General features: G+C 38.6%; 3 protein-coding genes and 2 pseudogenes across 9 annotated transcripts; 2 read left to right on the top strand and 3 right to left on the bottom strand.

Annotated features, from left to right (window-relative positions):
• The first annotated feature begins 4088 nt into the window (after positions 1-4088).
• On the top strand, positions 4089-9170 carry LOC110144239 (fatty acid-binding protein, heart pseudogene; annotated as a pseudogene).
• A 5862-nt stretch (positions 9171-15032) lies between these two features.
• Positions 15033-58290, bottom strand: CDKL2 (cyclin dependent kinase like 2). Its single transcript, XM_020904131.2, has 14 exons — positions 55908-58290; positions 53172-53370; positions 42423-42617; positions 40328-40506; positions 38562-38674; positions 35687-35826; positions 33222-33310; positions 31281-31413; positions 29802-30100; positions 27540-27633; positions 24154-24277; positions 23822-23928; positions 18177-18265; positions 15033-17140 (listed from the first exon to the last, which is right to left on the bottom strand). The coding sequence occupies exons 2-13, from the start codon at positions 53337-53339 to the stop codon at positions 18200-18202; spliced, it is 1707 nt and encodes a 568-aa protein (XP_020759790.2). The 5' UTR covers positions 53340-53370; positions 55908-58290; the 3' UTR covers positions 15033-17140; positions 18177-18199.
• Positions 58291-65489: 7199 nt separating this feature from the next.
• G3BP2 (G3BP stress granule assembly factor 2) lies at positions 65490-153427 on the bottom strand. Of its 6 annotated transcripts, XM_020904137.2 has the most exons (13): positions 153193-153427; positions 152974-153093; positions 83034-83152; positions 80647-80728; positions 79757-79930; positions 79234-79324; positions 78412-78514; positions 77719-77899; positions 76637-76735; positions 72219-72321; positions 70851-70979; positions 68828-68946; positions 65490-68469 (listed from the first exon to the last, which is right to left on the bottom strand). In XM_020904137.2, the coding sequence occupies exons 3-13, from the start codon at positions 83126-83128 to the stop codon at positions 68197-68199; spliced, it is 1449 nt and encodes a 482-aa protein (XP_020759796.1). In that variant the 5' UTR covers positions 83129-83152; positions 152974-153093; positions 153193-153427; the 3' UTR covers positions 65490-68196. The 6 variants fall into 6 exon arrangements, with proteins under 6 accessions (XP_020759796.1, XP_020759794.1, XP_020759793.1 ...); XM_020904135.2 differs by lacking the exons at positions 152974-153093; positions 153193-153427 and adding an exon at positions 102029-102115; XM_020904134.2 differs by lacking the exons at positions 152974-153093; positions 153193-153427 and adding an exon at positions 101783-101866.
• Positions 153428-153535: 108 nt separating this feature from the next.
• Positions 153536-234163, top strand: USO1 (USO1 vesicle transport factor). 2 transcript variants are annotated; one of them, XM_020904142.2, is made up of 25 exons: positions 153536-153798; positions 174528-174614; positions 174692-174756; positions 184703-184779; positions 196757-196857; positions 197262-197364; positions 197696-197751; positions 202476-202596; positions 207904-208082; positions 212316-212456; positions 214598-214686; positions 215065-215219; positions 215635-215846; positions 217495-217515; positions 221210-221320; positions 221649-221767; positions 221904-222085; positions 222470-222591; positions 225116-225254; positions 226186-226349; positions 226918-227001; positions 229259-229357; positions 231299-231406; positions 232407-232622; positions 233124-234163. In XM_020904142.2, exons 1-25 carry the CDS (start codon positions 153733-153735, stop codon positions 233211-233213), a joined length of 2907 nt encoding a protein of 968 aa, XP_020759801.1. In that variant the 5' UTR covers positions 153536-153732; the 3' UTR covers positions 233214-234163. The 2 variants fall into 2 exon arrangements, with proteins under 2 accessions (XP_020759801.1, XP_020759803.1); XM_020904144.2 differs by lacking the exon at positions 217495-217515.
• LOC110144248 (large ribosomal subunit protein eL21-like) lies at positions 170724-171333 on the bottom strand (annotated as a pseudogene).
• Positions 234164-236407: the final 2244 nt, after the last annotated feature.

Here is a 236407-nt window from a genome sequence, read left to right as displayed (position 1 = left end):
TTCAACATGATTCTAGGCTCAAAATTCAAATATGGGGATGTTCTAGTAACTCTAGAACTCCACAGGCACAAATTCAGTCAAATAGGAACCTTGTATTCTGAGAAGGCAATATAAGCAACAAATCCCACAGGCTGTGTTCCATTGTTATTGACATTTCTTTAGCCGTTCTATAAAATACTGCCTCCTTTTTGTGCTGTTTACCTTGCCTGTAACATAGGAACCTCGGTTTCTCGTATGTGGTCAGTGGCTTACATCTGTTCCTCCCAAAAACTTTGTGCAAAGTTGCTGCTGCTGCTTCTACGAAGGAAAAAAAAGTGGGGGTTTGGGGACACACAAAGACATGAAGATGCTGGGAATGTTGCCCGGGAAATAGAGAGAGATATAAAGTCATCATGCTGTTTCCTCACTATATTAAAAGAGAAAAAGAAAAACACTATTTTCTTTACTACATAGCAAATTTTCATCCTAAGAACAGATATTTGCTTAGAAATCACAAGCTTAAGTAAACCTGTGTTTGAAATCCTCATTAAGTAAAAAAAAAAAAGCTCTATATTTTGTAATAAACTTGCTCGCTCATTTGCTTTGCTTTTGGTTAATGGGGCATAATCCAGAAAGGGCCAACCTTGGGCAAACCTGAAGACAGATCAGTGCTGTATCTGAACCTCACCTCCCTCCCTGGACCTCCTGCTTCGTTACCTCTCTCTCCCACCTCTCACCGCTCACCCAGCTGTTAGGTGAGCTCACTGCACTCCACCGCCCAAAACCAACCTGGTTCTGACAGGCCTTTCTCTCCCCAGACATTTGAACTTTTGCAATCCAGTATCTCAGCGTGTTTCAGTCACGTGCGATTCTTTGCGACCCCATGGACTGTAGGGGTTGCCATTAAATCCAGTATATGACTGCTCTGAAATCCAATCCCTGAAGGCCTTGTTAGTGATCTATAAACCTCAGGAAAACTAAGACAAACTAAAAAGGGTGTAACAGCTTCAGTGCATCCATTATAGAAAGTGGGCTACTCCTGGGGTATTTCACAGTAAGACCCTTTTTCAAAATGGCTTCAGATAAAATTACATCATTTCTCACCCTTGAACATGCATAGAATAGCCTACCTGAGAAACAGCCCACAACCCCAATTAAAAGTATAGGCCTTTATTTTTCAAATCCAACTATTATTGCTCGGTCATGTCTGACTCTTTGGGACCCTTTGGAGTGTAGCCTGCCAGGCTCCTCTGTCTATGGGACTCTCCAGGCAGGAATACTGGAGTGGGTAGCTATCCCCTTCTCCAGGGGATCTTCCCGACCCAGGGACTGAACCCAGGTCTCCTACATTGCAGGCGGATTCTTCCCCCACTGAGCCACCGGGGAAGATCCTTGTGAGTTTGGGTTAGTATATTTTTCTTCAGATCTGAAAGAAACACGTGCACCCCAATGTTCATCGAAGCACTGTTTATAATAGCCAGGACATGGAAGCAACCTAGATGCCCATCAGCAGACGAATGGATGAGGAAGCTGTGGTACATATACACCATGGAATATTACTCAGCCATTAAAAAGAATTCATTTGAATCAGTTCTAATGAGATGGGTGAAACTGGAGCCCATTATACAGAGTGAAGTAAGCCAGAAAGATAAAGACCGTTACAGTATACTAACACATATATATAGACTTTAGAAAGATGGTAACGATAACCCTATATGCAAAACAGAAAAAGAGACTCAGATGTATAGAACAGACTTGTGGACTCTGGGAGAAGGCGAGGGTGGGATGTTTCAAGAGAACAGCATTGAAACATGTATATTATCTAGGGTGAAACAGGTCACCAGCCCAGGTTGGGTGCATGAGACAAGTGCTCGGGCCTGGTGCACTGGGAAGACCCCGAGGGATCGGGTGGAGAGGGAGGTGGGAGGCGGGATCGGGATGGGGAATACATGTAAATCCATGGCTGATTCATGTCAATGTATGACAAAAACTACTGTAATGATGTAAAGTAATTAGCCTCCAACTAATAAAAATAAATGGAAAAAATAAAATAAAATAAAATACGGAGGTACCTAGCAGGTTTATCGACTCAGGGGGATCATTTTCAAGTACTAATATGTCAGAATGAACTAGTTTACACATGTTCCTCTTAGCATATAGGGGGGACTGTCTGCTTCTGCAGCAATGGCAGTCTGCTGGGAACATGTGACTTTTTTAATGCATCTTTTATACACACTAAAATACATCTTTTGCTTTGTGGCAGAAATAGCCTATGCAAGTCTAAAGTTCTAATTATACTAAAAAGGCATAACCTGAATCGAATCATCCAGCAAACCCAAATTTACAAAACAACTGCTCTGTAATCTCCAAAATACGTGGATGTCAGGGTAGACAAAATGTAAAGACAATTAAAGAGATGTGACAACTAAATGTAACATGGCCTAGAGCTGGAAAGGAAAGGGAGATATAGCCACAAAGGATATTATTGGAACAACTGGAAAATTTTTATGTGAACCATGTTTTAGGTAATAGCCATATATCAATGTTAAATTTTCTGAGTTTGATAATTATGTAAGAGAAGATCCTTGGATAAAAATCTGAAGGTAAAGGAATATATTTTATGCAACTGTCTTAAACTATTTGGAGAAAAAAATGTGTGTGTGTGTGTTAAGGAAGGGGGGATGGGAGATAGAGAGTAGGGAGAAAGGGGGAACAGGGAGGGAAGGTGGGAGGGAGAGTGAAAAAAAATCGTGGGAAAATGTTTTTACAATTGATATATTTGGAGGAAAGGCATGTGACAGTTCTTTGTATCGTTCTTGCAACTCTTCTGTAGCTTGAAATTATTTCAAAATGAAATTAAAAAGACATTATTAAAAGAACACAGGACTTAGCAATAAGGGTTTAGTTGTCAGGGAGGAATTGGACTGTTTAAGGTCTCAGGAAGCAGATGAGGGAGACGACAGTTGGACTGGGGAGTGGGGTACAAAGAGAAGGAAGATTAAAAAGAAGATCTTGGGGGAAATATCCTGGAAAAAACTGCATTGAAAGTGGTCACAGTCATCTGGGGAGCACAGTGCCCTGCAGGCCAAGCTGTCCCTGCCACCCCACCTTCCCCCAAGAAGGGGCACGTGACTTGTGGGAGGGGCTACACCTACTTGGACTTTAAAAGTATCTAAGATTCTGGTGTGCACTTAAGATGAGATGTAACTCATATTTTTGTTCACTGAGATATTTTGTGATTAAAAATTCTGCATGAGACAAGTGCTCAGGGCTGGTGCACTGGGAAGACCCAGAGAGATGGGATGGAGAGGGAGGCGGGAGTGGGGATCGGGATGGGGAACACATGTAAATCCCTGGCTAATTCATGTCAATGTATGGCAAAAACCACTACAATATTGTAAAGTAATTAGCCTCCAACTAATAAAAATAAATGAAAAAAAAATTCTGAGCAAAGTGGAAATGCAGTAATTTTAAAGGAATTTTCTGTTGAGTTGTGCCATGTGAACACATCTTCTTTTGGTTTTATTGTGTTTGTGGTCAGTATTGAGAAAGCAAAATCTCTGCTTACTGTATCTTTTCATAGTCATTATACAAGAAGCAGTCTTTTGTGGTCACTGTAAAATGACTATAATGTTTGGAAGCAAACAGAATCCATGTATTACTAAGGTTAGATAATTTGTTGTATCTTCAGTCCAAGGTTTCTTTATGCTTTTTAAATAATCCAGTAATAGAGTAGAATCTATTAGCCAAAATCAGTTTGGGGATTAAAAGCAAAACCTGGGGTGCGAGAGAAAAGGGTGGACTTTTACAAGATACAATCAGTAAAAATTCAGGGAAAGATCTGAAAACCCTGTATGATAATTCATACTTGTTCCTATACTGTGCCCTGAGTTGGTAATATCAGTAGCTTTTTATCATGTCCCTCTTGTCCTTAAATTTTACTTTAAAAAATGTATATCCCCAACACTTTCTACCTTTGGAATTTTTCTGTCTTCTGAGTTTTTTTTTTTTTAATGTTTAAAAATATGTCAGCATGATAGTTCAATTTTTAACTAGTGACTTGGGCATGATACAATCACTAGAATCTAAAGAGCGGTAGTCATGCCCATATGGGGAAAGATGTTTGGGTGTGTTCTTTTGAAATTGAAACTGTAAAAGTAAGTGCTTAAAAGATCTTGTTTTTTGCTCTGTATGGTAAAGACTAATTCTGTTGTATCAAGTACATAATTACTTATCATTTTCTTCCTCCCGACAGCATTAATAAAGGTTTGGTTCTAAACCCCCCCAAAAAAATTCACAAAAAGTTAACCATGAATTTATTCATGCCTTGAAGCTAAGTTAAACATAAAATTCTATTCCTACAGCCCACAGTACTACTAACGTTGTAATGATTCACATGTTGGTTATAAGAGTTATGGGGCATCTAGACTGGTTGAGCTGAGACTCGTGTTCACTGGTATCTGGGGAAGACAGTTTTTAATTGGGTAAGGAAAGGGAATTCAGTTGGAGATTGGGGTCTCAAAGGGAGAAATGAAAGATATAAGATGGCATGTCCTTCCACAACCACCACCCAGATTGAACTAGAGGTGGGTGATGAGCAGCAGATGATGATCAAAATGTCTTTTTTTTTTTTTTTTTGGCCACTCAGCGTGGCATGTGGGATCTTGGTTCCCCAACCAGGAATCAAACCTGTGCCTGGATGCCAGGGAAGGGCCCCTGCCAATGTCTTTTTTTTTTTTTTTCCATTTATTTTTATTAGTTGGAGGCTAATTACTTTACAGCATTGCAGTGGTTTTTGTCATACATTGAAATGAATTAGCCATGGATTTACATGTATTCCCCATCCCAGTCCCCCCTCCCACCTCCCTCTCCACCCCATCCCTCTGGGTCTTCCCAGTGCACCAGGCCTGAGCACTTGTCTCATGCATCCAACCTGGGCTGGTGATCTGTTTCACCCTAGATATACATGTTTCGATGCTGTTCTCTTGAAACATCCCACCCTTGCCTTCCCCCACAGAGTCCACAAGTCTGTTCTATACATCTGAGTCTCTTTTTCTTTTTTTGCATATAGGGTTATCGTTACCATCTTTCTAAAGTCCATATATATGTGTTAGTATACTGTAATGGTCTTTATCTTTCTGGCTTACTTCGCTCTGTATAATGGGCTCCAGTTTCACTCATCTCATTAGAACTGATTCAAATGAATTCTTTTTAATGGCTGAGTAATATTCCATGGTGTATATGTACCACAGCTTCCTCATCCATTCGTCTGCTGATGGGCATCTAGGTTGCTTCCATGTCCTGGCTATTATAAACAGTGCTGCGATGAACATTGGGGTGCACGTGTCTCTTTCGGATCTGGTTTCCTCAGTGTGTATGCCTAGAAGTGGGATTGCTGGGTCGTATGGCAGATCTATTTCCAGCTTTTTAAGGAATCTCCACCAATGTCTTTAAAAGACACTTTAGGATCTTCCTTGGTGGTGCGGTGGTAAAGAATCCTCCTGCCAATGCAGGAGATGGTGGGGCTCCAATCCCTGGTCCGGGAAGATCCCACATGCTGTAGAGTAACTAAGCCCGTGTGCTACAGAGCCCAGGAGCCACAATTACTGAGCCCACAATGTTGCAACTATTGAAATCCGTGAGCATAGAGCCCATGCTCCCCAACAAGAGAAGCCAAGGCAATGAGAAGCCCTCGCACCACAACTAGAGAGTTAGCCCCTGCTTGCCACAACTAGAGGAAAGTCTGTGCAGCAGCAAAGACCCAGCAGAGCCAAAAATAAATTTAAAAATTAAAAAAAAACTTTTTTTAAAGAAAGCGGGTCCCAGGGTCCTTGCACACATTCTCTGTCTTCTGTTTCCCAGACTAGCCCAGCCTCACTACGGTGGACACCTTCATGGGTACCTGGAAGTTAGTGGATAGCAGGAATTTCGATGGCTACGTAAAGTCACTTGGTGTGGGTTTTGCTACCAAGCAGGCAGCCAGTATGACCTACCACAGTCATCGAAGTGAATGGGGATACAATCACCATAAAAACCCAAAGCACCTCCAAGAATAGGGAGGTCAGCTTTGAGCTGGGAGTGAATTTCAATGAGACAACAGCAGATGACAGGAAGGTCAAGTCCATCATGATGCTGAATGAAGGCAAACTTGTCCACGGGCTGAAGTGCAATGGACAAGAGACAACACTTGTACAGGAAATAGTTGATGAGAAACTCATCCTGCCACTCACCCACAGCGGTGCAGTTTGCAATCGTACTTATGAGGAAGAGGCACGACCTATCCACTCCTTTACTGACTGCTCTTCTGCCAGTTGGCTACTCATGGGCTCGGCACCAGATTGCCTCATTTTTCTCCCCTGGCATTTTATATAAATCTACTTTGATTGGGGAAATTTTCCTGGTGTCAGGTGGCATCAGCTTGAATCCAGTTCCAATCTCGTTGTGTATGTTTGGTTCTTTAACTGCATCCAAAGGGTGCTCTGAGGTCAATAACGCAGAGCCAAGGCCAAAAAAGAAAGAAAGCAGACTTTAGGAGCCTCTGAAAAAAGCAGAGCTGCTTTGGGATCAATGTGACAAAGCATCACACAGTTTTAAGAAGGGGGCCCTTCTCTCCACCTCCGCAGAGAACTTACTCCTTCTATGGAAAATAGAAGTAACAACTTGTGGGAAGTCAGAAGACAGCAGCATTCTCATACAAGGCGCTGGTTTCATCCTGGCTGGGGGGTATGATGGGATGCTATCCACCTCTGCAGTGTTGAAGTGCCTTCTGAGGATGTGTGGGCAGCAGGTGTCAGCAAGGGACATTCAAACCAGGAAGGAAGTTTGGGTCTGCGTGGGTCTGCCCCCGAGTGTTTGGTCTGAGGCACATTCAAACACTGGGGTTTGCTAAGTTCCTGATTAAAAATGAAAAACTAAGAAAGAGCCAACTTCTTTTGTAAAAGTTACCTTATGGCATTTCAAAAATTATTTGAAGAAGTGTGCTAGCTTGCTTGGACTGCCTTTACAAAGGCTGGGTGGCTTAAATAATAGAGACTTACTTTCTCTGAGTTCTCGAGGCTGATGGTCCAGGATCAAGGCATCAGCAGGATGGGTTTGCTCAAACTACTCTCTCCTTGGTTTGCAGATGGTCACACGCTCACTGCCTACTCACATGGCCTTTTCCCTGCCCCTGTGTGCCTCTGCCATCTCTCTGTGTATCCACATATTCTCTTAGTAAGGACATCAATCAAATTGGATTTGGACCCACCATAATGGCCTCATTTTAACTTCCATCACCTTTTTTAAGGTACTATCTCCAAAGATATCACATTCTGAAGTATGGTGGACAAGGCCTCAACATAGGAATTTGAAGGGGATGAGTTCAGCCCATAACAGGAGATATCCAATTTTGATAACAGTAATTACAAACTTTCAGGAGAGCTGCATAATCTAGAGAGAGCTGCTCTGACTTTAAAGAACACAGGGTTACAATGCTCAGGTACTTTTTTAAAAATCGAAGTATAGTTGATGTACAATATTCTATAAGTTACAGATGTATAATATAGTGATTCACAATTTTAAAGGTTACACGCCATAGTTATATTGGCTAGGACTTCCCTGGTGGTCCAGTGGTTAAGAATCCACCCTGCAATTCAGGGGACACGGGGTCAATCCCTGGTCAAGGAACTAAGATCCCACATGCCATGGAGCAAAGATCCTGCATGATGCAATGAAGATCCTTCGAGCCGCAGCTGAGACCCTATGCAGCCATAAATTAAAAAAAAAAAAAAAAAAGAATCTGCCTGCTGATGAAGGGCACACGAGTTTGATCCCTGCTCCAGGAAGATTCCACATGCTGCAGAACAACTAAGCCCATGAGCCACATCTACTGAGCCTCAGCACCCTAGAGCCCGTGCTCTGCAACAAGCAAAGCCCCTCTCACCACTAGGGAAAGCGGGCATGCAGTAACAAAGACCCAGAGCAGCCAAAATATAAATACATACTTTTTTTTAACTGGCTCTATTCCCCATGTTGTACAATGTATCCTTGTAGCTTCTCATATACCTAATAGCTTATACCTCCTACTCCCCTAGGCCTATATAGCCTTTCCTCCCTCCCCTCTCCCCACTGGTAACCACTAGATTATTCTCTAGATCTGTGAATCTTTTTGTTATAGTCACTGGTTTGTTGTCTTTTTTTAATTCCACATGTAAGTGATATAATACAGTATTTGTCTTTCTCTGTTTGACTTACTTCACTTCACATAATACCCTCCAAGTTCAACAATGTTGCTGCAAATGGTAAAATTTCATTCTTTTTTGGGGGGGCTGAATATATATGTACTGGGGGCTTCCCAGGTGGTGTTAGTGGTAAAGAATTCACCTGCCAATGCAGGTAGACTTAAGAGATGCAGGTCCAACTCCTGGGTCGGGAAGATTCCATGGAGGAGGGCATAGCAACCCACTCCAGTATTCTTGCCTGGAGAATCCCATGACAGAGGAGCCTGGTGGGCTACAGTCCATAGGGTTGCAAAGAGTCAGACACGAGGGAAGCGACTTAGCACGTATATATGTACCACATCGTCTTTGTCCTTCATCTGTTGATGGACACTTAGGTTGCTTTCATATTTTGGCAACTGTAAATAATGCTGCTATAAACATTAAGGTGTGTGTATTTTTTTCCTGTGTTTTTGGTTTGCTTTTTTCCCCAAATACAGACCCAAGAGCAGAATTGCCAGCGTACGATAGTTCTATTTTTAGATTTTTGAGAAACCTCCATACTGTTTTCTGTAGTGGCTGCACCAGTTCACATTTCCACCAGCAGTTTCCAAGGGCTCCCTTTTCTCCACATCCTTACCAGTGCCAGTGCAGACTAATTCTCCAACTTCCATTCATTGTGAGCATCAGCTTACATTTGGCTACTTGTAAATCACACTTGGAAACTGTATCCGACTCATTCCAAAGATGTTCAGCACCCTTTTGGGATTAGCATTCTTTGAAGCGGGCTGATCTGCCTTCCTGCCACTCTGCCTTTACCCTTCTGCTCACCTTTCATCGCTGTGAGGCAAATTTACTTTCATAATTTTCCAAATTCTTTTCATTTACTCAGGATTCTCAGTGAAATCCACAGCTCCTCCTCCCCACAGGAATGCTCCCACCAGCATAGCTGCTTCTGCTCCCTCCAGCCACGGCTTCTGCCTCGCTGACCTCTGAGTCACCAGCCACTTGCTGACATTAGGGGAGAACCTGACCCAATCAGAGACAAAGTTCGCATACCTTGGGTCTCTTCGGCTCCCTCTATGCTTCCTAGAGCTCCTTGTTGCTCAGTTGCTAAGTTGTGTCCGGCTCTTTGCGACCCCATGGACTGAAGCACACCAGGCTTCCCTGTCCTCCACTATCTCCTGGAGTTTGCTCAGGTTCATGTCCATTTAGTCAGTGATGCTATCTAACTGTCTCATTCCCTGCTGCCCTCTTCTCTGCTTGCCAAATCAAATAGATTTAGCAATCCTTAACACTGGGCCCTTAAAAATGGGGAAAGAAGACCATTTATTGAATGGACAAAATGGCAAATAATACCCCTCAGGAGAAATTCATCACAGGTCTTAGCACCTTTCCCCTTAGAATGAAAATCACTTAGAGTGAATGGGGTTTTACTGCCACCTCCTGGATCATGCTTGGCAGCACTGGGCAGCCCTGGGCAGAGCCAAAAGAGTAGGTATCACGATAGTAAAGTGGATGTAATGTCAACTACAAAAACTCCCAAGCTCAGAACTTTCATAACTCTCCTTAAATAACTTCTTCATTCCTCTACCCTAAAAGGGAAAAGTGCCTCTCTCTCATTAACTTATTTCCTCCCAAGACTCAACAGAAGAAAGGGGATCTGATACTACACTTGATCTTAGCCAAAAGGCCCTTAAAAAAAAAAAAAAAGAAAGGGGATCTGAGATCTGACCACCTTATCTGGGATGACAAGTATAATTAAACATAGGCAGAACACTCAATGACATAAATCAAAGCAAGATCCTCTATGACCCACCTCCTAGAGTAACAGAAATAAAAACAAAAGTAAACAAGTGGGACCTGATTAAACTTAAAAGCTTTTGCACTATAAGCAACTATAAGCAAGGTGAAAAGACAACCCTCAGAATGGGAGAAAATACTAGCAAGTGAAACAACTGACAAAGGATTAATTTCCAAAATATACAAGCAGCTCATACAACTCAAAACCAGAGAAACAACCAACCCAATCAAAAAGTGGGGAAAAGACCTAAACAGACATTTCTCCAAAGAAGACATACAGATGGCTAATAAACACATGAAAAGATGCTGAACATCGCTCATTATTAGAGAAATGCAAGTCAAAACCACAATGAGATATCACCTCATACTGGTCAGAATGGCCATCATCGAAAAGTCTACAAACAACAAATGCTGGAGAGGATATGGAAAGAAGGGAATGCTCTTGCACTGTTGGTGGGAATGCAAACTGATACCACCACTATGGAAGATGGTATGGAGATTCCTTAAAAACTAGGAATAAAACCACCATATGACCCAGCAATCCCATTTCTAGGCATAGAAGGAAACCTAAGGAAACCAGGCTTGAAAAAGACACACGTATCCCATTGCTCATTGCAGCACTATTTACAATAGCTAGAACATGGAAGCAACCTAGATGCCCATCGACAGATGAATGGATAAAGATGTTGTGGTACATACGCACAATGGAATATTACTCAGCCATAAAAAGGAATGCATCTGAGTCAGTTCTGATGAGGTGGATGAACCTAGAACCTATTATACAGAGTGAAGTGAGTCAGAAAGAGAAAGATACATATCGTATTCTAACGCACATGTACAGAATCTAGAAAAATGGTTCTGAAGAATTTATTTACAGGGCAGCAATGGAGAAACAGACATAGAGAATAGACTTATGGACATGGGGAGAGGGGAGGAGAGGGTGAGATGTACTGAAAGAGTAACATGGAAACTTACATCACCATATGTAAAATAGACAGCCAACGGGAATTTGCTGTATGGCTCGGGAAACTCAAACAGGGGCTCTTTATCAACCTAGAGGGGTGGGATGGGGAGGGAGGTGGTAGGGAGGTTCAAAAGGGAGGGGACATATGTATACCAATGGCTGATTCATATTGATATTTGACAGAAAACAAAAAAATTCTGTAAAGCAATTATCCTTCAGTAAAAAAAAATTTTTAAAAATACATTCTCCAGGCTGCATTGCATTTCCCAGTTTAAAATAATTTTTGATCTACAATATACTTTGTACCAAACTATGTTATCTGAATCTGGTGTTTGCATTTGTTTTCAGGAGGTGGGAAACATACCTACAAAGGAAAATCTCCAACAGTAGAGCTGAAATCTGCTTCAGCTTTTTTTTAAGACCTTTAATATCCTTCATTGACTAAAGCATAGTTACTCCAATACTTTGGCCACCTGATGCAAAGAGCTGACTCATTTGAAAAGACCCTGATGCTGGGAAAGATTGAAGGCAGGAGGAGAAGGGGACGACAGAGGATGAGATGGCTGGAGGGCATCACCGACTCACTGGACATGAGTTTGAGTAAACTCTGGGAGCTAGTGATGGACAGGAAGGCCTGGCGTGCTGTGGTCCTTGGGGTCACGAAGAGTGGGACATGACTGAGCGACTGAACTGAAGTGAACTTTCACCAGCTTGGTCCCCATGGTAAATTTTTTCAGATTTACTCATTTATTTTTATTTTTGTCTGTGCTGGGTCTTCGTTATAGAGTGAGGGCTTTCTCTAGTTGCAGCGAGTAGGGGCTGCCCTTCGCTGTGAAGCGTGGGCTTCTCGTTGCCGTGCCTCGTCTTCTTGTGGAGCAAAGCTCTGGGGCACACGGGCTCCAGGGCACAGGCTCAGTAGTGTGATGCACGGGCTTAGCTGCTCTGAGGCATGTGGGATCTTCCCAGTTCAGTTCAGTTCAGCCGCTCGGTCGTGTCCGACTCTTTGCGACCCCATGGACTGCAGCAGGCCAGGCCTCCCTGTCCATCACCAATTCCCGGAGCTCACCCAAACTCATGTCCATTGAGTCGGTGATGCCATCCAGCCATCTCATCCTCTGTTGCCCCCTTCTCCTCCTGCCCTCAATCTTTCCCAGCAACAGGGTCTTTTCCAATGAGTCAGCTCTTTACATCAGGTGGCCAAAGTATTGGACCCTCAGCTTCAGTCCTTCCAATGACTATTCAGGGTTGATTTCCTTAAGGACTGACTGGTTTGATCTCCTCGCTGTCCAAGGGACTCTAGAGTCTTCTCAACAAACACCCATGGCTTTATCATTTATTAATTGAGTGACACGATAAATTTCTTAAGCTTTTGAAGCCTATACTTTGCCTGTAAACCATGACAAACATTCCTACCTTCACAGGGCTACTATTACAATTGTCAGATAAAAATCACAGAGCTAGACAGTTTGGAACAGAAAGAGATTATAAAAAAAGATGTGGTTCCCAATCTTTAAAGACACAGAAATTTTGGTGGCGGCAGCAACACTGGGTATTGATCTTGCCTGTCTATGTGCTTTCAGAATCTGGCCCTGACTCTCCTGGAGGGTCTAGAAGTAATTCAATAAACAGCTTTTCTATTTGAAAAATATATAATGGAGGAGACAGAGAGGTGGGTATATATGTAAGCAAATGGACTGATGATCAAAAGAAGAAGACTAAACGGAGATTTGACAGGGACAGAGTAAAGGGACAATGTAAGTGATTAGTTAATCCCACTAGGAGATTGTAAGTCCAAAAATATGGAAAACCCCTGTAAGTTCATGATAGCTCAAGAAAGCAAGTTTACCTAACCATACAACCAAGCAGGCTTTCTTAGCAACAAAACCATGCAACAGAAGCACAAGACATGCCCCAAAGCAATAAAACAATGGTGGCATGAGACCCACCACTTGCCCAGTGAACTCAGTAAGTTAATGACCCCTAGGACATGATCTCTGCACACATAAGTAACAACAATAATTTGCAGACCTAGATGAACCATGTAGGTTCAAGAAAATTCCCCTGCTCAACCTGGAGGAGGAACTGATGACGGAAGCACAACGTCTAGTCAAGAGAGACAAGGAAGTTATTCTCCCTCTCCCCACTTTTCTTTTGACTGTAAAATTGTAGCCCAGTAAGTTCTCAGTAGGCAGCATTTCTTGCCCACCCACTTGTAAGCCTCAGAAGTGTCCTAGTGTAATAAATCACTTCTTATCTACCACTTTTCTCTAACTGAATTCTTTTTTGTGCCGAAACATAAAGGACTATAGTGCCAGAGCTCGTCAGAGCTCCTGAAACACCACCAAACAGGTTCAGGTTCAGGAGAGAAGTAACCAGTGGAGACGCTGTTGTGGGACAGAAGGATTGGTTTAATTCAAGCAGCAGTTAATGGTGGTCACCTTCCACATTTAGAGGCACATGAGTGTGTGTTCAGTCACTTCAGTCATGTCCAACTCTTTGCAACGCTAAGGACTGTAACCCTCCAAACTCCTCCATCTGTGGAATTCTCCAGACAAGAATACTGGAGTGGGTTGCCATTCCCTCTTCTAAGGGATCTTCTGACCTAGGGATCAAACCCGTGTCTCCTGTGTCTCTTGCATTGACAGGTGGATTCTTTAGCACTGAGCCACTGGGCTCTAGAGGCATGGAGATAGCTAAGTGGAGATAAACTGACATAAAAACCTGTTCTCTTGACTGACTAGAGATCCTACCCTAGTGTAGGGAGAAAACATGCTGAATTGAAATATTTTGGTTTCACTTTCCTGACTCCTCATTTAATTCATGTTAACCAATAACACGGTTTCTAAAACTTGGCTAGAGCCATCCTCACTTCTACAGGAGATGACCCTTCATGCCAAAGTAGAAGAAGGGATTAAATAAGGCTATGCAATGGAGGGAAATAAAATTTCACTGAAAGCAAAGGAAAACAACATTTTGTGGGTGAGTTTTTGTTTTGTTTTCAGTTTCTCAGTATATAATAACATCACAAATATCCACAAGAGTAATATCCAAAAATATCTACAAACACAAAGCTCTAAATCACAAGTTACTTATAAGTGATGACAAGTGATTGGTGGTAAGGCACTTCTCAGAAAGACATGTTAAGAAACAGATAAGCTTTATCATAATTATGAGCTTTCCTGGTGGCTCAGTGGTAAAGAATTCACTTGCTAATGCAGGAGACTTGGGTTCTATCCCTGGGTCAAGAAGATCCCCTGGAGAAGGAAATGGCAACCAACTCCAGTATTCTTGTCTGGGAAATCCCAAGGACAGAGGAGTCTGGAAGGCTACAGTCCATGGGGTAGCAAAAGAGTCAGAGACCAGTTAGTGACTAAACAACATGGTAATTACACTTTCAAGTTACTTCACGTCTGAAGCTACAAAGAGAGAAAATTAGACCTTTTAAAAAGTGATGTGAGAACAAATTTTCCATTCGCATGGAGGAATGTTAAGGGCCCATTGCTAATGCTAAAACACAACACAAAACAATGGGAAAAAATGCATTTAGTCCAATTTTCTAAGACCAGCCTTAAAACCTGAAAAACAGTGATGCTGAGGTCTCTCATTCCTGCCAATGGTTCGGTTATAGGAAGCAGAGCTTAGAAAACAAAGTCAAGCACATTTTCCCATCTAGTGTAACACATAATTTACTATAGATCCAGCCTTGGAGCAAAACTAAAGCGAAGGAACCAACAATGAGAGAGTCACAAGAGAAAACGCATCTTCTGTGGCCCCATTTCTACAGGATGTTAGCTATCCTAACCAAGCAAGGTATTCTCTCTTACCAAGGAAGGTATTCTCAACCAAGAGAACCAGGTTTTAAGATTGAGTTTATCACAGTTTTTACCAGGTCATCTTTACAAGACAAGTAAAGGACAAGTCAGGACCAGGCTGCTTGGATCACTGGCTGTACAAAAACATTAACTTGCTACCCCTGTTTCCTAAATTTTGAAAAGAAAGTTAACAGATTATTTCAAACTTATTTGTTAAAAATATGCAGTGCTGCATGCATTATTCATGGTCTCAAATAAAAACCAAGCAAAAACCATATATGGAGCTCAGTAAGATATAATATTTATTAATTTTAAAACATACATACACACAGCAAGCCCATTTCCCCCACCAGTACATACATATATTTTCTATTAGTAAGTGGCTTAATCACATCTTTGTAGGTGAGAAAAAGTTAAAGTAACCTCAAACTGAAAAGAAGGATTATTTTGGTTCAGTATCTATGGCCCCAATTTGTAAAATCTTTTTCAAGTAGTTCTGCAAGTTCTAAACAGATAAGATCCTCAAGTCTTAACCTGGACTTACAGTAAATCATTATTAGCTCCTTAACTCTGAAGTTCACAATATGTTTTAATAAACAAAAAAATGCCCAAAAGCAAATATAGAAATAAGAAGGTTATAGATCTTAGATCCTTAGACACTGAGATGATATTTTCACACTGATCTAAAAATTAAAACAACATAGAAATAAACTAGAGAAACACTTGGCTTTTTAAGTATCATCTGTTTTCCATGCTGTCGAGTCTCTTGGCAGTATTTTTCAAAGTAAAAATAAAATAATATTTTAATGTGAAGCCAATTAGTACTTACACACGAATTTTGTTCAGCATGTTAGCCATAACAATCTAGTCAAATACCTGGTCAGAGGTTAAAGATAGAATTTCAGAATCAAGACCAAATTTTAGTTGAACCACCAATAGACTCCACATTGGAGCCTCTTATTTTGCCTCCTCTGGAATGTCCTACTCTTTTGAAGCCCAAGTGTCTAAGGTCAGAATTTCAATATTAAGCTCCCAGAGAAAAGTGCTAGTTAAATTTGGGAGTTAAGTTCTAGCCAATGCCTTCTGGAAAAAAAACAACATGTTGTTAAAATTTGTTAAGGCAAAAAAAAATGTCCACACAAATTCTGGTCCCCTTAACAACTATTCTCTAAATGTGGAGCATGACTTACAACCCAGAAACCAAAATCCTGCAGTCCAATTGGTTTAACATTACCACACAAAAGTGTGGACCACTCTGCTAGTGAAGATGTATGGGCTGATGGTAAATGATCTTGCACCTTGACAAAAAGTTTGGGGGAAGGCCTAAGTGTTTGAGGAAACAGAGAGAGGAACATCTCTAGGTTCTGTCTAATGTCACCTTCAAACTATCAGTGGGACAAGAGTGAAGTCCTAACAGTGGACATTCCCTCCCTAAAGCATTTCCAACTGGGGAGTTTCATAGACACTGGCCCAGAAAAGAGCAATCAGCCTGAGTCGACTGGTATAACGCAGTTTCAGCCTTCGAACTCTGTATGGTTACCTCTTTTATTTTTTCAAATGAGAAGCACAGTACTCAGCTCCAAGGTAAACTTAACAAAATTCTTCTTCACCACTCATTTCCATCACATTCCTACACACAGGAACATGAGCACTAGAATCTTACAAAACAAAGGACTATCCAATGCCAGAACCACACTAAGTTATTAGAAATAAAGGTTTCTTTGCAAAATTTGCTTTAGTGTGGTTCTTAGAAGATCAGCAGAGAGGCCAAATTCCCACAATAACACTGATCAAACATTAACAATAATCACAGAAACCAAAGATACACTTCTATCCAGAGAGTAGTTACTTTTCTCCTTAAAGCATAGAAACAAGCAAGATTTTTAAACGTGTTTTATAATTAAGTTTGGGTAAAGGAAACATTTTCTCTTTTTGATCCTATTTTTTGTTGTTGTTGTTTTCTTCAATTGATCCTAGTTTTGATCATCTACCTCCACTGAACTCACTTCCAAATAAATGTACTCATTTATACAGATAACACACAAGATTCAATGCATAAATAACAAAACCTTTTAAATGCTTCTCTCTCTCTTTTTTTTTACTCACTTTAAATACACAATCTACTAATAGTAAATACACATTCATAGAACAAGAACCCTATCACTATTCTTTCATTTAATACATCTTGAAATAGCATCAATGGACTTGAAAGGTGAGGGCATAACAGTTTTTCAATCTTTCTGTGAAACACATGGATTATGTCTTTTCTTCTGCTGCGAAGCCTTTCTCAGAACGCAGGCAGTTCAGATGTCAATGCTCAAAGCCATGAATCTCTGCTTCTAGAATTCTGTTGCACAAGAATGTCGTCTCAGGTACCACAGAAGCATCTAAAAGCAAAGGGGGATATACATCACCCAATAGTTTATATAAATTCCTTCTAGAAATTAATTTCTACCTCTCTTGTTTTCTTACCCTGTCTATATTGATAGTCTTGGTAGGTATTACATAGTCTAAGAAAACCATGTGTATCAAAACCAAGATTTTAAAGACAGTCTTCGGGATAATTACTCACCAAAATTATCATGCATAGCACATCCCCTTTTATATAAATAATGACTAATTTTGACAAAATAGATGCAAGTTTTAAGAGAGCTTGAAGTTTACACAGTATGTATAATAAATGCATTGCAAATGACTTCTACTGGGGCCTTGGAAAGGACCTCTAAAAATGAGAAATTAAAATTTAAAATTTGTTCACATCACAGTAAATTCACATTTGGTGTCACAGACAATCAAAATACTTTGTGGAGGTTGAAAGATTAATTCCAACAACACAGTTATGAGAATGAATGGGGTTTTATTATCAATACATTTCACGGATGAGATATTCAACTTTGAATGATGTGTGTGAGCTCACATAGAAAATTATCACCCCCAAAAGGTCTGATTTGGAGGGGGTCTGATTTTGATTTTTAGCATTAAAAAGTTCTATTTAAAAGGAAAGCAATCACTGGGTTTAGTGCTGATACCTCTTTATTAGGAAAAATATTATCTAGCAATCATTTACTCTTTCTTGTTTTACAAGCCCAAAGGGCATATGACTGATAAGAGAGGTAAGTCTGTATCCTCCTGGAGCACTTGTCACCCTAAGTTCACATTACTGTATCCAATAAAATATAGCAGATTAGTTTAAAAGCAAGAGATGTAAGCTCTATGAAAAAGGATTTCATCCCAGAGACAAACGCTACTCCTGTTTGTTTGTTTTTTTTTTTAAGTGGTACCATTCTTTGTCTATCAGGAGTTCCCACAGAGCCAAACATGGAAGAATATTTTGGCTGAGAATCTGTAGCTTTAGCAAGCTATTAACACAAAACATTTCCCATGAAGGGTAACACAGCTCCAAGTGTGAGAAATCGGACCTACCCGTTTCAGAAGCGACAGGACACTCAGTGTTGGTGTTCCACGGGAGGCAAATCAGCCTCTGAATCATCTGACAGGGAAGACTTTGACACCTAGAAGTTAATAATTGAACATAACATTTTCTCAGTAATTGCCAAAGTCCTACCTCCCCCACATCCCAATTCTTGTTCAAACATCAGATGATTAGGATGAACTATTCATATGGATAGCTCAAGCTGCTTATACAGGAAAAGATGAAGTAATGGCTTCATCATACTCTTTGACTTCATTGTTGATAAATATGCTAAATGATACTTCTGATGTGCCAGGGCAATGTAAACCTGCTGTAACCCACGTTTACTACCTATCAAAAAAATAAATGAATCAAAACCCTTTGGAAAAAAAAAACAAAAAACTGGGGATGAAGGACAAGAGTCAAAACTTGGAGATACAACCCTTCATGTGGGAGTAAGTTTCCAGTTTTGTTGTTTATCACCACTGTGACTTTGCCCAAAGGGCAAGCCCTGCTATCAGAGTAGTGAGGAAGTGCAAGATAGATCAGTAGAAATTACTCAATCTGAAAAAACAGAAAAAAGATTGAAGAAGGTAAATAGCCTCAGGAACCTGTAAAAACAAAACAAAACAAAAACCTACCACAAGGCCTATCATATAAGTCACTGGAATTTCATAACAAGAAAAGAAAGAAATCATGGCAGGGAAAAATATTTGAAGAAATAATGACCAAAACTTGCCAAATTTGGTAACAGAAATCAGTTTGCAGGTTCAAGGAACTCAGCAAATTTCAGAAGGATACAAAGAGAACTATGCCCAAATATAAGATATTCAAGCTAATGAACACAAAAGACAAAAATCAGACATTGAAAGCAGCTAGAGAAAAATGACCGAGAAGGCACTGGCACCCCGCTCCAGTACTTTTGCCTGGAAAATCCCATGGACGGAAGAGCCTGGTGGGCTGCAGTCCATGGGGTCGCTAGGAGTCAGACATGACTGAGCGACTTCACTTCCACCTTTCACTTTCATGCATTGGAGAAGGAAATGGCAACCCACTCCAGTGTTCTTGCCTAGAGAATCCCAGGGACGGAGGAGCCTGGTGGGCTGCCGTCTCTGGGGTCACACAGAGTCGGACACAACTAAAGTGACTTGGCAGCAGGGAAAAATGAAACACTACATACAGAGGAACAGTTCAAATACCTAATAATTTTCCACCAGAAACTGTAGTGACTAGAAGACAGAGAAATAATTATCTTTATAGTGCTTAGAGAAAAAATTTATTTTTAAAATCTACCAACTCATGTTCTAAAAAAAAAAAAAATCTACCAACTCATGTTTTATATCCAGTGAAAATATAGTTCAGGAAAGAAGGCAAAATAATAATGTCATTCCCAAATGAAAGAAAAGTAAGAGTTTGTCACTATCATACCTGCTCAGTAAAAAGCATTAGGAGGTTTTCCAGACAGAAGGAAAATAATATCAGAAATTAAAACTGTAATCTTTAAGAAAGAAGGAAGAACAACATTAAAAGTCAGTAGCTAGGTAAACATAGAAAACTACTTTTTCTTGCATAAACTGTTTAAAATACTTATGACTATTTTAGCAAAAAGATAACATAGTGTAGTGAGGTTTTCTATGTATGTGAATAAAATACATATGCTAACTCTAACATAAAGTTCAGGTGTGGGGAAAAGAAATAGGTTTGGAAAGATTCTACATTTTATAAGTGATACAATACTTACTCTAAGTAGACTACAAAAAAATTAGTTACATACACTGTAATCCCTAGAGAATTCATTAAAAAATAATGCAGAGATTATCACCAAAGAGCCAATACTAAAAATATTTAAATACAAAATAAGACTGGAAAGGGAAAACAGAGGAACAAAAAACAACTAATAAAAAGATAGTGCTAGATCCAAACACATGAATAATCATATTAATATTTATTTGCCTAAATATTCAGTGGTAGGAAGGATTCTAAAGATATTCCCCTAAGATATCTGTCCCTGGTTAGTCAATCAAACTCACTTAGCTACTGCTGTGAAAGAACTTTGCACACAAAATTAATTTGGCAATTCAGCTGACCCTCAGATAGAGAGATTATCCTGGTGGGCCCAAGGAATCACATGTGCCCTTAAAAGCAGAAGAATGTCAGAGAGGTGAGGCAGATGAGGTAAGAGTGAGTCAAAGGAGTAAGAAAGTTTCAACCACAGTTGCTGGCTTTGAGGGCTGTGGAATTAGGCCATGAGCCATGTGAATGGCCTCTAGAAGCTGAGAACAACCCACCAGGTTTCAGTCAGAAAGGAAACGGGACGTCAGTCCCACAACTTCATGGAACTAGATGCTGCCAACTACTTGAATGAGTCTGGAAACGGATTCCCCCTCCAGAGCCTCCAGAGCGAAACGCAGTCCTGCTGACATCTTAATTTCAGCCTATGAGACTCTCAAGGAGAGCAGCAGCTGTACCTTGACTTCTGATCTATGGAAATTGTGAGGTAACAAATGGAGATTGTTTTAAATTGGTAATAACTTGTTAGCAGAAATAGAAAACAAACAGATATTCCAATTAAAAGAATCAGAACTGACAGAATGGATACAGAGGGAAGATCCTAATTTATCTGCTGTTGGCAAAAGAAACACTTTAAACATAAAAACCAGAAAAGCTGAAAGTAAATGAAAGTATTGATAGAAAGATATACTATGGAGACAAATAACTGTAAGTACGCTGGAGTGAAGGCTTCCCAGGTGGCATGAGTGGTAAAGAGCCCAAAGAACCCACCTGCCAGAACAGCACATATGAGACGTGGGTTCGATCCCTGGGTCGGGAAGATCCCCTGCAGGAGGGCATAGCAACCCACTCCAGCATTCTCGCCTGGAAAATTCCATGGACAGAAGAGCCTGGTGGGCTACAGTCCACAGGGTCGCACAGAGTCAGACATGACTGAAGTGACTCAGCACGCAAGCAGGCTGAAGTGACTATTTTAATCTCAGATAAAACAGACTTCGAGGCACAGAGCACCACGAGAGATAAAGTGAGACACTTCAAAATGATAAAAGGGACAATGTATCAGAAAGACAAAACAAGTATAAACGTGTCTGTACCTAATACAACAGATTTTTAAAAATGCATGCAAAAATAAACAGAAAAATAGACAATGCCACAATCACAGTGAAAGATCTTGATAGCACTCTTTCAGGAACTCATGGAACTAAACAAAAAAATAATCAAGAATATATAGTGTTTGAGCACTATCAACCTTAATCAAATTTCACATTTATAAAACACTACATCCAACAACTAATTATATACATTATTTTTAAGAGAATAAGGTTTATTCACCAAGACAGACCATGTGCTGGGCCATAAAACACATCTCCATGCATCTAAAAAAATCGAAATCATACAGAGTATATTCTCTGACCACATGGAATTAAATTACAAATTAATAATAAAGTATCTAAAGAATACCCAAGTATCTGTTCAACAACACATTTCTAAATAATTATTGGGTTAAAGAAGAAATTACAAGGGAAATTTTTTAAATGTTTGACCAGAATGATAATGAAAATATAACATATGGAAATTTGTGGGATGAAGCAAACAATGCTTAGAGGAAAAAAAATTGAAGTTATGTCTGTAAATATAAGATGTGTAAGCTTGGGAGGGGAGGATGAGGGAGTGGAGACAGATTCCATGGATTAAGCAATGCTTCACTTATACAATCTATCTTACAGATTGTTCCAGAAGGCATATGACAGACTTTTATAAATGTGAAAATGTTCTGCAGTTCAGTGCGCTGATGAACACCATAAAGGAAGGGCGCAAGGCAGGGCGCAGCCTCAGAAGGCAGGCCCTTGGTTTTCTGTCTCCAGCTGGGTCTCTTCCCACCTAGATTTTCCACACATAAATTCATGTTATTTTGGTGTTAACCTGTGCTTTTTCAATACACCTATATTCTCTTTCGTTGTATTTTAAATGCAAATGGAAGCTGAACAAATAACCTGAGAGGAAAAACAGCAGAACCAGTTTACAAATATAAAACGATTAGTTCAGAATGAGAAAGAAAAATATTGAAGAAGGGGGAAGGCAGCTGAAGTTTTTCTTCCATTGAATGCAACAAGATTGAGCTGTGTTGACCCCAAAAGTGCTTTGAACAATAATGTGCTCACAAAGAGCAAGTGGGAAATTTTGCTTTTAAAATCTGCTTTACATTTAACTTTAGCAGTATACGAGGAATTTCCCGCAACATTGTAGTTCCTAAAAATAAAATCTGTGGCCATGCTTCATCTTCACACAATAGGAATCTGTTTAGCTTTAATGATGTTGCTCCCGAAATGGCTGGCAAGGGATAAGGCAAAAAGCAACAGCCGTCTGTAAATGTTTTTCTCAGAATCACTCAGTAACTGCCTCTGTAATTTGTTATAATCAGCAATATCATTCCCCTTGTTTTCAGAGCTGTACAAATTATTTCAGAAGTAACAGTAGGAAAAAGCACCCACATAGAGGAGGAGGGTAGATACAGGGGCTGTCTAGGAAATGGAGATACTTAAACAATCGGGATGGAGAATTCCAAAATAAAAGTTGCAGCAAGCAGAAGTAAAAACTTGTTTGAGGAAGAAAAGTGGGGGAAAAAAAGAAGTAAAGGGAAAAATTCAGTGATACATGTCTCAAGTTTGCAGCTAGTTATGGATGGCCCAAGAGATTAAAAAGTTTGCCAGTTTTCTTAGGGATATGACTATTGTTGATATGAAAGTAGCAGAAATGTAAATATTCTGGAGAGATAAGAGAAATTACAGAAAAAGACTATATGGAATAGAAAATCTCTAGCACGAACCTAGAGGGGTGGGATGGGGTGGGAGGTGGTAGGGAGGTTTAAGAGGGAGGGGACATATGTGTACCTCTGATTCATGTTGATGTATGGCAGAAACCCACACAATACTATAAAGCAATTATCCTTCAATTAAAATAAATAAATTTAAAAAGAAAATCTCTAGCATGGATGGAACAGATTGCCCTAGGGAAAAGTGTCAAATAAACAATACCTTTTAAGAGGATAAAAATAATTCCAGAGTTTAACTCTTTGAAAGATGGGTAATATTAATAATTTTGGTATTATTGCAGTAAAATGCCATAAGCTACAATAAAGAATAGGTATGTTAAAGCCACGGCTAGGTTACATACACACACACACAATTTTTTAACCTACAAAAAACTGATCACTGTAAGCTGGCAAATGTTTATGTAAATATATATGTAATAAGGGTGCTTAATGCAATGAATCATAAAATAAAATTAACATGCAAATTTTACAGATATCACTAATAAACCTACCCAATCCATAAAAGCAAACTCTCCATATGACACTTTAAAAGGAAGTATGCGTGCTAAGTCACTGCAGTTGTGTCTGACTCTTTGCAACCCTAAGGAATGTTGCCCACCAGGCGCCTCTGTCCACGGGATTCCCCAGGCAAGACTATTGAGTGGGTTGCCATGCCCTCCTCCAGGGGATCTTCCCCACCCAGGGATCGAACCCACGTCTCCCACAGTTTCTGCACTGCAAGTGGACTCTTTACCGCTGAGCCACCCAGGAAGCCCAAAAGAAAGTATGAGAGAAACCCAAGTTCCACGAAACCTACAGAGAGTATTTCTGTACCTGCTGTAAGGCGATACTGGGGGTGTGCAAGTCAATTGTGGCCAGAGACGGAATTCGAGATTCTGAAAGATGTTTGTTCTCTTTCTTTATTAGCCTGGAATTCCGAGCTAGACAAAAATAACCATGAACAGAGTGAGAAAATGAGACATTTTTGTTAGTTTTTCACATTCTATATCTGTCCTCCAGTTTGTAGTTATTCTACATAAGTCTACATTTTCACATACTTAAATATGTAAAGTTACTAAAAATTTTAATATTGTTAGTTTACTTAACATACATTTTAAATAATGTATACAAAAAGGCTGAAATAGTAAAAAGCATTATAAACATACCGATGCCTTCCAGGGCTTTTAGTTCGGGGAGATGATTATAATTTAGTTCAGGCAAACGGACATCTGTCTTTGAGTATTCCCTTCTTTTCTTATTTGCCTGAAGTAGGCTCTTTTCACTAGCAACCTAATATCATCAGAACGGTTAACACAAATGAATTAGCTTCCAGGTAAGCTTGTCCCCTTTCATAACTACTATACTCATATCTTAAAATTTGTGGAATTCAAAAGCTGGAATAATATAAAGTTTGAGGAACACTAATAACAAATGAAACAACTTCACCCATTTATTTCAAATCTCTTCCTAATTTACTAAAATTGCTAACAAGTGGGGTACTTGATTGCTATGAGTTTCTCCTTCTCCGTCCACCAACTGTCAGTCTAAGTTCTGGCAAGCGTCACAAGGTTAAAAGATGGGCATCAGTGTCCTGGTCTTTCAGGCCAGCAAGGTCAGGCCTTCTGACACTTGCTGGACTTTTATGCATATAGTTGTTACTGACACCTGAATTGTGAATAGTTCATCTTGTCACAGATCACATCTCCTAGCACATTTTTCACTTTCCCAATGGTAATCTTGTTACTCGTTTTTTTACATTTGTCCTTGTCTCGCTCCTCAGCATTAGCAAATGATATTATCTTCCTAGAAATACATTTTATTAGGGTATAAAGTATAAAATTATTATTCCAATTATTTTCCTAATCTTTCTTAGTACTATTACTTCATATTATATAAAGTCTGGAAAAATAATAAAAAACAGCAGTAGCACCTCAATTCTGCACCTTTGTGAGTTTGACATTTTCCCAATCTGTTTCATTTAAGAAACACAGAAACTCTACAATCTTTTCCACATTTTCAAAACAGATGATACACAGAGATATTATATGATTTAACCATATATAGATGATTAAATCATATGTTTGTCCATGTATATACACATACATATATAAACAGTGAAATATACACACAAAGACTATAATGACAGTGTTAAGCCCCTAAGGTTCCAGACGTCTTGAGTTTAGTATTCTGTGAACTACCCTGCCTCCCAGAAAGTCTTCAGAAGTCCTGTGGTGAACTTTTGAGTTTCTTTATTTGAGATGTTTCTATTTACTCTTTTAATAGAATAAGTGCTAAGCCTCAAGTTTCAAATCAACTATAAAATAAAATAATTAGTTTTTTTTTTAAAAAAAAACTATCTGCAAGTAAAAAACAATAAAATAAAATAATGAGTCCAAACTACTAGATTTGTACACTCAAAAAGTGACAAGTTAAAATACATAAGAGATGTTTACAATAATATACTTATTTACATCTCAGAATCAGGGTACAAAGCATAGGAGAAGGGTATTGATAGTCAACCTAGAAGTTGAAGAAAGTGTATGCTGAGTTCTGCCTCTGTTAATTTTCGTTAAGAAAAGACTCCATGGGTCTTCTCCCCACTAATCTTTACCTCCTTTCTTGAGTCCCTGTTCCAAAGGAAGAGAAACAGAAATGCGATCTAAAATTATCAGCCACCGTTGATTATGTAATGCCTGAAAAGAAGCCAGCTACTTTGAGAAGCCTTGCTGATTAAAATAGTCTTTCAAAGCAGATCAGGAATATAAAGCACACAAAAAAAATCCATAAATAAATGAGCAGAGTATAGCAAAAAAAAAAAAAAGGAAAGTACTATGGATACAGAAATTATAGGCTAAGAATAGTTAAAAGAAAAATAAATGCACTGTCTCAATCATGAGAGATAGGCAAAGAAGGGTATACTTTTCAGCTCTGAGGATGATGAAAGAGGTAGAGAAGGGAAAGTCGTGAGAAAAATGCTCCCTTGGAAATACACATCCATACCCCCCTGTTCCTGGCAGAAGAATCCACTCACCACATTTCTTAAGCAGTTTAAATGCATGTGACACTACTCAAGGTGTGGGGCAGAGCAGTAATAAAAACAAGGAAAGTACAAATCCCTCCTGGGAAGTCTCCATTCACGGAAAGGGGTAGCAGGAAAAACAGACAATGTACAAATAAGAGAACACAGAGGATGTCATGTAAGGCAACCAGGGGTGGGGAACTCAACAAGGGGAGGGGAGAAAATAATAGGAGACAAAATGAGTTAAAATGTTTGAGAAGACTTCACAGTAAGATTGCATGAAACTCAAGAGGGAGAGAAAGTAAATTCTTTGGATGATCTGGGGTAAGGATGCTCTGAAAGAGCGGAAACAGCAAGTACAAAAACCCAAATGTGGGAGCATGTCTAGCCACGTTCTAGGAATAGCAAGGAAATCAATGTGATTGGACTTGTTTAGTTGCTAAGTCATGGCTGACTCTTTTGCAAACCCATGAGCCCCCAGGTTCCTCTGTCCATGGGATTTCCCAAGCAAGAAGACTGGAGTGGGCTATCATTTTTTTATTCCCAGGGATCTTCCCAACCCAGGGACTGAACCTGTGTCTGCTGCATCGGCAGGTAGATTCTTAACCACCAAGCCATCAAGCTGGATGGACTGGAGTGATCAAAAATGAGAGTAGCCAGGAGTGGGATGGAGGGGTGCAAAGGGTAAATCACTCAGGGAGCAAAAGGGCCTGAAAGCACTTTGGTTTTTCTCAGAGCTAAGAAGCCAACAGAGGGTTTTGAGTGGAAAAGCAATGATGATTCAACTTAACTTTTAAAAGAAGCCTTCTGGCCTAATAATACTCCCTAAACCTTCAGAAGACCCATGAACCCTGACATGATTCTACTACTGCCATCTGACACTATGTTTTAATTTGTTTATTCTCTACTAGACCAGGAGCTCCTTGAAAAAAAAGATTAACTTATTCTTCTCCAGTGTTTTCTGCTTAATAGATAATAAGTATCTGTTAAGTGAGTAAATAGAATACTTCTACCAGAAATCTGAGCTGGGTGAGATAAGATAATTTACCTTTTCGTGTACTCTATAAAGGTACTGATTACCAAACATTAAGTTAAGAAAATTTGTGATTACTGAAAAAAATTAAAACAGATGTCATTTTAATAACAACATCTTTTGACTGAGGTATAGTTGATTTACAATGTTGTATTAATTTCTGCTATACAGGAAAATGATTCAGTTATATATACATTCTTTTTTATATTCCTTTCCACTATGGTTTATCTCAGGATATTAAATAATAGTTCATTGTGCTGTACAGTAGGACATTGTTGCTTATCTATTCTATATAATAATAACATCTTACATTTAAATTTCTAGATTTATAAAACTTAAACTTGACTTTGACAGGCTGGGATGATATATACATAGTTAAGTTTCTACACTATGATGTGTTTCCCAACAAAACTCTCAGTTCTTCACTACCATGTTTAATATTAATATAGACTAGAAATGACTAATGCTTGTTCTTCTACCACTGAAAACAGTTCACTTACCAATGTGGTCACATTAATGTTATAAGCTCCTGGTGGAGAATGTTTATTTGGTTTAACAAATGGAATACAATACTTCTTGGTTTTCTCATCCACTCTGTAACAAAAAAAAAAATTTATGTTAGAATCAGCAGTAATTATTTTTTTCAAACATAAAATTAAATGACCCAACACCAAGTGACATGAACGGACATGACTTTGAGCAAACTCCAGGAGAGAGTGAAGGACAGGGAAGCCTGGCGTGCTGCAGTCCTGGGGTTGCAGAGAGTTGGACACGACTTAATGACTAAACAAAAAACTACCACCAAGTGACATGCAGTTTAATCGAATTTATTGCCTATTCTTTTCATTCCAATCCCTAAGAAAGGCAATGCCAAAGAATGCTCAAACTACCACACAACTGCATTCATCTCACACGCTGGTAAAGTAATACTCCAAGCCAGGCTTCAACAATACATGAACCGTGAACCTCCAGATGTTCAAGCTGGATTTAGAAAAGGCAGAGGAACCAGAGATCAAATTGCCAACATCCACTAGATCATTGAAAAAGCAAGAGAGTTCCAGAAAAACATCTACTTCTGCTTTATTGACTATGCCAAAGCCTTTGGCTGTGGATCACAACAAACTGTGGAAAATTCTGAAAGAGATGGGAATACCAGACCACCTGACCTGCCTCTTGAGAAACCTGTATGCAGGTCAGGAAGCAACAGTTAGAACTGGACATAGAACAACAGGCTGGTTCCAAATAGGAAAAGGAGTACGTCAAGGCTATATATTGTCACCCTGCTTATTTAACTTCTATGCAGAGTACATCATCAGAAACGCTGGGCTGGATGAAGCACAAGCTGGAATCAAGATTGCTGGGAGAAATATCAATAACCTCAGATATGCAGATGACACCACCTTTAGGGCAGAAAGTGAAGAAAAACTAAAGAACCTCTTGATGAAAGTGAAAGAGGAGAGTGAAAAAGTTGGCTTAAAACTCAACATTCAGAAAACTAAGATCATGGCATCCAGTCCCATCACTTTATGGCAAATAGACAGAGAAACAATGGAAACAGTGGCTGACTTTATTTTGGGGAGCTCCCGAATCCCTGCATATGGTGACTGCAGCCATGAAATTGAAAGACACTTACTCCTTGGATGGAAAGTTATGACCAACCTAGACAGCATATTAAAAAGCAGAGACATTACTTTGCCAACAAAGGTCCATCTAGTCAAGGCTATGGTTTTTCCAATAGTCATGTATGGATGTGAGAGTTGGACTATAAAGAAAGCTGAGCACCAAAGAACTGATGCTTTTCAACTGTGGTGTTGGAGAAGACTCTTGAGAGTCTCTTGGACTGCAAAGAGATCCAACCAGTCCATCCTAAGGGAGATCAGTCCTGGGTGTTCACTGGAAGGACTGATGTTGAAGCTGAAATGCCAATACTTTGGCCACCTGATGCAGAGAGCTGACTCATTTGAAAAGACCCTGATGCTGGGAAAGATTGAAGGCAAGAGGAGAAGAGGATGACAGAGGATGAGATGGTTGGATGGCATCACTGACTCAATGGACATGAGTTTGAGTAAACTCTGGGAGTTGGTGATGGACAGGGAGGCCTGGCGTGCATGGGGTCGCAGAGTCAGACACGACTGAGGGAGGGACTGAACTGAACGGAACTGTACTACTAAAAGCCTACAGCCACACCATGCAGCAGCAGATACGCAAAACTAATTATCTCTTTTATTATGACAACCTCTTTTTGTGTTATTAGACTAAATAGCTATAGAGTCTCCTCACCTTAAATAATACAACTCTATTTTCTTAGGACTCAGTAAATTTTTTGATCAAACGCTCATAATTTTCATCACATTGGCCAAGAAGTCTTTTGAAACAGCAGCCTGGCAAGAAGGAATGGCAGGGACTTCCCTGGTGGTCTAGTGGTTAAGACTCTGCCTTGCATTGCAGGAGACGTGGGTTCAATTCCTGGTCAGGGAACTAAGATCCCACATACCACAGAGCAACGAAGCCTGTGCACCTCAACTACTGAGGTGTACCTTCTAAAGCTGCTGTGACACAACTAGATAGTCGGTGCACTGCAACGAAAGATCGTGTGTTTTGCAAGTTAAGACCTGACACAGCCAAATAAATAAATAATTTTTAAAAATAATAATGAAGAGTATCCAGAAGTCTAAGAGTAATAATGCAGGTGGTTGGACTGATAAATATTTGCAGCCTGTAAATATGTAAGAACATTTTGTTCTTATTTTCCTAATTCATACCTGTAACTCTGAATTCCTGAGATAGTTCCCATTCCAGAAGTAACAGTGGGAGCTGTTGCAGAAAGATTGTGAGTGAGTGGGGGAATCGCCATGCCTGGATTTCTTGTTTGGTCCACGCTGCCATTGCTGCAATCTCGGATGCTCGCTGAAGGCACTATTTTGACAGGGCTCATCCCACTGTCATTGAGACAGCTGGCATTTGAAGCTCGACTCACTTTTTCCACTTTTTCTCCATCTGTTTTTGGTCCTTTTATTTTAAATACTTTAGAATCCTTAATTTGGGGATCAGCATTGATATCCTGTTATAAAATGTTAACAACATTAATGATCTGAGGAGAAGGAAAAATAATCTTTTCCCATGAAGTACTTGTCAACAAAAGCAGAATTTCAGAGAGATCACCTTCTTGGGCTCTGGTTTTTCTCATTCTACCTATGGAATTGAAACTAAACCTGGGATTCTCAGTCAGACACCTATTTCAAATGAAAATGCAACTCACACTAGCTCTGACATATATATATCAGACTTAATGATATGTACACAGAACTTCCCTCGCAGTCCAGTGGTTAAGAATCTGCCTGCCAATGCAGGAGACACAGGTTCAGTCCCTGATTCAGGAAGATTCTACTTGCCAAGGGGCAACTAAGGCTGTGCGCCACAACTACGGAAGCCCAAGTACTGCAACTGCTGAGCTCATGCCCTAGAGTTCAGGCTCCACAATGAGAGAAGCCACTGCACTGAGAAGCCCACACACTACAGCCAGACGGTAGCCCCCACTCACCGCAACTAGAGACAGCCCCCACGCAGCAAAGAAGACCAGCGCAGTCAAAAATAAATAACGTGAAAAAAATTATATATACACATAAGCAGGTATACACATATCCAATTATATTTCAGTGGAAAACAATGAAAGAGGACTCAAGCATGCTGACTTTTGTTCTCATGTATTTAAGAGTCAGGGAACACAAAATTGAGTCCTCTTTCTTCTTTGGGTTCATTTGAGAAAATGTGAGTGAGCTGGTGGTAGATTTGAATTATCTTACTGAGAACAGATGCTGGATAATTTACCAAGAAAAGTAAATTTCAAATAAATTGAGTACCCAAATCTCAATTTTTAAATGCTCTACTTTATATAAAATTCTAAAAATTATATTTCTCTCTCCTATTATCTAAGGGGAAAAAATGGTGTATGTATTTGCATATAAGTGTGCACCTGCATGTCTAAATGTTCTTGAATGAGTATGATTTCCTGACAAGCCCTATTGTACAGATTTGTGTACAGTAAGCACTCAGTACATGATATCCTAAGATTTTTTAAAAAACAGGTAATGTCTACAGAAAATACATTTTTATAACTAATCTAAATGTGAACTTGTTAACCACTCAGGAAACTTTTAAGATCTTCAATATCCTATACCCCCCTCAAATTTAAGGATATATTAAATTTAAAATTTAATATGCCTTAAAACATGGAAATTTACCTGTACAAGTGTTTTTCTCTCTTCACCCAAGGACTCATCCTTTTCCTTTTCCTTCTTTCTGATTTGAGATTTTTTAGATAAAGAAATGTTTCTGGCATCTTTCTGTACTTTTAACTGCAGTTCCTGAGGAAACCTACATAAAAATACATTTGTCGATAAGACTGTATGAAACAGATAAATCTAGGAAAAAATTGATGTTCAAGATATTTATCTTTAAGATTTAAGCATTAAACTAGACTGTGTTATTCAAAATGAGAAATGAGGTTTCTGCAGACCGCTGGAGATCTCTGAAAATCTTCCCGGAGGTTCATAAGATCAAAGCTCTTATCTTAGTATGAAGGTGACTTCTTTTTCACCATGCTGACATTTGATGAAATAAAAAGCAACGGGGGGGGGGTGGGGGTGGTAAACTGCAGGCACCTTACCAAGATTGGAGCAGAGGCACCAAAATTTACAGAGGTACAAAACCTTACAAACCTTACACAAACTTTATTATATTCTTCCTAGTCACAAATTCTCAAGTTTAAGTTGGGGAGGGGCAGTTTTGATTAAGAATGTCCCTGATGGAACAGTAAATTATTATTAAATCTATACCCCTGAAAAGGTACCTCCACTGCAAATCAAAGTGCAATGGTTGTCTTAAGAAAAGCACTTGTGTAGCTGGTTGACTTACAAGCTAAACTAGCCACTTTCTTCATGGAACATTATTACTTGAAAAACTGATAGAAAAATTATTACTACTCAGACTTGGGGTATTCAGCAGATATTTTCTTTTAAAAAATGAACAAAGGAGTGTGTTACTTCAAGGAAAAATGCAATAATATTTGCATTAATGATAAAATTCACCTTTTTATAAGAAATTAGAATTTCATTCAACTTGTATCCACTACCGTGAACTTAGCAGATTCCTAATACTAAAGGTTTTTCTGATGAGAATGTGACTTTTTTATATAGTCCAATGAAATGTCAACATTATTAAATAAAGCTCTACATAGCTTAGCAAAAGAGTATTTTCCAAATGACTAATGAATGATTCTACAAAAGCATGCATGAGTAAAAGATCTACTCAAAGTGCAAGACAGACAAGTGGATTTTAATGTAATGGGAAAAGAAGTTCATTGATACGGTTTCAGATTCCACAATACAAGTAACTTTTAAGAAACTACCGCTGTCAAGTTTGGGTACAGTATCAAAGTTTTTTGGTATGGAATCAAAGAAAAATACCCACAGTGACCTAAAACAACTATCAAAATTCTCTTCCATTTTCCAACTATATATTTATGTGCAGCCACCGTTTCTCTGTATATTTCAACCAAAACAACATAAGAAATCAAATGTGGAAGCAAATACAAAGATCCGGTTATCTTTTACTAAGGTAGATAATAAATAGATTGGCAAAAACATAAAGCAGTGTCACTGCCACTCATCTCACTATTTCTTGTTTTGTCAGCTGCACTGATGCCAGTGCCTGGAGCAGCACAGGAGGCCATGCCAGCTATTCTGGCACCCACAGGTTTGGCATCAAGGTCTCCACATGCATCCACAGTCAGCAGTGTCATAGGACTGGCTGTGGTGTAAGATCAGCAGCAACAGGAGACGATACCTTTGCAAATGCATCAGGACCCAAGATGATAGCATCGCACAGCTGGTAGCAAGACCAAGAAATCAGTGACCCAAGTGATGGAGGTCATCACAGGGAGAGAGAAAGAATGGCATGAAGGGACTTCTTCATGAAAACCAAGAGCCCTGACTTGGTGAATGCAGGGGATCACTCCTAGGAATGTGTTGTTGCCAAGGGTGAATGGAGGTAGGGTGGTAAATATTTGAGATCCTGTTAGAATAGGTGGGTAAAGAAATACTGTTTGTTACTGTTATGTACTGCTATATGGGGGCCTTACTTTGGCCCTAGGTTGATGTGACATAGAACACATAGTACCATACCTCTCAGCAAATCCATCCATATGGAAGAAATCATGGTGCAGAAGCTCAGCACAGAAGGGCCTTTTGTCTGGGTCAATATGTAAGCATTTCTGAGAAACCAAGGAATATATATAGTTCATATCAAAGAAAAACTGCCTACATTCACATGTCTAAACATAGAAAATTCTTCTTCAGAATCAATGAATTTTAAACATCTATAATAAGTGATAAGGAATAAAGCACAAGTCTAGACAGTGACCACCAATGACTGCCAATATCACAAAAAGAAAGACCACCAGACATTCAGTGTCTCTGAATATACCAACCTCTTATGAAGTATTCTTGCCAAAAATTCAACCTAATTCCGATTAAGCTCTAGCTCTACTATGAGTTTATACAAAATATAGGACACGGAGGAACATATTAAACTATACTATGTGAAAAATTCTATGGGACAAACAACCTATTTTCTTTAATAGATAAATGGCAAGGTTTAAATAAAAAACAAAGAGGTGAAGAGGAGCTTGTAAATTAAGTGTCTTAAGAGACATATCAACCAATTGTGATCTCTTCATGTGGATCCTAATTCAAACTATAAAAAGGAATTATGAGAAAATTAATGAAACTTTGAGCACTGATTAGGTATTTTATATTAAGAAATTTTTGAGAATTTTTTAAATTTACAGTACTTGCAGAATGGAAGGGAAGGGAACTACTCTGCGCTTATTATTGTGCTAGATACTTGACATAGATGATTTCATTTTATCTTATACTTTCATTTTCATATAGATTTTATTATATCTTGTTCTGACCCAATGGAACCACTCACAGCTAGTAAAAATAGAAGGGACTCAATAAGTAGCTTTACATGAACAAGAAAATTATACAAATAATTAAGGTATTTGTAAGTGAAATACCATAATATCTGCAATTTGCTTCAAAATACTCCAAAAAAAATGTTGCTGAGAGAATTCCCTAGTGGTCCAGTGCTTAAGGCTCTGTGGTTCCACTAAGGGGGCGGAGGTTCAATTCCTAGTCAAGGAAATAAGATCCCACAAGCCACACAGTAAAAAACTGCTGAGGAAAAAAAAATTCCTAAGTGTGTGGATAGGATAGATGAAATATTTGCCAAAGATTTTTAACCATTGTAGCTAATGACCAGCTTATGGAGGTTCATGACACCACTATTTTTTCTACTTCCTTTTCTATGTTTAAGATTTTCTATAAAAAATGTTTAAAAACTCATATGATTCTACCATAAGAGCCATAAGTTGGACAATTGTTTTACCTTTATTCATTTTAAATCTCTTTATAGACAGATCATAAAGCTAGTCTAAATAAAGAATATTTGGATCTCTTACATTATGTAGAAAAATAACAATGTATTTTTCTAAGAACTTGTTATAACTATTCATAAGCTTACCAAGCTTTTTTAAAATGAGTTATTTAAAGAAGTAAAAAAGCAAAAACTATCTTAGCTAAATGTTATGTTGCCCTGCTCTTTTAGAGATATTTATTTTATCAACACTTTAGGACAGGGGCCTCCCTGGTGGTCCATGGGTATGACTTTGTGCTTTCACAGCAGAGGGCATGTGTTTGGGTCTGATCCCTGGTCAGGTAACCAAGACCCAAGATCTCACATGCCACACGGTGTGGGCCATCCCCCCCCAAAAAAAAACAAACAACAACACTTTAGGATAGTCCTAACTAATGAGGCTTTTTTGAGCTAATAAATCCAAAAGGTCCACTTTTAGAAACAATTTGATCCAGTGAGAATGTCCCTAATATCTTTCTCAATTAAATACAAGGCAAAGGTGATGATCATGTAAAAATTAGCTTCACTGAATCTAGTGGTTGAATAAAAACCCCTTTTTAACAATATACTACAGATCAAGAGCTGTAGACTTTAATACTTTAAATTAAAGCCCGAGACTTAAATACTTCTCTACTCATCTTTTCATTTTCTTATCCTATTTTCTTCCCTTTTCCACTTATACAAGGCCTGCATTTTAAATGTTAAACATTAAAAACACATCATTCTGGGAATGTTTTCACACTTAAAACATGCTAGATAATACAAAAAGATTTTTTTAAAAAAACAAGCAAAATTTTCAGGCTTTTATCTCTGACATTCCTCCATCTCTGTTCCCATTAAACTAAACTCTTTCTTAATGTTGTTGTTGTTCAGCAGCTAAGTTGTATCCAACTCTTTGTGACCCCATGGACTGCAGCACACGGGGCTCCCCTGTCCTCCACTGTCTTCCCGTGTGAGCTCAAATTCCTGTCCATTGAGTCAGTGATGCTGTCTAACCATCTCATCCTCTGCCGCCCCCTTTCTCCTCTCTCAATGTACAAAAATTTAAGTTGTCAGAGGAAGCTGTTGACCAGAAAGATCAAGCAGACCAGAAAAAAAAAAAAAAGGGGAAAATCAAATCTCCATAATGTAAATTCCCTGTCAGATAGAGCAAAGAAAAAGCATTGATTACCTTTGCTAAATCAATCACAACTTCAGAGAGTCTGGGATAGCGTCTTTCGAGAGGTACCGTTTCTTTGATTTCAGGCAACCTTACTCCAGTAAACACAGGATTTTTATAAAACAGCTCCTGATGTCTTGGAATTAGATTACCTAGCAGTGAGAATGGCACACATCTCTGTCATTATGCATCACAGGACAGGTGGTGTGGAGTAGAGATAGGAACTCGTTATGTAAATGTGGGGACTCTCTCAGCAAGCAAAAGCAACCAAAGACAGCGCTCTCATGGTTGTGGTGCCTGGCAGTCATTATTGGGGTTTTGACACAAGTCAACTCAAAGGAAATCAACATTCATATCTTAACATACTCAATCAGAAAAGTTCCCACACCACTGTGTAGAAACTTGAAGACATGAGGGTGGAGCTTAGGAAAAGGACAGGTAAAGAACATTGCATAATTTCTTATAATGGTATAAAAAAATACTTTATTTCCAACAGCAAAGCACAAAATGCTGACCTAAACAGAAAATGCTAATAGTTGTATGGTCAGAATCTAAATCTAAATAAATAAGTTCCACTCTTTAAGAATTTAATTTTTACCCAAGTGATGTTGGCCTGATTTAATCACTTTTGTCTTTACTCTCAATTTTAATATCTAACCTAATATAAAATAGCCAGATAACCACGATGGTGTGATCAATCACCTAGAGCCAGATATCCTGGAATGCAAAGTCAAGTGGGCCTTAGGAAGCATGACTACAAACAAAGCTAGTGGAGGTGATGGAATTCTAGTTGAACTATTTCAAATCCTAAAAGATGATGCTGTGATGCTGCACTCAATATGCCAGCAAATTTGAAAAACTCAGCAGTGGCCACAGGACTGGAAAGAGTCAGTTTTCATTCCAGTCCCAATGAAACGCAATGCCAAAGAATGTTCAAACTACCACACAATTGCACTCATCTCACACCCTAGCAAAGTAATGCTCAAAATTCTCCAAGTCAGGCTTCAACAGCATGTGAACTTCCAGATGTTCAAGCTAGATTTAGAAAACGCAGAGGAACCAGAGATCAAATTGCCAACATCCTCTGGATCATTGAAAAAGCAAGAGTTCCAGAAAAACATCTACTTCTGCATTATTGACTATGCCTAAGCCTTTGACTATGTGGATCACAACAAACTGTGGAAAATTCTGAAAGAGATGGGAATACCAGACCACCTGACCTGCCTCCTGAGAAATCTGTATGCAGCTCAAGAAGCAACAGTTAGAACTGGACATGGAACAACAGACTGATTCCAAATCAGGAAAGGAGTATGTCAAGGCTGTATATTGTCACCCTGCTTATTTAACTTCTATGCAGAGCACATCATGCAAAATACCAGGCTGGATGAAGCACAAGCTGGAATCAAGATTGCCAGGAGAAATATCTATAACCTCAGATATGCAGAAGACACCACCCTTATGGCAGAAAGCAAAGAAGAACTAAAGAGCCTCTTTAAAGACGAGAGTGAAAAAGTTGGCTTAAAACTCAACATTCAGAAAACTAAGATCATGGCATCTGGTCCCATCACATCATGGCAAACAGATGGGGAAACCATGGAAACAGTGAGATGAGAGACTTTATTTTTTTGGGCTCCAAAATCCCTGCAGATGGTGACTGCAGCCATGAAATTAAAAGACACTTGGAAGAAAAGCTATGACCAACCTAGATAGCATATTAAAAAGCAGAGACACTACTTTGCCAACAAAGGTCCACCTAGTCAAAGCAATGGCTTTTCCAGTAGTCATGTATGGATATGAGAGTTAACTATAAAGAAAGCTGAGCATTGGAGAATTGACGCTTTTGAACTGTGGTGTTGGAGAAGACTCTTGAGAGTCCCTTGGACTGCAAGGAGATCCAGTCAACATATCCTAAAGGAAATCAGTCCTGAATATTCATTGGAAGGACTGATGCTAAAGCTGAAACTCCAATACTTTGGCCACCTGATGAGAAGAACTGATTCACTAGAAAACACCCTGATGTTGGGAAAGATTGAAGGTGGGAGGAGAAGGGGATGACAGAGGATGAGATGGTTGGATGGCATCACTGACTCAATGGACATGAGTTTGAGTAAGCTCTGGGAGTTGGCAACGGACAGGAAAGTTGGCGTGCTGCAGTCCATGGGGTCGCAAAGAGTTCAACATGACTGAGTGACTGAACTGACTGACTGAATATAAAATATACATATGAAAATTCTGCTGTAAGAAACCACTGTGTTGTTTATGGAATTTCTAACCTAAACACTTAATCCTCAAGATATTTCCCATCATTTCCATTTTCCAAACTCCATCGCCCAACAAAAAGTTGACATTTCAACAAATATGAGAAGATTTTGATAATGTAGCTTTGAAATTCTGTACAAAGTACAAAGAGCAAAAGTCCTAACTGAAGCAAGATTAAATTACCTTGGCAGTCCCTGTGTCACTCAATGTGAAGATGAGAATGCAGTAATAGTCATATTATACCAAATGCTTGCTGACCCAAAGATAATATGATCATTTGTGTTCTCTCTACGTGTGACTTACTGAATGCAAATGTGCAGAAAAATGTCCAATGTTTGCTCTTTTCTTTAGAGGGGAGCTGGGCAGGAGGACAGGTAAAAGCATTCTTAGGATCAGATGTCAGATAGACAAAAACCAGGCAGAGGATGAATGAATGAATATTTACATCTATATATATATAGAGAGAGAGACAGAGAGAGAGAGAGATGAGGTTTTCCTATTTGCTCCCTATATTCATTCAAAATACACATCATCTTTAGTGTATCAACAACTTGCAAAATCAATACAAACCAATAAAATCACATGGGAAAAAATTACTAAAATTTAAAATACAGATGCATAATCTTACCTAAACACACCATAATATGATATAACTGATCAATATCCGAATCTCCAGGAAAGAGGGGCTCCCCCATGAGCATTTCAGTTACCAGACAGCCGATGGCCCACACATCAACAGCCCTGAAAGAAAAGCAATGTGATGTAAAATCTGGGATCCTAATGTGTTTCAGTTCAGCTCAGTCACTCAGTCGTGTTGGACTCTTTGTGACCCCACAGAATGTAGCACTCCAGGCTTCCCTGTCCATCACCAACACCTAATATCTTTACTATGACTGAATCTGTTCTGCATATTGTTGTTGTTCAATCACTAAGTGTGTCTAACTCTTTGCCACCTCATGGACTGCAGTGCACCAGGCTCTCCTGTTCTTCACTATCTCCCAGAGTTTACTCAAACTCATGTTCATTGAGTTGGTGATGCCATCTAACCATCTCATCCTCTGTCATTTGCATATTACTATTTTGTATTCTTGGTATCAAGAAAAGTAATAGTAAGCCTTAAATTATGCTCCCAAATATTTTTTTCTATAAACTTAAAAGTGTTAACTTCCAACATTACATAAATCAGATTTCAGGAAACTTCAAGCATGTGACACAAGGCTACCAAATAGTCAAAATGCTTGTTAAGTATACTTTATTCTGGATATAAGTCTTCTGGGTTTGCAGTCAGAGGCTACTTATTTTTCTTTACACATAATTTGAACAAGGTTCATCAGTGTATCCAACTGTACACTGAAAACAGCATACCAGAACAAGATGGTTACTGGGGACACAAACAAGAACAGAAAGCTAATACGGAGAAAATAGAAAAACTCTCTTAAAAATCGGTCACAAGAATTTAGAGTATTCTGGCATCATTACTATAGGAACAACTACCTTGAAATTGCTTAAGGCCATAGCTGGTACAGAAATTACAGCATGGCAGTAAAATGAGAGCTCAGAGTAATCAAGAAAATATTAAACGATATATGCTCTAAAAATAGAGAAATTATAGAAAATATTTTAGAACAATTTCTATTGAAACTGGTAAAGCCTGCAATCCCTTCTTCTTTGTAGAATTCATTTATGAAGATGATTTGTATTTTTAAAATGGTTCACTTCATTCCATTTCTACCCCCACCCCTGCCCACTCTACTTGGCCTCAATGCAAGTGGCAGACTTACCTAATCAATGTTACCTCTCTTTACAAGTGATAAATATATCTATTTCTAACTAACTATTAAAAACAGACTACTTGCTCACCTTGATTTCTCTACCTTTAAAATAATCATACTCATACCAACCCATTTCACAGGAATGTTTAAAGGGGAAACAGAAAAATGATCACAAATCACTTTATAAAGTTTTCTAAACTGAAAACTTCCTTTCAGTATTAGAGGGATTTTTTTTTTCTTAACATAAGAAGTGGGATTTATTTAAGAGAGAAACACTCCACAGACCAGGGTGTGGGCCATCGCAGAGGGCGAGTGCTGAGTCCCTAAGTCGTGTCTGACTCTTTTTGTAACCACTCTTTTTTGTAGCCACCAGGCTCCTCCGTCCATGGGGTTTCCCAGGCAAGAGTACTGGAGTGGGGTGCTGTCTCCTTCTCCAGGGCATCTTCCCAAACCAAGCTGTTGAACTCATGGCTCCCACACTGACAGGTAGATTCTTTACTGCTGAGCTACCAAGGAAGCCCAATTAGAGGGATTGTCATTATACTGAAAACATATTCCAATATATCAAAAAAGGAGAGCCAAGCCTGCCCTCCGCGCCCCCGCCCTGCTGATGACGTCTTACTTTCCATACTTGACGTCACCAACCAGCAGCTCCGGCGCTCTGTACCACCGCGTGGCCACGTAATCAGTGTACACTTCCCCGGGAGCTGCCAGCGTCCGTGCAAATCCGAAATCACACAGCTTGACAACGCCCGACTGGGAGACTAATATGTTCTCTGGCTTAATATCTCTGTGTATAATCTATGATATAAAAAGCAGAGCATGATACATATTGAATGGCACATCGAGTTAACAAGTTAACTTTTTTTTTAGCACCTGTTACGTGCAGGGCACTGTTTTTGTCCCTATGATGAAGACAAATAAAAGCATATAAAGTTGTTCCTCGGTTTAAAGAACCTGAGACCGAGCTGGGGAAAAAAGAACATTTATGCTTGAAATTTTATTTAAACAATTAAATTGTATTTACATGATTAATGATATTGAATGAAATATATGTTGCTCTTGTTGTTCAGTCACTAAGGTGTGTCCAACTCTTTGTGACCCCAAAGACTGTGGCACACTAGGTTCCTCTATCCTCCACTATCTCCTGGAGTTCACTCAAATTCATGTCCATTGAACTGGTGATGCTCTCTATCTCATCCTCTGCCAGCCCCTTCTTCTTTTGCCTTCGATCAATTTCCAATCAATTGCTCTGATAATGAGAGCTCTCAAGACTAAGAGAGTAAAGCTATCATTGAAGACTGCGGTGGTCAGAAAAAATTTTCGAGGAAAAAGGTGGGCTCTAAGACAGGTCTTTAATACTAGTGTGACCTAGATAAATGTAGAAATGAAAGGGCAATCCAAGTGAAGGGGACAAAAAGAGCGAAAGAGTGAGAACAGGAGTAGACCAGTAGCCACTAGTGAAATGTTTTTCTTGGAGTAGAGGTTACTTACTAGGTTGTGCCTCAACTGCCAGCCTGGGAAGTCTGAGCTCATGTCAAGGTGATGGGAACCCATGACATGACCCATATGGTGTTTAAAGAAGATATTGAACATTTAAAGAAGGCCATGAACAAGATAAAGCAAAGAGGGTGACTAGAAGTGGGGAGAAGAGAAGTGGGACAAATAGGAGGTGATAGATTGAGGGCGTGAGGAGAAGGGGACGACAGAGGGTGACACGGTTGGATGGCATCAGCAACTCAATGGACATGAATTTGAGCAAATTCCAGGAGACAGGGAAGGACAGGGAAGCCTGGCATCCTGCAGTCTGTGGGGTTTCAAAGACTTGGACGTGACTTAGCAACTGAACAACAACAAAAACAAAGGGCCTACACTAGTCTGGTGCTCAAATGAATGGAAAGGAAGAGGTGGAGGGTAGAAATATTCTAAATCAACAGAATTTAGGGAGTAATCTCAAATACTTTCCTTAAACCTGGGAATCTAAAAGAATGGTGGGTCCATTAACAAAAATAGGAAAGTCTAGAGAAGGTTAATTTTGGTTACGAATAATTAGCAGTTTAGTTTCAGCAATATGCGTTTTTAGGTGGATTTCTGAGCACCCAAGTGGAGGCATACATCAAGCAATTATCAATGTAAAGAGGCAAAAAATATAAATTTTTACATTTGTAAAAATTGTAAATGTAAAAAAGGTCCGTTGGTTATAAAAGAGAGACTATGGAAAGAGAAAACAGGACACTGGGAAACAATAGTACAAATTCTAGAACTAGGCAAAACAAATTATTAGGTCTAATTCTCTAATACAAGCAAATTTTATTTTGAAAACTTTGAAAATATATTTATTGTAAACTCTCGGAGGACCAGAAACTGGTACTGCTGAGCATTTTGCATAGGCTAAAGTTAGTAGCATAGCTACTAACTTCTATTATATCCTAGATATCCACAGTAATGGCTAGTTAATAACATGCATAGCTCACGTATGTAGAGTTGAAGTACTGATGTCTGTAACTTACTTTCAAATAATGCATAAATAAATCAGGCAGATTAATAAGTAGACAAATGGAAGAAAAGATGAATAAATATTTAATAAAACAAATATAACAAAATGTTAGCAAGTATAGAATCCAGCAATAGATGGATACACCAATAGCAATGGGTGTTCACTGTATATTCTCCCAACTTTTCAACTTGATAAATAATTATTTAAACTGAATACTTACATTGTGACTGTGACAAAATCCAATCCCACTGATAACCTGAAACAAATACTTTTGAACTAGTTGGTAGTCAAGTCCATTTGGAGAGAGCTCCAAGTCATCAAGAACCGTATGGTCAACAAACTCAAAGACGAGGTACCATCGCTTTTTTTTCTTACACACTTCCAACAAATTCACCAGATTTTCATGCCTTAGTTGCTATCAAAAAAAAAAGTGAAAAATAATTTTTTAGAGGACCAAATTACTAGTAATAGTCACAGTCTAAAATAGATCTCAGCACAAGAAAAACATCTAAATAAAATGCATAAACAGTATAAATTGTGAAGCTATATCCTGGCTTTTAAAATATGTTAAAAAGACCTTGCTGCTCCATTCTCTTCTCAGAGAACACAATAAAGCCAATGAGAAAAAGAAGTGTAGCTTCATTCTTGGTGAAACTAAGAAGGATCTAGGACCCCGACCCCCCAACAAATGAGGTGGCACCATCAAGGTCAAACAGGAGTCTAGGAAGATACCATAAGATTATTTGTGGTTACAAAGCTGGCAGAGCAGAGTTTTCCAAAGCTGATGACATACCCTGAAAAGAAAAACAAAACCAAAAAAAAACCCTTCTTTGATATAATGAGAACAGGGTTCACAGACTGTCAGTGAAAGCATCCTAAGAACTGAATGGCACCATGAAACAAGACGGGAGGGGTAAACAATCCCACAGAAACTCATTTGCTGGAAGCAGTCTGTCAGTGAAACCAAATGGAAGGCAAAACAATTCATTATGAACAAACCTGCAATTACAACTTTGAGAGAAATTAAGGAGAACGTAAATAAATCCCACACTCGGGCTTCTGTTGTTAGGAATATCACTGTGAAGCAGGGTGGATTCCTGCTAGCCTGGAACAAGACCATGGCTTCTCCTGAAAATGAACCTCCTTCAGATAGCTGGTCCAGAAGGGTCTCACTTTGTTGCAAGATAAGAAACAATCAAAAAGGAACAAATTCAGAATCTATTCAGAGATACAATAAGAAAAGAAAAGGACACTCTGTAATGTAATATGGGAAAATAATATTTTAAAAAAATGATTGTATGTATATGTATAACTAATTCACTTTGCTGTACACCAGAAACTAACAGAACATTTTAAATCAACTATTAGTTGTTGTTTAGTCACTGAGTCATATCCAACTCTTTGCGATCCCATAGACTATAGTACATCAGGCTCCTCTGTCCTCCGCTATTCCCTGGATTTTGTTCAAACTAATGTCCAATGAGCCAGTGATGCCATTCAACCATCTCAACCTCCATTGCCCCCTACTCCTCCTGCTCTCAATCTTTCCCACCATCAGGGTCTTTTCCAATGAATCAGTTCTCATCATGTGGCCAAAGTATTGGAGTTTCAGCTTCAGCATGAGTCCTTCCAATGAATATTTAGGGTTGATTTCCTTTATAATCGATTGGTTTGATATCCTTGTAGTCAAGGGGACTCTGAAGAGTCTTCTCCAGGACCACAGTTAGAGAGCATCAATTCTTCAGCACTCAGCATTCTGTATGATCCAACTTTCACATCCATGCATTACTAATGGAAAAAACATCAGTATAGTTCAGTCACTCAGTCAAGTCTGACTCTTTGTGACCATATGGACTGCAGCACACCAGGCCTCCCTGTCCATCACCACTCCTAGAGTTTACTCAAACTCATGTCCAAAGAGTCGGTGATGCCATCCAACCATCTCATCCTCTGTCGTCCCTTTCTCCTACCTTCAATATTTACCAGCATCAGGGTCTTTTCAAATGAGTCAGCTCTTCACAGCAGGTGGCCAAAGTATAGGAGCTTCAGCTTCAGCATCAGTCCTTCCAATGAATATTCAGGACTGATTTGCTTTAGGATGGACTGGTTGGATCTCCCTGCAGCCCAAGGGACTCTCAACAGTCTTCTCCAACACCACAGTTCAAAAGCACCAATTTTTTGGCACTCAGCTTTCTTTATAGTCCAACTCTCACACCCACACATGACTACTGGAAAAACCATTGCTTTGACTAGATGGACTTTTGTAGGCAAAGTAATGTCTCTGCTTTTTAATATGCTATCTAGTTTGGTCATAACTTTTCTTCCAAGGAGCAAGCATCTTTTAATTTCATGGCTGCAGTCACCATCTGCAGGGATTTTGGAGCCCCGAAAAATAAAATCTCTTATCTCTCACTGTTTCCATGATTTCCCCATCTGTTTGCCATGATGTGATGGGACTGGATGACATGATCTTAGTTTTCTGAATGTTGAGTTTTAAGCCAACTTTTTCACTCTCATCTTTAAAGAGGCTCTTTAGTTCTTCTTTGCTTTCTGCCATAAGGGTGTTGTCATCTGCATATCTGAGGTTATGATATTTCTCCCAGCAATCTTGATTCCAGCTTGTGCTTCATCCAGCCTGGTATTTTGCATGATGTGCTCTGCATAGAATTTAAATAAGCAGAGTGACAATATACAGCCTTGACATACTCCTTTCCTGATTTGGAATCAGTCTATTGTTCCATGTCCAGTTCTAACTGTTACTTCTTGAGCTGCATACAGATTTCTCAGGAGGCAGGTCAGGTGGTCTGGTATTCCCATCTCTTTCAGAATTTTCCACAGTTTGTTGTGATCCACATAGTCAAAGGCTTAGGTATAGTCAATAATGCGGAAGTAGATGTTTTTCTGGAACTCTTTTGCTTTCTCAATGATCCAGAGGATGTTGGCAATTTGATCTCTGGTTCCTCTGCCTTTTCTAAAACCAGCTTGAACACCTGGAAGTTCATGGTTCACATACTGATGAAGCCTGGCTTGGAGAATTTTGAGCATTACGTTACTAGCATGTGAGATGAGTGCAATTGTGTGGTAGTTTGAACATTCTTTGGCATTGCGTTTCATTGGAATTGGAATGAAAACTGACCCTTTCCAGTCCTGTGGCCACTGAGGAGTTTTCCAAATTTGTTGGCATATTGAGTGCAGCACTTTCACAGCACGATCTTTTAGTATTTGAAATAGTTCAACTGGAATTCCATCATCTCCACTAGCTTTGTTCATAGTGATGCTTCCAAAGGCCCATTTGACCTCACATTCCAGGATGTCTGGCTCTAGGTGAGTGATAACACCATCATGATTATCTGGGTCATGAAGATCTTTTTTGTATAGTTCTTCTGTGTATTCTTGCCACCTCTTCTTAATATCTTCTGCTTCTGTTAGGTCCATACCATTTCTGTCCTTTATTGAGCCCATCTTTGCATGAAATGTTCCCTTGGTATCTCTAATTTTCTTGAAGAGATCGCTAGTCTTTCCCATTCTGTTGTCTTCCTGTTTCTTTGCACTGATCACTGAGGAAGGCTTTCTTATCTCTCCTTGGTATTCTTTTGAGCTCTGCATTCAAATGGGTATATCTTTCCTTTCCTCCTTTGCCTTTTGCTTCTCTTCTTTTCACAGCTATTTGTAAGGCCTCCTCAGACTGCCATTTTGCCTTTTTGCATTTCTTTTACTTGGGGATGGTCTTGATCCCTGTCTCCTGTACAATATCATGAACCTCCATCCATAGTTCATGAGGTACTCTGTCTATCAGATCTAATCCCTTGAATCTATTTGTCACTTCCACTGTATAATCATAAGGGATTTGATTTAGGTCATACCTGAATGCCTAGTGGTTTTCCCTGCTTTCTTAAATTTAAGTCTTAATTTGGCAATAAGGCATTCATGATCTGAGCCACCGTCAGCTCCCAGTCTTGTTTTGGCTGACTGTATAGAGCTTCTCCATCTTTGGCTGAAAAGAATATAATCGATCTGATTTCGGTATTGACCATCTGGTGATGTCCATGTGTAGAGTCTTCTCTTGTGTTGTTGGAAGAGGGTGTTTGCTATGACCAGTGCGTTCTTTGGCAAAACTCTATTAGCCTTTGCCCTGCTTCATTCTGTACTCCAAGGCCAAATTTGCTTGTTACTCCAGGTGTTTCCTGACTTCCTACTTTTCCATTCCAGTACCCTATAATGAAAAGGACATCATTTTGGGGTATTAATTCTAGACTGTCTTGTAGGTCTTCACAGAACCATTCAAATTCAGCTTCTTCGGTGTTACTAGTCGGGGCATAGACTTGGACTGCTGTGATAGTGAATGGTTTGCCTTGGAAACAAACAGAGATCATTCTGTCGTTTTTGAGATTGCATCCAAGTACTGCATTTTGGACTCTTGTTGACTATGATGGCTACTACATTTCTTCTAAGGGATTCTTGCCCACAATAGTAGATATAGTGGTCATCTGAGTTAAATTCACCCATTCCAGTCCATTTTAGTTTGCTGATTTCTAAAATGTCGATGTTCAATCTTGCCATCTCCTGTTTGACCACTTCCAATTTGCCTTGACACATGGACCTAACACTCCAGGTTCCTATGCAATATTGCTCTTTACGGCATCGAACTTTGCTTCCACCACCAGTCACATCCACAACTGGGTGTTGTTTTTGCTTTGGCTCCATCTCTTCATTCTTTCTGGAGTTATTTCTCCACTGATCTCCAGTAGCATATTGGGCATGTGGGGAGTTCATCTTTCAGTGTCCTATCTTTTTGCCTTTTCATACTGTTCATGGGGTTCTCAAGGCAAGAATACTGAAGTGGTTTGCCACTCCCTTCTCCAGTGGACCACATTCTGTCAGACTCTCCACCATGACCTGTCCGTCTTAGGTGGTGCTGCATGGCATGGCTTAGTTTCATTGAGTTAGACAAGGCTGTGGTCCTTTCACTATACTGACATTTGTTAGAAAAATGATGTCTCTGCTTTTTAATATGCTCAGATGGTAAGGAGTCTTCCTGTAAACACAGGAGACCCAGGTTCGATCCTTGGGTGGGCAAGATCCCCTGGAGAAGGGAATGGCAACCCACTCTAGTATTGTTGCCTGCAGAATTCCATGGACAGAGTAGCCTGGTGGGCGACAGTCCATGGAATAGCAAAAACTCATCCACGACTGAGCGGCTGACATTTTTATACTTTCCTTCCAGGAAGCAATGTCCTTGAATTTCATGGCTGCAGTCTTCGTCCACAGTGATTCTGGAGCTCAGGAAAACAAAATCTGTCACTCTTTCCACTTTTCCCCCTTCTATTTGCCATGAAGTGATGGGACCCGATGCCATGATCTTAATTTTTGAATGCTGAGTTTCAAAACAGCTTTTTCAATCTCCTCTTCCACCGTCCTCAACAGGCTTTTTAGTTCCTCTTCACTTTCTGCCATTAGAGTGGTATTCCTTGCATATCTGAGGTTGTTATTTCTCCCAGCAATCTTTATTTCAGCCTGGCATTTCACATGATATACTCTGCATATACGTTAAGTGAGCAGGGTGACAATAGATAGACTTGTATGCTCCTTTTCCAATTTGGAAACAGTCGGTTGTTTCATATTTGGTTCTAACTGTTGCTTCTTGAACCACTTACAGGTTTCTCAGGAGACAGGTAAGATGGTCTGGTACTACCATCTCTGTACAAATTTTTCACTGCTTTAGCATAGTCAACGAAGCCGAAGTAGATGTTTTTCTGGAATTCCCTTGCTTTCTCCATGATCCAACGAATGTTGGCAATATGATCTCTGGTTCCTCTGCCTCTTTGAAACCATCTTGTAAACCATAAGTTCTCAGGTCATGTACTGCTAAAGCCTAGCTTGAAGGATTTTCAACACAATCTTGCTAGCATGTGAAATAAGCACAACTGTACAGTAGTTTGTACATTCTTTGGCATTGTCCTTCTTTGGGATTAGAATGAAAACTGAACTTTTCCAGTTCTGTGGCCACTGCTGAGTTTTCCAATTTTGCTTACATATTGAGTGCAGGACTTTAACAGCATCATTATTTAGGGTCAAGAAGCAACAGTTAAAACCAGACACAGAATAACTGACTGGTTCAAAATTGGGAAAGGAGTGCAAGAAGGCTGTATACTGTCACCCTGGTTATTTAGCTTATATGCAGAGACATCACTTAAAATGCCAGGCTGAATGAATCACAAGCTGGAATCAAGATTTCTGGGAAAAATATCAATAACCTCAGATATGTAGATGATACCACTCTAAAGGCAGAAAGTGACAACAAACTAAAAAGCCTATTGAGGAGGGTAAAAAAAGAGATTGAAAAAGCTGGTTGAAACTCAACATTCAAAAAACTAAGATCATGGCATCCAGTCCCATCACTTCATGGCAAATAGAAGGGGGAAAAGTGGAAACAGTGACAGATTTTATTTCTCCTTGGCTCTAAAATTCCTGCAGATGGTGACTGCAGCCATGAAACTCAAGGACACTTGCTCTTTGGAAGAAAAACTATGACAAACCTAGACAGCACATTAAAAAGCAGAGACCGTTTTTCCAACAAAGGTCCATCTAGTCAAAGCTATGGTTTTTCCAAGAGTCACATACAGATGTGAGAGTTGGACCATAAAGAAGTCTGAGTGCCAAAGAATTGATGCTTTTGAACTGAGGTGGTGAAGACTCTTGAGAGTCCCTTGGATAGCGAGATCAAACCAGTCAATCCTAAAGGAAATCAACCCTGAATATTCATTGGAAGGACTAATGCTGAAGCTGAAACTCCAATACTTTGTCCACCTGATGTGAAGAACTGATTCACTGGAAAAGACCCTGATGCTGGGAAAGATTGAAGGCAGGAGGAGAAGGGGGCAGCAGAGGATGAGATGGTTGGATGGCATCACCGACTCAGTGGATGTGAATTTGAGCAAACTCTGGGAGATAGTGGAGGACAGAGGATCCTACAGTACGTATCCACAAAGCGCTGGACACAACTTAGCGTCTGAGCAACAACAACAAAATGCACCTAACAAGAAAGAATCAAACTATATGATGCAACAGTTGAGAAGTGCAGGGAGAAATACATGAATCTACTATCATAGTTGGAAATGCCAACATTCTCAGAAATAGATCCAAGCAGGCAGGTAATCAGTAAGGCCTGAGTTAAACTCAAGAACACCATCCAACAGTTGGGTAGAACAGGCATCTGTAGACTACTTCATCCAACAACAGAAGAAGTAAGTTTTTTCTCAACCTCAAGTGGAAAATGCACCAAGATATACCACACTGTGGGCCACAGAACACACTAACAAATTGCAACGATTAGAAATCATGCAATGCCTTCTGTCAGATCAAATGGAATTAAACTAGAAATCAATATCATAGAGATAACTGGAAAATCTCAGAATAGGTGGAGATTGAACAATACACTTTTGAATTAAATTAAAACACAGGCTATCTGTTTCATCTTATCCCCCAACCCCCTCTCTTTTCCTCTATTGCTCTGCTTTTCTTATTAACGGACCAAAGCTGAGATTCAGACTTCATTAGAGAAGGCATGGCTGCCATAGGCATGCACAGACTGCCAGTGGTGAAGATATTTGCCACAGGACATCAGCCAGCCAAGTGGAGAAACTGCAGGGGCACCAGAGGTGTTCCATGAATGCTGCTGATACAAGCTCCCAGGTCCACCATATGATGATCTGCTCACCTCATGCCAAAAAAAGGACCCACCAGGAAGGGAAGCCTCTATCAACAAAGCCTAAAATCATACAAGCTGGCAAAAGGAGAACTGTTTGCAGAGGTCCCCTCCAGCTTCACAAAGCAGAGCAAAAAAGAGTGATTCAAAGCTAAAAATTGATATCTGGCACAGTAGCCCATGAACATAGAAGAAAAAAAAAATTTTCTTGGGAAGAAAACATCCTCACTTTAGCCTCAAATTATTCCTAAAAAAAATAATGTTTCAAATGTAATGTCCAGAGAAAAAAATAAAGATAACCAGGGCATGCAAAGAAATGTTACTATAAGTAAAAAAAAAAAAAAATCAGAAGATAACGTTAATCAAAACAGATGCAATATGAGTTCAGATATTGGAATTATCAGATATAAGTGACTATGCATAAAAAGTCAACGTCAAAAACCTGAGGGAAACTGCAACCACAAAAAGTGGTACAGTAGATTTGAACCCAAAGAAAAACTCTAGAATAGAAAAATATAATAATTTCTGAACATTAGTGCCACCAAGCACCCTTAAGGGTACCCTCAAGAGCCTCATTTAAGCAAATATAACTCCTCTTGGGGGAAGATAACATCATCCAAAAACTCTATAGAATTTTTAGAAATTAATACTGGCATATCGAGAGATAAGACACATTCAAAAACCAAGAGAAAAAACAGACAATGGAAATAAACATGTGGGAGATCTATTTATTGGACATAGACTTTAGAAAAGCCTGTGATTTAAATAAGAAAGCAAAATAGAGGGTTCAGCAGCAAAATGGAAATTATAGGGAAAAAATCAAATGAAAAAATTAGAACATTAAAATATGTCTTTAAGAAATCAGTGGGTGAGTTTAACAATAGATTCGATACAGCTGAAACAGAACTACTGAACTGGGGCTCATTGGTGGCTCACTGGTAAAGGATTCGCCTACCAATGCAGGAGACGGGGGTTCGATCCCTGATGGAAGAAGATCTGACATGCTTCACAGCATCTAAGCCTGTGTACCACAACTGCTGAGTCTGTGCTCTAGAGCCTGCGAGCTGCAACTCTTTGAATCCACATGCCACAACTACCGAAACCTGAGTGCCCTAGAGCCCATGCCTCACTAGAGAAAAGCCCACGCAGCAATGAAGACCCAACACAGTCAGAAACAAATAGAGTTTTAAAAAAGAACTACTGAACTGGAGGATAGGTCAGAAGAAAATCTATAGAATGAAGCAATGGAAAACAAAAGGATGAAAAACACAAAAGAATATAAGACACATATGAGGAAGGTGTCATATATGAAACTGAAATCTTAAATGGAGAAGAGAAAGAACGGGACCGTAGCAATACATGAAACAGTAATAGGCGAGCATTTTCTAGAAGTGACAAATGACATTATTTTATAGATGCAAGGGCCATAAAATCCAAGCAAGATAAATATAAAGAAACTCACACCTAGGCATATTATTGTAAAAGTGTTGAAAGCCAAAGTCAAAGAGAAAGCTTCAATGCACCCAGAAAAAGAAAAAAAAAAAGACACACTAAGGAATGTCTGACCTTTCAATAGAAGCAATGCAAATGAAAGCCAACAGAACAGTGTAATGTTATCTTGAACATATCAGAGGTAACTAATTGCCAACGTAGAGTTCTGTATCCTGTGAAAACACTCTCTTAAACAGAAAGCAAAGACTTTTTTGAAAGACAAACACAAACAGACAACATTCCTTACTAGCAGATCTGCTTTAAAGAAAATAAAAGGATGTGATTTAAGTACAAGGAAAATGATCCCAGATGGAAGCTCAGGAATGTAGGAATAATTGATAAATAATGGAAAAGACAAATATTAGGTATTTATCAAAGGAATAAGAATCTTACATAGTACATATTCAGATCACAGGGCAATTGCATCAAAACTAAACAACCAAGGGAGAAAAACCTAGAAACTTTCCACATGTTTGGAAATGAAAGAAAATGAGAAAACATTTTGCACTGCTCATCAAAATTTCTAGGACACATACAAAGCTATTCTTAGAAGGAAAGTGACAGCTTTAAATGCATATATGAGGGAGAAAAAAACCTAGAAATAAAAGAAGTTAAGCATATAACTCAAAAGATTAGGGAAAAGAACTCTAAAATAACCCACCCACAATAAGTAGAAGGTATAAAATACTAAAGAACAAAAATTAACGAAATAGAAAAGAAATACACAACAAGAAAGACCAACACAACAAAGTCAAACACTAGTTCTTTCTAAAGATAAATAAAATGGATAAACTTTCAGTTAGAGTGATGGGGGTATGGTGGCGGAGGGAGTTAACATTGCAGGTCTGAGATTTTTATCCTTAGAAAGTTGGCTTGCAAAGTGACCCCTTGGCTTATAGCTAGGTACTTGGATTTCAGAAGTGTTCCTTCATTTCTAGAACTGATAAAGTGGCTCACGGTGCAAACAATATGGTGTATGTTGAATACCTGCAGTTCTACTAAGAGTCTGGAATTTTGGTGCAAGCAAAGCAGGCAGTACCTCTATGACAAGCCCCGTTAAAAAACTCTGGGCACTGAGTCTCTAATGAATTTCCTTACTAAACAGTTTTTCACACGTAGTGTCATAACTCATTGCTGGAGGAAATTAGTGCATCCTGTGTTAATCCACTGGGAGAAAAGCGACAGATTTTCTCTGGAATTCACCCCATGTGCCTTTTCCCTTTGCTGATTTTACTGTATATCTTTTCACTTTAACAAGTCATAGCCAAGAGTAAAACTATTTGCTGAGTGCTATGAGTCCTCCAAGTGAATCACTGAAGCTTGGGGTGGTCTTTGAGACTCTCAGTTGTTGGTAAATAGATAGGCAGACAGATAGAGAGAGGGGCAACAGATACTTTTAAAATTATGTTTTGGGACTTCTCTGGTGGTCCAGGGACTAAGACTCTGGGCTGCCAATGTGTTGGAGCCCTGGGTTTGATCCCTGGCCAGGGAACTAGATCCCACATGCCACAACTAAAGATCCTGCCTGCTTGCAGTAACTAAGAAAGACCTGGAGCATCCAAATAAATAAATAAATAATAACAAATTATGTTTATATTCACAGATAAATGAATACTCAGATGTAATCCTTCCGTTTATTACCAAAAGAGAAAAAACATCTATATTTTAAACTTACTTATGGAAATAAAACAAATATTAAAAAAAGCACTTTCTAAAACTGTTGACCAGGAAACAACTCATTTTTTTTTCAATTCAATATATGTGTTTACTCACCTTTAGTAACTTGATTTCTCGCATGGCGATTTTTTTAACCATTTTGTCATCATCACTTTCTAAGAACTTCTTGATGGCCACAATTCTTCCACTATCTTTATTCCTACACTTCATCACCATTCCATAGCTCCCTTCTCCAACCAATCCTAGGTTCTCATATTTTTCCATTTTAATTCAAAACCACTAGGAATTTTTCTCTCTGTGGGAACCGAAATATGGCATTAATTATGTTGAATGTATGAATTCCTCTACCCTCCCAAATTAATTCTTCCCCACCTGTTTTCCATATTAGGACAGATACTGCATTAATGGCTGTCCTGTGTATTTATTTCCATCTAAGCTATGCTTTCAAAATATTTACATGCATTTCATAATAGACAAGGCAAGTGGAACTGAAGCCATTAACTTCAAATTTAAATAACTGAATGTCATGTTAATTAAATATCATTTTAATGCAGATAAAGCAATGCTTGAACTATTATACAAAACAATTGCAGTTTACCTTAGAAAAACACAATTTTCACTCAAAGGTGAAAACCAAGTGAATCTGGTTTTAGTGAAGATAAAATTAATTTTTTTACATCAGGTTTAAAAGATCAAAATTGAAGATCTTTATATTCTTTGTAATCAGTCGTGGAAAATATTACCAAGTTAAAACTAACAACTTTTGATAAACTATTTTTTCTTTTTACTTTTCTTACCATAGTAATTAAATTCTTACATTGAACATACTAAATAACAGCAGTCACACAATATGTAAGCAGATTTTTGAAAATTAAATGTTAATGTTCCAAAAATTGTATTTCAAAAATCCTTTTAATGATTGATCACTAGAAGTATGATTATTTGAATTTTGTGTTTAGAATTATTTTACATCACATTATATGACATTTTCTGTAAAAAGGCAATCCTAACAAAATCTGTCTTATTTTACCAATGATTGGTGAAGAACTAGCAACCATTCCACTTGATATTTTGGAATAGAAAGAAACTTTTCAGTCCAGATACAGTTAGGTTTTAATTCATAAGTTTTGATTGTCAAGAGATATAAAAACTAATAAACTACAACCTCAAAGTTAAATTTATTTTTATAATCTGTTTTTGAAATTAAATTCCAGAAGCAAAAAATAAAAAATATTGCTCTTAATTCCAATGTGATTCTAAAAGTTTTGGAAGGAAAAAAAAGTCTTTTGGTAATATATTCCGGCTTCCCTGGTGGCTGAGAAATAAAGAATTGCCTGCCAGTGCAGGAGACACAAGTTCAATCCCTGGGTTGGGAAGATCCCCTGGAGAAGGAAATGGCAACCCACTCCAGATTCTTGCCTGAAAAAGAAAATCCCATGGACAGAGGAACCTGTTGGGCTACAGTGCATGGGGTCACAAAAGAGTCAGACGAAACTTAGCTACTAAACTACAACAAAATGTATATTCAAATGAGGATTCATAATTGAAAATTTTTAACCTGACAATATAGAAACACTCATTCATAAAACTTGGAAAGAAACAAATTCTTACCTATAACATTAGTTGTGTACTTATGGCAATCTAAAATTAATTTACCCAGACTGTGAACTGTGATATTTTCCTTTCTTCCCTATTGGTACACTAATGACTAAGACAAAACAAATATCCTCTTTGTTCTAGCAAACTGTGAAAACCCAATGTATACATTTTCATCAGTTTACATTTGACAATTTAGGATATACATATATAGATAGATATAGATATATATACACAAGCTATTTTTGTCATTGGTATGATAAGCTTAAAGTCTAGTCCTTAGTAACATATGCTGTCTTAGTGGTAGGGAAAAAAATTAAGGAAAGAAGAGAGAGAGAATTACATTGATAATGTTTTCCAAACACTGACATTTTATTTTAAAATAGTTAATAGAGAGATTAAAGTGAATATATATATATGTTGATAAACATGGAAAATCATCAGATTAGTCTTTGAAAGGAGGAAAAATAAATCCCAGTCAACACCAACCCAATTATGTCATTATTTTACTACCAACTCTGATAGGAGGCTCTCCCATAAACTCTCCCTGACACTAACTTGCCATACATTTGACATTTTAACTTCCATTTAACTTCTATTAACTATTTTTAAATAAAATGTCAGCATTGGAAAAAATATCAGTATAATTCTCTCTCTCCTTTCTTTAATTTTTTTTCCTTCCACTAAGACAGCATATTTTATTAAGGACTAGACTTTAGGCTTATTATATCAAGGGCAAAAATAGCTGGAATCTATAACTTGAATCATTTTTAAAAAACATTTGTAATTGGTGTCCTCAATATTTGGAAATGCAAAGTGAACAAAATTAAAATTACTTTAAGCATGTCACTAGCTAACATTCTGCAAGTTAACTACTCCAAATGTATTTTCCAACCAACTGCATATTGGGTTACGGTACATTGAACACACTTGCTTTTTCAAGTGGCACTGCCCACAAATACCTTAAAAGTATCAAGGCTGAAAAAGCAGCTTGTTTCCTGAAACAGTTACTCATAAACCGTAACTTCTCATGCCTTCTACTTGTGAATATAAAGGGTGATACAAACTAAAAGGAAATCTGACCAATTGGCAATGCGGTAGTTCTGGACATATGCCAAGGAAGCATAGGGTTCTTCTACCAATAATTTAGACAATAAAAATAATGCTGTTTTTATTGTGTTAAAGACACACAAAAAAGAACGAGATAACAGAAGCTTTAAAAACTATTATACTTACTGTTTCTTTTAAATCTTTCCGCGTGGAAAGTCCAAAGGTTTTCAACTTGGAGATAAAATTGAGGTGAAGAGCATCTCCTTCGCAGGTCTAAAAGATGCTGACTAGCAAACTAGCAATTCCACTTTTGTCTTTATTTCTTCCGCGGACACAGTCACGGGTTTCAGGTGAAGCAGGCAGGTAGGCTGATTGGCCTCAACCCGCCGCAAGCTCACACTCAAGAGGACTGCGGGCCGCATGCTGTCGTCGTCAAGGCAACGACCTCGCTCTGTCCCCAAGCATAGGCACAAAGTCTCCAGAGAGAGATACGGCCGGGGTCTAAATGCGTCCACGGCAGACACCAACAGCTGTTGGCCAAGGCCTGTAGGGAAATTAGCAAGGGTTAGAGGGCACCGCCCCGCAGCTCTTAAGATGCCTGGTCCTTGTAGTCAGTGAAACTGCTCAGCTTTGGCTAGCCCTAAGCGAAGGCGTTGGCCACCAAGCTGCAAGGGGGCGGATCCTCATCCGCCCAGGCCCGCCCCCGAGTGCGCCAAGCCACCCGTGTTCTGATTGGTTAAACTCTGTCGTCAAGCTCTCTGATTGGCTTAGCATCACCCATCCAGCCAGTTCACCTGGGGCTCGGCTCTGTATCTAATCTCTGATGCGCAGACGCTAGTATCAGCATACACCTACGTTCTCAACTAAGAGAGCACCTTTTCTTCTTTCCTTCGCTGGGAGATCTCTCCTCTAGACTGGAGGCAACAAGCGATTCTGGTGCTCACGGAGAGGCTAAAAGGGGTGGTGGTTTTGTAGGATCGTGTGAAAATGGAAGGGGGAAGCCGTGAAAACAGCGCGATGAAGCGTTCTTCAAGCTCCTCCGCTGAGCCTCGCCGGGGAAGGTTCGGGCTTGAGAGCGATTCGGCGCTTCCTTTCCGGTCTGGGCAGTGGGGCCAGTGTGGGACAGGTAGATGAGAGTGACAGTATAGGAGGTGATAAGTAGGCGAGGCAAGGTGAAGGCAGGTAAGTGACGACAGAACTGACGTTGGGAGGACAGCCTGGGCACTGAAAGTGAGGGAAATATTTTGGAGATAACGAAAGGGGAAGAGGGGGAAGGAATGAAATAACAGGAAAGTGGCTAAGACGGTTGGGGAACTAAAAGACATGAGCAATACTGGCATATGACAGACAGCCAAGCAGGGTGCAGTTAGGAATGCTATGTTTAAGGCACATAGGCCATGATTAGGCAAAACTGGCAAGTCAGAATCATGTAGATGCTTAAGTCACACACACAAAACAGGGTTTTTCCTCATTCCATACCTCTGCAAGGTATGGACATACTCTGCAAGGTAAGGTATGAGGATGCCTTAAACTCTTATTTTCACATTAAATCATAAAAACCATTTTATAACGGTATTTGGTCTCTGTAATTAATTCCTTGATCCAGTTAGGAGAGTGTCCTTGATAGCAGATCTATGAAAAACCACTGAATTGTACACTTTAAAGGGGTAAATTTTATGTGTGTGAATGATATTGCAATAAAACAATAGACATACAGGAGGATAGGAAACTCATAGCTGGCCCAGAAATCTTTTTCAGTAAATTCATATATTTTAGCTTCGAGCAGCCCAATTCTTTCTCACCTTGGCAGTCATCTGTTTAACTCTTGGCAACAATCATCCTCTATGTATCTGGATATCCCAAAACAATGTGCTTCAGTTTCTTGCAAGAAAACTTTAAAAAACCTCTCACTTAGATCTCATGAGACACTGAATGATCATCAGATTTTGTGATCACTTCAATTGAGTTACCAAGTGAATAGAAGGGCCATAAAATCTTCAGACTACAAAAAGTAAGGTTATTTTCAGTATAGTATGGCTCATGCAGCTATGAATGCATTGTCATTCTATTAAGAAAATAGACTGACTCATTTTGCAGTTCCTGTTCTTTGATGGAAGGATGGACATTTGTCATAGAAAACATAATTCAGTTCTCAACCTAGGAGTTGATTCAGTGCCTCATTGCCACATTTAAAAGGGATTAAGACAAATAGATTTGGAAACCTAAAGTACAATACACCACTTACTTGGTCAAGTTCAATATATACCATATTTGATCTGTCAGTCACCAACACAGCTATATCATAATAGTATAAACCTAGAATCCATTCCTCAAATGTTAAAAATAGCATATTCTGTTTGCACGGATAACAAGACTCTTAAATTCTCCCTTGATGTTCCGTCTCTCCCTCTAGCCTCTACCCCCTTCCTCTGTTCACATTCATAGCATGCATGCGTGCCAAGTCGCTTCAGTCGTGTCCGACTCTGTGCGACCCCATAGATGGCAGCCCACCAGGCTCCCCTGTCCACAGGATTCTCTAGGCAAGAATACTGGAGTGGGTTGCCATTTCCTTCTCCAAGAAGAAATTGTTAATTTCCTGTTCTGTCTTGGACTTTCATCCTTCTCCCTTCTTTGGAATAGTTCTTCCCAAAAGTCACTATGACCTATACAGAGCCATCTGTGGCAGGCTACTGGACATTCACAATAAACTGGCTCCTTTTTTCTCTTATGTGTGGCTTAATTATTTTCTGAAATTTCCATTGCAGTTAGGAGTGGTCATGCGACTGAAGTCAATGGAATATGAGATGTGTACCATTCCCAGACCTGGCCCATAAAAATCTCCATTCAAGATCCTCCATGTTACCTTTCCCTTCCAGCTAGCAGTAATGGAGATGACTATAATGTGATCTTCAAACCACAACGTGAAGCTGGTAGGGCCCTCATTCATCTAGGTCCCTAAATGAGTGAGTGAGGGAGCGACAGACTACCGACCTCTCCACCACCACTTTTTTATGAGGAGGGGGGAAAACTATTGTTTGAACTATTACACATTTCAGGGTCTGTGTGTTAGTCACTCAGCCATGTCTGACTCTTTGCAACCCTATGGACTGTACCACCAGCCTCCTCTGTCCATGGAATTCTCCAGGCAAGAATACAGGAGTGGGTAGCCATTCTCTTCTCCAGGGGATCTTCCCGACCCAGGGACTGAACCTGGGTCTCCACATTGTAGGCAGGTTCTTTACCATCTGAGTGTCCATCTAATTATTTGACCTCTCAGCAGCATTTAAACAGTTAATTTACTATACTTTGCAAGACAAATTCCCAAAACTTAGCTTCCCTTGACACCAATATTTGCCACATTTTGTCTGTTTTCTCTTCACATTCTCCTGCTGTAGAACCCTAAAGGTGGGGATTCTCTGAGGTGGGGATAATCTCAGCCTCTTCTGTGCTCCCTTCCTAGACGATCTCATCTAACCCAATAACTGCAAAGACCTATACTAACCAATCACAGCACAGCACTCTCTTCAGAATTCCAAAATCACACTGCCTGACATTTTTTCTTGGATATTCAAGTGGCATACAAAACATGGATATAATAGAACTGGTATTTTGTTTAGGCCACACCCATGTGGCTTTTAGTTCCACAGGGATTTTAATTCCTTGTGGCAGTGACAGCCCCAAATCCTAATCACTAGGCCACCAGGGAAATCCCTCAGAGAAGTGTTGATTTTCCCCCCAGTTCATGCTCCTTCTTTATCTCCTTCTCTCAGTAAGAGTGCTGCCTTCCACCCAACTTGCTTCAAAATCCTAGGAGTCATCCTTGAATATTATCTTTCCCTCACATTCAAAATTCAATCCATAATGGGATTTTCCCAGTAGTCCAGTAGTGAAGACCACACTTCCAATGCAGGAGTAAGGGTTCACTCCTGGTGGAGGAACCAAGATCTCACATGCCACGCAGCCAAAAAGAGAAGAAGAAGAAAAATCCAATCCATTATAGTCTTATAGGCTGTATCCCAATTATTAACTGACCATTTATCACCATCTTCACTACTCCAATCCTAATCCAAGCGACCACTGCCATAACGCAACATCCCTTCCTGACAGGCTCCTCACATCATTTCCTTGCCCAGATTCCTACAATCCCAGCTCAAGAGTAAAATCCAACTACAGGGCCATCCTCAATTTAGCTCTTACCTACCTCCTGATTGGAGAAGGGAACGGCTACCCACTCCAGTATTCTGGCCTGGAGAATCCCATGGAACTGTACAGTCTGTGGGGTTGCAAAGAGTCAGACATGACTGAGCAACTTTCACTTCACTATCTGTTGATATCATCTGCTTACTATCATGGCCACACTGGTGTTAATGTCCTTGAACACACCAAGCTCCTTGCAAGCACAGCATTGGTTCTATCTGGAATGCTCTTCATCCTTAAAGCTATCTTTTCTTCATTTCAGATCTCAAATGTACTCCCTGAAGCCCTTCATACCACCCCAAGAGTGATGAAGGAACAGCCCCATCTCGTCACTATTACATCCTCTACTAGTTCTATCTTCTATTAGCCATGTGCTATTGGAAAAGCAGTCAACCCCACTGTGCCTGAGTTTATCCATCTGTAACATAAATAGGACTCCTCAGAGGATTACTATTGGAACTTAATGAGTTGTATTATGCCCAGGGCTAATGAGGACTGAAATTGCTTGTCTGTTGCCTCCCTCAAAAACTACAAGTTTTCTGAGGGTAGGCTCCATCTGCTGTATTGCCAGCCAGCACCCAGGGAGGTTTCTAGCACGTTAGTCATTCAGCCACGTCACTTTGTGACCTCCATGGACTATAGCCCGCCAGCCTCCCATCCATGGAATTCTCCAGGCAATACTAGAATGGGTTGCCATTCCCTTCTCCAGGGGATATTCCCGACCCAGGGATCCACCTGGGTCTCCTGCATCACCACTGCAAGCAGATTCTTTCCCATCTGAGCCACCAAAGATGCTAATACTCACTGACTGCTGTACAAATCTTTCTCACTGCTTTCACACGTATTGGTTACTTCACTGTTTGCTTTCAAACATCACTAATCCTTCCTGGTAAGCCACATTCCAGCTGAAATGTCTCACACATGTTTTCTATTCCAGGTCACTATCCTCATTGCTACATGTCAGGCAGAGCTTTGTATTCACCTCTCCAAGTTTTAGTTCACCTCTTTAAAAATAATAAATGAAAATCAGGTTATCAGAGTAAGATGTAACCTAAGTAAAATAAGAGGTCCTCAAAAATTATTTTCTCACAGTATGTAACAGGTATTTGGTTTCTGTTCCAAGTCTACACCCTGCCTCATTATTTTAACTAACGCTGAATTTCCTGAATGTTGTAATTCCTGATTAAAGGATCCTTAATTTTAGGCCTACTCATCTGGAAACTGATTTTTTTCAATTTTCTAAAATAAAGCCAGAATAAAATGCACTGCACTCAAAGTTTAAACTCTCACTGCTTAAAACTCATCTTTTTTCTAAAATTACTTACTTTTGAAGCAGGTCAACACTTTTAGCTAATCCAGTATTTCAAATTACTTCATGCTTGTGTAACTATATACTTTATGAGCCTCAGTCTTGTCATCTGTAAAAGATAACTACACCCGACTTTGCCTAAGTATTAGGTCAGATATTGGAGAAAACTCAATTTTGGAGATGAAAATGGGTGTAAAGAGAACTATTTTACTGGTTACACTGTTTTCATTGATTTGTATATTTATGCTATTTAGAACTTGAATCATTCTGCATTCCTTTCAGACACCTAATGTCAGCTGCCAAAAAATAACCTAAATCTATTTCCCTCCCCTTCAGATATCACAGCAGCCTCCTGTTCCCATTCTTATCCTCCTACCACCTAACCTGTACACAGCATATCACTCCCATGATTAACTGTCTTCACAATTAATGGCTTCATGTTGCAATCGGGCTTCCCTAAGCTGCTTAGTTGGCAAAGAATCTGCCTGCAACGCAGGAGACCCAGGTTCGATCCCTAGGTCGGGAAGGTCCCCTGGAGAAGGAAATGGCAACCCACTCCAGTACTCTTGACTGGGGAATTCCATGGACAGAAGAGGCCAACAGGCTATACAGTCCATGGGGAATCACAGAGTTGGACATGACTGAGCGACTAATGCTTACTTACTAAACAAGTTTTAGGATTTTTTTTTTTTTTGATCCTATTTTGTGGAAAATGCCATTGGAATTTTGAAACAGATTGCACTGAATCTGTAAATTGCTTTGGGTAGTATAGTTTTTCCAAATAAACTCAGTATGTAGGCTGCTTACATGATCCAGTCTAGTTCACTTCTTACCACTTTGCCACCCCTTGAACCCTAATTCCACCTATCCCAGCTTCTCATTACCTTCTTCACTTTTCTAATTTCGTAGGCTTTACATTAGCTGGTCCCTCTGACTGGAGTGCTCCTATGTCCCATGTCAACTCTAGATGATTGAGGAACACTCTCTAAGTGATCTGTCTTCATTAAAATAAATATGAAGGAAAACACACCCCCACACCCACCAAGCTATTTACAGAAATCATCCATGGGTTATTGTCCAGTTCATTCTCTTGGAGTATCTGTACTTTCTACAATGGACACAGCATGCTTTGTGTTAAAACACAGTACATAAATCATTCTATGTACTGTTCTTGAAATTAAAAGGCACAAGTCAAAATTACACTCTCCTATAAAGCTTCCTCTTTTAAGGTCCACTTCACATCAAAATCCAAGAGGGTTCCACTAGCCCTCCTGCCTCCCCATCATGAAAGCATGGTTTTTTAAAACATATACTTTTGTAGAACACTCCTGCCTCCCCATCATGAAAGGCTGGCTTTAACACACTTCACATATCACTTTGCTTTTGTAGTTATGCAAGGGAACAACTTTGGATTCTTTGATACTACCTTTTTCCTCACCAAGACCTGGCTGTTTTACCCACAAAGTCTTTCAAATTGTTTAGGTTTCTAACATCACTCTAGTCCAAGCTAGTACAACCACTCATGCCTTACTGAAATACAGCATCCTTTCACCCAACTTACTCATTACTTAACTCCTTCATTTTGTTTACTCTGTAGCCAGACATTTCAAAATAGAATTACCATCCTGCTAAATAAACCTTCAACTTCCTATTATTCTTGTCATAAAGACCAACCTCCTCACAGTCAGCTTCCTAGTTTTTCCTTAAAAAAATAAAAGGATGGAACCTGAGCCCCCCCGGAAGCGGAAGCACGGAATCTTAACCACGGAATCTTAACCACTGGGCTGTGAGGGAAGTCCCCCTAGCTACCTTAAATATGCAACCACTGTTTCAGACCTTTTAACCCGAGAGCAAGGAACTTTTTACTTCATCACTTATCAACAGTACCTAAAACACACCTGGCACTCAGAAGCTCAATCGTTAAATCAATTAAAATGGACAGAAGGGAGACAAAGAGAAAATATTAAGATACAGATAAGACTTCATTTTTAGGTTAATAGGGACGTTCACTATCAGAGAATTAGGTATGCACACCACTTAGAAAGAGAAGCATGGCAGTTAGAAAACACATTGCTTTGGACTTCTGAATTTTGAATTACCTAGTACTTCAAAGGGCTTGCCTCATAGCTCAGTTGGTAGAGAATCTTCCTACAGTGCAGGAGCCCTGGTTGGGAAGATCCCCTGGAGAAGGAAATGGCAACCCACTCCAGTATTTTTGCCTGGAGAATCCCATGGACAGAGGAGCCTGGCAGGCTACAGTCCATATGTCACAAGAGTCAGACATGACTTAGCAACTAAATCACCACCAGGACTTTAAAAGGGGACAAGGCAAAATAGGAATAAAAAAAGAAATGTCTGAAACATAATTATCGGTAGACAATAGAAATTCAACTGTGTAAAAAAAGTAACAGGTAACACTTACTGAACGCCGCATACACTGTTTTAGGAGCTTTATGTATTAACTCACTGAATCCTCACAATCCTCCTCCCTAGTCTACAAATGAGTTAAACAGGAGCACAGAAAACGGCTAACCACTGAATGGTGGAGTTGCCATTCAAGGCCAGGCTGTCTCCAAAGCCCACCACTTAGCATCACACTACAGGAAGTTTACTGAATGGACAATATACTGAAGCTAAGGTAATTCCTGGCCTAAATGAAACCATTCAGAGAAAACTTGTGGGGAAAGAGGCTGAGGACATAAAGGATAGGTGTGTGTGTAGGGGGAAGGTGGTGGTGGTTATGGAGTGATGAGTTTATTGTCATAAAACCAAGTAGGCAGCCAGCTTTATCAAAACTCTCAGGAAATCAAGGACAAGAGTAGTAATCTTACTGTGAATGTTTAATTCTAAACTCTCACTTATAGTATTTTGCCCAGTATTCAGTAATGCTAAAAACCAATTTCGTTTCCTATTAATTCTTAAGTATAAGGTGTGGTTACATACTACATAAACAGATTGGAAGATTTCAATTGTCAAAAATACCTTGAAAACTGAAGGAATTCTGACTTAACTATGCAAATGGCTTTAAACAAAACTACTCACATCTTCTATGATCAATGAAGCTACTCATATCTTTTATGAAGGGAAATCTCTTTCAGAACATAATGATACATAATTCATTTATCCAGTCATTTAAGATACTTTAGAATTCTGGCATTAAAATGATGAAGACAATAATTAGAAAGCCTTATGAAAACAGACTGAAAAGGAAAAAAAAAAATCAAGTCTTCACCTGAAGTTGAAATATAAATTATGATGAGCAAGTTATCCTAAAAATATGAACATCTATTCATTACATTTTCATTTACTTGATACAAAGGCTATATTACATAATACAACTTAAATGAAGCATCATGTGTAGTTCAACTTTCAAATATTTTGTTCCACATTTCCTGGACCAAATGATATTTTACTCCTTCAAATTTGTGTTCAATATAGTATGGCACATACATTTTATCCCTTCTGAATAATGTTTTTCCATAGCCATAAAATGAAATATTACACATTATAATTAAAACTGAAAGTCAGCTTAATAGATTATAAAAATCTTGAGTCTTACTTCCTAAAAGTACTTGAATAACAGTCTAGCTTTTCTCCAGTACAAACTAGTAAAGATTATGGGAAAAAAAAAAGGGGGGGGGGGAGATTTACGGAATCTTCAGTGTTAGAAATATATCAGGAAAAATTCACTTGTACTATCCCTATAAACAAAGTAAAAGTCTCAAGTTCTAAAATTACATATGCCTTATGATTTTATTTTTCATTTGAAGAATATATTTGTTAACTATGACTGAATGATTCTATTTGTTAACTATGACTGAATGATTCTTTTCCCTTTTAATATTCTTTTAGAGCTTCACAGATTTGTTCTAACTGCCGAACTGGTCATGTCCATAACTTCAGATCACCTCGATCTTCCCATCCTCTTTTCCTTCTGAGATGAAGTAGCAATCCTTTGGAAAACCCAAGATTAATAAAAATAAACAAGTGTTTAGTAATCTGCTTCTAACCTTCCTCACCACTTATTATTCTGGTCTAATATTCCCTATCTTGTTTACCAGCTATCTAACTGAACTGGGATCAATCTCAGTTCAAGTAATTATGTTTAAGTCTTACTTAAATAATTTATGTATCAAATTTCACAAATAATAATCAGTTGATTTTAGAACAATTCCTTATTTTACTGAGGTTGTGTGAAATGCAACTGGGAGAAAATATTTCGGAACACAAACCTACAAATTAAATTAGGGACATAGATAAAATGCTGCAGACATCAGTAGTTTATTGTTTGTTTAGTCCAAACACATTCAAAATGGAAACTCAAAGAATACTTTCCACCTGAAACAATTAAACTAAATACTACTAGCATATAATGCTTAACACATTACAGCAATAAAGATGGTAATCCATTGTCTTCTATACCTACTAAAGCCAAGATGGTAAAGCCAATTTGGTTGCAATAGTGTCATAAGGATAGAATAGAATATTACCATCCAAAAAATAAAAACAAACAACAACAACAATTAAAAAAAAAAACAGCAAATAACAATTATGGTAGATGAATGTTTTTACTCTGGTTCACTGAAAAGGGGACAAAATGTTAAAAGTCCACAGTACTGCAGGTGAATAATCACCATGTAAACTTCTCCATGTGATGTTTTAATGTTTTATTCATGGTATGTAAAGACTGAAGCTGAATGGCTCTTTGCTTTAATTTTCTATTACACTTAACATTTATCATTACTTTTGGTGCCAGAACAGTTTTCATGGGTGGAAGGGCAATATCTTGGATTCAAAATTTTATATATATATATATATATATCAAATAAAGGAGAAGGAGAAAGAAATGAAAGAGGAACAATATGCTATAAAAAAAAAAACACTGACAAGAAACCACTTATTTAAAAGCAGTTTGAATAAAAGCTTCAAAACTCAAAAGTAATTTTCTTGTAAGAATTTCAAGTACTATACATTAGAAAGCATAAATGTATTTCAAACAGGAAAAAAAATCCTTAAACCCCCCAAAATGGAAACTGAGAAATCTGCGTCCCCAAAATACATCCAATAGTGCAAGACTTTTCCTCGAACATGGAAGACCTCATTCAAGGGGTGGGGGTGGGGGTGGGGGTGGGGGGGGAATAGGCTTAATTTTACTTACATTGCCCAGTACATGAAAAACAAAATATGTGCATCATTTGCTAGTTTACTAAATAGCAAACAGTTTCATAATTAAGAAAGTTTGCTATTATGTCAAGTGCATTTTTTGTTTGTTTTTACTAAGACAGAATGGAGAAGTCTTCCATGCTACAAGCAGCTTTAAGTGGTCACACTTATTTACCCCACTCCTGGCCTGAAACATCAGAAACTGGTAGGTACCAAATACTCCAGGCATAAAATCAGATATCCTTTTGTCATATTTGTGGTTTACCGGAACTTGCTATAAAGACAGACAATAATCCAGCAGCTACAAACTTTGCTCACAGAATTGTTTAGAGATTCATGTAAAAATAAAAGATGTCATCCCAGACTTAAATTCAGAGCCACTCGGGTGCTGACATCAGGTCAAGAATTGTGCAAAATGAATGACAGTTCCCTGCCCCCCCAAATAGAAAATGCAAACACTTAAGAGCTGCTGTTCTTTTCTCTGAAAATTGCAGTATCCTCACTTCAGGTTTACGTGCCATTTATGGAATCTGACTGCTTTTAAAAGGTCACTAAAAATGTACATCAAGTAGACTGACTTTTCCAAGTACCTCTCAAGTGATACGCTTCAACGTTCACCTTCAAGCTAAGAGAAAAGTCAACAAGAGACTTTGACTCAAATAACTGACTTCCTCCTTCCCTCTCCCTCCCAAACACACAAGACTCCCTCCCACAGAGAACACAAAGTTGTTAACTGAAGAACAACGTAAATAATATACTAGTCAATTTTACTGATTTTAAAGATACTGCAATTTTTATATACTTCAATGATTTCTCAACATTTTGCAGCTGTTTGGCTTTGCAGCACAGCAATTTATACACTATACTGTACAAAATTACCAGCAAGACTGGAATGATGTATTAATAGAAGGCACCATCATGCGTATTACATTACCAGAGAACAGAAATACAGTAAAGACAACTTTCACTGTACACAGCTTAAAGAAAGGAAAGGGGGAGGAGGAGTGTGTCGAGCAGCCAGCCATCCCTGTACTGAAGAGGGGCAGGTAGAAAAAAACCTTAGATGTGGAGCTACTAAATCTGGTCTAATATTCAAGACCATAGCATTTGAAGTTCTGATCTTTGTTATTTAGTTCATAACTAAATGACTTCCTTCTGGAATATACCTGTAGTCTTGTTAAGGTTTATGTGTACACACGCTGGTCACAGCAAGCAGGTAAAAATGCCCTCATCATTTCACAAACTATGCTCTACTGGAAAAAAAGATGAAAGATTTTTTCCCCTATTGCCTCCTGTTGCAGGTGTCAAGGTTAACGAGTTCAGAGTACCCGTTAGTACATTCTAATGAGTGCATAACAAGTTTTTCTGTTGGTTTGTATTTTTGGGGGGAGCCAAGAAAAAAAGGCAAGATTCTCCAATTGCACAAATTGCACTATTTGTGTTTCCAACAATAATAGGCAGAAACAGTAACACTTAAACAAAATGTGCAGCAGAGGATATTTTGACTCAAAGGACCTGAATTCAGTTGGGCATGTCCTTTTAAGTTCATTTTGTTGTAGATAGTTTAAGATATGGTCATTTCTCAGTCCTTAATTCTCCAAGTCTAGATAAATTAACAATGCGAATCCTGTTGTAAAATTGGGGAAATAATGTCCACCTCAATTTAACTGATAACCGAAAGATGCTTTTCACATCAAAGAAATGATCAAAAAGGCTGTGTCACATTCCAAAGCCAAAAAAAAATTAATAAGAATGCAAACACGATGAATAATGTACCACTGTCAGGACTCTGCCGACAGTGGCGCCTCAGCGACGCTGTCCTGTGAAGCGGCCTTCCATTTGCCCGGCTCCTCTCCCAGAGCCAAGCTTCTGTGCCATGCCGCCTCTCGGAGGGGGTCCTCTTCCATCCCGGTCTCGCATCATTCCGCCGCCCACGATCCCCCGGGGACCACCGGGACCTCGATCACTGCGCCTAATATCCCGGCGGTCATCACCACCACCTCGAGTTTCTCGCTCTCTGGCAGCTCTTGTCTTTTTCTCTTCCACATTTAAACGTACTTCCCCTCGAAACATAATTGGCTTTAAAAAGAAAGAAAAAAAATGTACATGGGCAGGTTAGACAGTAATAGTGATGTAAGAAATAGTGATTTTCTTACTTTCTTACATAAGTAAGAAAATCCTAAAAGACAAAAAAACTTTTCATAAAATTCTCAATATGCAATCTATTCTCAATATCCAACCTTTACCAGAGTAAATAATAAACAAATTTTAAAATGATCCATATCTCAAATTTTAAAACTACTAACACATCTTTATTCTGTGCATAAATACTAGTTCACAGTAAACTATTTTTAACTTTATGATTTAAAAAAGACTAATTCACATTAAATACAACAGGAATAATAAGGTATTCAATTATGCCCTTTAAGTCACTTACTTTTGCAATTAAGATTCTCTGAACTGGTTCGGAGTCATCAAAAACCACAAAACCAAAATTTGGAAGCTTTCCCCCAACACCTTTGGTATTGATGCGAAGTTCCACAACATTTCCAAAACCTGTGAAAATATACATTACACAAAGGATAAAATATTTTAACAGGATATTTTGCAACTGTTACTGTTTAGAATTTAATACCTCATTCTACCTGACCCATTTCAAAACACAACTTGCAAGCTGCTATACCCATTGCACATTAAGGTACTTTCACTCTTACAGGTTTCACATTATTCACTTAAGATGCCAACAGCTAGCCTATTCTGTTGCCCTGCATCTTTATCAGTCCATTCAAAAGGAAAATTTACCTACACATTTTAGAGAGACAATTTTAGTGTCTATATTAGATTTGTATTTGCCGAATGATTCCCATTTCCAAATTTAAGACTGATTCACCCAGCTCTTTCTTCTAATCTCTACAGAACCAGGTCAATCAACACTAAGTACAGTCACTGGGAAACATCTGATGTAACCTTATACTCCTGACCCATTAAAGGTGACCAGTACCTAGAGAAATACAATGTATGGAGGTAAATTTTTTTTTTTAAATCATATTATGAAAACAGTACTCTCCTCAATGTAGAACATATATACAATAGAATACTACTAAGCCGTTCAGTTCAGTTCAGTTCCTCAGTCATGTCCGACTCTCTGCGACTCCATGAATCGCAGCACGCCAGGCCTCCCTGTCCACCACCAACTCCCTGAGTCTATCCCAAACTCATGCCCATCGAGTCAGTGATGCCATCCAGCCATCTCATCCTCTGTCGTCCCCCTTCTCCTCCTGACCCCAAGCTCTCCCAGCATCAGGGTCTTTTCCAATGAATCAATTCTTCGCATGAGGTGGCCAAAGCACTGGAGTTTCAGCTTCAGCATCAGTCCTTCCAATGAACACCCAGGACTGATCTCCTTTAGGATGGACTGATTGGATCTCCTTGCAGTCCAAGGGACTCTGAAGAGTCTTCTCCAACACCACAGTTCAAAAGCATCAATTTTTCAGCGCTCAGCTTTCTTTATAGTCCAACCCTCATATCCATACATGACCACTGGAAAAACCATAGCCTTCACCAGACGGACCTTTGTTGGCAAAGTAATATCTCTGCTTTTTAATATGCTATCTAGGTTGGTCATAACTTTCCTTCCAAGGAGTAAGCGTCTTTTAATTTCATGGCTGCAGTCACCATCTGCAGTGATTTTGGAGCCCCAAAAACTAAAGTGACACTGTTTCCAATGTTTCCCATCTATTTCCCATGAAGTGATGGGACCAGATGCCATGATCTTAGTTTTCTGAATGTTAAGCTTTAAGCCACCTTTTTCACTCTCCTCTTTCACTTTCATCAAGAGGCTCTTTAGTTCTTCTTTACTTTCTGCCATAGCCATTAAAAAGAATGAAATAATTCCATCTGCAGGCACATGGGTGGACCTAGAGATTGCCATACTGAGTGAAGTCAGACTGAGAAGAAGAAATATCATATGACATAATACACAGAATCTAAAAAGAAATGATACAAATGAACTTACTTATGAAACAGAAAGAGACTCATAGAGAACGAACTTATGGTTTGGGGGGGAGGGGGATAAAAGGGAAGGGATAGTTAAGGGAGTTTGGGATCAATATGTACATGCTGCTATATTTAAAATGGATAACCAATAAGGATCTACTGTATAGCTACATGGAACTCTGCTCAATGTTATGTGGCAGCCTGGATGGGAAAGGAGCTTGAGTGAGAATGGATACATGTATATGTCTAAAAAAAAATTTAAAAACTATAGCAAATCAAAATAGTTGTCAAAACTTTTGGCATTACCGTCAATTATCTGGAATATAATGTTATGTGAAAATCTGATTATAACAACAGAATGCTTTCTCTGAAATAAAAGTCAAGAAGAATAAGTCTTATGATTAGAAAAAAAATTCTCTTCACTTCCTGCTTAATTTTACCATAAAGCAAAGTAAACCACTTACTCATGAAGAACTCTTTTAGTTCATTTTCATCAATATCATGTGGCAAGTTACCAACAAAGAGTTGATGACTATCTGGATAGCGAATTATTCTACGGTTGTCAGATTCATTCTGTTCAATATCTCCTCTGCCTGAGAAGAGGAACAGAGCAGATATTAAAGTTTACAATGTCATATAATAAACAGCTAGTTCAAAGCAATGAAAGTTAAAAACCCCAACACTTGATATTCTTGTTTTAGTTTAATAAGGTAATAAGCTCCTTTGAGTTGTGGAACTGCCTATTATTAGTAGGTTAGTGAGAAAATAACAAGACACTGAAGTGTTAACTGAGGGTACTGACTAGATTGCCAAAGTCCCTTCCTTCTAGATCTACTGGTCTGATCATGTGAAAGCCTAGTATCAGCAGTACAAGTATTCCTCCTTAACCAAACTCTTGCACCCAGGCACCAAACTGATTTTAGATAGTGAGATGTGTTTGTACTAAATATTTGTTTAGTACTTTAAAGTGCACAAATTAATCCTGTATAAAAGATTGTTGTATAAAATTATAGCCAAATCAGTAAATTTAACAGCAATAGTATGTCATTTATGTAACCTTTTATATACCTTAGGGTGCTCATATATACATATATAAAATCTTATATGATCCTCACACTAACACAAGGAACAGAATGAGGCATATAAAGAAAGGCATCACACAGAAAAAATTTGTGTAGTAACTGAATGGTTTAAGAGAATGTCATCATTTAAGGGTCTTACCCAAGATCACAAACTCAGTGACAAGGCTGGGATAAACCCCAGCTCCCATAACTTCTGGTTTAATAACACACTTATTTAATTTTAAAAGTACATTTTCTAAAATATGATGTATACTATCTCCCACCTCCTCCCAAAAGCAATCTAAACATATTTATAGAATTCAAATAGAGGTTCTACATATATTAGCTAACAATGGAAACAAGTCAAAAATCATGGCAACTTACTTAATACCTAAGACAATCAAAAAAGAAGAATCAGGGTGTGCTTATTGTTTATCTGTGAAGAGATAAGAGTGCTAAGTAAGAGAATAGGTTATTGGCAGCTCGGTTTTGAATTCTTAGGACCAGTGACAATAACCAAAGAAAATGTGTCTCAAAATTCTCTTATTATTTTTAAAATATATGTCTCTATGGCATGTCAACTAATTCCCCCCCCAAAGTTAGTTGTTTTACCCAGGCTGTATATATATCAGGTTACCTTAGCCTTAAGCAACTTGGTACTAAAAGGATTTGCATATAAAATACATTATAATTTAAAAAAATTTTTCCACTTCAGTTTTCTCTAACTTTTCACATTCTAACTGCTGCAGATCATAGGAGGGGCTGACTCACCTGGTCTTGGTCCTCTAGGAGGGAAACCAGGTCGTTCTCTAGGTCGTTGTTCACGCACACGAGGTGGCTGAGACTGAACTTCTGGTTTCGCTTCCACTCTCGGCTAAAATACAAGGGAAAAAAATACATTATAAAGAAACACATTCCACAGGAGAAAAACAACCAAACTAAAGCAACACCACCAAGTCACCAGCAGGCATTATGGTAATTTTAAGTCTAGAATATTTTTAATGTATGTCCTACATATGTGAAACATAAATTTTTATAAAGATATTCTGTACCAATCTAGGACTGTAGAGTAAATTTTGTTTTCTCACTCTAGGTTATAATTCATAATAAGCTGTTATTTTTACAACCATATTTTTTCAATAAAGTTACATCCACATTGAGACAGTATAAAAGATACTGCTACAAAAGTAAAAAAATTCAAGATGAGCCATTTCATGTGAATACATATATAAAATAAAAAGCTGTCTTTATCTTTGGAAGACAAGAATATATGATACATACTTCTAATTATCTAGTTTGCTGCCCTTCAAATTTAGTGCTCAGCGATATCATGAATAATTTTTTAAATCAATATTTTGGTAATTCAAAATATAAAATTTAGTATACTCTGGCACCTAAAAATACTACCTTAAAGTTAAGATGTACACAAAAAACAATATAGGAAGCGTGTTTATAGCATCTCAAACAGTCCAAGAAGTCCTTTAGCTTCCTGTTCTTCCTTACAAGAGAGAGATGCATTTATGGACTGACCCCAACAATGTTTCTTAACTGTTTCTTGGGTGTGGCAGGAGCAGTAATAGATCATTTTAAGTTACCCTCCAAAAGTTTCTGCTAACTGCTAAATGAAACACATGTAATTAAATAACTATATTAAAAACAAAATGACAGCTACATCTATTACCTTTTCCTTCATACATGGCATTTTCAGTATTTCCAATGTCTTCAGGCAGTCTATTACCCAAATACTTATGATCCAAGGAAGAGAGAAAACATATGCACCTTCAAAGAATGCTGAAAACACTCAGCAGGAATATGGAGAATGTGTCCTCAAGTCAAAAAACTAGCTATCTTTATGGCTGACCACCTCTGAGTACCTCAGCCCAAAAGTGGCTCAAACTCTTTCAGTTTATATAACTAGGATACTATAATTTGCAAGGACAAATTTTGATACAAAGAGCTATGTTTCTTTTAAAAACAATTTATAGTTTCATCTGCTGTAACCAAAAGGCATATATCTCCTATCCTAGCAGTCTTTAATAAATTTGCCTGTCTCACTCAAGTTATTTTTCTTCTAGATTTCCTATTTCTCTCAAAATGAAGTTGTTTCCCATGTTCTAGAATTTTGCTAGCTAAAAAAAAATTTTCAATGTCTAACTCTTTCAGGTATTTAAATTATTTATGTGTACTTATTCCTACAAGGACTATATCTTATTTCTACACCAGAAAAAGTACCAAGTACAGTGCTATTAGACACAGATGTTCAGTAACTAATGGTTCATTTAAAATTAAATTATATCTGGTTCTCTAATTCAAAACATGTAGGAAAATGTTCTAGCCTGACCAGGGAACCAACACTACAGCCCCGAGACCACTGCTATCTGTATTTAGAATTTAAGACTACATAATAATTTGACGGAAAATGTGATGCCTGGAAAAGGCAGCTATTTAGAAATTTCAACTGAGGAGGGCAGGGCCTAAAAGCACAACTCAAACAGTATGAATATAAAACCTTATTAAAGAACAGATATTTTCTAAAGTTTGATGAAGCTAGTACTTAAGGAACAAAAATAGCAAATCACACTTTTAAATTTAAATATCTAGAAAAACCTCAATTCATTCAATCCAAGAAAAAGAATTCTAGCTGAATGATTCAGATTCTTTTCAAAAGATTAATGAAACAAAAATAAAGTAGCAAAACAAAAAAGTTATCATCCTTTAAGGATTTAATATTAAAAACACAAGTTTAAATAAGTTTCAACATCTTACAAATAACCCATACAAGAATTTAGCAACTTTTTAGATACTTGATGATGCCAGTACAAGAAAAATGTGAGACAAAAAAATTTTATCAATATTTCTTTCAATATATGTCAATTAAGCCAGCTTTGCACTTACAATTCTTCAGGATTAATTTCATGAAAACTTCTTGCTCCAAGGAGATAAAGTAACTAAGACAACCATGTAAAACCTTCAGGGCCTGAAAATTAATTCCACGCAACCAGAAAGTGTGCTCACATGACAAATGCCACAAATGAAAGCAAACATAATATGAAATAAAAATGAAACCATCAATCAACTCAGTAACAGCAGGTAAAACCACAACTAATGTGTACTTCAACCAAACAAAAGCTACTTAAATGAACTAATCCACTTCCAACAAATCTGCCAAGAAAATAAATGAACTACTTCTAAATTAATGCCTACCAATACTTTGGAATTAGATTTAATTCTCCTTCTATTAATGTGTGCTAAGTCGCTTCAGTCATATCCGACTTTTTGCAACCCTATGGACTGGGACCCACCAGGCTCCTCTGTCCATGGCATTCTTCACGCAAGAATACTGGAGTTGGTTGCCATTTCCTCCTCCAAAGGATCTTGCTGACCCAGGGATCAAACCCGCGTCTCTTATGTCTCCTGCATTGGCAGGCGGGTTCTTTATTACTAGCACCACCTGGGAAGCCTTTTATTAATAATCTATGCTCAAAATGTTAAGGAAATGGATACTATACCAAAGTGACAAAACTGAACGGTTTATTAAATCAAGAGGAAAACAATTATGAATCCATTCTTATACAGCTTCAGATCAGAAAGTATTTTAAAGTTTAAATTATAAATGTTTAAAATTTTGTCTTAATAAGGATAGGTTATTAAAACACAATCCAGTCTCTTACCTTTTTTTTCAACTTAAAATTTTATTTCTCTAGACAAGAGGCTAGGATCTAATGTAATGTAACATATAGACATGACTTAGATATAGCACTTCTCTTCTTTGATGTAAACACTCTTCTTCTTTGATGTAAACAGAGATACATTACCCTCCAAGGGCTGAAGAAACCTACAGGCTTGAATGGGTATCTAACTGCATGAATTCGAAGCCCTACTATTTTATTTATATAGCTGTCTGACCTTCAGTGAAGTACTCAAGGTCTCAATTTACTTGTCTGTGAAACAGGAATAATTAGTCCCTACAGGGACTAGGTAAGAATAAATAAGTGCTTTGCACAATGTGTGGTGCCATACTAAAGGCGTAATAGGCATTAGTTACTCTAACTTTTAACTAGCAGTAAGTTTAAAATAAATGTAGCCAACTCTCTGAAATTCAAGTAATAATACAAAAGATTCTAAACACAAATCTGGTAAGAAACTAAGAATTCCAAAAGAAAATTCAGAAAATCACTTATTGAATCTTCAAATGGGTAGAAAAGTACAATCAGTACTTGGCAAATTAATTTTCTTCATTAAGACAGACTTCTAGTTTGTGATCTGAGGTAATTACTCAGTATTTCCTGAATATCTAGCTGGAAAAAAAAAAAAAAAGCTACCACAAGGCCATGTATTCTATTACATAGCTAATTATGTGTACCAAGACCAGGTAGACTGCCTAATAATTACTAGCTACTTTTGAAATCTCACAGTTTCAATGTTCAGAGCACAAAAAGAGGTGTAAAAACACAATTTTATGTGCACTAACCATTTTACATGTAAATTTTATACTGGAATGAAGCTTGACTCAAAATGTAGAAGTACTGGACACCCTTTAACTGTGCCTATTTACTTTAGAATTTGGTTAACTCTAAAGTATGTCTAATGAACACATTAGGTAGCCAGTGTCTTTATTTTTCAATGTTTTTGAAAGCTCTGAGGTGGGTAAGATGACAAACAGACAAAAGGCAGAATACTAGAATGATCAGTTAAGGTGAACACTACAGTCATAAGTTGGTACAGGCTTCAATTAAACAGTATGAACCACTTACAGACTGAGAGCTTAGGCAGTGCATTTTTGTTTTTAGCTTTCTGTTTAAAAAAAAACAAAACAAAAAAAAAACAATGATTCTTTATAATGCCATACTACTTCGTGGCTTTCAAATTTCTTCCCTAATATTTTTGCTAAATGACATTTTAAACTTATAAAAAGGAGTTTTTTGGTTATTTTAAGAAGGCTTTTAAATGACAATATATATTGTTAAAACTAACTAAATCTGTATTTCACACACCCATACCCCCAAATACCACCTATGTAGATGATGAATGGAGATCTGGCATTTAAAGTGGGTGCAACTGACATTTAATACAATTTTTTTTGTATATTTAATTAATTATTTCTGATTGACTCATTTTTAAAAGTATGAAAAAGATAAGCAATTGGCAATGTAACAAGGATACAATCCAATGTGTTCACAGATCGTTACCTGTGAGACTGGTGCTTTAACATGGGGTGGAATTCCAGAGGAAGAAACAGTGCCACTAGGAGGCAGGTTTTTACTGGTCACTGAAGCCCAGGAGAAAGCCTGCAGGAAATGCAACAAACCTAGACTACTAATCATGGAAAACCACCAACATTCCTATAGGGAAACTTCCAAATATATATTTTCTTTTCATTTCTAAACTATTGCTCTATATTGGAGGACTCCTAAAAAGAAAGGCACACACACACATGCCAGTCTATGTGCCAGGTTTCAAAATTTCATTATGCAAGATTATGACTGTTTTGTTTGAACTACTAAATAAATCCACAAGCAAGTTCCTATATGCACTAAGTAGATGAGCAAGTGGTAAGCAAAACCACTAGCAACTACACATGCTAGAAAAATAAGAACCTAATAGAATCAATTTCTTTCCCCTTTTGGGGGGAAGATAAGGTGTGTGATGGCGCTAATGGGAGAGAGGAAGGACAGGAAAGAAGAGAGTACTAGCTGGAAACTTTAACAGACATTCACAAATAGAACAAGCAATCTCCTCTCACTACCCAAATATACCTACTTTACAGAAAAATAAAAAATGTTTTAGGTAGGTTTAAACGAAACACTATGGGTATCACTCATCTTTCCAAGACAGTTTGGTGTAGTAAGGAAACTGTTCCCATTTAAACCAGAAATAGCACACATATCACTTGTTTTAACAATAGGCCAATTTGTTTTAAGCTGGGAAACTGCATGACTCCTGTTTGCATCTGTGTGTAGAGGACTTAATACAGAATGGAAGAGCAACTCTTGGCTTTATTATATGGACTTGAATAATTTCATGTATGGTACTAAACACTGCACACAAATAAGAATCAAATCTTAAAATTTTTATTCTGAGGGGTGTTTTTTAGGGGGTGAAATACGATATCCTCAGAATTACCAAAAAAACCCCACAGCTTCTTTCGTACACATAAAAAAAGCATAGTTTACTATTCAACAATTAACATAGCAGAACAAAGGTCATGCTTCATGAATGGCACCGTATGAAAGCGTGACGTTACGGGCCTGAAGAGCTCCTTGGATCTAACCTTTGGTGGTTCCTGTGGCAGAGAAACAGGTTCAGCAGGCGGAGGAGAAGCAGACTTCTCCTCTAACTCTTCCAAGTTCTTCTCCTCCACTGGCGGTTTCAGCTCTTCAGTCTTTGTTTCAGATTCTGGCTCAGGTTCAGGTTCATGTGAGGATTCTTCTAAAGGCTCCTCTATGCCATTACTACAATAAAATATTTCGTTCACTTTTCAGTAGGAGTGAAATGATCAACTCAAATCGGAGAAAATTCAGCATTTCTCTAATTAATGGGCAGAACGAATAACATACACCGTTTTGAAGTAAAGTTCACTAAGAACCAGAAGGCAGAAGGAACAATACTCTCAGCAGTCTTTCTCTAACCTAAATGTAAAAACTGGATTACTAAACATGTTTACTTTAGCACTAACTATAAGGAAAATCCATTAGTTAAAAAATAAAATGCTTAGTCTGTGTCGTCTCAAACAGTATACATTATCGGTAAGTGATGAGTTTTAGGCCAAACCATTTTCAATTTTTGAATTAAACGTAAGAATGCTTTCCAAATTTCTTGCATATACATGGTAAATACTCAGGCACTGGCTACATAGCTTTATCAAGAATTTACTTTCAGCAACAATTCTAGGAACAAAAACCACTTGCAACTACATGATATGAATAGTTTAGGCCAAATTTTGCCTTGCAAGCACTATTCTTACGTCACAGGGTGAGCTTCATAGTAAGCACTGTTAGCATTCTCCTGCACAGGTTCTGGAGATGGTTGTCTTTCCTCTTGTTCTTCCTCTACTTCATCTTCTGATTCTGACAACACATAATACACCACATCTCTTTTTAAGAGGCTTAATACACAGCTTCATATATGTATTTTTAATGTTCAAAGAAATCATAAATAGTTTAAAAATAGCGTTATTTCTTGAAAGTACATAGGCACTTAATATTCCTTGTTCCCTTAAAAAAGAGCAAGCAAGATGAAGTTTGGAATTACGCTATTTTTTTAAAAGATCTATTAGTAAGAAGAGGAAAGGGTAGGAAAAAATGCTATTAAAGTCATAACTCAGTTTCCTTTCATATTAATTCAATGAAGCAATAATGACAGAGAATCAGAAACAAGCTGATGTATATCAACATAAGATTAAATAATTCTGGTATAGACAAAAAAATATCAACAGCCAACAAAGACACATTAGATGAAAAAAAGGCCTAGCTTTGAGTCAGCTACTTCCACTTTTAGGAAAGTGTCAGTCAGTACAGAATACAACAAAATTCTGTAGTAGGCACCAAATTCTTGGTTATCTATATAGAATGAGATTGAGGGATTTTTTTTCACTTCTGTGTATGATTTTTATAAAATTTCATATAAAGAATATCTGTTTTTTAAACAAAAAAAAAGAACAAAAAGGAGAAAAGGGGCTTGGACTCAGTTACAAAGTCAAATTTCTGTAAGTTTCACATTTTCCATGTCATTAAAGAGTACTGACACCAACAAAACCCTTGTATCTTGAAATCTCAAGATATCTCACCTTCATCAAGTTCTGGTTCAGAATCACCAAATACTTCATCTTCATAACGAAACATATCATTGTGAACATAAAACTTATTTGGAACAGATCCCTATTAAAAAAAAAAAATCCAAATACTCCATAAATACCCATAAATGTGGTATGACATAGAGAGAATAAAGTTTTTATTTTAATACAGAAATAATGTAGACTGAATATAACTTTCCAAAGCTGAACATGCTATAATGTTAATATAAAGAAAATCAAAGAATATTTAAACTCAAGAAATGACTACTTTCAAACTATTAAATAACACACTTTTAATATTATTTCTGTAATCTTAATCATCTATTTGCACATTTGTATCAGGATCTCATTAACAGTCAAAGCACAGAAAATTCAAATAAATGAACGTGTCCAACAGGTTCCTCAACAACAGTGACATGCACACCTGTGCCTGTGAGAGGAGACCAGCCACTTCAAGCAACCAGTTAACAGAAAAATGAAGTCGCATAAATGAAAGTTAATTGAAATGAAAACTTACTTCAGGAGCCAGAACAAAGGTCTGCATAAACTTCCTCTCTGGTTGTCCACTGTTAGACAGCAAACCCATGACCTGGACCACTACTCCATCACTCAAGGTTGCATGAGCATCCACATGACGAATTTTAGTATGACATTCGCTGAAGTTCAGAGATAATACTTTGTGGTGTATATCCTTTATTAGGGGGTGGAGAGGAAATACAAACTCATGATATTGCATTACCTTTTTAACACTAAGTTACCTATTCAATACTACAGACTTCCACCAATTTCCTCACAACTCTAGAATACTAAATACTTAATCTCTCTGCCTCATTTGAATCCATTCCACCATGCTATGCATTACTGACAGACCCATGTTCCATAAACCATGTTGACTACTGCATGACCTCACACGTGGTTTTACTTTACTGCTTGTCTGCATTTCTTCTTTCAATTTCCTCTTGTTTGGTAAAGTCAATCCTATAATTCAGAGACTAGCTGAAATCCCACATTCTCTACAAAGTCATAAGGAATATACTTCTATTCATTCCTATAACATAAGGTTTAGCCCACATTTCTATAAATATTAATACATTGTCTCAACTGTTTCAGGTATAAAATACACCAGTGATATAAAAATGTCCCATTTTCTCTTTTGTATCCATGCCAATGTTAACACTGTGCTTCCTACAAAAATCAATGTTTATAAGAACTCAAAGCACATTTGACAAGTATTGTAACATAAATTTTAGCATAGCTAACTGATCACACTCAAGAAGAAATCCATGGGCACAAGAAGGTTATTTTCCAAATCTCTAACTTAACTTAAAATAATCTTAACTTAAACTAAGTTCAAGTAAGTTTAAATCAGTTAAAATAATCTTAAATGTATATGAAATTTACACTTACATTTTGGCCATAGACAGCCTCCTGGGGCTTTCCACTAGCATCTACTCCACCATGAACATATGAAGAATTCCTGCCATAAAACCTATAAAAGCATTGATAATGATTAACATTCAGTTATGAACAGAAAGAAGTCTAAGATGGAGTAGAGTCCTGGTATTAAGCAGAGTTAGTTTCCAGGTCTGGCTCTGTCACTGATTAGCTGTGTAACCTTGAGACTTACACTCTTCAAGTTCACTTTCCTTGGTAACATGGAACAAGAGTTAACTTCTCCACAGAGTTACTGTAAGGATTAAATGAGCAATGACATAGAATTTTTAGTGTGCCTGGCTATTAGTTATACTGTCTTTAGCTATTTTCATCTTACTGTGTCTATATGCTGTTAAGTGGGAAAATGAGACATTCAAAATATATTCTAAATACCGATGCTGCTGTTTATTTACCCATTTTTGTCAAATGTAAAAACTCAGTTATTTAGATCTGTTTGGAATCAGATACTATTTAACACTCATTCTACTAAGAGTTCCAAATGACTACTAATTCCAAAGGCTAAGGTTAAAAGTTTAGACTTAATTGAAATAATTCAGAGATCAAGTTTAAAAAATATATATATTATTTTAGCATCTAATTTCTCAATATTTTTATACTGCTCTTAAGTACATGATAAATTAGTGTTTCTATGGTACTACATAAAGCAACTAGGAGATCTTCCTAAATTAAGGTTATCAAATATGCAAAATTAATTTTTTCATAAGGAGAACTCAGCTCCTATTGCAATAAAACATGGAAGACTTCCTCTATGACAACTTTCTCAGTGCACTACACATGTAGTGATTCATTCTAGTCTCCTAACAACCTCAGGACTAACATAAGTGCTGTTATCTAAATGAACAAACTGAAGTTCAGAAGAGGTTAAATTAACTTAAATGTTACACACCTATCAAGTCAGAGCAGCTGGCTCCAGACCCATGCTTTTAACCACTACCCATATATTTTTTTTAATGTTTACACTGTTCTCTCTCATGTACTACTGGCAAGCATGTATACAGTTTTCATTTGGACAATTTGGCTGTTAAGTGTGCATAGAAAAAGTTTTAGAGAAAATCATACCTTTGATTTAACAATTCTATTTTCTAGGAAGTTATCCTAAGAAAACAACTAGAAAGATGCCCAAAAATGCACGTGTAAGGGATATGCACTACAGTGTTAGTAACTGAAAAATTTAAAACAAACTTAATTTTTTTATGAATAAGGAAATCTGCTATACAAGCTAAGTATAAAACAGAAGTCTGTGCTGTTACCTGAAATTATGGTAGAGAGTCTTGTCTTTCCTTGTTATAAAAAGAAAAAGTTAAAAATGCTAATACCTACACTGTGAGACAAAATTTCAGATAATGAAAAGCCTTAATAATTCCATTCTCCCTAACTTACATATACTATCAACAGGAATGTTTTTATTTTTATAATCAGAAAAATGTACAGGTACTGATTCTTTTTTGGGGGGGCAGTGTTAGTTATCTTAAAATGTCTCCTGGAATAATATAGGGACTATTACACACATGTTTAACAACAGCAGGGCACAATGCAAAACAGAACTTTAGAATGCCCAGCACATTTATAAAGAGAACCTGTATCTAAAAGAGAAAAGTCCTTTAACAGTCTTTCCCATGCGAAGTGGCAAGGACACACTTATCCTAACTCATCTGGCTAGTGTGTTCTACAACAAACACCGGCAAAGCCTAATCCTTACAAAGGCCTCACTTATCTTCGACCTACTAAAAAATACACCAGGTAGAACAAAAATTATAAATACTACCCATAATATAAATCAATTTCATTTCAGTCTCCGGAAAAAAAATAAGCTCATATACATGTCTTGCCAAAATAGTAAACAAGGCTACTCTTGCCGTCTCACAAAGGAATATTTTCTTGTGAATCAATCTGAAGGAATTTTCACAAATGAAATCAATTAACTGATTCGTTTCCTAACGCTGCTACAGAGAACTTTTAAAAACCACACAAAAACCAAATGAAACAACTTAACCTGTGATTTCAATCAAGACTAGAACCCATTAGTTGGTCAAGTCTGTGGTTTAAAAAAAAAAAAAGAAACATAAAATACCAGACCATGTAATTGTTTATGTGTGTGTACAGATGTGAATGTGTTATATAATGGGATCTGATAAGGAGTGTTTTTTTTACTGTGGATTTCATTCAAGGAGGAAACTTGAAAAAGATGGGTTTTATGCCATCAGATTGTTGAACTATTGGATGAGCTTTGTAAAGATACTTGTCAGGACGCGAGAAGACAGGAAACACAAAATTTATATGTAGTCATATTCAGAAAATAAAAGTAAATAAAAATAGTAAATAATCCAATTAAAATTTACCTGTGTAAATATTCTGGAGCTTTATTCAGCAAAGTATAATATTGCCTCACAAACTCCCGCCCTACAAGCAGCGGACTGGGCTTCTCCATAACCATTTCTTTGCTGCACAATGTCAAATACTAGGGAAACAAACATAAGAATATTAACTCTTAAAAGTCATCTTTGTTAAATACTATGAAGCAAATTTTCTTAGCCATTCAAATGAAAATAAAATCACTTATTTAAAAGTAACAGTAAAATAATAAATTCCCAATAACTACTTTTAACCTCCAACATTTGCCACTTCCTCTTCGTCTCTATTTCTTGATCTCCCTATGTCTCAATACAAGGGAAAGAGGCATGTCCAGTGCTGTCTCAGACTAGGTGGCATCATAATAAAGTCTTTTTACTCATAGTATATTTTTCCTTTGGGGAACATTATCTCCTACATTCTTAGATTTTAATGGTTTATTTCTGAAAACTAGGCAGAGGGCACAACTCAGGACTTGGGAGATTACACTTAAAGACAGTAATAGCTTTTGTCTTCTTTATATAATACTCTTGCCTTCTAGGGATTAGTTTCACTATTTCAAAACTGTAATAATTACCATTAAAAATCAGCAATACTCTAAAATACTCAGATAATGGTGTTTCACATTTAGTGTATGTCTTTTCAACCTTTCTTGCTATTAATTATCTAACTACATGTCAGACACTGTTCATATTAAGTGGGATACCTCAGTGAACAGGACTCTAGCCCTCAGAGTTTATAATCTATCATGGAATACAGACAAGCAAACAGGGAACAGAATGGGTTAGGTGCGACTTTAAACATACCTCTCAGCCCCAACTCTCAAAGATAAACCAGTAAAAATAAAAATAGAAACATAACCTTTCATCATTTAAAGTAAATAATTTATGTCTATAACCCTCCAAACAGTAAAAGTCATAACACTAGGAATTAAGAGAAATGGGAAGAAAAAAGAGAAAATATGAGTATCACTAGTTTAAATACACATATATACACACATTTGTGTGTGTGAAACTACTGAGCAAATTAAGATGCAGTTTAAATTCCTGTTAACAAATAAACTTCAACATGGGTTTTTTTGCTGCACTAAACTTGCTGGATCTTAGCTCCCTGTCAAGGATCAAACTCATGCCCTCAGCAGTGAAAGCAAGAAGTCCTAACCACTGGAAGAGTGAAAGTGAAGCCTCGTCCGACTCTTTGCGACACCGTGGACTGTAGCCCACCAGGCTTCTGCGTCCATGGGATTCTCCAGGCAAGAATACTGGGGTGGGTTGCTAGTTCCTTCTCCAGGGGATCTTCCTGACCCAGGGATCGAACCCAGGTCTCCCTCATTGCAGGCAGACGCTTTAACCTCTGAGCCACTAGGGAAGCCCCTCCTGGACTGCCAGGGAATTCCCTCAAAGTAGGTCCCCTTTTAAAAATTTCACAAAGATAGCCCACCATTATCACTAAAGCTTTTTAATAATCAGATACCAGCCATAAAGGAGCCTACAGATAAAACTCTATTAAATTAATCCTGGTGACTCCCAACTCAATTTTTACATAATGCTGTATTAGGTTCCCTGTTTCTCCTTTTGCGATTGTCTTGAAACTCAGTCGATATTAAAAAAACATATCTTTAGATAATGCCTAACTGCTTCCAGTGCCAGGATCTGGGGGGAGGGGCAGTGGCAAGAAGTCCTTGAAGCAGCCGAAGAAACAGGCAAAGAAGATGAAGAGGAAGGCGAAGCTCTCAGGCAGTAACAAAAAGGTGCAGAGAAGCTGGAGAAGCTGAAACTGAAGGCCATGCAGAAGGCGCCCCGGGCCACAGGCAGAATTTGGAAATCTGGCAAAAAGCTGTTCCTTATGCCTCAGGTGATGGTAATCCTTACTTCCACTGCTGTTTAAACACTTGCATTCTCTTCCATAAAATTTTTTTGCCACCCATAGCTAGAAGAAAAGGCTTCCCTGGTGGCTCAGTGGTAAAAAAAAAAAAATCCATGTGCCAATGCAGGAGTAGTGGGTTCAATCCCTGGGCCAGGAAGATCCACTGGAGAAGGAAATGGCAGCCCACTCCAGTATTCTTGTCTGGGAAATCCAAACCTCATGGACAGAGCGGCCTGGCGGGTTACGGTCCATGGAGTCACAAAAGAGTTGGACATGACTTCGCAACTAAACAACAACAAATAAGCTAGAATAAAGTGCTGTGTTGGAGCCCGTGGCACATTCAAGAAAAGAAATGTTCACATAGTGGCTTATCCCTTCAGTTCTCCCTTAGTCATTTCTATCCTAGTGAGGTCAAAGTAAACCCAGCCTAGAATCCAGGCAGTCTGTTCTTCAATCTTTGCTCCACCTTAAATTTTGTGCCACCTACAATTAAATCAACTCATTAAAAAAAAAAAGTTAATGCACAAAGCAAAATTAGACACAGTCATTTCAGGTGCCATTACTTTCCCTCAAACCTAAAATCCTCCAACAATAAGGATTAACAGATCCGGATGCATAAAGAGACTTATTTACTATGTTTAAAGAAATGAAGCAGGGACTCCCCTGATGGCCCAAAGTTTGAGAATCCACCTTGCAATACAGGGGGCTGGGGTTGATCCCCAGTTGGAGAATTAAGATCTCACAGAGCAAATAAGCCCAGGCATTGCAACCACTGAGCCCATGCACCCCAACCAGAAAGCCCAAGCACCTCAAGGAAAGCGCCTCTGTGAAACAATGAAGACACAGGCAGGCAAACAGCCTTAAAAAATAATGAAGGAAAAAAACGCAGTGTTTTTATTAAGAATGATAGGCAAGGTTGAGGAACAGGAGACTTATCTAGTAAAATTTTATACAACAACAAAAACATGGAAATTATGCACATTTAAAACTACTGTAACAACTGATGTTAAGCTGTGGCAAAATACCCTCTGAATGAAATATTATGTACAAAACAGTTTTGTTCAAAGGTCAATGACAAAAAACACTATTAGGTATTGTTTCTGAGTTTGGCGATTCTCATTTTTCCATTTTTTTCTTCTCTACTTCCAGATTTTCTTCAGTGAGACTTTGTTACTTATCCTCATTTCCCAACACATTTATAAAGTACACTATTCACCTGCCATTTTTGTCACCGATGTATAACCAAAGTGGGAAAAAAAAAAAAGTGTCACACAAATCAATATCAAAGAAAGGTCAAAATACACTGGAGTTTTTGTAACAAAGTTCAAAAGAGGTTTTACATTGCCCACTACCTTTACAGTCACTGAAGTTGATGGCCATGAAGCCAGGGATCATCAATTTATATCAGAAAGACAGGCAAGGAAACTGGCAGTGGGGGCAACTTTTTACTTGATTACCCAATAAATTACATTTATTCAAAAAGAGATAATCTGAAAAGTGAACTCTGAATGGGGAATGAGATAAAGCAGTGCTAACCTGGTGAAAGCCTAAACAAACAGCTATACATAAGAAGCTGGGCAGAGTCCAGTTTTTAAAAGTTACAGGTAGACTCCCACAGGGAGTAAATGAAATGAAGATGTTACATAGAGGACGGTGTTCCAATTAAATACACTGACTTAAACGCACTCAATTTAGAGGGCTAAAATATAACTGACTGATGGGAAATCAACTACATTAACCAGAAAGTAAAAAGTATGGGGGGAGGGTTATGGAAAGCAACCTCACTCTACCTTTAACAGCAGATTAATTCATGTATTCTACACAAACAACAAGGGAAGCTACAAGGGCTTCCTTTGTAGCTCAGTCGGTAAGAATCTGCCTGCAGCGCAGGAGACCCAGGTTCAACCCCTGGTTCGGCAAGATGCCCTGGAGAAGGAAATGGCAGCCCACTCCAGTATTCTTGTCCGGAAAATCTCATTGATACAGGAGCCTGGTGGGCTGCAGTCCATGGGGTCACAAAGAGTTGGGCACGACTGAGCGACTAACACACTTACTTACACAAACAACTGCCCTCTTTCAGCTTTCTCCCCTGGAGTGGGGAAATGCATTCACAGGAAAGAACCCAAGTCACAGGCAAGAAATCTATGGACTTTGGGTCCTTCCCTATTTGTAAAATAAAACGCTGAACATGAATGTAAGGAAAGGGTTTCCCGAAGGCCACGAAAGTCTCAGCCTGTTGAGACGGCGATTTCTCAACTCACAAATTAAGAAGTGATCTTTAGTCAAGCCTACAAGACTATATAGTTCAACAAAGATAGCCAAGATTTAAGAATACTTATGTACAAAAAGAATCTTCAGAAGGTTGTTAGTCTCAAATCAGCTTTAAAGAGCAATTATCATCTAACACCTTTTTTCAAAATGTCAAATTCCCCTATAAAGTCCTACTTTCTCCCAAAACACGTGAGTATGTGGAGACTCTTGTCACACTGGAATGTACAGTGTAAAAGGTACTCTTTTCCTGTCAGTTAAAAGCAGTATCACCCTATTTATTCATCAAGATACCAACCTGATTACATCTGGCTTTCCATACTATTTAACAGAACCTCAACTACCTCAGAGGTCATTCACTAACTCTGCCTGTAACACCTGTGTATCTTCAAACATCTTTTTATTCGTTCCTGTCTTTCCCCTGAATTCTCAAAGTATTTTATCATGCACTCTGTTCAGTTCAGTCATTCAGTCAGGTCTGACTCTTTGTGACCCCATGGACTGCAGCACACCAGGCCTCCCTGTCCATCACCAACTCCCACAGCCTACTCAAACTCATGTCCATTGAGTCGGTGATGCCATCCAACCATCTCATCCTCTGTCGCCCCCTTCTCCTCCCACCTTCAATCTTTCCCAGAATCAGGATCTTTTCCGATGAGTCAACCCTTCACATCAGGTGGCCAAAGTATTGGAGTTTCAGCTTCAGCATGAGCCCTTCCAATGAATATTCAGGATTGATATCCTTTAGGATGGACTGGTTGGATCTCCTTGCAGTCCAAGGGACTCTCAAAGAGTCTTCTCCAACACCAGAGTTCAAAAGTATCAATTCTTCAGCACTCAGCTTTCTTTGCAGTCCAACTCTCACATCCATATATGACTACTGGAAAAACCACAGCTTTGACTAGATGGACCTTTATTGGCCAAGTAATGTCTCTGCTTTTTAATATGCTGTCTAGGTTGGTCATAACTTTTCTTCCAAGGAGCTATCATGCCCTCTGCACTCTATTAATCATATTCTGACCTAAATTACTAACCGTGCATCTGCCTTAGTCTTCCCCTTATCTACTCCCCTCTTAAATATTATAATCCAAGTTCTCCCTTAAACCTAATTCTCTAGATGTCATGATTCTCAAAAATCCAGTGACCTCAGTCTTCTACCAGTCTGCATCACCACTGATGCTCACCTCCTCCTAACACTTCTAGAGTTTTACCATGAGGCAACTTTCCTTCTCATCCAAATGCAAAGTTCTCAAGGTCTGTCTTCGAATACAGCAATTTCTGATCATCAAACAGATTCAGCTCCCAGATTTACCTAAATTTGTATGTAGTCTCTGCTAGAATTCAAATTTAACATCTTAACCCCTTGCTAAATATGCACACATGATCTCATAAGTAAACCAATACATACATACACTCTCCCCTATACAGATAAAGCAGTTTCCTTGTTTCTGTTAATGATGCCACCACCTTTCTTGCTTGAAAGCTCAGTCCTAAGTGACCTGCCCTCTTTAAAAAGCTTGAAACTAAAATCTTGACAACTCAAAAATCTCTTGGAATTTGTCCCATCCTTTCTGTTTCTCACTAAATTCAGACTCTTTCAGTTCTTTCCCAAAAGCCTTCCAAACTGGGACACCCATTCCGAACTGGTACAGTGGATGGGAATTCGCCTGCCAATGCAGGGGACAGGGGTGAGATCCCTGTTCCGAGGAGTCCACACGCCGTGGAGCAACTAGGCCCATGCACCCCTGCGCCTAGAGCAGGTGCTCAGCACCGAGAAGCCACCTCAGAAGCCTGAGCACAAGAAGGGCAGCACCTACTCACTCCAACAGAGAAAGCCCACACACAGCAACAAAGATCCACCACGACCAAAAATAAAGAAATAACTTTTCTAACTGTAACGCCCTCATTAAAGAAAAGAGTCTTCCAAACTCCCCCCCCCCAACTTTCGTATCATGTGTAGCATTCGTTGTACACATAAAATTCAAACACCTGCATTCAGTTTGAAGTATTATGCCTTCCACAGGAATCCAGGCTGGCATACACAGCCCTAACCAACATTTCAAATGAACCTCCCACTACACTTCTCAACTCTCTAAACAAATTCTATGCTCTTGGTGGCTCAGATGGTAAAGAATCCACCTGCAACGCAAGAGACTTGGGTTCAATCCCTTGGTTGGGAGCATCCCCTGGAGAAAATGGCAACCCACTAGAGTATTCTTGACTGGAGAAACCCAGGGACAGAGGAGCCTGGTGAGCTACAGTCCATGGGGTTGCAAAAAGTCAGACACGACTGACCAAATAAGTGAGAATATCACACCACTTAGCATCTTTCCCTGAACTTGCAATTTTCATACTCTAGGCTACTGTCTTACTTCATTCAACACCAGCTGGATAAACAGGTTGAGACAATACAAATTCATTCAATATTTATTAAATACATACTACCTAAGGGCCAGAAACTATGCAAGGAAAAATAGAGGTGAATATGACAGACTTGATCTGCTGCTCCAAAGAAATTTCAAGCCCAGTGGGAGATAGAATTCCTAAATGCAATTATCTAATGTGATAAATGCTATAGCCCTACCACAAAGGATGTACCACTTGAATTGGGACAGGAATAGAAATCTGGCATGCAGAAGATGAAGTGAGTATTCCAAGTCAGAACTATTAATAAAAGAGAAAATATTTAGGGAACAACCATCTCTTTAAAACCATCAATTCTCCCTCATGGGCTTTTCAAAAACATACTCAAGATCCTAGTCCAACCCTACCTGGCTTTCTTAGCTAGGTCCCTCAGGTAGGACTAATCATTTCTTCTTCTAAGTACTACATGTATCATCTTTGGCTCCTTTTATTAACATGTTTAGTCCTAGTAATGTGTGCATGTGCACAGGCATAACCCTCTCCTGTTTGGAAGATTCCTTAAGTTAATGCTAAACGGAAGCCTGGCAGTGTTATGCTTCCAGGAGATGCTCAAGAGATTCTTTGCAGCATCTACCATTACTTTGTACTTAAGAAGATTAAGAAAGATTGTTGAACAAACCTGTGATACTGAAGACTTCCAAAGGGAATTCCCTGGTGGTCCAGTGGTTATGACTTCATGTTTCCACTGCCAAGGGCAGGGGTTTCATCCCTGGTCAAAGAACTAAGATTGTACAAGCCACAAAACAACGGCCAAAAAAAAAAAAAACAAAACAAAACACTCTTAAGAGAAGGAGCCTACCAAAATACAAAGGTATTTTAATAGCTTCTGAAAGTGCTATGAGGGATGTAATGTACATGATAAATGTAAGTTATTAACACTGCTCTATGTTATATATGAAAGGTGTTAACAGAGTAAATCCAAAGAGGTCACATCACAAACCTTTTCTTTCTATTCCTATAATTTCTTATCTGTATGAGGATGGACAGTCAAACACTTATTGATCATCATTTCATAATGTATGCGAGTCAAATCATGTTGCTGTACACAAACTAACATAGTGCTATGACAATTGTTTATTTGTTTCTCAGTTGTGTCCGACTGTTTGCAACCCCATGGACTGTAACTGGCCAGGCTCCTCTGTCCACGGAATTCTCCAGGCAAGAATACTGGAGTGGGTGGCCATTCCCCTCTTCAGGGGATCTTCCCCAACCAAGAGATCAAACCTGGGTCTCCTACATTGCAGGCGTATTATTTACCATCTGATGCAATGTGGGAATGCTAGTGGAAAAATAATTAAGTCATTAATCATGTAATTTCAAAACATTTTGAAAGCCAATCTTTTATATTCTAGTTTTTTTTTTCCTTTTAGCTGCCCCAGCCCTTAGTTGCAACCCTGGCAGCGCAGCTGGTGAAGAATCCCCTGCAGTGCAGGAGCCCCTGGTTCGACCCCGGGTCAGGAAGCATCCCTGGAGCAGAGGGATGTCACCCACTCAAGTGCTTGTCAGCTTCCCCGGTGGCTCGGATAGCAGTGAAGAACCCGCCTGAAATGGGGGAGACCTGGGTGTGACCCCTGGGTTGGGAGGATCCCCTGGAGGAGGGCATGGCAACCCACTCCAGTGTCCTTGCCTGGAGAATCCCCATGGACAGAGGTGCCTGGGGGGTTAAGCCCATGCACCACAACTATTGAGTCTGTGCTCTAGAACCCACGCTCTACAACAAGAGAAGGTACCACAATGAGCAGTGCCCACTTGCTGCATCTAGAGAAAAGCACAAGACCCAGCAAAGCCAATAAATAAATACTTTTTTTTTAATTGAAGTTAAAACCATAATGACACAGCACTAAATACCTTTAATAATGCTAACATCAAAATCTAAAAATACTGAGTGCTTGCAAGGATGGGAAAAGTTGGTAGGAATTGAAAAAAGGTAGTCACTTTAGAGGACAGTATGGCGGTTTCTCATAAAAGTAAACATACATGTCTCATATTCCCCAGCAATTTCATTCCCAGATATTTATGCAAAAGAAATTAAGCATATGTCTACACAGAGACCTGTATGTTGTTTGTAGCAGCTTTATTAACACTCAAAACCTGGAAACAACTAAATGATCATTAGCCAGGTGAATGAACAAACTGTGGTAAATTCAAATAATCAAATACTACTTGGCAATAAAAACAATTTACTGATAATATGCAGGTAGCACGAGTGGTAAAGATCCGCCTGCCAATGCAGAAGACCTAAGAGACATGGGTTCCATCCCTGGGGTGACAGCCCATTCTTCTAGCCTGGAAAATCCCATGGATAGAGGAGCCTGGCAGGCTACATTTATAGGGTCACAAAGAGTCACATACAACTAAAGTAACTTAGCATGCAAAATGCAAAAACATAAATGAGTTTCCAAAGTATTACTCAAAGATAAAGTTAATGCTCCTCTTCATGTATCACTGCCTTCTGGTGAAGGGGCCTGCCTAACTCAATGAAGCTATAAGCCATGCCCTGTTGGGCCACCCAAGGAGAACAGGTCATAGCAAAAGAGTTCTGACAAAACATGATCCACTGGAGGAGGGAATGGAAACCCACTGCAGATTTCTTGCCACAAGAAACCCGGAAGAGTATGAAAAGGCAAAAAGGTATGACACCACAAGACGCCCCCAGGTCAGAAAGTGTTTGATATGCTACTAGGGAAGAAGGAAGGGCAATTACTAACACCTCCAGAAAGAATAAAGCTGCTGGGCCAAAGCAGAAAATGATGTTCAGCTGTGGATGTGAGGGTGGTGAAGGTCAAGACTGATGCTGTAAAGAACAACACTGGATAGGAACTTGGAATATTCAGTTCAGTTGCTCAGTGGTGTCCGACCCTTTGAGATCCCATGGACTGCAGTACGCCAGGCTCCCCTGTCCATCACCAACTCCCGGAGCCTACTCAAACTCATGTCCATCACATCGATGATGCCATCCAACCATCTCATCCTCTGTCATCCCCTTCTCCTCCCATCTTCAATCTTTCCCAGCATCAGGGTCTTTTCCAATGAGTCAGTTCTTCATATCAGCTGGCCAAAGTATTGGAGTTTCAGTTTCAACATCAGTCCCTCCAATGAATATTCAGGACTGATTTCCTTTAGGATGGACCGGTTGAGTCTCCTTGCAGACCAAGGGACTCTCAGAGTCTTCTCCAACACCACAGTTCAAAAGCATCAACTCTTGCAGGCGCTCAGCTTTTATAGTCAAACTCTCACATTCATACATGACTACTGGAAAAACCATAGCTTTGACTAGATACTTTTGTTGGTAAAGTAATGTCTCCTTTTTAATGAGATATTATTAAAGGCTTTTAGTATACCGTCTAGGTTGGTCATAACTTGTCTTCCAAGGAGCAAGCATCTTTTAATTTCATGGCTGCAGTTACCGTCTGCAGTGATTTTGGAGCCCAAAAAGATAAAGTCTCTCACTGTTTCCAGTTTCCCCATCTATTTGCCATGAAGTGATGGGACCAGATGCCATGATCTTAGTTTTCTGAATATTGAGTTTTAAGCCAACCTTTTCACTCTCCTCTTTCACTTTCTCTTTTTTTTTTTTCCATTTATTTTTATTAGTTGCAGGCTAATTACTTTACATCATTACAGTAGTTTTTGTCATACACTGAAATGAATTAGCCATGGTCCTCTTTCACTTTCATCAAGAAGCTCTTTAGTTCTTCTTCACTTTCTGCCATAAGGGTGGTGTCATCTGGGTTTTCCGAGTTTATTGATATTTCTCCCAGCAATCTTGATTCCAGCTTGTGCTTCATCCAGTGCAGCATTTCTCATGATATACTCTGCATATAAGTTAAATAAGCAAGGTGACAAAATACAGCCTTGACGTACTCCTCTCCCAATTTGGAACCAGTCTGCTGTTCCATATCCAGTTCTAACTACTGCCTCTTGACCTGCATACAGATTTCTCAGGGGGCAGATAAGATGGTCTGGTATTCCCATCTCTTTCAGGACTTTCCACAGTTTGTTGTGATCCACACATTCAAAGGCTTTGGCATAGTCAATAAAGCAAAAGTAGATGTTTTTCTGGAACTCTTTTGCTTTTTCGATGATCCAGTGGATATTGGCAATTTGATCGCTGGTTTCCAAAGCCAGCTTGAACATCTGGAAATTCACGGTTCATGTACTGATGAAGCCTGGCTTAGAGAATTTTGAGCATTATTATTGCACAGGAACCTGGAATGTTAGGTCCACAAATCAAGGTAAATTGGATGTGGTCAAGCAAAAGAGGACAAGACTGAATATCAACATCTCAGGAATCAGTGAACTAAAATGGACAGGAATGGCTGAATTTAATTCAGATGACCATTTTATATACTACTGTGGGAAAGAACCCCTTAGAAGAAAAGGAGTAGCCCTCACGGTCAACAAGAGTCTGAAATACGGTACTTGGGTGCAACATCAAAAACAACAGAATGATCTTGGTTCATTTTCAAGGTAACCATCCAATATCACAGTAATGAAAGTCTATGATCCAAACACTGATGCTGAAAAAGCTCAAGCTGACCAATTCTATGAAGATCTACAACACCTTCCAGAACTCCCCAAAAAGATGTCCTTTTCATCATACGGGACTGGAATGCAAAAATAAGATGTCAGGAAATACAGGAATAACAGGTAAATCTGGCCTTGGAGTACAAAATGAAGCACGGCAAAGGCTAACAGAGTTTTGTCCAGTGAACACACTAGTCATAGCAAACACTGTTCCCAACAATACAAGAGAAGACTCTACACACGAACATCACCAGATGGTCAATACTGAAATCAGATCGATTATGTTCTTTGCAGCTGAAGATGGAGAAGATCTGTACAGCCAGTAAAAACAAGACCTGGACAAACTGAGGCTCACTCAGATCATAAGCCCCTTATTCCAAAATTCAGACATAAATTGAACAAAGTAGGGAAAACCACTAGGCATTCAGGTATGACCTAAATCAAATCTCTTATAAATATACAGCAGAAGTGACAAGTAGATTCAAGGGATTAGATCTGGTAGACAGTGCCTGAAGATAAGGATGGAGGTTCATGACATTGTAGAGGAGGCAGTGGCCAAAACTATCCTAAGGAAAAAGAAATGCAAGAAGGCAAAGTGGTTGTCTGAGGAGGCTTTACAAACAGCTGAGCAAAGAAGAGAAGAGAAAGGCAAGGGAGAAAGGGAAAGATATACCCAAATGAATGCAGAGTTCCAAAGAATAGCAAGGAGAGATAAGAAGGGCTTCTTAGGTGAACAATGCAAAGAAACAGAGCAAAACAACAGAATGGGAAAGAAGCTAGACTTCTTTCAGTTCAGGAAGCTGGTTTCAACAGTATGTGAACTGAGAATTTCCAGATGTACAAACTGAATTTAGAAAAGTCAGAGGAACCAGAGATCAAATTGCCAACATCTGCTGGATCATCGAAAAAGCAGGAGAGTCCAGAAAACCATCTATTTCTGCTTTATTGACTATGCCAAAGCCTTTGACTGTGTGGATCACGATAAACTGTGGAAAATTCTGAAAGAGATGGGAATACCAGATCACCTAACCTGCCTCTTGAGAAACCTGTATGCAGGTCAGGGAGCAACAGTTTTAGAACAGGACATGGAACAACAGACTGGTTCCAAATAGGAAAAGGAGTACGTCAAGGCTGTATATTGTCACTCTGCTTTTTTAACTTCTACGAAGAGTACATCATGTGAAATGCCCTTGTCAATCAAGATTGCTGGAAGAAATATAAACCACCTCAGATATGCTGATGATACCACTCTAACAGTAGAAAGTGAAGACGCTCTTGATGAAGGCGAAAGAGAGTGAAAAAGCTGGCTTAAAACTCAACATTCAAAAAATGAAGATCATGGCATCCAGTCCCATCACTTCATTCCAAATAGACGGGGAAACAATGGAAACAGTGACAGACTTCATTTTCTTAGGCTCCAAAATCACTGCAGACAGTAACTGCAGCCATGAAATTAAAAGATGCTTGCTCCTTGGAAGAAAGACTATGACAAGCCTAGACAGTGTATTAAAAAGCACAGATATTACTTTGCCAACAAAGTTCCGTATCGTCAAAGCTATGGTTTTTCCAGTAGTCATGTACGGATGTGAGGGCTGAACAATAAAGAAGACTGAGCACTGAAGAATTGATGCCTTTAAACTGTTGTGCTAGAGAGGACTCTTGAGAGTTCCTTGGACTGCAAGGAGATCAAACCAGCCCATCCTAAAGGAAATCAACCCTGAATATTCATTGGAAGGACTGATGCTGAAGCTGAAGCTCCAATACTTTGGCCACCTAATGTGAACAGCCAACTCATTTGAAAAGACCCTGATGCTGGGAAAGATCGAAGGTGGCAGGAGAAGAGGACGACAGACGATGAGATGGTTGGATCACATCACCAACTCAATGGACATAGTTTGAGCAAATGGGAAACAGTGAAAGACAGGGAAGACTGGTGTGTAGTCTATGGGGTCGCAAAGAATTGGACACCTCTAAGCCACTGAATAACAGCAAGAAGAGATCTCTCCAGGAAAATCAGAGATACCAAGGGAACATTTCATGCAATAATGGGCACGATAAAGGACAGAAATGCTAACGACCCAACAGAACCAGAAGAGACTAAGAACAGGTGGCAAGAAAACACAGAAGAAGTATACAAAAAGGTCTTAATGACTCTGATAACCACGATGGTGTGATCACCCACCTAGAGACAGACATCTTGGGGTGTAAGTCAAGTGGGTCTGAGGAAGCATCACTACGAACAAAGCTAGTGGAGGTGATAGAATTCCAGTTGAGCTATTTCAAATCCTAAAAGATGATGCTGTTAAAGTGCTGCACTCAATGTGTCAGCAAATTTGGAAAACTCAGGAGTGGCCACAAGACTGGGAAAGATCAGTTTTCATTCCGATCCCAAAAAAAGGCAATGCCAAAGATGTTCAAACTATAACACAATCGCACTCATTTCACATGCTAGCAACATACTGCTCAAAATCCTTCAAGCTAGGCTTCAACAGTACGTGAACCGAGAACTTACAGATGTACAAGCTAGATTTAGAAAAGGCGCAGAGGAACCTGAGATCAGATTGCCAACATTTCGTTGAATCATAGAATAAACCAAGAGAATTCCACTAAAGCATCCACTTCTGCTTCATAGACTACAAGAAAGCCTTTGACTGTGTGGATCATAGCAAACTGTAGAAAATTCTTTCAGAGATAGGAGTACCAGATCACCTTACCAGTCTCCTGAGGAACCTGTATGCAGGTCAAGAAGTGAGTTATTAACAGAACTGGACATGGAACAACAGACTGGTTCAAAATTGGGAAAGGAACATAAAGCTGTATACTGTCACTCTGCTTATTTAATTCATATGCAGAGGACATAATGTGATGTACTGGGATAGATGAATCACAAGCTGGAATCAAGACTGCTGGGAGAAATAGTAAATTCTAGAATGCTACAAATCCCATCTTTGGGGGGGAGGGATAATACAAAAAGAAGTATACAAGATAAAATGTCTAGGGGAAAAAAAAACTGCATTTCAATTCATACCACCACCTGTAAACTATTTACTGAGTATTAAAAAGAGTATAATTAATTTTGTAACTTTAAAAAACATTTAAAATTTTCACTTGGTTTTTGATAACCATAACCAATATGTTATTGGTTTGAAAACATGGCTCTAAAATAAAGATCAAAAGTGTGAAAATTAATTTAGCACTAATAGCAGAGCAAAAATAATCTGACATTATGCCTACATTAGTGACAATTTATGCTTAAAGTCTTGAGTGTGCTTAAATACTACCAACTAACTGAAGATAAAGTTGAGTAGGTGGAGGAAAACAGACTAGTAAAGCTATACCATGCTGGAATTTAAAATGAGCAGCTACATAGAGAAAGAGAAACAGAAAGAAACTTACTGCCTAGATCCAAAGGTACAGCGGAATTTTGTTGTTTCCAAGAGGTAATTTTAAAAACATCTGGTGTGCTTACCTATATAGTACTTTTTTTTTCTGATAGCCTAATGTTAAATTAATGGTCTTGAAAACAAAAATGTAATAATATACTGAAACCCAACTGTGGAACATCAGTTCATATGTAGTCATTAAAATATTGTCAAAAGCTAAAACCATAGGGGGAAAATAATGAAATATAAAATTTCCAACTAAGTATGATTTCAATAACAAGAAGGGCAATGTATGCACTTTGACGGGAAAATTAAATTAATTCTTTAGATCTACTACTGCAAAATAATGATCAGTGCAGAATACAATACAAAAGATAAGGTTATCCAGGTGAAATACTTTTGTGTTCCTTTAATCCTTTTTAATCTTAGGGATCTCTGAAATGGCACCTCTGTTCTCTACTCAGTAATAAAATGGCTCTATCTACACATGATCATAAAATCTAAACTGCTAAACACCTAGCTACACCTCAACCAAATATAAGTATCAAAGTGAGTGACAGTTGCTCAGTCGTGCCCTACATTTTGCAACCCCACGGACCCACCATGGGGCCCACCAGGCTCTTCTGTCCATGGGGATTCTCCAGGCAAGAACACTGGAGTGGGTTGCCATTCCCTTCTCCAGGGGACCTTCCCAACCCAGGGAGCAAACCAGGGTCTCCATATTGCAGGCAGATTCTTTTATGTCTGAGTTACCTGGGAAACCCCATAAGTATCAAAATGCAGAATCAAAAATTCACTCTTCAAAGAGTCTGGAATATTCTGACCACTATCTATAACAAGTGATGAGAACTGCAAGATCTTTGGCTCAAACAGTTGGGGATGGCGAATTTCAGTTATTGCAAACTAATTACACGAAATTCCATCACAATTTAATACTTAGGGAAAAATATCCAAAATAAAAACTGCTAAAAAGTTGAGACCCCATGTTGTCTTGTTTTTTTAAAAAGTCAAGAAGCCAAAAGAAAACGACATTTTGGAAAACAGAAAAAATTCTACAAAAATAATTTCTCAGTATTGTGAAGTTAGAAGTAGTACTCTATCTTACTTTTTATTAAAAAAAAAAGATCCTAGGAAGAGGATGCAGTTCTCTTATCAGAAACTCTGTTACCAAAGGTTATGTCTATGCTAGAACAGAACTTACCTCTACTATTGATAACTATCCCCACCCCTTCCTCTCCAGAGCCCCTCACTTCTGGCTGGCTCATACTAGTCAGGCCCAGGTCCACTGTCACTGAAGCATGGGCTGGAATACCCATTCTTAACAGCTAACCCCATATTAAAATTACCAAAAGGTCTCTGTTTAAAATGACTTTACCAATCAAAACAGCAATGCTTATCTATTGAAAGCAGCAACCTTCAATTTGTTGTGGCACGCCACAGAATGAAAGCATCACAAACAAGATCTAAGCACCAGTCACAGAAATAAGAGATAGTTGTGAATTAAGCCTTTTCTTTCTGAGGTAGGGAGGTGAGTTTTTAAGTTCAGAGGTATTAAAAGCGACCAAGCATTAAAGAAATGGAAATGTTTCCCCACAAAAATTAGTGTGCTTTAAGGTAACCTTTAACAAGTAACCTACACATCCCTTTACCTCCTTAAGATAGATAAGATAATAGCTTCATTTACAGAAAAGGAAGCCACAATGTTGAGAGCCTAAGGAAAGGAGTTCAAAGTCCCTCAGTTATGAGAGCATTTGAAATCAGGTCTCCTCCCTGGAACAGTGATTTTTCATTATATCTGTTTAAGAACAACCACTTTTGAAGACCATCCAGGGAAGCAAGAATATAAAAAAAAAAAATTTAAAGTCCAACTGTTAGCTTATTTGATACTGTAGGGAGAAGTTAAAAGATAGAAGACAGTAACATAAAAGGAAATCCACAATAGTCATCCCAACATACCTACAGTATCAACATAGGGTAAAACATCTAGAATTTAAAAGATAAAAATAAGCTGAGGGAAAGCCATCAAGAAACTGATCACATTGCTGCTGAAGCCAGTCCAGAGTTCCAAGAGATGGAACTTGTTTGTTCTGTCAGCTTTTAAATGTTTCCCAGTGGAGAGAGTCCTGTCTGTCAATTAAATTCTACTGAATTCAAGTTCAGGAACAACCCTCTAGTTTGTAATTATCAAAATCAGCCTTGAAAAGGGTCATTCCTCACCTCCATACACGCTCAGTATAAAATATGTGGGGATAAGTCTTATTTAAAGCAATCAAGGAAAGAATTTTCAATCCTGATAATGGGCAATCAACAGCAATAATTCTTCAGAACCAGGAAACTGTTAACCTAACTGTTAACCTACTGGTATTTATATATTTTCAGTAACTGATAGGGACATTTTCATTAAGTGAACTGTGGATAATGAAAATAACCTACTGCCCACAGTGCCAATACTATTCAAACTCAAGAGCTGTCTGGTAGCAATTCTCCTCACCTACTAACTGAACACTCACTCGACTACCAAATTAAAGACATTTACTTCTCCTTCCAATTTTGATCCCCATCCACCCCACAAACATTCTGGTTCTTTCCTCTTGCTACTTATTGACAAATATTTCAACCCCTGAATATTCAACAACTTGAACTATAATATCTGCTAAATAGAAAGAAATCCATTTGAGGTCCTTATCCTCCCTTCAATTCCTTGCTAACTTTTCAGAATTAAACAGCCTCAAGAGATGAAATCATAACACGTTTACTCAGAGCTAATCCTAAATATTTAACGGGAAAATAATATCACCAAAGAAACGACACATTTCAGTTTAAACGAATCATACCATCTATTTTCTGAGACCAGGAATTGTGGACATCAAAAGGACCACTGAATACTAACAGGGCCAAATGTTTACTCTGAAACTTTGTTCACATGCCTAAGGCTATATTAACTGCCAAATATGGAGCTAAACAAGGAATTCCCATTTTCTTCCTATCTAATACAGGAGGCTCCCCAAACTGCAGTTAATGTTTCACGGATCCAGGTACATGCAATGCTAACATTTGAGAGACCAGCACGAGGTGCTAAAGCCAGTTATTTCGACCTAAGTTATTATCACAACAATCATATGGGGGGCAAGACGGAATAACTTTGCTATTATTACAGCTTCGGTGCACGTGTGTGGTTTTGTTTTTGTTTGATTTTTAAGACAGCAAAGGCACTGACTCTCCCAAAAAAAAAAAAAATTCTGTTAAGAAATTAGGCATACCTTGGAGAGGAAAAAAAATTGATCTATGCGGGAAATTGTAGCTGCAATCTACACTAGCCCCAAAGCGGCACAGGGCCATCTTAAGAAATCTGCCTTTATAGAGATGCAGGTAAAATTCGATCGGATTCAACTAACAAAATTAACACAACCTAGGGACGCTATGTTCCTCTCCTTGACTATCCTTCCCACTCTCCCCAAGAAAGAGATGGGAGAAAAGAAATAAACCCCCTCCCCAGAGCACGCAAACACCTCTTCTATTCCTGAGTCAGTAAGAGATCGCCTGCATTAAAGGGCACGGAGAAGGAGCACGTTATATATAGCCCGGGTTTCAGAACTCGCTCGGGATAAAACCGAGGGGGGTCAGAGACCGCGGAACACCAGGTACTGGGGTAAGCAAAGCGGCGGCTGCCTTCAGACCCGGATTCTGTTTCCGTGCAGAGAAATGGTGCCCGGAGGCCGCTACTTTCGCATCTGCGTCGCTTCTGCCTCCGCCGACACAGCCTCTTTTCCCCTCCCCCACGGGCGGGGCGGCAGCGGCGGCCTCCCCGTTCCCGGGGAACCGGGAATAAGAGCTGCAACAGTCGGGGACGAGAGTGGGGGGCTCCGCACCCGAAAACATCCTCTCCGGCAAGCCCACTCCCCCTCGTCCCGTCCGAAGGCTCCATCAGCGTGCCTTTGGAAGCCGCTGCGTTCCCTTACCCAGCCCGCCACCTCATCCCCAACCAACCCCGGCCCCACCTGTGCCCTCGGAGCCCTACGTCCGCACGACGCGGGCCGGTCACCTCCCTGCCCACGCGGCCTCCCATCCCTCACCTGAGAGGAAAGGCTCGGCTTCTCTCACGCACACACCAGCAGCGTAGGCAGCAGCCGGCAAGAACAATGTCTCTCTCGGCCTCCACACCTCCGACACCGGGGCTCACGCACAGAACGGTTGCCGCGAGCCGCGGCGGGCGACAGGAATGTCCCCTTCCGACCACCACACCGGCCGCCCTTCCCGGCCCCCGTACACACCTCCAACCAACAGCGGCGGCGGGTACGTCGCGCGGAGGTCAGCGGGAGAGTCGCCGAGAACCGGCTGCAGAGGGTTCTTCTCACTCGCCGCCCCCTCCCTCTGACAAATCTCAAGCCAAGGAAGCCGGAGAGCCGAGAATTGGTTCTCCTCACAACCACCTCTTCCCGGGCACCAGGCGCTGCGGCGAGCGACAAGGAACACGGACGTCCCGCCCCCTTTGCCGCCGCCCCCTCTTATTGTTTTACCCCTGCCGAAAGGGCTGGGGAACCCCCCAGCACGGCTTCAGCCAATCACGCATCTCCTCCGCGAGCTGGACCCAACCTTCTCGCGTCCCTCTGCGGAGCACGCGCAGAACGCCGCCGCGCTCACGTACTCTCGCGCCCGGAAAGCCGGGGAACCGGAACCGGCCTGAAGCCGGGGCGAGAGTCCGCTGATTTGACGTCACAAGGAGGCTGCCTTTCTCCGGCCCAAGGCTCGGGCCTCGTCGCCCTTCGAGATCGCGGCGTAACAGGAGCCGGTGGCTGCAGCGCTGTGCCTTTTGCGCTGTGCCCTTTGGGGGACTGATTTTTCTGGTCCGTTTATATAATTAATGTTAAGGGGGAGAAAATGTAGTGATTCTTCTTCCTGTACTAGGTATCTGCAGGTTGCTGCTCTAGACGAGCGTAAAATGCAGTCAGTGGCTTTAGCTGCTTGCAGCTAAACTCACTCTAGGAAATGGAGGTTTTTAAGCTCCACCGAGAAGGGCACATCCGTTCAAACAGGTTTAACGCAACATACATTATAAGGCCTACTGCGTTCTAGGTACTGGGATGTAGAAAAAATACGACGTGGCCTCCACAGAGCGGGGGGAAATTTCTATTTCTTTGTGTGCCTGTTCAGTGTTAAGGCGTTGCTAAATACATGCTAAGCATTTTATATGCCAAAGCAGCTAAAAGGGTGAAATCCCAGGAGATGCCAGGAGTACAGCCCTGTCCTAGATCTAGGCTCAGACTTGGCTCCGGGGGCATAGCTGAGAAAACACTAGACACTGACTCTCATGACCTTGATTCGTGGAAAAAGCCAAATCTGCTTACAGTCAAGGAAGCCACTTTGCACCTAGTTCTGGCAATGTTTCTCAGGGACTATCAAGACAGCTGAGGAATTTTGGAAAGGAGGAGCTGAGGAAATGGTGAAAGAAATAAAAGGCAATTAGGAAATGCCCATATACCAGACAAAATGTAGGCATACACATTTCAGCAGTTTTCTTCACAATCCTATTAAAGCAATTTAAAGGTTTTTTTCACGTGTGAAAACAGGTTTATGGGGCAGTGCCAACATTTGAACCTCCAAAATCTACACTTTCAGGTTGCTCATTTTGTTATATGCAAAATATATATTTTGCTGTCACTTCTATGAAGTGAACTTTGACATGTTCTTCCTTAAAGTAGCATAATACATTAAATGCAGATTGTCCTTCATATCTAATACTTATGTACCAGCCACTCATCTACTTTAATTATTTAATCCTCACAATAACCCTATGAAGTAGTTACTATTTTTATGCCCATTTAACACATGAAAAAACTGAGGCTTAGGGAGGTCAAATAACTTGCCCAAGGTCATAACAGCTGCTACTCTGGTAGAGCTGGGATTCAAACAAGCAGTCTGTCTGCCTTTTATGTACACTCCATGGCATGCCCTTTACCACAAGCTATTAAATATTCTCATTGTGTTAATTGTACCAACCTTTCTATTGATTGACATTTCTGTTTCCAGTTTGAAGCTCTTATGTACAGTACTGTTATTCCTCATGTGCTCAGTTGCCAAGTTGTTTCCAACTCTTTACAATCCCAAGGGCTGTAGCCCACCAGGCTCCTCTGTCCATGGGACTTTCCAGGCAAGAATACTGGAATGGGTTGCCATTTCTTTCCCCAGGGGATCTTCCCCATCCAGGGATCAAATCTGCATCACCTGCATTGGGAGGCGGATTCTTTACCACTGAGCCTCCAGAGAAGCCGTGATTTTTCACCAGGTACAAAAATTTCTCTAGATCTGTGATTCTCAGAAATTAATATGCATCAGAATCACCTGGAGAGCTTGTTAAGACACACAATGCTGGGTTCCATTCCCAGGGTTTCTAATTCACCAAGTCTGTGTTGAAGCCTGAAAATCTGAATTTATAACAAGTTCCGAAGTGCTGCTTGCTGCTCTAGGAACCACACTTTAACAACCAATGGTCCATGGGAGGGAGGTTTAAGAGGGAGGGGACATAGGTATACCCATGGTTAATTCACGTTGAGGTCTGACAGAAAACAAAATTCTGTAAAGCAATTATCCTTCAATTAAAAATTAAATTTTTAAAGAAATAGAAGATTAAAGACAAACTAAAAAAAAAAAAAAACTACTGATCCACACCATTGGTTGGCAAACATACACTGTTAGGAGCCAGACAGTAAATGTTTTAGGTTCATTAGCCATAAATGTTCTCTGTTACATATCCAACCTCATCTGCATTTTAAAATACCTTGAAAATGTTAAATATTTTTAGCTTTGTCCATGCGTGCTCAGTCATGTCTGACTCTGTGACCCCATGGACTGTCGCCCTCAAGGTTTTTCTGTCCATAGAATTTTCCAGGCAAGATTACTGGAGTGGGTCGCTATTTCATACTCTAGGGGATCTTCCGCACCCGGGGATTGAACCTGAGTCTCCTGCATTGGCAAGTGGATTCTTTACCACTGCGCCACCTGGAAAACCCATTCTGAGCTCTTGGGCTGTGTAAAAACAGGCCTCAGACAAACCTTGCTCAAAGGTTTAGTATATCAGTAGGTGGAGTTATTGGGAAAAATGATTCGGTTATCATGAATTTTTATTGAAATACCCAAAACTACTTTCCTAAATAGTTATTTTTACTTCCTAAATGTCTCTCAAGACTGTGACCTTTGAATACCTCTCTGTACTTAGAGCTGCTGCCTGGATTCAAGCCCCTTTCATCTTTCCAGAATGATTGCAACAACCTCCTAAGTAATCTCCCTGTCCTACAGAAATAACCTCCATGAAATACTCACTCCTCTGCAGGCAATATGGCAAGGAGACAAGTATAAATGTATTCATTCCATGGCTCAAGTCAAAAACTTTTAAGTCACTCGAGTCTGTTTTTCTTACACCACACAGCAAATCACAGTAAATTTCTGGTCCCTCTACCTTCAACATTCTTCTAGATTAAACACTTCTTACTACTATTACTGCTATTATTGTAGTTCATACCACCATCACCTACTGCAGCAACCTTTTATTTAGTCTTGATGCACTGCTCTTATTTAACTATGGTTTAGCCCCACAGCAACCAGATCCTTTACAGTTAATAAATCAGATAACATTCTCAAAACTCTCCCAAGGCAGCACAATAAAATCCCAAGTCCTTACCCTGCAGGGCGTCCCTAATTTAGTCCTCACTATTACTCCCACATCTTTTCTTACTACTTTTGCTCTCATACACCTCAGTCCTTCCTTTGACACTTCACGTTCCCACCCCAGTGTGGGTCTTGGAAGTGAACCTTCATCAAAATTCTGTGAAAAATCAAAATAAACTGCATCTACTGATTTCCCAGAGTACAGTGAAATACTTCACTCAGGCATTCTAAAAAATAAACTAGGCATGCTTTTCCCTTACACAAACTACCCTTCATAGAATTTCAATTAACCTCATACTGCTCAAACAGGCTACTAGCTTGTCTAAACAGTATTTTGTGGCTATTTTATACTCTATAGTATATATTTCCTATGTTCTCTCTAGGTTATTTTTTTTACAAAGAGTTTATCAAATGGTAACCTACACATTGCCTGGCAGTGTCCACTCAGTAGTAGCCTATAGGGCTCATTCATTAATTTCTCAATACATTCATTCAGTGGCCACTATTGAGTGCTATCAAGCAAAGCACTAGGCTCAAGATGAGGCAAAAATAAGCATATTGCCTTCAGGAAATTGGGGGGCGGGGGGGGGGGGGCGGGAGAGAGAAAGCCAGAGGAGAAAAGAGAAAAACAAAAAGGCAGGGAGAGACAGGAAAAGAGGGAGAAGGAGAGTCAGAGAAAACCAGGAGGGAGGGAGGGAGTGACAACAGACAGTCCTGTGAAGTGACACTACACTAGAGATATTGAGTAGCAATGTGCACTTCACCTTCATAACCGTCATTGAATTTTTGAAGTTATAATTTATTATCTGATATTTTCCCTCTCTTACACACACACCTTGAAAGTTCCACAAAGAGACACTATTTGCTTCTCCAGTCCAGCACCTTGTACTGGCCCACTGAGAGTGCTCCTTAAATTGCTCCATAAAGTAGCTGACAAAGCCTTGTGAGAGCAGAGAAGAGACAGCACCACAGTCTTCCTCTTGGGCTTCTAGTAGTTTTGATATTTTTGCCCTGGCTTCTAAAACAGTATATGATTTTTATTCTTTCTTGATGAATAATAAAAGTTTTTAGACTGCAGATTTTCCCTTGCCCTATAATTTAGACAACATCTCAGAAGTTTTATTCATTACTATTATATTCTAAATATAGAAATATATATTTCTATTCTAAATATAGAAATATATATTTCTATTCTAAATATAGAAATATATTCTACATGAGCTTCCCTGGTGGCTCAGTTGGTAAAGAATCTGCTTGCAATGCTAAAGACCCGGGTTCGATCCCGGGGTCAGGAAGATCCCCTGGAGAAGGGAATGGCTACCTCCTCCAGTATTCTTGCCTGGGAAATACCATGGACAGAGGAGCCTGGTGGACTGCAGTCCATGGAGTCACAAAGAGTTGGACATGACTGAGCAACTAACACGTATTCTAAATTGTTTGGAAGTATAGTATCTCTTCTTTGATTCAGTTATGGTTTAGAGAGAGTTGAGATTGTCTAAGCGGTTTGTCTAAGTGAGAAACAGATTTAAGGGACTAGATCTGATAGAAAGCCTGATGAACAATGGACAGAGGTTCGTGACACTGTACAGGAGACACGGATCAAGACGATCCCCAAGAAAAAGAAATGCAAAAAAAGCAAAATGGTTGTCTGAGGACACCTTACAAATAGCTGTGAAATGAAGAGAAGAGAAAAGCAAAGGAGAAAAGGAAAGATATTCCCATCTGAATGCAGAGTTCCAAAGAATAGCCAGGAGAGATAAGAAAGCCTTCCTCAGTGATCAATGCAAAGAAATAGAGGAAAACAATAGAATGGGAAAGACTAGAGATCTCTTCAAGAAAATTAGAGATACCAAGGGAACATTTCATGCAGAGATGGGTTCAATAAAGGACAGAAATGGTATGGACCTAACAGAAGCAGAAGATATTAAGAGGTGGCAAGAATACATAGAAGAACTGTACAAAAAAAATCTTCACGACCCAGATAATCACAATGGTGTGATCACTCACCTAGAGCCAGACATCCTGGAATGTGGAGTCAAGTGGTCCTTAGAAAGCATCACTACAAACAAAGCTAGTGGATGTGATGGAATTCCAGTTGAGCTATTTCAAATCCTGAAAGATGATGCTGTGAAAGTGCTGCACTCAATATGCCAGCAAATTTGGAAAACTCAGCAGTGGCCACAGGACTGGAAAGGGTCAGTTTTCATTCCAAACCCTAAGAAAGGCAATCCCAAAGAATGCTCAAACTACTGCACAATTGCACTCATCTCTCACGCTAGTAAAGTAATGCTCAAAATTCTCCAAGCCAGGCTTCAGCAATACGTGAACTGAGAACTTCCAGATGTTCAAGCTGGTTTTAGAAAAGGCAGAGGAACCAGAGATCAAATTGCCAATATCTGCTGGATCATCGAAAAAGCAAGAGAGTTCCAGAAAAACATCTATTTCTGCTTTATTGACTACACGAAAGCCTTCGACTGTGTGGATCACAATAAATTGGAAAATTCTGAAAGAGATGGGAATACCAGACCACCTGACCTGCCTCTTGAGAAACCTGTATGCAGGTCAGGAACCAACAGTTAGAACTGGACATGGAACAACAGACTGGTTCTGAATAGGAAAAGGAGTACATCAAGGCTGTATATTGTCACCCTGCCTATTTAACTTATATGCAGAGTATATAATGAGAAATGCTGGGCTGGAAGAAGCACAAGCTGGAATCAAGATTGCCGGGAGAAATATCAATAACCTCAGATATGCAGATGACACCACCCTTATGGCAGAAAGTGAAGAGGAACTAAAAAGCCTCTTGATGAAAGTGAAAGAGGAGAGTGAAAAAATTGGCTTAAAGCTCAACATTCATAAAACTAAGATCATGGTATCTGGTCCCATCACCTCATGGGAAATAGATGGGGAGACAGTGGAAACAGTGTCAGACTTTATTTTTGGGGGCTCCAAAATCACTGCAGATGGTGACTGCAGCCATGAAATTAAAAGACGCTTACTCCTTGGAAGGAAAGTTATGAGCATCCTGGATAGCATATTAAAAAGCAGAGATATTACTTTGCCAACAAATGTCTGTCTGGTGAAGTCTATGGTTTTTCCAGTGGTCATGTATGTATGTGACAGTTGGACTGTGAAGAAAGCTGAGCACTGAAAAATTGATGCTTTTGAACTATGGTGTTGGAGAAGACTCTTGAGAGTCCCTTGGACTGCAAGGAGATTCAACCAGTCCATCCTAAAGGAAATCAGTCCTGGATGTTCATTGGAAGGACTGATGCTGAAGCTGAAACTCCAGTACTTTGGCCATGTCATGCAAAGAGTTGACTCATTGGAAAAGACCTGGATGCTGGGAGGGCTTGGGGGCAGGAGGAGAAGAAACCGACAGGATGAGATGGCTGGATGGCATCACCGACTTGATGGGCAAGAGTTTGAGTAAATTCCGGGAGTTGGTGTTGGACAGGGAGGCCTGGCATGCTGCGATTCATGGGGTCGCAAAGAGTCAGACATGACTGAGCGACTGAACTGAACTGAACTGAAGCGTTTTGTATTTTTAAACACTTTATTTTTACTTGCTTTAGTGCCTGTAGTCTGTGACTATGGCATGTACATTTCTGTGCTTTGTAGAATTTGTTATTTTCCTTTGTGGTCTAATATAGGGACAAGTTTTGTAAGTTGTCTATAAAAGTCTAGTTCTATTGAAATCTTTTTCCTGTCTTTTAATTTCTTTTCATCTTTCTAATAGTTTTTTACATTTTTAACTTTTTATTTTGAAATAATTTCATAGATCTGAAAATTTGAAAAAATAATAAATGGATACCCGTCACCCACATTCCTCAAATGTTAGCAGTTACTACATTTGCTTTCTTGTTCTCATTAATTCTCTTTGGCTTGTCTCCTATAGCGTGTCAATTCCCTGAGGACACATTTCAGTGGTTCCTGCTCATCCTGTGCATACATAGTACTGTGCTTACACACTGGCACTCAATGGTAGCTCCTGAATAAACAAATCCAGGTTTTCAAAGAAACCTGCAAGTGGTTATTATGGATACTCTATCAGACAATTGATAGACTGTCATGTGACCGCCACCCGTAAAAAAGCATCTAGAAGAGGTTCTAGTTGAAATTTTCTTTGGACATGCTTTACCCTAAACACTTCAGTGTTATTTCTTAAAAGACTAGGACATTTCCTTCTATAACCACAATACAGTTATCGAAATCAGGAATTAACACGCATACATTACTATAATCTGAGTGAATGAGTGACAGTTGCTCAGTCGTGTCTGACTCTTTGAGACCCCACAGTCTGTAGCCTGGCAGTCTCCTCTATCCATGGAATTCTCCAGGCAAGAATACTGGAGTGGGTTGCCGTTTCCTTCTCCAGAGGATCTTCCCGATCCAGGGACCAAACATGAGTCTCCTACATTGCAGGCAGATTCTTTACCGTCTGAGCCACCAGGGAAGCCTACAATTTATAGACATTCCGATTTCATCAACTGTCTGACTAATACCAAAAGGAAAAATTTTCTAACCAGGATACAATTTAGGATTACAAATGAATCTAGCTATCATCTGTTACCTTAGTCTTCTGTAGTCTAAAGTAGTTTCTCAGTCTTCTTTCATGACCTTGATATTTTTATTATTTTTAAAAAATATTTATTTATTTGGCCGTACCGAGTCTTAGTTGAAGCATGTAGGATCTAGTTCCCCACCCAGCGACCAAACCTGGCCCCCTGCATTGGGAGCGCAGAGTCTTAGCCACTGGACCACCAGGGAAGTCCTATGTCCTTCATACTTTTAAAGAGTGCAGGACAATTATTTTGAAGAATGCCCCTGCATCTGGTAACCTATGTTGTTTCATGGTATTTAGATCTAGGTTATGCATTTTTGGCAAAAATACCAGAGAAGTACTGCTCTGCCCTCGGTGCATGATGTAGGCACGTGATGTCCACGTGTCCTATTACCAGTGATGTTTGCTCTGCTTGGTTAGTGCAGTGTCTGAAGGAATTCTCCACTATACAGTTAATATTTTTCCCTTTGTAATCACTAAGTTTCTTGTGTAGGCGACTACTTTGAGATTATATACATATCCCATTTATCATCATACCTTCGCCCAGTTTTAGCAGCCATTGACGACTCTTGGCTGAGTCAGTTTTTGTAATAGTGGCTACCTAGTTGTGATTTTTCTAATTCTATCATTTTTTCCACATTGATCAGATGCATTTCTACTATAGGGAAGACCTTTTCTTCTTTCTCATTTTTTAAAATTCTTTTGTTTATATCAGTGTGAACTCCCAGATTCCTATTTGATAATCCATTAATATTAATGTTTATTTTCATGCTCACAATACTCCCATTTGACCAGTGGAAGCCCCACCAAGTTAGTCCTCATGTGTTACAGATTTTAATTGCACACTATTTGGTGCATAAAAATGAACTACTATATCTTTTCAAAAAGTGAAAGAAAACAAAAAGTGACAAGGGCCTAAGAGAAGACAATGGCAAGTAGAAAAGAAATTTAGAAATAAATAGGTGGCAAAAATGTGATGATTAACTAGGTATGGGAGGTAAGGGAAAAGTTTAGGATAGGTTGCTTTGCTGGATTTGTCTGGGTGACAAAAGAACCACCCTTAATATTCAGTGAGAAGGGGAATACAGAACTTTGGGTTTTCTATCCATATGGGTATATAAAATATTATACTAGCTACTTCATTCAATACTTTCTGATCTTAATGCCACCTTAGAAAGATCTCTGACCACTGAATCTAAAGGAGCCCTCGTCATTCTCCATCTCTTATCCTGCTCTACTTCTGTTAATAGCACTTACCACTACCTGACATTCTATTTATTTTTGGTGATTTTTTTTTTCACCTGTGGCGTGTGGGATCTTTAGTTCCCTGACCAGGGATCAAATCCAGGTACTTAGCAATGCCAGTGCAGACTCATAAGCACTGGACCACCAGGGAATTCCCAATCCTTTGGTGTATGGCCTCACCAATAAATCAGGTTCCATAAGGACTCAGATTGTGTCTGTTTTGACCAATGTTATATCTGTGCCAGAAAGGAAACATTCAAAATCAATTCATAAATAACTAAACATGTGAGTGTGTGTGTATAGAGGGAGAGAAGGATGGGGGGATAGAAAGAGGGAGAGAGAGGGGATCATAATTAACATTGTTTTCCAAGACACTATCTTTTTTTTCTTAACAATGTAACTGGACATCACTTTATATTATTAGTGCTTAATTCTTTGCAATGGTTACATAGGTGAGGAATGACATCCTAAGCTTAGAGGCTTTAAGCTAAATTATGAGGATGGAATCAAAATAAATATAAGCTATGTAATAACACATTTCTGCTACAAATTTGAATCAAAAGGACTAACAAACTTCATAAGAAATCAGTATGAAAACCTAACCAATAGACATGCAAAGTATGTCCCATTTATAGGAGAAAAAAAGGACTTAGCATTAAACACATATGAAGGGCTGTTCATGGAAACAATGAAAACCACTAACTGGCAAATATTTTTAAATGAAAACATTCAATTTTCAAAAAAAAGCTACCTTCTACATTTTTGTCACAAGTAAATATTACTTCATCCTTCTAAAAAAAGCAATTTAGCAAGGCTTTCAGTTGTCTATACTTTTTGGGTGAATAATTCTACTTCTGGATATTTATTCCTCTTAAGATATGCACCAAGAAATTCATTGTGATATTATTTATTATCATTTAAAAACTGGAGGCATCTTAAATATCCAATAATAGTGAATGGTTAAATAAACTATGACACATATCCTTGACACATATACATCAAAAGCTATACATTTAAATATCTACGAATATATTTTTATGTTATATATTTATATTTCAATGTGAAATCAAACATGTTTATGAATCTATCTTAAGTTAAAAAATATAGTTGATACTTTTGGTTGTTTTTGTTTTGCTTTGTTTTTTTTTAGGTAAGAAGTGTATTTATTCAGATTCAGAGAGAAGCACAACCCACAGATGGAGTGTGGGCCGCTGCAGAGGGCAAGTGTGGCCAGTCTTGGGTTTTGGTTTTTTTTTTACAAAAAAAAGGAAGAGATCCAATCATCATCAGCAGGTGAATTTTTTAGAAGAGTACAATTATTAGAATATACAATTATAGACTTCAGCATAAAATACTTCACTGACATTATACTTTATAAGGTTTTTCTTTTATACCCTCTCATTTCAATCTTATCGGTCTTCGAAGATCAAACAATTCCATTACCACAATTTTGCTGATGGAGTGGGTGTTTAAGAGATGACTTTACAAGCATGTTTAAGGACCACACACTTACTCTATATAAGTAAGATAGGACCCAAAACTATGAAGACTAGGCATTAGAAGGGAATCAAATCCAAATCCTTAAAGGATTCTCATTTTTCTTAGTGTCTTTACTCATCACAATTTTAACCTTTCAAGATTTACTTAACATTTAACCTTCTGAGACATACATAACAAATGTCTTGGACCTGCTACCAATTCAGTTAGTAAGGAAGGATTAAACTGCCAGCAGTATAGTCTGGGCTGTGGAGCCAGGCTGCCTGGATTTGCATCCCAGCTTCATCTCATCACTTACTAAATGTATGACCCAAGTATATTACCTTCATATGACCTTGGAAAGGATGCTTAACGTCTCTGTGCCTCAGTGTTTCTCATCTGTAAAATGGGCCACTAATATCTACGTTATGGTCTTCCCTCATGGCTCAGTGGTAAAGGTCCGCCTGCCAATGCAGGAGACACAGGTTCGATCCCTAGGTCAGGAAGACTCCCTGGAGAAGGAAATGGCAACCCACTCCAGTATTCTTGCCTGGCAAATCCCATGGACATGGGAGCCTGGCAGGCTATAGTCCACGGGGTCACAAAAGAGTCAGACATGACTTAGCGACTAAACAACAGCAATGGTATCGACCTTATTACAACACTATAAAGATTAGATCTGTTAATAAAAGCAAAACATTTATACCATGCCTGGCACATGGTAAAAGATCAATAAACATCAGCACTTCATGTCTGGCTCATGAAAAAGTAAATACACCAATTGCTTTCAGCTGATTCCTTTTTCACTGCTCACTGCTTTGCTCTGAAGGCACAACTTAGAGTTGTATATAGCATTTTATGGTTTTCAAAACACTTTCAAAACATTACCTCACTGCAGTTTCACAAGCAATTCACAAAGCAGGCAAGCTGCACAAGGCTAAAAGTGGCCAGTTTAGAAAGAGACCCCAGAGTCCCCCCTGGCTAATTTAGTGCCGCTAAATGATGAACCCCCTTAGTCTTGGATCCAGCATTCCTAATTGAAAACTGGTTTCTCAAGAATTTCAGGACTCTCTTGGTGCAGCTGGCTCCTTTACAAAGCTTTTTGATGCAAAGAGAAATCTACTTTGGTGAGTAGGGTAAACCCCATTCCTTTTAAGGTAGAAGAGGAAAAAGATTATTATGGCCTGAAGAAAGAACAAAATGTTCATTTCTCCTGAAATCTTTCCATCCATTATCTTTGTGAGACTGAGACAGGCTAGGACTAGGAAGATGTTCTTCTTCTCCATTCAGGCATTGTATGTGAAAGTGTCACACATCCATAAAGTGCACAAAAAACTTGACATCCATAAAGTGCACAAAAAACTTGTGCAGCCTGCCTATTTGTTGTTCAGTATAAAATGGAAATAAATGACTGCTATAGATGGTGGATTTTCAGCCATGTAGCTGGTTTTGATCACTAAAGTCTTCAAGTAGAGGAGATTCTAAAAGCTACCAAACTTGACAGAATAAAGGTTGCAAACTCTTGAGATAACTTTTTCAGAATTTAGAGACAATAATCTCATCATAAATCAATACCTAAAGAAATAGGCTTGGGATTACAAAAGTAAGCCACCCTGAATAATGGTTTGTAAATTCTAATGAATTCTATCCAATGCCCAGAAAGTTATGATGACAGCTAAAATCGCCTCAGGCTAAGTGATCTAAGCGATACAATAATCCTAACAACTAAAGACAATATAAATAAAAGAAGAGTCATCTGCCCTGAGTTGCCTGGAGTCCAGAAAGTGAAGACTTTGGAAAGAAGCTTCATCAGTGTTTATCTTGCACAGTGCAGGGTAGACTATATTTGGCAGACATTTAGCCATCTCAGGGTTACAGGCTGTGTTTAATTCTTCAGGCCTTTGGCTCAGACAGTAAAGAATCTGCCTGCAATATAGGATACCCGGGTTCAGTCCCTGGGTTGCGAAGATCCCCTGGAGAAGGGAATGGCTTCCCACTCCAATATTCTTGCCTGGAGAATGCCATGGACAGAGGAGCCAAGTGGGCTACAATCTGTGGGGTCGCAAAGTGTCAGACACAACTGAGCAACTCACACTACAGTCTGGATATGAGATGTCTTGAAGTTATCCAGGCTTTCCTTGTGGTTCAGCTGGTAAAGAATCCACCTGCAATGCAGGAGACCTGGGTTCAATCCCTGGGTTGGAAAGATCCCCAGGAGAAGGGAAAGGCTACCCACTCCAGTATTCTGGCCTGGAGAATTCCATGGACTGTATAGTTCATGGGGTTGCAAAGAGCTGGACACGACTGAGCAACTTTCACTTTCTTCTTTTGCGGTTATCTAGTTCTCACTACAGAGAAGGCAATGGCACCCCACTCCAGTACTTCTGCCTGGAAAATCCCATGGATGGAGGAGCCTGGTAGGCTGCAGTCCATGGGGTCACTAAGAGTCGGAAATGACTGAGCGACTTCACTTTCACTTTTCATTCTCATGCATTGGAGAAGGAAACCGTGTTCTTGCCTGGAGAATCCCAGGGACGGGGGAGCCTGGTGGGCTGCCGTCTATGGGGTCACACAGAGTTGGACACGACTGAAGCGACTTAGCAGTAGCAGCAGCTCTCACTAAGCACTCCAACCCAGAAGAGGTCCCTGGTTAGTGGATATTCTGTTTATTGGAAAGACATATCTGCTTCTGTGAAAAGGCATTCTAGGGTCATTAATCAGTATCCAACAGATTGAGTGTCAACTCCTATCCCTGAGCCAGATTTCCTCCTGGAGGGAGGAGGGGAAGAGAGAGGTTGTACCGTGAGAAGCCAGAACTGAGGACCAAATCCTCCACTTAAATCCAGAAGGATGAAACACATGGGATCAAATCTCTTTTTCTTCACTGACTAGTTTTGTGACACTGGTCAAGTTAATTTATTTCTTTGACCTTTAGTTTCCTCATGGATAAATAGCCAACTTTAGGGGACTTCCCTGGTGGTCCAGGGGTCGAGACTCCGTGCTTCCACTGCTGGAAGCATGGGTTCAATCCCTGGTCAGGTAACTAAGATACTGAATGCAACATAGCGTGGTCAAAAAAAAAAAAAAGAGCCAACTTTAGGGTTGTTGGGAGGATTATTTATAGTGTTTAGCACAGTGTCTGGCATGGTAGGTGTAAGAGTCTGATTCCTGTTATAAAGCTGAGGCAGCTTCAACAACAGGGGACCCCAACACAGCACTTCACAAAGTTAGAAACAGACACTAGCCCAGGACCACCCTCCCTCCTTCCAATCTTCATTCTCCTCTTGGGTCAAATACTTGGTTTGACAGTGCAAAGAAACCACGGTAAAAGACTTCATCTTAAGTAGACAAACTCAGGAGGAGGAAATGAATACCATACCTTTGAAAGCAATTAGTAATTAGTCTCTTTCAGCAACCAGGCTACAGAATTATTCAGGGCAGTAAAAAGCCAACTGTATGCAAAATAAAATGCATTCATCAGCAGACAGAAAACTTTAAGAAAGTGGTAGAGCTGGTGTGAAACTTCTTCTGAATGGAAAAAGATCATCATAAAAAATCAGGTAGCTGATACACAGTGAAAGTATTTTGGCTTTCTTCTGCCTTAGCCAATTGAGCGCAAAATACAGCCAATTCCTCATGCAAAGTGTCAGCATCAGCCCTTAATTTCACCCACACATTTCCAGGTGTGACCACTTCTTGTGGGTTCTTGGCTCGCTGAACTCTGGTTTCCGGCAGCAGAACACACCTCTGAGCTTACCCCAGCAGGAAGCATATAAGAGGTTTATGATTAAGGCAAGAATCTTCCTCATAATCAAAGATTTGTCCTACCCTTCTGGCCAGACCATCAGCCTGACTTATATATATATATATCTACCCTCCTCTTTCCAGGTTGCAGCTCTGACATCTGACTTGTTAACTCACACTTTCTGGGTGAGCCCTGGCTGTGGAAATACATTTCCAGGGTCCTGGCAGCTGGCTCAAAACTGACAGAAGCTCTCAGTGACATTCTCGTATATATCTGGGCTTCAGAGACCCCAGGCCTGATCCCTAACTCCAGAGCCAGGACCTCAGATTACTCAAGTTCTGGTGGTGACCTGAAAAGGGAAAAACAACTTAAAAGTTACTGACCAAAGGACTTCTATGCACATGAAAACAGACCCAGAGAAAGTGTGTTCATAAGAGCAATAATGTTGGAAACAGTTTTTCCCTAAGCCACCAAGAGTTGTAGAAAACCCAAGGAACTTTCAGCCCTTTAAATGTCGACAAAAGAGTGATAAGAGAGTTTGGAGGCTTCTCTATAAGCAGAGTTGGGAAAACATAAAAAAGCACTAAGAAAGACTGTTTCAGATTAAGTAAATGTGACTTCCTTAAATGTTGCTCGTAAACCAGAAGTTTTTCATTTAAGTCTCAGCACACTTTGAGGGGTGGAGATAGAGGAGGTTTAAGAAACCATGATTTTGTACATATGCGTGCATGCGTCTTTTCTGTCCAGAAGGTCCACGTAGCATTGCCTTCTAAAATATATCTAATCTAAAAGGTTAAGAACTAATGATCTAAACCACATTATTCTTCAGTGTGTATCATGGTAATGAGTTGCTTATTTAAAAGAAGGCTTTACAATATAAAGAAGCTATTCTCATTCAAAAGCCATATTTAGCTAAAATTTTATGCTAATCAGTGACTTTAGCTTACCACATGAAGGGATGCTAAACTATTTCCTGGCTTTGATGTTGACTACAGTGATACAGGATGTCAAATTGGGGGAGATGGGGTGACGGTTGCACAGGACCTCCCCAAACGTTTTTTTGCAACACTCTATTAATCTATCCTTATTTTATTTCAAAATCAAACAGTTAAAAATTTTAAAACATAAGTTCTGGAATCTGGTGGAGTTTTGTTCTTAAACCCAGCTCTGCGTTTATAACTTGCATGATGCTGGAAAAGTTATTAAGTTCTCTGAATCTGTAAAAAGGCACAATTGCAATTCCTATCTCATAGACCTGCTGGTACAGATATAAACTATTATGATTACTGTTAGGCCAAATGCTCATAGCCTGAATATCAGCCTTCATTGGGTGACAGGTACATGGTTTTCATATATGGTTGTTAAAGTGGAAATTGTTTCCTTTGGGGTAATCTTGGAAACAAAAATTGTTAAAGTGGCAGTAAACAGCATAAACAAGGAACTACTTTTTAGAAATCAGAAGAAAGAAAATCTAGTTTAACAGAGACCATAGTGAAAAGTGAAAGTATTAGTCACTCAATCGTGTCCGACTCTTTGAGGCCCTGCCAGGCTTCCCTGTCCATGGAATTCTCCAGGCAAGGATAGTGGAGTGGGTAGCCATTCCCTTCTCTAGGGGATCTTCCCGACCCAGGGATTGAACCTGGATCTCCTGCATTGCAGGCAGATTCTTTACCGTCTGAGCCACCAGGGGAGCCTCAACAGAGACCATAAGGGGTTAGGAAAGGAAGGAACACACCAAAGACACACAAAACAAAAGCAGATGAGGCAATTTTTCACGATGTGTATGCCAGTCCATATTCGCTCAGCATCATGGTTTGCTTAAGGACTTAGAATCTTCATCTAGATTGTTTCTGTTTAATAGTAGACAAAATAATAATGATACTGTGCATTTCACAAAGCCACATGTTTTCCATTAAGGATTTAACTAAACCTAAAGCTTGGAAATTGGCCAATATTATGGTTTTTAAAAGAAAAATAAAAGGACAGTTATATAAGTCATCATTTTTATTAATAGTTTGCTTTCAAGGCGTGTCTATACTAAGGTTTAAGTAGGAGGTTTGCTCAGGGTGCAGCGCCAACAAACAGAAGGGGCAATGACATCAACCTGGAGGCTCACAATTCCTGGAGATGACACCTGAGCTGAATCGTGAAGTAAGAATGAGCCGTGCTTCCCAGGTATTTCAGTGGTAAAGAATCAGCCTGCAATAGAGGACATGTGGGTTTGATCCCTGGGTCAGAAGACCCCCTGGAGAAGGAAATGGCTACCCAATCCAGTATTCTTGCCTGGGAAACACCAAGGACAGAGGAGCCTGGAAGGCTACAGTCCATGGGGTCACAAAGAGTCAGACACAACTTAGCAACTAAACAACAACAAAAGGATGAGCCAGGGAAGAAAGTGCAATGGTTGACAACAGCTGTCCCAGGCAGAAGGAAGAGCAAGTACAAAGCTAAAGCAATGGTGACATGTATTGGCAAGAATAGGTAGTTTGGTGTTACCACATCAGCTTCAAGGCTGAACACGATATCTCAAAAAGGAGGGAGGCAGGGTAAATAGCATTTAAAGAAATTTTACCTTTAAGCTTTTCCACTGTATGTAAATCCCAGAAAAAGTATTTGCACAAATACTTTCATCCCAGAACCTACTTCTATGATGGGCAAAGATGACAAGACAGAGGTCTGAGAAAAGCTGGACTAATTTCCATGAAAAAACTCTGCATTTCTTCTCTATTTTTCTGCACAAACTGAGAAAATATAGAGATTTTAAATATTTAAAAGCAGTTCTTTTTCTTTCACTTGGACTAGGAAGAGGTCTGATGACCTTTGCTATAAAATGTGGGGTCTTAAAAAGGAATCACAGAGGAAGCTAGAATGACACTTAGTCAAAGACACCGATAGAAATGACTGGTTTCTGCCAGTTGGCTTAGGCATACATACTTCATATCATTTTTGGAGATTTCTGAGGACTAAACATCATTGCTCATTTTATGGGCACAGGAAAGCAGTATCTAGTGAAGGAAGCAAATGCTTTGGTTACTATGTTTGTTGCATGTATTTAAACATTGCAGAGCCTTCATTTTTAATACTTCTGTTCTGGTTGGTCTCAAACCAAGACACTGACCTCACACCCCAGTTGCTCTGTGATATTTTGGCAAAGAGAGCACAGCCCAAGACGCATATCCCCCACCCCTGCTTTCAGAGCCTCCCTAAGAAGAACTAAAGAGCCTCTGGATGAGGGTGAAAGAGGAGAGTGAAAAAGCTGGCTTGAAACTCAACATTCAGAAAACTTAAGGGCTTCTCTGATGGCTCAGTGGCAAAGTATCTGCCTGCCAATGTAGGAGGCACGGGTTCAGTCCCTGATCTAGGAAGATTCCACATGCCATGGAGGAACTAAGCCCGTGTGCCACAGTTATTGAGCCTGTGCTCTAGAGCCTGGGAACCACAACTCCTGAAGCCTGCATGCGCTGGAGCCTGGGCTCCACAGCAAGAGAAGCCACTGCAATGAGAAGCTGGCGCACCGCAACTAGAAAGTAGTCCCCGCTCGCTGCAACTAAAGAAAAGCCTGCACAGCAATGAAGAACCAGCACAAAAAAAAAAAAAAAAAACCCACGATCATGGCACCTGGTCCTATCACTTCATAGCAAATAGAAGCAGAAAAAGTGGAAGCAGTGACCGATTTTATTTTCTTGAGCTCCAAAATCACTGTGGACAGTGACTGCAACCATGAAATTTTAAAGACACTTGCTCCTTGGAAGGAAAGTTATGACAAACCTAGACAGGATAGACATCACTTTGCCAGCAAAGGTCCATATAGTCAAAGCTATGGTTTTTCCAGTTGTCATATATGGATTTGAGAGTTGGACCATAAAGAGGGTTGAGCACCCAAGGACTGAGGCTTTCAAATTGTGGTCCTGGAGAAGACTCTTGAGGAGTAGTCCCTTGGACAGCAAAGAGATCAAACCAGTCAATCCTCAAGGAAATCAACCGTGAATATTCAATGGAAGGACTGATGCTGAAGCTCAAGCTCCAAAGAATAGAAAATATAAACTCTCAGCCTGCATTTAATTAGCTATATGACATGAATAAGCTATCTGTAACTGCAGTATGACTTGAGACATACCTAGGACTGAATAAGTTAGTTGCCGTTCCTTTTTCCTTTCCCTTCAAAACTAGAGAATCCTGTTTTATTTTTAAAAGCTGTTGTCTTGGAACTATTATCAAGCTTCATTCCAATCTTCTGTGTCCTGTGTCTAGGACTTGCTCAGACTCCTTCACACAAGTCACTGAACCCCTTGTCCCCTGGCTCCCTATCCCCTGGACTTGCAGATTGGGAATGTGATCCCCGCCTTGGATGACCTCCCAGGATTTGGTGTCTAGACCACCTGTCAACCCACTGCTGATTCTGGATTTTCCTGCTTGCTGCTGAAAAGCCAAGCATGCCACACAGCAGACTTTGAGTTTGACCTTCAAGATCAGGTAGGAGTTAGGATTTGGATGAATGGAGAGAATGGGGTTGGGCAGTCCAGCTACTGGGACATGAAGAACAAAAGGAAGAGCCAGGAAAACACAAGGTGTCAGGGAACATGGAGGGGCTTGGAGGGGATTTCTGGAGAGTAAAAGCGCAAACTAGGAACCCACAGGCCAGATCCAGCTCATAGTTGTTCTGCTTAGTGTCACAGGGTTTAAACGATATTTTAATTGGTTGCTAATTTTTAAATTTTTTTTGGCTGCATGGCATATAGGATCTTAGTTCCCTGACCAGGGGTGGAACCTGTGCCTCCTGCAGTGGAAGCGTGGGGCCCTAACGGAAACAGATGCCCAAATTCTCTTGAAAAAGATAACAATTTGACAACATTGGACCCACAGTCCACACAGAAACATTGGAGAGAGCAGTAGCTGCTATTCCCTTGGGATGGGGCATCCTCCCTCCAGTCTCTGTAACCCCCACTGCCACCGGCTTCATGTCTTCATTTACTGACCTGCCTCTCTTAGGTGATCAATAATTATTTAGTCAATTAGAATGGGAGGTAGAGATGAAGAAGAGAAGGAAGAGGAAGAAAGAGAACCGCCCCCCCATTAATAATACTAAAGCGTTGTATCAGTGGGATGGGGTGGGAGGTGGGGGAGAGGTTCAAGAGAGAGTGGACATATGTATATCTATGGCTGATTCGGGTTTATGTACATCACAGAAACCAACATAATATTGTAAAGCAATTATCCTTTAATTAAAAAATAATAAATTAAAAATAATGCTAATGAGTTATATCAAATCCTCACACTGTACTAAAATACAAAATGTTGCATGTCAACTGTATCTCAATAAACATATCTCAATGAACCGTGTCTCAATGAAAAAAAAAAAAATGAATGAAAAAAACACTAGAGAGTGTTCTTGGAAGACCTCCAATAGCACACCAGTAAGTGTGGACTATGGACTGGGGTGAGAGGTAACTACAGACATTTTCCCACGTAGTAACATGATAAGATGAGTGCTTGAAAATATTTTAGGTACGACTTTAATAAATAAGCACATATATCAAGAGTGCTTACTTAACTTTATGGGACACCGGCAAAGCCAGGCCCTCCAACCTTTCATATGCTGTGTAGTTGGGAATAAACAATAAAAATAATGCTAAGAAAATTAATAATTATAAAAAAAGAAAATCTATTTTAAAGGTAAGTATATCTTTATACCTCACCAAGTTCCATGAAGAATTTAAGATGACACTAGAAGGTAGGATGAGCTGAAGTGTGAAGTGCCACATCCAGAAATAACAGCTGGAGGGATTTTTAGAAAGTATGAGCATGAAGTAAGTGAAGCAATGGAGGCAGCTGGGATAGCAGGACACAAAAGAAGGCCAGACTTTGAGAAGGGGTAACAGTCAAGACTTAGGAACAGCCAGAACAGCCCTATGGCTTAAGGCCCAGTGCCCGTGAAGGTTGGAACACAGCACTCGTGGGGCTGGGAAAACACAAAACAAGATTTGATTGGGAAGGGACGTGGTAACACTCATCAGCACTTTCAGAGCCTCAGCAAAACAGGCTTCAGACTTAGAGGGAAAGTGAAATTCTTGGAAGAAAAGGCAAGCAGTATTCTGGTGCCCAGGAAGAAAGGTTGTATAACTGTAGCCCTTGCCAGGTACCACAGGCTCAATTCAGGCCTACCTAGGTTATAGCAGTAAGACTCAAATCTAAGATCTGTCAAATTCTGATCCTTCTCGGTTGCTACCAAGATCAACTCCTAAACAAGCTGAGTCCAAGCCTGGAGGTGTTGGGTGCTAGTGTCTAAGGTCTCAAGTTGGTTTGTTTTTGGCTTTTTTTTGGCTGTGCCATATGACATGCAGGAACTTAGTTCCTCAACCAGGGATTGAACCCGGGCCCCCTGCAGCAGAAGTGAGGAGTCTTAAACCACTGAACTACCAGGCAAGACCCCAGGACCTAAAGTTTAAGGCAGGAGTTGAGCTAAGAAGTTCAAGGTGAGCCAAATCAACCTGGATATCCCCAGAAATTAGCCAGAAACATCTGAGTCAGGAGCTCAGGAAATAAGTTGAGCTTGAAAGTGAGATTTGGGAGCCAAAGGGTTGAAGCTAAGGAGTGAAGCTAAGGAGTGTAAGACAGAAGCACAGGTGACTCTCCCAGCCTGAAGTGGAGCTGCAATTAAGGGATGAAGGGAGAGGAAGCAGCTACCACAGTAGTCAAAGACTCACACGAAACACGGGTAGAACAGAATCACTTAGCATCTTCGAGGATAAGAGGACAAGTTGAAACAGAGGGGCTCTTCATAGTCACTTACCAAAGAAAGGACATACAGCACAGAGACTGAAATGATGTCCAGAATCCAGCTGGTAACCTTCAAAAGAAGAATTTTCACAAAACCAGATCGCAAGGAGTTAAAAGTTGGATGTCAGGGCTTGCCAAACAAATCGGTTGGTATTTACGGTAGTAAAGTTTGAGTTGTGTTTGTTTTGGCTGTGGAGTTGCTAGGCTATGAGAAGCACGCACTGAACTCCTGCCCCACTACCCCCTTTTACGTCAGGAACTCTAAGATATCACCTGGATTACTCAGTCTTAGCCGGTCCTAATTAATAACTGTACTGGTTGTATTTCTTCTTTTTTTGACGTGGAAGTCAATGGCTCTCTAATTCCATCTCTGGTTGCCAACAATCCATCATGGAGTGGGCTATGTTAAACAAAGGACCATGGGGCTCATGCCTTTGAGAACAGAAAGGGGGTTACCAAGCAGCAGACTGTGAAGAAAGGCATACGGTCTTCTCCTCAGTTTCATATTTGTTTTTACTTGCCAGTGCCCAGGGGCCTTGGCATAAAACACTGAAAAGTGTAAATAATGCGGGCGTGGCCGACAATCGCCAGCCTTCTAGCAGTTGTCCCCGGCCATCAGTGTCATCATGGAAAGAGGACTAAATCAGGAATGTGGAGACCAATGGGCAGGCTGCTAATTTTATAATTGTAATCCTTTTATACAGTTCCCTCTTCCCATGCATGCAAAGGGTAACATGAAGTTGAATTCACAGCATTTTCCACATGGTAGGTGCTCAAGTAGACATGTTTAAGTGGTCAGAAAACGGTCACTTCTAAGAAAAAGTTAAGAAAAAAGAAACAGGACTCCCTTAAAAGGTAAAAAAGTTACATTCAGACTTTATTTTCCTCCTCTTTAAAAAGACAAGTGGACTGGGCTTTTTCATAGGCAGCACCAAAACCAGAAACCTTAGTGAAAATAATCTAAGAAAATTAATATCATAAAGTTAATGTATTTTGCTGAAATATTTATGGGCAAATTGAAATGATATCTGGTATTGAATATAACAAATAACATAAGGGAAGTAGGTAAGAATACAAATAAAATAAGGTTAGCCTTGAGTTGATCATTATTTAAGCTTCGTGATAAATATGTGGAGATTTAATATAATGACCTCTCTGCTTTTACTTGTTTGACATTTTCCATAAGATAAATTTGGCGAAAGTAATACTTTTATAAGTAGGATAATATTTTGTAAACAAAGTTGAAAAGCAAGCAATGAACCAGGGGGAAATAATGCAAGATGCTGCACTGTCAGGGTTTATATCCTTAAGGGAGAAAGACTTCTTACAAATGAGTGATAAAGACTAACAGCTAATAGAAAAAAAATGTCAGGAATGAGTAACTAACAAAGAAGAAATACAAAAAGCTAATAATCATATGAAAACATATTCAATTTCACTAATGATGGGAGACAGAATAATAGTCCCCCGAAGGGTGTCTGAGTCCTAATCCACAGACATGTGAATATGTTATTTTACATGGCAAAAAAGGGATTCACCAGATGTGATTAAGGATTTGGGGATGGGGAGGCAGTCCAGAATTATCTGGGTGGGCCCAAAGTAATCCCAAGGGTCCCCTAGAGAGGGAGGAAAGAGGGCCTCTGTCAGAGAGGAAGGACAAAGGAAGCAGAGTCAGAACGGAACTTCAGCGATGCTATGTGGCAGGTTTTGAAGATGGAGGAAGGGACCATGAGCCAAGAAGAGCAAGTGGCCTCTAGAAAATGGCACAGGCCAAAAAACTGATTCTCCCCTGGAGCCTCTGGAAGGAAGCAGTCCTGCTGACACCTTGACATTAGCCCAGTTCCAGCGTGGGAGGAAAACACAACTCTGGCTGATCTCACTTTAAATTCCGGCCCACTGACTTCCAGCAGGCCCTTAGGCATCCTACCGCCACAGCCACGGCCATCATGCAGCATTTCCTATCAATTTACTCTCCTAAAAGACTATATTACAGCTTCTCCGTCATCCTCAAGGTGCCAGCTTCCCCCACAGTCAAGAGTGACGAAGTCACTTGCAAACTCTCCCAGCTGCCAGCATCTGCACGTACCCACTCTTCTGTCCCACCTGCTGCTTTGCCTACACTGCACTCCCACCTAAGGCCAATCCTCCCTTCTCGTGCACTCACGAGCATCACTCCTGCGGTTTTGCAACATCACCAGTCTTTGTCTCCACTGGATCGTTCCCATCAGCACATGCTGCTCTGCTCAGTCGATTCCCTCGTGTCTGACTCTTTTCGACCCCATGGACCATAGCCCACCAGGCTTCTCTGTCTATGGGATTTTCCCAGCAAGAATTCTAGAGTGGGTTCCCATGCCCTCCTCCAGGGATCTTCCTGACCCAGGGATCACACTGGCGTTTCCTGCGTTTCCTGCGTCTCCGGTATTGCAGGTGGATTCTTTACTGCTGAGCCACCAGAGAAGCCCCAATAAACGGACTTTAAAGCAATAACAAACTTTCCTATCACATTCCCCTCTAGCTACCATCCCATTTCTCTGCTTCTCTTTAGAGTAAAATTCCTCATAAAAGAGTTTTCTATACTTGCTGTCTCTAATTCCTCTTTTTCTCTTTTTGAGCCCATTCCCATTGGCGCCATTCTCAGCACAGAGCTGCTCGGTAGGAATCATTTCCATTTACAGAAGACTGAACTTGTTCAAAACCACACATCAGCTCACAGCTGACTCTGAAGGCTGGGCCTTTCCTATCCACTGCTTCAGCTTGGCCCTCCCACCGTCCTTCTTACTTTCTCCTACAAATTGGGCCAGCCAGCCAGCCTCTTGCAACACTAGGCCTATGTGCATGTCTTATAAAGTGTTTATAAAATTTGATTTTAATTAGTTTATGAGCCACAGCATACTATATTGATTTTGAAACTGATATATTTCAGATTTTATCTGCCTATTCTCTTGTAGCTCTTGCTTTTAGAGAAGATCTCATGAATATTCCCCCATATCACCAATTCATTAGTTTATTCATTATTTTCATTTTCAGTAATACATACTCGACACAAAAATGTAGAAAATGGGAAGCAAGACTACATCAGCCATAATTACACCACTGAATACAAATACTGTTAGCACTTTTATTTCCTTCCCTTTAAATATGTATGCTTTTTCTAGTTATAAGCATAGCAAATATGGAAAAGTAAACCTGTATTATCCATTAAGATATGCAAAGGAATCAAAATAAATAAAAACAGGAGTACTTAAGGACATGAATGAATGTTTAAACATATGAATGTTTAATTCAGCATGAAAAAAATAAATGTCCAATAAAAGATTAGTTAACATAATTTGTTTCCTCTTCTGTAAAGTCAAAATACTAGTAACTTTATGAGACTGTTATAAGAACTAAATCAAAAAAATGTTTAGAAAGCATATATTACATACAACCAATCAGAAAGCATATTATTCGTATAACAGCTTATCTCCTCAACCCTGTATTTTCTAATTAGCCCTTTCCAGCTCAGGTCGAACTTCTTTAACTTGGCATCACTATTCTAGAAAGCCTCATTACTCTTTCGATTTCTAGGTTCCAAAGAGATGAGGTCATTCTGTCAACCCAACTGATAAAGGATATTTCTTCTTCTGTGTCCTACTTCCCGAAAAGATAAGGTCTGCTACATTACTTGGTAGGTAATGGATCTTTTCTCCAGCGTTAGCCATAATTGACCAATTCTAACCTCTCAAGAGCTGACCGCTCGGCCTGCACTTTCCCTTTCTCTTTTTGTGGCTACTTCCTCACAGTTTTCATTCATGTCTTCTCCCTTGGGGTAGCAAGCTCTGGTCTTTTTAATCCTGTATTTAGTTTCCATGTCTGTCTTTGGCATATCACAAAAATCAAGCTAAGATAAAACTCCCAGCAAGGAGGAGAATGCTTGTACAATAAATATTTCTTGAATGACCAAGATTATTTTTTATTGTCATAAAAAGTGAAAAGGGTGCTGAAAACATACTACTAAGAGTTTATTAATTCCACACTTAAAACCAGGGAAAGAGTAACTAAAATTAGGCTAATCGTTTTAAACCATTTGGTTTGAATCAAATTGTTTTCTTACTCATCTTGTTGAGTAAACAATATTTTACGCTTGGAACAACAGTGTCATCTGGATCCGGTAAATAATATCCTGGTCACTATGTTTGTTTTTATTTGTTTTATATTCTAGTCACTTGTTTGAAGGTTTCTGGGCTCAAATACAAATACTGATATAATTTGGGAGAAGAATTTCATCCAATTATCTTCTACCCACTGGAACATTCTAGAGTAAAAAAGAAGAGTCCAGAATATGTCACAGTAGTGTAACAGTTATTTTGAGCAGAAGGCATTTGAGTTCTTGAAATCTCTTATCTGTGTAAGAGCAGAGCCTCCCCAAAGAACTCAAAGAACCCAACTGCCAGAAGTCAACCAAAGAACATTCTTATCAACAGAGATCACGAGAAGTCACCACACCACATCTACACAGACATTGTCACAAAAACTACCATATCTCCCATGTTACCTGTCTCCTGCCAAACCTGTATGCAGGTCAAAAAGCAATAGAACTGGACATAGAACAACTAATTGGTTCAAAATTGGGAAAGGAGTGCAACAACACTGTATATTGTCACCCTGCTTTTTTCACTTCTATGCAGAGTACAGCATTCGAAATGCCGGGCTGGATGAGGCACAAGCTGGAATCAAGATTGCCAGGAGAAATATGAACAACTTCAGATAAGGAGATGATACCACTTTAATGGCAGAAAGTGAAGAGGAATTAAAGAGCCTTTTGATGAGGGTGAAGAGAAGAGTGAAAACGCTGGCTTAAAATTCAACATTCAGAAAACTAAGATCATGGCATCCGATCTCACGACTTTGTGGCAAATAGAAGGGGAAATGGAGAAGGAAATGGCAACCCATTCCAGTATTCTTGCCTGGGGAATCCCAGGGACAGGGGAGCCTGGTGGGCTGCCATCTATGGGGCCGCACAGAGTCAGACACGAAAGAAGCGACTGAGCAGCAGCAGAAGCAGCAGCAGCGGAAGGGGAAAAAGTGGAACCAGTAACAGATTTTATTTTCTTAGGCTCCAAAATCACTGCTGACAGTGACTACAGCCATGAAATTCAAAGATGCTTGCTCCTTAGAAGAAAAGCTATGACAAACCTAGACAACATATTAAAAAACAGGTATCACTCTGCCGACAAAGGTCCGTATAGTCAAAGCTATGGTCTTTCCAATAGTCATGTATGGATATAAGAGTTGGGCCATAAAGAAGGTTGAGCACCCGAAAACTGCTTTCTAACGTGGTGTTGGAGAAGACTCTTGGGGTGTCCCTTGGACTACAAGGAGATCACACCAGTCAATCCGAAAGGAAATCAGTCCTGAACATTCATTGGAAGGACTGATGCTGAAGCTCAAACTGCATCCAATGCTTTGGCCACCTGATGCAAAGAGCCATCTCACTGGAAGAGACCTTGATGCTGGGTAAGATTGAAGGCAAAAGAAGGGGGCGGCAGAGGATGAGATGGTTAGATGGCATCACTGACCCAATGGACATGAATGTGAGCAAATTCTGGGACATAGTGGAGGTCAGAGGAGCCTGGCATGCTACAGTCCATAGGGTCGTAAATAGTCGGACACCACCACCAATTCCCGTGATATTTCTCAGGGCCCATTTACCTTTCCCGAAACTCATCTGTTTTCCAATATAGGCCCTTTCTCCCTCTCCTTTCTCTTAAGAAGTCTCTAGTTTTCCTGCAAGTGCCCTTCTCCCCTTCCCTTTCCTCCATTAAGATGGTATGTAAGCCCTAAATCCTAACTTCTCCCAGAGTCACAGTCTCTGTGAACTCCTGTACACACATTAATAAAAACACATGATTGAATTTTGTTTTTTTCCTTAACTGTCCTTTGTCAGTTGAATTCAAAGGCACCCCAACAACTGAACCTAAGAGTATAGAGCAATTCTTTCTCCTTGACAACCTGATAATCCAATATTTCACTGCAAATACACAATTGTAAACCTCTAATAGCCCCTGCTATAAGTATAAGCATTATTTATGGTTATATCAGCAGAAGTATGGGCTTCTCTGGTGACTCAGACTTGTGATACTGGAGACCTGGGTTGGGACGATAGTATTCTTGCCTGGAGAATCCCATGGACAGAGGAGCCTGGCGGGCTACAGTCCACAGGGTCATAAAGAGTCAGACATGACTGAATGACTAAGCACAGCACAGAAGTATATTTGGAAGCTACAAGCAAGGTGCTTACTGCCCTGGATACCCATGACCACCAGGCCCATGCTGGAGTTTGGAAATGAGATTGGCATGAGATGCAGCAGAGATGTGTCAATGCCCAGAAGAGACTTCTAAGTGCTTCCATGAGGTCAATCTGGACCTAACCGGACTGAAGATGTAAACAGAAGGGGTCAGTGAGAAGGGCAGTTGATTAACACTGAAAGGATATAAGAAAGGCACCCAGGACCCAGTCTGGGGGTGATTCCTGCAGCCCTGGGCTAGCGCCACTCCACTGGAATGGTGCTGCCTCCACAGCACAGAGAGTAGTCTCCTAACTTCCTCTGCTGAAGGACTGTCCTTAAAATCCCTCACAAGCTTCTGTTCCAATGGAGCAGGCACTTAACAAGCAAACACTTAGAGAAGGAAGGAAGGAAGAAGGCTCCCGCAAGCAAGCTTCTGAGTGTAATGTGGCTTCCTTGTAACTTCCTGTGGGAAGAAAATGTGCTGACAAGTAGTCTCTTCCTCCCGACAGTTACTACATCTTCTTACACACTAACAAACGAACAGACTTCAGGCCGGTGCAAGGTTCAGTTAGTAGAAGCCAATTTCTCTGGGTTTCAAGCAATTTATGGACCAGTCGTGAGGACTAAACACTCAGAGATCTGACACAGTATGAAGGAGCAGCCCCTAGTCCACAAAACTCCACCTGTCCATCCTCCATCCAGGACGTTTACCAATTATGCAACTTCCCCTGGTAGCCTCTCCCCCCGGCCATCCTTTCATTCAACAGCTATTTACTAAGTGTCCACAAGAGTCTCCCCTGATAGCTCAGTTGGTAAACAATCTGCCTGCAATGCAGGAGACCCCAGTTTGATTCCTGGGTCAGGAAGATCCACTGGAGAAGGGATAGGCTACCCACTCCAATATTCTTGGGCTTCCCTTGTGGCTCGGCTGGTAAAGAATCCACCCACAATGCGGGAGACCTGGGTTCGATCCCTGGGTCAGGAAGACCCCTGGAGAAGGGAACGGCTACCCACTCCAGTATTCTGGCCTGGAGAATTCCATGGACTGTACAGTCCATGGGCTCGCAAAGAGCTGGACACGACTGAGCGACTTTCACACACGAGTCAAACACTAACCTGGATGAAGGCCTGTGAAACAGACAAAGCTGGGTTCTGGACCTTCTGTAGACCAGAGTTCTGCTGGACTGGACATGCAACAGGGAAGTTTAACACAGCGGGATAGGATCTGTAAGAGAGGCAGATCCTGGGGGGTGGGGCCCTGAAACTGAGAGAGAACAGCTTTGTGGATGGGAAGTGGTCTAGGTAGAGGGTAAGCAGGGGCAAATTCCTGGAAGTAACAGCACTTAGGAACTGAAAGTTATTTACTGAAGCTGGAGTTTAGGAAGTTGGGGTAAGGATAGGGCAAATCTGAAGCCTCAAGGACTTTTATAAGTCAAACGTTTTATCTGAAGGCAATGGGGAAGTACTGACTTACGTTAGCCAAGAGAGAAACCAGAAGTGGTTTCCTTCTTAAAAATATCATACAGGCTCCAGTAAGAACAAAGGAAGGAGCAGGAGAAAGACAGAAGGCAAGGTGTGCCTTTAATATCTTAGGCAGCTGGCCTAATATCTTACATTGCATTCATAATTCCTTCCCCATTTTCACTATCCATTTGACTCACAACATGTTTTCAAGGTCATTTCATTTTTTTATTATGAGATGGATTAGAAGATCTATTTTAACCTAAATATAATTTCATTTTATGGCAATGTCTCTTGTCTATCACAGAGGAAATGCTTCTCTTGATAAATATACTTTGGTTCTTAGGCTAAATGCCCTCTGTAATTTTTCTAAGAATTTTTATTGTTTATTTTTTTATTTTTAATCTCTAGCCCTGCCCTGAGATTTGCTAAACTCAGTGCCAGATTTAGGGAGGATATGCCCAGAAGGGATAATCCCCAGAGGGGAGGGTACATTTAACTGCCCTAGGTCCCCACCTGCAGTTCCTCAAAGATGCAAATTGCCCGCCGGAGGAAACAGAACACCCACACCAGCCCGAGCTGCACCTTCAGGCTCCCTAGGAGGTAAAAGCCCATCAAGAGAAAGCGAAATCTGTTTTATTCTCAAAAGCAAAAGCACAGACGCAGAGCCTGAAGGAGGCTCTAGTTTACCATTTCAATGGAAGTCAAGATTATGGACTAGAGCCAAATTAAATCACTTTTGTAATTTCATATAGATTTTCCTAGGCTAGTTTCCAGTCAGTTCCCCGGCAGGGATTAGCTGGAAAGCTTATTTAGAAAACAAAAGGTTTGTGCTGAGCAGGACTGCCTGGGAGCACTTCCCGCCCACACTGGGCCCGGGGAGAGGGGCCTCCCAAGAAAGAGTGAAAGTGGGGGCAGGCTGGCCAGGAAACAAGGGGGGGGGGGGCACGCATGTGGAGCAGGTCCTTTAGAGCTGGTAGAGGGTGAACAAGGACCTGTAATATAGCAGAGAACTATATTCAACAACTTGTAATAATCTATAATGAAAAGAATCTGAAAAAGAATACATATATATATATAATGGAATCATTTTCCTGTATACCTGAAACACAACATTGTAAATTAACTATGCTTCAGTAATAGTAATAATAATAAAAACATAAAGGGCTTCTCTGGTGGCTCAGTGGTTAAAGAATCTGCCTGCCAATGTAAGAGACACAGGTTCAATCCCTAGTCCAGGAAGATTTCACATGCCTTCAGTTCAGTTCAGTTGCTCAGTCATGTCCGACTCTTTGGGACCCGGTGGACTGCAGCATGCCAGGCTTCCCTGTCCATCACCAACTCCCGGAGCTTGCTCAAACTCATGTCCATTGAGCTAGTGATGCCATCCAACCATCTCACCCTCTGTCACGCCCTTCTCCTTTTGCCTTCAATCTTTCCCAGCATCAGGGTCTTTTCCAATAAGTCAGTTCTTCTCATCAGGTGGCCAAATAATTGAAGTTTCAGCTTCAGCATCAGTCCTTCCGATGAATATTCAGGACTGATTTCCTTTAGGATTGACTGGTTTGATCTTGCAGTCCAAGAGACTCAAGAGTCTCCTCCAACACCACAGTTCAAAAGCATAAGTTCTTCAGTGCTCAGCTTTCTTTATAGTCCAACTCTTACATCCATACATGATTACTGGAAAAACCATAGCTTTGACTAGACAGACCTTCATTGGCAAAGTAATGTCTCTGCTTTTTAATATGCTGTCTAGGTCATAGCTTTTCTTCCAAGGAGCAAGCATCTTTTAATTTAATGGCTGCAGTCACCATCTGCAGTGATTTTGGAGCCCACCAAAATAGTCCCTCACTGCTTCCATTGTTTCCCCATCTATCTGCCATGAAGTGATGGGACCAGATGCTATGATCTTAGTTTTCTAAGACTATGCCTTGGAGCAACTAAATCCCTGAGCCACAACTACTGAGCCCATGTGCAGCAACTACTGAAGCGCAGGGGTCCTAGAGCCCATGCTCTGCAACGAGAGAAGCCACTGTAATAAGAAGCCAGTGCTCGGCGACTATGAGTAGCCCCCGCTTGTCACAACTAGAGAAAGCCCACATAGCAACAAAGATCCAGCACAGCCAAAACTAAGTAAATAAAATTATTAAGAAGAAAAAAAAAGTGTTTGGTAGAGGGTAAAGGAGCTGTGGAAAAGGGCTATGAAGGAGGAATGAGTGTAAGGACTTCTCAGCACCTAGACCACTGGATATCAGAAAGCCTTACTAGCCTTGAAACCAGTGGATTATTGTAAGAACAGCTACAATTTATTGAGCACAGTAAGAGTGCTTAGCATAATGAGTGCTTGCTATATGCCAGGTCCTGTTTAAGACTCTTCACATACGCATGCATACATATTGATATATAACACAACACACACATCTTACTCATTTAATCCTCAAGTAGTCATATCAGGTTGGCTCTATTATTCTATTTTATAGTTTTATAGTATATACCCTCGTAGCAAGATATCATTCACAGGTGAGTCCTTTGGAAACTCTACTAAGATTCTACTAACTCTTGGACTTCAGCTAGTCTAATACACCTGAATACTGAGGCAGTATTGAATATTCTTGCCGAGTGTCACAGACTCTGTAGCCCCACTGGATTTGAATCCCAAGCTGTGCTTCTTTCTGGCTGTGTGACTTTGGCCAAATAACCACAAAGTGGCATGATAATAGTAGGTACGCTACTACCCATCTAAGAGTAGTTATGAGGATTCTTTTAGCTAATATCTGCAAAGTCCTTAGAACAAGGCCTGAAACACAGTACATGCTCAATAAAAGTTAGCCACTACTAAGGGTCCACGTTAGATCACAAATAGCAAATCAGAGTGCAAAGGACTATCCTGATAGAAGTGAGAACTGAAAGCTAACAACCTTAATAACAAAAGGGAAGTGTAAAAGCATAAATAACCAACTATAAACATAGAAATGTATTTGATGGGAGAAGAGCATAATAAAAAAATATGTGGGCATGACACATGGTCCTTCAGTCCTGCACATTCATAACCAGGTGAGGGAGAAGGAATGAACTTGAGATAGTATCTATAAAATTTCAAATCATCATCAAATTGATGAATGAGGACACCATTCACATCTCTGCTATTGGTTAGCTTCATTAGAATCCTGAAGAAGAAGTACAAGTGTCAGTTACTCAGTCATTTCCAACTCTGCAGCCCCCTGGACCATAGCCCACCGGGCTCCTCTGTCCATGGAATTCTTCAGGCAAGAATACTGGAGTGGGTTGCATTCCCTTCTCCAGGCAATTTCCACACCCAGGGATCAAACCCAGCTCTTCTGCACTGCAGATAGATTCTTCACCTTCCATCTGCGCCACCTATTGGATAACTTTATTAGAATCCTAGGATTTAACACATCAGTGTAGAAAAATGTTGATTGACCTTAGTCTTGCCAAATGTAAATTTTATAAAATTAAAATAAATTTGTATCATTCAAATTTTATGACATTTATTCAGAGCAGAATTGGATTTAATAAAAGTAGAACCTATTATTCAATATTAAAGTTTGAATCTTGAGAATAAAGATGTAAACATAATCCCAATGGAATGAATTAGCTAATTGATTTTCTTAGTTGTTATTCTTAATAACTGCTTTTTGGCCAATTTATATAGACATTTATTTCATAGTAAATTCAAATGCATATGATAGATATGATAGATCTATGATAGATTATATGGGGTGGGAATTTACAAAATGAGTTAGGACAGTGCTGAGTGCTGGAGCGGCTACTCCTTGCTGGGGACAGGTGTTGTCTGAAAGGAAGCAGCCTCAATGCCAAACCCGGCACCATGAGGGTGGTTCTAAGGAAGACTGTCAGATCTCTCCCTTGCCATGTCTCTGACTCTGATAAGGGACCTTGCATTTTGTTCTGCCAGACCCCAAGCACCAAGTCTGGTAAATGATTCTTCAACATTGAGAGTAAAAGGGCTCAATCTTCATCAATAGTTCAAGAGCTAGAAGACAGGATCAATACACTCTCCTCATAAACCAGATTATAAAGATTGGCATCACTCTCATTCTAGGTGTTTATTTCCCTGTGGTTAGCTCCTAGCAGATAGAACTCAGCTTGAGTCAGGCTCAGCTGTAGATCTGATTCATAGCCAGTGATGGGTCCACAGCCATGGAGGGGAAATGGTGCCTCCTAGAGGCCACTATGTTGGTGGCAGGAGTAATTTGTAAGAGACCTAAAGAGGTACATTGTGGGGACACAACGATGACATTATGGTCCTGCTGATCTCTCTCCACTGGTATCTTCTTCAAGTATAAAATCTGAAAGCTTGCGGCTCATTTTTACTTCAAAAGTGTATTTTTCTCCCCATAAAATCATCTATCAGAAACGTTGCTAACCTGTTAATCATGATTCTTTTCAATTCCATCAACTCACCTTCAACAGCAACTTGGTGCTAAAATCGGAATAGTTGTGTCCCCCTAACAAACAGGGCCTTTGAGAGGTGATTAGATCATAATGCCCTCAAACTGGAGGCCTAAGAAACCTCCCTTGTCAACTTCTGCTTTGTAAGGACACAGCAAAAAGACAAAAGTTTATGAACCGGGAAGTGGATCCTCACCAGACATGGAATCTGCCAGTGCCTTGGTCTTGGGCTCCAGTCTTCAGAACTAGGAGAAATAAATTTCTCCAGTCTCTGTGGTATTCTATTACAGTGGCTCAAATGGAGTAAGACCCTTGGGTAATAACAAACCAGCTCTAATGATGCTTGGCTTCAATTTTATGAGAGGATATAAGATAAAGTTATAAGTTAAATAAGCAGGGTGACAATATACAGCCTGGACATACTCCTTTTCCTGTTTGGAACCAGTCTGTTGTTCCATGTCCAGTTCTAACTGTTGCTTCCTGACCTGCATACAGGTTTCTCAAGAGACAGGTCAGGTGGTCTGGTATTCCCACCTCTTGAAGAATTTTCCACAGTTTATTGTGATCCACACAATCGAAGGCTTTGGCGTAGTCAATAAAGCAGAAATAGATGTTTTTCTGGAACTCTCTTGCTTTTTCGATGATCCAGAAGATATTGGCAATTTGATCTCTGGTTCCTCTGCCTTTTCTAAAACCAGCTTGAACATCTGGAAGTTCTTGGTTCATGTATTGCTGAAGCCTGGCTTGGAGAATTTTGAGCATTACTTTACTAGCATGAGAGATGAGTGCAATTGTGTGGTAGTTTGAGCATTCTTTGGGGGATTGCCTTTCTTAGGGATTGGAATGAAAACTGACCCTTTCCAGTCCTGTGGCCACTGCTGAGGTTTCTAAATTTGCTGGCATATTGAGTGCAGCACTTTCACAGCATCATCTTTCAGGATTTGAAAGAGCTCAACTGGAATTCCATCACATCCACTAGCTTTGTTTGTAGTGATGCTTTCTAAGGCCCACTTGACTTCACATTCCAGGATGTCTGGCTCTAGGTGAGTGATCACACCATTGTGATTATCTGGGTCATGAAGATCTTTTTTGTACAGTTCTTCTATGTATTCTTGCCACCCCTTCTAATATCCTCTGCTTCTGTTAGGTCCATACCATTTCTGTCCTTTATCGAACCCATCTTTGCCTGAAATGTTCCCTTGATATTTCTGATTTTCTTGAAGAGATCTCTACTCTTTCCCATTCTCTTGTTTTCCTCTATTTCTTTGCACTGATCGCTGAGGAAGGCTTTCCCATCTCTCCTGGCTATTCTTTGGAACTCTGCATTCAAATGGGAATATCTTTCCTTTTCTCCTTTGCTCTTCGCTTCTCTTCTTCTCACAGCTATTTGTAAGGCCGCTTCAAACAACCATTTTGCCTTTTTGCATTTCTTTTCCATGGGGATGGTCTTGATCCCTGTCTCCTGTACAATGTCACAAACCTCCATCCATAGTTCATCAGGCTCTCTGTCTATCAGATCTATTCCCTTAAATCTATTTCTCACTTCCACTGTATAGTCATAAGGGATTTGATTTAGGTCATACCTAAATGGTCTAGTGGTTTTCCCTACTTTCTTCAATTCAGTCTGAATTTGGCAATAAGGAGTTCATGATCTGAGCCACAGTCAGCTCCCGGTCTTGTTTTTGCTGAATGTATAGAGCTTCTCCATCTTTGGCTGAAAAGAATATAATCGATCTGATTTCAGTATTGACCATCTGGTGATGTCCATGTGTAAAGTCTTCTCTTGTGTTGTTGGAAGAGGGATGTTTGCTATGACCAGTGCGTTCTCTTGGCAAAACTCTATTAGCCTTTGCCCTGCTTCATTCCATACTCCAAGGCCAAATTTGCCTGTTACTCCAGGTGTTTCTTGACTTCCTGCTTTTGCATTCCAGTCCCCTATAATGAAAAGGACATCTTTTTTGGGTGTTAGTTCTAAAAGGTCTTGTAGGTGTTCATAGAACCGTTCAACTTCAGCTTCTTCAGCAATACTGACTGGGGCATAGGCTTGGATTACTCGATAGGCATGAGTTTGAGTCAACTCCGGGAGTTGGTGATGGACAGGGAGGCCTGGCGTGCTGCAGTTCATGGGGTTGCAAAGAGTCGGACACGGCTGAGCGACTGAACTGAACTGATAAGATAAAGTTGGCTACTTCAGTGCAATGAGGAAAAAAAAGCTTACTGAACATACCAGGTACAGAGCACTAGACTATTATTGAACATTAACGGTAATTTATAACATATAAAAGCCAAAGTGTAGGGTGTTTGGACTATTTCTTAAGTTGGTAGATGACTCAATATGAGAAACCAAGAGAGCAGCCCCTTCTTGCCTACATTTCTGGCAAGATCACAGCTTTGCTTCCGACTGGAAACAACTGGCAAGCACTGTTACAGGGTGACCTCTGTAACCCACTGGCGAGAGTTCCCCCTCTCACAAAGTATCTACTTCTCCAAAGAGGGAAAGCTGGCTTAGGGGAAGTAGCCAGGTTAAGCTATGGCAGTGGTCAGGAGCAGTCAGTGACACACCTAGGGAAAGATGTGGAAAACCAGGAAAGGGCACCAACTCTGCCTTCGGAAAAATTTCAGCTCGAATCCCAGTAGTTGAGCTCTGTGACCTCTGCAAGTTACTTAACCTGTCTCTTTCAACAGTTAGTTTCCTTTTGCATAAAGGAGATGAAAGTAAGGAGGTTGAGACCTTTAGGAGACAATATACGTAAATTGCTTAGCACAAGAACTTGCTGGTAGTAACTACTCGAGTGGGTAGCCTAATCCCTTCTCCAGGGGATCTTCCCGACCCAGGAATCGACCCGGGGTTTCCTGCATTGCAGGCAGATTCTTTACCAAATGAGCTATCAGGGAAGCCCAGTAACTGCTGTTGTTAGGAACTAATACCAACTCCCACTACACTCAGGTAAAACCTAACAGCCTAAAGGGTCTTCACAACAGGATCGTCTGTCTTGCCGCCCCCCCGCCCCCTCCCACTACACCGTAAACCAAGATAAAAGAGAACATAGGCAATGATAACGAGGGAGTCGAGCTGTGAGGTTACACTGAATATGGGCTGGGGTCCAGGCAATCGCCAAAGCCACTTGCAAGCTTGGCAGCAGACAGGCATTGAGTTGGCAGAGAAAACAGGAGAACAGAACAGACTCACTGAAAAAAGCACAAACGAGACCATGAGGCTATAAAGATTGACACAGACAGAAACACACACATCTCCACCACACACACACTGCCTGCCTGTCAATTCTTTGGTTCTCATGAGGCCAGTCTGGACTTCCTAAAGAGTCCCCTTTCTTCTTACAAGAGACCCTTCTTGAGTTCCTTTGCAAGATTCAGGATGGACTCCAGACTCTCAGAGAACTTCTTCACAACCTTAAGTGATGCAATCTCAATATAACAGGAATAGAAGCACCATCATGGCTGAGGAGAAAAGTGAACCAGAGAGAGGATGGAGGATTTGGAGACAGATGTACGTATGAACCTCAGTATCTACATGTTTTAAATCTTGTAATTTTCAGAGGTCTCTGACAGTTAACGAACTGTCATTTTAAAATGTTGAGGCAAAAAGGAACGCACTTGAGTCAGTTCTAATGAGGTGGAGGAAACTAGAGTCTATTATACAGAGTGAAGTAAGTCAGAAATAGAAAGATAAATATCATATACTAACGCATACATATGGAATCTAGAAAGATGGTGATGATGAATCTATTTGCAGGGCAGCAATGGAGAAACAGACTTAGGGAACAGATTTATGGACACGGGGGAGAGGGGAGGAGAGGGTGAAATATATGGAGAGAGTACCATGGAAACCTACCTCACCAGATGTAAAATAGATAGTCAGTGGGAATTTGCTATATGACTCAGGGAATTGAAACAGGGGCTCTGTGTCAACCTAGAGGGGTGGGGTGGGGAGGGAGGTGGGAGGGAGGGGACATATGTATACCTATGGCTGATCCATGCTGATGTTTGACAGAAAACGACAATATTCTGTAAAGCAATTATCCTTCAATTAAAAAGTAAATAAATTTTTTAAAAATGTTGAGGAAGAGGCAAGCTACTGAATGAGTAGAGGACCTCCATTTCACCCCAGTGGGACTGTTACTGATTCTTACTCTTTCTTAGAAAAGGTATTCATTCATTCTTTTATTCATATCTTAACCATTTCATTAGAGAGATTACACTTTCTAGGAGTATTTGACAATGTGAGGATTTAAGAAGGTCACGGGTATATACCTCAGAAATGTCCCGGTCCTAAGACATTTTCTTTAAAAAGAAAAACTTGGCTAGGGAGGGAAGGAGGAAGGGGTAGGTATCTAAACCTGGGAAGACTTCCGCATCTTTCCCCAAGACACACTCGTATATGTTAAGAATGAAGTTTATTCCTGGAATTCTACCATTGTTCTCTACCACCAGTCTCTTTTTATCCCCTCACTGTCCTTTTTTTCCTCTGCTTGCCCTTCCTAAATTGCCTCTTGATACAGGAACCTCCTACTGCTTACTCTGAAACCCACTTAGGTCTCCCCTTCTCAGATAGTACCTGATGGTCCTCTCTTCAATTAACATGTTCATTCTTACAAAGCATAGTTTTCATTTAGCTCCTGAGGTATACGACAGAATTCATTCATATTAACATACGAAGGGCAGTTAAGCATGATAATGATATACTTTTTCCACCAATATTTGCATTTTAAAAGAAGATTTTTATGGATCCAAAAGGCTAACTCCTTCATGGCGTACTTTTATGCATTATAAACAAGTATTGGGCAGATATTTTCTCATCCAAGGGTCTTTCGGGGACCTTTTAAATCACACTGTCTACCCCCACTAGAACATGTTTCACAAAGATGGACATTTTTATCTGTTTTAATCATTGCTGAATCTCCGATGCCTAGAGCAGGAAATGGCATACACATTGCTCAATTAATGTTTGTGGAATGAATGCCAGGATTTAAATCTAAGCCTGTCTGACTTCAAACTGTAATGTTCTTTCTACTGTATGAAGCTCTCTTTCTTATAATTAGTCTCTTCACCTGCCTGCTAAGGCGCTTCAGTTGTGTCTGACTTGCTGTGACCCCAAGGACCCCACTTGGCTCTTCTGTCCATGGGATTCTCCAGGCAAGAAGACTGGAGTGGGTTGCCATTTCCTTCTTCAATCTCGTCACCTACCTTACAGTAAAAGAGAAAAGAAGTAAAGAAAGAATGGAAGAGAGGGAGGAAAAGAGATGGTACCTGCCGGAGCCTGCCGGCAAACGAACCGGTCACGGGCGCAATCGCCGAAATACCTGAGAAATAAAAGAAAGGACTAGGAAAGAAAAGACTAGAAAAGAATGGGGTTGAGAGGGACAGAGTCTGCTTGCCTCTGACTCTGCCAACTTTATTGAAGAATACCACACCTATATATATGCTAACAGGAGTTGCTAATAGATCAAAGGTTTGCACATGTGCAGAGCTACAGGCACAGGTGTTTTAAATTCCTCCACTTAAGATCAGTAAAGCATCACCCTAGCACCCAACTGAAATCAATAGAACATTAACTGGATAGAAAACAGGCTTCAATCATGACGAGTTTATCAGCAACAGGTGAACAGGTGAAAGATCACTACAGCAATTTCCTTGATGGAGGTGAGAAAGGCCAACCTGTGCTTTAATAAATCAGGGGTGGCGGGACAGAGAGGGATCTCTTGATCTCTCTCAGAGCTAAGAAGGAGCCTGAGCAGTCAGGCTGGCTCCCCGCAGGTACCAAGATGGATAAAATGAAATAGGCTCAGGCATCAGCTGCAAATGGCGACCCCTTGGGTCTCTCCTCCAAAGCAAACTAACAGTTTTGTCTGGGGCTCCTGATGTTTCCCTTCTGAAAATGTTTCTACTTAATATCTTTTTTAATCTTGCTATTATTTGTGATTATTTGGGGGGGGGGGCAGGAAAGGCATGTTTGTTTAAAGAAAAATGTATCCAGTAGAAATTATGGAGCAGTTGAAAGAAAAACACACGACCCATATCCTTCCACCAAAATACAAACACTCTGAATTCACATCCTACATTTCTTTCTAGGTTTCTTCCTATGCATACATTTTAAATATTTACTTAATTTTATTTGCTTATTTTATCTTTTTTTTTTTTTGCCATGTCATACAGCTTGCAGAATCAGCTTGCTGGATCTTAATTCCCTGACCAGGGATCGAACCTGTGCCCCATGAAGTGGAAGTGTAGAATCCTAACCACTGGGCCACAAGGGAACTTCCCATATATTTTATTTTATTTTATTTTTTTCCCCATATATTTTAAACTTAGCTGTTAGCTTCCCTGGTAGCTCAGATGGTAAAGAATCGGTCTGTAATGAGGGAGACCCAGTTTGATCCCTGGGTTGGGAAGATCCCCCTGGGTTGAGAAGGAAATGTCAACACACTCCAGTATTCTGGAGAATTCCATGGACAGAGGAGCCTGGTGGGCTAAAGTCCAAGCGGTCACAAAGAGTTGGACACAACTGAGCAACTAACACTCTCAGTTTTCATATACAATTTTGTGTATCCTGATTTATCATTTTTCTACCATCATATTTTATTTCTGTCAGGTACTGATATTATTCTCCTCCATGATGTTCAGTGTAAAATTCTAAGTTAAATAAAGTGAGGTTTTCTGCTGCCAGTTGGTATTAAAATTTCATGTTCTTTCATACTGATTCTGTGACAAGGGAATTTTAAAATTCCAATTCTTATTGTTGGCAGGAGACAAAAGAGTTTTATAATTCCCTCTTTCTGTTAAATATTTTAAAAACTACAAAGAATCAATAAAACATGTGGTTGTATTTATTTATAATGCTGAGCAAACACACTTATTCTCTAACCATTTTTCCCTCCCAAGTCTTTCCAGATTATGATTCCTGGAAGAATAAATAGCCATTGCCCCAAAAGAGAACAATTGCCTGGGTCTACACAAAAAGGAACATGCCCAAATATAAAGAAATTAAGTCAGGTTTTTATTTATTTAACATACACATAATGTTATCTTCATCTAGTGAATAGCACCATTCTGTAAGAGTTGTATAGACTAATATAGAGTTTTGTATATTAAAATACTATAGAGGTAGTTTTAGTCATATAGCTGAGAAGATTTAGGAGACTACAGAATGTTTAAAACCAGCAAAAGGAAACCATGGTGTAGGAACCAGACTAGGGTTTGTAGACCTGTTCTGTTATTTACTAGCTATGTGACCACAAGTGATCACAAGAACAAACAAAGATCTGTTCCCATAGGCTGGGGAGGGATATCTTAAAGTATCGACCATGTTCCAGGTTCCTTGGTAGATGTTTTACAAATACCATTTAATTTAATCCTTATGACTGTGTTTCCAATGCAGGGGGCTCTGGTTTGATCTCTGGCCAGAGAACTAAGAACTAAGATTCCACACGCCCATGGTGCTGCCAAAATTTAAAAACAAAAAAGAAAAGTTAATCCTTATAAATGATGCTATTGGGTCGGCAAGTTGTAGTAAGCTTTTATTCTCCCCTCTTTACTAAGAGAACCCCAATTTTCCTGGGCAAAGCAATATGCTTACACCAATATATATATACGATAATGCATTTCCCAGGCTCTCTTGGGATCCAATTAAGGTTGGATGCTGTTCTTAAGGGGCTTCCCTGGTGGCGCTAGTGGTAAAGAACCCATCTGCCAATGCAGGAGAAGCAAGACACACATTTGATCCCTGGCTTGGGAAGATCCTCTGGAGAAGGGCACGGCAACCCACTCCAGTATTCTTGCCTGGGAAATCCTGTGGACAGAGAGGCCTAGTGGGCTACAGCCCATAGTGTTGCAAAGAGTCGGACATGACTGAACCAACTTCACACGCACGAGGACACGGTTCTTAGCAAAACAGGTAGAGGTTGATAGACGGAGCTTCCAGGAAAGGTTTTATGCAAACAGCAGACTGTGTGTGCTCAGTCGTGTCCGACTCATTTCCTCCTCCAGGGGATCTTCCCAAGCCAGGGATCAAACCCATTATCTACTGCATCTCCTGCATTGGCAGGAGGATTCTTTACCATTAGTGCCGCGTGGGAAGCCCCTAAACAAGAGACTGGCAACTACTATCGAGTCAGGTAACAATTATCAATGGATCCTAAAACCTGAGGGTGAAAGTCTGAGCAGAAACAGGATATTTAGTAATATTAAAGCACATTCCTCAAATGTGCAATATCATTTGTAATATCAAAGGGAAAAATAGTTAAATGTACAGCAGAGAGGCAGACAACACCTTAAACAAAGGATCAAAATTAATATTGCTAATAGTGGGGCAAGTATATGTTATGTATCTCCTGAGATGATGCACTATGAGAAGAAGAGCATGTCTGGGATATTCCTAGCAAAGATGCCAAAGATGCACCATCTAAACTTAATCGGGAAGATCTGACAAACTCCAGTTGAGCAGCGTGCTGCAAAGTAACTGATCTAACCTGTATACTCTTCCAAATATCAAATCACAAAAGACAAAGACAGAGAACGATTCCAGATTAAAGGTGACTATAGACACATAACATCTAAATGCAATGTGTGATCCTGGTTTGGATATTGGCCCAGAAAGGAAAATAATTGGGACTCCTGGCAAAATTTGAATAAGGTCTGTAGATTAGATAATTGCATTGATATCAGTGTTAATTTCCTGGATTTGATCACTGCAATGTGTTATTTAAGAAAACATTTTTGTTGTTAGGAATTAGGTACTAAAATAAAGGGACATCATGCTTAAAAATTCTTTCCGAGATGGTTTAGGGGGAAATGCATAATTTAAAGAGAAAAAAATGATAAAGTAATTGTGATAAAAATGTTAACATTCGAGGAATCTGGGTGAAAATATTTAGGAATTCTTTGTACAGTTTTTACAACCTTTTCTCAATTCTAAAATTAATTCAGAATAAAAGTTACATGAGTAAAAAACTAGAAGATGGATAGATAACTTGTACATAGATAACTTTTGATCTTGACCTTTCTCCTTCTTTCTTTCCAGATAAGGATAAAATCACAACCAGCTTTTAACAGAAAAGAAAACACTTCGAGCCAAGCATGGCTTAATAGAAAGGTACCAGCTTAGACCCCAGACAATTCGTTAAGGCATTCTTTGGTTTTCTTTTGCAAGGCAGTAGGTAATCAAAACCAAGACGGCAAAGTTAAGTCTAATTTGCCCAAGACTACACCATTCCAAAGAGGTAGGACCCAATTCTGTTTAGGTTTGCAAACAAAACATTCCTTTCTACTCTATACCATGCTGAAGCCCAGGCTTCACTCTCTGTGAAAATGCAAATAAGAATTTCAGCACTCCAGAAGGAACCTATAGTGAGAAAGAAGCTATAGAAGGGCCTGGCAGAGAGGACAGACACTCAAATGTTTGCTGAATCAGTAGCTCAGGAAACCAAGCACATCTGTTTTCAGTATTCTGCTATACTGAGCTATTTTTAAGTACTGAAGAAAAAAAAAAAACACTGTATTTATGTGGGTGTAATACTCTAGCTGCAGATATTAGTCAGCAGTTTCATTCAGTTTCTTGGATCTCTTTCTCTACTCTCTCCCCTTTCTCTTCTGTGACTGTTCTCTCCTTCACAGAAGCTCCACTAATCCCCTCTAAGCCCCTTCCTTATCAATTAGCTCTTGCAATTCCATCTCCTACCCCACCCCACCCTCAAAAAGGGAGGTGCTGAGTATGAATTAGAGAAAAGTCCTACAAATAAAGAGGCTCATTCTACCAGGGAGGTCAGGAGTTAACCCACTTAGAAGGACCATCCTTCCTAAACTTGGCAAGGAAAAATAAAAAACAAGGAGCCCGAGTCTCTGGCCAGAGCCAAGTAGCTACCTACAGACCAAGATTCCAAAAGCCCCAAACAGAAAAGTGAAAGGTACAGAAAGGTGTCGAATTCAGGCCTAACCAGCCCATCAGGTATGCAGGATACAGCAGAATTTAGAATCACTCATTCTATTAAAATGAAATGGGTTAAATTTGTAGTTTCATTGATATGTTTTCAATGGTTATGAATTTTGTTTTTTAAAAAACAAAGATCTTGGTATTTACTATACCATGAAATAAGTACCCAAGTACAAGAACAGTCATTTTGCTTCTCAGGTGCCAGTATTGTAAAGAACCCACCTGCCAATGCAGGAGATATAAGAGACTGCAGTTTGATCCTTGAGTTGAGAAGATCCCCTGGAGGAGGGCAACCCACTCCAGTATTCTTGCCTGGAGAATCCCATGGACAGAGGAGCCTGGCGGGCTACAGTCCATGAGGCCACAAAGAGTTGGACACAGCTGAAGCTACCTAGCACGCACACACAGAGAACACCCTATGAACTGTAGCCCGCCAGGGCCCTCTGCCCACGGAGTTCTCCAAGAAGAATACTGCAGTGGGTTGCCATGCCCTCCTCCAGCAGATCTTCCTAATCCAGGGACTGAACCCACGTCTCTTACATCTCCTGCATTGGCAGGCGGGTTCTTTACCACCAGCGTCTCCTGGAAAGCCCAAGGAGAAGGTAGTGGGAGAATGAGCTGGAGCTTTTCTACTTCTTTATATTACCCATGACTAGCATGGTATTTGAGATCCTAGGCAAGGCAGCATCATGAACAGTCGAGCCAGAGAGAAGGCTTCTGTCCTCAGTCTCTCTGTGCTCATAATCTTCTATCTTCTATTCCTCTGCCCGTGGACTCTTGAGCTGCTGGCAGACAATTATGTCCACAGCCAACTCCCTCTTTCCACAAACTGTATGCCAGTTATGGACCCTCCATCTAATATCTGCAACTTATTGAGCTTACCCCAATTATTCATGTAGTGTGTTGGTTGCATATAGTCAACATCATTAAAGAATTGGAACTGGGGAGAGAGGAGACCCTGGAGGTCTGGGCTGGCTTTGAGATGCTCTGGTCCAAGTCAATTACCGCCCTTCTGGCCCTGGAGGCCCAATCGACATTGACAGAGTCCCCTGCTCTTGTACTCACCTGACCACAGACTCAGGCAGACGAGACAGTCAGCTGCAACCGCATGGTCATGGATTGCTAATGAACACGGCAATGACTTCACGAGAAGCTATCTTAAACTTCCAGGAAGTCTTGGCATCACCCAGTAATTCGAACTTCAAAAGACTTAGTTTAGCTGTGGAATGGGGCAGTAAACTCTTCAAGCCCATTCTGGCTATTCAGGACTTGCCTGTTTAGCTAGCTGCTGGAAGTGGGGGAACACAGTGGGTGTGGAGAGATGACAGTCAGATTCTCTACGGGAGATAAGAGTGCCTGGGCCTGGAGCTGATAAATTTATCCCTCAATAAACACTCTTATAGGACTTCCCTGGTGATCCAGCAATTAAGAATCAGCCTGCCAAGGCAAGGGACACGGGTTTGATCCCTGGTCCGGGAAGATCCCACATGCTGTGGAGCAACTAGGCCTGCATGACACAACTACCCAGCTCACTAGAGCCTGAGAGCCACAGGGCCTGCGTCCTAGAGCCTGTGCTCCAAATAAAGAGAAGCCACCGCATTGAGAAGCCCACACATCACAACTACAGTAGCTCTCCACTTGCAGCAATGAAGACGCAGTGCAGTCAAAAATAAATTAATTAATTAACTTAAAATTTTCAGTCTTACAAAAAGTCCTTTGGAACTGAAAATGGGATTTCCTAATTTAAGTGTTTTATTAAGTAAGCACTTATTTTTTAAGTGCTTAAAAAATACTTATTTATTAAGTAAGCATATTTTCTGAAGAATGGAAACACACCTGGACTGTACTCTTGTAAAAAGTGGGTATGGATGTAGCTTTGCTTGCAGATATAAATACAAAGCAATGTAAAATTACTTTTATTAAGTAATGCAACATGATCTTTTGAACATTTTGTAGAGCAACAGTACTTATGCTAGCTAGTGCTAATGGCACTGCAGGAAAAAAAAAACAAACTGGCAAGCAGTCAAGTCCATCAGGGATGCAGCAAGCATCTATTGTTTTTCCTATCCTGATAAACTTTCTGCTGGCACAGTAATCCAGCTTCCCTTTGCAGAAAGTCCCTATTTCCCCGTTCTTATGCCACATGCCCACTGCTTGTTTTAGAGGTGGGCATGTAAACCAAGGCCAGTCAGAGCATCTCACACACTGGACTATAGGAACTCGCCCAACACAAAGGTACATGCCCCAGTTAGGTCCAGTGAGTGATAAGAGGACTTTTGCTGGGATTCTAAGGAGAGAGGTAAGGAGTCTTCCTCTATAAACTTGGTCCTGGGAGGTTACAGGGCTGCAGGAACTGACAGCAAACTTGCCCTTGCACAGAGTCAGAGAAAGAAACCAATATAAAGAGCAGAGTCCAGACAAAATAATTAAAGTCCAGATCCTTGAGAGATTATCTGGATATTCCCCAGAGTAAGTCATGTCTGAAGTAATGGACTTTTCTGTAACATGAGCCAATAGTTTGAAGTGAGTACTGTTAAAGGGTAATATCTTTAAATGTTCAGTTGTTAAGAAATTGATGATATTCACCAAAGAAACCTAGGTCTCCACTCTGACCTTCATTGAGTATTTACTTTTTCATGCACTAAAGTACTAAGCACATTAAAGCTATTATGTAATAAAATTCTAACAACAACCACATGAGGAGGATATTACTATCCTTCTCAAAACAGGTAGAGCAGGAATTTGCATCCTGCACTCTACAGCATGTGAAACTACTTGACTATTCAGGTCCTTGCCTTGGCCACATTTCACATCTCTTAAGAGGTGGCTACCTAAAATTTTAGCCTCTTTTCTTCCAAATGACACAGGAAGTATAAACAAATGAAATCCATCAGTGGAGTAGGATGGGGCCCCAGAACCCTCTTTCTTGCACCCCCTCTTCCAAGGAATTCCCAGGGCTTCAAATAATATTTTAAAAGCATTTCACAGAACACAATAAGAAAGGGTAAAGAATACTTCTTGTATGGAACAATTTCCAAGAATTATTAAACAGGAGACTGTAAGGTGCAGAAGAGTTTGTACAATGTGCTACATTTATTTGTGTTATTAAAAGAGAGTACATGTACATATATGTGTATCTGGAAGGATAAACAAGAATTGTTTATATTTGCCTGGGTGGCCAAGGAATAGTAGGGAAACTTTTTGCTAAGTACACTTTTGTCACTTATATTTTAACATGAATGTATTACCTGTCTTAAAGAAGGAGGAGACACCCATGATGACAATAATTGCATTAGTGTAATGAATTTCAAGCCAAAGTGAGCTTGCCACTGGGAGGTTGAACTGGTCTCCCAATGGCCTCCTACCTGATCCCCAAAATTTAACTCCTTTCTTCGACATTTATCTTTACGTATGACTAAGTGTTAATTACTAAATTGATTGCTGGAAGCAAACAAAATATTCATAAACTAAATTTAGTTAATCAAATTATCTGAGGAAACTTTTCTCCGACTCTGTTGAGGAAGTCTGGGTACCATGCAATGTAGCAGCACTGCAGAATTCCTGCTTCCATGCACACAAGCTGAAGGTGGGGATTGCCTCATTTGAGGAGTTCATTCATCCCTTAAAGAGCTATTAAGTGCTGACCATGCGTCATACACTGGACTTAAGCACTGAAGACAGAACCTGAAAGTGTTAGTCGCTCAGTCATGTCTTGACTCTTTGTGACCCCATGGATGTACCCTGCCAGATTCCTCTGTCCCTGAAATTCTCCAGGCAAGAATACTGGAATGGGTTGCCATTCCCTTCTCCAGGGGATCTTCTCAACCCAGGGATCAAACCCAGGTCTCTTACATTGCAGTCGGATTCCTTACCATCTGAGCCACCAGGGAGAGCTACTGGAGAGAGAGCAATTTACAAAAGGGCGCATTTAAAATCCCTACCTTTATGGGTTTCCATTCAGGTGATAGTGGGGAAATATACAATAAACAAAATAAAGAGGTAAAATAAATACTATATTCCATTAATCCTATGATGAACATTTCTTCACATTTTATGAAACCTAAAATTGGGATGCATTTTTTGATAGGTAGTATCTGACAGTCAAAGCTATGGTTTTTTTTCCAATAGTCAGGTATAGATGTGAGAGCTGGTCCATTGAGAAGGCTGAGCACCAAACAACTGATGCTTTTGAACTGTGGTGCTGGAGAAGATTCTTGAGAGTCCCTTGGACTGCAAACCAGTCAGTCCTAAAGGAAATCAACCCTGAATATTCATTGGAAGAACTGTAGCTGAAGCTGAAGGTCCTGATGTGAAGAGTTGACTCATTGGTAAAGACCCTGATGCTGGGAAAGATTGAAGGCAAAGTAGAAGGAGGTGGGATGAGATGGTTAGATAATATCACTGACTCGATGGACATGAATTTGGGCAAACTCTGGGAGATAGTGGAGGACAGAGGAGCTTGGCATGCCATGCTTTTAGACCATAAGGTCGAAAAGAATTGGACATGACTTAGCAAATGAATAACAGTAACAATCTTTTTTTTCTTTCTCTGAGGTACACTTGATGGCATCTTAGAATGAAATGATGGATGAAATATGGAAAAATAATATATATATATATATATGGAAGAATAAAGTAAGACTGATAAGGACTACAGAGGAACATAAGCAGAGCAGAGGAAGAAGGAGTATGGGGAGACGGCAACTTAGAACAGTCAGGAGAGATCCAAGTAACATTTATGTGTGCATCCATGCACAGTTGTGTCTGACTCTACGCGACCCCATAGACTGTAGACTGCCAGGCTCCTCTGTCCATGGAATTCTCCAGGCAAGAATAATGGAGGGGTTGCCATTCCCTTCTCCAGCGGATGTTCCCTACCCAGGGAACAAACCCTGGGTAGATTATTTACCGCCTGAGCCACCAGGGAAGCCCAAGTAACATCTGAGCAGGCTTAAATAAGGTGAAGGGAGTGAGGCATTTCTCTACGTGGGTAGAGGAGCAGGCATCCAAAACACAGCAAAGACAAGCACAAAGGCCATGAGGGGAAATCAAGTTTCAGAAACCTAAGGAAGCCAGTGTTGCCGGAGTGGAGGGAATAAAGCAGGAAATGAGTGAGGTCAGGGAGACAACAGAGAGGCCAGATCACACAGGGACTTGTAGACCACCTCCCTACCTAGTGCATAATCATTGTCTTGAGTCTAGAGAGGTCAGACAGGATAGTACATGAGAGCACAGGCTTTGGAGTCAGATTACCAATTTATCTTCCAGCTCTGCCACTTTCTACCTGTGTGACATCAGGCAAGTTACTCTCTGTCCCTGTTTTGTCATGGGAAAAATGGGGCTAATAACATTATTCACTTCATAAGGTTGTTGGAAGAATTAAGCAATTTATTTCTTGTAACGTCCTTTGAATAGTCTAGCAAAGAGCGAGCACAAGTGTATTTGATACTGCTATTATTGTTTGGTTCTGAATGTCAATTACTGCTTCATCATTATCGATTTATTTTGCTGTGTGTTGTTTGGTTAATGGATAAAATTTAATGCAAAATTTTATCAACAATATTTTTGAACCCTGACTTTTCCAGTAACTAGTCTTTAAAAACCTATATGTGATTGATACATTTTAAACACAAATTATCACCTCCACTCATCCTCTGAAGCAGGTATGGACAAAACTCTACCGCATTACCACCACCCTCAACCAATGTTGTGCAATGATATTTCATTGTTATTGCTGAGTTTGCTATAGAAAATAAGAAAGGATGAGGAAAGTGGGACACTGAAGAGAGCCACTGGGCTCGGGGACTGGCAGCAAGCAAATCTAAAAACGAATTTCAAATCAATGAGTTTTGTTAGTTGTTCTGTTCTCAGAAAAATCACTTTTATTCACCCAAGTTAACATTTTGAAAACTGAAAGTCACTCAGTCGTGTCTGACTCTTTGCAACGCCACGGACTATACAGTCCATGGAATTCTCCATGCCAGAGCATTGGAGTGGGTAGCCTTTCCCTTCTCCAGGGGATCTTCCCAACCCAGGGATCAAACCCAGGTCTCCCGCATTGCAGGCAGATTCTTTACCAGTTGAGCCAAGAATTATATGTATCTTAATGATTTGTGGCATTCTTCCATTGAATATTTAGATATATAAAAGTGAGAAGTATAATAGCACAAGTCGGGCAGTCACAATTTTTTCATGTTTTCTTTCCCTATATTTAAGAAATGGTTCTTGAGCATCTGCTAAACTCACTGAAATTTGAAACAAAGCAGGGCATTTTGGAAAGGTTGGTGCCTTAAAACGGTTCTGCTAAAACGTGAAGGCGCTGCTTTTTATTACCAAATAATACATGTAATAGACATCCATGAGCCCCACTCCATCTCAGAGCTTTACCCCTAGAGGTGAGGAGAGGCTCAGGGAGGGGGTGAGACTTAAGGACCAGATGAAGTTCTTTGCAGATATTACTTGGTAATAAAAATGCTGAGCATTTATTGGTTACTTTTTTTAGGCTGCAAGGAAATGCCCTGGTGGAAAATGTCTAAAGCAAACTGTCAAGTGTCCAGTTTTAACACAGAGGACAATGCTTAGTGTACAATATTTTCGGCAGTATGATCCCCACTGTTCTTCAACTCACATAAGCTTAAAACCTTGGCACTTGGAAAGGGAACTGCACCATAGTCTTTGTGGTATGTATTATCTGCGATCCCACCTTACAGATGAAAAAAAAGACCTTCCTCCTCATCATTATATTAGTATATCCTTTAATGTTTTCTTCATGTATCTATCAATATCACCTTTTATGGGAGAATGCTAAGCCACAGAGATAGAAAAATGAAAAACACAGTCTGCCATTAACAGTCTGGCTCAGTGGGCATTTATTGACAGCTTCCCACGTATCAACAACTGCAAAGGAATAGCATATACACATGTATCTAGATTTCAGGAGGAGCTTTCTGAAGATACCAAAGTTAAATTTTAAGAAACTAGCAGGAGTTTCCTTGATGAAGTGGAGGGAGGGGAAGGACACATCCAGGCATATACCCAGAGTACGTGGGGGAGGCAGGAGCTGAAAAAACAGGCAAGAGCCAGAACATAACAGGCCTATACATCAAGCTAAGGAGTTTGGATTTTATTTTGGGGTGAATGGGCGACAACTGGAGGATTTTCATAAGAGGACTAATGTGGACAGATGTTTTGTCATTGTCAGACTCACCCAAGAGTGGACTTGCATGACCGAAAGAAACCCAAGGCTTAAATGCTGACAAACTAGTTAGGAAGCTATTGCCCGTAATCTTGGTGAAAAATGACGAGAACATAAACTATGTCAGAGGCAGAGAGCATGGAGAGTAGAGACCTATTTGAAAAGTAGTCTATAAATAGGCATGACAGGATTTGCCTACTGGACCTGTCGGGGTGAAATCCAGAGTTTCAGATTCCTCCCAGCTTCCTCCTTCCAGCTTAGGCAATTATTTGGCTAGTGGTACTAATGAGTGTGGCAGGGTACATGAACGAAGCATACTGATTTTTTTTTTTTTTTTAAGGAAGGCTGGGGAGTCTGAGACCTGTGGGGCATCCAACGGGAGAGGTGTATGAATCAGTTATAACTAGACTCTGCGCTTTTACGTTCAAGACATTGACAAGACTACTCCATAGCATGTGTATCTGGCACTCTCATTTCGAAAGAAACAAGGCATACGGATTTGAAAAACGAATATTTTTCATGCTAACCGCCCCCCGCCACACACACACGCTGAAAATGTAGGAGTTTAGTGTTAATAACAAAACATCATGTTCCCTGCTGCCAAACTGACACTGCAGATCAACGTATTTTCTCTGGTAAGCCAAATGTGGTTTCCTCCTCACACCCCTAGAAAATAGCGGTGTACCTGGTATTTAGATCCAGGAATTCCTTTTGGCAGGTTGGAAGAGCAAAAGCTGAGAAATGCGCCCTCCCGTGGCAATGGAATGAGGGGGCTCAAGTACCCTTTTTTCCACCAAACAAAGCCCTGTAAAGAAATGCAATTTGTGGGGATGAGAAGGCCACAAAGCTCGTGCTGGTATACCGCAAAACCAAATGAACCCTCTCAGAGGCCGGGACCCCTTACCTGTCACGTCGGCCGAAGGAAAATTTCACTTTCGACTCAACCAAATACGACCCCAGACTTGACAGCTTGCAGTAAGTCCCGCCCGGCAACAATTAAACACCTTGCAAGCCAAAATGCGTACACAATTCGTGAGGTCCCCTGCCGGCAGGGCCGGGCTCGGACCACGTGGGTGGTTGGGGCCAGCAGGAGGCACCAGGCGAAGGCGGGAGTGGGAGGCGTGTTCTTACGGGGGGAGGGCGGAGCCTGCGCAGTGGGCGGGGCTTTGGAGGACCCGGGCTACCAGCCTCCTCTCGCCTACTTTCCCCCTTTGCCTTCGCCCTTCGAGCCGCCACGTAATGCCACGTCCCCGCGCATGCGCATCTCAACTGGTGGCGGACGCTGTTTCCGGGCTTAGGGAGCTGGAGCGGCCGCCGAGTAGGCTGTGGCGGTGGCGGCCGGGGAGTGCAAAGTGCAGGCTTGGGGGTCAGGCCCTGCGGAGGACAGGGGAAGTTATCTCTTCTTTCCCGAAAAGGCCGGTAGAGCCCGTGGCTGAGCGGCAAGATGAATTTCCTCCGCGGGGTTATGGGGGGTCAGAGTGCCGGACCCCAGCACACAGAAGCCGAGACGGTGAGAGGAGCGGCGGGTCCGGGACTTGGGAAGGGTCCGGGCAGAAACCGGGACGGAGGACATGGGGGCCCGGAGGTCCCCCCCCCACTGTGCGTCACCGTGGGCCGGGAGTGTACATGCCGCCTCCCCTTTTGCCCCCGTGCCTCTCTTCCTCTCCTGAAACCCGCAAGTTATTCCCTCACACCCGCAGCGCAACCCCCAGCGCTGAGGCTTGGCCCTGCTGACAGCAGCCGCGCCCCGAAGCCCCGCAGGCCGCTTGGTGGTGGTCCGCGGTGGTACCGCCGGGAAAGTCATCCATCCTGGGCAGAAGTGGCCTCCCACGCCCTTCGGGGCCGCGGGCCTGTCCCTCCCGTTTCGCCAGTGTCTTCACTGGCGGTAATTAACCTAAAGTCCACCTCCCTCGCAGTCTGGAATGGGGCTTTGAGGAAGACTGCAGGAAGGTTTAAAACCCAGCAGTTGACCAGAACAAGTGTCTGAGAATAATACGATAGTTTGGGTCACAAAGCCACCTGCCCCTGCCCCTTCAACTGGAGGCAGGTCGTTCTTCCAGGTGTTATTAGTTCGGACCCCGTTTTTCAGCCTCACCCACTATTTGGGAAATACTCGCTTGGACGTTGTGGTGATCTTTCGCGCTCAAAATGCTTTGGGAACAGGCGTCCCTTCCATTCTCCCCATTCAGAAGTCTGAACTCGTGGTAACGGGATTTGCAGCGTCACTTTAAAAAAATTGTTAGCTACTCAACACAGTTTTTGTTAAGTTGGTTCGATTTTAGGTTTAGGATAAATCTCGAAGTTTGGTTCGTGTCTGTTAGGAATAAGTGTATGACTTTTTTTTTTTTAACTATTGGTTTGACAGTAATTTTAGGTCTACAAAAAAGTGACAAAGTATGACACTGTAAAAGTAAACTGTGGTTAGTATTCGTATAGCTACTGAGTTGTCTATGAACGTTGATCCTATGTTCTGTGTTACTGGGATCCTGAAGGTCCAATAATAGTTTTCATCTGTCAGACTGTTCTTTGTAGTTTACATTCTCATTCTCCTTAGATCCCCAACCACCTTGCAGGATATGTTATAGTATCCTCACTTTACAAATGAAAACTTGAGGCTTAGAGAGGTGAAGTCACTTGACCTAAGTCACACTGCAAGTAATGGAGCCAGAATTCAACCAAAGCTGCCTTACATCAAAACCTAGGCTTTACTGCTGATGTGTGTATTTTAATACATATCTGGGAATTTTGGAAATTTATGTAATTATTAAAATTAACATCATCTGAATTAGAACTGTTGAAAGCAGAAGCTGAAAGCTGGTGAATCTGCCTTCCTTCATTTGAAAATCAGGAGATTTCACACGCGGTCGCGTGCATACATACACATACACATGCTCTCTCCAGGTTACCATAGTCACAGCCCACCTCTTCAGCTTTTGTTCATGTATTTTATCTGTCTGATATTTTTGTATGAGGCACCAGGTTTTAAAGTGTGGTTTATTAGAACTTGATTTGAATCCTTGCCTTCCACCTCTCATTGGATTGAATAGGCAAGAGATGACTAGTATGAGTAAAATCAGAAAAATGCCTACTCTAATGGGTGTAATGAGGATTAAGTGAAATAAAAAATGGAAAGAACCCAGCACTTAGTATGTGTTCAATAAAAGCTAAGTTTTTATTACTTTTTTTTTTCTTTTCCTTTTTTTGGCTGTGCTATGCAACATGTGTGATCTTAGTACCCAGGCCAGAGACGAAACCTGTACCCCCTGCCTTGGGAGCTTGGGGTCTTAATCCCTGAAGTGCCAGGGAAGTCCCTTATTACGTGTTTTCAGGGAAAGAATATTTTTTTTGTTATAGTCTTGTCACAATGTCCTCTCTAGCAAAGATGGTGCACAACTAATTGATTATAGGATTTTAAAGCTGAAAGGCTCTTTGCAGATCATCCAGGTGGAACCCCTTCATTTTACAAGTTAGGAGACTGGAGCACAGAGCTCTGAAGCCACTTGCATAGTAATGCAGAGCTGAGACTAGAGCACTTTGATCTTGCCATAGTGAATGGAGCGACATAGCTTTTATATCATGATTTCAAAGGGAAACTGGAATCACTTGTGTATCATGTATATATAAACTGAAAGGAAAGTGGGAGGCCCTTGTTCTTGCCTAACCTTGAACGTATATATTCAAAATTGTAAAACCAATGTCTTCTGATGAGAATTAATAGTTTACTCTGAGTTACTGTTATTCTATTTACTCAGCATGAATAAAATTTATTTCACCATCTCATTCCATCCGGAAGAGTAGTTGGTTAATACAGGGTCGTAAGTTACTAATTTAGGAGTATTTATAGGGCATCAGTAGACTGTTGGTATAATATTAGATCTTTTAATTGGTGATTTGATGTGACCTGGATATTCTAGTTGCCAGAGCTTAGAATTTCTAACTTCTGCTTTATCAGTATTTTGTAGTTTCCTCCATTTCTGCAAAGTTATATTATTTCCATTGTGGTTTCCCTTCTTTTTTGCTTTTCTCATCTTTTCCAGTGGAAAGCCTCTTTTCATTGTCTTAAGTTCTACCTCTCCTTTAAATCCATCATGGATCCCTTCCCTAATTTGCACCCCTTATTTTTTCATCCACTAAACTGCAGATCATATTTCTCCTCTGATTAATCTTCAGATTAACTAGACTGTGCATTTCTTAAACTTTCTACCCTTTATATCTGCTGCATCTCTTCTAGACTCTTAAACATCTTTGGTGCAGTGTTCATATATATTTTAATCTCTTTTTCCATACTAGTACTAGGTGTTAAAACAATAACTAGGTGTTAAAACAATACTTTTTAAAGACTGTAGGAATCAAAGTTCTGAAATGATTGAAATTCATTATGTCAAACTTTTTACTTCAGGGATTTTTCAGATTTGCTGTGCTTTGACTGCTTTCCTGCTTTTCCTTAAACTTCTCCTAAATGTTTGAGTTGTATTATTGATTGTATGGTACCTAGCTTTTCATACTCAGTTAACAGTAACTTTGGGCTGGTATTAAGGTGTTCTCTAGAAACAACGTAGTAAATATTTGTGTTTATAGCATATGGTGGTCAATAATTCTATGAAGTTTTAAATATTTAAGTCTGGAGTTTCATTCACATTAAACCTTTCATATTTCATAGCATCAGATACTTTTTAATTTGATTTCTCTTTTTTACTTCAGTAGAGAAAGGCATTAACTGGTTTCTGATGATTAAAGCCTCCTTGGCCTTGGCATACTTTGCTAGGTCCAGATAAACACTGATCATAGTAAATATCCTACTCATTTGTTTGGGTGCTCGTGCTAAGTGCTGTGTCACCTCAGTCCTGTCCAGCTCTTTGTGACCCAATGGACTGGTACCCCACCAGGCTCCTCTGCCCATGGAATTCTCCAGGCAAGAATACTAGAGTGGGTTGCGGTGCCCTCCTCCAAGGGATCTTCCTGACCCAGGAATTGAACCTTCGTCTCTTAAGTCTCCTTCGTTGGCAGACAGGTTCTTTACTACTAGTTCAAACTGGGAAGCCCTTTTGAGAGCTCATACATGCTTAATTTTCCATCTACCTTCCAACTAATACCTTCTTTTTTGAAGGTGAGTTTCTTGCAGATTCCAAGAAAAATGTTAACTATTTGTGATGATGAATCATAGGGGTGGGGTTCTCTTCTCAAATTGTGTCCCAAAACATGAAAGCTGCGAAAGTCCAGAAAAGATATGTAGAATTACTGTACTGCTAAAGTGTCTTTTTTTAGATCAGACTTTGGTCAGCTGACTTGAAAAGCAAAAGGGCTATATGGACACAGCTGTAGTTTCTTTTAATAAAAATTGTTATTAAGGAATGTGCACTTAAATTTAGACACAGTTTTTGTTTAGTCGAGCACATTATATACCCCGTTACTATAAAATGTGTAGCCTGAAACTCCTATATCTGGCTTCGTGGTTCATATTCTACATTAATAACCCGGTCAGTGTTGGAACTGGTAGGCGTTTTCTCTCCTGGCTCTCTCACAATAACAGTGTCAGACAAAGCCATAGTAATGATTTGTGTTTTGATCACTATACCCAACCAAAGGTGTCTCATATTCTTTAAAAGTAGTGCCTATTGAAAACTCCATGGCTTTCTTGAAGGTTAATTATGTAGAGTATTTGTATCATTTAAAATTTACATATCAAAGTGTGTCCCAAAAAATGTGAGTGGCTGTAGTTGAAAGGATTTTGTTACTAAAGACATATACTGTGTGATGGTCAAAAACAAAACAAAAAACCTGGTATTTGTACAAGGTTTATTAAACAGACAGTATGTTACGTTTACAAATATTTTCCAGATGGAGTTAGAAAGTAAGTTGTGTTTGTCAAATCTAATTGATCATATCCTTTTTCTCCCTCCAATAAGACCTCCCTGTAGGTCTAGTGTTCTGAGAAACATATATTGGATAAAATGTTCCTAAAGGATATATTTTTTAAAGGAATGCTGCATTTATTTTTATTTTTTTTTCCATTTATTTTTATTAGTTGGAGGCTAATTACTTCACAACATTGCAGTGGTTTTTGTCATACATTGAAATGAATTAGCCATGGATTTACATGTATTCCCCATCCCGGTCCCCCCTCCCACCTCCCTCTGGGTCTTCCCAGTGCACCAGGCCCAAGCACTTGTCTCTTGCACCCAACCTGGGCTGGTGATCTGTTTCACCCTAGATAATATACATGTTTTGATGCTGTTCTCTTGAAACATCCCACCCTCACCTTCTCCCAGAGTCCACAAGTCTGTTCTCTACATCTGAGTCTCTTTTTCTGTTTTGCATATAAGGTTATCGTTACCATCTTTCTAAATTCCATATATATGTGTTAGTATACTGTAATGGTCTTTATCTTTCTGGCTTACTTCGCTCTGTATAATGGGCTCCAGTTTCATCCATCTCATTAGAACTGATTCAAATGAATTCTTTTTAATGGCTGAGTAATATTCCATGGTGTATATGTACCACAGCTTCCTCATCCATTCGTCTGCTGATGGGCATCTAGGTTGCTTCCATGTCCTGGCTATTATAAACAGTGCTGCGATGAACATTGGGGTGCATGTGTCTCTTTCAGATCTGGTTTCCTCGGTGTGTATGCCCAGAAGTGGGATTGCTGGGTCATATGGCAGTTCTATTTCCAGCTTTTTAAGAAATCTCCACACTGTTTTCCATAGTGGCTGTACTAATTTGCATTCCCACCAACAGTGTAAGAGGGTTCCCTTTTCTCCACACCCTCTCCAGCATTTATTGCTTGTAGACTTTTGGATAGCAGCCATCCTGACTGGCGTGTAATGGTACCTCATTGTGGTTTTGATTTGCATTTCTCTGATAATGAGTGATGTTGAGCATCTTTTCATGTGTTTTTTTGCCATCTGTATGTCTTCCTTGGAGAAATGTCTGTCTAGTTCTTTGGCCCATTTTTTGATTGGGTCATTTATTTTTCTGGAGTTGAGCTGGAGGAGTTGCTTGTATATTTTTGAGATTAATCCTTTGTCTGTTGCTTCATTTGCTATTATTTTCTCCCAATCTGAGGGCTGTCTTTTCACCTTGCTTATAGTTTCCTTTGTTGTGCAAAAGCTTCATTAGGTCCCATTGGTTTATTTTTGCTTTTGTTTCTAAAATTCTAGGATGTGGGTCATAGAGGATCCTGCTGTGATTTATGTCAGAGAGTGTTTTGCCTATGTTCTCCTCTAGGAGTTTGATAGTTTCTGGTCTTACATTTAGATCTTTAATCCATTTTGAGTTTATTTTTGTGTATGGTGTTAGAAAGTGTTCTAGTTTCATTCTTTTACAGGTGGTTGACCAGTTTTCCCAGCACCACTTGTTAAAGAGGTTGTCTTTTTTCCATTGTATATCCTTGCCTCCTTTGTCGAAGATAAGGTGTCCATAGGTTCGTGGATTTATCTCTGGGCTTTCTATTCTGTTCCATTGATCTGTATTTCTGTCTTTGTGCCGGTACCATACTGTCTTGATGACTGTGGCTTTGTAGTATAGTCTGAAGTCAGGCAGGTTGATTCCTCCAGTTCCATTCTTCTTTCTCACAGTTACTTTGGCTATTCGAGGTTTCTTGTATTTCCATACAAATTGTGAAATTATTTGTTCTAGTTCTGTGAAAAATACCGTTGGTAGTTTGATAGGGATTGCACTGAATCTATAGATTGCTTTGGGTAGTATAGCCATTTTGACAATATTGATTCTTCCAATCCATGAACACGGTATATTTCTCCATCTGTCTGTCTCCTCTTTGATTTCTTTCATCAGTGTTTTATAGTTTTCTATGTATAGGTCTTTTGTTTCTTTAGGTAGATATACTCCTAAGTATTTTATTCTTTTTGTTGCAATGGTGAATGGTATTGTTTCCTTAATTTCTCTTTCTGTTTTCTCATTGTTAGTGTATAGGAATGCAAGAGATTTCTGTGTGTTAATTTTATATCCTGCGACTTTACTATATTCGTTGATTAGCTCTAGTTAATTTCTGGTAGAGTCTTTAGGGTTTTCTATATAGAGGATCATGTCATCTGCAAACAGAGAGAGCTTCACTGCCTCTTTTCCTATCTGGATTCCTTCTACTTCTATTTCAGCCCTTATTGCTGTGGCCAACACTTCCAAAACTATGTTGAATAGTAGTGGTGAGAGTGGGCACCCTTGTCTTGTTCCTGATTTCAGGGGAAATGCTTTCAATTTTTCACCATTGAGGGTGATGCTTGCTGTGGGTTTGTCATATATAGCTTTGATTATGTTGAGGTATGTTCCTTCTATTCCTGCTTTCTGGAGAGTTTTAATCATAAATGGATGTTGAATTTTGTCAAAGGCTTTTTCTGCATCTATTGAGATAATCATATGGTTTTTATCTTTCAATTTGTTAATGTGGTGTATTACATTGATTGATTTGCGGATACTAAAGAATCCTTGCATTCCTGGGATAAAGCCCACTTGGTCATGGTGTATGATTTTTTTAACATGTTGTTGGATTCTGTTTGCTAGAATTTTGTTAAGGATTTTTGCATCTATGTTCATCAGTGATATTGGCCTGTAGTTTTCTTTTTTTGTGGCATCTTTGTCTGGTTTTGGAATTAAGGTGATAGTGGCCTCATAGAATGAGTTTGTAAGTTTACCTTTTTCTGCAATTCTCTGGAAGAGTTTGTGTAAGATAGGTGTTAGCTCTTCTCTAAATTTTTGGTAGAATTCAGCTGTGAAGCCATCTGGTCCTGGGCTTTTGTTTGCTGGAAGATTTCTGATTACAGTTTCGATTTCCTTGCTTGGAATGCTGCATTTAAAATAGAAGTCCTTCCTTATCATCAGCTCTATAGAGTTCATGAACTCTTGCCCTTTGGGTAACCTAAAAGACAAAATAATTCTTGATGTTTTATGATTTATAATTATAATCACTTCAATTATCTTTCAGGAGAGAATATAAGAATTTCTTATGTAAATTTGACTTTCTTTTTGAACATGTACCTCTTATTATTTATACTGCTTTGTCTGGTTTTTCTGTTGTATATATCCTAGAAAAGGCATGCTTATATTTTTATACCTCAGGGAGAAATGCCACAAACTTTCTGTGTATAAAAAGTCACAAATTTTTATAATTAAAATTTGTAATTTATAAAATTTATAATTTTAGTTTATAATTTGAAAACTTGTGTACTGTTAGACTTTGAATTGCTAGCATTTGTGATAAGTTATTTGTTAGACAAATTTCAGTATGATGCCTTGCTTAAAAGCGTGTGTTTTTGGAAAACAGGTAATTTCTTAGAGAAAGCATGGAGAATAGATGAAGCAGTATATTATGTTGGCTAACTTATTAGTAATTGTAATGGAAATAGATTGTGTTAGGTTTATGGATTAATCTGAAAAGAGACTGGTGTTTGACTTTGTAATCACCCCCTCCCCCCCACTTTAAGATTGAAACAGTTCAGATCATGTGAAGATAAGTCCGGCTCTTGGTTTTTTTTTTTTCTTTTTTTAATAAAATCTTCTCAGTGATAGAATTTGATTTAAAACAAATTTCTGGCTCTTTCTGTAATCAAAACCAGTAACTTTTTGTTTCATTAAAACAACATAAATCGAATTGACTGTTGATTAGCATGAGTTGCTTTAGTCCTGTAGTCATAGTTAGGGAAATTCTCTCCAAAGAAGTTATAACTATGTTTTAAACCTCATGAAGGCAAAGTTATATCAAACAAGTTGGGGGATTTCCCTGGCAGTCTCGTAGTTAAGACTCTGTGCTTCCAGTGCAGGGGGTACAGGTTCCATTCCTGGTTGGGGAACTAAGATCCTATATGCATAGTAGCCAAAAATTTTTTTTTTAAGGAAAGAAAGAAAAGAAAAAAGTTGATATTAGACGCTTGATAAGTATCTGTTGAATAAATGATTGAATAGTTGAATTTGATTTTTTTAAATTGGCATTACTGACTTTCATTTTCTCATGTCAGTTAAATAGTTACTGAATACTAGAAATTATGAATTTCTCTTAGGAATTGTGAAAAAATACTGCAAACTGCTTTATGTCAGAGTCCTTTAAATGTACCTCAGCATCCTAGTTTTATGGTACCTTCTCTTTTTCCCTTCTTATTTCTCAGTGATTTCTTATTTTCATATTCCTCATCTCAGATTTTTCTTCCCTATTCATTCCTTTTCCTTTTTTGGTCTCTTGTGTATCACTGAGTAAAAATAAACTATTAGCAAACAAGTTTACACTATTAGTAAACAGAAGAAGCAAACAAATGCAGATTATGCTGTGCTTTCGTGCTGTGTCCAGCTCTTACAACCCCATGGACTGGAGCCCGCTAGGATCCTCTGTCCATGGAATTTTCCAGGCAAGAATACTGGAGTGGATTGCTATTTCCTACTCCAGGGTATTTTCCTGATCCAAGGACTGAACCCACATCTCCTGCATTGGCAGGCAGATTCTTTACCACTGTGCCATAGGCATGAGGTTGTAATTGGGCTTTACTAGTTATTAATGGAATTTTTTGTCCTTTTCATATTTTTCTTGACAAGTGAACTTGTGAATCTCACATGACAATCTCATCAGGCAAGAGTCCTGATACATAATCACCTCATGAGCTACATGATGTTATACATATTATTTTACTAATTAGCTTTTTTATTTTATTATACAAAATGCCAAACAATACTAGTAAAGTTTAAGCCCTCTTTGACTGCCATCTCCAATTTCAGTTCTGTTTCCTGAAATAACTGCTATTCTTATTTTGGTATAAATCCTTCCACACGCTTATAAATAATCATGCAGTATGAAATTATATATTTGTATGGGCATGTTTATCTCTTTTTCATAAATGATACACTGTTTATAGTGTTCTGCAGCTATCTTTTTCATTGGTATGTCTTGGAGATCTTGGCATATTAAAACAAAGCTACTTTATTAGAAATTACTTAAGACACCGGATTTTTAGTTTTCTAAACTGCATACCCTCTTCTAAGCGACTATAAAAGTATCTTGATAACAAGAGTGAATGGTCAGTTGTTCAATTTTGTCTGACTTTTTCAGTCCATGTCTAATTCATCATTGTATTTGTCTCTGAGAAAATCCAGTACCTAGTTAGCATAGTATGAATTAATTGAAATACTTCTGTCTCTGAAGTTTTTCCTTATTACTCCCTTCAATACTTTTAATTAAAACTGTGAGTTAAATTTTCCTCATATGTATGTTTTCTCGTTAGAACTGGGTTTTTGTTGTTGTCCTTGTTAGTGCATAATACTCTGTTTAATGCAAGAATCACAGTATCAAATCCCAGCAGTGTCAGGTGGGTAACATCAGTATTCGGTGAAGCAGGTCAGGTTAGAAAAGAGAGCCGAGAGGCCTGGGATGGAACTGAAGCCTGCATATCCTGCCTTGAGGGTGTAGCTGGTGTTCAGCTTCAGCCAGTTGCTGCAGAGCTTAATGGTTTTAAATCCCATCCCCATACTGTAAACATGCGTCTTTTGCACAGTCTGTTTATTGTCATGTGCTTTGCATTTTTGTGCTTTTTGTTGATTTCACAGTTAAAACTGGCCCAGAGTATGGTGCTGAGGTCTTACCTGGTGTTCCGAAGGATGAGGAAGTTGTGATGTAGCTTAGGGAGAAAATGTGTTTGTTAGATTAGCTTGCCTCGGGCATGAGAAATAGCACTTTTAGCTGTGAGTTCAGTGTTAATGAATCAAGATATATATTGAGCAAGATGTCTTTAAACAGAAGCACACATTAAACAAGGTTATGTATTGGATCCAATGATGAAAATGTTACCAGAGGCTCATAAGGTCCTAGGCCTGTATTTTCCTTAGGTACATTGGCTCTGCTGCTGCTAAGTTGCGTCAGTCGTGTCCGACTCTGTGTGACCCCACAGACGGCAGCCTACCAGGCTCCCCCGTCCTTGGGATTCTCCACGCAAGAACCCTGGAGTGGGTTGCCATTTCCTTCTCCAACGCATGAAAGTAAAAAGTAAAAGTAAAGCCACTCAGTCCTGTCCGATCTTCGCGACCCCATGGACTGCAGCCTACCAGGCTCCTCCATCCATGGGATTTTCCAGGCAAGAGTACTGAGTGGGTTGCCATTGCCTTCTCTGGTACAGTGGTTCAGTATCTGCCAGTTCAGTGTTCATGATAACTGTAGAGCATAACTGTCAGGAATTACAAGCCCCAGTGGTGTTCAGAAAGTAGATGAACAGTGAGTCAGTCAGGTGGTCTGTTAAAGCAGATACTAGAATAAGAGCAAAGGCTGATATATTCTGGAATTGTCTTTAAATGTTTCTGTTATTGAAGCACTAGTTGAAAACTCGCTTGTTATAAATAATCCAAATCAATATATAGGCTCAAATTGCCCCTTTCTTCCTCTCTCCACAATCTTATTTCCTGTTACCAGGAGTAATCTCTAAGGAAGTTTTGTGTACATCCTTCCAGAGTGTTTGCTTTGCATTTACCAATGTTTATCACTTAAACGAGTTTATTTATAGACTGAGATGGTTATATTCACAGATATTTGATTTTTTTTTAATTTTAGCAGAAGTATTAGAATATTTCTATTTACTAATTAATGAACATAGTTGGGTCCCCACAGCAAGAGTTGTGTTTTTTTTTTTAATTAAAAGTTTCTTTGTTTCAAGTAAATAGGGTGAAGTGTCTTTTTTGATTGTTACCAGTATACTGTTCTATAACCTTACGTGTATTGACTGTGCGTTGAATTTTGAACAACACCAACCTTCTGCACAGTGGAAAATCCTCCTGTAATTTATAGTTGTCTCTGTGTATCCTCTGTTCCTCGATATCCTCAGATTTAATTGATTGAGAATCTATAGTATTTGCTGTTGAAAAAAATCCAAATATAAGTGGACCTGCACAGCTCAGATCTGTTGTTCAAGGGTCAACCACATTTACATCTCTGTTGATTCAGGCAGTAAAATTCTGGGAACGTCACTTGTTTCAAGTCTACAGAGGTCATCTGAAATGTTGTGCCTCGGTCGTATGCTGTGATGAGTATTTTTAAAAGGCCTAGGGACAAATATTTGACTTTTTACAAAAGTAGACTGGATTCGTATATTCTGTATTGTAACTCATTCTTTTGATCAATAATGGCAGCAAAATGTTACCTGAAAAGGAGCAAGATAGCATTAAAATCTGTGGGATTTAAACTTGTACTTCCTTTTAAGTAAGAGTGTCAACTAGGCTAACAGCCTTTGACTAGTAAATTCATGCATTTTTCTTTAAATTACTAAGTGGCCTCATTGGTCAGTTTCTTGAGAGAGTGAGTGAGTTGCTGGCAACAAAGCCTCTCACCTCAGGATCCCATTTGGGACACTGAATAAATATATTCTTCTGTTCTAAAATACTGTCCTTTTTTCTTCTGATGGTAAGGTCCTCTTTCACTCTGCTTCCCTGCTTTTCTGCTTGCTACATTCTTGTTACCCTTAACCCACACGTCCACCATATCCAAATCACTCCTTAAGTTGGGGCCTTCTGACCAGCTGTGCTATCCAGAGTAGTATTGTCCTTCCAGTCTCATTTCTCTATATCATTCCCTTCATCATGCTTACTATTTTCTGTATATTTCTTACTTGTTTTTAATTTATTCTGTTGTCTCCTTGCTTTTATAGTTTCATTTGAGTAGGTATCTTCTAAAGTGATCCACTGCTGTTTTCCCAAAACAGAATTTTGCAGGCCCCAGCAAAATATTAAGCAATTTAGCAGTATTTCTCAAACTTGATTGTGGTAAAGGACCAGTGGATTGGTTTCCACCTGCCCCCCCCCCCCCCCCCCCGCCATTTCCAATTCATCACAGGCCAACACTTTTGTAAAACATAGTAAAAATGTATTGCTAGGAAAAATGAAATGACAATACAGACACACATTCTCATGAACATATAATATACAAGCCCAGTTTTTTTTAAACAACCATAAAGGTAACCAATTGTTACAGAAGTTGCTAATTTACAGTCTTAGTTTCTTTCTTTTTTATTGAAGTGTAATTGATTTATAATATTAGTTTCAGGTGTACAGTGTAGTGGTTTGATATATTTGTACATTACAAAGTGATCACCACTATAAGTCTAGATACCATCTGTCACCATACAAAGCTACTGCAATATTATTGACTCTATTCCCTATGCTGTACATTATATCTCTGTGACTTATTTTATAACTGTACCTCTTCATCTCCCTCACTGTTTTACTCATCCCTCACCCCTTTGCTTAGTGCAATTTCTGAATTTACCTTGTCACAAACAACGACTCTCTGGTTGCACTGACCATGGCTCCTATGAGGGTAGCAGCACTCTGTAACATTTTTGAGTGAATAAATGAATTACCAATTTCAAATTATGGCACCGAGTTCATCAGACTCTGTCATTCCTTTAACCTTACCAAAGCTAGAATATTCTGAGATATTGAAGAGTGATTGCTGATTCATATCAAACTTCAGCTAGCTTGTTCACTGATGCTTTTTGATTCTCTGATTCTTTTTTTTTAATGATAAGAGAGGCATTTGAATACATACTTGTTGAAGGAAAAGCTGTAGAAGTATGTAAAGTGAAAAATGAAAGTCCTCCAGGAATGGGCATTGAAGGTACTTCTCTCTTGTTCGTTTTCTATTGGTGCTGGAGTGGTTGTTCTTGTGATTATGAATGTACGTGTGCATGTATTGCCCAAGGACAAAATGCTAGAAGTTGAATTCTGAACAGCTGTTTCAGACATTTTATTCTTTCTTCTCAAGCCTCTTAGCCTCTTAAATTCAGTTTTTTCAAGTATCCTTTTGCCTTATCTATCTCTACAGCTCTTTGCCCATTGTCCCCACCCTAATGTCTTTTTTTAAAAAACCTCACTTCGTGTTTGTTATAATGAGCTGACATATTTTCTGTAACCTCCTTCTGTTCCAGTTTGTCTTTGTTATCTCAGCCAGATTCTTTACAAGTGAGTGTATTAATTTCTGAAGTACTTATATATGGTGCTGCCTTTTTCTTAAATACTTGATAGCTTCTGATTACAGCTTTCCCAACATAAAGCTCCAGCTCCCTTGGAGCAAGGGGCTATTCCATCTGTACTCTGGCTGGGCAGTTAAGGCCAAGGCTAATCAGCGTCGTTGGTGGGGTGTAGTGCTAGTGGAAGCATTTCACAGAAACTGCGTCACCATGTTCCCCTGTTTCCAAGGAAGAAATCTTGCAGTGCCTGTAGTTTGCAGCAGGTGCTGAGGCTCACATTTCCCTGCACAGTGTAAGATAAGTGTAAGGCAGTGTAAGAATAGTAGAAGCAGCATGGGCTCTGGAGTGAGACCTCTGTGGCTCAGTTAGAATCTGGGCCACACCACCGAACCAGCAGTGTACTTTGGGTTCATTTCTTCTTCCCTGAACTTGAGTTTCCTCTCCTGTAAAATGTTTTATAAGTTTAGGTATTGGATCAGCTACTATAACAGAGGTCTAACCAAGATAAGAGTTTGTGTCTTTCTCCAATAAAAGTCCCATTAGAAGGTGATCCCTCAGGTAGGTTAGTTATGCTCCTCAGGGTGGTCCCGGGGCCCAGGTGCTGCTTTTTATCTTATTCTGCCATTCCCTGTGATAATGTCTTGTTGAAGATGCTTCACTAGCTTCAGGTTCAAGTCCCAGGCTGAGGGAAGGAGAAAGAGAAATGAGCATATAGCTTCCTTTTAAGGACATGATTGGAAGGTACAACTCATTGGCCAGAAGGTTGTCACTTTCTCTGCCTGGGTGTAAGGAAAGCTTGGAAGGGAGTCTAGGTGGACAGCCTTTGTGCCCAGCTAAAACACAGGGGGTTCTAATAACTCAAAGAAGAAAAGAATAGATAATGAACACAATTATACTGCATTGAGTTGGTGTTTCAAGTCAGGAATAAATAGAATAATGGTCTTAGAAATCTGAATAGGAGTTAAGTATATTTGTGCTACAAAATTTTTTCTTGGTAAATGTCAAAGCCTTTGACTGTATAGGTCACAATAAACTGTGGAAAATTCTGAAAGAGATGGAAATATCAGACCAACTGACCTGCCTCTTGAGAAACCTGTATGCAGGTCAGGAAGCAACAGTTAGAACTGGACATGGAATAACAGACTGGTTTCAAATAGGAAAAGGAGTGCGTCAAGGCTGTATATTGTCACCCTGCCTATTTAACTTACATGCAGAGTACATCATGAGAAATGCTGGGCTGGAGGAAGCACAAGCTGGAATCAAGATTGCCAGGAGAAATATCAATAACCTCAGATATGCAGATGACACCACCCTTATGGCAGAAAGTGAAGAGGAACTAAAGAGCCTCTTGATGAAAGTGAAAGAGGAGAGTGAAAAAGGTGGCTTAAAGCTCAACATTCAGAAAACTAAGATCATGGCACCTGGTCCCATCACTTCATGGCAAATGGATGGGGAGACAGTGGAGACAGTGGCTGACTTTATTTTGGGGGGCTCCAACATCACTGCAGATGGTGATTGCAGCCATGAAATTACAAGACGCTTACTCCTTGGAAGGAAAGTTATGACCAACCTAGACAGCATATTAAAAAGCAGGGACATTACTTTGCCATCAAAGGTCTGTCTAGTCAAGGCTATGATTTTTCCAGTGGTCATGTATGGATGTGAGAGCTGGACCATAAAGAAAGCTGAGCACCGAAGAATTGATGCTTTTGAACTGTGGTGTTGGAGAAGACTCTTGAGAGTCCCTTGGACTGCAAGGAGATCTAACCAGTCCATCCTAAAGGAGATCAGTCCTGGGTGTTTATTGGAAGGACTGATGCTGAAGCTGAAACTCCAATACTTTGGCCACCTGAGGTGAAGAACTGACTCATTGGAAAAGACCCTGATGCTGGGAAAGGTTGAGGGCAGGAAGAGAAGGGGACGACAGAGGATGAAGTGGTTGGATGGCATCACCAACTCAATGGACATGGGTTTGGGTGGACTCCGGGAGTTGGTGATGGACAGCAAGGCCTGGCGTGCTGCGGTTCACGTGGTCTCAGAGTTGGACACGACTGAGCGACAGAACTGAACTGAACTAAAATGTCACCTTAAAAATGCAGACCTATGTTTGACCTAAAACATGGCTAAGTGTTTGTAAGGTTTGGAACGTATAGTAGTTCCCTTTCACTTGGTCTCCATTGTCTGTAAAAAGCAGCAGTAGAGCACTTCATCTTGGAGAGATCACTCAGAAACCTCAACTCTGTGAAGTGTTATTGTGAGACAATAAGGCTTTCTCACGGCACAAGTGGGAGTTGCAAAGTCCATGTACTCAGTTTTGGAGTACAGACATATAATTTGGAGTTACAGACATATTACTATCTAGCTTAATTGTCAGATTTCTCACTGAAAATCTGCAAAAGTTGAATGATCTGTTAGAAACATACGTGATGTCCATGATGGTCAGAAGCCTAATAGGATAGAAAAATAATACAAAGGAATCGTAGAAGTTGAGTGATAATTAAGTTTGTTAACATTTTTTGAGCATTTATAGTACTAGGTACTGTGCAAAGATTTTTATATTCCTTTCTTCATTTACCACCTAAAACATCCCTGTATCTGATATTGGAGAAGACTTAGGTTTAAATGCCAAGAAAGCTTATAATTATGTTCTTTAAGAAGCCAGAGATGGTTGTAATTAGTTGTAGATTGCTATCAGAAATCAATAAAATGAAAAGGCCATTTTAGTGGCTGACAGTATCTCAAATAGCTTAATTATGGTGGATAAATAAGTTGTTCTTATACTCATTTTTGACTTACTGATTTTGCAGTGTGGTGATTTGAGTTTGTCTTAAGACACTAGAGAGAAAGTTTGGATTAAAATCACCAGTTGAGAAGAATATGTGCTTGCCACTAAAACCCAAGTTTAATAGATAAAAGACATGTTATAGTCTTTTTTCTTCTCCTTTTGTTTGGCTGCATCAGGTGGCTTGCAAAATCTCAGTTCTCCAACCAAGAATTGAACCTGGTCTACAGCAGTGAAAGCCTGGAATCCCAACCACTAGGCCATCAGGGAACACCCAGCATGTTTGTCATCTTGAAAAACAAACAAACAAACAAAAAAAAGAAACAAAAAAAAAGTCTTGAGACATATTTACCCAAACTCAGAAATTTTTATATATACATAGTACACTTTAGTGATTAGAAAAAAATAAAAAAAATAAAATAGTGGTTAGTTTTTAAGTTACATTTTACAGCTTTCTGAAAAAACTAGTGATTTTATTTATTAATCCAAGTTAATTGAAGATATATAATTTGAACTCATTAGAAAAGAAATCTATCTTTAGCTAACAGTTTGATCTTACAGTCATACTCAGGAAAGCTCTTTTTAGCTTTAGGTATTCTTTAAGCTGAGAATAGTGAGATTCGTGTTTTCAGAAGATAATTGTGTAGTTTTTCTCAAGGTTAAAAAAAATGAGAAAAGCTATCAACCAATTACTTGATAAAGAGAACGTTTTATTATTCCTTTTTTTTTTTTTACAGTCCAGGTCTTTATTTTTACACCCTTCAGGCCATGAATTCATAGGGAATGGGTTCCAACAGTTCAGGTTCCTTTCCAGTGGTCCTCACAGAGTGTGCTTCTCTGGGTGGAGCAGGCTGGCGCTTCAGCTGAACCCAAGTTCCTTTCTCTTTGGCTTCCTTCTTTTACTGATCTTTTTCTTTCACACATTTTAGGAAGCTATCTTGGCTCTTAGAGGGCTTAATATGCTCGATAGGCACATTAATTGTCTTGGCAAGAATCTTGCCCTTAACTTGTTTGTTTACAATGATGCCAACAGCATTCTGGGTAACATTGTAGACTCTCCCAGTTTTGCCATGGTTAACATTTGTGGGGCATTCCTTTTTGAACAGTACCCATTCCCTTGATACCTACAATATCCCCCTTCTTGTAGATTCGCATGTCTGTGGCCAAAGGAACAACTCCATGTTTTCTAAAAGGCCTAGAGAACATGTAGCGGGTGCCCCTCCTCTTTCCCTTAGTGTTGGTCATTTTGGCGAATTACTGGAAGATGGCATTTCCGGCCGAAAAGCTATTATTCCATTTTTGAAAGTCAATATAATTAATAAGAAGTAAGTACAATTTAAGGTAGGAATAATTTCTAAACGTGAGGAGGAAAACAATGGGAAAGAATGGGAAAGACTATAGAGCTCTCTTCAAGAAAATTAGAGATACCAAGGGAACATTTCATGCAAAGATGGGCTCAATAAAGGACAGAAATGGGAGGGACCTAACAAAAGCAGAAGATATTAAGAAGAGGTGTCAAGAATACACAGAAGAACTGTACAAAAAAGATCTTCACGACCCAGATAATCACGATGGTGTGATCACTCACATAGAGCCAGACATCCTGGAATGTGAAGTCAAGTGGGCCTTAGAAAGCATCACTACGAACAAAGCTAGTGGATGTGATGGAATTCCAGTTGATTTATTTCAAATCCTAAAAGATGATGCTGTGAAAGTGTTGCACTCAATACGTCAACAAATTTGGAAAACTCAGCAGTGGCCACAGGACTGGAAAGGGTCAGTTTTCATTCCAGTCCCAAAGAAAGGCAATGCCAAAGAATGCTCAAACTACCACAGAGTTGCACTCAATCTCACACGCTAGTAAAGTAATGCTCAAAATTCTCCAAGCCAGGCTTCAGCAATACATGAACCGTGAACTTCCAGATGTTCAGGCTGGATTTAGAAAAGGCAGAGAAACCAGAGATCAAATTGCCAACATCCTCTGGATCATAGAAAAAGCAGTAGAGTTCCAGAAAAACATCTATTTCTGATTCATTGACTACACTAAAGCCTTTGTGTGGATCACAATAAATTGGAAAATTCTGAAAGAGATGGGAATACCAGACCACCTGACCTGCCTCCTAAGAAACCTGTATGCAGGTCAGGAAGCAACTGGACATGGAACAACAGACTGGTTCCAAATAGGAAAAGGAGTACGTCAAGGCTGTATATTGTCCTCTTGCTTATTTAACTTATATACAGAGTACATCATGAGAAATGCTGGGCTGGAGGAAGCACAAGCTGGAATCAAGATTGCCAGGAGAAATATCAATAACCTCAGATATGCAGATGACACCACCCTTATGGCAGAAAGTGAAGAAGATCTAAAGAGCCTCTTGATGAAAGTGAAAGAGGAGAGTGAAAAAGGTAGCTTAAAGCTCAACATTCAGAAGACTAAGATCACGGATCCGATCCCATCACTTTATGGCAAATGGATGGGGAAACAATGGCTGACTTTAGTTTTTGGGACTCCAAAATCACTGCAGATGGTGATTGCAGCCATGAAATTAAAAGATGCTTACTCTTTGGAAGGAAAGTTATGGCCAACCTAGACAGCATATTGAAAAGCAGAGACATTACTTTGTCCACAAAGGTCTGTCTAGTCAAGGCTATGGTTTTTCCAGTAGTCATGTATGGATGTGAGAGTTGGACTATAAAGAAAGCTGAGCACCCAAGAATTGATGCTTTTGAACTGTGGTGTTGGAGAAGACTCTTGAGAGTCCCTCGGACTGCAAGGAGATCCAACCAGTCCATCCTAAAGGAGATCAGTCCTGGGTGTTCATTGGAAGGACTGATGTTGAAGCTGAAACTCCAATACTTTGGCCACCTGAGGTGAAGAGCTGACTTATTTGAAAAGACCCTGATGCTGGGAAAGGTTGAGGGCAGGAGGAAAAGGGGACGACAGAGGGTGAAGTGGTTGGATGGCATCACCAACTCGATGGACATGGGTTTGGGTGGACTCCGGGAGTTGGTGATGGACAGCGAGGCCTGGCGTGCTGTGGTTCGTGGGGTCACAAAGAGTCTGACATGACTGAGCAACTGAACTGAACTGAGCTGAGAATGAATAAAATCAAAAAGTCAAGCTAGGCTTGGTTAACATACTGCATCTGTAGTGTGAAGAAAAGCAAATCAATATAGTAAAGACTTAGAAATTCTGCATTGCAGAAACCTAATTTTGTATATAACTTATGTTTCCCATTGGTTGTGATCATAGGAAGTCTGTTAATATCTTCTGGGACACTAGAAGTCTACAGAACATAATTTGGAAAACACTGTATATATTTAAACACCATTAATTTTGGTACATTGAATGCAAAATTTGTGACACACCAAAATCATTTCTAGAATCTGAGTATAAAGTGTTATTAAAGAATGAGTAATAGCATAATAAGATAGGAAACAACTGTTGGAGCTATGAAGGACCTGAGTGTAATGGTTTTAAAAACTGTTCTTTATCACTTGTTTTCCATGTTTTTTCATCCTTTCTATGGCTTATCTTTTCATTCTCTTAACAGTGTCTTTTGAAAAACAGGAGTGATGAAGTCCAAGTTATTATGTTCTTCTTTTATGAATTGTACTTTAATATATGTGTCTGAGAAACTCTTGCCTAATTTAAGGCCACAAGCATTTTCTCCAGTGCTTTCTTCTAGAGGTTTTATAGTTGCTTTAAGTTTCCAAATTCTTCTTTTGTGCAGTTTTACATACACACAGAGTTTGATTCTTTTATTGCAGTGAGCTTGCAATTTACATAATTTTACAACTTGCTCTTTTTTTCACTATTTATTAAATCATAGTATTTTTATGTCAGTACAGTTAACATCTTTTGAGTAGTTTTCATAGTATTTGACTGGCAAATATACCATAATTTATTTAGTTTTTCTTCTCTTGATGGACAGTTGTTTCTAATTTTTTTCTGTTATAAATCATGCTCCAAGGTTTATTTTAAAATTCAGTTCAGGTTTTAATTCCTGAAAATTTATTAGAACATTTATTAGAACATTTCACCCTTCTAGGTTTTCGAGGTACACTTAAAACTAAATTTTTGATAAACAGTTTCTGACTTTTCTCATTCAGATATGTAGTGGAAACATTAGGGTGAAGTTATGATGTAAACAATCATTACTTTAAAAATTTTTGTTTATTAACTTTATTAACACATCATATACCATAGCCCTAATGGATCCTTCTTACTTGAAAGAGCTGTAATAGTTATGTTTGCAAAGCTCTGAGTCTACTAATTTCTTTTAATTATTCAGTTTATATAACTTAACCTTATTTGACTTCTCTTCTGCCACTTCCATTTTTCAAGTCTCTGTGAAAAATCTATTTGATATCTGTAACAAGATTATTAATACTATCTAAATAGTGACATCCTTTTTTTCCCCCTCAAATGGTATAAATTTTGGAAGAAACTTTATGTATCTTTTTTCTTTCTTTTTATTTTATTTATGTTATTTCATTTTTCCATGACAGATTCAAAAGCTTTGTGACAGAGTAGCTTCATCTACTTTACTGGATGATCGAAGAAATGCTGTGCGAGCTCTGAAATCACTATCTAAGGTCTGTAACACTGTATCAGTCATTAAGGTTATTAAGTTGGATATTCCTTTCTTAAATAACATTTTTCTTTTGTGCAGAAATATCGCTTGGAAGTGGGTATTCAAGCAATGGAACATCTTATCCATGTTTTACAAACAGATCGGTATGTCTCTATTTAATGATTTTTCTCCCTAATTTTTCTTAAAATTTTAATTAATTTGTTTTAGAGTCACTGTTCCAGAAATGATTAAGGCTACTAAGTTTTTACTTTCAGTTGTCATTTCAATAAACAGTTACTGGACACTAGATCCAAACCATTGCACTCAGCATTTAGGACAGATATAATCTAAACCTTCAGGGATTGAGAGCTTACCGTTATATAAAAAAGGAATGAAGTAACTGTCAGGTAAAGGTTTAAAATTTGGAATTTGAATTGAACAAATTAATGTATTGATTTTCACTTAGATATACTATAGTGTGCTATTCTATAATATACATATTATATGTTATATCAGTCATCTAGACTCTGTCTTTCTGAGGGGAGGTAAGTAAACTCATACTAATAGAGTGAAGTCTTAAGGGAAAAGTCACTCAGCCTAGTTTTTGCTCTTTCAGGTTGCCTTGAAGAGAGCATCTGCATCTTTGGTTTTAATTAACAACTGTGCAGGAATAAGTTTAGATCTCATCTCTAGTTAAATATATCTTACAAGGTTTAGCTGCTCAGTTTACATTTCCACCATATCAAGATTTCTTCACAGGTACATTAAATTCAAAATGTTCAAAAGTTAATATGTCTCTAGTTGTCCTACTAATACTCCACCACATCCCGTCACCCACCTGATCTACTTCAGCTGCCTTTGACCCAAGTTCATGCCAGTTAGCACCTTTCCATTAAAATAAGAAACTGGAGGTTTTGTGCTGAACTCATCCCTCTCCTTAACCCATTTTGCCCATCCAGACCAAAAAAAAAAAAATACCTGGAATCCATGAATTCCCTTGATTTCAGTTGTCAGTCCTAGTTTTGACTCTCAGTGTCACTCACTTAAGTCATAAGCCACTGTATTAGTTATATACTGCTGTGTAATACATTACCTCAAAGCTTCCTGGCTCAAAATAACAAGTATTTGTTATGTCACAGTTCCTGTGGGTCAGGAATTCAGAAGTGGCTTAGCTAGGTGGTTCTGGCTCAAGGTCTCTTAGGAGGTTGTACACAAGATGTCAGCCAGGACTGGAGTCATCTGAAGGTTTGACTGGGGCTGGGGTATCTGATGCCAAAGTGGCGCACTCACCTGAGGCAAGAGGCCTCAGTATCTCACCTTGTCGCTCTCTCTAAAGGGCTGCTTGAGCATCCTCATGATATGAAACACTGGGTTCTCCCAGAGCAAGTGATCTTAGAGGGAGAAGAGAGAGAAAGCCACAATACCTTTTAGGACTTTGTCTCAGAAGTCACCTATCGTCAATCCCATTACATTCTACTTTACTAGAAGCAAGTTAATAAATATAGCCTATACTTAAGAAGAGGAGACTTAGGGTCCACCTTTTGAAGTGAGCTGTAACAGAGAGGTTTGTTGTTGTTTTTTTTAACATAATGTAAAACCAGCCACCACCTCCAGACTCTATTCTTTGCCCCTGACTTCTTTGTCTTTCCATTCATTTCGAGAATTATCTGCCTGAAATGTAAATCTTCTATTACTCACCTGTTTAATGCATTTAACCAACTCAGTGCAGTGCGAAGTCCAAATTCCTCAGACAAAGCAAAGCATATAAGCATTTAAAAATATATATATATATTTATTTATTTGGCTGCATCAGGTCGTAGTTGCAGCATGCAGGCTCCAGAGCTTGTGGGCTCAGTAGTTCCAGCACATGGTTCTAAGCATGTGGGGGAGCTTATTTCCCCCACCAGGAATTGAACCCATGTACCCTGCGTCAGATGGCAAATTCTTAACAACTGAACCACCAAAGAAGTCCCACATGTAGGCTTTTTAAAGACTTAGATGCTGCCTGTCTGTCAAAACTCATAACCTCTTTTAAAATTGTATTTCAGCAATGCCCAGCTGCTTGTTCATACCAAATAGACTCTTTGCTGTCCTCCTCAGTGTAACTCACGTTGGCCACCTTTCAAAGCCAACTAATTCTTGTTTTTGTTATTTATTCATTTGGCTGTGCTGTATCTTAACAGCCCATGGGATCTTTGCTCTTTGTTGGCAGCGTGCGGACTCTTAGTTGCATTTAGAATCTACTTCCCTGACCAGGGATTGGACCTGGGCCACCTGCATTGGGATTGCAGAGTCTTAACCATTGGACCACTAGGAAAGCCCCCCAAAGCCTATTAATTCTAATGTGTTTGATTAAGTCCATCGGATGTTATTCCAGAACTATGTGTTATTAACAGTGGAGTGGGCAGCTGCAGGACTGTGTGTTATTTTAACACCAGTTGGGCAACTGCAGTAGGAAGAATAATGGTCCCCCAAAGATGTTTATATTCTCTCACCACAACCTATAAATGTTACCTTAGATGGCAGAAGGGACTTTGGAGATAGGATTATGTTATAGATTTTTAGATAGAGAGATTATGTTGTATTATCTAGGTGGGCCTAGGGTAATCCTAAGGCTTCTCAAAAGTTGAAGAGGAATGCAAAAGAGGAGGTTACAGTGAGGTAAAATGAAAAGACCTCCATCTGTCTTTGCTGGTTTTAGAAGTGAAAGGGGACCTCTAGACCTGGAAAAGGCAAGGAAATGGATTCTCCCTGAAAGGCATCAGAAAAGAAGGCAGCCCTGATGATACCCTGACTTTAGTCCACTGAGGCCCATTCAGCTCTCAGACTTCCAGAACAGTAAGATAATATATTTGAGTTGTATAAACCACTGAATTTGTAGTAATTTGCTATAGCATCAGTAGAAAACTAATAAAGTAACCCAAGTTTGCTATCTGCTTTAAACAATACTCTTAAGTTACGAGAAAACAAATGTTAGATAAAAAAAAATTAGTGTGATTATTAAACATACATGTAATTTTTTTTCATGTATCTTTATGCATGCATTTCTCATTGAGTTTTACAAAATTGGTTATGAAACAATTACTATTTTGATACAGAAAACAGAATGCTACCCCTTATATAAAGTGGCCCTTACTGTCATTTTTAGGGCACAGTAGAAAATAATACTCTTGATATAAAGGTTAAGAAATACATTTAAAAAAACATGTATTGCACATTTACTCTCTGCCAGGCATCATAAGGTGTACCATATAGAAATAAGGTGTAGCCTTGTGAATGTGTGAACTAATAATTGATCATGTTAGAGGCTGATGGGTATTTTATTATGCCTCTTAGACAGCAAAGCCAAACTTCTGTGAACCTTCTTGTGTTTTATTCCTTTTCTTGTGTCAATTCCATTTCCATTTGTCTTCCATATTTATCTGTTATCTTCTGTTCTCAAAACATGCTACTAGTATTTTCTTAACTTCATTGATTGCAAAGATATATATTCTGCAGCCATCTCTTTCCACTTCTCATCTTCATTACTCTTTTATGCTTATGCTCTTGGCCTATCTAACTAATACTCTAAGAATCCTTAAACTGAATCCCTTCATCCTTACCCCCCTCATTGTTGGCTGCATCACAGAAAGCTGTGTTCCCTTTCTTGTCGTGCCTTGAAACTCCATCTGTTCATGGGTCCATTTCTCTTAAAACTTGAGGAGGGACTGTTTATTCTCCCAAGTCTCACATTCAGGGCCTGAAAGTTGTCTGATGGAAACTAATGTTTCCAAACCATGTCACTTCAATAGTTTTTTTTTTTTTTTTTAAGTGTACACTTCAGTGGTTTTAGTATATTCACAAAGTTGTATAACTATCACCACTATCTAATTCCAAAACATTTTCATCACTTCAAAAACAGTCCAATATCCATTAGTTGTCATTGCCTAATGCCTACCATCCCCATTCCAAGTGCCTAGCAACTGCTAATCTACTTTTTGTCTGTATAAATTTGACTGTTTTGAACATTTCATATAAATGGAATCATAAAATGTAGGACTTTTGTGTCTGGCTTCTTTCACTTAGCATAATATTTCAAAGTCCATCCATGTTGTAACGTGTATTAGTATATTTCACCCCTTTTGACAGCTGAATAATACTCCAGGAAAGATCCCCTGGAGAAGGAAATAGCCACCCACTCTAGTATTCTTACCTGGGAAATTCCATGGACATGGAGCTGTCACAAAGAGTAGGACACAACTGAGCGACTAACTCACACACAGGGATATAGCCTATTTGTTTATCCATTCATCTGTTGACAGACATTTGGGGGTATTTCCATTTTTTTACTGTTGTGAATAGTGCTATTATGAACATTTGTGTACTTGTTTTTGTGTGAACATATGTTTTATACAAAAGAATGCAATTGTTGGGTCATGTAGTTTAACTTACTGAGAAACTGCCAAACTCTTACATGGGGGAGGCTGTGCCGTGTTACATCTTAATCTGCAGGTGTAAAGGTCCAGTTTCTATTCACCAACACTTTTTATTGCCCTTTTTTAAAAATGGCCATCCTAGTGAGTGTATCTTGTAGTTTTCCTTTGCACATATCTAATGACTTATGCTTTGCATATTCCTAATTATTGTTGAGTGTCTTTCCATGTGCTTATTTACCATTTGTGTGTCTTTATTAGAGAAATGACTGAGCCCTTTTGCCTAATTTTGTTGTCTTTTTTTTTAAGTTCTCTTTTTATTGTTCAGTTGTATATTATTCTGGATACAAAACCCTTAATAGACATATGATTTGCAAATATTTTTTCCCATTTTTTGGGTTTTCTTTTTCACTTTCTTAATAGTGTCCTTTGAAGGACAAATGTTTTTACTTCTGACAAAATCCAGTTTATCTGTTTTATCTTTTCTTGCTTATGCTTTTAGTATCATATTTAAGAAACCATTGCCTAATCCAGGGTTTTGAATATTTGTACCTGTGCTTTCTTTTTTTGTGTGTGTGTGATTATGGATATCATTCTTTCTTTTTTTTCCATTTATTTTTATTAGTTGGAGGCTAATTACTTCACAACATTGCAGTGGTTTTTGTCATACATTGAAATGAATTAGCCATGGATTTACATGTATTCCCCATCCCGGTCCCCCCTCCCACCTCCCTCTCCACCCTATCCCTCTGGGTCTTCCCAGTGCACCAGGCCCGAGCACTTGTCTTATGCATCCAACCTGGGCTGGTGATCTGTTTCACCCTAGATAATATACATGTTTCGATGCTGTTCTCTTGAAACATCCCACCCTCGCCTTCTCCCACAGAGTCCACAAGTCTGTTCTATACATCTGAGTCTCTTTTTCTGTTTTGCATATAGGGTTATCGTTACCATCTTTCTAAATTCCATATATATGTGTTAGTATACTGTAATGGTCTTTATCTTTCTGGCTTACTTCGCTCTGTATAATGGGCTCCAGTTTCATCCATCTCATTAGAACTGATTCAAATGAATTCTTTTTAATGGCTGAGTAATATTCCATGGTGTATATGTACCACAGCTTCCTCATCCATTCGTCTGCTGATGGGCATCTAGGTTGCTTCCATGTCCTGGCTATTATAAACAGTGCTGCGATGAACATTGGGGTGCATGTGTCTCTTTCAGATCTGGTTTCCTCGGTGTGAATGCCCAGAAGTGGGATTGCTGGGTCATATGGCAGTTCTATTTCCAGCTTTTTAAGAAATCTCCACACTGTTTTCCATAGTGGCTGTACTAATTTGCATTCCCACCAACAGTGTAAGAGGGTTCCCTTTTCTCCACACCCTCTCCAGCATTTATTGCTTGTAGACTTTTGGATAGCAGCCATCCTGACTGGCGTGTAATGGTACCTCATTGTGGTTTTGATTTGCATTTCTCTGATAATGAGTGATGTTGAGCATCTTTTCATGTGTTTTTTTGCCATCTGTATGTCTTCCTTGGAGAAATGTCTGTCTAGTTCTTTGGCCCATTTTTTGATTGGGTCATTTATTTTTCTGGAGTTGAGCTGGAGGAGTTGCTTGTATATTTTTGAGATTAATCCTTTGTCTGTTGCTTCATTTGCTATTATTTTCTCCCAATCTGAGGGCTGTCTTTTCACCTTGCTTATAGTTTCCTTTGTTGTGCAAAAGCTTCATTAGGTCCCATTGGTTTATTTTTGCTTTTGTTTCTAAAATTCTAGGATGTGGGTCATAGAGGATCCTGCTGTGATTTATGTCAGAGAGTGTTTTGCCTATGTTCTCCTCTAGGAGTTTTATAGTTTCTGGTCTTACATTTAGATCTTTAATCCACCTTGAGTTTATTTTTGTGTAGGGTGTTAGAAAGTGTTCTAGTTTCATTCTTTTACAGGTGGTTGACCAGTTTTCCCAGCACCACCTGTTAAAGAGGTTGTCTTTTTTCCATTGTATATCCTTGCCTCCTTTGTCGAAGATAAGGTGACCATAGGTTTGTGGATTTATCTCTGGGCTTTCTATTCTGTTCCATTGATCTATATTTCTGTCTTTGTGCCAGTACCATACTGTCTTGATGACTGTGGCTTTGTAGTATAGTCTGAAGTCAGGCAGGTTGACTCCTCCAGTTCCATTCTTCTTTCTCATGGTTACTTTGGCTATTCGAGGTTTTTTATATTTCCATACAAATTGTGAAATTATTTGTTCTAGTTCTGTGAAAAATACCATTGGTAGTTTGATAGGGATTGCATTGAATCTATAGATTGCTTTGGGTAGTATAGCCATTTTGACAATATTGATTCTTCCAATCCATGAACACGGTATATTTCTCCATCTGTTTGTGTCCTCTTTGATTTCTTTCATCAGTGTTTTATAGTTTTCTATGTATAGGTCTTTTGTTTCTTTAGGTAGATATACTCCTAAGTATTTTATTCTTTTTGTTGCAATGGTGAATGGTATTGTTTCCTTAATTTCTCTTTCTGTTTTCTCATTGTTAGTGTATAGGAATGCAAGAGATTTCTGTGTGTTAATTTTATATCCTGCAACTTTACTGTATTCGTTGATTAGCTCTAGTAATTTTCTGGTAGAGTCTTTAGGGTTTTCTATGTAGAGATCATGTCATCTGCAAACAGAGAGAGTTTCACTTCTTCTTTTCCTATCTGGATTCCTTTTACTTCTTTTTCTGCCCTGATTGCTGTGGCCAACACTTCCAAAACTATGTTGAATAGTAGTGGTGAGAGTGGGCACCCTTGTCTTGTTCCTGATTTCAGGGAAAATGCTTTCAATTTTTCACCATTGAGGGTGATGCTTGCTGTGGGTTTGTCATATATAGCTTTTATTATGTAGAGGTATATTCCTTCTATTCCTGCTTTCTGGAGAGTTTTAATCATAAATGGATGTTGAATTTTGTCAAAGGCTTTTTCTGCATCTATTGAGATAATCATATGGTTTTTATCTTTCAATTTGTTAATGTGGTGTATTACATTGATTGATTTGCGGATATTAAAGAATCCTTGCATTCCTGGGATAAAGCCCACTTGGTCATGGTGTATGATTTTTTTAACATGTTGTTGGATTCTGTTTGCTGGAATTTTGTTAAGGATTTTTGCATCTATGTTCATCAGTGATATTGGCGTGTAGTTTTCTTTTTTTGTGGCATCTTTGTCTGGTTTTGGAATTAGGGTGATAGTGGCCTCATAGAATGAGTTTGGAAGTTTACCTTCTTCTACAATTTTCTGGAACAGTTTGAGTAAGATAGGTGTTAGCTCTTCTCTAAATTTTTGGTAGAATTCAGCTGTGAAGCCATCCGGTCCTAGGCTTTTGTTTGCTGGAAGATTTCTGATCACAGTTTCGATTTCCTTGCTTGTGATGGGTTTGTTAAGATCTTCTATTTCTTCCTGATTCAGTTTTGGAAAGTTATACTTCTCTAAGAACTTGTCCATTTCTTCCAAGTTGTCCATTTTATTGGCATAGAGCTGCTGGTAGTAGTCTCTTATGTGTACCTGTGCTTTCATCTAAGAGTTTTATAGTTTTAACTCTCAGATTTAAATCCTGTATCCCATTTTGAGTTGATTTTTATATAAGGTGTGAAATTGGAATCCAACTTTTTGCATATGGGTGTTTAATTGTCCATCACACCGTTTGTTGAAGGTACTTCTTTCCTCATTGAATGGTCTTTGCACCCTTGCCAAAAATCAACTGAAATAAATGTTAGACTTTATCTATTTTATTAATCTGTGTCTGTCCTTATGCCAGTATTGTCTTGATTACTATAATTTTATAGGAAGTTTCGAAATCAGAAAATGTGAGTCCTTCAACTTTGCTCTTCTTTTGTAAGATTATTTTGGCTCTTCTGGATATGTTGCATTCTCAGCATTCCCATACAGGTTTACGATCAGCTGGTAGCTGGGATTTTTATAGGGATTGTATGAATCTGTAAGTCAAGTTGGGGTATATTACCATGTTTACAACATTACATCTTCCTGTTCATGAACACAGAATATCTTTTCATTTATTTGAGTTCTAGATAATTTCTTTCAACAATGTTTTGTAGTTTTCAGTGTACAAGTATAGGACTTTAGTAAAATTTATTTCAAAGTATTTAAAACTTTTCTATATTATTTAAATATAATTTAAAATTTTTTATTGTCTGATTGTTCATTGCTAGTATAGAGAGATACAGTTGATTTTTTAATGTTAAGCATGTGTCCTTCAACCTTGCTGAATTTATTTTCTAGTTCTAATAGATTTTTAGTGGTTTCCTTAGAATTTTCTATGTACGAGGTCATGTCATCAGTGAATGGGATAGTTTTAGTTCTTCCTTTCTAATCTGTATGTTTTTTTATTTCCTTTTCTTGCCAAATGCTCTAGCTAGAACCTCTAATTCAGTGTTGGGTAGAAGTGGCTAGAGGAGACATCATTATCTTGTTACTGATCTTAGGGGTGAAGCATTTAGTGTTTCACCATTACATATGATGTTAGTTGTCAGATTTTCATTTTGAGGACGTTTCCTTCTATTCCTGCTTTCTCAAAAGTCTCTTAAGAGATGTCCCTCTTAAGTTTCTCAAAAACAGGTAATAATAATTTTAAAGATCTATTTTATTTGATATTTACATCCTCTGGTTGTGACTCTGTCCCTCATTTTTGCTTTCACTCCTCATCACTTCTTTATATTTATTGAATCTTTCTGACCTGTGTCTCATTCTTGCTTTTCACTCTGAATGCCATCATCTTCTATCATGCTTTCACATTTCATCTGTTTATCAACGACAAAAATATTCTTCCTTGGACTTCCCTTCCAGTGGTTAAAAGACTCTGCACTTCCAGTGCAGGGAGCATGGTTTCAATCCCTGGTCAAGGAACTAAGATCCCACATGCCACAAGACAAAAAAAAAAAATTATACTTCCCGAAACAAAAAAAGGTTAAAAAATTTTATACTTCCTGAAACAAATGAGTAAAAGGAAAAAACTTTATACTTCCTGATGTTATAAATCGTAAATGTTTACTGTAAGTTTTTTTTTTTTTTTTAAGAAAATAAAATACAGATCAAGGAAATAAATTCTAGAGGTCCAACTAGAGAGAACACTTATGTTTATATAATATATATGTTATATAAACATATTTATGTTACAAAACATATATGTAAACATACACACAGGCTTAAAAAATTACCTGGCTTGTACTGATTTTGCTTGTTTTAAAGTTGGATTTCTTTTCCATATTGATTTATAAGGTTTCCTTAAAATATATACATACACATATGAATATATATATGGTTTTTCATAGATGGGATCAATCTTCACATCAATTGTTGTATTCTATTTTTTCCTACTGGCATTAAATCAGGGGTGTTTTAATTACCATGTCATTAAACATTCTTTAAAAATACATTTTTTAATTCCTGCTATATATGGATTTACCACACTTTTTAAAAATATTATTGGGCATTTAGGTTGCTTCTGATTTTTCAGTATTATAAAAAAAAATTGACCTTTATATGTCTTTACAGTTTGCACTCTGATATTTTCTTAGGGTAGGTCTTCAGAAGTGAGATTAATGTTTTATACAATCTTGTTAAATAAAAGTCTAAAATGGTCGTAACAGCTTATACTCTAACTGACAGTGTATAAGTGTAATAATTTCTTTCTTCCAGTTCGGATTCTGAAATAATAGGTTATGCTTTGGACACACTGTATAATATAATATCTAATGATGAAGAGGAAGAAGTAGGTAAGTTTCTTTTACTGTGTTTTCTGTACATAAAATTAACTGGATTGTGCCATTTTTGCTATTTTAGGGTTGATTTTATTTTATAAATTTATTTTTAAGGTTTTTTTTTCTTCTTTTTTTGTTCTAATCAATAAAGGGAAAACATTAGAAAATATCTTTACGATAACTGCTTTGTATGCGATTTGGAGGTGGAATTAGATTCTCCTTTTTAAAATATATTATTCTCCATTGATTTTAGTTAAGCAGAATGAATGTTAGTAATCTCTCAATTAAATAATCATTTTTGGATATTGATTAAAAATCAAACTTTTATTTATATGGTGAGCAGTATGAAGTTAGAGGAATTGTTCCTGATATATACTTAAATTTCTAACACAGGTCTTATGTTAACTTTTTTATTTTTAGAAGGTTTTTTGTTTTTCTGTGTTTGCTTTTTGGTCACACCATGCAGTTTGCAGTATCTCAGTTCCCCAACCAGGGATTGAACCCAGTCCATGGCAATGAAAGCCTGGAATCCTAACCTCTTGGCCACCAGGGAAATCCCAGCATGGGAAATACTTGACTGGAAGTCCGTACATTTTATTCCATGTTATTGTAAAAACAGACACTGAGTAACATTTTACAATGCTATTGAAGAATACTTTCCTTATTTCACATTGATTGTTGCAATAGGGCATAGTGGGTTTTTCATTTTTCTAGACAATCTAAAGGGTGATATTCATGCATATTATAAGTCTAATTTAGACTGAAATTATAGGATCCTGCAAAATCTGAGTAGGTAAGTCATAAAGAAATGTAGATAATATTGTTTACACATATTTTATTAAAGAGTGGAGCAGAAATATATATAGATATTAATTTCACAAAATACCAGTAATTAATAACATTTGAAACTGGGTTGTGTTGCATAATCACAATTTCTTAGAGTTGAATATCCTTTGTCTTAAATTTTTATTTCTCTGTGATACCTACCTCACAACTTTATTAATTTCTCAGGGGTAAAAAAATCTTCAGTAAACATAATTTGGTTCCCATTGAAAAAGAGGCTGTCAGTTACATAACAATACTTAAATACAGTACAACCATTTTGAAGAAAAAGATACTTATTTCCACTAGTCATTTCTCAGATGAGAAAATTAGATGCAGTTACACTTGTTAGAAAACATTAAATTTTTTCTTAGTTGTTTCAGATTGAAAATTTAGCTATTTTCTTCTTCATAATTTTTGTGTTTTTAAAAAAAATGTTTAGCATCAATTAGGTGATTTTCCTTTGTCATAAATTCATAATCTAGTAATGTTTAGGTCCATTTTTTTGCTTCTGTTAATGTATTTAGGCTCCTTATTTTTAATTTACCATCCAAAAGGTGATTCTTTGGATGAAACAGGGTAAACAATTCTAGAAACTACATTGTGGAGTCATTTTTTCTAGGAAAGATTAAAATATGAACTTGTGCTAATAGCCTGAATCAATTTTTAGAAAAATAGGTATTAAGAAATAGGGTCTTCAATTCTGTTATTGATACTTTGTCTTTACTGCTTCATCAAAAGATATTTCTTAGGTGATATAATGAACTTCATTTTAGAATGAATTCAACTTCATTGGAGTTATTTTAATAAACCCTCAATTTATTGGTAAATATGTCTCGTAACTCTACCTATATAGTACATGCTATATCTATTAGAATATCTAAGATATTTGAGTAAAATGAGTATGAAGCTCTTCCTTTAAAAAATTATATTGCTTATATGATGTTTTTAAGCTTTTATTTATTTTATTGTGAATATTACTACATAAAGTTTTCTTTATCATCCACTTTTCATTTATTTATTTTGTCCACCTTTTCAGATGATGTTGAAGGTAAAAGATTGCATTTAATATGCATGATGCTTTTAGGCATAATTTCTGATAATATAAAAGGACACTGTCAAGTGAGTTTCTTCTGACTGGTAAAAAAACCTTGAGATTTATTTCAATATATAAGAATTCCTTCACTAAAAAGGAATATTTTATAATCTTATATTATTATTTACTATTTCTATGACTGCAAATTATTTGTAGTCCAGGACACAGAAAATATTCTAGTACATATTTTAATGAAATTAAAGTTTTTTCTCTGGTAGGACAATCTATTTGAATTACTTATTATGTATTTCCAAGGGGGAAATTTTTGAGGCAGTTTATTTAAAAATAAAAATAATATTTGAATATGTATGCATATATGTGTGTGTATACATATAAATTTTACCTATATTCAAGAACTGGAAGGTATTCCAGTTCAGAGAATACTTATATGTTGATATTGTCCCTTTACAATTATGCATGCACAATAATGTCTGGTTACTGACATTTTTTAATATTAATTTATAAAACTCACCAATGTTGCTTTTTTTCTGGTGGTCTGTTTCAATTTCCATTTACTTTTTAACATTGATTCTTCTTTTCCTCATAGTTAATTTAAAGTAACCACATTTTCTTTTGTTTGGCCATTTTTCCTGAGATCCTTAACTTTTTAAAGTGAAAAAAGAAAAAATCTGTATCTAAAGTAGGTTTAAAATGGTACATGACAAAATTTCTTATACCTGACAAAAAACTAACAAAGAAACTAACTTATTAAGCTATATAACATTACATTTTGTGAAATTTGAACCCCTTGTTTCAAAGCAGATAATACTGACTGCCTAATTAATTAATATGCCTTGACTCTTGCGAAAATGCTGTGTCCTTGTTGAGTAGTACTATTATTGTTTTGTCATATTTATAGAGTTTAAATTTTACAGTGCTTCTATGTCCATTATCTTATTTGATCCTGTTAGCAAACTGTGAGGTAGGTGATATTTTTCTCTTTATTAAAGAGAAACCCCAGAGATATATGACTTACATGATATTGTCTACTAAGTAGAGTAACACAAATTTTTTTATACCTTTTTGTATTCCATAGTTTCCTGATTTAATAAATTTTGGCCATTTTTTCTGACTAGATTCTTTATTAAATATTGTAATTTATACAACTAGTTTATGCAACTAGCAGACAGATGTTTAAAACTATAGGTCTGCTTGTTTACCTAATTGACCACAGTGTAAAAGATTACTTGGTATTCCCTCACTCTGAGTTAGAACTACCTTTTTTAGAATATCTCTTTTGTCCTCCATAAGACGGATTATGAACTTGATGTGGCGTTTCAACAAGAAGGTCCAGAATGTTTTTTAATATTGTTTATATAACTGTAAAAAAACACAACTGTAAATACATTTGAAGAGTAAATGTATATATACATATTTAGTTAAAAGCCACATAAATAAGTGTGAAATGTTTCCAGAGGTTTATATGGACTTTTTAAAAAGCAATCTTTAATTTGATATGCCTGTCTTAGGTTTATTTTCACTATAATTTCAAAGGGTCATTTTGTTCTTAATTTTTCATTTGGGATTCTCTGGTGGCAAAGAATCTGCCTGTCAATGCAGGAGACTGGGGTTCAATCTCTGGGTGGGAAACATCCCCTTTAGAAGGAAATGGCAACCCACTCTAGTGTTCTTGCCTGGAGAATCCCAGGGACAGAGAAGCCTGGCGGGCTACAGTCCACGGGGTCGCAACAGAGTCAGACATGACTTGGTAATTAAACAGCAACAAAGGGATGTTTACTTTTACAAGTTATAATAAGTATACCAAATAGTACATAAGCTGTAGGATGTAAAAACATAGACTTAGCTCTGGAATTTTTAAAATAATTATACTGGATGAAAAGAAATTGTTTACGTGTTTCATACTTTTGCCTACTTATAAAAATATGGTATTTCATGAGTCTAGTTTTGTTTTACAATCTTTAGATATAATTAGTGTTGTAGTTTTAGCTTGACTAGCTTCTACATCAAAATAGCTTTGTATGTTACTTTAATTGCTTAGCAAATTTTTGTGGTACTCTCCATTAAAATTTAGAAGTGCTGTCTTATGACTGTAATTTGAAGGAAGTGGAGTACATCTCACTAACACTTTTTTAGTTAATATTAAATCAGAAGGAACCATAGATCCTTGGAACAGGCTCATACTTTACTAGTTCAATTCAAAGCATAGATCTTAATTATATACTGCTAAGCTATAGTATTTTATAGAGTATAGCTACAGAATAAATTGCATGTATAGTATTAAATCTACTTCTTGCTAAGTTATTAGCTGTGCTCAATACCTGCACTAAATTAAACTTTTTCTCGGATTAAACTTCTGTTCCTTGAAATATAGCACAAAAGTTCTAGAGTTCTCTGTATTAAAAAGGATCTGAAAAAATAAAATAAAAGGGATCTGTAGTTAAGCATAACATACTGTATCTCCCTCTGAAATGTCACAAAATTTACATTAGTATACTAAATATTGAGAATTCTGCAAAAAAGGAGCCTATTCAGTTTTGTTTAATCCAGACATATTTGTGTACCTGTGCTTGATTTCATGAGAAACCTGTTAACACATGCCACACAATCCTGCATTTTGAGAAATATTAACCAATACTTAAACCCACAGCTTAGTTATTTGCATTTATCCACATAAAAATATTTCATAGGAAGAATCCATCAAATCTTTATATGGTTTTCCTCCCTTCCTTTTAAGATTAACTTATAAGTTTGAATATTCTCCCAAATGTCAATCTTTTTTTTTTTTGACCGCACTGTGTGGCATGTGGGATCTTAGTTCCCTGGCCAGATATCAAACCCATGCCCCCTGCAGTGGAAGCATGGACTCCTAACTACTGGAGCGCCAGGGAAGTCCCCCAAATACCATTGACTTTTATTTTGAACCCTTCTCTAGAAGTCACAGTCTTTAGGGCCACGGGCATTGTCTTGTCTTACATGCAAGGTTGTTTGACCACTTAGTATTTTAAATAATAAATACATCCCTCACATTAAAAATGGGGTACTTTGATATCACTTTTTAGATTTTGAGCTGTTCTTTTTAAAAACTCTGAAGACTGATGACACCTGGGCCTGCACTGTCCCATGGGAGCAGTCAGTCGGCGCTGAGGAGTCGCTCCTTTCCTTAGATGAGCACATAGTCTCCATCCTCCTTGTAGTCTTACACCTGGCCTGCTTCATTCATGTACGTTACTGTCTTGTCCCTGTAGTTGAGTTTATATTCTGTACTATATTCACAACACTCACAAAAACCATTTTAAAATAAATTATATAATTATTTCTTATATACCCAAGTGTGCTCTCTTGTAATAAATATGAAAATATGCAAATGTAAAATAACCCTACAAAGCATCCCAATTAGGTCATTGCAATGCTGTGATAGTATTAATACTCTCTTAGAAGGAAACAGTTCTAAGGGGAGACAGTTAAGCTATTTGCCTTTTCAACATACATTTCTATGTATGTGGAGAGTTTTTCTCTTGACACATGTGGGCCACTTTTTGCACAGTTTTCTTTGCTTTTTTATCTACAGAATTTGGCTAAGTATTTGTTCTTGGTACCATCCCCCACATAGCCATGGTTTGTTAGGGTTCCAGGGTAGCTAAAAACAAGATAGGCTCATTAGCCCAGCAAACCTTGTGAAATTTTGTGGGATAAAGGGCATTTACCATACTGTGGGAATCAGAGCTCTTTTTCATAGCTGATTCTAAAGAGGGAGATTTTCAAAAGGTTTTATTAGCTTCCAGATTCTCATATCTTTCCAAGTTTCTTTGTTATCTCCCTTCCCATCATCACATCACCTTGCAAATAAAATGGAAAGGGAGTGCAGTTCCTGCTACTTACGTAGTCTCAGTTTTTTTCCAACTCCATAAGTAGATTCAGCTTTGAGTATTGAAAAATCACAATGTACCATGCAGAATTTTACTTGAAGAGATGTGTGAATAATCAGGGCACAGGATTTTATCTGCTCCCAAAGGAACAGCAGGAAATCTTTTAAGCAGATCAGTGATAGACATTGCCCCTTGAGTTCATGCTAGTTGTGTTTGAGTATTAGATTTCCTTATGATCTTATTAGGCCTGTGTTGCATCAAGACTTTGCCCCTTTAATACCCTTGACATAATAATTATGCAATAACATGATGATAGCTTTCAAATGTAGTTTTTTCATCCCTTCATGTCGTCCTCTACCTGTTTTCACTGAAATAATGGAAATATTTCAATGGAAATAATGACTGCTTCCCTAGGCAATTCTTCTGAAGCCACCATTAATCTAAAAAGTTGAACTAAAAGGGGAAAAAATTAATTGTTTACTAATGTTAAAAAGAAATCCAGCAAGTTTATTTGGCATCCAATCAATCATGAACTCAAGTAACTACTTATTTTAGTAGATTGCATACAACTTTTATGAGAAAGATATAAGGTAAAATATCAGTGACAGGATTTGTTTACAGATAAGCATGTTTCTGGGAATATCATAGGTTATACTTTTTCTTAGACATCTTTTGCATCTTGGTGTAATACTCATTTATAGTAACCATATAAGAATCTGAAAATTTTCTTGAATCATTAAAAGAAGATTGTTATGTTCTGTATAATTTTGAAACTTGAGGGGATTCCCTGGTGGTCCAGTGATTAGGACTCCACACTTTCACTGCCAAGGGCCCAGATTGGATGCCTGGTCAAGAAACTGACCAAAAAAAAGAAAACTTGATAATATCAATGCATGTAGATATATAGTGTGTTATAAATCTTAGGACTGTGCTTCTTAAGGGCAGTTCGGCCCCTCCTGCCTCTTGAAGAACATTTGTCAGCGTCTGGAGACACGTGTGGTTGTCCCATCTAGAGGAACTATAATGAATTGCAATTGGCATCTTGTGGGTAAAGGCCCGGGATGCTGCTAAACATCTTGCAGTGCTTGGGGAGCCTCTCTCAACAATATCATTGTCAGTAGTGCCAAGGTTGAGAAAGCCTGTGTTAGGGATGATGATGATCATGCTGTTGTTACTATTACTGAGCACTTACTATTCACCAAACACTGTGCTAGATGTTTTAGTCACTTCACATCCTTAAGGGAAACCCTGTGTAAAAGAAAACTGTTCCCATTTTACAAGTAAGGAATCTGAAGCTTGATACAGTTGGGCTGTTTGCCCAAATAATGACTAAATGGATGAATATGGGTTTAATCAATCTGATTTAAAACCTTTGTGAGCTTTCTTTTCACTTTACTGCCTTTCAGAAAAGTATCTGACTACACCACACACCCTGGCCGTTCTGTTCATAAACAAATTCTGTGTGTGTTAGCAGTGCTACTTTATTTCTCAGTCATGTTAAGTTCAGAGATAGTATTTGACAGGTAATTGCTCCTTTCTCCTTGAAACACCACTTCATGCATTCTCCCTGATTTTCTTCCTGTCTCACTGGGCTGCTCTTCATCTGCTTTGTTGTTTTCTTTCTTTTCTCGCCAGTCTTAACATTGGAGTGTCCTAGGGCATGGATTTCTTTCCTTCTCTGCTTTTTCCTTCAGTGGTCTCATCTAGGCTTGTGACTTGAAGTACAGTCTGTATGCCTGCCTCCCAAATATATATGTCCAACCCAGACCTCTCCACTGATATCCATATATGTATATTCAAATACTTTACTTGATGTCTCCAATTAGATTTTTTCCCCTCACACACAACTTCATTGAATTATAAATGAAATATAATAAATGTGTAAATGTACAGTTTGATGAGTTTTGACATAGGTATAAACCCATGAAACCATCACTACCACCAAAATAGTGAACATATCCAAGTTTCTTTGTGCTTGTTTGTAATCAGTTCCTCCTCCTAGCCCCATTTAATCATAGATCTGTGATTACTATAGATTATTTGTGTTTTTCTGGGATTTTTATATAAATAAGATCATACAATATAGACTCTCTTTTTGGTTTATTTTGGTCTGGCTTCTTTTACTCAGCATAATTATTTTGAGTTTCATTCATAGTGTATATCAATAGTTCAATTCTTTTTATTGCTATTGTATGAATATATAACAATATGTTAATCCCTTCTCTTGTTGGTGAGGATTTAGATTGTTTGTACAAGTTTTTAGCTATTACCCGTGAAGCTTCTATGCACAAATCTTTTTATGGACATATCTTTTCATTTCTCTTGAGTAAATACTTTGGGATAGATTAGCTAAGTGATAGAGTAGGTATATGTTTACCTTTACAAGAAATAACCAAACTGTTTTTCAAAGAAGTTGTACCATTTAACATTCCCAGTGGCAGTGTATTTCCTCCACATCCTGTCCAGTACTTTCTATCTTTTTAAATTTTAGCTGCTCTGATGGATGTGAAACAGTACCTCATGGTAGTTTTAATTTATATTTTCATAATAAGTAATTATATTGACAGTTTTTCATGTGATTATTTGCTACCCATATACTTTCTGTGAAGTGAAGTGAAAGTTGCTCAGTGGTGTCCAACTCTTTGCAATCCTATGGACTATACAGTCCGTGGAATTCTCCAGGCCAGAATACTGGAGTGGGTAGCCTTTCCCTTCTGCAGGGGATCTTCCCAACCCAGAGATCCAACCCAGGTCACCCACATTGTTGGCGGATTCTTCACCAGCGGAGCCACAAGGGAAGCCCAAGAATACTGGAGTGGGTAGCCTATCCCTTCTCCAGTGGATCTTCCCGACCCAGGAATTGAACTGGGGTCTCCTGCATTGCAGGTGGATTCTTTACCAACTGAGCTATCAGGGAAGCCCTTTTACTTTCTTTGGTGACATGTTTATTCAGACCCCTTGTTCTTTTTTTTTCTTTCACTCGATTGTCTTCTCATACATCAGTTTGTAAGAGTTCTGTATATATTCTAGATAAAAGTCCTTGTGATATATGTTTCACAAATACTTTCTCCCAGTCTTTGATTTGCCTTTTTATTTTCCTAACATTGTATTTTGAAGAGCAAAATTTTTAATTTTCATTAATTCCAGTCTATTGATTATTTTTCTTATATAATTTGGGCCTTTTGTTTCCTATTTATGAAATCTTTACCAAACCTAAAATCACTAAAATTTTCTCCTGTATTTTCTTTTAAAAGTTTTATAGTTTTTAACTCTTGTGATTAGGTCTGTGAACCAGTGGGTCCGTTGCTAGACTTACTAGTCTGTTGGTCTCCATGTCTTTCATGTTGCCTGCATGGTATGGTATTGGTTACTGTGAATGTCATGCTCAGTCGTGTCCAGCTCTTTGCAGCCCCCTGGACTGTAGCCCGCCAGGCTCCTCTGTCCATGGAATGTGCCAAGCAAAAATACTGGGGTGGGCTGCCCTTTCCTACTCCAGGGGATCTTCCTGACCCGGGGGTCTAACTTGCATCTCTATGTCTTCTGTATTGGCAGGTGGATTCTTTACCACTGCGCCACCCGGGAAGCCCCTGTTGGTTACTCTGTCTTTATAGTAAATCTTTACCAGTGTAAGTCCTCCAGCTTTGTTCTTTTTCAAAACTGTCCTGGCTCTTTTTGGTCCTTAACACTCCCATGTCAATTTTAGAACCAGTTTGTCAATTTCTACCTTAAAAAAAGCTTATTGATATTTTGATTGGGATTCCATTAAATCTGCAGATTGATATGGGAGTAAACTGATATTTAACAATTTTGAGCCTTCTAATACAAAAGCTCTTCCCTGGTGGCTTATTGATAAAGAATCCACCTGCAAATGCAGGAGATGCTGAATTGGGAAGACCCCCAGTAGAAGGAAATGGCAGCCCATTCCAGTGTTCTTGCCTGGAAAATCCCATGGACAGAGGAGCCTGGTAGGCTACAGTCCCTGGGGTTGCAAGAGAGTCAGACATGACTTAGCAACTAAATAACAACAGTAATAGTACAGGAATCAGTATGTATATTATTTAAATCTTAATTTCTCTCATCACCATTTTGGAGTTTTTAAAGTATATAGATTTTATACATCTTTTATCAGATTTACCCCTAAGTCTTTAATACTATCTGGCACTCTTAATTGGTGCTGTGTTTAAAATTTGAATTTCTAATTTTTTATCATCAGTATATAGAAATGCCATTAATTTTGTATATTGGCGTTTTATTCAGAAACTTTGCTAAACTCTCTAATAGGTTTTTTGTAGATTCCATATGATTTTCTACATAGACAAGCATGTCATCTGTAAATACAATTTACTTCTTTCTTTTCAGCCCATAGCTTTTTATTCTTTTTCTGCCCTGTGGCACTAAGAACTCCAGTATGATGTTGATTAGATTGGTGAAAGTGGATATTCTTGCCTTTTTCCTCATCTTAAGTGAAAATCATTCGATCTTTTGCCATTAAGTTTTGATGTTAGCTATGTTTTTTGTAGATGCCCTTTATCATCCAGTCTTATGACTATAAATATCATTTTTATGTTTACCATTCTAATATATATGTCCAACCCAAACCTATCCACTGACAGTTATGTTTTTGTTTATCCAGTTGGTTGATAACCCCACTCAAGTTTTTATGTGTCTCAAGCTTAACGTATTCAAAACTAAACCTCTGGCTCTCTATATATTCTCAGCTTTCTTCTTCCAGTGTTTGCAGTCTTCAGTAAGTGGCAATGCCATCCTTCCACTTCTTCAGGCTGAAACCTTAGAATCACTCTTCCTTTTATTTTTCTCCCCTTCTCACACTACTCTAAGGAATATGCCAACAAATCCTGTTCATTCTATTTTCATAAGAATTATGACCACTCTCTAAGCCACCTTCACTGCTTACCTTGATTATTGCCTCCTAACTGAACTGCCTGTTACTTCCCTCTTTCCCTTGGCATCTTCTTAGCACAGCCAGACTAGTCCTTTTGAAAGTAAAGTATATGTTAAGTGATATAGTTTTAAGGTTCAGAAACAGTGAATTCTACTGATAAAAAAAAGATGATGAAAGAAATATTTCTTAGGATTTCTGAAGGATAAGCCCAGCATATTAATCAATATGCTAGAAAATTAGGTTATATTAATAACTTAGAATATGGAAACTTTTGTTTTCTACTTTGGTCTCTTCCTTTTCTTTTCTCTTCAAATGATTAAATGAGATTATCACTATCAGTGTAGGATTGTCTTGCTTTTTTGCTCTGCTGTGTTTTTTCTATTTCTAAAGTATATTAATATTAAAACCTAACATTTGAGAAAAAAACAATTTGAGGGACAGTAAATACGTTTGATCTTGACTGCCAACTCCATTGTTTATCGTCACTGCCTGGAGCAATATGTGGAAAAGGAATAGCTGTGTCTGGAATAGGTGAGGGGATGGGAGTAGTGTATTTGCCATCTCTATATTGCATTTATAGTGTAGGCAGATTTTAAATGCTAATTTGTTTTGGCAATTGTTGCTTCAGTTTTTAGTGACCCTTTATATTTTTTTTGACAAAGTACGTTGAAACAACGGATAAAGAATTAAATCTTAAGGACAAATATAAAATCTTTTAAAAACTGAATGAAAAATTACATACAAACTCTGGTTTTACTGCCAAATAACTTTATAGGATGTATATGTTAATTTTTTTGGAAAAGGTACTGAATAATCTTTAGATGATTGGTTTAACTTTAGAATTAAATTATTTAACTCAGTAACACTAAGAGACTAAGAGTCAGCAAGGACTATGTGTTAAGTAATCTTTTGCGGGGAGGGGATTTTGGGGTATAATCTACATACATTAAAATTTATCCTTAGGGGTTGTATAGTCCTGTGTGTTTGGGCAAATGTATATAGTAGCGTAACCAGTATCCAGTATCACATTTGAGATAGAATATTTCCATCGCCCCTGTAAGTTACCTTGTACTCTAACTAGAAGTTTAACATAAAAATGACCTTGAGTAAATGCAGAGATCTAAATATATTTTCTTTGAATACCATAAACATTTAAAGAATAAAAATTCCTTTAAATGACACTGAAAGTAATTTTAAGGATATGTCCTTCCAGCATTATCGTGATACCACTTCCAGCCACACTGTTCCGAGAAAATCATCGTTTCTGCTTAGCTTCTTCAGCAAAACAGATACTTTAAAATAATAAAGCATCATGTTCAAATGCTTTATCTTTGAATATTACAGAAGAAAACTCCACAAGACAGAGTGAGGATTTGGGAAGCCAGTTTACAGAAATTTTCATTAAGCAGCAAGAAAATGTCACTCTTCTCTTGTCTTTATTGGAGGTAAGTAAAGAACTTTGCTATTTTTGTCATCCTGATAAGCTGCTTTTGTTGCCCTTTTGGGTGTTATTGAGGAAGCAATACATATGTTTCTTCTTAAGATAGTGAAATTTGTTATATCATTGCAAGAGATTCACATGTTTGTTTTAAGACCTATATAGTCTCTTCAAATACTGTCTGCTTATTTCCATTTTTACAAAGTACAACTACATCTAGTCAATAACAGTTTAATCAGTTTGATCATTTACAGCTTTTCTTTTTATTTCTTAAATTACTTTTTTAAAGTTTGCTAAACTCTTGTTTGTTTGCTTATAGTTTTTGGTACCATACTACTAATTGAAAAAAAAAAAGTTTTCCTTGAAAATACGAATTACAAATGTTAAATATTTTGAATTCTTATATTGTAGGAGTTTGATTTCCATGTTCGCTGGCCTGGCGTGAAGCTTCTTACTTCTCTTTTAAAACAACTAGGGCCTCAGGTGCAGCAAATTATTTTAGTCAGTCCCATGGGTAAGTGACTCAGCTTCCTTATATTATTTTGATTTAAAAGTAAGGATCACGGACTTCTCTGGCAGTCTAGTGGTTAAGACACTGCACTTCCAATGCAAGGGGTGTGGGTTCTATCCCTGGTCAGGGATCTAAGATCCCACATGCCTCATGACAAGGCCAAAAAAAAATTTTTTTAAGTGAGGATCATAAAAAGCAAAACAAACAAAAATAACAAGAAAATAAAAGTAAGGATTACTTTTATAACTGAAATGTGTTAATAAATTGTTCATAATTTGAATCACTATTGGTATTTTTGATCTGCCAGTGTTTTACACATGGTTATGTGTTCTAGGTGTTTCAAGATTGATGGACTTATTAGCAGATTCCAGGGAAGTTATACGTAATGATGTAAGTTAAATTTTTTTAAAAAGCCTAAGAATATGCAACTTTTATTCTCTCTTTGCAAATGAAATCTTTGTTGACCCTTTTTCAGAGTTATAAGAAATTAGATTTGGATAATTGGGTTAATGGTTTAGACCTTTTAAAGTTATATACAAGGCCCTATTATTTCTTTGTTTTCTGCCTATTCAGTATTTTGGTTAGACAAATTATTTTGCTATTCGAATTTATGCCTTCTACAAGTTTAGGATTTCTTCCATTTTTTCTGAAAGGTTGTACTGATCCCAGACTGCCTCCAGAGAGAGTACAGGAAACATCCCTAGACACTGAACTGCATAAATTTAACAAAGTGCTGCATTTGAACTCTCCACCCTTAATTGATTAAATATATTTCAAAGGATTTTCCTTGTAATCTCTATTTAACTCACATGATTTGCTCTGGAGTTAATTCTTCATTCTGATTTATTTTAATATTTGCATATACATTTCAGTATTTTACATTGACCAGTACTGTTTTGTTTTGATGCAATACTGTTTGCTGCTTGACCATTTTTTTCTGTTATCTACAGCTCGACCAAAACCATAATACTTTAGATGGCAGTTGGAAAAATCTTTAAAATTAAACTTTAGAGCTAGGAGATCTTATCAGGCTAATTAAGGCTCCATATTTACACTGAGAGACCCAGGATGCACAGAAGCCTTGTGACTTGTTCTTTGTTAGGGACGTCTTATTCATCTATTTGTCGCACCCGGCCTTGTGCCTTCCTCATCTTAAGTGCTAGTAAATACCATTTGGATTGTTCTTGGTCTCATAACTGGTTCATGGCAAAGTAAAGACAAAACTGAAATGCTCTTGACTTCTTATCCACATAGACAGTATTTTTAGTTTTGTATTTAAAACTTTGTGGTATATATGTGAATGCAATATTAAAAGTGATGAAATAATATAGTAATGAAACTCATGAGAAGGGCTTTTTAATTTATTTTTTAATTGGATGAAAATTGCTTTAAAATGTATTGGTTTCTGAGGACAATTTTTTATTCCTTAATATTCTTTTAAGAATTGTGTACCTATTAGGAGTTTCGAGTGTCTTTTCTTCACTAAAATACTATGTGTCTTAAACCTGAATTTGTTGTTCTACTCCTTTCTTGGTCCTCAGTTCAAATAAGATACATACCAATTAATAAAGAATTATTACATACATACAAACTAATTAATAAAGAAATTCTTTCTATATTGTTATTAGTATTATTGTCATTTATTTTCATTTTCAGATATAATTTGGTGTGTGTATATAAGTGCATTATCTTGGTTTTTAAATATAGCACTTCTTTTAACTATCTACTGTTTTTATTTTTTCCTGCTCCTAACCTTTTTTCTTATCTTTATTTGAGACAGATAAAATGATTATCTATTTATGTTGGTTTTCATTAATTTTATAATTAGGGATTAAGTTATTTTTTTGCTATAATGTTTATTAGATTTTGGAGTTTTACAGCCATCTTTCCTTTGGTTTAGAAAGCTATGGTACATATACACAATGGAATATTACTCAGCCATTAAAAAGAATACATTTGAATCAGTTCTAATGAGATGGATAAAACTGGAGCCCATTATACAGAGTGAAGTAAGCCAGAAAGATAAACACCAATACAATATACTAACACATATATATGGAATTTAGAAAGATGCTAACGATAATCCTATATGCAAGACAGAAAAAGAGACACAGATGTATAGAACAGACTTTTGGACTCTATGGGAGAAGGTGAGGGTGGGATGATCTGAGAGAATAACATCGAAACATGTATATTATCAAGTGTGAAACAGATCACCAGTCCAGGTTGGATGCAGGAGACAGGTGCTCAGGGCTGGTGCACTGGGATGACCCAGAGGGATGGGATGGGGAGGGAGGTGGGAGGGGGGTTCAGGATGGGGAACACATGTAAATCTATGGCTGATTCATGTCAATGTATGGCAAAAACCACTACAATATTATAAAGTAATTAGCCTCCAACTAATAAAAATAAATGAAAAAAATAAAAACAAATTCATTTGAATTTTTTGTGCATACTTACTATTGAGCATTATGTAAAAAACAGCATAATATACCATACAGCAATCAGAAGAAACTAACAGACACCCCTGGAGATCACTAGTGGCTTTCTGTGACTGCCTAGAATAATACACTGCTTCCCCTCGCTCTTTTGTATTTTTTTCTTTCTTATCCTTCTTTTAAAACTTTTATTTCCTTCTTTTCTTTCTTTTTAATATTTCTCATTGCATTCAGTGATAGTTACCAACATAACTAAATCTCTCAGGGAAGCCTATTGGTAAAGATTTTTAGTCTCTGTTCTATATTTGAAAAATTGATTTTGATCTGGGTTTAGAGAATTAGTTGGTCATTTATCATAGGTGCACTGAAATAAATTTATTCAAGTTAGTGCTTAAAAATTAGTGAGAAAGCTTGAGAAAACTCTAGGTACCAGCTCACTTCTAAGTGATAGTCTATAATTGCATTCTTTAGTTTATTATTATGAGAAATGTAAGCACACACAAAAGTAGAGAAAACAGACAAACCCATCCCCAAACCCCTTAATTTTCAAGATTTTATTATTCTCTCTTCATCTACCCCTCCCCTCACCATTCTTTATTTTTTAAAATTTGTTTCTTCTCCTTTATTTTTAACTGGAATACTTAAAAGGAATCAACCTATCTGATTTCACTATTTCTGTACAGTTTAACTACTGCATACTTTAGTATACATGTAGTGTGTATTTATTTCCTTATATAACTACAATGCCATTATCACATTTAATGAGATAACAAGTTTGTCTTAACCCTCAGTTTAAATAAGATAACTATTCTGTACTCAGATTTCCCAGTTGTCTCATAAATATCCTTCACAGTTGGTTTCCAAATCAGGATCCGGACAAGGTTCTCTCATTATTTTTGATTGTTAATGTCAGTTACTTTTCTAAAGGCCTTGATTAGGTTTTGGTTCACCTCTTTGCTTTGATGTTCCCTGGGTGATGCAGTTTGCAACACATTAGGAAATGAAATACCTGGCTGTCTCACTTTTATGCTTAGTGGATTTGATTCAGGTGATGACATTCAGATCCCTTCATGGATCCTCTCATCCATTATAGCCTATCATTCATTAATGAACATTGCCTGAATCAGTTATTTTGTTAAGAGTTTCAAAATGATGATTTCTAGAACTTGTCATTCTTTTACATTTATTCAGCTGTAATCTTCCTCAAAGAGGAAGTTTACTTCATGGGACAGTGGATTTTATTACCCTGAAAGGAAGGATAAATCAGTAAATCCCTTTAATTGCTAGTTTTTAAAGTCAGGAATTGGTGCCCACATACTTTCAATGACCAATGAGTGTATACTTTCATTTTCAATAGCATTTTCTTGGATATGTTTGAATAGAGGAATACCTTTCATAATAGGTAAAAGAAACTGATATGCAGTGAAAACTTGGGCTCTGTGGGGGCTATTTTATTTCCTTTAGTCCTCATAAAAACCCTCTGACAAAGACACCATCCTCGTTTTACACGTGGGTGTACTGAGACTTACATTATATAAATTACATACAGAATTTATGTAATTTGCTTCAAGTTGTACAAGCAGTAACCAGAACTTTAAAAAACCCAGTGTATCTAATTCATAGCCTTACTGTTCTTCCACTGTATTTCTTCCTCCTTTGTGAGCAGTTAAACTCATTAAGTAGGAGAATTAGACGTAACCACTTTGGCTTTCTCTCTCGTGTTAATGTTGAGAGTGGACAGTCAGAAAGATGAGTAGGACAAGTGCAGTAAGGCTGTGGGTAGTTTTTGTCTTGTGTGAATACTGATCTGCCTTGCATGGACAGCCAACAGCTGATTGGCCTCTTAGGCACTTTTGAATTACCTAGTTGCTATTCCTCTTCCTCTAAGTAATATCTTCTTTTTTCATTAAATATTTTCTGTCTCTTTGACCATTATGATATTGTTAGACTCACTGTGAGCTTGTAAAATTCTTGTTTGATAGTGAAGTAAGCAGAAATGGTTAACAGTGAGTGTTTCCTGAATGATTAAGTGGTTGCAGATATGTAAACTAAATCTGGCTCAATAGGAACTGAGTAAAACTAAAAATCGGAAGCAAAGACTACAGAGAATTGTTTTGTACTAGACATGCTATTTATGAGACATGAATTCTCTTCCTTCCTTCCTTTTTTTTTTCCAGCTGTCAACTTTTAGAATTAAATCTGGAGAATTTGCAGGCTGAATAATTACAAGAATAGTTGAACTTGCCCTGCTAGAATGTGGTGGTGTTTATTGGCTTATATTATTGATTTCACAATTTCTTATTGTTACTATTGTGAAGTACATACAGAGGCATTACTGAGATAGATACAATCACTTTCAGCTCTCTTAGACCACAGTGAAAGCTATGTAATGACTGATGAATGTGCAAGAATTGTATATTTGTATTGAATGGGAAAAAAACTGAATTAGGAATTGCTGGACATGGATTCTAGTCAGGGGTCTGTCTTTTGAAATCTGTACAGCTTAGGGAGGCAAATTGCTCACCTTCTCTATCCTTTTTTCCCCCACCTGTAAAGCAAAGGAGTTGGGCTTGTAAACTTCCTGCCACTTCTAAATCTCTGTGATTTTTAAAGTAATCTTTAAATGTCTTAAAAAAAGTTGTATTCCACTTAACATTATCTTTCTTCCTCCATAAGGGCGTCTTACTACTGCAGGCTCTAACAAGAAGCAATGGAGCAATCCAGAAAATTGTTGCTTTTGAAAATGCTTTTGAGAGACTACTGGACATTATTACAGAGGAGGGGAACAGTGATGGAGGTATAGTATGAAGAGATTTATTTGAGAAGGTCCCTTTTGCTCTCTTTGAATTCTTAACTTCTCAGGAATGGAGAAAGGAGGACATATGCCTTTTTTTGTTGTTTTGTTAGATGTTGATAGAGGCTTTCCTGAGGGAGGGTGGATGAATTCTTTCTTTCTTCCTCTGTGGTTTTTTGAGTATGGATTTCTTTTTATTTATCCTGCTTAATATTTCTTAGGCTGTGAGAATCTGTTGGTGTCTTTCTTCATTTCTGGAAATCTCAGCTATATGTCTTCGAATACTGCTTTGTCACGTTTTTTCAGATCTTCCTAAACTCAGAGTCAGTTCTGTCATCTGACTAGATTCTCCCCTTATCACCATGCTTTCTCTTCTGTGTTTTCTTTTTATCTTAACAGATTTTCTTCTGGATTGTTTCTTCTGATCTATTTCCTATTTCAGTGATTCTCTCTTCACCTTTATTTGATCAGCTTTTGCATGTATCATTGAGTTTTACATTTTTCTTTTCTATAAATTCTGTCTGGTACTTTGAAAAATTTGCTAAGTAACTTTTTACAACTTCCTTTTTTCTGCATATATTTTCAGTTTATCTTTTCATTTCTTTAAGTGTAAGAAACAGGTATTTTACAGTCTCTGATAATCCTAGTATTTGAAGTCTTGGTGGGTCTGGTACTTTGCTCTACTGGTTTTTACACATGGTACAATGTTTTTTGTGTACATGGCTTTCTTTCACTGTGTTGTGTGGCGTACTTAAGAGAATTAGTTACAGGAATTTGAATCCTAGGATAAAGGTAATTTCTTGGATAGAAAATGTGTTCATCTCTGGCAAGCCCTGGGGTTACAATTTATCTGGGATCACCTTATTCCAGATTGAAGGCTTGATATTTCCTGGACTATTCAGGCAGTGCAAACCCAGGCCAATCTTTTTGAGTACTGGTAAACTTTTCACTGTTTGCCCCCTGGGGATATGTCCTTTTGAGGTTCTGGTTTATTAGGTGAAGAGTTTTCTGTTAGATTCCTTGCCTGCCTTTTGTATACCCTTGGCTTTGATTTATTTTCCTTCCGTCCCATGAGACTGTCAAAATGAGAAGTTTAGATTTATCAAAATGGAGAAATGTGCTGCCAGCCCAAAGGTACTTTGATACGTGTCTAGCTGTGCAGACACCCATTTGCTTGTCAGTGTTAGCCTGCTGTACTCTCACTCCATTGCTCTTAGACTTTTTTGTTAGTTCAGCTTTTTTTAGATATTTTTAGTGAGAAATTGATCAAAAAAACCTAGCACCAGAGTCAGAGGACAAAAATTAGTATATTTGCATCACTGAACTGGAGTTAGCAAGTACCATAGTATGGTTGAGGCTCCTCTCGTGGCTCAGACAGTAAAGTGTCTGCCTGCAATGCAAGCAACCCGGGTTCGATCCCTGGGGTTGGGAAGATCCCCTGGAGAAGGAAATGGCAACCCACTCCAGTATTCTTGTCTGGAGAATCCCATGGACAGAGGAATCTGGTAGGTTATAGTCCATGGGGTCGCAGAGAGTCGGACACGACTGAGTGACTGAGCAATCAGCGATAACATGGTTGAGAGTAGCCTTACTTATTTGGAGGGCAGGGCCACATTGGTGATAAAGATTTGAGTCATTAGAATATAGATGAAACAAAATTAGATAAGCAGAAAAGATTGGATGAGTTACTTAACGGCTTCCCCAATGGTTCAGCAAGTAAAGAATCCACCTGTAATGCAGAGAGACACAGGTTCAATCTCTGGGTAAGGAAGATTCCCTGGAGAAGGAAGTGGCAACCCACTCCAGTATTCTTGCCTGGAAAATCCCACAGATAGAGGAGCCTGGTGGGCTATAGTCCACAGGGTTGCAAAGAGTCAGACATGGACTGAGCACAAATGCACAGAGAGTTATCTTACTGAGATTTTATTTCATTACTTAAATTAATAATGAGATTAAGCATATTTTCATGGGTATGTTGTTGTTCAGTCACTGTCATGTCCGACTCTGCGACCTCATGGACTGCAGCATGCCAGGCTTCCTGTCTTTCCCTATACCCCAGAGTTTGCTTAGACTCATGTTTTTTAAGTTTTTAAGCTTTTTATGTTTAAGTTTTCATGATTTTAAGTTGGTGCATCCAACCATCTCGTCCTCTGTCACCCTTTTTTCTTCTGCCCTCAGTCTTTCCCAGCATCAGGGTTTTTTCCTATGAGTCAGCTCTTTGTATCAGGTGGCCAAAGTATTGGAGCTTTAGCTTTAGCTTCAGTTTTTCCAATGAATATTCAGGATTGATTTCCTTTAGAATTGACTGGTTTGATCACCTTTCAGTCCATGGGACTTTCAAGAATCTTTTCTAGCACCACAGTTTCAAAGCGTCAATTCTTTGGCACGCAGCCTTTTTTATGGTCCAACTCTCACATCTGTACATGATTACGGGGAAAACCATAGCTTTGACTATATGCTTTGTCGGCAAAGTGATGTCTCTGCTCTTTAATATGCTGTCTAGGTTTGTCAGAGCTTTTCTTCCAAGCAAACATCTTTTAATTTTGTGGCTGCAGTCACCGTCTACAGTGATTTTGGAGCCCAAGAAAATAAAGTCCTCACTGTTTCCGCTTTCTCCCCATTTATACACGATGAAGTGGTGGAACTGATTGCCATGATCTTAGTATAATCACTGTCTATTTTTGTGTATCCTTGAACCCTCTGAATTACCTTCTTGCCCATTTTTATGTAAGATCATTTTTCCATTTCCAGTTGATTACTTGGAAGCTCTTATATATGCTAGACACTAATCATTTGTTGATTATACATGTTTTAGTTATCCATCCTCTCTTAGTCTGTTTATAGTGTTTCTATTAAAGTTTAAAATTTTAATATAATGACATGTTAGATTTTTTTATAGTTTATGGGTTTTGTTTAAGAAATCTGTCTCTATCTCATGGTCATAAGGAGAGTTTCCATCACTTTCTTGTACTAAAGGCTTTAAAAATTTGTCTTTTGCATTTAATTAATTGGGATTTTCTTTTAAATGATGGTATAAGATTTGTGATCAAATTTCATACATGTGAAGGTCTGTTTCTGAGTTCTCTGTTCTATTCCATTGGTGTTTGTCTAGTTCTACACTAAAACCATACTTTCTTAATTACTAAAGCTTCATAATAATCTCCTATTAGAATATTGAAAGAATTTCCTATCTTGGCCCTCTTCATAACTGTCTTACTGTCTGTTTTCTTTATTCTTCATTTGAGTGAAACTTGATAGCTAGTCAAGTTACCTGAAAATCCCAGTTGGGATATTTATTGAAAATATACAGATTTAAGATTAAGGAGAATCATCATTGACTTTTTCTCTCCATGAACCCAGGTATATCTTTTAATCTATTCAAGCCTTCTTTTTATCTCTTTCAGTTATGTTTATAATTTAAACACAAAAGTTGTATACCCTTTTTTATTAGATTCATTCCTAGGCGTCTTATACTTTTTGTTACATATGAATGAAATCTTTCTTTTTAATTACATTTTCAAATTGGTTACTATTTGATTTTTTATATATTGATTTTGTATCCAATTATCTTATTAAATCATCAGTTCTCATTGGACTTTCTGTGTAGATATGATATCTTCTACAAATAATGTAATCCTTTTTTCTTCCTTTCATTTCTTATACCAGTTTTCTTATCCTCTTTATCTCATCACACAGACTAGTATCTTTGGTGGTGGTTTAGTCGCTAAGTGGTATCCAACTCTTGTGACCCCATTGACTGTAGCCTACCAGGTTCCTCTCTTCTTGGGATTCTCTAGGCAAGAATGGAGTGGGTTGCCGTTTCATTCTCCAGAGAATCTTCCTGACCCAAGGATCGAACTGCACTGCAGGCAGATTCTTTACCATCTGAGCCACCAGGGAAGCCTATTAGAATCTTTAATACAGTGTTAGAATAATTGCTGACTTTAATGAGAATGTTGATGTTTCACCTTTAACTCTGATTTTTGCTGAGAGTTTTTATCAGGAGTGAGCCTTGAAGAAAAGAAAGAGGAGTGAATAGGTGGATCACAGGATTTTTAGAGCAGTGAACCTATTCTGTGTGATACTGTAATGGTGGGTACATAAAATTAATACATATGTTGAAACCTATAGAACTTACAAAGAATGAGCCCTAATGTAAACTATGACCATGAGTTAATAATGTATCAGTATTCATTCATCAGTCTAACAAATGATGAACAGTACCTCACGCTAATGCTAAATAGTAAGAGCAGTGGACCCTGGCAGGGAGAGAGTATGTAGGAGTTCCCTATATTTGTTGCTCAGATTTTCTGTAAACCTGAAGGTGCTCTGAAAAAATAGTCTTAATTTTTAAAAAGCAATTAATTCTTATAATCATGCAGCTCAGCTAGTAGGTGCAAAAGTGTGGGTATATACACAGAAGAACCTACTCACTATGAGCATCCACTCTTCACCATAGGGTTTTCAGAGGAAACAGAGCTCTTTTTCCTAGGAAGCTTGAGGAGTGACCAGACATCTGTAAGGAAAACCAGGGAGGGAGTCATTAGTGTTTTAGAAACCAAGAGAGGAGGAAGTTTCAAGGAAGAGACATTGCGACAACAATGTCAAGTGCTTCTTAGAGATTACAATGACTGATTCATTTAACAAATATTTAGTAGTGACCTACCTTGTATATGGGGCTTCCTCTGTGGCTCAGCTGGTACAGAACCCACCTGCAATGAGGGAGACCTGGGTTCAATCCTGGGTTGGGAAGATCCCCTGGAGAAGGGAAAGGTTACCCACTCCACTATTCTGGCCTGGAGAATTCCATGGACGATATAGTCCATGGGGTCGCAAAGAGTCAGACGCTGACTGAGCAACTTTTCACTTTCACCTTACCTTGTATATGTCTGATATTTTATCTGTGTATCTACTGAGGATACAGAGATGAGTAGGACATTCACAAATTCCTGTCTTCATGAATTATAATCTAGTGGAGAAGACAGATGCTACATACTAATGAAAGGAGCAGGCTACTCTGAGAGCATGTAGCTGGTGATCCTAATCCAGTCATTGGATCTCACTAATCATCCCTGAAGAAATGACGTGTAAGCTGAATGTGAAGAAACAGTGTGAGTTACTGAGATGAGTGGCTAGTCAAAAAGAAAAGCCAAGAGATCCCTGGGGGACCTGAGGGAGAGCAGGCTCACTGCCGTGCATGCTGAGGAGATGCTGCACAGGGAGATTTTTGTTTTTAAAATGTTTGGGGGTTGAATTTTCCTTCAGGTTCTATCAGCCTTCACATTCCCGTTTTTTACATTCTTTCCCCAGGTATCGTAGTGGAAGATTGTCTGATTCTGCTCCAAAACTTGTTAAAAAACAACAATTCCAATCAAAATTTTTTTAAAGAAGGCTCATATATTCAGCGTATGAAACCTTGGTTTGAAGTTGGAGATGAAAATTCTGGCTGGTCCGCCCAGAAAGTGACTAATCTGCACCTAATGCTACAGGTACACTGTCCTCAGACATAAATGTGATAATTTTGACAACAATCCTTTCAAAGAAAAAAAAAATGGCTTGCATTTGGTCAATCCAGGATGTTGAATTGGTTTCAGGTGGGCTTTAAAAAAAAAGTAAGAACGTTCTGATATGGAGATTTACAGTTATATTTAGAGATAGAGATTCCCTCCCTCCCACACATACGCTTTGTTTCAATAACTGTTAACATCTGACAATATTGTTTCATCTTTTATTCCCCTCTCTTGCCCTGTTGGGTTATTTTAAAGCATATCCAAGCATACAGTTTCCTGATAGGTTTTGCATTAGAAAATAGTAAGTTAGCTTGTTGAATTTTTTAAATCTACTTTCTTCATTTAAGGTTCTAATATCATAAATTTTAGCATTCAGAACATTAAGTTCAGCATAGAAATTCATTCAATAAACATTTACTGAGAGCCAGACACTGGATGCTTGGAATTGGATGATGATGTCCCTACCCTCAAAGATTAATAGTCTTGAGTTTTACTTTTACTGCAAATTAAATTAACAAGTCACTTGTAATTTCATTTAAGCTCTGTGGTGAAAGCTTGGTGGTGATGGATAGTAAAAGTGAAGACAGTAGGATCCCAAATGAATTCTGTATCAGATAATTATGACATTTTTGAAGTATTTTACTTATTTATCCCATTATTGAATTACCCTTCTCCAAACCCTTAAGTTTACACCCGTTTCCTAACTTACTCTCTAGTGATTCTTGTGGATCTTTGAATGTCCCTATGTTATTAAAGTTGTATTCCTCAAAACTAGGTGGTTAATCAGACTGATGATTAGAATCTGCATATTGTTGCCTTCTCTGGGAGTTTCCCACATAGGGTTGATTGATAATTAGGGTGACCATATGCCCCAGTTTACCAGGTCAGTATTCATTTTGTAATTACTAATCGTGTCCTCTTTTACTTCAGAAGTGTCCCAGTTTGGATAATAAAGTATATTTAGTTTAAAATATGCCTTAAAAACTGTTAGGGAAATATTTTACAGGAGAACATGGGCAGAATCTATTTATATTCCCAACTTCATTGTTTCTATTTTTACATGTCAGTATCACACATTTCAAGGCTATTAGTTTTTAATGTTTCAGAAATAGTGTCCCAGTGGTAAACTTGATATCTTTGCTCAACACTGCTTTCTTAACAAAGGAAATTCCTCTAGAAAAATGATTTTCAAAATGTGATTAGAGAAAATGACAGGTTCTCATGATGTACCAGTTACATATATATTTCCTTCCAGAGTGAAAATCTAAACTGCTTGAGGAGCTTACTCATGTTTTATAGCTTAGGGTACTACCTAAAGAATTAACTTTTGCAAAAAGTAGTTGTTAACAAGAAAGTCGCTTGTTAAAAAGGAAAGCACTATTTTACCAAAAAAAAAATTTAGAATAGAATGCTGCATATAAACAGAAAAACAGTATTCTAGTTCTATATAGAAGTTAGTTCTTTAAGTATTCTTCTAGAAAGTGAATAAACTAGATAGTAGTTATTGAAGAACATAAACTTCAAAATAAACTGAGTTTAACTCACTGTAATGTATTCTCAATTCAAAGACGGAGTAGTTGATGTATTTCATAGCTTCACAGGCCATAGATTATCTTATGCTTTTCAAACTGTTAGAAAACTCTTTCTTGATAGCTTTATTGCTTATATTTAGGATTGCTTATATTTCAAGTTCTCGGTTATATAACAAATGAAAATGCATTGTAAATAGTGACAAACCATCCTTTTGGGTATATATGTCCTAACTGGAATTATTCATCATCCCAGTTATAATTATGATAGAATTCTAAGCCACTAAAAATTGAAATTGATCCACTTGAGGATTGTTCATTTAAATTTCGCAAATTAAATTGGAAGAGAGCATATTTTTGAAAATTTTTTAGTTGTGAAACATTTAAATTTTTTCCTGGAGTGATAATTTCATGACTATTTGTACCTGTAGGAATTCCTTCTATTCCATTTTTTGGACCGATACTGTCATTAACTCTCAGAAAACTCATTTTTGAGTTTTGAAAGACTCCTTTTTGTTGTTGGATAGTTCTATTTATGAAAAGCTTAATCTATATAATGAGTCAAAATCTGCCTGGAAATAACATCTACAAACTTCCCCTGGTTTTTCCCTCTGGGAAAATATAAATCAATTCATTGTGATATTTTGCATATTTGTAACGTATTTGAATATTACTATTGGTTCTTCACTTATTTTCTTATGTTATAAGTAATCTCTTTCTTCAGCCATCCCTCCCACTTCTTTGTTATCTAGGAATGTGTTTGTTTATGTCATCAGTTAAGATACCCAGCTGCTGTGAGATGACGTTAAGGAATACTGGGTTTCCCTCATAGCTCAGTTGGTAAAGAATCTGCCTGCAGTGCAGGAGACCTGGGTTCGATCCCTGGGCTGGGAAGATTCCCTTGGAGAAGGAAATGACAACCCACTCCAATATCCTTGCCTGGAAAACCTCATGGACAGAGGAGCCTGGTGGGCTGCAGTCCATAAGATCGCAAAGAGTTGGGCATGACTGAGCGACTAACACTTACTTACTTACTTAAGGAATTATTGTTGATTTTGTTAGGTATAATAGTGGCATGATGTTTATATTTTTAAAATCTTTTTATCTGAGGCATATAGAAATATTTATGGGAAAAATGACACATAATTTGGTGCTTGCTTTAAATACAGGTATATTCTCAGTTTACTGTGCTTCACTTTAGTGTGCTTTGCAGATAATTGCACTTTTTACAAATTGAAGGTTTATGGCATCCCTATGTCAAGCAAGTCTGTCATCTTTTGTTCACCAGCGCTTGCTCACTTCATGTCTCTGTGTCACATTTTGGTAATTCTCACAGTATTTCAAACCTTTTCATTATTATTTGTTATGGTGATCTGTGATCAGCGGTCTTTGCTGTAAGTGTTGTAATTGTTCTGTGGCACCACGAAGCACGCCCATGTAAAATGGACAACTTAATCGATAAATGTGTGTGTGTGACGGTTCCTCTAACTGACCGTTCCCTGTCTCCCTCTCCTCGGGTCTCCCTATCTGCTGTGACATAAGTGTTGAAATTAGACCAGTCAATAACCTTACAGTGGCCTGTAAGTGGCCTCTAAGTGTTCAAGAGAAAGAAGAGTCACATGTCTCTCACTCTAAATCAGAAGCTAGAAATGATGAAGCTGAGTAAGGAAGACATATTGAAAGGGAAGATAGGCTGAAACCTAGGCCTGTTGTACCAGTTAGCCAAATTGTAAATCCAGAGGAAGAGTTATTGAAGGAAAGAATAGTGAATACATGAGTGATGAGAAGCTGAAGCAGCCTTATTGCTAATGTGGAGAAAACTTTAGTGGCCTGGATAAGATGATCAAACCAGTCATAACATTCCCTTAAGCCAGAGCCTACTCTCGAAAAAAGCCATAACTCTCTTCAATTCCATGAAGGTTGAGAAAGGTAAGGAAGCTGCAGAAGAAAAGCTTGAATCTAGCAGAAGTTGGTTCATGAGGTTTAAGGAAAGAAGCCATCTTCTTCGTAACATAGAAGTATTAACACAGGTGAAACAAGTGCTGATGTGGAAGCTGCAGCAAGTTAATGAAGGTGGCTACACAAAGCGACAGATTTTCAATGCGGATAAAACAGCTTCCTCTTGGGAAAAGATGCCATCTAGGGCTTTGATGGGGCTTCCCAGGTGACGCAGTGGTAAAGAATCCGCTTGCCAGTGCAAGAGATGCAGGAGATGTGGGTTCAGTCCCTGAGTTGGGAAGATCCCCTTGAGGAGGAAATGAAAGCAAAGGATATTACAAAAACTCAGTCGATTAAGTAGTGACAGGGTTGAGAGGAGATGGCTCAGACAGTAAAGAATCTGCAGTGCGGAAGACCTAGGTTTGATCCCTGGATCAGGAAGATTCCCTGGAGAAGGTAATAGCAACCCACTCTAGTATTCTTGCCTGGAGAATTTCACAGATATAGGAGCCTGGCAGGCGGCAGTCCATGGGGTGGCAAAGAGTCAGACAAGACTGAGTGACTAACACTTTCACACCAGTTTTGAAAGAAGTGAGTAAAATGCTGTCAAAGCATTGCATTCTATAGATCTGGCTGAGCAGTTCGGGGAATCCATTACACAGGTTTTCTATTCATATAGATCAAATTTGTCTCAAGACTTTCCAAATCTCTAAAAGACAGATGTTGTGTTCTCTTTCTTTCGCAGCTTGTTCGGGTACTAGTATCTCCCAACAACCCTCCTGGTGCTACCAGTAGCTGCCAAAAAGCTATGTTCCAGTGTGGCTTACTGCAGCAGCTTTGCACTATCCTAATGGCCACTGGAGTTCCTGCTGATATCCTGACTGAGGTAAACCAAGTGATGGCCACTCTGTGGAAGCTGGGATCAGGAAGCCTAGGAAGAATTAGATATCAGCCGAATGAAAAACAGCAGTTGCTAACCATTCTTGTCTATTAAATTCCTTATTGACACTATAAAATATAATTAGCACAATGAAGACAGTAGCAATTCCAAAAGGTGTATTCATTCTGAAAGTTTAATAGCGCATAAATAATTTTAATGTTTAGAAGATTTCTTGTTAATTTTATTATATTCAACAGAAGTGCACAGTAATGATTTATATTTTTAATTTTGAGAACAGTATGACTTAGTCAGGTCAGACTTGAGTCTTATTTGTAGAATAATAAATTCTTTTTCTTTGACATATCGCATTTTCTGTTTCCTGCCTATAAGAAAAAGAAGTTAGTTTGAAGAAAAGAAATGTTTATTTAAATTTCTTTTCTCAAATTAACACATGTACATTAAAAGTAAAGATAATAGTGAAAGTTGTATAGGAAAAACTATCTTTGGACTCCCTCCTTCCTATCTAAGCCTCACTTCCCCCTATATAACCCTCCCACTTTACTTCCTCCTGTCACCCCAGTGATTTATTTTTAAACTGATCGTCAGAATTTATAGTTTTGTCACTATTCCAATACTGTTTCTTGCTAAGCCAAACAGAGCCCCACACTCTTTTTTTTTCATAAACTTTTTTTCTTTCCTGAGTTATAATAATATTCTTTTTCATTTTACTGATTTTCTATCTATCTATGCACATTAACACTGTCATGTGCTTAACAGTACGTTCCCCGCTTCAGACCTTCTGGAAGTCCTCTATCCTCCTGCTCCAATATGGGCTGCTTATCCTCCTCTTCTGTCACACAGCTCTTATCCTGGGGCTTGCCTTTTATTTATTTATTTGCATCTTCATGGTGTGTGGCATGTGGAATCTAATTCTCTGACCAGGGATTCAACCTGGGCCCCCTTCATTGGGAACATTAATTATGTCTTAGCTCCTGGACCACCAGGGAAGTCCCTATCCTGGGATGTTGATTCACTCTTATCTTTTTGCCATGTTTAGTCGCTCAGTCGAGTCCAACTCTTTGCGACTGCATGGTCTGTAGCCCACCAGACTCCTCTGTCCATTGGGAATCTCCAGGCAAGAATACTGGAATGGGTTGCCGTGCCCTCCTCCAGGGGATCTTCCCAACCCAGGGATCAAACCCAGGTCTCCCTCATTGTAGGTGGATTCTTTTCCGTCTGAGCCACCAGGAGATTCCTTGGTTATCTAGATTCTTTGTCTTTTTCTACCACCCCTTGGTTCATTATCTTATTTTACTTAACTTCCTGAAAGGGGGTGAATGGCAAGATAATTTGGTTTTAGCTTTTTCATGTCATTCCTCCACCTTCAGAGTTAATCTAGTGTTTGGTTAGGTATGGAATTCAGAATTGGAAATCATTAACGCTCAACTTTCAGAACATTATTCCAGTGTTGCTACTAAGAAGTCTGAAGCCATTTTGAGTCTTTTTGTTAACCTACTTTCTTTCTCTAGAATCTTTCTTTCTGGTTTGTTTCTGAAATTCACTGATGATGTGCTATATTACAGACTCTACCCCTCAACCCCACTAAATTTTAGTACTCATCGGGCCCTTTCAAACTAGAGACATAAGTACTTCAGTTCTGAGGAAGTTTTATGTGTTCTTTGACAATTTCCTCTTTTCTGTGTCTTGAACTCTATTCATAGATTATTGGATTTTCTGGACCCAGTGTCTTTTTATTCTGTTTACTTAGAGGTTTTTTTCAGCCTCATCTTTAAATTGAATTTGTAATTTGTTACATTTTAAATTTGTTCTCTGATTTTATTTTTAAGCAAACTTTTTCTTGCTTTGTAGAAATAGATTCTCTCTCTTAGAGGATATTATTAATTTTAGTTTGAGATTTTAAATGTATGTGGTCAAGTTTACTTTTAGTTGGAGGCGCTTAGCGTTTTAAAATATAATCTCACAAAAGTGTTACAAGATTACAATGCTGTAACTGACATTTTTGTTATCTAAGTTTTGTTGCTTAAAAGCAAAAAGCAAAAGAATATAATATTTTCTTCTTTTAAAAACAGGGTTTTTCCTTCAACTCACTTTCTCTAAATTATCTTCCCCACTCATGTTCATTACAGACCATTAATACTGTATCTGAAGTTATTCGAGGCTGCCAAGTAAACCAAGACTACTTTGCTTCTGTAAACGCACCTTCAAACCCACCAAGGTAGGAAAAGAGAAATGCTGAGGTCCCGCAGACGATTTAGTATATCTTGTCTGCACGTCTTATCCTTTTAAGGAGTTCAGTCCTGTGTTTTGAAACAAGAAGTTATCTGACAAGATAAATATGTTGGTATTTTAAGAGTTTCCAGTCTTCAGAACCTATGTATTTGTACTTGGGTATTAATTCCTAGGTATGTGCCTTAGCAAGTAGATCACTTCATTTCTCTCAACTGCAGATATCTTTTCTGTAAAATGGAGATGAAAATAGTTAACTTGCTGGTTTTCTGGCTGTGGCTTTTCAGTCAACAAAAATGACTAGCTGTTGATTTATGTACGTAGACTGCAATATTTCTTTTTGTTCTTTTCTTTTTAAATGCGACAGACCAGCCATCGTAGTACTTCTCATGTCCATGGTTAATGAAAGGCAGCCATTTGTATTACGCTGTGCTGTTCTCTACTGTTTCCAGTGTTTCTTATATAAAAATCAGAAAGGACAAGGAGAAATTGTGTCAACACTTCTGCCTTCCACTATTGATGGTAAATAATTTAATTCTAATTTTTAAAATAAATAATTATCTTTTAATAGTAAAAAATAAATGTGTAGCAGATATTTAAATTGTAAAATATTAGTATGTAATGTGATGTTTAAAATATAACATTTCCTCTCAATTTGTTTTAGAAGTGTAGTTTTTAATTAAGGTCATAATTTCTGGAATATACCATTATTAGTTTGATGCCTGAAGTGTTCTAATATTTCTTTGTTTTGCTACTTTCCTTTCAAGATACTTTCTTGTCATCTTTTAAATTTTATTTTGTAAAAACAAACTTTTGAAAGTGTTACCTAATACTGCTAATTAACACATTTTTAGGTATTATTTCATACTATTTTTGTGTGTTAGGAAACAACATAATTCATTTTCTCCTTATTGTTATCTACCTGCCACCTTTGTAGCAACAGGCAATACGGTCTCAGCTGGTCAGTTGTTATGCGGAGGTTTATTTTCTACTGATTCGCTTTCAAACTGGTGTGCTGCCGTGGCCCTTGCCCATGCTTTGCAAGAAAACGCTACCCAGAAAGAACAGTTGCTCAGGGTTCAGCTTGCTACCAGTATCGGCAATCCTCCAGTTTCTTTGTTGCAGCAGTGCACCAACATTCTTTCACAGGTAAAGTGACCAGCAACTCTAGGGAGGGGGTGGAGAGTTTCATTTTGATGTCAGTGACACAAGGATTTAAGGATGTCCTTAGTAGATGCAGATGGAAAGGGAACAAGGCAAAGACTGCTCATTAGCTCACTGTTACAACAAATGACTTTGTGGAGAGAAAGCAGGAAGTACTCCTATCAGAATGGTTTTGCCAAATAATGAATAAGGTCTGCATCAGGATGGAAACACAGGTTCTGGACAGAAAGGTGGTGGGTTTTTGTTTTTGTTTTTGTTTTTTTTGAGGGGGTAGATTTGTTTTCTTTTTATATCATCCACACAATTTCTCTTACTGCTCAATAGCTGTATTCGGGTCAGTGTATGAGAAGGGATAGAATAGAGTGATTCATAATTGTGTACCTTGCTCTTTCTTTTCCCAGGGCAATTGATCTTCCTTTCAGAAAACAAAAATAAAATACCAATCCATTGCTTATATAGTTAAACAGTATACCCCTTGATGTTTGTGAGCTCTCAAATCCTCTGAACCCCAAGGTGTATAGTTTACCTAGTAAGATGTAAATAAATGTAAAATGTTTGCATTTCTTTAGACTCCTAATGAAGGTACCGAAGCTTCACTGAAATGTGAATGCTAAAGGATTGATACATAGAAATATCCCTTACTATTTTTAGATGATTTGTCCACATGTGCCAGCCTTGCTGTTAAAGGATTCACGTTGATGCTTAAGCAAAACTTTAAAGTCATAGACGTTCAGAATCATTCAAGGAAAGTGAAAATGTCCATAAGTCTAAAATTGCTCTATCCACTGGTATTATCTTATTCCTTCCCCATGATATGTGGAGTACTTCTCAGTTTTTAATTTTGCCACATATTGAATTGTTTTATTGTGAGCTTTTAAAGAAACATCAGTACCATCCATAGAAAGTTATTAATGAAGGCTTAAAAATTAACTAGTGAAAAGAGAGTTGAACTCTTCCTTTGTTACTTAGAATCAGTTTACTTTGATTGAAAGCCTGCTTTATCTTTATTATTTATCTTAGTGATTTTTTAGAAGTACTCCAAAATATTCGTAGCCTCATTTATTTAATACTTGTTTTTCTCTTGTTGCTGTGTATGGACAACAGCTTTTCTTTTTTCAAATTTGCATTAGAGTATATTTTATTTACAATGTTGTGTTAGTTTCTGGTGTACAGCAAAGTAAATCAGTTACACATCTATCCAGTTCTTTTTTAGATTCTTTCCCATAAAGGTTTTTACAGAATATTGAGTAGAGCTCCCTGTAGAGTTCCCAGTAGGTCCTTATTAGTTACTTATTTTAAACATAGTGGTGTATAATGGCTTTTCTTAAGCCAAATAGTAATTAACTGTCTGACCATCATCACCACATACTCAGCTCTAACACTGCAATTCTAACTCATGCATGAGAAATCCTCAAGAGAGTGGTGTCTTCCCACTTTTAAGTAATCACAGTGTTATAAAATTAGCCTTTCTCCTCTAAAATGTACATACGTTGCTATAATAAAAGATTAGATCTATCCTGTTCCAAACTGTTGGCTTGGGTTGCTAGAGAGACTATATTTGAGGGATTTTTCTAGGTATACATTTTTCTCAAGCAGTAATATTTTCAAATAATCTTTAATGTATAATTTGCAGGGTGATAAGATCAACCGACGGGTATGTATCACTTGTTTGGGCTTAGGCATTTCCTCCTACAGCCAGCCTTTTTCTTTGTCTTGGGTTTTGTTAATTGTTTTTTTTTAACTGCTTGTTTGAAGTTATATCCTACTCACACTTGTTTGTGTCAGCAAGTTAATCTCTACCCTTGACTCTTGGGTTTCTCTCTGGGCGGTCCTGCAGTGGTGTTACTCCCACGCTCACTGTGGGAGTGAGCGTCTGAAGCTCTCCTTGTGCTTCCTCTGGGGATGCTTGCACTTTCTGGAATTCCTTGGTTTGGGGTTTTTGGTGTGATTTTTCACCCAAGCTTGCTGCTTTATTTCCAATGAAACCATTTCAGAGGTAGTAAAATTTAAGAGTTAAAAATTTCATCTTTAATCAGTGTATGAAAGAACATGATGACTTTTATATAGGTTATTGAAAATATATAATAGTAAGTATAAATTAAGAGTTTAAACATCTTGAGTTATTCTGGGTGTTACGTATGTGCTACACTACCATTTTGGATTCGTTTTTGATGTGTGCTGGGGGAGAGTGTGATTTGTGTTTGATTTTGATCTGTTTTCTGGGATATTTGGCCCAGAAGGTGTGTACTTTTAGTTCCATATTTGAGCATGTGTTCAATTATGCAGCGTGGATACTAATAACTGAGGCCCTATTGGGAGTTGTATCTTTGTATTTTTGTATGAGCATGATTTAATGCGTGTTAATACCTCACACACAGATTTGGCAGCTTTAGCTGTCAGAATTTTCAGTACTAAGTAAAGAATTTTATAAGTGTGCATATCATTGATTTAAAAGGGAAATTTTGGAAAGTATAATTTATAAACAGTAAAATGCACAGACCTTAAGTGTTCAGTCTGATGATTTTCATGGTTGAATACATTTCTGTAACCACCACCCAAGACAAAATATGCAGCATAGTGTTCATAATCCCACAAGTTCCATCTTGTCCCTTTCCTATTAGTTCTGTCTCCAGAGCCCACCACTAGGAAGTAAATCTGATCGTAATACTCTTGAACCTCATTTTAGTACTTAAACACCAGTTGTTTAAAGTGTTAACTTTACATATTTTTTTATTATTAATGTACTTTTAGGAATAATACTTTATTTCTTCTGAAATGTTCGAGGTTCTCTGCAACAAGATTTGAAATAATCCTCAGCCATTTTTTATTTTCAGTAGATGTGTAACTCAAATGCATCATGCAGTTTGTGAATGGTAGGCAGAAGTATTCTCAGATAGACAAAGGTTCCAACAGTAGTTTGAAACATTTTTAGTTTAGACAGAGCTTTTTTCCCTCCTAAAAAATGAGAGCATTTTTCACTAGCTAACAAACTTAGATTTTTGGTCAGTTTTAGCCTCTCCCACTTTTTTAAGGCTCCCTTTAATGATACTTTTATTTGTTTATTCTTTCAAGCTGGAAGAAATTCCAGTAGTAGAATGAGTACATCCATGTTGTCAACATGTAGAAACATTTGACTTTGGTTGTTTCTACAGTGGGGGATAATTGATAACAGTGAGAGAGAGATTTTTTTTCTATTTTTGGCTGTGCTGGATCTCATTTGGGGCACACAGACGTTTTGATCTTCATGGTGGCAGGCAGCATCTTTAGCTGTGGCATATGAACCCTTAGTTGCAGCATTGATTGTGGGGATTGAATGTGGGGCCCCTGCATTGGTATTCGGAGTCTTAGCCACTGACCACCAGGGAGGTCCAGGAGAGAGAGATTTTAATAGCAGTTAGCTTCACTATAATTAAAATGACATCATGATATAGCAGTGAATTATTTTTTCTAAATCATATATTAAAAAACTAACATCTTGTTACTATTCTTATTATCCTATTGATGAGACCATCTTTAGAACTTTCATTTCTAAATAAAAAGAGCCCTCCATGACTCCTCTAATATCCTGTTTTTTTTTTTAATTGGAGGATAATTATTTGACAATGTTGTTAATTTCTGCTAAAACTAACATCTTGTTACTATTCTTATTATCCTATTGATGAGACCATCTTTAGAACTTTCATTTCTAAATAAAAAGAGCCCTCCATGACTCCTCTAATATCCTGTTTTTTTTTTAATTGGAGGATAATTATTTGACAATGTTGTGTTAATTTCTGCTGTACAACAGCATGAATCAGCCATCTGTATACATATACTCCTCCTCCTCTGAGCATCCCTCTCACTTCCCCCATCCCACCGCCCGCCCGCCCAGGTCATCTCAGCATTGAGCTGAGCTCCCTGCGCTATGCAGCAGCTTCCAACTAGCTATCTTTTACACATAGTGGTGTACATATACAGTTCTGAGTAGGTTCATTCCTAATCAGAATTGTTGCTGTAATAAACAAGGTGTTCCATTCTATCTTCTGCCTGGTTCTAACCAGTTATGTTTGACTTTGCTCTCTTTAACCTTCAGCTAGACCCCAAAGGACATACTTTTCAGAATTGAACCTAGTTCCATTTTTGTTTACTCAGACATCAGTCAGTGATTTGATAGGATGCCCTTGTTTATACAATGTCAGCATGTTTGGTACCTGCAAATGGTATTCCTATAATAAATTTTATTTTCAGTTTATTTCAACTCTTCACATGAGGTGGCCAAAGTACTGGAGTTTCAGCTTCAGCATCAGTCCTTCCAATGAACACCCAGGACTAATCTCCTTTAGGATGGACTGGTTGGATCTCCTTGCAGTCCAAGGGACTCTCAGGAGTCTTCTCCAACACCACAGTGTAATTTGGGCAAGGGCAATATTATGGCCACCTGATGCGAAGAGCTGACTCATTGGAAAAGACCCTGATGCTGGGAAAGATTGATGGCAGGAGGAGAAGGGGATGACAGAGAATGAGATGGTTGGATGGCATCACTGACTCAATGGAATGAGTTTGAGTAAACTCCGGGAGTTAGTGATGCTGACAGGGAGGCCTGGCGTGCTGTGGTTCATGCGGTCGCAGAGTCGGACACAACTGAGTGACTGAAGTGAACTGAATATTATGAGCTAAGCAAATACCTCATATAAGGGATTTAAATGTGTTGTATGAAAATTTAGGAAAGTGTAATGTTGATGGACATGCTAGTTTTCAGTATTGTTTAACATACTTAGCAGCAGTATAGTTAGTGGTTTGAGACACTTAGCTAATTTAAATAAATCTTTTTCTTCTCCATTATGCTTGTTATTTCTCATAATTTGGCATTTCTCAGGAGTTTGTAATGTGGTTTATTTATTTTCCTGTTAGAGAAATATATTCTTTAATGGAATTTAAACAATTCAGGAGATTATGTCTTTTTTTAAAAAATTATTTGAAGGAGGTAGAATTTGTGTTTTCTAGTTTTTTTCTAATTCCTATTGAAACATTTTAAATTTGCCAGCAAATTTATGCTAAAGTGTTTTCAGATTGATATAAGCATCCACATACATTTCTTCCTGAGCATATCAGGTTTTCCACTAACAATAGTTTAGATAACCTGGTATATGCTTGTAAACATGGATCAAGTCTAATTTCTGCTCTCTGTTTTGGAAGTGCAGTCCAAACAGGACACATGAGTGCATTTTCTTGTTCAATTTTTAAAATCCAGATTCCTGACACATCTTTTATAAGATTTTAAATGTCTTTTTATGTAGATGGGGAGGGATTTTAGGGCAACTTCAGGTTTGAAAAACATAAAAAGATTTCTGCTAAATTGTTTATTGCAGGGAAGCAAAATACAGACAAGAGTTGGATTACTGATGTTGCTTTGTACCTGGCTTAGCAACTGCCCCATTGCAGTGACACACTTTCTTCACAATTCAGCCAATGTTCCATTTGTATCCTTTATGTTTTAGTAAGATACATGTAAGTATTTATCTTTTCTATCTTTTCTGTTTCTTCTTCTCAACTAGAGGTAGCTCCATGCCTCAAATGTTTGCATTCTCTTTATGTTGCAGACTTTTAAATGGTTAAGGTGATAATGATGTTTGCTTAAGCTGTGTTGGGGGGTGGGGTGGGTGTACATGTATACCACTGTTCTATGTTTTCTTAGATTGTGTATAGAATTTCTTGTTGAAACTTACATGAAATACATGTCAGATTCAAATTGTAAAACAAAGTATTCTTGATACTATGAACCGTTAGTTTTCTTAACAAAGATTTCAGCTTACAGGACAAATTGCAGAAAATCTTGGAGAAGAGGAACAGTTGGTCCAAGGCTTATGTGCTCTTTTGTTGGGCATTTCAATTTACTTCAATGATAACTCTCTTGAGACCTATATGAAGTAAGTACGGGGAAAATGATTTGCTGATGTCATCAATAGATAATGATAAATTTTTTTTCTGCCAAAGCATAATGTAGACCAGGCTTTTCTGTTTTGTTATGACTTCTTAAGCATCTCAATATACTTATCTCTGTAGAGAGAAACTAAAACAACTGATAGAGAAGAGGATTGGCAAAGAGAATTTCATAGAGAAACTAGGATTTATTAGCAAACATGAGCTGTATTCCAGAGCGTCTCAGAAACCCCAGCCAAACTTCCCCAGTCCAGAATACATGATATTTGATCATGAGTTTACAAAACTGGTAAAAGAACTTGAAGGTAAGACAACAAGAGTTCATTTTGACACTCATTAGAAAGTACCTGTGATTTTATTTTATATGTATATTCTGGATGCATGCAGATTATATGATAAGCCTAAAAGTATCTTTTTTTTAGCTCTTGGTCTGTAGCCCATTGAAGGACTTTTGGCACTCAGTAAGATTGGAAAGATGGCTTCTGATCTCTCATGCAGTTGTTGTTTAGTTGCAAAGTCATGTCTGAGTCTTTTGCAACCCCGTGGACTGTAGCCTGTCCATGGGATTTCCCAGAAAAGAATACTGGAGTGAGTTGCCATTTCCTTCTCCAGGGACTGTTCCCAACCATATGTTTTTTACTGATAAGTCTTGATAATAAAGCAGTATTTTTAAATGTCTTCTTTTATAGGTGTGATTACTAAGGCTATTTATAAGTCCAGTGAAGAAGACAAAAAAGAAGAAGAGGTGAAGAAAACATTAGAGCAGCATGACAGTATTGTGACTCACTACAAAAATATGATTCGAGAGCAAGTACGTACTGATACACAGTCTCTGTTATACTAGAAGTTTAGATACTTTTCTGGGGCTTCCCTGGTGACTCCGATGGTAAAGAATCCACCTGGAACGCGGGAGACCCAGATTCAGTCCTTGGGTTGGGAAGAGCCCCTGGAGAACGGAATGGCTACCCACTCCAGTATTCTTGCCTGGGGAATCCAATGGACGTAAGAATCTAGCGGGCTACACTTCATGGCGTTGCAAAGAGTTGGACATAACTAAGCACTCATACTTTTCTGCTTTAGGGAAGAATTTCTCTTGGCATTTTTAAATGCAAGAGGATACACAAAGCAAAACTCATTGTTTACCTAAATAATTCAAAAGCATCTGAGTATGCAGCAAACTGAAAGCTTAATATGTGTTTAGCAAGTCTAGTTAGTAAAGATAATCAGAAGTGTATGGCAGCACTGAGAAGTACATAATTTATCTAGATAAGAGCTTGAGGAAAACAGAAGCTGAGTCCCCCTAAAAGGATAACTATGACTGAGCTCAGCAAAAGGAGAGAGAAGGAAGGCACGTGTTACGGATATGTACACAGAACCTTTGCTGGCTATGTAAAGGGAAATTTGAGAGGCAAGGCTGGAGAGAAGGAAGGGTATGCTGGTGATGAGTGGATATTAGGGAGCTGACGATGATGGTGACTGCTGGTTTTTGTTTCCTGTGTTGTGGGTGCTCACTTAGCACATTTAAACACTGTCACATTTAATTTTCACAGTATCCCTACAGAGTAGAGGAAACTGACTTACTAGAGTGGGTAATGATGATTTAAGTTGAAACTACAGTTTCGGAATCATCAACTGACATTTTCTCTGCAGGATACCAGTGAAGCCCACACTTACATAGTATTCAGCACCTTAGCTTCTTTACATACCTTCAAGCTGTGTTTCTTGGTTTTCTTCTCCCATTTAATTCCTCATTGTGGCATGCATACTTTTATTGGAATGGAATCCCAGGAAGTGCTGCAGTGTTATCTGTAAAATAAGATTACTGGTGTTAAAGTTCAAGGGTCTTGAAGACGGTTTCATGGGAGGCAGGTCCACCATCCCTTTCCTGCTCCCCGCCCCCTGCTGACTGTGCACAGCTCAGGCAGGTGTGGCAAGTAAGAGCTTTAGGGTGGAGCCCTGTAAATGAGAGCCACCTCCACTTGGTGTACCTCCACAAGGTATACTGCTGGGAATGAAACTCTAAAAAAGAATAAAAATACACTGGAGGTATATTTAGCATTCAGTCTGAGCTTTTCAGTTTATAAGCAAATTAGTAAATTAGAATCATCTTTGAATGATCCAAATTTGAATCATTACTCTGTTCATGATTATTAGAATTTTTCATCTATCTTAGTACAAAATCACAGTCATTTCCAGATGGAAAATGTAATCTTTACAGCAGTGGGAAATAAGAACTTGGAAGGCAATATTATAGCCTATACTTGGAGCTGATAAATATGGTTGATTTGGAAGAAGAAAAGAGTGATTTGACACAATTACTATAATGACTCTTCTTTAGAAATGTTAATTTTAAATATTCTCACCAGTTAGAATACCATTTGGCAATTAGGCAACAAGCCTCAAGAGCTATAAAATGTTTATATAAACTCTGAATTATATTTGGAAATCAATCCTAAGGAAATTCTCCAAAATTTAGGAAAACAGTTATATTGACTAAGATATTTATTGTAATGATACTATCATTTAGAAAATTGGAGAGCAACCTTTGTGTTGTTTTTGAATATGAATTATATCTCCTGATTAATATGAGGAAATTATGATTGAATAGTAGGCAAATTAAAGGTTAAAAAATGACGTATGGACTGATTATGATAAGTTTAAAAAATCTGGATTGGAAAAAAATTAGAAGAAAATAAAGACACAGATCACATTTCAACCAGTTAAATTAGGAGGTGATTAGAAGTGAAAGCTTTTTTTTGAAATTCTAAATGTTCTATGATTGTCTTTTTTTTTTAACGTGGAACTATTGTTAAAGTCTTCACTGAATTTTTTACAGTATTGCTTCTTGTTTATGAGTTGGTTTTTTTGGCCAGGAGGCATGTGGGGTCTTAGCTCCCTGACCAGGGATGGAACCCACACCTGCTGCATTGAAAGGCGCTGGACCAGCAGGGAAGTCTCCTGCTTGTCTTTTAGTGTTAAAAGTAATAGAGGTGCATATATATGCTAAGCTTAAATAATTTGGTACACACTTTTTAGTTTGATGGATCATAAAATGAAGTTTTTAAAATTGACACCACCACCCTGCCCTCCAAACCAAAACTCACAGTGAGATTGCAGGTTGTGTCATGTAGTGGGGCCTTGAAATCTTACAGTTCTGCTACATATTAACTGGCCTTAGTACATATATTAATGTGTTATTGCTTAATTATTGAATGATTTTGAAACTGTTGAGTAGTTTAATATCCTCATCCAAAGTAATCTCTGGTTTTTCATTTGTTCTTCTTAATGCTCACTAGTATGAATTTAAATCACTAGAATTATGTTTTGTTTCATAGGATCTGCAACTGGAGGAATTAAAGCAGCAGATTTCTACATTAAAATGTCAAAATGAACAGCTCCAGACAGCAGTCACACAGCAAGTATCTCAGATTCAGCAACACAAGGATCAGTATAATCTTCTTAAAGTACAGCTCGGTAAGTGTAGCTAGCCATTCCTATTGTAGTGTCCCCAAGAGATTATTCTTGTGGACTCATCTTTCTTTAACCTTGATCACTGTGACACAAGTGTAAGTCAGAGTTTGAAGTCCAATCTCTTTGCTATCCATTGATTCTCAACCTTAGCTGCCTACACATTGAGACCCCTTGAGATTTTTTTTTAATACCGATACTGAGACCCCCACTGAAGTTTCTTTCTTTTTCCCCTCCACTGAAGTTTCTAATTAAATTAGTTAGGGTTTGGGTCCAGGCATCAGTGATTATTACAAGCTCCCCAGGTGATTCTAATGTATAGCCAGTTTCAAATAACTGGTCTACCCTTTCCTTTTTTTTTTTTTTTTTAAATCTGCAAAGTGGAGCTGAGATTTAAATGAAATAATACGTATAAAATTCTAGTTTGGTGTCTGGCACATGCTAAGGGCTCAAATGCTTGTAAATAGTCTCTTTCTATACTGCTTATGATTGGAATGCTAGCTACTTAGAAACATAGTTTATTTATGTGAAGGTGACCAAAATTTTCAGAAGAAAATAACTTTTGCTTCCTCTATTTATGACAATAATTCATCAGTTCTTTTAGGCCGTATAGAAAGCTATTCTTTTGTGAAGATTTCTAAAAGGATTTTATTTTCTCCTATATTAATTGATAGAGTTGGAATTGAAACTACTATAATTCTTAATTTTAGATCACTGAGCCAGTTTAGTCTTAAGACTATGCTGTTTTTCCTCCCAGAAGCCCTGAAATCATCAGTTCATTATTTTTGTCAGTGCACTGTTTTGCAAAGATGAAATGTGCATACAAAAGTGCCTCCAAAGTAATTATTCAGGAAATTATGTATTTATTTTATACTTGAATTGTCAGCTCAAAAAATGAAAAATTTCATGCTGACTTCTGAAATTTTATGCCTAACAGGAAAAGACAGTCAACATCAAGGTCCTTACAGTGATGGGGCTCAGATGAATGGCATTCAGCCGGAAGAAATTAGTAGGCTGCGAGAAGAGATAGAAGAATTAAAAAGTAATCGGGAACTTTTACAAAGTCAACTGGCTGAAAAAGACTCTCTGATTGAAAATTTGGTGAGTGAGTGTTATTTTTAAATGAGGTCAAAAATAATTCTCATTATCCTGCTTGTTTTTATTTCTGGATCCCTTAAGCTAAAGTATCATTTTAAGGTTTTAAAATGTGAGCTCTGGAGTCAGACTGTCTAAAGCATCAGTGTATCCTAGCTAACTGAATTTGAGCAACTTAGTTAACCTCTTGATACTTGTTTCCTGAGTTGTAAAATGGTTGTGGTGGTATCTGTCCCATTGCTGCAAGAATTAAATAAGGTATTCCATATGAAGCTCTTTTAATATATGGAAATCACTCAGTAAATACCTGCTTTTATGCTCTTTTCTTCATATTATCTCAGTTAAGTGCTTAGATTTAATAAATTACTTGGTATGAGTTGATTAGCTATGGAAAATTTGTTGACAAGATGTGCTATGTTGAAATGTTATTTTGGGCATAAAATTTTAAATGTCAGTGTGGAATTTTTTGGTATACATGTACCAGGCATAGCTTATATGTGTACAGTTTTGTTTTGCTTTTTCCTAACTGTTTAAACTGAATTTATTTCACAGTTTGTCTCTCTGCTCTTTGTAGAAATCTTCCCAACCATCACCTGGCACGAATGAGCAGTCTTCAGCAACAGCAGGAGATTCTGAACAAATTGCAGAGTTAAAACAGGTAACTTTTCAGCTTGATTCAGGGTCTGTTTTGTCTTGTTTTAATTATAATAGCATAACGGCCCTGCATTAATCTAGAACTGCTTTGTCAGGCATCTTCACTTCTTTATCAAATAAAAGCCATTTGAAAATACAGAAGCTGTTTTAATTGTACAGTAATGGTATTTTGCTTTTTATGGTATATTTATTTTTCAATGGTGTTCTTTTTAATAGATCTCAGCATCTTACCCAGATTATTTGTAGATTGTCAGTAAGCAGTTAAGGAAACTTTAAATATGTTTATAAGCTTCAAATATGAAGATACAAAATCTTGTGCTTAATTTTCTTGGTAACTGCTTGGTTAAATGTATTGGGCATTTAAATCATTCTATCCAGAAAAATGTTGGTTATTAGAATTGGAAAGAGAAAAACAGAAGGTAAACTTGTATATATCTCAGTTAGATGACTAGCTAAAAATAAAGCAAAATAACTTTTTCTGCTGTAGTAATTTTTATTATTTAGAAATGCAAATATGCCTTTTCTTCCTTCCATCCCCCTCTCCTTCCTTCCTTTTCTATAAAAGGAATATATGTTTCTTTTTTTTAAAAAAGTAATACTGAAAAAAGAAATTAACAGCTTGGCCAACCTAGGACTGACTTCCTTCTCTAGTAGTCAGCTGGTCCTCACCCTCTGACGTGCCTGATCAGATGGGAATGCCTGGACAAAGAGAAGCAAAATGTCTTATTTTGGTAATGTCTCTGTACCCTAGAGTGGATTCTACAATGAAACATTTTAAAAAATAATAATAATTTGTCAATAATGATTTACAACTCTCCAATAATGTGGCCATAATGTTTTGTTCTTATGAGGAAGAGTTAATATGCTGTTCTGATTTTATGAAATCTAAAACTATATTAAAATGAAAATAAATTAATTTATTAATATATACTCTCAGTCTATAAATCCCAAGTAACAATTTTTAAATTGATATATTTTAAATAAGTTGTAGGGTTTTTTAATAATATATAGTAAAACAGAGTATAGAAAGAAGACCAAATGGTCTGTAATTTTTACATAACCACTTTGATAAGTGAAGAAACAGAACAGTCAGAGAAAAGACATGTATGTTCATGATAGAAAATATTAAGAGAATAAAAAACTTTTTACATGACAGCATCCTAGTATCTCCAGACACCTGCCAGATATCGTGGGGAAGATTGCCCTCGGTGGAGAGCCACTGTTAGAATTGCTTCATTTTCCTGGACTTGTTTTGAGGGGAGTGAGCAAGAAGTTTGGAAACTTCAGCCTTAATACATAAACTTTCAGTTAATTCTACCACTTTCACCACAGTACTACTACTTTCATCAGTGTTTGGTGGCCCCCTAATCTAAAACCATCTTATTTCGCCCATTCCAAATAATACACCTCTAGTCTTCAGTCAAGAGAAAAAGAAACGTTACCTGAGGCATGAGTGAGGACAGGGATTCAGTGCTCTATCTCTAAGCAGACTTTCAACCAACCCTGCTGGGTTTTTGTTACTGTTGTTATTTTTACTTATTTGGCTGAATCGGGTCTTAGTTGCGGTGTGTGGACTTTGTTGCTCCGTGGAATGTTGGATATTCGTTCCTGGGCCAGGGATCAAACCCACCACCCCTGCATTGCAAGACGGAGTCTTATCCACTCTATCCCCGGGGGAGTTCCAGCCCTACTGTCTTTGACCCCAGTTTTACTCACAGTTTGAAAACATCTGGTGGTGCAGGTTCCCAGGCCTTTGGTAGTTCTGCATTACACTCCAGGCAGCAGCGTGGCTTTCTGAAAGGTCAGCTTCTGTCTCAGCCCTCGCAGGCGTGCGGCCGGTTACCACTGTCATTTGCTTTCTGAAATTCCACAGTTTAGTGCTATTTTCTCTTCTCTTATTCTCTGTCCCTGTGGGCTTCTTTCTCCCTCCTGCCTGCCCTTTCTCAGTCCCTCTCTCCCTCTTCCTTCCCCACCTTCCTCCCTCCCTTCTTCCCACCTTTTCCTTTCCTCCTTCTGTCCTCCCTTTGTGATTTTTCACACTGGATCTTACAAGAAAGCAGAAGTGAACATGTTTAATGTAGGCATTTAATTCTCCATCTTGAACCAAAAGTTCAAGAGCCGTTCTTTCACTTAAATTTTAAAACTTGGAAGTGATGATTTTAGAGAGGCCAAGGAAGGAAATAATTTCTTCCTGTAAATAGGCATTTCCTTGATGAAATTAATACTGTTTAATGTTTCAACCCAACTTTTTTGTCCCTTAGGAACTGGCAACTTTAAAGTCTCAGTTAAACACACAGTCTGTGGAGATTACCAAACTACAGGCCGAAAAACAGGAGCTGTTACAGAAAACTGAAGCATTTGTAAGTTATTATTTTTTTATTGTTCTGAAAGGTAGTATATGCACGATTAGGAGGTTATTTCTCAGCCACTATGGAAAAGAAGCAAATTTGTCAGCACCTTCCATTCAGGTATTCATTAGCCAGAGTTTCAGACACATAGGCTTCTTGGCCAGTGTATTATAGTCAGACTTGCCAGGTCAGTTTTATCAGCTAGTTGTGGTTCATTTTGTTGGCATTTTATTTGTTTATTTGGCTGCCCCAGGTCTTAGTTGCGGTGTGTGGGCTCTAGTTCTCTGACCCAGGCATTGAGCCTGGACCCTGTATTGGGAGGGCAGACTCTTAGCCACTGGATCACCAGGGAAGTCCCTGTTGGTATTTTATATTTCACCCCATCTTGCAGTCTAAGCTGGCAGGTTTTCTGCTGGTATAAAATTATCAAAAACCTTATTGGTGACCCATGCAATTTCCAGGGTTCCAAGCCAACAAGCAAGAAGGTTCTCCTGGATCCCTCCTAGGGAACCGCATCTCTGTTCCAGCTTCTGCACAGATAGGTTGATTGGGTCCATGTGTCACACGAGTAACCTCTTCACAAATGGTTGTGCAGGCACACACTTGGTGTTTCACTGGGACATGCTTTATCGTTGATTGCAGTAGGGATAGGCCAAGAATTTTCTAAATCATCAAGTTCTGACTCCCTTTTGCTTAACAATTCCTTTTTCAATCTGTCTTTATCCTCTCACATTTTACTGTAAGCAGCAAGGAGAAACCAGGTCACATGTGTAATGCTTTGCTTAGAAGTTTCCTCAGCTAGAATAGTTCATCACTCACAAGTTCTGCTTTCCACAACATTAGAATACAAGTCAGCCAAGTTCTTTGCCACATTATAACAAGGATCACCTTTTCTCCACTTTCAAATAACATGTTCCTCATCTCTCTTTGTGTGCGTGCATGCTCAGTCACTTGAGTTGTGTCCAGCTCTTCACAACCCCATCGACTACAGCCTGCCAGGCGACCCTGTCCATGAAATTTTCCAGGCAAGAATACTGGAGTGGGTTGCCAGTTCCTACTCCAGGGGATCTTCCCAACCCAGGGATCTAACCTGGGTCTTCTGTATTGATAGGTGGATCTTTACCACTGAGCCACCTGGGAAGCCTCCACCTCTATCTAACACCTCACCAAAACTTTTAACATCCGTACTTCTACCAGCATTCTGTTTATGATGCCATGTGTTTTCTCTGAGACCATAGAAACTTTCTCTACAGCCTGCCTCTTTCTTTAGGAGCCCTTACTGGTACTGCCTTTAATGTTCATATTTCTACCAACAGTGTCTTCAAGGCAGTTGAGACTTTGTCTAACATGAACCTCAAAATTCTTTTGCCTCTTCCAGTTCCAAAGCCCTTTCCTCATTTTAAGGTATTTGTGAGATCAACACCACCACTGTCCAGTATTTTGAAAGAAAAAAGATGAGGGAAGGACTGAGAATCTTTGATTTAGTATAACTTCCTATAACCCTTAAGAAAATACTTGCATTTTACCAGTTAATGGCATGCAACTCAATTTCCCCATATGTCTTTCTGAAATGATAGTATAGTCTTAACTTATAGGAATTTTATGAGGAAAAGACTGAAGAGTATTCTCTACATATTAAATGCTTTGCCGTAGCTAGATTAGAGCTGCGTCATTGATAACCTGCCTGATCTGGCCTTGAGGCTGCTCAAACCAACCTTCCTTATACTCTAATGAGAGCTTGTGCCACACCCCTCCTGACCCAGCCTCCTGCTCCACTCTAAAGGCAGCTCATCTTTTTAGGGAGAGCATGTTATTGAGGGTAAATACTGAAAGAATTAGATTTTTCTGTTACTGGAAATAAAATTTCAAAATAGCAAGAAAAATCATCATTAGAATTTCATATTGATTATAAATTTAAAGAAACTTTATTTTTTTCCCAATTTTTACTTTCAGGCAAAATCAGCTCCTGTACCAGGAGAGAGTGAAACTGTAATAGCTACAAAAACTACTGATGTGGAAGGAAGACTGTCAGCATTATTACAGGAAACTAAAGAGTTAAAGGTTGGTTTGGTGAAACTTTTTATTCATTGTATTTTATGTGAAATGAACTCCAGGGAATTTGATTTTATTTCATTTAATTTTTCAAATTCTTAGATTTATGAAGAAAGTTAATGGGACGTAATCTTACCTCACAATAAGTCCGTTCCCATTTTGATGACTAAAAGTGGCACAAATGAATATTTTCTAAATGCTATTTCAAATAATGGTACCAAATATGTAAAATAAGGTTGTATATGAGTATACTTGAAAGTAAAAACATATTTTAGTTAAAGTAAAAAGAGTTAAGTTTTTTTACCAATCTCTAATCACAGTAAGAAACAAGGAGTATAGCTTTGGCTAATACACAAGCCATAGGCTAAGGAATACAGACACCTTAAATCCTGCCAGCCTATTGTGTGACAGAAAAATCAAAATAGATAGGATGAAGTAAAGGATGAGGTAACGGTAATAAAACTAGAAAGGTAGGAATTAAAACACTGCAAGAGAAAGATAATGTGTGATTTTGCCTTTTGGATTGTGGTGAAAGTATTTTATATTTAAGCTATGGATTTTACTTGAAGCTATCTTTCTTTCCTATTTAATTGTATATATGAAGTTGGGATAAATTTTTTTTTTAAATTTGAGTCCTAACTCTGGTGCTAACCAGGCTTCTGCTGTAAGATGTTTTTACATGTTTCTGCATGTAAAATGTCTTTATTTATTCCTCTGATTATCTGAAATAGGATTTTTTTTGAGGAGTAGATAATTAAAACTATTTTTTTGTTGTTAAACTCTGATTTTCACAGCAGTCATCTTTGATGTATAGCCTAACATAAGTTCTCATGTTACTAGATGACTTTGTGTATGTGTATATTTTAAATCTCCTGTCCCCCCAACACCTCACCCCAAACTCTTCAGATTGCATGAGTACAGAGATCTGTCATAGAAAGAATATGTTTGTTAAAACCGTAGGAGAGTAAATACTAATTTTTGATTGTGATTCTCACCTTTCTTCTCTTAGAATGAAATTAAAGCTCTGTCTGAGGAAAGAACTGCTATTAAAGAGCAGCTGGATTCATCTAACAGTACCATTGCCATCTTACAAAATGAGAAAAACAAGCTCGAGGTGGACATTACAGATTCTAAAAAAGAACAAGATGATCTCTTGGTGCTGTTGGCCGATCAAGATCAGAAAATATTTTCATTAAAGAATAAACTCAAGGAACTTGGTCATCCAGTAAGATTGCGATGTTTCCAAAAATGGTTTATATGTGTTTCTTTATGATGTGTTTTTAAACATTGTGCTGTGTCATGGGAATGTTGTTAGGCTTGTATATCAATACTACAGGCATAGATTTGTAGGTATGTGAATTGACTTAAGACACAGATTAGATGCAATTTCCAGCTTTTGTTAACTCTTCTCTTTTGGAATCTGAGCCTGGAAAGTGACTTGCTCCTGTGGTAACAGAGACACTCACCATCCAAATGTACCATCCCCATTTTGCTGTGTTGGTTCAGGTTTATATGTAGAGAGTTGTATCCATCTGGCAGCAAGTTAACCTGTGTATCTTGTCTTATATTAAAAATAACAGGAAACCTTGAATATTAAATCAAGGAAATCAGATGCCCTGTAATCTACTATAATTACTAAAGAATTTATCCACAGAGTATATGTCATTTTGTGTTGAATGTGACGTGACCAGATCTTCATAATGTTAAATGTATATTTTCCCTTTAGGTTGAAGAAGAGGATGAACTTGAATCCGGAGACCAAGATGATGAGGATGATGAAGATGAAGATGATGGCAAGGAACAGGGTCATATCTAGCTTTAAAATCTCTAGGATTTTAAAGAGACTATATTGTAACTTTGAAGATGGAGTCTTGAGACAGTGCTTTGGTTTGCCTCCACAGAAAATAAAGATTTAGAAACCAAGTGGAAAACATTCACTAATATGACTATTGATGTATTTTTTAAATGATGCCACCCATGTTGATAATCCTGTTACTCTAACTTTATGTAGAATATACATCTTTTATTGAACCAGACTGTCCCAAAATATAATTTGCAAAGAACTACAGACACCAAAAATATACCATTTTTTTCAGGCATGTGGTGGCAGTGCTATTTGCCTTAGTTCATTGGTTGTTTATGGAAGTTCTGTATTTGTCTGCTGTTTTTATTTTTCAGAATTTGTGACTTTTAAGTACTAACACATTTGATTTAATGTATGTTGGAATCACTGTTTCTAAATTAAGTATTGGAGTTCCTAGCTAATGATTTCCTTTTGAAGAAATGGATATACTTACAGGCAAGATAGCATGGTCTGGGGGTAATACATCATCAGCCCTTCACCCAGTATGACTCCTAATGTGAGCAGGACAAGACAGTTGAGAGTGAGTGCCTTGACACTTGACACGGCAGTGTTCTGTGCCTCAGTGAAGAAGGCTGCAGACACGCAGTGAAGAGGAGGAGGTTTCTGAGAAACTTTTCCAATGGTGTGTTAGCATGTGTTTGGTTTTGGTTTTATTTTTAGCGAAACATTAAAACACATTACAAATTAACAGCTCATACAACTCAGATTTAGTATTATTGTTTGATTATTATAAAACATATTATGTTCCTAGTTTTAAAAAAGACCCAAACTATGGTTTATATAATTTATTGGCATTTTTGCTGAATAGGTTTAAGTCAGATCATAGATTTTTAAAAAAGCAATGAAGCAATGTGTCAAAATTTAATGTTTTCGTAATAAAAATAGATATTATGTTCACTTAATCCCTGGTTTTGGTTTCCCTTTTTAAGATTTTGAGAGTAGTATTTTCTTCTTTGTAAAGGATGAAGCAGGGGGAAGTGGTGACCTTCTCTTACTAAGAGGACTTTGCTGTAAGTAGGTGATAACAGCAGTCTTATCATTTAAATCTAATAATTGGGATTCCATAAGATTGGAGGGGACTAATTACAACAAAAACAGATGAAGTAGGGTTTGGATGTTTGTAAACTGAGCAATGGAGTTCTTTCTTTTTTTTTTTTTTTTTGAGTTCTTTCTTCACAAAGATTTTTACTTCCAAGTAGCTCCAATACGTTGACACCTGATGTGAACAGCCGACTTATTGGAAAAGACCCTGATGCTGGGAAAGATTGAAGGCAAGAGGAGAAGAGAATAGTAGGGGATGAGATGGTTGGATGGCATGACCATTTCAGTGGACATGAACTTGGGTGAGGGACAGGGAAGCCTGGCGTGCTGCACTCCACGGGGCCACAAAGAATCAGACACGGCTTAGTGACTGAACGATGATGACAGGCTTAAGGCAAGGCAGCAAGAGAGTTGGGGCGTAATATATTTCACCTACCTCCTGATTTCAGGAACAATTTGAGGAATCCACAAAGGGGCACAAATGTGTACAGAAGTATTAAAAGGGGAGACAGTTACAGAGCACCCGTGAGTACGGCACCACATCCCGCCCCTCCCTACCCCGCCATGCCTCTGGGGATGGCGTCAGCCATCAGAGGACCATGCGACTGTTACCAGACCAGCTCACAGTGTGTGACGTTCTCCTGAAGTTGACACCATGTGGTGACCTTTTTAGGCCAATAGTATAAGAATAAAGAAAAGTGGGTCAGGAGAAAGAAGATTTCCGAGAATAACAATACCAAAGATCTTCAGAAAGAAATAGCTGCAAAATCAGTGATAGTTTGCCAGAGTTCAGTCACTCAGGCTGGCTTGGAGTAGAGAAGACGCAAGAAGCCCTCGAAGCTGCACAGTCCAGCCTGGAGCCCGAAAGGACACCTTCCTAACATGGCCATAGTTTGGGGGTCTTGTTTGTTTGTTTTTACCTGAATTGCTTCTGAAGCCTCCTAACCCAGTCTCCACCTCCAAGTGGTCATTGCCTCTCCAGGCCATCCTCAATATTCACCACAGTAGTCCAGCTAGTCAAGGCTATGGTTTTTCTAGTAGTCATGTATGGATGTGAGAGTTGGACTATAAAGAAAGCTGAGCGCCGAAGAATTGATGCTTTTGAACTGTGGTGTTGGAGAAGACTCTTGAGAGTCCCTTGGACTGCAAGGAGATCCAACCAGTCTATCTTAAAGGAGATCAGTCCTGGGTGTTCATTGGAAGGACTGATACTGAAGCTGAGACTCCAATACTTTGGCCACCTGATGCGAAGAGCTGACTCATTGGAAAAGACCCTGATGCTGGGAAGGATTGAGGGCAGGAGGAGAAGGGGATGACAGAGGATGAGATGGTTGGATGGCGTCACCGACTCAATGGACATGAGTTTGGGTAAACTCTGGGAGTTGGTGATGGACAAGGAGGCCTGGCGTGCTGCGGATCATGGGGTCACAAAGAGTCTGACACGACTGAACTGAACTAAAGCTTCCTGAAATGCAAATAAGAGCCAAAGAGACTGCAGTTGCCTACTGTTCGTAGTCCTTAGGCAGGAGGATAAGACCCTCAGTGCTCTACCAATCTCTAATTTTGCTCCCTTCAAGAATATTTTATAACTGTACAAATATATTAGCTTTCATGGCACATAACCTGCTTTTTCATCCTTCACTTTTGAACATGTTCTTTCCTCTGCCCATTTGTCAGCCTTCACATTAAAGGCTATTTCTGGACTTCCTGGAGGTTCAATGGCTAAGACTCCATACTGCAAATGCAGGGGGCGCAGGTTCAATCCCTGGTCAGGGAACTAAGATCCCACATGCTCTGTGGCACAGCCAGAGAAGAAAGAAAATGGTGGGGGGCAGCTATTCCCATGTATTGGAAACTACAACACTGGAGCAGTCATAAAGCACAAAACATACTTGTCCTTATTTTAAGTTTTATTCAAGTACAAGTTGCATGTCTCTGGCATGTCAGAAAAGAATAATCATCCAAGATTACTACAAGAGGTTAAGTAACAGCTCACATTTTAAATGTTTAAGTTCAGTTCAGTCGCTCAGTCATGTCCGACTCTTTGCAACTGCATGGATTGCAGCACGCCAGGCCTCCCTCTCCATCACCAACTTAGTTACTTT

This window comes from Odocoileus virginianus, chromosome 29, assembly GCF_023699985.2.
Source record: "Odocoileus virginianus isolate 20LAN1187 ecotype Illinois chromosome 29, Ovbor_1.2, whole genome shotgun sequence".
NCBI lineage: Eukaryota > Metazoa > Chordata > Mammalia > Artiodactyla > Cervidae > Odocoileus > Odocoileus virginianus.
The sequence above is the reverse complement of the archived record's forward strand: the minus strand, read 5'-3'. Positions and strand labels throughout refer to the sequence as shown.

Coding starts and splice junctions, on each gene's coding strand:
- G3BP2 (XM_020904137.2), bottom strand. CDS start 83,128: ATGGTTATGGAGAAGCCCAGTCCGCTGCTTGTAGGGCGGGAGTTTGTG. Junction 77,900..78,411: donor TATGAAGCTCACCCTGTGAC/GTAAGAATAGTG, acceptor ATTTTATTGTAG/TAATGGCATAGAGGAGCCTT. Junction 68,470..68,827: donor AGAGAATCTTAATTGCAAAA/GTAAGTGACTTA, acceptor TTCTTTTTAAAG/CCAATTATGTTTCGAGGGGA.
- CDKL2 (XM_020904131.2), bottom strand. CDS start 53,339: ATGGAAAAATATGAGAACCTAGGATTGGTTGGAGAAGGGAGCTATGGA. Junction 38,675..40,327: donor GGTGACGTCAAGTATGGAAA/GTAAGACGTCAT, acceptor CTTTTCTTTCAG/GGCTGTTGATGTGTGGGCCA. Junction 33,311..35,686: donor TTGTGATTGATTTAGCAAAG/GTAATCAATGCT, acceptor TTGGTTTCTCAG/AAATGCTTACATATTGACCC.
- USO1 (XM_020904142.2), top strand. CDS start 153,733: ATGAATTTCCTCCGCGGGGTTATGGGGGGTCAGAGTGCCGGACCCCAG. Junction 217,516..221,209: donor GTGATAAGATCAACCGACGG/GTATGTATCACT, acceptor TGTTTATTGCAG/GGAAGCAAAATACAGACAAG. Junction 227,002..229,258: donor AAATTGCAGAGTTAAAACAG/GTAACTTTTCAG, acceptor TTTGTCCCTTAG/GAACTGGCAACTTTAAAGTC.